Here is a 288358-nt window from a genome sequence, read left to right as displayed (position 1 = left end):
TGACTGATTCCACCAAGTTCCATCAACTTCATTTCCAGCAAGTGTCCTCTCGGTGGCAGTGTTGTTTTAGTCATGGAGTCTTGTCCTCCTCTTTCAGAGCGGCTGCACTGGAGCAGTTTAAGTCCCTGGGTGCCGAACCTTTAGAGGTGTTGGATGTGAAGGAGTCAGGAGAAGGCCAGGGCGGTTACGCTAAAGAGATGTCCAAGGAGTTCATCGAGGCAGAGATGAAGCTGTTTGCCAAGCAATGTTTGGATGTTGACATCATTATCACTACCGCGCTTATCCCTGGTACGCACACCTGCAACATTTACTCCCTTTCCATCTCCCCCTTTTCCATCTATGGCATGTAATCTTGCACATAATGTGTTATCTTGTTTGCCTATGTTCTTATTTCTCCATCATTTGACTTTAAAAGGAATTGATCATCCAGAAATAGATTTTCTCTTTATTTACTCACCCTTATGTCATTACAATCCCCGTTGCTGTTATTTTTTTCTGTGAAATGCACACATTTTTTATTTATTTTTTGCACACATTTTTCCATGCATAAAAGATTATTTTTGTCTTAGTGATCACAGGCTGTCCACTTTGCTCCAAAGGCCCAAACAGCACCATAAAATAGTCTATATGACTCTATATTTGCTATGTTATAAGTCTTCTGAAATAGCAGATATAGAGTCATAAGAACTATGTTATAAGTCTTCTGAAGCTGTATGAAAGCTTTTAAGTCAATTATTTCAATTATTGATTTCAATTTTTAAAAATTCAATTTTAAGCCATTATTTACACATTTCCTTCACTGTACTGTGGCTCTTAAAAAAAAAAAAGCCATCTTGATGTTATTTATCAATGTCCAACCTGCATCATAGGTGCTACAGTAGATTTGAGAGCTGCAGTAAAAGGTGAATGTTATCATTGCATAATGATTTCCTTTTAATCTATTATATTTGAGAAACTCTGAATATAGGGCACACATCTTTTGGACTACTTTTATTGTGCATTTATAGTGCTTTCTTGTCCATTTTGGAGCTTGTCTGTCCCTGGTCACGATGAGCTGTCACGATTCTATGGGGGGAATCTTAAATTTCTTTTTTTTTTTTCGTTTCATGGAAAAAAAACAATGACATACTTATTTGAATGACATGAGAGTGAGTAAATAATGTAGATTTTAAGTTTCTGTATGAACTATTCCTTTAACTTTGATCCTGGCTTAACTCATCATCCTTAAGTTAATACTCGTATGACTGTCATTGGCATTTGAAAAGAGAAACGGATTAACCAGCAAAGCTAAATATGTACAGCACAATTACCAATTTAACAGCTCTGTGGCTGCAGATGTGCTTTGTGTTCATTTGAAGCATGTGTTGTCCTAATCTCCATGACTGAAAGCTAATAAAAATCAGGCCAGGTCCATAACAGAAAATGTTTACAAAGTGTTATAAGAGTTGCTTTGGGTCGCTCTTGCTTTAGGTTGGCAGAGAGTTGTCTTTCCACTCTGTTGCTTTTTCAGTACCGCTGGCACTCAAAGTCAGTTCCTGTGACTTTTGCATGCTCATGCACACTCCTGGTGTCACTCCAATGTTATTTTATTTCCATCCCTGAAGCTATGGAGCCACCGGTTGGACTTTTAGAACTTAATTCCTAAACAAACTGCATACCTGGCTGTTTTTAGCACGCCCCGATTGGTAAAACGCATGCAATCTGTTCCACTTTTATCTGAATAGCATTTTTCTTTTAAAACCAACAAGCCGCAAAGCAGCTTATCAGTATATTAGGTTGCACGGATAAAAGGCACATCAGAGGAGTCTTATTAAATGCATATCAGTCATGGTTTTGGTTTACTAGTCTCACTGTGCTGAAATTATTATGCAGGTCGGAAGGCCCCTGTGCTGATTACTAAGGAAATGGTGGAGACCATGAAAGATGGTTCAGTGGTGGTGGATCTGGCCGCAGAGGCTGGGGGAAACATCGAGACCACGGTTCCTGGAGAACTGTCTGTTCACAAAGTGAGTACACTACAACTGCAGCGTACATGTGCTCCATGGGTTTGTCAGCAAGGTTCAGGTACACTACCACTTGGAGTGAAAATGTAAATGTTAGTTTTTTCTTATTAATTTGTTCATCAAAGAATCTTGAACAAAATGTATCATGGTTTCCACAAACATATTAAAGGAGAACTCCGGTCAATTTTAACATTGAGCTCATTTTTTTGTAAATTTGGAGTGCTGTCAATACAGAGAACAACGACAAAAATCGGTGTTGCCTACACCGTGTTATCCTCTTTTTAAAATGTGCACCCTGTTGACTTCAATGGGGCAAGTTTTAAACCTGCTTTTAGCCTCTTAACATCCTTGATGTGTCATTACAAGTGCACAGGTCATGTGAGTGATTCCTTCGGAGTGATCACGGGTGAATCTGACTGCAGTAGATGTGAAAGATATGAATAAAAATTATGTTATTTCAGCCAGCGCAAATACCTGTATTTTCTTCCTGTTTTCGGTCGAAGTCCATAGTAATCGATTGTCGAGTTCACGCGCGTGATCATAGGTAACTAAACCTATGCGTGTGAACTCGACAATCGATTACTGTGGACTTCGACCGAAAACAGGAAGAAAATACAGGTATGTGCGCTGGCTGAAATAACATCATTTTTATTCATATCTTTCACATCTACTGCAGTCAGATTCACCCGTGATCACTCCGAAGGAATCACTCACATTGGCTGTGCACTTGTAATGACACATCAAGGATGTTAAGAGGCTAAAAGCAGTCAACAGGGTGCAAATTTTAAAAAGAGGATAACATGGTGTAGGCCAGGGGTTTTCAAAGTGGGGGCCGCGGCCCCCTGGGGGGCCGCCAGGGGGGCCGCAGCAAGTTGGGGAAAAAAGCGGAAAAAAGTAAAAAAATATATATTTATAAAAAATATTAAATATTTGCTAATATGAGTATTGTTATGAAATAACATTATAATAATTTGTTGCATAGCCTATCTTAACATTATACTTTTAATGTTAATATTTTAGAGATGAACTGATTGATCGGCTAGTGACAAGAATTGGCCGATTTTCACGTGATTTTCAGTCTGACATATGCCGATTCAAATGCACTCGGGCGCCGCATGAATAACATGATCGCGCAACATCAGCATCACACATGCACACAGAACGCACATGTAGGAAACCTTGTGAATTACGGTCGTTTCAGACCGCGAGCGGCGCGCGAGCAGCGCGATTTTTTTTTTCCGGCGTGCATGTTCAGTGAGTGCATTCACACCGCGAGCAGGAGCAGCGCGTGAGCGTCAAGCAGGAGCGTCGCGTGAGCAGCAGTGAAGCGGAGGGTTTCGGCGCCGAGTCTATTTTTGCTGCGCTGCTCACGCTCAATTAAAGTGAAGGCACACTTTTGATGGACAAAATAAATATGATTTCACACAAAAAGTACCTAAAATGCACATATTGCATGTATAGTTAGTGTGTTTGAACAAGAACTGGAGTAGGATTTTTGCCTTCATTTTCTTTTCTGACATAGCCTACTAAAGAAAATGAAGACAAAAATATTTATAGAAAATGTATTAATTTAAACTTGTTTTTATTAATCAGTTTGGGTAAAAGTGGTGTTTTATTATATATAGGCTATATTGGGGCTGGAGGAATTAACGCGTTAATCTTTGCGATTAATTTGAAATGTTTAACGCGTTAAAAAAATAACGCATTTAACGCAGCACTTTTTTTTTGCCTCGTTTTAATGATTTCCTGTTGCGGCTGCTATTAAAAAGCCGAAAATATGTGGATCGGGTTTCATTCTCGAGCAGCTTTAATGAGCGGGTCTTTTCCGCTCCGTGTGCGCCGCCGCACTCTCCGTTCCGTGTGTGTGTGTGTGTGTGTGTGTCGGCCATAGGTGTCGGCGCGCTGCGCGTTCTGCTCTGTCGTTCACGGCCCAAACGCTCCAATCATGTACCGATCACGCACTGGAAAAGCAAGTCCGCTCAAATAAGGTGAAATTTCTCTCTAGACTTCTGTTTGCTGCGCTGTTATGCATGCTGGGCAACAATGTTAAAGGGATAGCTCACCCAAAAATGAAAATTCTGTCATTTACTCTCCCTCAAGTTGTTCCAAACCTGTATGATTTCCTTTCTTCTGCTAAACACAAAAGAAGATATTTTAAAGAAGGTTTGTAACTAAACAGTTGCTGGTCCCCATTGACCATAGTATTTTTTTTTTCCTATATGGAAGTCAATGGGGTCCATCAGTCGTTTGGTTACCGACTTTCTTCAAAATATCTTCTTTTGTGTTCAGCAGAAGAAAGAAAGTCATAAAGGTTTGGAACAACTTGAGGAAGAGTAAATGAGGACAGAATTTTTAATTTTTGGGTGAACTATTCCTTTAAAATGACCTGCTCTGATCACATGCTATGTGTAATAATAGCTTTTTTAGGACTATAGTTTATTTTTATAATTAGTAAAAAAAAAAAAAATTGAAAAAAAAAAATCTTAAATTGATTATGTTGATTGATTATTGAAAAAGAATAATACATTGATATATTGATGTTTAATATTATTTTAATATAGGGCTATTTTCTGTTCCTTTTTTCTGGTGATTCTAAGTTTTAATTATTGATGATTATAAGCTTGGAGGAAATGCAATTAATTGCAATTAATTACAGCAAATTGTGCAAGTAATTAGTTAATTTTTTCTAATCGATTCCCAGCCCTAATATATATATATATATATATATATCTGATGTTCACCTAGATGTTTTATTTATTTATTTCTACACGTGCCGTAGTATTGTCGATGGGTTCAATAACACATCCTGCAAAAGGGGGGCCTTGGCCAGAACCTAGTGGTATTTGGGGGGCCTTGGCATGGAAAAGTTTGGGAACCCCTGGTGTAGGCAACACCGATTTTTGTCTTTGTTCTCTGTATTGACAGCACTCTAAATTTACAAAAAAATTAGCTCAATGTTAAAATTGACCGGAGTTCTCCTTTAAGCAGCACAACGGTTTTCAACATTGATAATAAATGTTTCTTGAGCACCAAATCTGCATATTAGAATGATTTCTGAATAATCGTGTGACAGTAAAGACTTGAGTAGAGGTGCCCTCACGTCCTACTAGAACTTGTAATTACAACTTGTAAACTGGGAATTTTCGGAGTGCTTCGACTTTTACTGCGTGATTGCTATACCACCTGAACGCTGCAGATTCATTTAGGTTTTGATAGTGTTATCATAGAAACATAATTCCGAGGACTAAATAAATGGCTCAGAGTAGAAAGTCAAATGTTGTCATCTAGAAATTTTGGTAATTATGACATGGCGTGAATGCAGCATAATGCCAAATGGTAATGTTTTTTCACAATATTTCTGTTTTAATTGTTTTTTTTCTTTTTCTTAAACCATTCAAAAGTTGGAGGTCGAGAAGATTAACTTCTTTCATAAAATCTGCTCCTGTACTTTCTTATAGGGTGTGATCCACGTTGGCTATACTGATATTCCCAGTCGCCTCCCGACTCAGGCCAGCACATTATACTCCAACAACATCATCAAACTCCTCCGTGCCATCAGCCCGGACAAGGAGGTTTTTTACTTTGACGTCAAAAACGACTTTGATTATGGCACAATGGACCACGTCATCCGAGGTTCAGTAGTTATGAAGGTAAACCTTTTTTTTTCTACATTTTTCTTAGCTACAGGAGGACAGATAAACCCTTTATTTTGTGTTTCAGGCTACAGCTCGCACCTCAAAATGGTAGAACCTTTCTTTCATTTACACGCAGCATTTTTGTGTGGACTTTTCCTTTACCATTAGTTAACATGATATGACAATGAAAAGTACTTCCAAAGCATTTATCATCTTAGTAGATGTTAATTTAAACAGTAAATAATATTAACAGATACAACTTTTGATTTTAATAATGTATTAGTAAATGGACCTGAGCAAATGTGAACTAACAATGAACAGTTGTATTAACCTAACCTAAATAACCTTAACATTTAACAATGAGCAGGACATATAAAAAAAAAAAAAATGTTTTAATTAATCTTTGTTAATGTAAGTTAATGCATTAACTAACTTTAACTAATGGGACCCTATTGTAAATTGTTACAATAATAATATCATCAATTTTGTATGTTGGTCAGTGTAGGTAATGTAAAGGGTGATTTTGTTATGGTGAAATAAGCATTTATTAAATAAGCAGTTGATTCTCTGCATTCACTCTCCATGGATACACTGATTTAACAAACACAAAATTTGGCCAGAACAAGATGACGTTTTATCCAATCCGACCACTGATTTGATTAGAGGCTCAATATCACTCTGGCGCTCATTTAGCTTTCAAGGAATTGAGTGATGGTGTTATTTTAATTCTGGCTTCACTCTGTTTGACTGTCTGTCTGCAGGACGGAGAAATGCTTTTCCCTGCACCACAACCTAACAACGTCCCAGTGGCAGCGCCTACAAAACAAAAGGGTGCCCAGGAGCTGGAGAAGGAAAGGGCATCTGCCATCTCGCCCTTCAGAGCCACCCTCAACACGGCTGGGCTTTACACCGGAGGTAAATCACAGTCCGGCTGCCCTCTCTGCCTCCCTCTTCCCACCGGATCTCTGCGGGTCCCCCGGGGTTAATATGAAAGCGGCTCCCCATGCATTTTAAGAGGAAGAGACCGCTGTATTGGTGGTCTCTGACACTGAACTATGTTAATAAGGCTGTCGTGTACATTTCAAACGCCCCCACTTTATAGCCTTTGAGATTAATCAGATTTTTATTTTCTTTCTTTAATCTACTTTAGCAATCTGCATTGCTCAGAAATTCCAAAAATAGCAGCTCCCCTGTTTGCCCGCTTTTGTCCCAAAATGTGATTAGACTCCAAAGCCACGCTAAACCAAACTGCGCACAAATGAATTCTATTGGTTGCAGACGCCCGAGGAACACTCGTGTGAGGAGAGGCAATGTTGGCTTCACATCAAAGCGCTCACTTCCTCACTCAGACAAGCCACAAAAACTTGCACGTAAATAAACACCGACTGATAAACAAACATGCAAATGAGATCTTCCTGCCCTTTCATGGTTTGCTGTATCTGTATGAGTCTAGGTACAGGGAATCCTGACTTGCTCGGAAGGCCAAAATCTCTTCCTTTTGAAATTGTGATTGGTCCCCTAATTGCGACACAAGCTGTTTTATTTTCCACATCACCTTGGCACCTTCTAGCATCTGAATGCCAGGAAACTAGGATGATAAAATGGTGGTGGTGTGGGGGGGTTCTGCCCTCCTGCTGTGTATGTCTGTTGTGGTGAAGAGGTTTTCTTACCCGCATGGCCAATGGCTGGTCTGAGTTGGCAATACCATAATGCCAGTCAATACCTGTGTAATAATAATAATATAAATAATAATAATATTAAAGAGAATATTATTATTAATATTATTTATTTATAACTACAAAAGCTTGTACCACTGTTATTTTTTTATTCATATATGTATTTATAAAACTATGAATGCTTATAAAGCAAATTACAAACTTAAAAAGTTGAAAATAAATGGTGTATTAAGTTTAAAATTGAGTCAGACAGCGAGCCTACCAAATATTAGAGTCAGGTGTACATAACCCACAGCAATATTGCTGTTTTAAGAGGATTGTGGGATGTATAAGCAGGACATATTGCTGGCACTAGATTTATTTCTCTGTTAAATAGTCAAACAGTCAGAATGACCAAAACTTACATCCTTACTGAAAAACAAAATGTTTTACGTCTTGTTTTTTCAACTTAGGTCTGACATCGGTGATCGGTCTTGGGCTGGTAGCTCCCAATGCTGCTTTCACTCAGATAGTTACAACCTTTGGCCTGGCAGGAATCGTGGGATACCACACCGTATGGGGCGTCAGTCCTGCTCTTCACTCCCCACTTATGTCTGTTACAAATGCAATTTCTGGTAAGTTAGTAAATAAATGTATATATCTTTTAATATATAATTTGCTTGGTAATTGCTAAATGAAATGTTTTTCCCTTTGCCATGCTTTTTTTGTGTATTTAAAAAAAAAAATTAACACCTGAAATTTTTGTATATATAAAAATTAACCTGCCAAATGCGTGTTGATTTCAGCAGTGCCGTGTAACGCAGTCACTTTGGCGGGTTGAATTTTATATAATATATACAGTTTTCAATTGTAATTTAGTGTACTGAAATATCCGAAACGCTTCCAATACTCATTTTCTGCAGAATAGATACATTAAACCAGCGAGTTGTGGCACAAACCCACCTGCCCTCACTCACTTGTTTCATTTGCTCCGGATGAATATTGTTGATGTTACAGGGCTTGAATTTCTGCTTGGGATTATGCATATTGCTCATAATTTTAGTTATTCCCGCAGATTTTGTGCTTATCCAAAGTGCGTGCACATAAAGCCGCCTTTTTTCCACCCTTGAGTTAGTGTCTGTCATGGACCGGCATAGCCCACCCGTTAGGCGGCGAATTCGGCTCTTCATTAGTCTAGACGTAATCATCAGCCAGGCAGATCAAGGATACTTCTGTGCTTCGTTAAGCTTTTATTCATTTCTCTCAGCAGGCCGAGAAACCAGGAAACGTTTCATTGTTTTTAACAAGTCCTTGGTTGTCTGCATTAAAGAGTCCTTTATGTCAAGAAAGCTATAAACTTCACATTGAGAGTGTGGGGAATTAGTTTATTAGTCTTGTAGAGACAGTGTCTTGCTTTTCTTTGTCTCATTTGTGTATTAGGTGGTACATATTTGACACTTATTAGACTGTCTTTCACAGGTCTGGAAACGTGAGCGAGTTGGAATTTGCTTATTTCAGTGCCAAAAGTAATGAAGCTTTCACAAAAGTGACAGAGACGTTAAGCCACTAATGTGGAATTTCTCATTCTCATTGAAAGTGTGGGAGAAATTTTCCAGAAGCATAAAGTTACTCTTTTGCTCCCGGTGGAGTAAAGTTCCTCTCTCGTTCTTTAATCTACCTGAAACTGGTGAATCAGAATGACTCCACATCTCTTGATATGACTGTTTGAACATCGCCTGATCCAAGGAATCTTTACGGACAAATGTAGTCAACTAGATATTGGATTTGGGTCCATTTTGCTGATGTGACCTAATGGATGTGTCATTTGCCTAAAACAGCCCTTCTTTCCAAATACCTCATCGCTTTATCCTCCGTGATCACAGAAAGTCGGAAATATTATCCAGCCATCAGAACAAGAGCAATCCTTTTGTGGATTTTCAAGCTGGCTCCGACATCTTTCATTTTCATCCAAGAGTTTTATTTTACCGATATCCAGACTTCTGAATGTCTGGGTGCGTGTGTGGCGGTTCGTGCCTGTGTAGGTTTACAAATTGTCTGTTGCGTTTCCTGCAGTGTTGTGGTAGCGTGCTCTTGGCCTGCAAGCTGGTCTGTGATCAATTGTTACTTCAGAATTACAAAGTGAGAGGAAATGCTTACCAACAGTTACACACTTCATTGACTTAAGATACCACTAACCAACAGGGCCACTTCAGGTTTGGTCAGTCGATTTGACGCTGTGGAAGCATTTGAAAACGATTAAAGAGGTGATGGTTATCAGATTTCCTTCTGGGATGCCAGTGTTGTCCTCGTTAATTCCCGGTCAAAATGAGTTACAAACGGCTTGTTTTGAGTGCTGTGCCTGTGTCAGGCGTATGATGTAAGACTTCTAGTGGAGGGGGGAAATGGCTGGGACAGTTGTCTTGTTTTTCTCACTTGAAATAGTCACAATTTAGAAGCAAATCTGGAAACCATAGCAAATTCCATTAAATCTGGCAAATTGTCAATAATTAGTCTGCATAGATGCCTTCAAAGATCTCTCAATTGCCTCATAGCCATTTAATATTAGTGATGTATTCTGATGGAATGCTAATTTTTGCAATCAACATGTCACTAATTTCTTTGTAGTGTAGTAGCTATTATCAGCGCCCAAAGAAATTAATTGTTTTTTGTTTATTATTTATTTAATCCATTTGTTTTATTTATTTTAGCCTTCCACAATGAGTGAAATTAGTGTTGCAATCCATAAGATTTTTATTCTATTCTTTATTTTTACATTTTTATACTTGTGTATTTATTTAAAAAAAATACATTAAGCTTTTCTTCACGAAAATGTGTATTTTAAAATATTTGTTTTATTTTTTAGTAAAATATACAATTTATTCCAGTTTAATTAATTTTTTTAATTGTTTGTTTGTAAAAAATAACATAGATGCTGTGTGTTTTTAGGTTTGACTGCTGTTGGTGGCCTCTCCCTTATGGGTGGTGGATATCTCCCTGGCAGCACGGCCGATTCCCTGGCCGTACTGGCTGCTTTCATCTCCTCTGTCAACATCGCTGGTGAGTGCACTGAACACACGATACCATACCTACCAACACATCGCTAAAATGTCAGAGGCTGAAAGTCGAGTAAGATTACAGATGCGAGCAGGTGAGGGCTCTCCATTCGGGCCGCCTGCTGCCCTCTGGCTGCCCTGCATCTTGTGTTCGTGAGAAGAGTGGCGTATTCCATTCCTTCCAGGTGGAATAGTTTAGTTCGTCAAACCTCACACCTGAAACAGGAAATGTCAGCGCGGCAGTTTTGCTTCAAAGAGCCTCGGCCATGTCATAAATCAGGCTCTGCTCAAAAGCAACCAATAGTGCTATTAAGGAGGAAAAGGAAAAAATGTCTTGAAGTGGGCAGATGGCCAAAATGCCATCCTGAATCCAGTGACCCCTTCATCCTGAGTCCTGGTATGGTGGGCCAAGACGCCAGTCCAGGTCAGAGGATGTGTTAGTGATTTAGTGGCATGCTACTAGGTTTTTACAGACATTTTTCATCATGCTACAATAACAACTTTTGATATGTGTTCCAGCGCATAAAGTGTCTGAATTTATATATTTATCTTCTCAGAAGGCAGGTGTTTAATTTCAGTTGAAAGATGTTTTTTGTTATTTCCATTCCTCATACATGTTTCGTCCCACAGTCCCATTAACCATAAACCTTTGGAAGTTAGAAATATGGACATTCTGGTCACTTTTTCCTATCCCTTAGTTTTTTCGACCATTTTTATTGTTACAAGTGCATGCAGGGAAAAAATAACAATTGCCCTTTCCAATTTAATTTCAATAAAAGACAAGGAATTTATGGTGAACCTGCTCCATTAATGACAGGAATGAAAACATATTTTATTCTTTGGCCCCGACTGTAATGTCTGGATATCCTTCACATTTAATTGTGGGAAAACGGAACGTTCTTTCTAATGCTGTATATACATTGTGTTCAACCGTCTGAGTGCATTTACTTTTTAAATATTTTACCGGGATCCTCAGAGGAACGGGTCACTAAGGTTTGAGTGAAACTGGATATCCGTCTGAGTTTAAAATGAAAAGCTTTGGTTTGGTAATCGTCCTAGTAAGTTGCTTTGCTAGGGCAGCGTAAGCCAGGAAAATGAATGTAAATGCAATCACATGGCAGTTTAAAAATACTTCACTAATGAGCAGCAGATGAGTGACTGCCGTCAGTCTTCGTGGCATCCTTCTACAACTCAATTAGAACTTTTTTTTTATGTGAAATTTTATATAATGGTATAATACAATTTGATGTATTAAATATAATATATTATATAATTAATACAAAAATAAATATGCATGCTTAGGATGAAGTCAACTTAAGATTGTGTACAGTGTGTATACTGTGTTCTTACTATCTGTTTGTTTGATCAGGTGGTTTCTTGGTTACTCAGAGGATGTTGGACATGTTCAAGCGGCCCACTGATCCCCCAGAGTACAACTACTTGTATCTTCTTCCTGCTGGTTTTTTTGTTGGAGGTTATGGGGTGGCTCTTCAAAGTGGCTACAATGTTGAACAGGTAAGACTGTATTGCTTAAAATTAACAAGCTGCATGATTTGAAGTGTTTAAGTTGAGTTACTTGGGTTCAAACTTGCACTTTTCAACATGGCAGATGATAAAAGATGAAAACGTCTGTCTGTGTTGAAGGCATTGTTAACTAAAACTGAAACTATTATACATAATTTGTCAATTGAAAAAGTTAAAATAAAATGATTAGATGGAAAAACTTCAACTTAAACACATTCTAGTTAGTTGGCAACATATCTTATTTTTGTGTAAAGCAACACTATGTAACATTTTTTACCTTAAAATAATGTTTCCAAAATCGTTTCAGTGGTTCATCAAGTCGTAACAGGGTGAAAGGCACTTATGCCTCCGCTTTGCGTTCCTTTATCTGCTATAATCACACTATGTAAGATTGCCAGATCGGGTCGTGTTTCTGTAGCTCTAATGAGACATAAGAAAACTCCAAATTTGACTTGCTTTACGGCAAGCGTTACAATAGTCATTATTTTGTTTTTCTTCGTTTCTGATGTCGCAATACATCATACTTTCAGAAAATCATGCATCATACTCTACCTTGTCTGTGGACATCGTTCATTCCAAAGCCGGTGCTGGATAAACAGTGGGCGTCCGAGCGACAGTAGGCTGCGGTAGGCTAAATGATTTATGACAGCGGTAATGGACAATTCCGCTTCCAACCTGTAGGGGGACCGCAGAGGAAAAGTTCCATAGTGTTGCTTTAAGTAATAAAAAGTAAAACTGAAATAAAATGAAAATTTTAAAAAGATGACAAAAGCACATAAGAAAATTGCTAAAACTTAACTGAAATTTGATACTATAAAAATAAAAGCTAATTCAGTATATTTATAAATACTATAATAGTATATAAATAGTACTAAAATAACAATGGTTGTAGGAAGGGTACACAATCTAGTGACCATCTTATCAAAGTTGCATAAAATGTTCAAACTATTAAAAATGATTTCAATTGACATAACATAAAAATTACATTTACAATGTAAATATTAGATGAAAACTTAAATGAAATTTTAAAAGCTTTAGAAATGTTGTTTTGGCAACTAACTTAAAAAAAAAAGTTGAATAAAGCTAAATAGAAATATGCTAAACAACATGCTAAATTTCCACTCAGAACACAATAGCAACTTCCTGGCCACCACATAAAACAACTTAATATAGCGAAAATCTAGTCATGTGTTGTAGTAATGCAAAAGAGAACTGGATTCTGGAGGATATGTATCCTCACTTCCTGTGAACCTTCTTGTGTGCAGATGATGTACTTGGGCTCCGGCTTGTGCTGCGTGGGGGCTCTGGCGGGTCTGTCTAAACAATCCACAGCCCGTCTCGGTAACGCCCTGGGCATGATCGGAGTGGCCGGTGGCATTGCTGCTACTTTCGGAGCGTTGAAACCTTCCCCTGAGCTCATGGCTCAAATGAGTGCGGCCATGGCGGTGGGTGGCACTGCTGGTGAGTACGTGTGTGTGCTCGTGTCTGTGTGCATTTCTTCTTTAGTCAGCAGCCTTTGAACCTAGTGTGTGTAAGTAAATTGGAAGTGGCCTTGTGATTTTTTTTTTCCCCGCAACCCCAGGTAATGGTCATCAGGTCATGTGAGTCACACAGCACCGGTATCATTCTTTGTAGCCAGTCATGTCTAATCTAAATTGCTAATTATTCCTGGAAACCTGCTGGAACATAGTTTAAACCGTCCCGACCAGCCCCAGCTCAAACCAGAAGTCTGCTTGATTCCAGATGCTTCCTTCCTGAGGTCTCAGCCCGCCCAAAACATGCCCTCTACACACCCTTCCCCCAACCTGCACTCCAGATTCACATCAACACACACACACACACACCGCTTCATCGGATGTGACCCGCTTACCAGCAGACCTGAATTCCCCTTTCTTGTTTGCTCCACCTTTACAGGTTTGACCATCGCTAAGAAGATCCAGATCTCGGACCTGCCGCAGCTCGTGGCCGCTTTCCACAGTCTGGTGGGTCTGGCAGCCGTGCTCACCTGCGTGGCCGAGTACATGGTGGAGTACCCCCACTTCGCAACTGACCCTGCAGCCAACCTCACCAAGATTGTGGCCTACCTGGGGACCTACATTGGAGGAGTCACCTTCAGTGGATCTCTGGTGGCTTACGGCAAACTTCAAGGTCCTGCTTGTTTGGTTAGATAATAACACTTAAAGGGATAGTTCACCCAAAAGTGACCAATTTTGGCATAATTCAGATGCCCTCATGTCCTTCAAAACCTGAATGACTTTCTTCTGTGGAACGCAAAAAAAAATTTTGAAGAACAGTTTTTATCCATACAATGAGAATCAGTGGGGTCCAAAACAAACACACAGAAATTTTCAAAGAAAGTCATTCAGGTTTGGAACGACTTAAAGGAGTAGTTCGCTTTAAAATGAAAATTCTGTCATCATATACTCACCCTCATGTTGTTTCAAACCTGTATGAATTTCTTTCTTCTGCTGAACAGAAAGATATTTAGAAGAATATCAGTAACCAGGCAGTTTCTGGGTCCCATTGACTTCCATAGTAGGAAAAAAATATACTATGGAAGTCAATGGGACCCAGAAACTGTCTGGTTACTGATATTCTTCTAAATATCTTCCTTTCTGTTCAGCAGAAGAAAGAAATTCATACAGGTTTGAAACAACATGAGGGCTGAGTATATGATGACAGAATTTTAATTTTAAAGTGAACTACTCCTTTAAGGGGGAGTAAATGATGACCGATTTTTCATTTGTGTGTGACCCGTTTCTGTTCTGTCCCCCCCCCCAGTATTTTATTTATAATTTTAATAATAATAATTATTATTATTATTATTATTATTGTTGTTGTTATTATTATTATTTTTTTAAATTTAGTAAACATTGTTTATAAGCGGTTCTCATTACAAGTACCTTCCCAAATGCACATTATAAGCAACTCAAACTCAAATGTCTTTGTGTATAGCATAATTTACTACGAACTAAGACAATGAAAACACCGGATCATGAGCTGCTCACATATACAGTGCCACGCTTTACTCTTGCTGCTTAATTAAATCAGAGCTTTTGTGATTTGATTATCGCCCTTAACTATATAGAAATTCCATTTTATTTTTATTAACCGTGCTGTCATGAGTCTAAGTCCTTATTGTCTGGTGCGGCTTTGTTTGTTAACTCACCATCCCACCGGTGCAACACACATGCCTCATGTTTAAAGCTTGGCCAGGCGGAACCTCTCAAAATTTGGCACTAATTAGTCCCTCCGCCCCCCCAGTCATTTTCCACTTGTCCCTCAAAGCTGGGACGCATTATATTCAGGAGCTTTCCCATTCCTCCACCACTCTGAAGCCTACAGGCTTGCACTGATAAAATCAATTAGAAGTCTCATTTTTATCCTTGCGAGTTTTTCTTTCAGTGTAAAAGGGGGGTAGAATGCTGTACATAATCGCCCAATCCAATTGTATTGCTAACTTGTTACGTGTGTAACTGATTCGGTAAGTGTAATTTATTCGGCTCCTACTGAGTTTTTCCTGCATCCACATACTTTATCTTGCACTAATGATATGTCTTGCACATATTATTATAGTTTACAGAGCGCTAGCAGATGCTTAAAGTGCACTTAACAACATGACATGCAGTTGTGTACCTTTGTTTAAAGCTCAACAACAAGCTTCACGTTCCCAAACAGCACATCAAGTCCATCGTCTAACCCACTTTTTTGCTGAGACTCAAATTGTTTTGCTCTTCTCACTTCACTTCCTCCTCGTGCAGGTCTTCTGAACTCTGCTCCCCTTATGCTTCCTGGTCGTCATGCGCTGAACGCCACCCTCATGGCTGCCAGTGTGGGCGGCATGATCCCCTACATGCTTGATCCCAGCTACACCACTGGCCTGACCTGCCTGGGCTCCGTGTCTGCACTCTCTGCCGTCATGGTAAGGGATTCACAGCTTTCTAAAAACTTTTGCCAGGTTGTCTTTTATACAATTGTCTTTTATAAAAAATTATAATATAATTTCTTGAGTGTTGCTAGGCAGTTCAGATGTGGATGTTTGTTTTTTGTTTTATTTTTGTATATGTATGTGTATGTATGTGTATATATATGTATATATGTATGTATGTATATGTATACAGGAGGTATATGTATGTCATTTATGTATTTATTCTTTTATTTAATGGTAGCCAATAAAATGTACACACAATTTAGTGCGCAATTAAACAGTATTTACTCTAAATTCAGTAAACAACAGAAAATATCCTCTGTCCATTGACAAGACTGTCGGTTTTGGAAGACACGAGGGGGAATTCTGAAAATCAGTCTGTTAAAATGGCCAAATATAACCTGATCTGTTTTGGCCCATATATTGGCCTTCTGCTGGCTTAAGTAGGGACAGTCATTTATAAAATTGCTCATTTGGTCAGTAATGATATGAGGATGTAGAGATTAAGATTTTGAGTGAGTACACTATTTACTGTACAACTTATGTTCAGCGCTTCAGAACGGTGGGCCATACGTAAACCTCTCAGCTCATGAAACCCATCTCCCTTTGGCTTTAGTTTTATTTGTTTTATATAATCCATAAGAGCACACCACCATATTATGACAGATACAATTAATTATCGTGAGGCTTTCATCATTTGTCAATAATTAGGAAGCTGACATTTTTATACAGTTCCTTTTACCTCTGTAAAGAGAATCAGTCACCTGCAGTATGTTGTCTGGCTCTTTTTACAGCGACATTCTTTAGGTCTCCATCTTTTTGCTTGTTTGAATATATTTTTTTTACATGATGTGTGATAGCTGGCTTTGTTCAAGCCTGTTCCCTGAGGAAAATACATTGTTTGATAATACAGGTCGATATCATGGACGAGAGAAATGAATACTGTGTTTTGACAAACACCTCATGCCTTAATTGAAGCCCATTGCAACCAAATCTGTGTGAAATATGTTGCTCTGGCGTGATCTATATCGCATTTCCTATTTGCATCATCACCCAGTTTGTAAATGAAGGTTTATAGAAACGAACTGCGTGTACAATGCTCATACCTCGGGCTTGTGGTTTTTCTTTTGGTGGACTTCCTTTTTGTTTAAACGATGGAATCGAGTTACTGTTGTGCTTTGCTCACTTGTCATCACCGTAACCTTTGATCTCCACCCTTTTTCCTCTCCCTGACCCCTCTTTTCTTGTTCTTTGTAGGGCCTGACCCTGACAGCCGCCATCGGAGGGGCTGACATGCCCGTGGTGATCACTGTGCTAAACAGCTATTCTGGCTGGGCCCTGTGCGCTGAAGGATTCCTGCTCAACAACAACTTGCTAACCATTGTGGGTGCCCTCATTGGCTCTTCTGGAGCCATCCTGTCCTACATCATGTGTGTGGTAAGTTCAGTTCACTAATTTTGTTCACACCTCTTTAATGAAGTAGTAGTACTCACCCTTACGTTGTTCTAAACCTGTGTGAGTTTCTTTCTTCTGTTGAACACAAAAGAAGATATTTTAAAGGATGTTGGTAACCAGACAGTTGATGGTAGCCATTGACTTCCATAGTGTTTTGTTTTTTTACTACTATGGAAGTCAATGGCTACCATCAACATTGATTAACAACATTCTTTAAAATATCATATTTTGTGTTCAACAGAACAGATCAAAGAAACAGATTTGGAACGACATTAGGCTGAGTAAATGACAAAATTTTCATTTTTGGGTGAACTATCCCTTTAATGTGAAAGAACCTCACCGACCTCAATATTAAACAATGTATAATGTATTTTAAATGTATATTATTATTTTAGGTCAGATTGGAACCCAGATGCCTTTGTTCTCAAAGCGAAAAACTTAAATCTAAAGCTAAAGTTGTCATTATGCCTTATTGAAATTGTTTTCTTGATTTTAGTTTTTTTCTAATTGTAATATTCATCTTGGACCTGATCAGCAAATTAATTAATCACGCAGACTTATCAGTGTTAAAAGGTCATGTTAAATCATTTGTGGAAAACCTAATTTAAGCTGCAGTCCGTAGTTTTTCCTCTTTGTCGCCATCTCTGTTTGAAATCTGCAATTGCAGTTATTCTCAGAATTATCAACTTTACATGAGTTGTGCCTCGGCACGGCATAGCGCGGATGAATCCAATGTTTTGAGGAGAATGTGCAGCTGGCAATCACTGCGCTGGTGTGGATACTGTCATTCGCAATCACAGATTCTACTTTTCGGAAGCATGACCAACATAAAAATTTTCACTGGAAAATGTCATCTGAACAAGTAACATCCACTTTTGTTCTGACCAACTAAGGTAAATTTAAGGCTGATTAAATCTAACGATCACTTATCATATCACGTCAAACCGTGCAAATTATACTTTGTTCTCAAATTGTTAATGTTAACAACATCAGCATTGCGTGATTACATTTAATGCCCTTCCGATATTATCCTTGTTTTCGCATGGGCCCGGTTGCATTCTCTTTTTTTTCTGTAGCCACTCTGAAGTCCGAACATAGTCTTTTGCGTTTTACAACGGGTGAATCTCCAGTTGTCACTGGTGATTGTCATTTGAACCTTCTGGATCCACCATCAAATTGATAAGTTTAATTATATAAAGTGCTATGAGAATAGGCTATAAATCTCCACCTCCAACATCCTCACACGCAATATAGCCTACTAGCCGAGACTCCTTTATGTGTACAGATGTGACGTAATGACGCAAAGAAATGCTCGAATTTCCTGCGGAAATCCACCATTATTACAAGCTAAGGCAAGCAGATAGTTTTGAACACTGGCTGGTTATGTACTTGCTCAAATTTATTTTGGATAATTTTTAACCCAAAAAAGTTACTTTAATATTAGGTTATAAAACACGTGTGCGAGTCTAAAAACCTTGATCACAAAGACTGGATTTTTCTGTTATAATGACTAGGGCTGCACGATATGAGGAAAAGCTGCGATGTGCGATAACATTGTTTAATATTGCGATGACGATATGACTTGCGATAAATATTCAAATGTGAATGCTATACTGTTCCCATGTCTTAGTGCTTTAATAGGTTCTTTGCATGATAGGTCAAACGTTTATTACCTGGCTGGTTCAGATTACACGATTTTAGCGCGATTTTGGCACAATCCGTTTGACATAGGGTGTCATGGAGCCTAGCATGTTTATTTTTTTAACGGTCCTCCACGACGGGTTGAGTATGTGAGCGAGAGTGAGTGTGTGGGAGTGAGTGAGAGTGTGAGCAACAGTGAGTGTGTGCGCGTCGTGAGTGAGCGAGGGACAGTGAGTGTGTGTGTGCGCGCGCGAGTGAGCGAGTGTGTGTGTGTCAGTGTGTGTGTGCGCGAGTGAGTGAGCGAGGGACAGTGAGTGTGTGTGTGTGTGTGTGTGTGCGCGAGTGAGTGAGCGAGGGACAGTGAGTGTGTGTGTGCGCGCGAGTGAATGTGTAGGCTATGTGTGACAGCACGCAATTACTGGTCGGAAAGCAACGTAGTCTGACATGTTTCTTGTCCACCACACGACAAGATTTTAGGAGTCATAATTTGAACCAGGCGTTATTCATCGTGTCAGGCTGTATATTGCGATGTGTTCATTGCGCGAGTTCATATCGCGATGACGATGAAAATTCGATGTATCGTTCAGCCCTAATAATGACTCCCATGGCTTGTACCTCTCTGGGAATTCAACACCATGGTTTTCTTTTAGGATGAACGAATATTATTTTTTACATACCCGCTTTTATTCTTCTCTCACATGCAAATTCCTCTAGTCATTTGGCTGTGTGGCACGCTTCTTAATATCCTGTTAATAATGTCTAAATGTCATATGGACACACATTTTCTTGACACAATCTTTCTTCTTTTTTTTCGCTGAGAAGCGGACTTCATACTCTGCAATCTGATTTCCAATCTCTGGGTGTGTTTTCCTTGCTAGGCCATGAATCGCTCCCTGGCAAACGTTATTCTGGGTGGTTACGGCACCTCATCCACTGGCACGGGCAAGCCCATGGAGATCGTCGGTACCCACACGGAGGTCAACGTGGATCAGACGGTGGAGATGATCAAGGAGGCTAATAATATCATCATTGTTCCAGGTAATGGAGGCCCTTTGTTGCCTTGCACATCTGAAACTCCTTGGTTTAAACTAGATCTGGAGTGTCCTGTCAATGACTTCAAACGATCCTTTATGTTATGTGTGTTAAAGCAACCTTGGTTCACCTCCATTACATCACTGGTAATTTTCTGACCCCTCCTGTGCGGGATAACCCCCCTAGAGAGCGCCCTGAGGCATGCTGAGACTTGTTTTGAGGTGGTTTTGAATTCTCACATGTTTTTTTGGGGGCCAGTTTTTATCTTTCTATTTGGGTTCGCCTCTCTGGTGTGTGTTGTGGAACGGCGCGGTTGGCCTCCTATGGCATTGTTCGTGTGAGCTGAGCTGTGGTGGGTGATGTCAGGTTTATCTCTTATGGCACGTTTCTTTTGCCCAGCTAGAGCTGCCTGATCAAGCAAGATGTGTCAGATGAACTTTAACTGTGTTTTCCTTTGATACAAGTTCAGTTGGCAAATAATTTAGTTGGACTCGTATATCTGAAGTGAATATTTTTCTGTGGCTGGTTCCTTAGCAGGGGCCTCCGTAATGGCCTCCAGCAACGGCAGCGACTCTCACGCTACTTTGTTCTTCGCAACAGACTGTTTTATAGTCGTGTTTTATGGTCTGACAGCAGGTCGAGAACATCAAGACCTTGGAGGCGACAGGACAGTGGAAAAGAGGAGCGATTAGATGTGGGAATATGAACCGAAAGAAAAGGAGAAATGATAATAAACAGTGCAGTCCAGAGTAAACAAGACTGCAGGGCCAAGCACAACAGAGACGGCCCCTTTTATTTAAAACAAATGGCCGTCCAACAGAGACACAGGGCTCTGTCTGAGAGAGCCCTGTGCTCATGGACAACACTGACCTAGCCACCGTGAAGACCATTAAAAGTGATTCTGGCTGGCTAGATAATGTTAACTTGACTTTTAAAGCCCTGGAATTAGAAAAAATGTAAGGAGCCCAATTAGGGCCTCATGAGATATCGATATCGCGATGTGCACATCCATGATAGTCATCTCACAGTATGTAGGATGTCAAGTATAGGGATCGTTTGATCTGTACGGACCTGGCACCACGGTTTGAAACGCATTGTCAGATTAATTGTATAGTTTAACCATCGCAGAGTGAGAAAGTTTATCACTTGCTTGTTTTAGGTCGTGTCAAGCAATTTTAAACTACTTGAGAGCAAGAAGACGCGCGTACACAGAGCATCATGGACAGCAAGGGAACACCAAATTCCGTTCTCTTCCGCGTCTATTTGAGCTTGAATGGACACATGCACGCAAAATTATGCCAAAATGCCCGTCTCTGTGAGTATCCTCGTAAACAGTCGCTTATGTGAACATAAATAAAGGGAGAAAATGGATGGTTATCATTATATTGGATCCGTGAGCAGCCTAATATATTCCTGCTGCCGTCTGTCATTTAATGTTAATCAAACAACAAAATACAAACACAATCATTTTTGTAGCTTTAAAAGCCCTACAAAATCACCCCAATCATCCTTGAATGATTAATTCTTTCCAAATAGAGCTATTCAAGTCATCTGGTAAAATGGTTTACATATCGCAGAAAAATTAAATATCGCAATGTCAGGTTTTTCCAGTATTGTGTAGCCCTTCCCAAATGTTTAAATATGGTAGCTACACTACACTCCTACACTGGCCCTGGCCGATCAGACCATCCTTATTATTGAGCCCTGGATTGCTAAATAACATATAATTGAACCCACTTAAGTTTTCTCCCCTCATTGACCGCTAAATCCATCCATCAGCCGTCATTGCGTTGTCCTTTTTTTGGTATATTTTGAGTGGGGTTTCCTTCACTGCTCAGTCCTTACACTGAGTAAGCAATTGCCTTGTTTCCATTTCCACATTTTTGTATAATTTAAGTAGTCATAGTCACTTTTGGTGATTGACAGCTGTGAAAACATTTAAGACTTTTCTGTTTAAGCTTGAAGTTTGCCAACCATGACTGTTTTCCCAGGGTGAAATGTCTTTCATTGAGAAGAAAAAAAAAGCTGCAAAAAATCATTAGGAGTGAGGAGGGTTAGTCAACATGCACTGTGACATGCTTGTTTAAATGGGAGGATTTGATGGTTGTTGTAACAAGCCTATCAGAAGGCTTAAAACTGACTGACGTGTGGAATTTATATTCGTTTTCCTTAACGTACTGCTAAATTGTTTATTGATGAAAGATTGATACTTTTTTTTATTTTTTTTTTTTATTGTTGCATAGTGCACATTACTCTTTCTGATTCCAGTTCAACTCATTCTGCGCTGCTTTCAAAGTGCACTTAAGGCGTACAAATAAACACTTGTGAAATATTATTATGAATTCTGGTGCTGTAGATTCATCAAAGATGCATTTCAACATGAAGCAATTTTCTCTTTTCTGTTTGTTTATAATCCTGCAGGTCATTCAAGTTTTAATTACTTTATCTTTGAATCTTTGAATGGAGCAGGTCGCTTGCTTGCTTTACTTTCAAAACAGATTTGTCCTTTTGTTTATAAATTGGGATTATTTATTAGGCCAAAATCAATTCACATGACATACTGTGAAAGATGAGGTATGATTACTAAAAGTATAAAAATGATTTGTAGGATCGAGTTCATTAGTTTTCCAGTGGGAGTTTCCTACCTTCAAATAATAGTAGCAGCTGTTTTTTTTTCTGTTTTTTTCTATGCATGCATGCATGCATGTTTAGGTGTGTTCCTTATTTAATTGGTGTGTCTTTTACTTCAGGTTATGGTCTGTGTGCAGCGAAAGCTCAGTATCCTATTGCTGATCTTGTCAAGTCACTGTCTGAGCAGGGCAAGAAAGTCAGGTAAGAAACATTCAAGCATATTCAGTCGTTTTTAAATCTTTACTGTTTAACTGTGATTTGACACCATGATTAAGCCATGTGTGCACCACGAGATCTGTGATACCAGGAGAAAGCTATCCGTTAACATTTCCCATCGATCTCAGTGGCAGTTGCTGGACACCCCTTATTAGTAAATAATGTCCTATGAATTATTGAACTAGGATGACACTTGGAATCTCTCCTTTCTTTGTCCAAATCCTCACTCTCCCAGGCTTTCTTTCATAGAGGAACTTTAAAGTGTTATTTTAAAACTTTGTTTTACTTATAATCCCTAACACGTTATCTGTAAAAGATTTTAAAGCCATTATTATATATTATAAACCATAATAATAGTTATTTATTAATGTTCTTTTATGTTCTATTAATGTTCTTTATGTCGGATGTTTTTCTACCCTGTCTCTTTAAGTCCAAAGTCAAGACAAAAATATTGTGTGTGTGTTTTCTGTGAGTTTTAGTCTCTCTGAGGGGGCCTGAGTCTTGTCAGTACGGCTGGATGAGTGTTTAAATGGCTCACTACTAGTTGCATGTCAGTCTGGTAAACCTCTGAACGGCAGCCTTCTCTCTGCATGTCGGACTCCTCCATTTCAAAGAGTGCTTTTGAATATCGTCATTCAGTTGCTCTATTGTCTGGGGCTTTTGTTGCCTCTCCAGTGTATGTGTAATGCCCTGTGATCTGAGAGCGCAGTGTACCCCAGGCCTCCCAGTGCTGTGAAAGAGCCGGTGAAGAGCAGAGCGATAGGTGCGGGCTACGTAATACTTTCCACAGTCCCGATGATGCCTCTCAGGTTGCAGGGCGTGGAAAGACTGATCCTGACCCTAGGATGTTTCACCAACGGTGTTTTTTTTTTTTTTCTAAGATGGAACTGTAAAGAAGTGACCGGACATTATTGGTGGATAGGGAAGTGGGATGGGGGAGTGGCCCAAGCCAGATTCGAACCTTGGTCGGACGCACTTAAGCGCCACCAAGTTGGTCTGTAATACCTGGAGAGAGATCCATTAGCTTTACTTTTGTTTTCAATGGTAGTACATCAAGTCACAATTTTAAGAGCCTGGTAAGACACACACATACTATAATGAAAGTTTGCTATTTATTTTGAAATTTTAGTTTTTTTTATGTTAAAGTAAATTCTCTTCCCAGTTTATTGTCCATTCCCTATTGTTAGTATGCCATTCCATCAAAGTATTTAGTTCGGTCCGCTCAGATCCGTCAATCACTTTCCAGCTCAACCTATAGACCTTATGCGCCAGAGAAACAAGGGCGGCGCCATCTTTAGAATATTGTCTTTGAACTTCCGTTTTTGCGGTTGCTCTGATTATTTCTATGGCATTGCTCTCCAGGAGTAATTTACTTAATGTAAAGTTAACGAAAATTATCATGAGGATAGTACTGTTTAAAGCAGATGTCTTAACAAATGTCAGTAGACCGGGAAGATTTTCAAATGAGCCGTTCATTCATAAATACGCAAAATCGCTTTGAAAATACAGTTTAACTGCTGTGGGACCATGACTGATGCAATGCATGGGAAAGACATTCAGCTTCAGGTACAGAAGTGCAGTCCAAAATTCACTTTATATCTACAAACACACCTGCTTCGGATTGGAATATCCCTTGAGATGATGAAATACCAATCCAATTGAGCATCTGTGGGATGTGCTGGACCAAAAAGCTCGAACCACAGCGTCTCCACCCCACAACCTCAAAAACTTGCTGCTAATGTCTTGGTGTCAGATACCACAGGACACCTTCATGGAGTCAATGCCTTGGCGAATTGGCGTCGTTTTGGCAGCATGTGGAGGAAGGTGATCATGTTTGGCTCATATATGTATATCTTTTGGTTCTTTTACTGATGTAGGCTGTAAGAACCTTTGAAATAACTGAAATAATTTGGTGAAGTGATATCTTTATCAAACCAGTCAGAATCAAGCATTCAACAGCCCCGTAGTATAAAATATAGTAACGCAGATTGAACTGTAGTTCTCATACGGACAACACAAGTTCAAGATCTGGCTTGTGACATTTCACAAAACCATTCTTTTTTTCTGTCCCCATGTTCTCCTATTCTCTCTTCTCTCCATAAAAGCAGCAAAAAGGCCAAATTAGAGATGTGGCCAATACTTTATGAATGGGCATCTGATTTGAATGTACTCTTTGTATGGCTACAGCTAACCACTGTGACCCTCTCTCTATTTGTCTCTCACTAGATGGTGTCAATGCTTTTGTTGCCCTTTTCCCACTAGATAGTGGTTGTCAGCACTAGCCTGGTTTCACCACACTCTTGGCAGTGAGAGGAGCCAATTATGGCATCATCTGTGACTTAAAGGTTTTTTGACGAAGGGACTCATACACACAAACACGTTTTAACCAGAATGTCATGGTGTGCTGCCAACCCATCTTGTACACTTAAAAGATGAAGTACTGGTCACGAAGTGGTCAGCAGTGCAGTTTTGCTCAAAAGCGCATTGCCATTGATGGAGACTGTTGCGTCCTGCATCTGATTATTGTTCCTTGCCATTTTGCAGTTCATGGGATACTTAGATCTGACAAGGTGGTATCTGAATGAAACAAATTGACAATTTCAACTTGACTGATTGTCACAAATGTCAAAAAGATTCCTGTTTTCTCTCTCTCTAGAGCTGCGGGCACTGTGTGATTGTGGAGGAGAGATGCAGACCGGAAGCTTGTGTAATTTTCGTTCATTTGTTTGATCTGAGAGCCCAACAGCTGCTGCCAATTAGAGCATTTGCAGTTGATTAGAAGTGGAGATGGGTGGCCAAATAGTGGACAGATTAGGTAGCGCACCCGCCGCTCTCCCCCTCGCTTTCTTCAGGATAATTGGCTATGGGTGTCGCCCTGTTGAGAGGACTTTGGGTAGAACTGACACTGTGCAAACTGTCTCCTTATCATTCCCATTATGTTTCTGTCTATCTCTCCATAAATATCATTACATTTGTTTTTGCTGCAGTGTAGAGTTGGAAAGATTTGGTTGAAAGTAGTCGTAAGTTTGGGCAGGAAAGCACAGCAGTCTAAATTTCCTTTGGGCCGCAAGCTATCGCAGATATTTTCAGAGCATGTGTTGGTTCAGCATGGTGAAACACTGCATAATGGTGATGGGAATAGCAGGACAATCGGGCTGGTTTGGATGGGATAGCTGAGCTTGGACTCATTGTCCGGCCAAACTGTTTTGCGCGCACACTGCAGCTGCAGCTTATGTAAGCCAGCGTCAGAGCTGACGGACAAACCCCATGTCTCGAAAGTTTTGAGGCCTGTCCACTGAATTATATTTCTGTTTGGTTTATTATTGAACCTTTTTTCCTCATTTCCTATTTGATAAATACGTTTACTTGAAGGAAACGGATGAACAGATGTCGGATTTGATGGAAAGCAACTGCAAGAATGATGTGGTCTTTGTTTTGCAAGTGGTCACGGCACATCTTGTTGGAAAAATAGCCACCTTCATCTGAACAAGACCACTTTTTAGTAACATTTTCTGCAATGAGGTAGTGCTGGCTTAATTTCGAAGAGAAAATAATTGATAATAGTGTAAAATAAAACGAATATGAGATCAAATAGTGTGTAAATATGTCGTGCAAATTGGCCTGAATGCTCTGGAAATTGACTAATTACAAAGTAAACAACTCAGACATGTTAATTTGAACAAGGTCAGAAGTGAAGTGAGCTGGTTTTAGTGACTGGTGAGGTAAATTGGTTAAAGGTGCACATTCATTCTTACGATCGTTACCCTTGTGATGATTCTACTATTTAGTTATTTAATGGAATCCATGTGGTTGTTTTATATCAAATAAATTATTTTAGAAATATAATTTTCTGAGCCTCCTTTTTATCTTTTAAAAGGTCAATTACTTTATTTTTGTTACTTACTTTTTTTAAATAAAATTATTGAATATGTTAATGATATCTGTGTGGCTGTTTTTAATGATATGTAATTCATTATTTATGTTTTCCAAGTTTTCTCTTTCTGGTTTAAAAATCTATATATATATAATATGTATATATGTGTGTGTGTGTGTGTTTTTATGTAAAATGCACACAGGCATTCATAGCGGTGCGTGTCCACTGGCACGGAGCAGAGTTTGTGTTTTCAATTAATGAACGTGAAGCAAATCTTCCATAGGAAAGAACTGAAAATGCTCGCTCTGCTCCTGCGCCACTCCGCGCCTTCTTAACCATACCTGTGCTGTCCAAAGCTGTTTGGATAAATACCCTATTGTTTCTTTTGGAAACAGTGAAAAGGTTATTTATATAAAAAAAGGATTTTGAGGTAACTTGGCTTTTGAAAATAGTAGTATTGGTTTCTTTTTGGTTTAAAAGCATATGTAACTGCAGTGTAAACATCAAATAGAAATGGAGCACAAATTTACATCCGTTAAAAAAGCAGGAACAAATGCAGGGACATCACTTCCTGTCTCTCTCCTAAGCCTGTTGGCTGTGATCTGTTTTTACAGTGAAGTTGTAAAGCTACCCACGTGCCCTGAGGGTCCACTCATCTTCCTCAAGCCATTTCCCCTGAGCTCATGCACTTTACTACCTGGCATAAAAAAAGATACCATCAGCCACTGCTTATTTCCTTCTCTGTTAACCTCTTGCAAACACCCTGACCCCAAAGTACGTCTACTTAACTGTTCAAAGACTCCTGCTCATGGTGTATGAAAAGTCATCCTGACCTGCACTGCCAGAAAGTGCTTAATTTGGATGCCATATGTGTATCAGGCTATCCAAAAGGTCACGTGATCTATATCGTGAGTTTGTTGTGTGTTCAGGTTTGGAATCCACCCTGTGGCTGGTCGTATGCCTGGCCAACTGAACGTACTGCTGGCTGAAGCTGGTGTGCCATATGATATTGTGCTGGAGATGGACGAAATCAACGAAGACTTCCCTGGTATAATATCCATTTTTGGTGTTTTTTTGCCCTTTTTTTGAACGGGATGTAAAATTCATCTTGCTTTTTCATTATCTATTTTTCAGAAACTGATCTGGTTTTGGTAATTGGAGCCAATGACACGGTTAACTCAGCAGCCCAGGAGGACCCCAACTCAATCATTGCTGGCATGCCTGTTTTGGAGGTCTGGAAGTCCAAGCAGGTGAGCATAATAATCAGTTGTTCAAATCTGGCAACCTTTAAATATAGTCTTATAAAATAATTTTTTTTGCTGATTTCACACGATATACACTACCTTTAAAAAGCTTAGGGATGAAAGAAATTAATACTTTTATCCAGCAAGAGCGCATTGAATTTATTTGCATTTATAATGTTAAATAATTTTAAATAAATGCTGTCCTTTTTAACTTTCAATTTATCAAAGAATCCAAAGAATAAACGGCACAAGTGGTTTCAACACGGATAATAATTAGAAATGTTTCTTGATCACCAAATCAGAATTTTAGAATGTTTTCTGAAGGATCATGTGACTGAAGACTGGAGTAATGGCTGTTGAAAAGTCAGCTTTGTCATCACAGGAAATGATTTTAAATTAGAATATTTCACAATGTTACTGTTTTTACTGCATTTGCTCAAATAAATGGCGCCTTGGTGAGCACAAGAGACCTTATAAAATAATTTAAGTGTACATGATATACTTCATACTCCATTTGTATCAGGCTTTACTTTTACGGCCTAGCTAGAATAAAAGCCAAGATTGCAGGAATTGCCCTCAGGTTTTGTAATACAGACCATCCCTCATTTTCCCACCCAGAGCGATATGAAAATCTCCATCCCATCCCCACAGCTGGTTCCCACTGTAACCGTGCTACAGTCCAGGTGTATCTTCAGCAAGACAGCCTCACGCTGCTTTCATTAGCGCTGTCTCGCTCTTTCTGGAATGATGACATTTCAGAGCATCCGACCGATACTTTCCCTAAAATGCTGGGCTGGTGTGCCTCACCACATGACAGGCCCATTGTAGCCAGACCTTCTCTGGGGAAATCACTTGGAGTACTGGGGCTTGACTATTGTAAATGTGTAAATACGTAGATCTTCTCCCACGAGTAATTGCGTGTAGCTTGTTAACCTGTTCCATAATTCCGTATGGAATTTACAAACACTAGAGCTTTGAACTAAAGCCTTCCTTATTTGTAGCAACTTGGATGTGTAGTCTCAACAAGAGCACTCAACCAACTTAGAACCTAGTGACGCTCTTGATGACATGATAGCGAAGCTGAATATGAAGTTTCCCTGTCGATTGTCTATGTTGGTTTTGTTATACTCAATCTCGTGCAACATCCAACCCTGCTGATTGCTCCCAGCCTTGTTAGAGACCTTCATGTGTAACCTCATTCCCAAATGAAACCAGCTGCCCTATGAATAATTTAACAAAAGGATGTTGTCCTGTCCTGGGGGATGCTGAGCCTGAGTAAAGTGGTCACATGACTCTTTTGAGAAGAGCGGTTGGGTTTGTTTGAACGCCATCCCGATCACCTGCCTGGCATCGAACATCTGCAGGGCTTTTGAGGGACAGATGATGATATTACAAGGATCCGCCTGCTGATTTTGAAGTCTCAAGATAAGGGTCAATTCGTTCAAAATATCTTTGTGTATTGAATAACACTAAAGCTAGACCAGCGGCAAGGGCTCTCCTCTCTGGTTTTACTTATTCAATTACCAAGTGTTCCTCCTTCCCAAACAGATGCTCCCAATCAAAGCACTGCTCTCGACGATTTTCCCAGAAACGGCTCAGCCTAAAAACTGGTGTTTGAGACACTAATGACTCTTAATTTTGCAAATGGCAGATACTTAAATAGCCATTACATGTTGGAAGCTTGGACTCTTTTTGCGCCCTCTTGTACAAATCCTAAAGCCATTCTCCCTGCCACTTCATGTGCAGGTGCATCCAAAATTTTCACAGACATAATGTTGAAACGGATTGTATTAGCTGGCTCAACTCAAAGGAAAATACCATTAATAATCTTAAAAGCGACATACAGGATTTTATTTAATGTGAAATTTCTAGCTTGTTCCATAAAGTACCGTTCTTTGTTCCCCAATAAGACAAAATGCTCTGTTTTCATCCCTCCAGATCATCGTGATGAAAAGATCTCTGGGAGTTGGCTATGCCGCTGTGGACAACCCTATCTTCTACAAACCAAACACATCCATGCTTTTGGGAGATGCCAAGAAGACTTGTGATGCTCTGTCTGCCAAGGTCCGTGAGGGCTAGAGGGAAAAGAGAAGATCTGACCTTGCTTTGCACCAGATGAGTCACCGAGATGAGGAGATCGAACAAACCCAATAAACCCTTAGATATAAATTAGCACTAATAGAATCAAGCTCTTAATTACACTCTTTGCCCATTTTCATTATTAAACTGTAGATGTGTAGTTTATTCTGTATTTACAGGACTTCTGTTTATTTTTCTTTTCATTAAATGTCTTTTTTTTGTGCCCCATTTAAATCGTTTAAAGGGGGGGGAAGCATTGCAGCATCACATTAATTAGCATTAATAAATAAAGCCAACCAGTTCTCATCTGGTTTTGTATGTATTATAGTTCAATTTTTATATAGCATAGCAATCAGTTTTTAGAAACAGGGTGGTAGTGTTAGCATACATGTTACATACATGCATATGTGTTGGCATACACTCATTTGTTTTGAAAGCCATAGACTACTCCAAACTCTATGCTTTTTTCTTAACTGTAAGTTATCTTGTGAACTTACCATGTGCATTAAGTGACCAGCTGGTGGTATATGGTGGCGTTCCAGCCAAGCAATCAACCTTTTTTAGATGCAGTTACAGAGGACCATTTCCCAACATTTCCCCGCACAAATCTTTGAAGGATCGCTGCTGAGATGAAGTAAAGTCCTAGCTAATGCCACTAAAAATGTATGCACAGAATCCCAAACACCTATGGCTCATCCATAACATTATTTGTATTCCCCAACCACTCTTAATTCAAGTGAATGTCACTGTAGTGGTGATGTTATTATGAGTAGTTACTGTATATCTGCCCTGTTGTCCTCGCAATTTTGTTCCCAGCAGTAATCCTCTGCAGTATTTGACAGGGATTTGAACAGATGTACTGTAATTTACCTACTGGGATTTAATGGAACAGATCCTATGAGATACAGGAACCAGACCATTACAACGACCCTACCTCTCCACAGTTTCAACTCGACCAAAACAATCCCTCACCTTCCCGATCTCACACTCCTCCGCTAATGTTCACCTCTAGCTGGGCTGCATTGGGCACGTAGTTTGTTCCTCGATGTAGATTTTGTGGATGTAGGAAGGTACATCATTCTTTGCAAATAAGCTGCAGCTTAGATGCTGAATATCATCTGGTTCAGGAATGTTTGAATATGTGAAAAGTAAGGGAATCAATTGCTGCAAGGGAAAGGAAGTATTTATCGAACATCATTTGGGTTAATACAGAGTTTAGCATTCCCTCCCACCTCTTCAGGATATGTTTGTGTAGACCGGTTCTTGCGTAGAAAGGATGCTTTGATTATTCTACTTTGACGCAATACATGGGAGGGAAGACAGTCTTCAGATGTTTCATTGTGCCATGGTGAGGAAATAATGTCATACTGTGAAATGTTTTTTTCTCTCTTCACTGTATCACAGAACATCCCTCTTAATAAACATCCTGATAAGAGAACCGATGGCACGAACGATCATTCATTTCCCATTATCGCATGCCTTCAATGTTGCGGGCACCACAATGCCTAGATTGGGCTGTTGAAGAAGCCACTTGCATCTTCTGATGAGTGACTATCTGCGCACAAGTGACAGTGATTACCCATTGTCAGTCTCATGGTTACCTGAGGTTTTTCCTCCCGTTTATGTCTAGAATTAAGGGTTGAGATGGTTGCTCTGATATCAGTTCCATGTGGGTTCTTTCACCTTTGCAACAAGTGGCACTCAGACATGATAGTATCTCCATTCACCTTCTCCCAATCTCTCTTAAGAGGTGAGGGATTTTTGGGAAAGTGCTTTAAAGAGTTATAAAAGCTTCAAACAAGCTTTTATTTATTTATTTTGAGTCGAGGATAAAAAGATTCAAACAAGCTTTTATTTATTTTGAGTCAAGGTATGGGACATTTGTGACATGGGGGCAAAACACATTCCAGCCATTACCAGTTCATTCATTTTTATTTTGATTCTCCATGTCTGGTCCATCTATCAGTTTCAGCATTTTATGTGCTTTATCTGTCTTAATTCCAGCCCTTTTTTAATGTCCTGGAGGCACTTGTAGATGTTTGTGGCCACGCTAATAGGTTTTGCAGAGGAGTTCTGGCCTGATGTTTCTCCTCGCTCCTTCTCTGCAACTTTCTGAAAGCGTTTTAAATGGGCCTTCATGACTGTTTCATTACCCTACAAGTTATCTCCAGTGCTGAAAGTGCTGAACAACACCAGAAAAAATATGACTGGAGCTAGCTAGGCACACTGTGTTCCTTAACCGCAAATGTGAAAATTACTGTGTGGTTTGTCTCTGTGATGTCAAAGGATGTGGCTTTTTTTTTTTCTTTTTCTTTTTTGCTGGACTCTGTTACTCAATCTACATTCCTGGAGATCATCAGTGATGCTCCTTTCCATGAACCTACATCTCTATTCCAGATAGAATCGGATCCAGTTCCGTTTTTTTAATTACTGTGCACGCTAGACTTTGTGCTCCATTTACTTCCATTTGGTATGCACTGGATTCCCATGCATAAAGTTTTTGTAGAGCCCCCCAAAAATTGATAAAACATTGCAGAATTAAAAACAAAATATCAATACTAATCAAAAATTCTATATTGGTCTATTAGATTTTAATTTGGCTGTGAAGTTAAAAGCACATCTCTTCTCAACAAGCCACATAACTTAAGGTATTGTTCATGTATGGGGTGATACTTGTTCCAAACTTTAGCCTAAAATATGAGCAGTAACTAGTGACAGTTGTCTTGGCAAGCACTACTAAAAAGTTTCATGCCTGCACACAATCTATTAGTTTGTATGGTGGCATCTTACCTTAATCCCCAAAGGAAGCTGCGACTGCAGATTAAAGGGATGTCATCTCTCTATATGTCCTGAATTGTGTCCACCTGTTCCACCTGTTCAGCTCTTTTAACAGTTTAAGTACACAGAGCACCAGATGCAGCGAATGCAAATCCCTTTCATCATTCGGCCGGCTGAACATTACTCTGATTTAAAACACAGGGGATAACTGTGCACAAACAGAATCTCCAAAGTCCTCTTCTAAGCTGCTGCGCAGATGCTCTTAAAAGCATTCGTCCAAGCCATATCACTCTTAAAATAAAGATAAATGTTGACAAGGCGCAATCCTCATCGGACCATATCCTGGCTATTAGGCCTGACATTTAAGAAACACAAACAGTTCCAAGTGTCCTTTTAAGATACTTTTATTGTCTAAATTCCCTGAATGTGAAGCTTTGGTTAAAATGGAGCGGTTAATGTCAAAGATGTAGAGCATTTTTTTTATTATTCTTTTGAGGTTTTGCAGAGGAGTTCTGGCCTGCTGTACAGAGGGAGCTTTTAGTAAACAGCGCACATGGATTTGGCAGCGCTGTTATCAGCAATAGGGTGTATGTGAGTTTGTATATTAGAGGTGGAGAGGGTATTACATGTTACTATGAGTGCATGTTGTCTGATAGCAGATCGTCATTTAATTGTAGACCATTTTATTGATGTAAACACTTTGTACTTATCCCATACTGTATGTGTATAAGCTAAAGATAACAAATGCAAAGGTGCTATAAGGACAGTCTCTTTGAACTAACCCACTTAAGTGGTGCTGTTGAATTTCATGCCACAGGCTGTGTTGAAAATCTGGGAGTCTGAATGTATTTTGAGTTTTACAATTTTGAAAATTTTTAAACAAATGTACTGTAAAATATGAAATATTGAAGATTCTGCACTATTTCTAGATCACTAATCAAATAAGCAAAATTGTAATGTTGTTGAATTCCTTTAATCAAAAGGTCAGATTTTCTTGCTTCCGTTGAAGCTCAAGATGCTCTTTAATTGGATCATCTAAAATAATTCTGGACCACATGACCATCAGGTTTTAAATAAACTTGTGGAGTTCATGCACAGGGCAAGCTTGCAGCTTGAAAAAGGGGCAAACCAAATATAAATTCATGTATATTTTTTTTATGAAAAAAAAACAAAAAAACAGTAATATTGTGAAATACAAATTAAAATATAAAGTCACTATTTTAAAATGTAATTTATGGCAAAGCTGAATTTTCAGCATCAATTCTCCAGTCTTCAGTGTCACATGATCCTTCAGAAATGATTCTAATATGCTGATTTGGTGGTCAAGAAACATTATCAACATTTTTGCTGAAACTGATTTTTTTTTTTATATATATATATATAAATAGGAAGTTCAAAAGAACAGCATTTTTTGTATAAAATATAAAAGTCTTTGCTTGTAGCTTTCGATCAATTTATGCTTCCTTGCTGAATAAAAGTATAAATTTCTTAAAAAAAAAAAAAAAAAAACTGACCCCAAACTTTAGAATGGTAGTGTATTATATATAGCTGTGTTTATGTAGCTACATATAGCCGGATGTTCACAGCTGAAGTGTTTTGTTGTTTGTAAAGTTTGGATCAGGACTATAATGTCGAGGCTACAAATCTCCTGGACTTGAAAGTGTTTGTGCAGTATTAGCCAGGGACAAAATATTTACACCAATATGGTTAGAGTTGTTCTAAACTTGGAGCCACATTTATAGTGCAGAGAGCATGACTGACCTTCACACAAACCTCAGACACATCTATGCCACATTACCATAAAAGCGTGCATTTTTTTGTTCTGAAGAATAGCAGGATAATGTCACTAAATTTACGATCTCACTTTTGTGAGAACAGGCAAGTGGTTATTTTGAGTCTTTACCAGTAGGCAGTGCTGTTTCTGAGCTGTAACTTTTTCTCCTCAGATGAGTTTTTCATTGACAGTGTCTTTTACCTCTTTACAGGCTTTTGCTCTAGTAGTAACAAAATCAGATTGCTCTTTTTGTTGTTGTTGGTGTTGAAATTATGCCTTTATAACAAGTTACTTTTTAGTTTTTCTTGTCCTGAAACTGTAGTGATGCATCTTGAATAGCAGGAGTCATGGTTATAGCAGATCCTTATAGATGTTCATGGATGGCAAAATTGTAACTGCAAATAAAGGTACTAAGATTGTAGATCATAAAGGAATTCTTCAGCACCTCCTTAAATAAGTCACATTTCCAGAGAAATAATCTTCCTCAGAAGATGTTGTTGAATCAAACATCAGTCACGAATATTACTTAAACTGTACATGAGAAGCCTTGTAGATCCATATTTGACTTCAAAATCTAATTGGACTCAGGTGAAGGACTTTGAATATTCTACCTTATATGGCAGATACACTGTCAATGATGCAATCCAACAATCTCTGTGTTGACAGAACGAACACGCATCCATGTCTTTCGACAATAGTTAAACCCCTCTGTTTTTTGTTGAAGACAAGAAGCTAATGTACATCATGAGGGAAACAAATAGGGTAATTCATGAAGACAGCTTTACATCCCAGCATTTGAGGGCTTTTTTGAAGTGTGGCTGAGCTGTGAGGAAACATAAGCTCCTACGTTTTTCTCAGTATATTGTTTGTTTCCTTACATTCAGGCCCGTATTTTTGGATCTGTACAGTAGTGAGGAGTTGATCGACACTGGCCAGGGTGTTTTACACGGGCCATAGCTAACCACACAGCTGTTTGAACCAGCTCCAGACCCCGTAAAACAACTCATACGAAAAGTGTATTAAGGATTAATGGATCTTTTCGGGAATTGGCAAGCTTGATTTGTTGCCTCAAAGACTTAATGAACAGAAATAACAATAGTGAATTGTAGGAATGTCATGGAATTGGTATTGTGATAGCATCTTGCTCCAGATGTGGTCAAGATAAACTGAGAGTTTCTTCACAGCTTGTAGAGAATGGCTTTATTTAGAATCGAGTGTAACAGTGACAAACATACTGTTAAAATTCCATCATGCCCTTGTCCTGTTTAGTTTGGGTTAAGATGTTGATATATGTAATTTAATTGTATTACCTTTTATGTGATTTGTTTAATAGTAGAGTCTCCAGATAATTCCAGAGAAACTCAATAGGTAACATCCCTAATTTTTGTTGTTATATAAAATTTTGACATTCTTGAATGTTTGCTTGTTGTACATTGTGAGAGATGAATTATGATAGACATTCTTTGACAATGTGCTCATTGTGAAAATCAGTTGAAATGCTGGTCTTGTGGTTTAAAGAGTTGTGAAGTGTTTAGCTCTTTCCAGTCAATGCCATCACTCAACACTGTCCCTCAGCAACATCTCCACTGTTCTTATCTCATTCCGTGACATGACAGCCACTTTGGATTGTCAGGAGAGGTGCCTCTTATCTGCCGAGTTCAGAAGATTTCCGTGAGAATCCCTTAAGAAATGCTTGAAAAGAAGCCTTGGAATGGAGTCGAAATCCCAGAGGATTTATCTGCCAGAGGTATCCTGTATCTGGGAGGCCTGGGGAGCACCTTTTGTGTCTGTTCTTCAGGTATGTCTGTGTGAGACGGTGGATTTGAAGAATAAAGTGGAACAGATGACGTGATCTCCATTCTGTCTTGTTGTTGGTGAGAGCTTTGAACACAAACAACAAATACATACTTTTTCTTGTTTTTACTTCTGGAACATCAGGGAAATCTAGCTTAAACTTGTACTGTAGCTGTCTTTTGGAACAGCTGGTTTCTAGCTGGTCCAAGGTCTGGTTATTGGTTGGTCCAAGGTAGCCATTGACTGATCCAAACTGATTTTAAGTGGTTTACACTGGTTATTAATTGGTCTAAACTGACCATTAGCTGACTTTTAAGCGGTCAAAGGTGATCATTAGCTGGTCTAAGCTGGTTAATAGTTGGTCCAAGATAGTTATTAGATGGTCAGAATGTGTAGAAGTGGTGCAAGTGAGTTATTTGCTGATAAAACGACCACCATGTTGGAAAGATCAGCTTGACCAGCTAATGACCAAATTGAACAATTTTAGACACGTTACTGACCAAATTGAACAAATGAATAACCATTTTTAATTGGCTAATGACCAAACTGAACCTGTTAATAATTAGTACCAGATAATGACCAGCCCTAACCAGATAAGGACCAGAATGAACATGTTAATGACCAGTCTGGCCCAGCTTAACCCAGGTAATGACCAAACTGAAAAAGTTAACCATTATGAAACAGCTAATGACCTTACTGAACAAGGTAATGACCAAATTGGACAAGTTAATAACCAGATTGGACCAGTTAATGACCTACAAACTTAGGTAACACTTTATTTTGATGGTCCACATTAGACATTCTACTAACCATAAGTAACTTTGCCCCAAAGTAACTGGAACCCTAACACCTAACCCTAACCTAACAGTCTACTCTCTCATTAACCATTCCAGTCGTCTCTTGTCATTCCAGTCATCTCTTGCCATACGTGAGAGACTGACCATGAATTTTCTTAGCAATTATTTTACCGGGGTAGGTTGCCAGGTCTTTCCCCATTACAATACTGCATTTAAAATAAATAAATAATTGTATTGTGGGTGAGCACCCAGAGGAAACCCACACAGAAACAGGGAGAACATGCAGACTCCACACAGTAAGGACTCTTGGCCCAGTCGGGACTCGAACTAGAGACCTCTCACTGAACCACTGTGCCACCTTAACAGTCTACTAATTTTCTAATGAGAGTTCTGCTCTAATACTCTAATTAGTTAACATGTAATTGCGAAGTTACTTATAGTTGGTAGAATGTCTAACCTTACTGTTGGTCAAGTTTGACCAGCTTATGATCAAAGTGAACAAGTTAATAACTATTGTGGAAAAGCTAATGAGAAGCTTGAGCCAGTTAATGACCAAAATCTGACCAGCTAGTAATCATGTTGAACCAGCAGCAACCAGCTTAACCTTGATTTTTCCAACAGGCAGGCAGATGGGGGTCACTGAGCCTGGCTATCATACTGGCTGGAGTAACGGTGATGGCAGAACAAATGGCAGAGTGAGCAGACTCTCTTTGGAATCAGGTATCAAGAGGATAACCTCCGCCGTGTCAAAGGGAGCCACCGCTGGCCGACACAAAAGAACGACTGACACCAGAAAAGAGGGATGGGGTTTCAGAGCCTGGGCATGAAAAGGAAAACATCATTCTCCTTCTGTTTTGTTCACAGGCAGTGAAAGAACTCAGCCCCCTTATGCGGGTCATGGTGCAACACCACTAGAGGAATTTTCACTGATGGTATTCTCTGAAACGGCCACTATAGTGAGTGATTGGATCCGTTTGTGTCGCTTTTAATTGAAAGGGCCGTTTTTTTGTTGAGTCAAGAGTCAAGGATGAATCGTAAGGGTGGTCGCCAAAAAACAAAACCAAAACAACACTTCTCAACGCTTTTATCACAGCTGAGCCGCCTTTGTGTTTGTGGGTGTCTGAAGCAGCCCAGAGGCAAACTTGGAATTACGGCGGGCTTGTGTTGCCCTCATCGCGCATGTCTTTTGTCTGCGGGGTGGTTATCTGTCTGCCTCTTTCAGAGGTGGGGGACAGACAATAGGCTTTCGTGCCATGAGAAGAGGAGTGTATGATTCTGGGTCCCTCCCTGAGCATGCAAGGCTTGGTTCATGAACACAGCACAAAGGAATGAGATCTCCACCTCATCCAAGACTGGATTAACATAGACACACATATACACAACACATATGCACGCCAATGGGAATCATAATAGGTCTAATTTGTTTGTTTACGATGCTCTGTTGCAAATGGCTGATTGTAACCACAACACAAGAGCTAATCAGACAGTTTCTGCTGAAAGTCATGCCATACCAGCATATAAGTCAGACGCAGGGCTAAAATATGATTCGAAAATAGAATTATGCAATTTTGAGTGCTAATCTAAGAGGAGAATATGTGTACATGGATGTAATGCATCCATCTTCGTTTAGAAAAACTAAATCAGAGAGCCAACTTCTCAACCTTCTGTTAGTAGGAAACATTTAAATGACTACAATTATGTGTTTGCCAATCAAAACCTTCGCTAACTATGTGCTGAGAAACGATGACTCACTGAACATTTGTCAGAGAGAGATTTACATTTTGGCCCGAAGCTTCTTCGGTTTGCTTCGGATGGTCCAAGCAAAAGCTCCCTTGAATTTTTAAGATTGAATTGCATTTAGAACATTTGTCTTGGCTGCCCACCTTTGAAAATAAATAGAAAAACACAACTCCAAAACCCCCGGCCTGTGCTTTATCACTCATGAGCCTGGGCTGTCCATCAGACAGTGTGTTTTACATTCACTTGAAAAGCATGTCAGATGTTTGCGTGTCATGGCTAGACGTCTCGTTAAGTTATCGATCGGTTTCAAGGCTGGAGGGGGTTTCTCTCAATTTGCCCAGTGTCCGCTGGAACAACAGTGAAAATCTAATTTGGATATCTGAGAGAACGCTATACCCTTCCCATACTGCAACTCCAAACGCCAAGAACATGGAGCCAGACCCTCAAAACAATTAATTACAGGTCATAACCCGAGAGGGTCGGCATTCCTGACGGCTGGAGACAGTGTTAGATATTCCTCAGCTGTGCTGTGGGAGGAGACTGCGGGGACCAAGGATCCATTCCAACATCACAAATTGCTAAAAACATCATGCATTTTATACAAAAAGCGATCTGTCTATGATCTTACCTAAATCAGACCGACTGACAGATTATAGTTTGGAATTCGTATTCATAGGCACTGAGTCAAATCAAACATCAGTGGCCAAAAACACTGAAGATTTATGTTTGCCACTTGTCCAAAAAATTTATTTCGACGTCAGTTGTCTCAAAGTGCAGATGTTTTCGTTTCTAATCCGCCCATTTCTTTTCTATTTTTTACAGTACAGCAGATTACTAAACAAACTCTAATTTCACATAGGAAATACAGCGGTTAAAGGGTTTTTGACCTAATGTTGTCAGTCGTAAGTAGCTAAACACAGAATGACTGATTAATGTGATCTGTTTAATGTATAAGTAACCCCAAATGAGGCTATTACTTAAACAACCTGATTCACTCGCTAATTGTGTCAGTGTCTTGGAAGCCTGTACTGATCTAAAATTTCTGTTTGATTAATCGCTGAATCAAATGTGTGTAACATGAGCAGAAATACCAGCACCAATCACAATCACACAAACATCGTTTGAATCAATCAAACACAAATGTTGCATAATTAGTTTCACGTTTCCAATCAAAGCTAATCGTTCGAGCTGTTTTTCTCACACGCAACAGCTGAGGCGTCATTGCAGTATGAATTATGGAGATGCTCCAGACTAACCCAAACCACTTTTTATAACATGTTTAATGTATTGTATCATTAAAATGTATCATTTTTGTGCGGGCGGCCCCTCTGTACTGATACAGATGATTGATATGAATATCACTCACAAGCGCAATTTCTGTCATGCAACACAATAGACATATCAAAAGAAAGGCAAACTGTGCTGCAAGTTAGTATTTCAACATGTGGTGCTCTTAAGCTCTCCTTTCATAGGTGAAGCTAATGACCTGGACTACCTTTGAAATTGATCCTATTTCTCATCAAGTGGTGCAACATTAAGGATTTTATCTGAGCAAATGGGTAATTTATCAAGAGTGTCATTAAGATACTCTAAGGTGAAATGCGAATGAGGCATTTGCTCTAAGGGGAAAATAATACAATGATAAAAGGTAAAAAGTGAGGATGAAAATGGATATGCTGCATCAGTCATATGCTGCCACTTTTGCGTATTTTAGTCTCTGATTTTTATTATACAACTGCATTATTAAAAGGATTATGACCTTAGGTAACAGACAAGACAGATTACTTCGCTTCATTCCAAATCACCACCCTTCCTATACTCATTCTCTCGTTCTTCTTTCAGTTTAACCATCTTGCTCATTTTATGTCTCCGTTCATTGTGTTGACCATATATGGGCAGCTCATACCTTGAACTGACCCCAGCCCTGATCCTGTTTTGAAATGCAATCCAAGTCTATGAGGCGATGATTAGCAGTGCAGGTAACATAAATGGATCTAAAGGCTAAGATTGAATAACGACTAAAACTGAACTCCAGGTTGCTGTAATCAGATTGGTATGAAATATCCATGTATCGGTGCCTCAAAACCCTAATATTCATATTATGCTTATACTTTTGCACATACTTTTATACAAGTTTGTTTGTGTTAGTATAGGGACGCTATACAGTGTTATTGTTGCTGTTATATTATTTAAAGAATGTTAATATATGCCTTGTGTGTTCTTTTAAAATAGGATAAATCCAGTGACCCCGTTAGCATCCTACAAGGTAAAAAAAAAAAGAAAAAGGATGACATCTTGTCGATAAGACTATCATATTATTGGTTATTATCATATTATCATATCATATTATTGGTTAATAATATTAACCAATAATATTGGTTGTGTCCGAAATCGCCCCTATACTCTCATATCAATATCAAATTTATTTAGTGGGATTGAATGTGAGATTGAATAAGTGCACTCAATAACGTCCACAATGGTTTCGGACACCCAAATGGCTTTTCCCTCAAATAGTGCCCTATTTAAAGTCTCTAAGTTTTTTGGCTTTTAGTATGAATATGTTAGCCTTACTGTTATCTATAAGCTAGTGTGCTCCAAAACAATGACAAAATTCGCATTTAGAAGACCAAACCCGACGCTGAAAATGAAAATCAGGTTGATGTCAAAATCCAACGTCAGATTGACGTCAATCTCCAACACTGAACAGACGTATTGTGGTTGAAAATGAAAATTGGGTTGACGTCAGAAACCAACATCAGTCGTGTTCTGACGTCAACCCGACTTTCGTTTCCAACCAAAATCCAACGTTGCTCCGACGTTGGATAATGACGTCAATCTGACATCGGGTTCTGACGTCAACCCGACTTTCATTTCCAACCAAAATCATCCCCTGACTGACGTTACTACTTTCTACTCAAGGACCTTGACAGAAACGTAGTGGAGTAAAAAGTAGGATATTTGTCTTTCAAATGTAGGGTTAGGCTTAAGTACAGTACTCAAGTAAATGTGGGCTACTTTGTTACTGTCCATCTCTGTAAATATTATCTGAAAAGAAAAAATGAACATAACCGGGTGACGTTTCTATTTACATACTGGGCTACAAATTTTCTTGAATGCATTTCATTATGTAACCCAAATCATAATTATATGCATGTTGTTGAGTCTGAGTCATTAAACTTTCTGCTTTATATGAGGGCCTCTATCTTTCTTTTTTCAGGAAATGCACTTAAAGGTCACAACAAGAAAAAGTGAAATCTGCCATTTCCCAAAATGGTTAAGCAATACATATTCCTGTGACACATCAAAGCCAAATTCCAAAACAAACACAATTTGAGTTCAAACTCCAACAAGCAACCCATAGATAGACGAAAGAACCATCAAATAAACTTAACATTCCGATAATTGTTTATATGTCAGAGGTCTCAAGGGTGAGTCATAGGATGATGGCGAATGTACTGCCGCAGTAGAACACTACTGTGTTTACACGTCTGGCTTCTTTGGGCCAAAGCTTGTGGCTGTCTGCTACTGCTCAAGGTCTTCGCAGATAAAAGATACATTTGACATGCATTAGTGGTACATTGAGACATCACACCAGTGTTATGGGGATTAACCAGCTTAGAGTCATTGTTGACACAGCCTGCTGGACTATTATATGACAGGTGAGTGCTGGTCACTAGTAACACAATCCTTAATGTTTAGACAGTTTTGGGTCATCCAATTAGATCTATCATACATCATAGGTGTAGATTTTGGTCGGGACTCCCCATATTTTTTTGTTGTTGGTGGTTTCTGAACATACAGTATGAGCTTGTAATTGCTCATTGCTTAAGTATTGGTAGTAGACCAGTGCAAGGTTTAGCATAATATACGTTAAATCAATAACTTAGTCACTCAAATCTCCGCTTTGCGTCACACAACATAACCGAACATTGAATATATTGAAGATTTTCATACAGCTATGTGCTTTGTATACAAACACTCAGTACTACATCCCAACATGTGCATGTTACAATCAAACATTAACATTAAAGTATAGGCACAAACAGAAGTTGAGATAGTCTTTTATTCCCTATTGTGACATATATCCGAGTGAAATTGTTTCTCGAAAAAGAAAAAATGCAGGGTGGGACTTGATTTAGTAAAAAATTAGAAGTTATCTATATTATCCGTTTTGATTTCATGGTGACTTATTGAGTTAGTTCACATTATTTCAAATTCCAGAGTGGTGAAAATCTTCAAAAGTGCAAAGTAAAGCAAAACTCTTCCTTTCATACACCGTCCACATGCTAACATAAACATGCTGACATCTCTAAATAATACAGAAAATGATCATAGTGCTACTCCTCTTTAACAGTTTGTGCTGCTCTTAAAGCATTGGAAACAACCGAGATGATCATGGTTAGCATGACGGTAGCTACATCATTAGGTTCAAAAAGCGTATTTCTCCATTGATGGCACTTTAAAATGAGTCTGTATTATGATTCTGAAATATATTATTGCAAGCAACCATAATTCATTACTGTAAATGTGGTACCCATGTCAGTATGATGTGTTTTTGACGATTAGTCATTTACAGCTCAGCTAACAGAACAGAACTGATTGCCCATGAAGTGAAGATGGCAGATTTCTTGAGTTGGGCATCATGTGCCAGACGAGCTTTAATGCCAACCCTGAATTGGTGTTTTAAGTTTATAAAGTGCTTACAGTTTTGTGGCTGATCCTAAATATCCTAATATCCTCACGTCTGGAAAAGTGAATTCTCACTTGAGCAATGAAGGGAGGAAAAGCTAGGATGAGTCATGGGGAAAGGCACTAATGAGAGAGGGCTTGATGGATTCACCTTCGGGATTATGCTTTCTCTTCACCAGGTTGCTTGAGACATTTCACATTTCCCAAGTTTGAGAGTCTGTGGAAAAAATGCACTGCATGTTAACATTCTCAAATTCATCCTGTGCTTGCTGGTTCTCAGAGCTCTGAGTCTATTATAAATATTTAAGGGAAACTGTTGACATGAAGATAACACTGACAAATTGAGTTAACATTTCAGCAATAGATTACTACTCGTGAGGGGGAAGAAAGAGTTTAAAACGCATAACAAGTCCACGTTAGCCGCTAGATCATGCTTCGTTTACGTTTTTATCTATGCTGTTTGTTATATGGGTAGATTAATCATAAAATATGATATCAAAGGTTTTGGAAGATATAAAATGAGAAGCAATGAGGCTGTTAAAAGGTTCTGAGGACATCAGAGTGTTTAAGGCAGCATGAAGAGCTTACAGCACAATCACACTGGATCATCCCATCAGTGATGTTTACAGCGCTCTAGCATGAGAGAGTGAATGGAGAGTCTCCATTAAGCCATGCACTGATGTATAGACCTCATCAGGTCAACAGTTAGCTTGCTGGTGTCCTGCACCTATTTATTATTTTTATTTTTTTTCCAAGGGGGCACCATTGGTGTCTGGAAGAAAACAGAGAAAAAAGTCATCATAAACAACTGAAGATCACCAGACATTTAAGTCGTTTCAAAAGCTGTCACTGTGGCGGTACCTTTTCAAATGGTACACTTTTGTACCTAAAGAGTGCATATTAGTCCCTCAAAGGTACATATTGGTACCAAAAGTGTACATATTAGTTCCAAAAGTCTACATATTAGTACCTAAATGGTACATTTTAGAAACTTTTTGAAGGGTACTGTCCCAGTGACAGCTTTTGTACCTTTTTTTCTGAGAGTGCACAGACCTTAACCCTAACATTTAGTGGTAAATCAGGTTTTCAGGGCAAGTGCCCATTATGAATGGTCTGGAAATGGTCTGTTTTGTTATAAACATAGCTTTTCTTCATGTTCCAAAATAAAGACACATTTAAACTGCCAGAAATTGTATGACTCCATGAACTTAGTTCTTCCAAACTGTGTCACTTATACAACATTTCACAGAGCCAGTGATATGGCGTATTAATGGGTGTTTATCCCTGTGATGGATGGCACTGGTGTATTCCACAGGAAAGGGGGCAGTGAGATCATTGTGAGCGGTTATGTCGATACAGAGAGTTAATGCAGACCAGCTCAACCGCACTGCTGATGTTGAGCATCAACTCACTGAGGTGCTGAAGTTTTGATTTTGGTATCTGAAATGATGACGGTTTTAACTGATCGTGCTACCTGAAGTAACCATCACAACTATTGATGCCTAGTATGCAGTATTTTTTATGCAATATATTGAATACAATATTAAACTCACAATTTATTATTTTTCTAAATCACAATACCAGCATTAATTGGAAAGGTGTGAATTGTAAATAACATTTACATTTTGATTTAACTGATTGTTGCTGTTTTTGCCACGTCCTCAACTTCTACAATGACATTTTTTTATTTATTAAGAAATATTCCAGACATATTTATTCTCTAATCGGTGTATTTCAAAACATGTTATTTTGGAAATATTGTTTTTGTCGGAATTTCTTGGAAATCAATTTATAGTTCCACCCAAAATTCAGTATCACTTTTCATCCTGTCTTTTGCAATATCTCTTTATAAAAGCCAGTTCCTTAATTACATCATCCTCCAGGATGTGACATCACTTTGACACACCACCTTTTTTTTTGGCGTTATTAGCTGGTTTGTTTCACTGTAAAGCTTTTCACGTGTTCGATAAAATTGTAGAAATCAGTATGATGATATCCAAATTTCAAAAACGTTTGAGAACAATTTCGAACTTTAAGGTTCACGCCCCTTTAAGCTAACTCTCTATCTAGCTGGTTATGTCCTTTTTCCTAACTTCTTAAAATAAGTTATAATTAATAAAGTTTAAGTGCCCAAGCTTGACTAGAGCCTGGTAAACCTTTTTATAGAAATATTTTTTTTTCTAGAAAGACACACTAATTCTGGGCTCTCTATCGACACCTCTGGTTTAAAGATAAAATGTATGTCAAACACTTAAGAATGAATGACGGAAGCTTCAAATTTCCCACCATATCAAATCTGACAGCTCTGCATTTAAATCACTATTGTAGGCTTACCGTAGTGACTGCGGGTAAAATGAGAATATGGTTTTAATCCACAGTCACAGTCTTGATAATGGTGTTTTGTTCATTTCTAACAAAAATAAATGTGAAATCCACCAGACTGTAAAGTTTGTCCATCCTAACTTTTGATATTGGCTTAAGACATTGCTTGTCATTATTGCATAACCAGCAATGTTCCAATATGATGTCTACAGTTAAATCAAATAGATTTAAGAGTGCATTTAATTTCAGATACACTTCAACCTAATTTCCTTTTCTGTAATTGTATTGAAAGTTTACCAGATCTATTTCAAAAGGATTACTGTGGTTGAAAAAGTGGCAGAATTGAAAAATATAACAAACTGCTTAAACCAAAAAATGTTCAGTAACAATCATCATGTGGTGCACTTGAGACTAGGCCCATTTTCAATTACAAACGTTTGTTTTGGTGGCACTTTGTAGTCTAAATGTTGGTTTATTCAGTGGTGTGTGAGTTAGTGTGGTGAGGGCACTGCCAGTTCTTCCTCACCTAAACAAGTGGCAATTTGAACTGTGAATGAATTTATGTGCAATTAAATTTAAAGGGCCGAAACAACAAATGGAACAGACTGAGACCCCAGAGAAGTGAAAACACAGGAAAATGTGTACAAGAGGCACAAGGCTGAGAAGTGACATCACAGGAAGATTAATAGTGCATTTTATTGACGCCCCCTTTTTCCCGTAAAAACTCTGAAGAGTTGGGAAACACTGTCACAATATCTGAAACGTTCAGATGATGACAGCGATGAGATTCTCATGAAGCAGCCGTTATCTTAGCTGTTAGTTTCACAAACAAATGGGTTTTTTTCTTTCCCTCTTGCACATAAGGAACATTTTTATTGCTCAGAGTTTGTTTTTTCAGGAATCCTTACACGAAATATAAATAGAAGCAAATGTTTGACATACAAAATACACTTTCTAAGTTTTAAACTTTATTTACTTTATAATTATAAGTTTTAGTATGTTTTGTAACTCAGTTCTTGCCATGAAAGTAGGCTTAGCTCCTGACATAACGTACTACCACTATTGTACTCAGCAGATAAAGTGACACCAATAACCTTTCCTATTCATTTTCACTTTTTCCATGGGTGCTTAGCAAACTTTTGTAAAACTATTTGTACTTTCCCACAATTAATTATGATGGATGATGGGTAGAAAAGAATATCAAACGTTGCTGGCAAATGATCAGGTGTCCCAGTCATGTCATTGCTGTTTTTCTTTTTGAATTAAGTGCATGAAAAATGGATGCTGCCATATGCCAGTTCCAGAACTTGTTGTGCGGGATCTTTTGCCATTATCCCGGCCCTCTAAACTTTACATTGCAGACTGTATGGGTGTGGGCCCATCCATAAAAAAGCTGAAGAATTCAAGCTACGGGCCTGTCTGCGAGGCTAGAGCTTTCATTTGCATTTATGGTCTTATTTTACAGTTATCTAAGGATGAATTCAAAAGATTTGCGGCACTGTTTGTTTTTATTGTTCAGCATGATAGATTAAGATCTAGCAGTTTCTGGGTGAAATTAGCATTGTTTGTTGCAGCTGTTATTAATTTAACTGTAGCGCATGTAAGTGAGTCAAACAATTGCTCAATGTCTTGTCAGAAATGGCAGCGAATAGGATTCCAGTAATGCAGAAAAAAAGGAGAATCCCTTTTTGGCCTTTTTTTAACTAAATCTCAGTGGACAGGAATCTCGTAGACGGTGCTCCTTTGCCGAACTTTTACAGTGAGACCGAGAAAGCAGCTGTCAATTTCAGCCTGTGCTCTGTGCCATATGTGTGTCTAAGCGTGTGTTCGTGTTCTGCTGCCTGGTCAAGGTATAATAAGTAAGTCAGAAAGACACAGCTGCTGACCAGATGATAGGGGCCACCTGCTTTCTTCATCATTTACACGTTCCACAAATGTACAAACAACAGCAAATTAAAGTCAGATTAGAGTCTAAAAGCCTTGAATCTGTCTGTCTGTTTTCTGCACAGATTTGAATATCTTGGGACTATGCGGTTGGACAATTTGGACTGGATGGTTCAATGAGGGACTCGTGGCACAATAATGATATTTTTGATTGCATCTATCTATCTATCTATCTATCTATCTATCTATCTATCTATCTATCTATCTATCTATCTATCTATCTATCTATCGTTTGTTTGTTTGTTTGTTTGTTTGTTTGTTTGTTTGTTTGTTTGTTTGTTTGTTTGTTTGTTTGTTCGTTCGTTCGTTCGTTCGTTCGTTCGTTCGTTCGTTCGTTCGTTCGTTCGTTCGTTCGTTCGTTCGTTCGTTCGTTTGTTCAGCCTGTATTCATCCATCCATCCCATGAACTTGTGTTCGAAGCTTCCGCAAATCAGAAATTAAAGTTAAATGACCACAGTTAAAGGCAGGTTTTTCAAAAAAAAACTAAAAACATTCCAAATTTGTTTAAACTGTCTTTATATACCAATACATAATTAAAATGTAAGTACTCTGAAAAAGAGAGTATAAAAATCGAGTGTCCTGTGACCTCTCACGACTGTTGTAAACAGCTCATTATTTCCATTCACTCCACCCCCTCCCTTCTGAGCTCCTTCCAAAGCCACGCCCCCAAAACACATGACCGCGCGACACCAAATGCTCAGGCTCAGCTGGAAGACGCATTTATTTACCTGAGACGATTGGAGAGAAAGGAGCGCAGTGCATGCAGTGACATCATGTCAGAATCACATGTAATAAAATACCTAACTTTATCTCTATAAATATAAACATAAGATTTCTTTTAGTACTCACTATCAAGCTAGCATATCGATACTGGTAAAGTTTAAAATATAGCCTACTTTGTTTGATTCGGTAAAGAGCTATATTTATAGGTAACGAGCTATATTTATAAGGCAAAGCTAAAAACAGGTTGCATTGATACATGTTTTTCCATTACCATCAGTTACACTGTGATGAAGGTGAATTTCATGTAAGATTCATAACATATACGGTGTTTTGCATGTAAGAGTTTCCATGATGAAAACATTGTTGACTCTCATGAGTACTACACTCTGGAGACAAGTACCGCATCGTCGGTTCGAGGACAGGTCCGGGGTCGAGGGCGAAGCAGAGGAGGTCGTTCAAGAGTGCGGGCAACCAGGGTCCGAGGAAGTAGTTTTTGCCTTGTTTGCCTTCGCTGACTGAATATGCAGGTGCTTTGAATTTTGAATGCTCTTCCTCTGCCATAATTTTACTCTTCGTAGGTTCCGCGCCTCCTCAAATCAAACGGGTGCGCGCGCATATGGGCAGATCTAGCAACAGGGGTGGTATCCATGGTTGCGAGAGTGAGTGACAGTCGCCCAAACCAATCAATTGTTTCGTCCCGAATGGAAATAATGAGCTGTGTTTATTGCAGATTAAAATGTCTACAGTCACTCGATTTTTATACTCTCTTTTTCAGAGCACTTACATTTTAATTATGTATTGGTATATAAAGACAGTTTAAACAAATTTGAAAAAAAGTTTTTTTTTAAATCCTACCTACCCTACCTTTAATTGTATCAAATTGTGTTATATCACATATGCACATAACATAACATAACATAACATAACATAACATAACATAACATAACATAACATAACATAACACAACACAACATTACATTATACTAATCTTACCCTTTTCAGATGGCCATCACACGCGCATGTTACATATTTGGTCAATAAAAGAAAAATTACAGAAGAAATCGTTTTTTAAACTCACATTCCTCTTGTCCCATTTCATTTTGATTTGATTTCAATTTTTTTGAATCTATTTTATTCTATAGACTGCACTGAGGGAGCAGGTTACGACCTAGTGGGAGGCAGTGGCCAATTTTAGAGGACCAAGGCGATCAGAGGGATAAATTAAGGCTAAGGATTTGGCTAATTTCTCCCCGCCTTATTGGAGACAGAAATCAAAACAAATTTGGGATAAAATCTGAGCTCCTGCTTCATTTTCCTTTGGTCCAGGTAATTACTGAATGTGCCATGGTGCTCTCATTACTAGGCAACCAATTCCAAGTCCCCCCTGCCTTGAACATTCCAGCCAAATTACACCTCCCACGTGAGCAGGCAATCAGCCGCCCAGGGCCAACCTCTCATGTTTGTAATAATATTCTAATAACCAGTTACTGGCCGTTTGGAGAGCGCCCTACTCCTACAAGTCACCATAATTAGGAATCCTAATGAGAGGAAAGCAGGACCACCACGCCATACCCCCCTTCGCTTGGCGGGAAAAGGCCACAACTCATTGCCCACAGTATCTGCTCGTCTGAACTTCTCAATGTGTTTGTAAGTGCTCACAGAGCGGCCGCGTCTCCTCTTCTCGGCTGATTTCTGTCAGTTGTGCCCCTGAGGTTACTGGAATGGAAGCAGCATTGTGAGAATTCCATTGTATGTGGTTGACGTTGGCTCATTTAGCTTTTCTTGCAACTTTTATATCCCACTCCACATTCGAATACCTGTATAAAATTACAAGATTAAGTGGGAGAAAGGAATGTAAAAGGTGTACTAAAACTAAGTTTGCGGTTTAACACCATGATATTGGCACTAAATGCTTAATCTGTGTTTTTGTTTTATTAGTAGTAGTTTTTCTAGGTGCAACCTTGATATGTTGTCTTGCCAGATAGATCCCTACTGCTTTCTATTTCTAGGAATGTTTAGATCATTATAAAAGCTCACTGTGTGAAAAGTACCTTATAGTCAACATATCACTCGCTTGGATTGTTTTTGCTACTCGTTCTTTGAGAAGAATTTGATTGTTTTTTTCCATCTTTGTGTTTTTGGCCCTTTCTGTGGAGATGTTGATTTAGCGCTGAATTTTCTTCTCTGTTGGTTATGCTACTAATTTGTGGTGAAACGGGTAAATTCAGCCTTGTGGGAGGCCATTTTTCTCATTCCTCCTCAAAAACTCCAGCAAATGCAAAGCTCTGACTCTGGCATAAAATCTGTTCATGTTAGGTTTTACAAAAGTTATTCTGTAAGGTTATCAAAGATTCCAGAGCTCTGGTTTTGTGTATGTATCCATTACCTTTTGTGCCACTGAAAGTAAATCATGCTCAAATTTTAATGTACTTTATTATCAACACTGAATATTTTGAAAGAAGTCTCATGCTCACCAAGGCTTTATTTATTTTATCAAAACAGCAACAGTAATATTGTGACATATTATTACAATTTAATAACTGGTTTCTATTTGAATATATTTTCAAATGTGATATCAAAGCTGAATTTTCTTCAGTGTCACATGATCCTTCAGCAATCATTCTAATATGATGATGATTTGGTGCTCAAGAAACATTATTTCTTATCAATGTTTTTTTTTTTTTTGTGAAAAATTCATTTATTTTTTCAGGATTCTTTGATTAATAGAAAGTTCAAAAGAATTACAGTTATTTAAAACAGAAATCTTTAGTAATAGAAATATTTACTGTTACTTTTGATACATTTATATGCATCCTTGCTGAATTTCAATACATTTTTAAATTAATAAAAAATTCTCCCCAAATGCTACTGTTAGTCAGTAGTTCCATTTTGAGACTGTTAATAATATGTGATTTCAGCCCGTTCTCATCCTTGGGCGTCATATACTGACGCTTTTGACATTTCGTCGACATCGAACGCACATGGCACCCTTTAGCGCCAATATGAGACGCAGATAGAAATGGACCAGAAGGCGCCTCCTAGCGGTCTAACCCTAACCCTACCCCAGACCTAAACCTACCCATAACCGAACAAAGCTCTGTGCGTCTCATATTGACGCTAAAGGGTGCCATGTGCGTTCGATGTAGACGAAATGTCAAAAGCGTCAGTATATGACGCCCTAGGATGAGAATGCGTTGGGTGATTTCCTTTTTGTTTATGTGCCCAAATTGAGTTTTTTTGAGAAATGGTTTGGGTTTTTATAGCATAACTTAGCCTTTAACAGTAGATGATGTAACTTAACCATTCTATAGACTCCTTTTCTGACAAGATACTTTTTTTAACAAATATTACATAAATCACAAATATTATATTATATTATTATAGATGTTTCATCAGTGACCTTTTATTATTTTAGATCTACATGAAATAGACTTTTATTTTCTCAGTCTGCTGCCTAAAATGTCACAGCTCAGTATAGTTGCCAGTGAAGAGTTTGGGACTACACCACATTACTAGCAGGTGCATAAAATCAAGAGTACACCCATGTAATCTCTTTAGTCTCCTTATAGTCTCCTTAGTTTACCCTACAACCTTTTGGCTGTGTGGTATATTTCTGATTCATTACAATACACTACAATATTTTGACTTGTTTTGGTTGCAAACTAAGATAACAGCTGAGGAGGTCAGTTAGCCGAAAACGCCTGTCATTGGCAATACATTTCAATGAAAAAAAACAACAACACATCATTCTCCTTGGCCCTTTTCACCTCAGATTTTCCACTCCTGCATTGGTAATTGTTTATTCTATTTCGAGGGAAAAGGCTATGCTCCCTAACATGTGTCTTGAATTGATAGTTTTGCCCCATTTCCTTTTTGAGAACGAGGTCCCCCAGAGTCGCCCTGTGGCAGTGTAGGTGGCCGAGGTTAAGCATAGAACTAGCAAGGAGGGGGTTTACTAAGTTTCTCTGTTTGCTAAATCTCAATATGAGGCCCAGGACAAGGAGAAGATCAGGTGGCTGGGAGGGTGAGGTCAATCACAAGCTATTTCAAGAAACAAGACAAAAAAAGGAGATGCATGCATGATGTAGGATCTGTTTTCTCCTTGAGTTCTGTTGCTTGTTAGGGCCACAGTACCAGGCGAACATACTGATCTACACGTGTACGTATTAGGTGGCCTATGATGGCTGTGTACTTTATTGAAGACGTATTGTGTGGCTATTATTGCATAATATTGTAATAATGATTTTAATGTGCCTGTGATCTTGCACTGATTCACACTATTTGGATACCTCAAACAGCCTGTCCCTTAAGGCGAGTAGTAAATTCTCCCCTGCCATTTTAACAATGTGTGTGTTATTTCAGCAATCTGTTACTAAGAGAAAGCATAAGAAAACATTAAACCAGACCTCTTATTTTGAGATTTGATGAAGCAGCATTCTGCTTGTCTGTGTTTCTGTGTTCCAGACAGTCAGTGCACTATTGGTGTGGATTTTAAGTGGCTCATTATATTGTAGGTGGCGACCGTCTTCATGAATGACAAATGACCATCTTCACGAATCATCGAATATCATCATTAAAAATGGTGATTCATTCAGGAACAAAGCAAGTGATTGACTGCATCCTATACTGTATAGTTCAGTAGGTGAAAAAAAACGAAATGTGAAAAGAGATTTATAGAACAACAAACAAAAAGTACCCGGATGACCTACTACTTCCGGCGAGATTCTGAAGCTGATGCTGGTATGTCACATGACAATGACAACTTGGCAAATCTAGTACGTCGGGAATACATTTATAGTACTGTACACACATTTATTCAACATAGAACATATATTGGTTATGAAGTAATTGCTTATTGAAAAACACGATATAGCCACTGTTGTTATGAGCGAGTCATTGAATTATTCACTCAACCAAATCATTCAAAACTCTGATTAATTCAGGAACAAAGCAATCAATTCATGAGTCACTGAATCATTACATAATGATTACACATCAATCAAACTGATTTATTCAAGAACGAAACATGTGACTGTCTTTATGACTGAGCCATTGAATCATTAATTAAATAAATGTGTGAAAATGCACAGTTCTGCTGTGACTTTGTTTGGAACTCTCTTTCTCCTGATGCTGCTTAAGTACCACAGTTTCTCATTAAGTTGCTGATTTTTATTAATAATCAAAATGCACATGTTTTGTACTAATGCACATCTGTCAGTGCAGTAATTGAGCTGTTTATGCTCTAGTCTTTGTTATGCCTAAAGCACCTGGCATTAAAGGGAAAATGCGTGTAAGTCACTCATCATGTCAGGCCAGCTATACTGCAGTATTAACCTGTCCCACATCCCGATGTGTCTGTACTGGAGTCCCACGCGCTCATGCGACTGAGGTAGCATACAAAACTGTACCCAACCTCATTGTGTATACAAATTAGAGGGTGTTTGTTTGCTTGTATAGACATAAAACCTGTACTTTGGTCACAGTTGGTGAAGTATAGTGGTTTTCAGTTAGAGGAGCCCATGATGGGGCTCAGTAAGTCAATCTACATTAGAAGTACATTATAGGGAACCTGTTCCGAGCAGAGATGACCATCTTCCACCAGCTTTTCTCCCTGTATAATGCGAAGCAGCTGCGACTCTCCTTGCGTGATACACCGAGCCACCAATTAATGGGGGGGAGGACATGTTGACCTACAAAACAGAGGAGCACAACAAACCCTGTAACTACAAACAGGTTTGCCTTTCCAAGACATTTTACAAGCTTGTGAAACATCAAATCAAATTCTGTTTTATATAATTTATGCTTATCTATTTTATGTACAGCACAGTGTTTCCTACATTATTTTATTTTCCCATATCCATTATTTACTATATATATATATATATATATATATATATATATTGTGATACATGATACATTATATTAACAACTTGCTGTTCAGTAAGTGAGTTGGATGTTGATTCAGTAACCACTGTCTTTTGTTACTAATTGGTGGTTGGAATACTCCATGCTGTTTTTTAGTGCAGCCCACAAGGACATCTCAATAGAAAGACATTTCTTTCTATTCATTCAAGGGACACAGTCTTTTTTAATTTCATCAAATGCAATGCAGACTGCGATGTCACATTTGCAATTCATAAAATATGATTTCAGCAGAGCAAGAGCAGTGCCGCTGAAAAGGAAACACTTGGTACGCTTTGGTCAACTTTCCATTGCTTCTAATTTTGCTTTATAAATAAACTGCCAACAATGATCCTTTTTATTAGTTTATCAGTTGCCAGATTCTTATTTTGCAGTTGACATGCAGATAGTAATGCATCTTGTGGACGTTTTATGTTTCTGTTTAATGTAAATAAAATAACATTTTCATAGAAGGTCACAAGAATAAGCATAGGTTTACTTGGCGTATTCCCCACTTGTAAATGACACTTTCATTTATAAGTGGGAGTTGAAACACGTGCTATTAACAAACCCTCCTCTGAAAACACACTTAACCTGACCCGGGACATTATGGCTGAGTTCCACACCTCCCCAGCCAGTTCACAGTTCAGCTCAGCTCAATGTTGACTTCCCCTTTCACTCTGTCAGTTTCTAGTTAAACTCTTCCAGCCATGTGGATTCTTGTGGCATTGTGGGTTTACCTAGGGAATGGATACAGACCAGAAGCACCACTGTGCTGGCATTTATGATCTGGCATTAAAGGAACATCCTGGCTCTATCTTCAGCGTGTCCTGGTCTGGGAGACTCATCATCAAGAAATAAGCCTTTAGGCCGCTGATAGAACATCTAATGAAGGCAGTGGTTTGGTGGTCTGTCATTCATGCGCTAAGCGCACACACAGGATTTGGTTGTCAGATGGCTGTCACTCTTGCCAGGCTTTTCCACAACATCTGCAGAATATTTTTTTTAGTGCATGTGGTGAAAAATATTTCTTTTCACATTTTATCATTGAAACATTTTGATGACTCATTATCTGTTTTATGGGTGAATAAAATGTCATAATGATTTTGATGATTTTTGTATAGTTTATGTTCTGTATTTATAGTTAATTATTTATAATGATAATGATTATAAGTTATAATAAGTTATATACAGTTTAAAATGATAAAAAGTTATATAAAATGCAATACCTTACTGTATCCTGTGTGTATGTATGTATATATATATATATATATATATGTATATTCTCTATTTAATAAAGATATTATTTAGTACATTTTAGGTTATCTATAGGAGCCAGTTCATGTGAAATTTTCAAATTATTTTTCATCATGTTATAATATGGTACATCGTTCACCCCAAAAACAGATTTATCCCTTAAGCTTCAGTCATCAATATGTTTCAAAAACGTACATACTTGAACGTATAATTAATAATAGTTAATAATAGCTAATCCATGCATTATGTAATACTCTTCTCTCAGCACATGAATATTCCAGTAATTGTGTGGAATTAGATTGTTGTTATTGGCTGTTTTCATTTCTTTCTTTCTCATTATGATTTCATCTCTTCATAGAATGCCAGGGAATTTAGGGAACAAGAGATCAGGAGTTGCTGCAGTTCAGATAACCCACCGCCTGAGGACCTGTGGCGGGACTGAGAGTAGTGCTTTTGGGTCAGCGGTAAATGGGGGGCTGACAGCCGACTCAGTATGCCATAACCAACCAGCAGTCCGCCCCCCCACAGACACAGCCGGGGCAGATGGGAAAACCGGTGGATGCTAACCCCATTTGCCACATGCCAGTCTTTATACAGCCTATTTGCTAGACGATACATATGATTTCTTAGTCTGGGGCAAGATGTCATTACCGCTGAGGCCTTCATCATCCCTCAAGTCTATATATTAGAGATATCAATGTTTTCCGGTGGAAAAAATTATACTGAACTTTATTCTACTGCTGTTAAGAATGGATAGGACTCATTTGGGTTTGTGTTGGTCATGTGAAAATTGGCATCTTTTCAAAACCAGTTAGTCTGTGTGCTACCTAACTATTATTATCAACCTAGAATATTGGGAAAATGTGCCTTAGCTTCAAAAACATACAAATCACTGCAGTTTCCATCTGAAATGACACCAACAACCTTTATTCCTTTTCACACAAATTATGATTACAGGCACAGATTATCAATTAATAAAAAAGTATTTTCACACAGTTCCTTGCACAATACTATGTTATGTTTCCAAGAGCCTGGGCTGAATATATTTCCAGGAAACTTAAACTGGTTTGATTGAATGTTTTTGTTTGGTTGTGTTTACCTAAGATTAATTCTTTGTCCAACAGAAGTTAGGGATTTGGGATGTTTTTAATGCCGTCTGGAGGCTCATGTCGAGACTCTCAAAATCTTGAAAAATCAGCTAAATTGTATACAACCACTAACGATTTACATATTTCCATCTGTAGAGGTGGTGTCAGCATACTCATTGAAGCACTGGCATTAAAAACATCAAAACTAAAAAGAAAGAAAAAAACAAGATCAACCTCACTTCAACAACAACAACAACAACATCATCAACCGTGTCCCTAGTTTGTGTCAGTTAGTTTATTTGAAGCGTGAAGGTAATTATGCCCCTTAAATGGACAAACATAAGCAAATGATGTCCTTTTAATTTCAACCTGCAGGGCCATAGTTGCAAACAACACCATGAAAAACATCCTGGAGATGTAATTCTTCCGTGACTGAAACTCACAAGGAAACTACAGAGTAGACGCTCTTGCTAATTAAATGACATGGCACCCAGCTTCTGTTCCTTTCGGATTGAAGGCTCGAGTCTGGTCAGATGTTCCCCCTTTCCCGTTCCCCCTGGGTTCCTCTCTTGTTTGATGTCAGACCCTCCACAGTTATTTAGCTATTTTAAAGCAGGGTTGAGGACACTGGCTTTTAAGCCTTGCTGGCCAAGGTAAACCTAATTTGTATTGTGTACATATGGTTAAAAGTGCCTTTCTTGTAAAAAACCAAGCGTGATGCCGTGGGCCAATAGGAGCGTGTGTAAATGAGAACAGCGTACTAAGACATTGTGTGATGAAGCGCCGCAGCCCTGCTGAGCCCCAGCTGGAGAGCTCTTATCAAGGCCCAAATGAGTGGAGGTGAGAAAAGACAGACCAGCAGAGCTCACAGGTCCACATTTCACAAGGAGACGAGGGAGGGGGGGGGGGGCGCCTGCCATAGAAGACGCTTTTAAAGTTTGTGATAGAACAAGAGTGCTGGGGAATGTTACATTTTAAAGTAACGGGTTACAATATTGAATAACCCCAGCCCGTTCTCATCCTAGGGCGTCATATATTGACGCTCTTGACATTTCGTCTACATCGAACGCACATGGCACCCTTTAGCATCAATATGAGACGCAGATAGAAATGGGCCAGAAGGCGCCTCCTAGCGGTCTAACCCTAACCCTACCCCAGACCTAAACCTACCCATAACCGAACAAAGCTCTGTGCGTCTCATATTGACGCTAAAGGGTGCCATGTGCGTTCGATGTAGACGAAATGTCAAAAGCGTCAGTATTATGACGCCCAAGGATGAGAATGCGTTGGTAACCCCCTATAAAAAGAAACACTACATTACATACACCAAGGTTACACCTTTGTCATAGGCCTATAGGTTTATGTCCTCCGACTGCAGAAAAATCAACTAAATTAGAACTAAATTTCCACAAAGGCCTTGTTTCCCTTGTATAAAAAGTTCCTAACCGCAGTGTCACTCCCTCAGTTGCTCACTAGCAGTAGCATTCGTTTTGTGTGGTCATTCTGTGGGAGCCATATTTCAAGTGGCACGTATTGATCTCTTACGAGCAACTGCAAGCTATAACTCTTTCTTGTCTAGAGGCTTAAAAGGGTGGGCCGAATGACACAGCTTGTTTCAACATTTTGAAAATCAACCCATCAAAACTGATTGTAAAAAAGTTTTGTTTTTCCTGTCCGTCAGTGGGGTGGGAGAAAGGACAGTTTGATGAAAGGGATGTTTCATAAAGGCCTCCTATAGCCTACAACATGGGTTTGTTTTGAAAGAAAACAAGTGACATGAGACAGGGGAAAAGGCCGCTAAGCCGGCTCAGGTCTCTCTCATTGAGTTCAATTTCCTTATCTCTTCTCCTCTGGTTTCTTTCCAATATCCTTCTTCCATTTTTTTATGGTGCCTCTCATGCAGGACACAAGCCATTGCAACAAGCACTTTAAAAACTAACATACTGTCTGGCCAAGGTAACAAATCCCATATGTCTCAGAATTGTAGTGTTTTTTTAGATTGATCAGTGCAATGTGTCGTCCTGTACTTTTAAGCCTAAATATGTTAGACCCTCCAGCCGTCCATACTGTACAGTTTAGGCCAATCACATCCATCATGTGTGTTTCATTTAACATATACCGTAACAAATGTTCTGCCATATTTTGACACAGGTGACATCAAACGTGGAGCATACAGAACTAATCATGCACAACTCAATCACAAATGTAGTGTTTTGCATTATAACCTTTAGGCCTTGATTATAATAAAGTAAGGGCTTTCCTGCCCTGATATGTGATATATTTATCAAAACGTTAAATCAGATTGCCCACTTTAATGTATGATCATAAAATTGGCACTGAACTCACTAGACCGACAAGATCTGTGTTTGTTGACTTAATGCACCAGGAAGAGGATTTTATCTTTTTGCTCTTTGTCAACCAGTCTTGGGGGTAGCACACTACAAATGCCACATAAAGTAAAATAAATTACACACAGGTTTTTCATATAACAAATACAAATGTACAGTATAATCTCACAAAATGTACTTTTATGGTCTAAATTGTTATATTAACTTTCTACAATTGTGATTCCTGTATAAAACACTTACGGTGCGTTAAAAAATTCAGGAAAAATTGTGAGTCTGATGCATGCTATCTAGTTTAGCTGATAAACACAGCAAAAATAGCACTTGTAAGCCAAGCATAGTGCTTCAATTCTGGAGGAGAAAGAGTTTTAAGGTGCGGTTACATTTATTGTTGTTCAGCAATTTTTTGCGGACAAAATCCAGTCATTTAGCAACAGGAATCTGCCTGATCAGGAATTTTGTGTAAAGGTGAAAGTTTTCTCCATGTTGTTTTTGCAATGCGTCCATGCGTCCACTTTGAAATAAAATTTTGGTATGTTTTAGCTTACCTCAAGGGCATCCAAGATGTAGGTGTCTTTTTTTCCGCAGTAGTTTCAATGTTGATATTTTTAGGTCGAACCGTTCTTTTCTGTCAGTCGTATAATGCAGGTCTATGGTCACTGTCTCAAAGAGCATGCACAGAGTCCAAATTAAAACAATTCCCCATCGTCCAATTTAAACAATTCCCCATCGTAAGTACACATTGATGGCCTAAGACACGAAACGAGCGGTTTGTGTGAGAAAACTAACAGTATTTATATAGTTTTTACCTCTTATACACAGCCACGTCCAAGTGATCTGAGGGCGCGGGCGCTTCCTGGTGTGTGACGTGTACGCAGACTGGTGCATAGATATATACACTAGATGCCGCCTTAAAGACATTCGTTCCAATGAACTGCCGTAGACAAGGCGACATCTAGTGTATATATCAATGCACCAGTCTGCGTACACATCACACACCAGGATGTGCGCGCGCCCTCAGATCACTTGGACGTGGCAGTGTATAAGAGGTAAAAACGATATAAATACTGTATCAAAATTTAAACTACTGCGGAAAAAAAGACACCTACATCTTGGATGCCCTTGAGGTAAGCTAAAACATACCAACATTTAATTTCAAAGTGAACTATCCTTTAAATTAGAAAGTAACCATTAGTTATGTAGCGTATGCAGTCTTTCTCAATTATGTGGTACACTTGTAGTGTGCTCTACCAAAAGTGTGCCTCTTACTTTTATTTAGTATAGTATACTACTGTTAAAATAATAATACTATACTGAACAATACATTGATAGCTTGAAAATTTCTCAATTTCTCTTTTTTACTTTAACTACATTACTGTATAAGTAGTTTGTAGCTCGGTGAGCTACAGTTTTAAGCTTATTCTTATGAAAAAAGTTACACTACATGCTACTACTTTTAATTCTTTTCCCGCCAAGTTTTTTTACCATTTTGACAAAAATGTTATGGCTCCCAGAATATTTTGTTGTATGAATATCTGAACATGAAATATATCAAAAGAAAGAACAGACCATGTGCTTAAAAAAAAAAAAAAAAAAAAAGTTTTTATTTTAGCTTTATGCATTATTTTTTTATCAACACTTGAATGTGTGTGTTTCTACATCCAGATCCAGATTGGATTCAGAAAGATGATCAAAACTCGTCCTGGATCGACATTTCATTCAGTAAGATTAGGTAGTTTTGATTTACATGCTGTTTAATGTTGATCACGTTATTTTACAAATGCATATTACATATGATATCGCTTGTTTCTGTGTCTTTTTCGCCTGTGTTTTGATCAGGAGATCCAGTACTCTTTCAGAAGATGTGTAATAGCAACATTAAACCTATTTAAAGTGGCAATTTCTTTTAATATAATGTCCATTTAAAATGTTATGCATATACAGTATAATATTATATAATAATAGATAATGTGGTATCTTTTAAAGGTGCAGTGTGTAATTTTTAGCGGCATCTAGTGGTGAGGTTTGCTAATTTCAAACAGCCAGTCACTCACGGCCTATCCCTCCATTTGCAAACTCGAAGGAGAAGCTACGGTGGCCGACGTAGGATCGGAAGATGTCGTCGTCTGAGTCTGAGTCAGCAGAGAGTAGCAAGTCAAGCAATGAGGTTTCTTTATATTATATTTTATATTAAATTATATTTACTTAATTATTCAGTAAAACCACATGTTATTGCGATTGTTATTTTTACTTGTTCATCATTGTGTTAGTCTTTTATTCACTGACTTTACCATAGCTTGTTTCCATGCTAGTTAGTATAAGATAAGAGCTATGGATAAGAGCATCAAAGCAGCTAGGTAAGGGGAAATAGGTAACGTTACGATGTCCGAGGCGTCGTTCAGACCGCATGTTTTTCTCCACGTTTGCAGAGTCAGGGACAACCTGAGTATTCTGCTGTGTGTTTTTCTCATTCAAGTTAGTGACGAAACACGCTCTGTAGCGCTGTTTGTTCGCTGTCGGCCTCGGTAGAAACATGACGTCACAATATGTCGACCTTCATAGAAGGGGGGTGCCCGTGGTTATGTAGATATAAATGACTCATTCTAAGGTAATAAAAACATAACGGTTCATTAAAGGGTTAGTTCACCCAAAAATGAAAATTCTTTCAGTAATTACTCACCCTCATGTTGTTCCAACCATGTAAGTCTTTCGTTCATCTTCGGAACACAAATTAAGATATTTTTGATGAAATCTGACAGAATTTTGACTCCTCCATAGTTCACGGGAGCGCCAGGACGCATGCGCGAGAGCTGAGCTTACGGCGTTCTTCTTCTACTACTACTTGTTACAGACTGCTCACTCCTTGGGAGTATTTAAGCTCAGTTCTCGCGCATGCGTCCTGGCGCTCCCGTGAACTCTCGTCAGAGGCCCACATTGAGGAACACTAATAGTTGGATAAAGTCGTTATTTTTGTTGTTTTTCCGCACAAAAAGTATTGTCGTCGCATGATAAACTTAATGTAGTGCCACTGTAGTTACTTGGACTATTTTAACGATGTTTTAATAACTATTCTGGGCCGGTGAGTTTCGGTCACACTGGAAGCCTATGGAGGAGTCAAAATTCTGTCAGATTTCATCAAAAATATCTTAATTTGTGTTCCGAAGATGAACGAAAGACTTACATGGTTGGAACAACATGAGGGTGAGTAATTACTGACAGAATTTTCATTTTTGGGTGAACTAACCCTTTAAGTAAGGTCTTTATACACCACTGAAAACATAGTAATGGATCTTATATTGCATTTCTGTCAATAGATCCTCAGAAATATTACACATTGCACCAATATCTTTATATTCAATAAATAAAATATATAATAATATAAATAAAATTAAATGCAATAAAAATGTTTTGGACACTCCTTCTTGCTATCTAGACTTGTGATGACTGAAATTGGGGACAAAGGGCCAGAGGATGTTTATTGCTTGCATATGTGGGAAGCATGTGTTTTACATTTTCTAAAAAGGCTTTTAAAATGTGTACTTTCTGGGTAATTTTACCACTGAAGTGTCTCAGGACAAGAGGTTAAAGAAGTCTGACACAAATTTTGTGTATTTTGGATGTGCAGCTGGTTGTGCGATTGCTTTATAAAATGTCACACCGAAGTCAGCAGAAAAAATACCATAATATTATATTAAAAGCGTCACTACATGTCATATGGAGTATGTAATGTGCAAACATTCAACAGAGCGCAGACTTTATATATACATGTGTTACAGAATGTGAAATTTGTGTATAGCCATGAAATCGCAAAGGCAGCACCTGCTGTTTTGTTTTTCTTCTTTGAAATTTATATTTATCTATAAGACAGACTGATCTGCGCTATTTAAATCTTATTTTGAACGGGATATGAATGCTTTTCTGAGCGCATGTTTGATCTTCCCACACATCAGGCATAGATGAAAAATTCACATAGTGTTCCAGCTGCATTAATGGACCTCATCATTTCTCAGCCCTTAAAAGATGTTGCCAAATACTAGCAAAACCACTTTTTTCATTTTTCTTCACAGTTTTCATAATTTCAATAGGTTCGGCCTCAACTGTTGGACATTCAACATATGGTGCAGATTTTTAGGCGTTTGGCAGTCACGCCACCTAAAATGAAAATGAAATATTAACCCTGTAATTGCCATGCTTTAGCCGAGCAGCAGTTCGAAGGAAATCAAGCGATGCGCCCAGTTTGGAGGGCCTGCTTTTTTTTGCCTGCGTTTGCCAGACACAATCATTAAAATGATTTTTCATTTCGTAGGATTGGGATATTGCGCTGTCACGCTATACGGGACTGTGCGAGTCCAACTGATATTGTTGAACTATCATACATTAACCCGCTAAATTGACTGTGACATTTCAAAACCATGATTATTAGCATTTGGTGTGTAGTCTGAGGGAGGTCAGGTCTTATTCATACAGCTCTGGAAAGACTCCAGGAATAAGTTCAAATGACATGAATCTCTGTTCAATATCCGCCTCAGTAGGCAGACTGATAGAAGAACATCAGGATTTCTGAATAAAAGTCACGGTGACAGAAGTTTAATTGTAACAGGGTGACTGTGGTTCCGTTTGTCCCGTGAAACACGAGCTTAAACACACTTTATCACTGAAATTCTCCATAAAAATGATCGGCGATGTCTCACATTGTGCGGTCTAAAGACAATAAGCTTGTCCCAAAATACCAAAGATGAGTGACTGATCCAACAAAAGTAAAGAATTCATATTCTTTTCCATTCCTTTTTCATCACTTGTGGTATTCCTAACAACTCCAACTATCCTCTATCCCCTAAAACATTTTCATTTTGCACACCACAAACCCTCTTTCGACATCCACTCTAGCTGATTCCTTTGAAATTCTACCTCTAGCTCCACGAATGGTCAATCATAAGGGAGGACAGGTGTTGAAATGCTTCAAAAGGCGTCAGGCTCTGATTTTATACAAACAACAACAAAAAAGTCTTCCACATAGTAAGAACTAAGGTAAGACATGTGTCCTTTTGAGAGGAACCAGACTTGTTTTTCTGTCCAATAAGCAGGTGATAAAGGGGAAGTTTCATGTCAAGGCCAGATGTCCAGCGAGATGCTAGTGTTAGGTAATGACGCAACGCGGCCTTGAAGACGAGAGCTCCCAGACCTCTCACCGCTGAGAGTCCTCCAAAGCTTGCAGGCAGAATCCCTGAGGTTTCTCATCACACACACACACACACACCATGTGTGACAACACGCCAGCCCACCCAGATATTACCCACAGGAAAACAAAATAATGCATGTGGATGGAATGCTGTGGACGGAGCGCTGAAAAAATTTGGAAATGGCAAATAGTTACGCAAGGTCTCAAGTTCCTTTCTCTTTTTCAGCAGAACCCAATCAAATCAAGCAAATTGCAAAGGAAAATGTGTTCTATTTTCACTTTCCTTGAACAAACTAAAAAAGAAAAGCGTTTGTGTCAAAACACCACAGATCTGTTTGTGTTCCTTCTGTCTGTTCGGTTAAACACTTCTTGACATGTTTGATCCAATTGCATGTTTTTGGATGCCTTCAGATGGTGAAGGAGAGGAACGGGCAGGTGGGCTCAGGGTTTCTACGAACTATCACGCCTCACACATTTTAAGCATTATTCCTCACCACGAATGGAAAGGGTTCATGATCCTGACATAATTTCATCCAGCGGTTGAAGAACTTGCCGTCATTATCAAAATCATACAGACAGCCAAACTTCTCCCATACTGCTTTTTTAATTCAGTTCGTCTGCATCTGGGAGGCTGTTTATTCTGTAGGTCTTGATTTGGCTAGACTGATGCAAATGCTTCATTTGGTAAAGTTTTCTATATCGTAAAGGGGTTTAATTGCTATCAAATCAAAATATATTTATAAAGCACAATAAAAACAACAGTAGTTGACCACTGTGCTGTGCTGTACAAAACAGTTCAATTTTAAACTCAATTATATAACAGACCGGCAGCCAAAGATATGAAAAGAGCATAATACAGGGGAGATATGATCAAATTTCCGGGTGCCAGTCAGAAGTCTGGCAGCTGCATTTTGAACCATCTGAAGATGATTTAGATTTGATAAATCAATTGCTAATCAGTGAGGCAAAGACATTTCTGTGTTGATTTTGTTCACGGAGCACCACGATTCAGCAGTGTTATGTTGGCGTGAGAGCCGGCCATGGTGCAACGTGCGTCGGGAATACATAATTTGTTAATAAAGACGTAATTGTTTTTTTGCGCACACAAGGCATCTGTTAAAAATATCTTCAGTTGTGTTCTGCACAAAAGTCTTATGAGTTTGGAGCGACATGAGAGTAAGTAATTAATGACAGAATTTACATTTTTGTGTGAACTATCCATTTAATGTTTTCTAATGTGGTTATAATTGGTCCGTTTTATAAACATTTTCAATATTTTAAAGATTTATTGTTCTGAAAAAATATGTATATACAGAAAAGATGGATTCATTTGATCAAAAGTCACAGTAAAAACTTTTAAATTGTTTTAAAAAAAATGTTTCAAATAAATGCTGTTCTTTTGAAAGTTCTTTTCAGAGAATACTGAAAACTGTATCATAGTTTCCACAAAAATATGAAGCAGTACAATTGATAATAAATGTAATAAATGTTTCTTGCAAATCAAATCATCATATTAGAATGATTTCTGAAGTAATGAGTAATGATGCTGAAAATTCTAATTACACTTTACTATATAACTATTTAAATATATATTTATTTATACATTTATAGAGAAGTTATTTTTATTTATGTTACTGTTTTTAGGGTATGTTTGATCAAAGGCAGGCTTAAGATGAAATATGTATTTTATGTGTCAATAAATGTTTTGGTACACTTTTGTGAATTGTCTTATTTTGACAGTAATTATGAATATTAAATATAATCATGAATTCACGGTTGAAATTAGGCCTGAAAAAGACGTCTTTTCAACTTTACACTTTACAACCTAATTTAGACGCGAGTGGGACGTCCTTTTATAGACGTCTTTCAACGACCTGAAAAAGACGGCTTTTCACCTTTCAACCAAATTTTAACGTTGTTTAGACGTCTGGCAATGTCGTCTTTTCGACGAGTTTTTGCTGGATGGGGAATGTCTAGTCTTAAGTCTTCTGTACATACCGTAGCTGTCAATTCAAATCAGCCCAACTTTCCGTAAAGACTAAACCAGAGCTGTCCGTGGTTCTGAAGCGACTGTTGATCATACAGTGGCAAAGTTTGATGACTCCAGATTCACAGGTCAGTGAATAGTTCTGCTCAATTCTCTATAGGCCACAACACTTTAGAAGAGACGAAATTGAAACACAAGATTATTTTATGCATTTTTTTGCTTTAGAATAATGTGATTATATTGAAAGAAGATGAAATAGTCAATATGTACTTACAACCACTAAGCCTCAGCCGCTATAAAACCTCATGTTTTCTCAAGCCTAAAGCAGACCCTCAAAACAGATCGCAGTTGTCTTTAATCAAGTTCATTTGCTGTTTTAGAAAACAATGTTACTGGATAAATGCTTTAATGTGGTTGACGGACCGAATAAACACCAACTTTATTAGCAGCATGTTTGCCAAACCCAAGTTACATGAACATTACACATGCGTTAGCTTGGGCAAGAAAGGCCCGTCTGTGAAAGATCTTGAGCTATCTTGCCATCTCAATTGGATACTTTCATGTTTTCAAATCACATTTGACAAGTAATGTTGGTCTTATCCCGGTGCAGATGAAAAAAGCAAGAAAAATACTCCGCCGCTTAGGTTGTATTAACTTACATTCAAATGCAGAATATGGCTTCGTATTAATTTGTAAATTCAGTTCTCTGTTCTCCTGAAGGGTCGGAGTTGTCTGGAGTTGGCAGGCACTCGGTCTCTCTGTTTCTCTCACTCACTCGAGCTGAATTGATAAACACATGCTTCATCTCAGCCAAAGCCAAGGCAAATGTTTGACACACCTGCTGAACAGAAATTGGAAACCTCGAGAGATCATAACAGATCCAAAGCTCAGTCTGAACTGGCCTTGTGTTTAACACGTGCTGTAAGTGCAGTCTGAAAGGCCACTATATTTAGCACTTTCGCTCTTTTGTGTTAGCTGACATGAGGTTAGCGTGTTTCGGAGACCTGTTGATCACTAATGATAGAAGAGCACCTCTGTTACTGGAACTCCTTGGGCTTGGCTCAATATCCCCACATCTAGATCCAAAAATATGCAGTGGTGCCGCTACCCTCGGGGCTGTTAAAATCAGCCCTGTCTATTGCTGCTCTCCAAGCAACCTTTCTGGAATGAAATATTCACAGCTGCTCCTGTGGTTTGGTCAACAAGCCACAGATTCCTTTGGGGAAAGAGTGAAGTTGTGAAGCTGTGAAGGTCACAATATATATTTCAGCTAAAACCAACAAATGGGAATTCCTTCAGCGCTGCACACTGAATATGTATGATGCATCTGAATCAGCTTCTCCCTGCGAGAGCCAAATGACTCTGTGGCTCTTTCATGAGTCAACAGGGGATTACAGCCTTATACAACAGGTATTTGTATTTATCTTCCTTGTTTACTTCTTTATTCATGCCTAAATGTAATTTGCTTATTGGCTTAGGAAAATCTATATGTAGGCCTACTTCTGAGCATAAAATGTGGCCCATTTTTGTATATACCCTATTTATGCTACATAAATAATGAGAACGGTAAGTGTCTTTTAAGTAATAACTATTTGAAAAAAAGAAACACGGATCCAGTGACAAATAAGGAGTTAATTTAAATAAAATGACATACAATAAATTAAATATTCGGTGACTAATTCACTTTTATTTTAAAGGCCACATAAATGCGTTCGAATAATTGATTCACAAAACTTTACTCTTTCAACTCAAGCGGACTACACTGCTTACGAGTCACTAAAATCGATCACCACTTTTGAGGAAGTCTAAAACTCGTCAAAACTCCGCGAATCACAAGTGAGAACACTCATTTAAACAGCATACACAAACCCGAACTTGCTGCACATCACATTTTTGACATTATTGATAGACTACTGCTTTCATTCGTAATGCAACGGACCGGTCTACGGGACATAAATTAAGCCTTTAAATAATAGGGTTATTGGGCTAACACTGCTACAATAAAAGAGCCTGCACAAGCAACAGCAAATAGAAAAGAACACAAAAAACATGCCTAGTGCCTACTTACACAACACTTACGGTGGACTTGCTCTCAGGAGTAGAGCAACTGCGGACGGATTTTTTTTGTTTTGTTTGTTTTTTTAGCGGCTGCGGACGAATTCTTTCTACGCTCACACAATATGACGTCACACGCTGCGCGTATGTTTTAAAAACAAAATCTAACATAAATATTTTTAAACAAACAATTTTTAAATAGCCCACTTACAAATAAATTACTGAATGCTTAAAATTAATTTAAATGTAAATGAACAAAAAATTGCGTTACATTTACAATCCTGTGAACCCCAGCACCCCCAGTCCCCACTTCCCGTGCCCCTGACCAACTCATTCTGGAATCAAAATAGGCCTGCTTTTTCTGATTCACTTAAAAAAGAGAGGAATATCTTACTAAATGGTCATGTTGTCTCTCTCGCTAATACTGATTCATTTGCGGTGACGTTGAATTACTATTTTTAGTTCGGTGCTTCGTACAAAAGCGATAACGAACCGAACGTCGTACATACCTCTCAAAATTAAACCGGTTTTCGGTTACAAGCTTTACGGTGTAATTGCACATGAAAAGTTGTTTGCGAACCACCTAGAACTTCTAAACAAACACATCAATTCTCTGAATTGAAGTAATGGGAACTGTCTGGGAAAGTCCATGAGTCAACGTCACTGTTCCCAAGTGAACACAAAAACGCAAGAGGGGATATGATAAAAGGTGAGACTTGAACCCAAAGTTTTAACTTAGTAATTGCTGGAACTGCTCCTAAGGTTTGAGAGGGAGAGAAAGCGTTAGACCTACAGAAGAGATAATCAGAATCAGCCCATAATCTACTGCCAATATTTACACACACACCACATGCCATTCGTATTGACTCTTTTGAAGTGAGCAGGCTAATAAAGCACAGTTTGACTATTGAAAGTAGTGCTTAAAGTTGAAAATGAGGCAAAGGGCATTGAGGGTGGATATAGATTTATATGTGGTTTTCGTTAACTGCTTAAAAACAAGTATGAATGTTTTCAATTCAGACTGTTTGGGCACAAGTGAACTCGTTTAAAAAAAAAAACGTCCCTTCCATGACTAATACTAGGACAATAAGTGTGGCAGTGGCCTAAGATGGTGTGTGTTTTGAGTTCTTGAATGCTTTTGGAGATGAGCTCTAGCTATCACTGGGATCTTTTTCTTTCTTTTTGGGAAACAATAGAGTGTTTTTTCAATTGTGGGGCAGAGAAAATAAAAATATATATTATCCGAAAAACCTTATTGCAGCAAATTCATTTTGTTTTACAGATACATTTCACATCTGAAAAGTGAATAAAAGAAGAAAATGAGCTTTTCTCAGCATCATGGACGCAACTTCTGCTAGGTAAAGAGAAATATATTTATTTATTCAGGTGTAACCGATAGAATAGCTTTTTAAAAGAGGAGCATAAATGATAAAAAATGTCCATTCCATGTTTTTTTGTCTTTGTTTTTCTTTAAATATTACATAAAATAAATAATTTATTCCAAAGCAGTCAGGTAAAGAATGGAGATATCAAATACAGTGGCTTTTGCATGTTAATAATATTAGAGTTCTTTACGCTATGGTGCTAGCTTTACTAAATTCGGATGGTAGGAAGCGGGGTCTCCGTCTCGGCCTCTCAGTCTTGCACCTTGAGCAAGTGCTTCCAGTAAGTGTTTGCATAACTTTCAGTCCACTGAGTCACAGAGTTTGAGAGTCTGTTAGAGTGTTTCGTATGAGTTAGTACAGCATAAATAACTGCATCCAAAGGTCACACACACAAATACACACAAGCAATACACTCTGTGAAAGGTCTCTTCAGTTCATTCTGGGAGGTTGCAATGTTCGATTCCTCTCCGTCGGTTTTGGTCCAACCTTTCCTTCGCTAGAAAAGGGTTTGGCATAAAAAATGTCCCACATTTTCCCTGGTGCCAATAACTTAAAAAAATATGTGATAACAGTCTGACTCAGTGAAAAGGTGTTCTCTTAGTTCCTTTACATAGTGCCCTTTTCTCCAAACGGTTCCCTTTTATAGGCCTACTGTCGAAAAATTCCAAGTCTTTCCTCAGTGCAGTTAAATGTTCCCTTTGGTGGGGTTGTAGCTACACGATAGGAATGGGGAGAAAGTGTGTGGCTGTGTTTTTTCTCCGGGTCTTTTTGGCTCTCATCGTCCTCCCGTTGGCGCTCAAGCCCACGAACATGGGCTTCTTCTTGTTCCTCCACTCTGCCGAGGCGTAGGTGTTGTACCTGTTCTCCTCGATCCGCTCTATCAGCTTGCAGTCAATGCCGAAATCGCTCTGAAAAAATAAGATTTGTGAGTGAGTTCTTGATATTATCTTTGGTCATGTGGTAAAAGTCTATTTTTCAATTTGTTCAGTTATTTAAAATGTAATAATTGGAATGCAAACCATATCAATATTATTGTCCCACTTATCAGGAATAAAAAAATATACAGTAATATTGTATATCATGTATTATGTAAGGGATAATGTACATCCAGCCGGTTGTTATCCGCTTTACATCGGGGTCTTCATCACCCTGTCCTTTTTTTATCCTTTTTCCGAGCGTAAACAGAAAAAATGGTGGCGTACGTCACTATATTGATTGATACTTCCGCAGTGAGGACAATAGTCCTGAGGCGTAGACGATTATATTTTAGGACTTTCCCCTTCCTCTCAGTTGATTTCACTTTTGGGACAACTATTGGCACTATTTTTCCCTGTTTCAGGTAACATTTGCCATTCTCGAGAGCGGATGAATGAAAGGCGATGGGGCTGGAGAGAACTCGGAACAAAGAGGGAGCTGGGGATTGTATGGCTGGATTGTGAATGGAGGAGAACGCATGCATGGAGCAGTATTGGAGGAGAGACTACAGTGTAAGGAAGAGGGCCTTCTCAGCTTACTTTTTCAAAGATAACAGAACTCTTTTGCTCAAGCCGACTTTTGCCGGGGGATTATTTACAGGCAATGGAGTGGAACTGTCCTTTAAAACAACCCCGGGCTTTTTAAGTGCCCCGAGACATGAGAAATAGAGCAGGCTCTCTGACATCAAAGCCTCTGAGAGGGACCCGAGGGCTGACGGATCTTTCTGGAAGCTTGTAAAGAGCTGAATTTCTATAAATAGTTTAGAAATTCTGAATGTTGTTTAAAAATTCCCGATAAGAAGGACGACTTCGGTTTGGACGGGATCGTGAGACGTTATCATTATTTGTTGTAGAGTCCAGTCATTAACTATAATTAAAAGAGAAATGAAGAGAAAATGATGCTCACCGCCCCGTAGACCACCCCTTTCTTGTTAATTGCAAGGTAGTAATTGCTTTGAATCCCCTTGATGGCAACGATGCCCACATCCACAGACTTGATTTCGAGTGTACCTACAAAACAAACATAAACATATCATTTACATAACGTCCAAATAAAAGCATTGCAGTTTTTAGAGTTTTGGAATTATGTGAATATTTATGGTGCACCGCTGGTGTCGCATGAAACATGCAATTGCATAATAACATAGAAAGAAGGCACATTGGTGCTTTGATAGAACAGGTAACAAATATCAACATGCACTGTAAATAAATAGATAAAGGCATTGCAGAAAAGACCTTCTTGAACTTTACCCGCAATCCACCTCATAACCCCAATGCTAGAATCAAAAATTCTCAATCTTCCCAGGCAAAAAGGAGTACTTAGCTTCAAAAGCTAAAAAAAGTCATATTTTGCTGTCTTTGTTGTTATTGTTTTCAGAGCTGAAAGGCATACTGGCAAAGCTTTGCAGCCATTAGAGATCCAAGTTGTGGTAATCATTATGGTTTTGCTTTTTAAAAGGCAATTATGTAAACCCATAAAGCCATCACGCTTTAGATGGGATTAGTCCCAGACCAAAGCATGTCCTAGTAGCAAACAGAGCTATATGATCCTATGTTGTTTGTGTATGGGGTTAAAAGAGCTTTTGCCTGCAGCTTCTGGCCTTTGACGAACACGAGCTGTTCAGTTTACCTCGCTGCTTAAGTGAACTCAGTGCTTTTATCTGCAACTACTCAACAAGACATCAAAACCATAAAACCAAGCCTAAAAAGCAAGTAAATAAATAAGCAATACAAATTATTTAATTTATTATAGCAATGTAAAATAAAAAATTATAACACTTTATAATAATTATACAGTAATAAAGTACTGTATATTTATAGTTAATGCATAGTTCATATTTTGTTGTCTCTAGATTGTTAATAGGCTATATGCAAATAGTGAGTTCTTCATTCATTGTCACTGTAATTAACACAAGTATTATTGTTTACTTATCTCATATGTAATATCACATTAACATTTGATCATGTTTTTTAATGCTTTGTTAACAACCTATTAACCGTAAATAGTTCTCACTTTAGATTAGGTCATGGGAAATCTGACAATGTCATTAAGTGCTTTAAACCAACCTTTATTGGACATTAATTGCTTTAGTATTAAGTGTATTATTCCTTAAAATGTTCACAATTAACTAGTTACTTATTAGCATGCATATTTCTAGGATACTGGCTGTTTATTAGTACTTATAAAAGCACATATTAATGCTAAAACTAAACAGTGTTATCAGTGTGCAATGTATGCAAATGTAAATAAATATACGTGTGGTAGAAAAGATACTGTACATACAAATACTCATGAGAACCCTTTATTAAAATACATCAGTTGGGGTTAGGGGATAGAATATATAGTTTGTACAGTATAAAATTAGGGCTGCACGATATATCGTTTTAGCATCGATATATTGATACCGGCCCGCATATATATATATATATATATATATATATATATATATATATCTAATATATATTTCCATAGCTCTATAGTTTTCAACTTTTCAACTAAAATTTATATTTTATTTCAGCTTTATTTCAGTTAACCAAACAATTGTTAGTAGTTTTAATTTAGGTTTTAGTTTAAAATAAACTGGCCTAAACCTACAAAAAAAAAACGTGATCGGTTGCTTTATACGTCAGTCAGATGATCTATTGCAGCAAAAAGCATCAATATATTACATATTTCAGAACTATGTAAAACCCCCTGAGTTTTGTGACGCAGAGGGATTGAACCCACACCTGTGGATCAGGGACACAAGCGCTGCTACAACAGGAGGATTAAGTGGATTTGAAGGCAGTTCTTCTACATGGGCTCAGGTTGCAGTCACCAAGAGAAGATGTAAGGAGACCTCATCTCCTATCCTCTCTACTCCCTCGCCTCAGGTTCATGAACAAGAGCCACAGAATAAAAGGAGGGGGCTCAGAGATGGGATCACAGACTTGGTAGGATTAAGGGGGAATAATCCATGATCAAAGAGCAATAGAGTGGACAAAAGCAATGGAACGGCTGCCCAAAATGACAAGCGCATATACATTTTTACGAGAAATCCCAAGCATATAACAAACATCTATTATACAGACACATACATTTGTGTGTACACATGAAGACACAGTGTGAGTGATGTCATGTGTGCAAACAACATGTCATGTCTACAGTAAATTTGGTGACTGCTCTTTAAAGCTTTCAATGTCAAAATAAAGCCTGAATCTTCTGGCAGAAAGCACCTGTTTGCTTTCGGCTATTTGATGTGGTTTGTCAAACCAAAACACGCAAATTTTTTTTTTTTTTTTTTACGACTACCTCACGCGTTCCAAGAGTGTTTCCCCTGTCTGCATTGAAGCTGAAATGCAGGTCTGCAACAAAGGACTGGATTTACAAAACCAAAACATCTCTGATGCATCTAAGCAACAGGTCTCGCTGCATGCTTTCTTCTTCCACACCATAAACATTTAAGATCTGCCTCTCTTTCATTTCAGATTTCTGTCAAGTACCAGTTATTTAATGTGAGATTTGACCTAAAAGTACAGAGAAACGTTTTAAGGCCAGTGTCTGAAGCGCAGTAAGCTCGCAAGCACATTTTATCTAATCAACATTTTTAAGACATTACCAAGAACAACAGCTGTGCGTGCAACAAGTCTGTTACAGTTTTATTTGGCTCATTAAAGTGCGTCTGCGCAGTCATGTAAGAGTTAAAACTCAGCAAACCTCTACAGCAGTCTGTGGTTCTCAAACTTAATCAGATGGTGGACCACTTTAACATTACCGGCAGACCACCTAACACCCAAGTATGAGGGAAACTTCAAACTACTTAAAAACAATTACCTACAGATTTAAATGGCATACAGATTGTCCTTCGTGTTTAAAATAGCCTATAACTGATAACTATCAGTTACATTATCAAAGTAGCAGAAGCCCATAACAAATTTAAAATAATATAGTTTTTTTTACTAATGTAATTAATTTTGGTGTTTTTTGTCAATTATAAAATTTGTATATATTTATTACTTTATTATCAGCTAGTCAACTTGCCGGCCATTATTATTTTTTTATAAAAAATATATATTTTTTAATTTTTATTCCAGCTAGTAAACTCGCCAACCACTTGGAATCCCTCACACAGGACAGTTTGAAAACCGCTGCTCTACAGACTGCAATTCCTTGACTCATAAGAGCGTGATTACTATTAAACAGTTTTCCTGGCAGACCCAATGTTTTGTTACATCTATATCATGGTGCTCCGGTATTCTGACAAACACGATTTCACCGCCTGCATTATTCAAAGCACTAGCCAAGACATTCTCTTAAAAAAATGTGAGAGAATTTTCTTTCGTGGTGCAACCTAATCCTCCAAGTATTCTTGTTTTACTCCCCATTAGGGCTCAGATTACAAAGACTTATAAGCTTTAGCGTTTTAACAAGCCCGGCCCCACCTTACCCATACCCGGCCATGTGTCTGTGACATTACACTGCCCGTGGCCCAACGGTGGTCCAGAGAGTCCCACCCGTAGCCTAGCGTGATCTTCCCTCAGTAGACTTGGCTTCTGCCCCAGGCTCTGTAGGTGGCCGCCCCCCTTCCAGCTTAACGGCGTTCAGTGTTTTCTTGGCAGAGTGACAGAACTCAGGTTATCGCATCTTGTGGTAATTACAAAAACCCCGCAGCCTTATATTTGTAGCCTCGTGCAACCTGCATCACTACCGAAGCTTGCAAGAGAGAGAAAGAGACCCTCATCCACATCCAAAACAACAAATTTTATCAGGCAGACGGACCTTTCCCTAGCAGTTTCCAGATTGGATCGTTTCCAGACGTCAAAATAAGAATCGTACTTGCACTTGGGAACCCTCAACTGCTTGTCAGCTCTCCACACCGGTGCAAAGTCTGTATAAGTCAAGTCATATATTACACCAGGGTGCTTAATTGTCCTGGGAACCCTGGACTGCCACGCCTCTGATGCGCACGTCTTTTCAATTAAACCCCCTTCCACAGACCGTAAAGGAAAAAGGGTCCCCATTAAAAGGCACCTTTGCAGCTGACCCGTCATTGGCTTCTGATGACAGTGACTTGCACCTTTGATCTGGGCTCTGCGGGCCCCTGGCTCCTGGGCTCGGGGAGATCAGTGGACGGGTCTGGGGGGCCGGTCTCATTATCCTACTCTCCTGGTTCTGCTGAAATAGAGTGACTTTGGATGAACTCTGGCTGGGAGGACTGTGAATGTGTTTGAGTTGCAGACCTTTTGAAGATTTTACAAGCTGATCTTACGGGAAAACGTAACTATGTTACAAGGTGGCAATTTCGTATTCATTTGTATTGTGTGACTCGTACAAAAACAGACAATTTATTATTTTATTTTTTTGAAGGAAGCATGACGGTCAACTCCTCAACCCACCCCTAAACAAACCTGACACTGGGGCGTAAGCAGATCGAACGAAAACGTATGAATGAGATCATATGAATTCAAACGAATTAGCCACCAATTCACAAAAACATAAAATAATTATGAATTGCCATAAGATATGTTGGATTTTGTCACCTTTTTTCATTAGCAGAGTGTGCTGGATTGCGATGACGATAAACTGAAATCGATGCACCTTGCATATCTGGATTTTCGTTTGTTTTTAAATTAGCCTTTCTGCAGTGCACAAGATCGTTTACAGAAAGCAAATGTGGACTCTGCAGACAGACTCAGAACAACATGACTTTTTGAGAGCTTAAAATCTTTTTGTGATGATTGATGATTTTTTTCCTTCATTTTTTCAGCACCTCATAAACAGGCTTTAGTCGCTGATTTTCCTACTGAAACTTGCTATGCAATGCAAACCTATAGGCGATCCATTCTCCCTCTCATCCAACAGTTATCTTCCGAGAACTCATAGCACATAACACCACGGCACATCTGCCTCTAAATATCTCTCTTTAGGGCTCTAGATCTATATCTTGTGCCGAAAAATAATGACCTGCCAAGCCAAGCACACACTACAAGACTGAAGGCAAAAGGAAGGTGAGAGTCGGAAACAGAAGTCAAATATTGTATTTTGGTTTAGAAGTGTAATTGAAAATCTGTGACAGTGCATAGAAGAAAATGTGAATCTTTAAATGAACACAGGTAACCTTCAGTCTTGTAGTGAGTGCTTGGCCTAAAGAAAAACATAAAAGGAACACACGACTTGCCACTGACCTGTGACTTGATGTGCGATCCAAATACGGATGATGTGTATTTGACTAAATGATAACATTGTTTCCCAGGGGAATACGGTTTGAATGCGCATGTCTTGGTCTGAGCTTAATACACAAGAAATAGTTATGTGAAGTTATTTCATGTTACGTAATGGGTCAGAAGTGAAAATAGTAGTGCTGTTTTCCTGCTATAAATCTGCTAAAATGTGACTCATTGAAACAGCACATAAAGAATAGAAAGTCAGAAAATGAGTACAATTCTTTTTTCTCTTTTCCAGTTGCATATAGGCTCCATATACTCAGTGCCCCATAATGGGTTGTTTTAAGAATTATTTAGGGAGGACTGGGATTATATGAACTGAGATAAATGATATATATATTCGAATTAATTTTAATATTTGAGCGAACAATCCGTTTAAAACTCTTTTCACATATTCCAGGCCATCAGAGTATATTAAGTATATGTCTTTCTCCAGGCATTTGTTAACCACCATGTAAACTGCTAAACCAATTTTTGATGACAGACAAATCTGTTCAATGTTTGCACTGCCAAGGCAATGAAACCACTGAAACACTTTGCGCGCTCACAAGCACATGAAACCATGCATGCACCATCCCCACACACACACATAAGATAACCAAACACTCAAGATGACCTTCTGTGGCTGCAAACCGATTCCAACCTCCTCCTAGCAGACACCCATCTTAATGGGGACCAAACCAAGACCACTCAAACTTCCTGCTCACTTTTTTGACTGGCCAGATGCATCTCTGCTCACACTGTCCCTGGTCTCACTTCAGTGCTTTGATGCCCCAACCACCGCCATCTGTTCAAGCACACATCGCTTAGGAATTCCCCTTGGAGCTTGTGAGAAGATCTGTTTGAGGAAAACTTCACCCTGCTTTCAGCTATACATTTGTCCAGCATTGTAACATGTCAAACACTTAACAGATTAATAGGACACTGAAAGACATTGCAAAGTCCTGTTCCTCAGCCTTTCCAAGCTAAATGCTCGATAAATATAAAGAGAACAATGGGTATTTGTACAGTAGATATCTCAGTTATCAAGACTCGGCTTAAAACATGTTACATCTCAGTGTTACACCATAAATTGCTCAATGATCAGTAGTATTGTACTGTGATTGTTTCCTGAAAGTAAAAAAATGTTGTCCCAGCGGTCGACAAGTGTGCTTTTGGTCACTGTCTGTTGGCAATCAGATAGACCATAGCAGAAAAGAGACAGTGGTGTTTCTCCCCAGCACACCCCTTGGCACAAATGGCACTCTGTTTTAGGTAATGGGGTCAGAGGTTAGGCATACATCTGGTCTTCCACTCCTCCAGGTTGAACTTTCAGCATGGGAAAAATGGATGTATTAACTAGATGAAGATGTTGAGCTGCTACTACAGAATTTACACATGTGCTGTAGGTTTAATGGACTTTAACATTTACTTTTATCTAAGTTTACACGGTAAAACTAGACAATACAAATTGTGGCACATAAATTTTCAATATCATGGTAAAAAATACAGTAAAAACAATGATATTGTAATAAAAAAATATTATAATTTAAAATAACTGTTTTCTATTTTAATACAGTTTATAATGTACAGTAATTTATTCCTGTGATGGCAAAGCTGAATTTCCAACATCATCAACAGTCTTTAGTGTCACATGATCCTTCAGAATTCATTCTACTGTAATATGCTGATTCGGTGCTCAAGAAACATTTCTTATTATTATCATCAATGTTGAAAATAGTTGTGTTGCCTAATATTTTCTTTTTTTCTAAAGAAAAAAAATCTTACTGACCCCAAACTTTTGAACATTAGTATACAGTAGATGGAAGAAACATAACGGAACAGTAGACAACTTATAAGGAAACATGTCAAAGTTATCAGCAAGTTGGATTTTTTCTGAGGGCCATAGATCTTGTAGAGATGTCTTGTAAAAACAGCTCTGTTATTTATGAATCAGAAAGGAGAAAGTATATGAGGACATCAAGGTCAAAGAGAATGAAACACTGGCACTAACCTTTTGCACATCAGCTCAATCCTCATAAGTCACTTTTATTACTTGTGTGGTTGGGATTTCCCACGGGAGCTATAAACGGGCACCGTAACCACAGAGAGCACATACACACTTCTGAAGAGTGCCATCCATGTGGTCAGGGCTGGCAACATGTAATTTAAATTTACACATTGCGTATGTTCATTTTCATCAGTGAGTCATTTTACAGCTACATTTGAGCTATGAAGCAGGAGCTGACTGAATATACTGATGTTATGATAAACATACAGTACAACATACATGATCACTAACTAGTAAGGCTGCACAATTAATCATTGTGTCAAAATGTTTTGTTTGCAACATGCTTTTTGGAGTGGTTGAGCACTATGACCAAATCACTGTTATTTACATTGTGTGCATTAACCAAGCCTTTTAAATTTGTATATACACTGTAAAAAAGATCGTAATTTTAACGGTAAAAGACTGTAAAAATGCTACAGTGAAAAACTGTTAATTGGTTAACAGAAAGTTTCCGTACTATATACGGTAAATAATTGTGATAGATCTAACGGTACATTTAATGTAATTTTACTGTAACATACCATTAAATTTACAGTTTTTGAAAGTGAAAAAACAACTCATTGTATAATTTACAGTGAAAAAACGTAAATTGACATTCCCACAATTCCCTGTGACACTTCACATTTGATGTATTTTTGTTGAAATAACTATGTTTGTTTCTTCATAGTTTTCTTCGTTTTTTTTTCTAATCAGTTATGTACATTAGGGGTTTATGTTACATTTAATGTTGTTAAATTAATGTTTATTGCATTTTTTAAATTTCATGTGTTACCATGACGGTGTTTAATGTTTGTGTGAATGACACTGTGCAGCTTCTATATATATTAGTATTTACTTTCTTGTGGAAGAACTACTTGTGTTGAGCTTTGATTGATCATATGACTCTCATCACTGCTGTGATTGGTGGTTATCAGTGTACAAAACAGATATTAATACTTCAATAGAACAGTAAATTAACATTATATCATATTACTGAAATCCAATGTTAAATATATAGTTTTTTCCCATAAAAACAACGGGAAGAAATTACCATTCTTTTACAGTATTTTTCCATTTTTTAACAGAAATTTTCTGGCGCCCCTGCTGACAGAAAATTGCCGTTTTTTTACGTTTTTTTTTTTTACAGTGTAGGCCTATCAGTAAAACAGCGAGTGTAACTGGACCTACTCGCACCCACCCAGAGCGGGATTGGAATCAGCACGCTAACAAGGGCGCTAAAAACGCAGTCGCAAGTGTGCCTCTTGAGGCCAGGGGAGTGATGTTTTACCTGCACAGCTCTTTACGTTACATGAGGATACTTAAATTCTGATCATGGTGGCAGAATGATGCTGAACAAATATCACCTAATGCTCATAAAGAAGGTTCAGTATTAAAGTGGGTAATTTAGTTTTTTTGTTGTTGTTGGGATTTGCTAGATGCAAATAATAAATAAGAGAATGAATCCAGGGGCCTCATTTATAAAATGCTGTGTAGAAACCCTCCTACATTTGGTCTAAGATCATTTCTCAAATGTGCGTATTTACAGAGAAAACGAACTTATGCACAAAAAAACTAACATAGCCAACACAAAAAACCTGCACTCCTCTCTTCCAGTTGTGAAATCTATTTCTGCATTATAGGCAACAAATACGGCTACAACATGCATAAGCAATGCTTTTATCGCTTGTTTCTGCTCCTTTTTCTGTCTTTGATCTGGAGTTTCTGGACAGGGAAAGAGTTAACTAGCATCAACTAGTATGCAGTTATCTTGTTACTGTTCCTGATGAAGCATTTAACATCACACCAGCCTCAGCGAGAGGTCCTCTGAAGTCATAACAACAATGCAGTGCAACACTACCCAGCAGGCCAGTGTCCCTGCACTCTAGTTTCTGAGAAACACTTGGCAGAATACACTTATTCGTCTTTCTCTCTCATTAAAATGACAAAACAGCTTTTATATGAGGTAAACGAACAGAAGCTGACTGAATGTAGGCGGAAAGACAGGTTATGAGCGTTAACTATCATTTAGCAAACAAGCTATTTCATCCAGTAAGAGGTTTGTTGTTGAGCTGCTTTGTATGCATGTGGCTGAACCTTAACACCTGAATTAAAACTAGCAATTTATATAAATGTTCTATCATGAAGAAAAACAAGAGTACCACTCTGAGCAAAGCTAATGGAGTTTGGCCTGGAAACACCTCATTAGACCAGCAATAATCTGTATTCTTAATTGAGCCCTATTAGATTAAACTGCCCCCAAATGAAGTGAGACGTATAATGACCGCTGGCCTGACCCTTGTTTGATCTGCTGCCCAAGAGCTGACACGATGATTGGAAAGACCCCTGCACTTTAGACCTTAAGATTCAACCAGTAGTTGAACTCCGATCGAACACATCCCCTCAATCAAAGCTGTCAAGGCCTAATGATCCTCATTAACAATTTCCTCCGGCCATGCCAATGCCGCTGAACTACAACACCAGAGGTTTTGCACCTCTGTGTTGATTCTGACGTTTTCTTCAGCACGAGGACCGTGTGATAAACACAAAACAATTGCGCAGAGGAAAGAGACGGCAAACAAGATCAAAACAGGAAAAGAAAGATTCAACTCGGGTCGGTCCTTGTGAGAGCTTTTGCATCACAGTGAGCTTGTTGTTAGGCTCGCTCAATACACCGAGAACAGCTCCGAGTTCCAGCACGGGGTGCCATTTCCAAAAATGTCTTGGGGGAGACACAATGTGACAAAAGTGATACTGAGCTGATGGATTCTGAAAGAAAATCAAACAATATGGGTGGGATAGGATTTCAAGCTGCACATAGACAGGTCTTTTGTGGACTTGAAAACTAAAGAAGGCTGGACTTGAGAACCTCAAACATGGACAAAGAGACTCTCTGACTGGGAGTTTGAATCTGGGAAATGTAACAATCTATCATACTTAGGCTCTCTGCAAATATTTTTCCACATCAAATATGCAAAACAAATATTGGCCCTCTCATAAAATACGGGCTTTTGATTTACTGCGAGTATTTACGGTGGTGTAAATGTAAATTTCACATCAAGATGTGACATTTTATATGTGCATTGCTGGTAAATAGACTCTATTAATGTCTCATTAAAACTGCAGAATTTGGTAAACAAAATAGGTAACATCTTATACTTCTTATATTCTGTAACTCTGGCTGAAGTTATGCTCATGCAGAAAAAATACTGACCTTCAGTTCATTCGACTATTACTTTCAACAGAATGCAAAGTGTGCTTTTCATAAACATTGAATGTTGAAGTATAAAATATATATTTTTTAAAACGGGTTTGACAGGCACAGATATATTGTGCACAGACTTTTCCCTCTTCGTAAAGTTTAGCTCTATTCAAACACCGGGCCATCAAACACAAAGATTATTGTCGACATGACGTCAGACTATATACAATAACATGCCGTGCTGTTCATGGGAATATTCTTTTTGTTAACTTGAGAGAAATATTACACCGCAAAGGGACTGGTTCCTTTTAAAATGCCAGTGGCTCCAACTGGAGTAAAATCATTTGAGGATGTTTTGATGTTTCAAGTGCATGATGATACATAACATAGCAAGCCACTCATTTCTGCCCTTTTTACGGGCATTTGCGGCAACAACAATGGTCTCTGATTACAGAATAAATCAAGCAAACAAGCCTGTTGTAAACGCCGCGCACTAACATTGCACTGCTGTTTTAAAGCGAGGGACACGGGGAGCACTGCTGCTACCTTGTGGGCACCAGAGGCCCTTCGAATTCAATTATAGCGTCCACACAGGGAAAGCAGAGGGATGGAAGAGGTCCAATCTGTTTTGGAGAAATGATCCATTCACCAACAAGTGGTTCCCCTTTGCTATGCCTCCCGCAGACATTCCAGGCCATATCCACACTTCAGATATATCAGCACTGAAACGAGATGTGAATCCCGACCAGTGCATCTGGCCGGAACATTATTACCAGTATGTTTCATGCCTAAGGGTCACTGTGGGAGCTAACGAGGACAGTGTGATTTTCACATGTGGTAAGCAAGTGGCAAGAATTTTTGTACAGAGATCACTGGCATAGGTATTAGTACAATATATATATATATATAATGATGTAATGTATATAATGATGATATATGATATATAATGATGTAATGTATTATGTATTATGTTTAATTTAAATAAATAGCTGGCAATCACATCATATAATTATAATTATGTTCAAAAATATAATCATGTGTGTTCAACATCTACAACACTGGACATCTAACACTGTCCAGCTTTCTGGACAAACTCTTTGATGGTAGTTGAAAGCTTTCCAAAACTCTTCAAGCTTGGGCTTGGATTTATTAAGAGACTTTCTGTGCAACACATTTAAGAGGCATTTCAGCTAATTGAAATACCCACAGCCATGTCTTGCGGAGTTCCAGCACACCCTTGTCTAAAAAAGCCAAGCAGCGCGCACATGGGATCCATATGTCAAAGCTTTTTTTATTAGTGGCAATGTGTGCGCAACCTACTAACGAAAAAGTGCAGTGGGAGTTTTCGGAGTGTGGTGGCCAGGTGCTTCGAGCTCCTTGCCGGGTGTCTGGGCATGCCACAAACAGTGAAATGAAGTTGAAATTCTTCTGATTATTTAAAGATGATTTATGATTGAATTATATGAACACAGAAAAAAGTATAAAACAGCCTGACATAAGCTTTAAATTAATAAAAAGCCATTTACGCATTTAGCGTGATGTTCAGGAGTAACTTCTAAAATTTTGCATATTTTACAGAAAAAAGACTACCCTGTTATTTTCAAATTGGTTCCAGGAAACTGGCTATGTATAAATCTGGGCACTGAAACCTAAGGACCAACATTAGGGCTGACTACCTCTTAGCAACGCATGCGAAGCCCAGATCCACGCACAGCAGCTCGCGCCCACCAACATCAAGTAAGGTTTATATTATGTGCTGGATGTTTGACTCCGAAATCAATGGAGGCAGGAAATAAACAGTGACATTTCTTCTATGGGACCCACATGTGAAAAGAAAGAGGAGAAAAATGGTCATTACTTACTGTACGGATCATCCTTGCTTTTGGTGCCATTGACTTTTCCGTTCTTATCGATCCTGAGAAAGAACTTCTGGTAGGAGAAGAGTTTCCTCTTGCGCACATCCCCCGTGAGGTGGTTGTAGCTGCGCACATGCCGCCCCACCACGGCAGACGACGAGGAGTTGGCGCCCCTCGGGGCACGTACGGCCCTGTGGGAGTCATGGCAGGCCACAGGCAAAGCCGAACACAGGAGCAGGAGCAGCAGCGGCAGGGAAAGGCAGGACAGACGGAACCAGGCTGAGGCACCCTTAGTCACTTTCCATTTGCACATTGTCTTGGAGCTCGGAAGACTGGGAAGAGCCTCACAGAAAGGTACATGCTGAAGAACTGGACGGGAGAAAGGGTGATACCAGGAGGTGCAGCCCCGTGAAACGTCCGTGGCGGTTGCGTCTGCTTGTGCTGCTCAGGCTGGATCCGGTTCCCCTCGTGTCCAGAAGGAATGTGTCAACATCCATAACTCAAAACACCTCCGTGGGGAACTGCTTCACCTCCTCCTGCTCTCCCACGTACAATCCACTGAAGAACCCCTGTCGGACGGGGAAAAACAAGGACAGCAAGAGACAACGAAAATGTTCTGGAGAAGAACGGCAAAACGGCCGAATGCAACAGGCCAGCAAATCTGTTCTTGATGAAACGAGAGGAATCCACAGTAGGAAAAAAAGTGTAATCCCTGCTGTGTCCAGCTCTCTCAATGTCCCTCTGATTTAGAGTGTGTTTCCTTTCTGCTCACCACTGAAGTGCTGAGAGGATCCTGAGGTGGAGCAGACTGAGCTCTGACACTCCTCTCACCTTATTTATTTGGTTCAGGGCCCCAGATGTAATCTCTTTAGCTAATAGGGAGACTGTGAAAGCAGTCGGCTTTGAAGATCCACGTGTGCGCGTGCATGTTTTGCTTGCATGTGTGCGTCAGAATGAGAGGCGACGAGGGGCATTTTTCCTCGCCCCTCTCCTATCTGTCTCACTCTGTTTCTCCCAATTGCCTCACCCACTCTCAGTGTCTCCCTCTCTCTTACTGCCCCTCCCACCCCGTTCCCTCCCATCTGGGCTGGGAGCCCCATGCATCGGCCCGTACAGGTCTCCTCCGGCAAACTGCTGCAGCCCCCCCCGTGGCATGTGAGCCATATCAGAGACACCTGGAGCTGATTGCTGCTTTTACCTCATTTACCGCCATCCTCATCAGTCTTCTATCCTACGTTAGAGAAAAAAAAACAAGACTCGGATGTACCTGCACTGTTTGTACCTTGAATACACTTTTGGAAACTTTTATAGCGATATAAAAGTCTTAGCCATTGAACTACATTTAAAAAGGGCATTTCCTACAATAAAATGAGACATCAATGCTGTTGTGGGACAGAACTCACCCTGAAAACAATCTTTATTTCAAATCTGGTTTGTGTGTGGTTTAATTTCCTTTTCATATTGCCCAACAGAATCCGTATCTCCGCTTATTCTCCTCTTGTTCGACATCCCTTGCTGTTTTTCTGTGGAAAAACCAAGCCAGATTCAACTTCTGCCAAGAAAATATCATTTATATCATATTTGGGCACATCTTCAGTCTTAAATTCCAACCTGTAGCGCAGCTGAGAGCCAAGTCAGTTAGTACTTTAACTAAACAAGGTGTGAGAAGATCTTTAAGGGATTATGTGTTTCTAGACATTTCTGTGAGGGGGAATTTAACTGAAATTCTCATGTTGCATAATCATTTCACATTCATGCCAGGCTTATATTGTTCCAAAAGATCTGTTGGAGTCGCAAAGAAGCAAGGAAGACAACCACGTACCGGGGGGAGACGTTTACTCATTACGGGTGGGGGGAAGGGCTGCAAAAAAAGAGGGAAAAGAAACATGTGTTAGTACAACTAATCTGTGCCTAGTGCATTTGAAAGCATTCATAAAACAGTATGATTTTCTGTCAATATCATGTCAAGAAGTTATCTTCAGATACAGAGTTTTGTAAACAAATGTTTCCATTGTGCTCACAGAAGCAGATATACCTTTGCCAATTTCATTCATCATTTACTTAGTAGAGCATATTGTTTTGCAAAACACATTGCCCGGCAAATCATTGTCATCATCACAAAGTTCAAAGTATTATTTCTCGCATTCTTATCTGCATATTGTCATTGAAATGGCAAAGATGTGGGGTGCTGTTCTTGTTCTTGAGTCTGGAGTTAAAACAAAACTGTACTGGCACTGGGTCCCTCTAGTGAGACAAACTTTAACAACAGGAGAAAACCCAAAACCCTAGACTAATCCTCTCAAAAGCTCATGTTTGAGGATAAATGGCTGTTTTCAATCAAAGGTGTCTTTCCTTTCCCCGTAACCCCCAAGAGCTCCATCTACCTATTACTTGTCTAACCCGGTGGCCGGGGTCCTCAGAAATGTTGGTCCAGCACTTAATCTCACATCTCCTTGCAAACACCTTGGTCTTATCACACACTTCCTCTGTCAGACATTTCCTGCCAACACTAAGGACAAGGAACCAATCACAAGAATGGGAACTCAAAGAACTCTGATTATTGCGACACACTTAATTGATTTTTAATGAACATTATTTAATTTATTATTTATAAATGTACTGTATACTCTAAATAGGCAATGTATCCCAGAAGATACTTAACTGTTCAATTTAAAATAAAGGCATTAGAAAAGTGTCAGAAAAGACATGAAAACTTTATTTCGGTGTAATAGAAAATAGCAAATAATGATAATTGTGGAAAAATAAAAGCATTCAAACCATTAAACAGGTTAATCTGCAAATATTAGAATTGGTCAAAAGTCACAATGTCGTCCGTGCACTTTTATCTTCCATCGCCTAGGGTGGTCCAGTATTCACTAGAAACCAAAAGAACATTCAGTTCCTCTTTAATCATGTTTAGCAGTGCTTCTTACGAGATTTAACCTATTTGGAAAAAATATAGAGAGAAACAATTACATTTAATTAAACTTACATTTAACAGAAATAAAGGAGAGAGAACATATGCGCATGTAACACTGGATAAATCCTAGATAATTCACGACAATTAAGAACAACAATTGCAAGTACAGTTTAAAAGCATAAAAACTGTACGATTACTTTTGCATGTTGTCACAGTTATTCCATGAATATTTCACTTATTTTAATTGGACAACTAAAATAAAATACAATTTTGATTAAAAAAAAAATCTGCTGACCAAAAAAAGCTTTAAAAATAATCATTATCATATTAAAGTACTCTGGGGTACAGACTGCCATTTACGCAGATAACCTATCTATGGAAGGATTTGTGAAAGGAGCGAATATGAGACAGCCAGAGGATTTTTCCCAGCCAGCCTCTGCCACTGAATGTCCTGCAGTGTTTCTCATTGTTTGCTGCCTCATAAGAGATAGCCAAGAGAGCCTGAGAAAACTAAAAAACAGCACTATTTAACGGAATTCAATCTGTCCCAATAGATTTGAATCGCTAACTTACATGTCTGAGTGTAGATTCTATCTGGCTAATAAGGGGCCTGAATCCTTCTCTGTTACTTCAAAGGGGGTGAAATTCTACCTTTCTTGCAGCGAGGACCTTTGCCTGGGCTCTCTCTCTCAGGTGTGTCACTGTGCAAGCTAAAAGAGAGGGTTTCAGGCAGCGAACTTCCAAAGGACTGTTTGTTCCTAAGTTCTATGTTGAAAGCTAAATATGGGTAAATATACTGACCAGTTTCAAAGCCTACATTTATCTTGCTCTCATTTAATCCAAGATTTTCTTAATGATTAATTTACAAGCCAACCACAATATTTAAGAGGAAACTCCAATACCGTTCCTGCATTTCTATGCAGGAATGGCACTGGGCCCCTAAGCTTAGTACCAATAAGCTAATACAGTATATTGCTTCTAAACAGTGTGCGCTACAAAAATTCACTATTTGTGCAACACAGTTCATGCAATTCACATCTATCACAAGTGACGCTACAATGTGAACTGTTTGACACCTCTGACAACCTTCAATTTGAGGGTAATTTGCACCAATTTCCTAACCGTTTCCCAGTTTCAAAACAAAAAGCAGCAAGACATATTTTGTGTGCTATGCCACAGAATCCATATCAGAAATGTGCAGCAGATTTGATTAAACCAGTGACTCTGTAAGATTTATTATTCTTAACAGTATGCATTTGGTTTTACATAATACATTCATTTGAATCTCAGTATATATACTGTATATATACTGATTGGTATAATTTCCAACCAGAAAATACCCAGGTCAGTGGCCGTTAAAGTTGCTGTAAAGGCTATAACAGGGTGGATCAAGACAAACCCTTAATTGTCATTGTGCTTATATGTGTGTGACATTGACCTCTGGTCATTTGAACCTTTGACCTGTCACAATCTCCAAGCTCATTCAATAACACTAAGTGATCAGCACCTCCAAGACAAAGACGCAGCTGCCTGGTGTTGAAATATGCATTAGGTAAGTATTCACTAATGGTAAATAATACATTGGTTAGATTAGTTCTAGTTTCAGGGAAAGCGAAGCGGAATGAATAAATGATAACACAATCTAACTGGATCTGTCAATGCGGAACAATGCAATGTTTAAGAAAATGTCGCGCTGAGCAAAAAAGGGAATGCACAACATTTGAAATTAGTACGGAAAAGAAACACAGGTCAACAGTTGTGTTCTAGCTCAATCAGATCATACAAAATGTATTACTTCCAAAAAGTGTAAACAAATAATTACTGAATTAGGTAAAGATTAAAATAACAATCTCTCTTGAACAAACATCAAAAAAAGTCATACTCTCATAAAGCCCCCCAGGGTTTTTATCATTCAGAAATGAATCGTTTAGTTGGCCTCAGGTGTCAGCAGGGCGTTTTATCAGGTGTTTTAACTCTCAGTGAAAGATATGAAGTGTAAGGAGAGGAAGTGAGGAAATGAGGCCCAGGTGGCTTTAAGTGGGAGGAGACTGGAGACGAAAACATTCCCAGGCCCTTTAGGACAAAGCAATCTCCCTCCAGTCAAACCTAACCGAGACTGATAAACTCAGTAGAGTGTGTAAGTGAATTTAGATTCTTGCAAAGGGTGTTTTGCTTCTAGCACGTACAGCCAATGAAAAAAAGTTAAAACCGATATTTATGAAATTCTGTTAGGAGTTGTATGGAGGACGGAGAGCAAACTACAGTCATCCAGAGGTCACAAAAAGTAGAGCCAATTAATGACACGGCTGGCTAATCGACAGGATGACACCAGAAGTACCTTTGCCCTCCCTAAGCAGGAGGTGGAGGTTGAATGTCACACTTGAACTGGAGTCAGTGTGTGCAGGATCACTCTATCAATGACTGCCTCAGGTTACTGAGCGCTGCTACAGACAGAAACATATGTTCTACCCCTTGTACCAAACCAAACACAAAAAACTTAAGTTTAACTTGTGCATCAGGTGTTGAAAATGACAATGAATAATAAGAATAATAAAAAATATTAATAAATATGAAATACGTATTAAGTAAAACATCTTATTTGTATTATATTATTATTATTCTTTTTATTCATAATATATTTTTAAATTTAAATGTAATATTATATTTATTATTACATATTGTAGCCTAGTTATTATTACTATTGTTTTAAATTAAATTATTCAATTAAAATAAATGAATAGGGACCAGAGCAGATGCAAGAGACACTGTTGGTCAATTTGCTTTCACATAATGTTGTCAGTCGTCTAAGAATTAAAGCAATTGAGGCGTAAACGTAATAAAGTTCACAGTGCAGTTATTTTTCCTGTTCAGCTTGTTATTCTAAATATCTGTAAATGTCCAACATATAAACAATGTACAGATGAGTTTTTCCTAAAACAAATAATTCCCAGAAGCTTCGATTAAACCACTTCAAACATCATAATACATTTACTCTCTGTATAATCAACTATCTTTTCTCAATTTTCAGCCACTATAGCTTAATTGGTTAAAAACTGCACTAGAAATGGCAATGAGTTTAATTTTCTGGGTCATGGGTTTGATGCCCAAGTAACACACAGTTAAATGCCTATACCTTGAATACACTATAAGTTACCACATGCATAAACGTACATTTTAATCTAGACATTTTCAAGCAGTAACAGTTGCCATAACACTGCATGACCTAAAACATTATGATCACGAGTCTCTCACAAAAGCACCTGCTGAAACCAAATACGAAATATCAGACATTCCACTGTTTTCATACCAGACGAGTCCAACAAACATATCCTGTTCAGTGCACATATTGCTGTATATCTATCTATCTATCTATCTATCTATCTATCTATCTATCTATCTATCTATCTATCTATCTATCTATCTATCTATCTATCTATCTATCTATCTATCTATCTGTCTGTCTGTCTGTCTGTCTGTCTGTCTGTCTGTCTGTCTGTCTGTCTGTCTATCTATCTATCTATCTATCTATCTATCTATCTATCTATCTATCTATCTATCTATCTATCTATCTATCTATCTATCTATCTATCTATCTATCTATCTATCTATCTATCTATCTATATATATATATATATATACGTATATTCTGTTTTTCCCCCTTAATATATCAAAGTGTGCCTTCCATCTGTTGCACCAATTTGAACTCTCAACCCCCTCTTGATCAGCAATTACATTGCAATGATGTGAAGAGAACAGACCACATGTCTCCCAGTAGTTTCTGTGTCCATTGAGGCAAAAAGAAAGAGAAAGATGCTCTGGAACATTGTAATCATGCAGAGAGCACAACAGAGGGAAAACGTGTGTCCAGTTTACCCTGCAGTCGAAGTGAAACGCAATACTCTGTATATTCTGTTACAATGGCATTGTTTTTTCAATTACTCTTAAATGCTGAGGAGTCCAGGTGACCGTGGTTCGGAGTGTGTGTACCTGTGTCATTATTGTTAACTAAAACATAAATATTAGATAACTTAAAAACAAAAATTAGAAATGTTGCCTTGCCAACTAACTGAAATAAAATAGGTTTAAGGTGAAGTACTAAAATGACTACGAATAGAAATGAATTAAATCGAAATAAAAAACAGAACTAAAAAACAATATTTTAAATGTGAAGGCCACTGGTCATTTTTTGCCAGGAAAATGGAAAGGATGTGACGCTTACTTTATAATCAAACATAACAGTGTACTTTCAATGACCTTTTTTGTTGACATGATGCCGGTGAATTGCAGAGCTTGTGCAAACATATCTATATGTGATCAGATGCTTACTTAACTGCTGTTTTCTCACATTTTTGTGGTGTGTCTATTTCGGTATTGAGAGGAAAGCGTGCAGCACATATTTACTTATTCATAAACGTCACCCTCAGCAGCGTGGATGGCGTCAGGATGTTTGTTATCAGTATATCGCAAAAAAAGGTATTTCCAACTTATTTTTACTTCTAAACAAAGAACTAAAAATAACTATGCTTTGAGTATTGAATCATGTACAGTCTCTTGTACTGTACGTTACATGTGCACGAGTGCGAGCAAAAGCAATAAGTTGCTGTCTGCAGTTCACTTAACGGCCACCGGTATGGCTAATAACAAGGATTTCTGAATTCTACATTTAGCCCCATAAAGTGTTACCCAAAATTCTGTCATTTTGAATTTTCTGGAAAACATTCAACCTGTTCATCAAATTTGCATGACATTTGTGTAAAAATATAGTGCTGTATGCTATAATATCCTTAAAACGAAGCAGCTGAAATCAAGGAAGTTGAAATGTACCATCAAAACAACTGCAGCATTGAAATGTGGCTTCACATTTTTCCAATCTGCTTGGACCTTAATGATTATCGTTTGCAGCTATATTTTGATATTGATTTAGACCATACCACACATATCATCCACTAAATATATCTTCTCGTGATGAGCGAGATAAGAAGAGGACAAGCTCTCCATATGGCGCAAATATCCTTTGATGGTCATACGTATGCCACATGTCACTCTTCTATGGAATGAACCAACCGACACAAGCCATGCAGGGCTGAAGCTGAGAGGGGAACGCGGGCCGGTTCTATGAAACCATAATGAGCGTGAAGGAGACATCGACGCGTGTTAATACTAAAGCAAGTTCCTCATCTGTAATGTGGGAAGGGGGTTGATCCTGCCAAGCCACCAAAAAACATAAAGTTGATAAACTCCTAATTAATTTGTCATTATAACTTCCTCATGACTCTATGCAATGAGTCAAGTACATCTGATATCAGATGTTTATGACGCTACACATCTATTGATTTCGATGAGTGATTGTGACAGCTGAAATCAAAAACTTGAGTCAAGAGGCATCCTGCTGATTTCTCAAACACAAAAAACCCTTCCTAACCAACGGGGAAATGCTTGCAAGCACACTCACTATTCTGCTAATAAACTGTAATTAACCTGTTTACTCATGTCTTGGTTTGGTCAGTCTTAGTCATATGTTCTCATTCAGGTAGTACAGTCTGAAATAAGCCTTTACTGGTCACCAGAATCAAAGCAAGTCTTGACTCTTAAAGAATGTGAACAAAGATGAAAGCAACTGTAAAGTTTTATGATTCTCACCGAGTGCAGCACGATTCCAACACCATGTGACTCTTACAGCTAATCTCTTACACATCGATTTCAGATAAATACCTACAGTGTATAACAAGCTATATCCAAAATGAAAATTCTGCCATCAATTACTCACGCCTCAAGTTGTTCCAAACTTGTACGACTTTGTTCTTTCAAGAAACACAAAAGAGGTTTCTGTTTATTGTAATTGCAAAGTCTTCAAAATTTCTAATTTTTAGAAAGAAAATCATTCAAGTTTGCAATGACATGACAGTGACAGAAGTGTCATTTTTGAGTGAACTCTCCCTTTAATGAGTTATGCACTGTTACAACAATCCTGTCCCAGATTCAGCAGAAGTGAAGGAAATCATCTCGGGTATGTCTCCTGGCTTTGGTCACACCATTAATTTCAAAGTATTGTTCTGGATTCCTCTCATGCCTGCTGTGTTTCTTTTACAGTGCATTCAGGAGATTTGCTTTTGTCTGGAATAATAAAAACATAAAGAAAAAACTCTCCATAAGCATTTTTCACAATAGTTAGATCACAAAGTTTGCCTTTACACGCAAAATATTAATGAAAAATATTTGTATTAATAAAATATGTGGAAAACAATTCTGCCGTTATTCATCACTACATAAAAAACATTAGTAGAAAATAGTGATGAACTGGGAAAAAATAGATCAAGAACTGTACCAGATAATCACAACCCATAACAGAAAATCCCCCAATATACCTGCTATATTATTATTAATATTGCTATATACCTATGGTTTTCTTTTTCTATTTTAATATGTCTAAATTATTGCTGCACAATTGGAATATATCAGTTAAAAAGTTTGTTTTATTTAATTTTCTATTCATCAAAGATCACTATTAGCTTAATATTTTAGGATTTTTTGATCAATAGAAAGTTCAAAAATAATGGCTTCAATGTAATTTCATGTCCCAGTTACACTTAAGTTTGTCACATTTTCCTGGTTAAATAAACATTACTTTACATTACATCAAAAAAAAAAAAGAAAGAAAAAAAAGAAAAAGAAACCAAATACAATTCTATAATATATTTTATTTGTGAACTGATGTTCAGTTATTCTTTTTAATAGTCAACTAATTTTCGGATCATCAGTCATGCTTGGTACACGCTGGTCATAAACACGAAGATGTACCTTTAATTCTCACTAAAAAAAACACGTTTTCAGGCAACTCTAAGTTTGATTTTGAAGTGACATAAAGCAGTGATATTAGTGGCTGAGCTGTTTACGTACTTTTTAATTAGTCTTCCCATGAATGCAATCATTTTGTTCATTCAGACTGATTTGCGAACCAAGCCAAAAACAAGAAGTGGGATTTATTGCGTGAACCAATAGCCAATAATAACCAATCATAGTGCGATGGAGTGCTCTCACTTTTCTTTATCCAACAAGCCAGAAAGACTTTTCCCCCATTCATGTTCAATCACCCCCCTTGAAGTACATGATCTAAAGCCATGGGACAGGAACTGACAGTGAACCAGAGAAGGTCTGATGTTATGACAAACTACATTACAGCACACTTGTAAAAATCAGTAATCATAACCACAACCAGAGCTGGTTTCAGACCTATAAATGGCGAGAGTGCCAGCTGCTTTCACCTACACAGAACCCGTGAAGCACAGACCTTTATTTTTGGAAGAAAACAGCATTCTGGCTGTTGATAGAGGGACTGCTGGACTGTTTCAGACAGACAGGACTGTTACTCATCCAGACAGGCCTCTACTCCTCTAGCTCTGTGAACATTACTCTAAAGAGGCTCTCTGAATCTCATCCCGCCCCAGTGTTGACATTCTCTGCCTGGTACTGTTAAAGAAGATCCTACAGCATGACCTGCTGTGACCTGTGGCCATCAATTCCATAAATCCCCACAGATTCTCTGGTGGGCGACTACACTGGTGTCATTATCATTTATTCATATTTTTTAACGTTTGTTAATAAAAATACAATTGTTTCTTGTTTGTTCATGTTAGTACGCTGTGCATGAACTAATCTCAAGAGACACAACTTTTGATTTTAATAATGTAGGCCTAATAGTACATGTTAAAAATTACCATTAACTAAGATTAATAAATACTGCAGAATTATTGTTCATTGTTAGTTCATGTTATCTAATGTAGTTTACTAATGTTAACTAATGAATGATTGTTAATCTATTAAAAATATTAAAAATAATACATTTTTTTCATTAATTGAAAAAAAGAAGATATAAAATAGAATATAAATATTTTATGAAAAACTTTATTAATTATCAAATAAATTAGAAAAATTAGAAATGAAAAAGCTGAAGTACTAAAATTACTCAAACTAAAACCGAAATAGAACAACAAAAAAGAAGAAAAATGACAAAAGTGATAACAAAACACATAACAAAATGACTAAAATAAATAAAATAAAAAAGCCAATTAAAAATATGAATAAATATTATAATAGCATAATATATAATAACCCCACATGTATAGTCATTTATATAATTTCTCACAAAAAATGACTGTTCTCAGTTTAAAGCGTTTATGACATATTTGTAGTTTTTTTTTATTTGCTCCATTTGTCCCTATGAGTTCCATTTATAGATAGATAGATAGATTTATGTTCACAATTTTGCTGCATTCACTCACAAAAATATTAGGGCTGTCAAAAGATTAATCGCGATTAATCGCATCCAAAATAAAAGTTTGTGTTTACATAATATATGTGTGTGTACTGTGTATAATTAAATTTGTATATATAAATACACACACATGCTTGTATATATTTAAGAAAAATGTGTAATTTATATATATAAAAAATATATTTATATGTAATATAAATTATATAAAAATATATACAGTATATGTATGCAAATATTTCTTAAATATATACATGCATGTGTGTGTATTTATATATACAAAATAATTATACACAGTATATACACATATATTATGTAAACACAAACTTTTATTTTGGATGCGATTAATCGCGATTAATCTTTTGACAGCCCTAAAAAATATATGTTTCATATATTTACGGTAGGAAATTTACAAAATATCCTCATGGAACATGATCTTTACTTAATATCCTAATGATTTTTGGCATAAAAGAAAAATCAATAATTTTGACCAGGGTCACATATACACACATTTCACCCAAAAAATAAGAAATCTGCCATCAAATTGATCCAAAAATGTCTTCCTTCCACCAAGATTTTCAGTGAACAACTTAAATTTTAATCTGTTTATTTGGAATAACGTGAGGGTGTGTAAATAATTATAGAATCCTAATTTTTGGGTGAACTTAATATGCAACAGTTTGACATTGGAATCTAACAGTTGCTTCAAATTAAGCTACATGTCACATCACTCATGTGAAGTTGATTTCTCACGCAATAAATATGTTGTCCCCGTAAAAGTGAGGTTCTTCTGCATGCTGTGAGAAACACAAACAAGAAACCAGCAAATTCAAACCCACTCAGTGAAGAACAAACCAAGATTACTGTCATTTTGAAACAAGTATTTGGTTGGACACCTGATTGTGGGTAACTCCATGATCAGGTGTCCAACCAGATACTCATTTCAAAATGACAGTCATCATTTTGTAACGGGGGGAAAAAAAACTGACCAGCAGATACAGAATACAGTTTAATGTGATGATGCAGTATGATTTACAACCCCCTGGACAGAGCTGAAAGTACAAAAATGACCAATAGTCCAAAAGCATGAAAAGAGTGATGAACTGTCTGATTATCTTAAGAACTGACAGGCCGTTCACTAAAGGAAATTGGAACAAGATGAACAAAGCATGTCATACTTACAGAGTGGAAAGACATTGAGCATCGGCATGAATATTTTAGAGCCATAAAGGTTGGATTTCATCAGTCTGGATGTGCAGTCAGAAAACATTAACTGAGCACAGCCTGTAAGACAGATCATTCCAATAAATAACAGCTATAGTACAAACCCAGCAAGCAGTGGACATTTGCATTACTGTCAATTAGCTTTGTCATGCTCTGTATTTTTTAGAAACATTAAGATTACAGTATACTGTAAAAAAATGTTTTAATTTAAAGAATGGCAGCTGTGGTTGTCAGAAAGTAACTTTAAATAATAGGCTGGCCATATTTCAGGCATTATGGGATAGTTAATTAACCTATATAATGTTAATAGAAGCCATAAAACAAATAAGTGGTAAAAGAAGGCCAAACGATGACTTAAAGTTTTTCAAAACTAGCCTTTTCTTGACCTATGACTAATGAACGTAAATAGTTTGTGTTACCCACACATTTACTAAACACCACCAGGGCAACGCACATGACTTAAACATGACCTAATAAACATGAACTAAACAACATAAAATGTAACATAAACCACCACAATATGCATAACTGATAGGGACAAAAATGAAATACATTTATTTAAATAACAATTAAATGTGTTATACGGGGATGTCCTGTTTTCACTGTAAATAATGAATGAACTTGTATTTAAAAGCATAATTTTAGCACACTTTTTATACAGTATCTACATATACTGCCTTGTTAAATACAATATAAATTATCATTTTAAATTATAAGGTTATTTATACATATTACTTCAAAAAGTGCATGTATAGTCCTTTGAAATCAAATGTAAGTTTTCAAAATATTTGCTAAGGGAATACAACTAAATAGCATGTTTTTAATTTAGCATTTATACATTCTTATTCCAGTATAATTACTAACATATTTTACTTCTTTTACACTGCTACATATTAGTTTGGAAAAACATTCAAATGAATGAAATGTGGATAAGGAAAATAAGGAAAGTAAAACAAAGTGTCATTATTTTCTGACATTATGGCCTGGTTTCACAGACAGGTCTTAGATTAAGCCAGGATTAGGCCTGATTTCAATTAGGACATTTAAGTAGGTTTTATAAAAAAAACATTACTGGTGTGCATCTTGAAACAAAACAATGGCGCAAACATATTTTAAGACAATATGTCAGTGCAAGTTCCTTTTAAGTCAATCTGGGACTAGTCTTAAATCTTCTATGTGAAACCAGGGCTAGATATCTGAACCAAGTAAACTGTGATACCCTTCTCTTGTTTTAATGCTTCAAAGCGGCATGCTACATCCGTGACATCTTACTGTGAACAGATACCACAGAAGGTTATTTATTGGGCACTGATGAGATCCTTATCTCCAACTTTCAAATCCTTTTGAAGCATTATCTTCCTCACCCCAGCAGTTTGTCCGTATACTCATTTACAATGACAGTGGGCATGTTCTGCTTTGAAGAGTTCAGTCCATATTCTTCCCTTCGACTTATCTCACTTCCCATAACCTACTATGAGACGTCAGTAGCACCCACTGTCATCCAGATCACTTCACTGCTAGACACTTCCTTCAGAAGGTATTTAATTGTTTAAAAGTCAAAGTTTTCCATGTCAGTCGTGACCATGACACTCTAATGCCGTGGACTGGGAGGGTGTGAAATATGCAAGAAGAGTTAGAAGAGTCATCCGTATCAGTTTTCTAAGAGAGATATGTTGTCAGGTTAAGGTATAAGTCAACGGTGAGCTCTGGGAACATTCTTGTTTTAATCCAAGTTCTCTCTTTGTCAACTTGTCAACATGCTAGACGCTTCTAGACTTAAGCAAATAGACTTTGCAAATGAGAAAGATCTAATGGACAAACCTCACGGTGGAATTTAAGACGTCTAATAGTAAAATAAAACATACTTTGTCTAAATTATAATGAGGAAAACACGCATAGCAGTTGAAAACATTAAGAAATGCCATTAAAACATCACCTTCCATTTAGTCCTGTCTATCTTTGGTCCGTTTCTACCCAGACACCAGTGGGAGGTCTTCACCTCCCTGACGGATCCTAAGGTAAAGCCTGACCACTTGTAGGAAACTCCACCGCAGGGCTCTCAAGTGTAATAAAGGCTCAGGATGATCCGTTTACATGAGCAGCTGTGTAAATGATGTCAAGACTTTCCAGGAAACCACTCTGGGTTGTATTTGCAAAATATTCGACCTGATTCATCATTTACTAACGAGACTTGACGTTGCTTCACTTGATTTATCTTTGCACAGAAACATCCAGGGCCCACAGATTAGTCATCTTGCTTTGACTTCTCTTCTTCTTGAGTTTCTGCAGCAGACATCACATCCAAGCTCCATTTCTGCTTGCGGTCTCAGCTGAACAAGATCTCAGACGTTAGAGTGTTTTTTGCGGTGTCTCGCATGTTCAATTATGAGCGTGGTCCAATGGACCTGATAATTCCCTCTGTTTACTTCTCCTGTGTGGTATCATCTGCTCATATTTAATCATACTGGATATTTGAGCTCACTTTTTTCCCTCCTTTTTATTTTTTTGCTTGACCCTAAATGCATTCATTTGAAGCCTGCAACTCTAATGGTGAGGGCTGAGTTTATTTAACAGGTAATAAACAGGACTTTTTGTAAACTGTTTGCCAAGTAAATAAATGTAAAAACTTTATGTGTAAAAGAGGGACTCATAAATCAAAAGTGCAGAGACAATGCCAACAAAATTACTAATAACAGCAGGCCAAATGTAATGGGAAACATAAAGCAATGTCAAATATTACACTTCTGCCAGCCTGGTTTTACTGTATATGTGTGGTGCAGTGGTTAGCACATGTGCTTTTAACATGTTGGTGCTCATGCAACAGTCAGTTTTGAGTTCTCCCTTTCTTTGGACAAATGAGGGAAAATAATTATATGTGGCAATCAACAGTGTTTCCCAAATACTGTGAAACCAGGAACATTCCTTAATACATTAGCAGCCAGTGACATGAATAAATGGTTGTGGATTACAAAGCATGTGTTATCTATTGTGTGCTCTTGTGAACACATCAGGGGTTCTTACCTTTGTCTTACAGGAAGCAGGATGTGGGAAATCAGTGGCTGCTCATGAACACTCATCAGCAGCTGTGTGGAACAGTATAGGAATAGACAATTTCATGTGTGGTAAAAAGATAATTCAAGGCAACACAAAAATGATGCAGGAAATATAATGATTGGTATTAAAAAGTGTCCAATTAACATAAAAAAAATACTTGTGGCATTCCTTTGTACAGACAGTCATGTTCCTGCCACTATATTGAAGATGCTCTTTGGATCATTCTCAAAACTTTTTTTGACTTTTTCACTCAAAAATCTAGTATTAATAGGAAATAATATTACATAATAAAATTATTTAACATGTAACAATAATAATAATAATGTATACATAATAATAAAAAAAACATTATAGAATATATATAGAAAATTTAAGCATATTCACTGTCACCACCCATTGTATGAGACAAACGCTGCAGTTTTTCTGAGGTTGTGGAACAGAAAATTAATCTGCATTTACCTAAAATATTATTACAATAAAATATGCTTTAAATTACTTAAATAAATTAGCAACATTCACAACTTTTAAGCAGGACATTACTGCTATGTCCCAACAGAAGGACATTCATTTAAAAAAATATGCCTCTTTTATAAGGTTTCACAGCTTTGTACAACACACAGTTGACACACATTTTCTTATAAAATGGAAGCATGTGAATACATACCGCTTCTTACCATGTTAAACAGACAAATTCATTCATTGATACATAAAGCTCTTTTCTGTTTTTAGTATTCTTCAGTAAATCTCAGAAGCAGTGACTGCCAATTCATAATTGCTCAACTCCACTCTTCAGTCTCTGCTGTACAGTATTTCATCCTCAATGACCACTACATCCCTCCCCACATTCCCAATCCCAGCATCTTGCCCCTCTCTCTCTCTCTCTCTCTCTCTCAAGAGTCATTTTGCACCAACCTGCAATTAAACTTATAAATGAGAACTCCTAAATTCCAATCTTCTAAATGGATTAAAAATAATACTACTGCTGCACCTGTAAATGATATTTGCTCTGGATCACTCCAGTGGGAGATAAAAGGCAGGCAAGACAAAGCAAACAGCAGCTGAAAGGGCTGAGATTCCAGATTCAAAATAACTCACACTTATGAGAAACACATGGGCCTGATGCAATGTCTTGAAAATTTAATTTTCAAAAAAATATTAAATAAATACCCCTAAATAAGGCAACATTTGCAAGTTCAAAAAATGCCTTGACATTTGGCAAGACAGCAAAAGTGTATTGGTTTGGTGACGTTGATTTTGACATTTGAGTTAGGTAAATTATTTGTATATTGACTATAATATTTTGCTCCATTATTAAAGGTCAGAACTCTAGCCTGCAGAGAAGCTTGCTAAAATACTTGCATGCTTGAAAGCACCATACATTTTTTCCCATCTAATCATTGTATCCCTGTCAAAGAGTCAAGAGCTCTAAGTCCTCAATTAATAAAAAATAAAAAGGCCTTCAGATGTTGAATTAGTAGCAGTAAAAAATTAGCAATACTTGGCTGCTAGAGAAAAAAAACATTTAATGTCCTTAGTGTGCTCTTTGTGTGATATAGACAAAAACAAAAACAAAAAACCTAGAGGTCATGGACAAAAATTCAAACCTTTGCGTTCCCTCACAATTTTTTTTGTGAGCGAACAAAGTTTTCAGGGGAACTCAAACAATTTGTGAGCGAACGCAAAGTTTCTAGGGGAACGCAAAAGCATTGCCAAATAATTTTTCCTTCCATCATATTATTTTTTCTTCACCATGTCCCTTTAGGGGCTCCATAGTTATTGAACTTAATTTAGTTGAAAAATTACACTTTTGTCTTCTGTAGGCTACTGATTGCAGATGAATTGAACTCTTTTAATAATTTATCAACTTTTCACAGTTATTGAACTGAACTGAATCAACACTGAACTGACTTGAGATTTTCTTCTGTGGAGCTATTTTACAGAATTATTTGAATTTGTCACATATTTGATGAAGTTTGCAACATTGATCATTATATTGTGAAGCTGCTTTGAAACAATCTGTAGCCTACTGCAAAGCACTATTTAAATAAAGGTGACTTGCCTTGGTTATATACTGGTTGTATCACTGTTCACTTTGTAAATGAAATGGATAATTCATCCAAATAAGATAATTACTTTCTTTTCAGCTAAACAAATATTTCAAAAGAAAAAAAAAAGTTTTGTCCATACAATGAAAGTCAGTGGGGTCCAAAACAGCATTCTCCCAAAGAAGAAAGTCTTACGGGTTTGGAATGACATGAGGGCGAGTAAATGATCTCAGAATTGCCATGTTTGGGTGAACTATCCCTTTAAAGCCATTTCATAAACCACATCTGGAGTCGTTGGAATTAAATCAATGGCCATCATTTTGATATCACTGCTTAATCCAGTGAAGTTTTTAGTAAAACCCCAAATACTTGTCTCTTTAGTTTCAATATCCTCTGAGGGAATATTTGTAAGCCACTGGATCTACATCACCATTTTATAATACCATGAATAAACTTGCAGAGAACATCTAATCCCCACTGCAACACAGAACCAGCAAGGGAAGGAGGCTTGGTTGTTTGCCAGCCTCTGCAGAACAAACCTTGTAGCATATTTTCCTGCAATAACTGAAACTGTATATCACCATGAAATCAAGAACAAACTGCTGGTAATAGCTCAAAACATTACTGTACTCTCTAGTACAAGGTGTGCAGACTGTAATTATTAGCCATGCTACAGCAAACACATTTTGGTTGCATTTAGGTAGTGTTGCATTTTGTTTTTAAAAACGTCTTAGAAACCAGTAAAAAAAAAAAAAAAAAAAACTAACCAAAGTAGAAAGTTTTAAAAACGTTTGTGAAAACCTGGTATGTTTAAAAAAAAAAAAAAAAAAAAGGTTTTTTTGTACATATCATGTTTAGCCTACTGCAGTAATAAAACAGACCCAAGTTCCATAGCTCAACATAATGAGTCTAGATCTGCAACTTTATGGGGAAAAAAATTTTCTAATGTAAAAAAAACCACCATCTGTCATATTAAATACAATTTACAATGGTGTTGTATTTGTTGGGTAACTTATCTTGAAAACCATTGACTGATTTATCAGCAATACAGGTCATAATCAACCATTTTGTGCCATATTAGCCCATTTCATAGAACATAACAGCAGGGAGACAAATGTGGTTTCACAAAAAGATGGACAAGAGGACAGTTGGACATATGGTGTCTGCCGTTCCTCCGCCCCAGACGGTTTGATCCACCACATGCCAATAGCGGCGAACCCTCATGAGCCATTTCCTTCACATGTTGCTAACGGTTTTCCACCGACACGACTGGCCTTTTGAAGTCCCTTTTAAGAGCACAATTATTCCCCCTTCCAGACAGTACACTCACTTCTCACCTTTTTAATAAGCCACTCATAGACAAGTGTTTGCCTCTTTTACTCGCTCTCTCTTTCTTACTTATTTCCCTAGAAGCCTAAGTGCTCCCATAAATTCCCTGTCACTTGGCTGCAAACACGGTTGCCCCTCTCACCAGGTTGATTCTCCTGCTAGTTTTAGTCACTGTGAAAAGGGGCCTCCAGGCTTTGATTTTCTATGAGTCAGGTGTGACTGAATATAAAAGCAGCCATTAGAGGCAATGAGACTTCAGAGGCTTGAAAGTCCCTGAGCGGCATTAAACTAGATCCTCACAAGTTCATCGTGTTCGGCAGTCTGTTCAAAAAAGAGAAGGAGAGTGGATTTGGTTATGATGTCATTAATAATATGATCCTGTCTGTTTTGATATGCATACTACATATGGTTCCATTTAGGCATATCAGATTCTGATGGCGATGCTGTTGAGGTTTGGAGAACACATTTGGTCTATCTGAAGGCAAAATGCATTGTCAACTTGATGACATATAATTCAAAGTAACTAGAGGCTAAAATTTGTAAACAAACTTTGATGTTGTCTTGAGAAGCCTGAACCTTGAGCCAGGACTTGAACTTGAGTCGCCTGAAGCACAGCTGCGGCATATGTCAGAGTAGGGGCATAGCCAGAACTTTTTTCTGGGGTGGCCAGGTACGACCCACTGATTTCATTGGGGTGGCAAACATAATAAATTATAAACGTGACCTGACTTTACTAGAGTGCTGAATTGCAGAACTCGTGCAAGCATATTCACATTGCTATGATCAAATGCTTATTTTATGCTTAATTAAAAAATGCTTGCTGTTTTCTTTTAGTTTTGTTGTGTTTATTTTGTTACCGAGAAGAAAGCGCACAGCACACATATATCAGTCGCTCTCAGCAGTGTGGGCAGTGTCAGATGTTCGATAATAACAGTAAATCACTTTGTTTTATCCCAAAACGAAGAACGAAAAAGAACTTCGCTGTGAGTATCGGGGCCTTTATACTTGGGAGCGACCACATATGAGGTGTTTATGAGCGTTTGTCCCTCCTATCTGCTTCAGGGTCTTTTTGAAATTGTGGCATTTCTTTGTTGCTTAGAATCCAGTATTCCCTTAATTTTTTTTGTCTATTATGATGTTTATGAGTTTAAGATTTCCATTACACGAGAGTAGATGTTAAAACTGCATGCTGATTTGCACTCGGCTCCTGTCAAGATAAGCACCAACTAAGACGTAGCTTTATAGTAAACTAATGTGATCCATATGTGTCTCCATCCATTTACGTTTCCTTCCATATGATGATGTAAATATCCTTCTGTCTGGTGTTAATGGCTGAAGTATACTGCTGTCTCCAGGGATCAGCTTATTTTCTCCCTGGCACATCAGCACACACAACAGCTGATGCTGGCTCTGGGGATCAACCACAGTTCGACCTCTACAGGGCATCAGCATGAGTCTTGGAGTCTGGAGTCTTCAAGTGGGCACCTTCCATCCTTAGTGTTTTGTCGTCTTGCCCACGACACTTAAAGAGGGCTCGACGGTGATTCTTGCATCCCAGCATCACCCCCCTCCATCCCAGCTTACTTATTGTACATCAGCGTTTCTTTCTTTCTGTTGTGCTTGAGATCCCCAGCCAGAATCTTTCTGTCTCAACCACAGCCAGTTGCTGCTCCTCTCTGCTGCTTTAATGCAAAATGTGCCTTAATGTTGCAGGTGATGAACACAAAGGACGTGAGCGATCCTCTCCTATCCAGAGGTTTAGGTTATTATGTGGTGATGGGAAAACATCATATGTTGACCTGATGAGCAAACTGATCCTACTCTGTTCCATTGACCATAGGTCTTGCCAGCCCATCTTACGTTGTTCCACACTCTCCCATCTCATCCATTCTCCCTGCTTGGCCTGGGAAATGGAAATGGCGTACACCTCATCCTCTCCTCCTGCTTTTGCACCTTGTTGACTACCAGCTTCCTCCTTTGAGGCTTTGGGGCTGCCTTGTGAGACCAAGACCCCTCTTCCATGCTGAACTTGCCCCATATCACCAATTCGAAGGGCAGCCTTTGCACTTCCACAGCTTTCTTTGCTGCCCACTTTCTTCCAGCTGCCTCCCTTGCGCATTTGTCGCATGACTCCACTAATGTAATTTCCAGTCTGACCATGGCGCACTTAAACTCCTCAGTTAAAGCGGAGACTGGTAGTTGCAGTATTCCTTTACTATAAAGTCCCACTCTGCTGAGGCAGCGTGGAGCTCCCAACCATTTCCTGATGTATGAACTGATTAAAGCTTCCAGCTTCTCTACCGTTGTCAAAGAAACCTTGTACACAGTCGGTGGCCACAGCAACCTCGGCAGTAGACCAAACTGAAAGCACCAGAGTTTTAGTTTTCAGAGTTTTGCCTGGTAGAGTGCAGCTGTCTATGCTCTTCAACCCTTCCACTGCTTGTCATCTAACTTCTCCCACACGAACTGTGTCCTTTAGATCCCCATCGTACCATCTCTCAAGACTCTTCACTGGCTTCTCAGACACTGTTGGTATTGCCTCACCATTAATGAATAATGTTTTATCAACTACTTTGCCTTTAATTATAGGGATGCTCCTTGATTTAGTAGGCTTAAATTGCATTCGTGCCCATTCAATGTTATTGGTTAATTTACCCAACAACCGATTTGTGCAGGCTACTGTTGTAGCCATGGTTGTCATGTCATCCATGAATGCTCTAATTGGTGGTAGTCGCATTCCAGATGCCAATCGTTCTCCCCCTACTACCCATTTTGATGCCCTAATGATTACTTCCATTGCCACGGTAAAAGCCAGTGGAGAAATGGTGCATCCTGCCATTATTCCAACCTCTAGGCATTGCCATGTAGTGCTGAGTTGAAAAACTAAATTGCAAATCTCAAAAGTAGGCTTTCACTAAATTTGTTATTGTCATCGGTACACTGAAAAAATCAAATGCTGCCCAAAACAGTTCATGTGGCACTAAACCATATGCATTAGCCAAATCCAGGAATGTCACATGGAGCTCCTTCCTCTCCTTTTTAGCTGATTGAATTTGTTGCCAGATCACATTGATGTGTTCTAAGCATCCTGGGAAACCTGGAATGCCCGCTTTTTGTATTGAAGTTTCAATGAAGCAGTTCTTTAATAGGTAAGTTGACAATCTCTGAGTAATAATGCTGAAGAAAATCTTGCCTTCAACGTTTAATAGGGAAATAGGATGAAACTGACTGATGCTTGTAGAATCTTTTTCTTTAGGTATAAAGACTCCACCTGCTCGGCGCCATGTTCTAGGTACAACCTGTTTCTCCCATGCCACTTTCATCAATTTCCACAAAATTCGTAGAACTCCTGAAGTACTCTTGTACACTCTATACGGAACTTCATTAGGCCCTGAAGATGATGAAGCCCTTGCCTTTTTCACAGCCTGCTCCACCTCTTTCCACTTAGGTGCACAGTCCTCCATTTGGTATTCTGGTGGATTGATAGGTGGGATGTCTGACGGAATTGACATAGGCTCATGCCTTTTTGCATCTGTATGTGTTTCCTCCAAATATCTCTCCAGCTCAATCGTAGATGCTTTTAATGTGCCATTCTTCTCCCTGGTGAATAACTTCTCTACAAATTTGAATCGGTCTTTATAAAAGTTAGCTCTCGCACGCTCTTTTTTGTAGTGTTTCCGTAGGCGCTTAGCTCTGCGCAATGGGAGAATGAAATGCTTGAGGAAGAAGGGACAAGGGCCTCGCATTGATCAGTACTTCTTATGAAGTCAGTCAAGTCAGTCGAATTAATTCCAACGACGGGAAGCAAACCACAGTTCGCAGGATATCAGCACCCCTGTCATAGATGAGAGGAGGACTTGCATGGATATAGTTAGTGATGAACCTAATGATCCTTGTGAACCTGGTCAGACAAACCGGTCACTTTTTTCACTTCTCACATGTTGTTGGTAACAGGGGGGTCACGAATATGTAATCACCTCAGTCCCATTTATACCTCATATGAAAACGGAGGCAGGCTTCGGCTTCTCTCAGTCTTTAAATCAGCGTTATTTAGCGTGTTCGTCAGTCCGCAGCTGCGCATAGCCAGTGTCAGAAGCAGAGAACAAGCGACAAGGTATGTGTTTATCGATAGATCGTCATGACATGATTTGTTGGTTTAACTTAAAGCCTTAGAATTTTGAGTTAATTTAAACCAAATATTTGAGTTGACACAAATAAAGAGATTAGTTTATTTAACAGAAACTCGAGTATGTTATCTGAACCTAAGCTGATTTGGTATAATATTTCATGAATTTTATTTTTTATTTTTACAGTGCAGTGGCAGACAACAATCCCATGGTTTGTCTATATTCTAAATGAATATTAATGAATATGCTGGTTAGTTAAAATGATTTGAAATTAAATCAATATTCAGGGATTGAGTTGATGTAGAACTTATTGTATGCATTGTTCCTGCCCACCCTAGTATAGACCTTATGCGCCAGAGAAACGAGGATGCCGCCATCTTTAGAATATTGTCTTTGAACTTCCGTTTTTTCGGTCGCTCTGTATATTTCTATGGCACTGCTGTCCAGGAGTAATTAGCTTTTGAAGTGGATTTACTTAATGTAAAGTTAACGAAAGTTATCATGAGGATTGTAATGTTTAAAACCTATGTCTTAACAAATGTCAGTAGACCGGGAAGATTTTAAAACGAGCGGCTCATTCATAAATACGCAAGATCGCTGTGAAAATACAGACCGAAAGTCAAAATACAACGAGCGCAGCTCTGAAAAGAGGCGGGGCTACATAAGGTCTATACAATCAATATATTAAATGTTTTTTAATCATACCAACCTGACCCACTTTTCCCCACGAGGAAGTACCGGCACTTTATTTTTTTCCACTTCAAGCACTGTCGATTTTATTGATAATTAACAGGACAGGGCTAAGAGTAAGTTTCTGCCCTCCTGACTGTGCAGAGAATAAGTTTCTGCGAGCGCGATCTGCACTTCAGGAGCTACTGTCTTTGTGCTACATAGCAGGCTAGCAGCACAGTAGTTTGGATCGGTGACTAACTTTCCTGTACAATAAACTGTTTTAAACGGGTTTTCCCTCGAAACATTTTGAGTATCCATATGATAAACAAACATAACTTGGAGCGCTCTCTATCGGAGAATGAATTTACTTGCCATTTAAACTGATTGAAATGGAGTAAAAGAGTAGCCATAAAAGATTTCTTATCCTGTGCCCCCCTCTGTAGGACAGCATTAGTATTACAGCCAATGTAACCTTAAAGGGATAGTTCACTTTGAAATTAATTTTTGATATGTTTTAGCTTACCTCAAGGGCATCCAAGATGTAGGTGTCTTTGTTTCCGCAGTAGTTTCAATTTTGATATTTTTAGGTCAAACCGTTCTTGTCTGTCAGTCATATAATGCAGGTCTATGGTCACTGTCTCAAAACACAAGCACAGAGTCCAAATTAAAACAATTCCCCATCGTCCAAATGAAACAATTCCCCATCATAAGTACACATTGATGGCCTAAGACACGAAACGAGCGGTTTGTGTGAGAAAACGAACAGTATTTATATAGTTTTTAGCTCTTGAAAACAGCACACGTCCAAATGGTCTGACGGCGCGGGCGAGTATAGATGTATACATAGATGTCGCCTTGGCTACGGTTTCGTTCCAATGAACTGCAGTAGCGAAGGCGACATCTAGTGTATACATCTATACCCGCATAGATATATACACTAGATGTCGCTTTGCTACGGTTTCGTTCCAATGAACTGCAGTAGCCAAGGCGACATCTATGTATACTCGCCCGCGCCGTCAGACCATTTGGACGTGTGCTGTTTTCAAGAGCTAAAAACTATATAAATACTGTTCGTTTTCTCACACAAACCGCTCGTTTCGTGTCTTAGGCCATCAATGTGTACTTATGATGGGGAATTGTTTCATTTGGACGATGGGGAATTGTTTTAATTTGGACTCTGTGCTTGTGTTTTGAGACAGTGACCACAGACCTGCATTATATGACTGACAGACAAGAACGGTTTGACCTAAAAAATATCAAAATTGAAACTACTGCGGAAACAAAGACACCTACATCTTGGATGCCCTTGAGGTAAGCTAAAACATATCAAAAATGAATTTCAAAGTGAACTATCCCTTTAAAGGGTTAGTTCACCCAAAAATGAAAATTCTGTCAGTAATTACTCACCCTCATGTTGTTCCAACCCCGTTCATTATAACTTGCTGGCCCAGAAAATGTATTATGTACAAATGAACATTTTCTGGGCCAACAAGTTATAATGTCTTAGAAGCCATATGGAGGAGTGATCCAGCTCTCAGATTTAATCAAAAATATCTTAATTTGTGTTCCGAAGATGAACGAAAGTCTTACGGGGTTGGAACAACATGAGGGTGAGTAATTACTGACAGAATTTTCATTTTTGGGTGAACTAACCCTTTAAGTCTATGAGATCTTTCTCAAAGTACTTTCAGCAACAGTTATAAGAATATATAGAGCTAGAAACTTCAGAACAGTCTTAAAATCTGTGCCGAGGTTAGTCCCGTTGGGTGAAGCGGTCATCATAGCCGTGTTTCATTCATGATAAAACACGGCTATGATGACCGCTTCACCCAAAGGTTCTGTGTATTACTACACAACACCCCTAGCAACCACTCTTAGCAAAGTAAACAAATGTTTGTTCTTATTGATTTTGTTCATTGAAGCCATGATTGAAGCTATTGCGAGAGATCGAGTAAATGAGTTTACCTGCATTTACAGTAGATGTAGCATAGGCAGTCCTATATTTGTAATAAAAAATCTGTTTGAATGTCCGCTGCAATATCATGTAGGCTACAGACTAGTTAAGGGGTTTCCCGTGCCCCGACACATTAACGTTAGTCAGTTGTTTTGCTTCTCCATGTTCACAAGTTTCAGTCGTTTCAATAAATTCATTATTAAAGTCTTCTCTACTGACAGACTCATAAAGACAGTCTTTGTTGCATCCAATGGCGAAATAATGTAACTTAAATGTTGCTGTTCATATAGGGACTTTTATTTTTTCAGCCGAAGGAAGGCTTTTAGTGATTTAACTTCATGAAAGTTGCATTGATAAATATATTTAGGCTTTAATATTTGTATTGTGTGGTAACTTAACCGTTTTCTAAAAGAAATAAGGTACTCAATGCTAGTGCTGTAAGTCACGGCTGAAGGGGTTGCAGGCACCAGCTGTGACTTATTCACGATGCAGCACAGTCAACCTCTCCGTACCTTATTGCTTACATAGGCTATAGGCTATTATAAAAACACAGAACTATTTTAAATGTTCAAATTCATTTTGCATGGGCTTTTCTGTTATATTTGGGTAGTTGACGTGACGTGGCTTTTCCACCGTCACAGAAGATAAAAAATAATTTATTTCACATTTTCATCATTTAGAATACTATAAATGGTTAAACATTTTCTTGTTTTACATGAATTTGTTGTTTAAATACCTGAGTTATTTTTTATTTTTTTACAACTTTGAGCCAAATCTCAAAATCGTCCTATGGTGTGATGGTAGACAACATTATTTCATAAATATTAACTTTTATAAATAAAGAAAATAATGTTTAAACATCTTAATGAACACTCCTGGCATAATTGTGCAAGTGTCTATTTCAATAAGTGGCCATCACTTTTCCTATACATACATTTCTAAAAGTGTAGGAATTTAATCAAGTTTGTCACAGAAAAAAAATGTCCTTTGGTGTTATGCAATAACCTGATATTAAGTTGGGCAATATCATGGACAATTAATTTTAGTTGAAAGACCCCATTCAAGGTCATGTGACTGAAGACCCCTATGAAGCCCATGAGCAGTGCACATGGCAAGTATTTCTCTCAGAATTGTTCAAATATTTAACTATTTTTTCAGACCACTGAAGTTAAGATTTTTTGTCCTTTAGTGTGACACTCCTAAATTGAATTTTTTTTTATAAAAATTTGTATTTTTAACAGCAGGACTATGTAATATTATGCAAATGTATCATGCCAATTGCTAATAACAGTTCAGCTAGTATTAGCATGGTTATTAACTGCCACAAAAGCTCAAATGTCCTTTGGTGTGACAGAAAATGTCACAGGAAATGTCCTTTGTTGTGACACTTTGGCCTGTCACACCATAGGACAAGAAGACCTCCTTAAGAAGCTGTTAAAACGAATATATAAAGTTTCAACAAAAAAAAAACCGAATGTCCTCCTTTATAATTGTTACAATAAACACTATATATTCTGACTCTTTTTATGCAATGACTATCTTTGTCCTTTAGTGTGACGTTTTGTCCTATGGTGTGACAAACATAAAACAACAGAAAAATATACTTATTTTAAAATATCTTTAAAAAAAAAGAGTTTGGCATTAGGGGAGTTACAATAATATCTCCTCTTAGATAGGTACAATTTCAAACAGTTTTGTAAGGTTGGCGAAAAAGTTTTATTGACATTCGTAGGGAAAAGTTTTCTATTCATGGTGAAAATGATTCTAATTAGTACTTTCATGTAAAATAAATATCACTTTAAGAAAATAATGTTTTAATAATGTGAACAATTCTGTCTCAAGTATTTGTTTTATGTTATTTAATATAATTTCTTAGTACTTTTTAAATGTCACACCATAGGACACATTTACAGTACTGTTGAGTGAAAACGTGAAAAAAATATGTGAAGTCATTGACAAAATGAGTGACCACTACTATTTTCTGAAACTGCAGTTTTCATACTCCATAAATATATGTATTTTTTCTTAAAAAGTTATGTTTTCCAAAAAAAGTAATTTTTCTTGGCCATTTGTCAACTACCCATTTGCTTTTAAATTCATAAAATAACATTAAAACAATACAGCATGGACATACCAGGATAAAATGAAACATCTAAAAAAAAAAAACTTTTATTTCTAACTCTGTTATCCTCTAAATATGATTTGAATGGCTGCATATTTGACTTCAATGCTTTATCATTAATGTAGCCTGAAGTGCTTTTCTAAGTAATATTGGTCAACAGCACCATCTAGCTGAAACAACAATTACTTTTGGTGTACTGTACTACACTAAGCTATAGCACCGGCGGGGTGCTCTTGAGTCCATTTCTTGGGACAGGAGAATAATAATATAGCTTAAAATCTTAAAACTAATCTGTGTCCAACTAAAGCTAATGATATTTCTGCCATGGCTTGTGCTCTAATGTGGTGTCCACTTGTTTGAGTAAGATGGTACTGTCTAAGGACAAAGCTATAAAGGAACATTTTAAAGGAGTCATACCACAGGGTACCATGGTGACATTACCCAGAATTCAGTTGGCATGACATCTAAGAACATTCTGATGCTGTGTGCTCAGAGTGAGATGGTCTATTGTCTCTGGTTTGGCCTTCAGGCGCTGACAGCCTGAATGGCATCTAAAAAACATTGACAGTGGCCTTCTTCACCAAAGCAGCAATTTCATGAAATTACCAACAGGAAATAGAACTCACATGCTGGCCTGTGTAGTTCTTGAGTTTGTTTTCTCTTTAAGACCTTTGTAAAATAGAGGCATGTAAAATATAAAAATACTCAATTTGTACAGTATTATTTTGGCAGCTCAAGGGAATGTTTTCAAATTTTTATACAACTTTCTAAATATGACAGCAATGCCATTACTTAGCTTTACCGAATTGTGAACACTTTACAATAATGTCTCTTTTGTCACCATTAGCAAAAACATTAGCAAACATTAAAGCTGCAAGCAGCGATGAAAAGGGCCCTCGCACCCGTGCCGCCGCCAACCGGCACCTTTAGGAAAACAGAGCACAGTGGGCAGTATGTAAATATAGGAGGACAATGTCAAAGTAATTTGTATTTGCCACACTACCTTGTCACAGTAATTGGTATTTGCCACACTTCCTGCTACCAGCAGGTGGCGCTATTGCTATAACCAAATATGAGGATGGTCATGTGTTCAGGACAGGACTCTTATCAAACATGTGAAGTTTGGGGCAGATTGGACATCGTATTTCATCGTAGTTACTGCAGGCTGTCTGTTGTTACCTAGCAACATCGGAACTGCAAGCAATATTGACATAGAACTTATCTGATCATGCATATCACCAAAAGGCCGAAATTGGGTGTACGTTTGTCAGGCTGCCGAGGGCACACCCTCCGACGAAAACTCAAGATCTTCGATTACACTCACCAAATTTGAAGAGGATCAGATCAAAACTGTAGGAGGAGTTCGTTAAAGTACAACATCGGGAAATGGCAAAAACTGCCCAAAATCTGAGAGGAAGTTCAAAATAGCTGACTTCCTGTTGTGTTTAGGGCTATGCTCCAAGATACTTTTTTGTAGGTATTGGGTCATTACATGTATGTACCAAATGTCATACACGTGAAACCTAGAGCCGGGGCAAAATGTGGGGGCAATAATTTACCGAATTTGCCCCACCCAATTTTGAAAACCATATCACACGTAAATTTTCACCACTTCTGAAGCGTGTGCAAAGTTTCATGAGTTTGAGCATGTTTAGGCCCTCTAAAAAGCGATTCACTTTGGAGAAGAAGAAGAAAATGGAGCAAAAACAATAGGGTCCTCTCACCATCGGTGCTCGGGCCCTAATTAACACTGTGCAATATTAACAGTGTTTGTTAATTTTAGTTAATGCAAATGATTCATATGATTAATAAATGCTATAGAAGTACTGTAATTGTGTCTTAAAGGAGAACTCCGGTCACTTTTAACAGAGCTAATTTTTTTTGTAAAAATCGGTGTTGCCTACACTGTGTTATCCTCTTTTTAAAATTTGCACCCTGTTGACTTCAATGGGGCAAGTTTTAAACCTGCTTTTAGCCTCTTAACATCCTTTATGTGTATCCATAGTAATCGATTGTCGAGTTCACGCGCGTGATCATACTGTAGGTAACTAAACCTAAGCGTGTGAACTCGACAATCGATTACTGTGGGCTTCGACCGAAAACAAGATGTAAATACAGGTATGTGCGCTGGCTGAAATAACATCATTTTTATTAATATCTTTCACATTTACTGATACTGATACTGATTTACAGATTAACCCGTGATCACTCCGAAGGAATCACTCACATGGCTGGGCACTTGTAATGACACATCAAGGATGTTAAGAGGCTAAAAGCAGATTTAAAACTTGCCCCATTGAAGTCAACTGGGTGCAAATTTTAAAAAGAGGATAACACGGTGTAGGCAACACCGATTTTTGTCGTTGTTCTCTGTATTGACAGCACTCTAAATTTACAAAAAAATGAGCTCAATGTTAAAATTGACCGGAGTTCTCCTTTAATGTTGGTTAATGTTATTAACTGCTAACATAATAAATCTTATTGTAAAGTGTTACAACAAAACTGTTACTCCTAAGGTCTAAGAGCTAGTTAGAATTTACAGCAAGTTTGTTGATGACGCACAAGAAGCACATGAGCATCAAGCTACAATGTTCCAGCCAATATACAATAAAACCAAACAATAACAATAAAAACTCAATGCAGAATCACCATTTGCCATACAATTGAAGCCAGGTCTGTGCTCTTCCTGCAGCTGTCAATCTGTATTTCAAGCTGTATTCACATTTGTAGAATACAAATTAAGAATTTTGGTGCACAAAAAAGGTCTTACATAAGCCTAGAACAATCTTTTATGCTTTTTTTTTTTGACAACAAAAACTTTGACAACAAAAAAAGAACCAATTCATAAGTTTAATTACTAAGCAAAAATACTTTTTGTCTGAGTCAATAACAAATACAAGACAAAAAAAAAAACGGACAATGAAACGATCATGAAATATGATAGATAAGAGCTCAATGACAATATCATAGGTATTCAACAAGGCAGGTTTTTTTTGTTTGCATGCAAACTCTTCACTTCAGAAACTGAGAGTATCAGATACTTGTGAAATATTTTCTGATGTAACTGGGGCTATAATATTATGATCTCTGACAAATGTGGTTTTGTATATTATGAACTCGTTTAGTAATGCAATGGTTCTCAGGAAAGGTAACGGATAAACAAAAAGCAAAGATGGCAATTTCTATAGGTAATGGACACCTAATACACGTCATACAAAACTCAGCAATTACTCCTTATAAACAGGTTTATATGCTTTCCTCAAATTACATTCAAAAAGCTACAAAATTATACTAAACCAGGTAATGAGCAAGGCTTTAGTGCATGGACAAAATAACATCTAAACCATGCTCTACAGGTGAACAGCATGTTTTCAAGTGCTACTGTATATTTCTTATCACTAATAAAGCGTGTTTACTCTTTAGGTGTCAAAAAAGCCTTCATACGACCCACAGTGGGAAGTGTTTATCCTTAAACTGACAAACTACATTCTCATCTTTTCCAAACCTTATCTGTTGTAAAAACCACAACTACACTGAAGTGCTAGGGCTAACTCACCCCTCACTGTCACTGAAGCCTTTAGTTTATAACTAACTACAGTAATTGTTTAAGGTGTGATGACTTCATTACCATTACAGACTACAGTACATATTTAGGATGTGCAGGCAAATTCAACTGTAAAACTAAAATGTTTTAGTGCAGCAGTCTGGTTGAACCAAGCAGAATGCAAAAGAAATATAGTGCAGCTTCAAACGTTATGGTCTCCAAAACATTACCATGGGCGTACAAATGAGCAGAGGCACATGGACACAGCCCATCAGGTGTCCTGAAAATGGCAGGTAAATACTGGTATCAAAGACTGACTACTGACTGAAGAAAGTGCATTTGGCGGATAGACATTTTGTAAAGCACATACTCTGAAAAAGTGAAGAATTCTGAAAAACTACTGAAAAGGGTCACAATATCCAACAACACTGAGCCACTTCACTTTCACAGCACGTAGATACTACAGGTAGCTGCAATTTGAGAAAGTCCACATCCTACAACTCAAAAAGAAAGAAAATATGATTGTAAAAGGTGCACTGTGATGAATTGCTCTGCAGGCAAACATACTAGAACATTGTGCTTTGTTTTTGCATTCTACCTCAATGTAAACTGACAAAAAAATGATTACCTTGCAACAGGATACTGATCAAATACTGATCAAATTCTTTGACAATATACAAAAATACAAACTGTTTTCAAAATAGATTTCAGAAAATCATTGACTGTAGATTGTGTTTTTGTCTGGCACTGCATGAGCTAAGACACTGTGCGCACATCAATGGTCTTCCTGTTTTCGTAAATCACTCAAGTTCGCTGTAAGTTTCCAAAATATCTGGGGAAAGCCAATGGTGATTTCAATTGCAATGCTTGACAACATGTGTCATTCTGATTGACGGATCCTGGGCTTTAGTTCTCAGATGAATTTCCTTTGATCAATGTTTTTTGGCAAATCATGAACAACTGCAATACTGGCTCCTTCACTTGGCCTCGGTTGGCATTTTGCACATTACAAGTATCTGTTTCAAAGCCTTTTGCACATCTTCATCCATCTGCCCCTAAAGGGAAAGGTTTCAGTGTTTAAAAGTTACATTCTGAACTGTGAGAAAAAAAAAAAAAACTGAAATAATTTACTAACAAGATAATACAGTATATGGATGGAAATAAGTGCAATATTATTAAATAAATATATAAAATATTGTTATAACAGTGGTACTATGACATTGCAGTATCTTTAACAGAGGAAACATTTAAATGTCAAAATATCATGTGTACACACACTGTAATAAAAAACTGATCAGAAATAAACACGGACCTGGACAGCATAAAGAAGGTGCATCCGGTAGACTGAGACAATTTCATGATGGCGTTTCTTGGACTCCTACAGCACAAAAAAAGCAAATACTGTTACTTGTTTGAAGAGCTATTTTGAGCCCTAAATTGAATGTATGATGCATCTGTCATGCTCATAAAAAACAAACAAACACCATTTTCTATGCTGCTATATATTAAACACTATCGTTCAAATGTTTGGGGCCAGATATTAATTTCCCACAAAAATATTAAGCAGAACTGTTTCTTGAGCACATTTTAAAATATATGTTCACAATAGGGAACAGTTGTTTTAAATTGTAATGATATTTTATAATATTACAGTTTTACTGTATTTTTGGTCAGATAAATGCAGCCTTGGTGAGCATGAGAAACTACTGACCCCAAACTTTTGAACCTTTGAGTTGCTATCTTTAGTGAAACAGAGCATTAGATTCCTTGCTAATTTATGGCAGAACAAGATTAGTAACATACAGAAAGCTGATATTGCAGTTGTTTGATCTGCTGCTGGAGCGAGTCCACCTGCTGGCTCTGTTGTCTCTTAGGGGTACTAGTGGTGTACGACAGCTGTGACAGGCTGTTCAGAGCATCCTTCAACTTCATGATTTCCTTTGAGAGATCATCAATCTGTAGATAATAAAAAAACATGACACATTAGGTTTTAATATGACACATCTGGATCAATTTTGACAGAACTGAACCATCAGCACCTTTTTATTCTTCTCTCTCTCTGAGATAACATGGTTCTCAACCTGCTTCTTCAGCTGGACAATGATATCCTGAGCCTCCTTGTACCTGGTATTCAATGCACTGCACTCTTGCTCCCTGCAAACCGCCAGCTCCTGCGCTGCTTCTCTCTCATTCCTGCCGTCCCTCACCTCCTGCCAAGCAGCGGTCACCTCCAGGGCCATCTCATCCTGTTTCCTGAGAGCATCCTTCAGTAGGTGGTTCAGGTGACTTATATCTCCCTCCAGAGTCTCCCTCATCTGCTCATATTCCAGCCGGGATAATGAATCATCTGGAGTTACATCCTTCTCAACTGTCAGTCTGTTCTGCAAAGCGTCGACCTGCAAGGTCTTCTGGGCGAGCTGCTCTTTAAGAACTTCAACTTCCAACTCTAAGTTCTTGATGGCGTTCCCCAAGGATGCCACGACCTGTGTGTGGTCTGCAATGGCTACAGACGATTGAGCCTGGTTTTCGGCATCTTGTTTAACCTGGGCTATTTCTTTTAGCGCTGCTTGATGCTTAGCCTCAGTGTCCTTCACAACATTCTGCATGTCGTTCATCTTGAACGTCAGCTCTTGAATTCTCTGCTCATGCTCCTCCTTGGTGACACAGACCACGTCTGCCTTGTCCTTAGGCTCTGATTCTTTGGCCTGCAGCTGGTTGCGGGCAGCGCTAAGCTCGCTTTTGGCCTCACTGTATGACTTTGAGAGCTCCAAAAGCCGCCGCTGCAGCCCATCGATAATCTCGCCGAGCTCTGCCTTCATCTCCTCGAAGTCTTTGGCAGCAGCCTCCACTGGCACAGTGCCACGAAGGGCCTCCTGGAGCATCTTGATCTCCTCTTGAGACTCTTTGTACTTCTCAATCAACAGAGTCTTCTCCTGGTTGATGTTCTCCACCAAAGCGTTGTAGGTGTTCTTTAGTTCTTGACGCTCAACTTCTGATAGGCTGATGCTTTTGAGCTGAGCCTGAAGATCCCTTATCAAACAAGCATCTTGCTTTTGCTCCTCCTGTGACCTGGCCAACTTTCCCTTCAGTTCTTTGACCTCCTGCTCCAGGCAGCTTTTCAAATACTGAAACTTCTGCACCACATTGTCCTCTTGTGGACTCACAGAATCTCCCCTCAGCTGTAACTCTTGCAAAGATTCCTGGTATTTTTGAGGATCTTCGTCCATGCTTTTAGACGCAACTTCAATTTTCTCAAAGTCAGTGTTGAGTCTGGCCTGAAGGGAGTGGTTTTCCATTCTGGACTCGAGAAGTTTAGCCTGCAGATTCTCCAGCGCATCCCGTAGCAGTCCGATTTCTTTATCTGTACTCAACCTCACATCCTCCTCCATCTCATGTTTGATTGAGGAACTGCTAATGTCCAGACCAGACATCTCCGAAAGATCCTCTTCATCACCGGTGTGGATGTGCACATCACTAGAGAGCTCAAAATCAGCACGGGTGGAGTGGTACGAGGCATTGGATTCGATGCTGTTTGGACGGGAATTTCCATGGCCTTCCTCTCCTTGAGGAGCTGGACGTTTCTGCTTGGTGAGAAAAGATAAATGTTTTTGAAAATCAAGATAATGACTTGCAATGCACATCTTTATTTCCAAATACTCATTACTCATACTCAAGTGCTTTGTGCAATTTCCAACAACCAAACAGATTTTTAAAAATGTAAACAGGCAGTACTGCCCCAAACTCAGTCAGGCCACTGACTGTTTGACATGGCAATACATGGCAATGACTAGCACGACATGGCAATACTTGCTCAAAAAGAAGGTAACCGACAACGTTCTTTGTTTTTGTTTTTAAATGAAAAAAAAAAAAATGAAAAAAATTCACAATTCAGCTTTAAGGTGACTTTTTTTTACAGTGAGTTACCTTTATTATTTGGGCAAGCTGCTGGTTTTCCAGGGAGAGAGAGGCTATCTTTGCTTGCAGGGCTGCAATCAATGACAAATTTGCATTCTCAGACTGCTCCATCTGTTTCAAAACAGGAGGACATCAAGAGATTATTTTACAATATCCTTTTTTATTGGGCTTTAGACATCAAAATCTCACTTGAGAGCGACAAACTGATTCCTTACGATCTAATACTACAATAGGAGAAGTCATGCAGGCCACCACAAAATTTCCATAACATAAGAGGCTGTTTTGAAGAACATCATTACTGAACACAAAACACAGTGTCTCTAGATTTTTAGGTTTTCAATGCTTACTAAAGACCCACGGGTTTGCGTCACTAGTCGAAATTCAAACAGAGTGCACAAACTTAAACAAAACTCATCCGCAAGTTCGAGGCCAAGACTGGTGGTGTGGATGAGAAGTCTGCTTTTGTGTCCCCTAAAGCAAGGTCCTTCACCTGGCCAGGGCCAGTAAAAATGCAGCTGTTAAAATGGGTTCCAGAGAGCAAAAGTGGCTGAAGATCAAAGCAGCTGCCACATGAAGGAATATTAAAGGGTTGTGCGGTACTCGCCTTGGGCTCAGTCTGCTCCACAATCTGCTTCAGATCTTCAATGGTCTCGAGCAGCATGCTCTTTTCCTCATGCAATTTCTCGATCTCATCCTTCAGTACAGTACTTTTCAGCTCCTCCTCCTCCTCCTCAACAAACAGGAAGTGAAGAACTCCCAGTTAATCAGGTCATTAAATAATGAACAAAATATAACCGCAACATGCCTATGGATTAGCTATCTTACACAGGTGGGGGTTTTTTCACCGCAGACAATATTTCAAAACCTAATAAGCATTTTGGGCATTATAGGCATGTTCAAATGCTATTTGGTAAAATTTGGTAGGCAGTGACTAAAGCTTTGAGACAGCCAATGTGAAAAGTTTTTTTTTTCTTTTTTACTAGTAAAAAAATACATTTTTAGAATATTTTTATTTATATTTTTTATTGTTATCAATATTATAATAAATAATAAGGCATAAATGATTACAAACAATATCATAATAAATACATTTCTTGATTTATACATACATTCTTTATATATTTTATTAATACTAATACCCCTTTAATGCTCTTTCCATATTTTACCTTGTAATTGAATCTTTTGGAAGAATCACTTTTGCTGGACAAAGGAGTATCAGTTGGAGTAAAATAAGGTGGTGAGATGATACCAGCCGACTGAAAAATAAGACAAAGGATAGCGTAAAAGTGAGGCTAAGCTTAGAGACAGTAAGAGCCAATATGGATACAGAAAAATTGTTATCAGATGAATATTCAGAAGTAATTACATAAAGAATTGCGTCTAAAGCTTTTAGAAAGTGCAGAGACCAGATTACAGATTCAGCACTGTGTGCCTTTACCTGGATTGGGCTAATGGGAGGAGGAGGTGCTTTTCTCTTTTTGGGAGTGGAGCTTCTGTCCTCATTTAACTTTTGACCATGCTGAGATTGTGTGCGTGATAAGGAGAGTGGCAAAAAGAGAGAGAAAGAGAAAGACGAAGTAAAGTGTTTAAGTGGTTAGTGAAATAAACACTGCACACTTAGTTTGGGAAAAGAAGACTATCACTACAGGGTGAGGCAAATGCCAGTGCAGGTTTCTAAAAGTGCATTCTGGGAATGTTTGTTAAATGTAAAAATAAAGGAATATTCAATCAAAACTCTTGGCTTGAGGCTGACACTACTGTTCCAAGTGAACTAAGCATTCAGTTAAAATGTGAATTTAAATTGTCTATGGAGAAACTTGCAGGTTCTGTCAATCAAAAAAATGAGGAAAACCATCAAAGTCTGAGGGGATGAAAATGAATGAAATGAAAATTAACTTGCTTACCTGAGGGGTTCTCGTCGAATTCTTATCTGCTCATGCAAAGATACAGGAGGGGAAAACATGGAGTGTGGTTATGAGGGGAAAATGAAAATGGCATGTCATTGCCTGGTGCTGACATTTGTTATTCTGTCTTAATCTTCCATTTTTTCATTATTTCACAAGCAGATCTGAGAAATTTTGCAAAAAGTTGGATGTGTGAAAGCATGGTTTACAAAAGAAAAGAAAATGCCACTAGATGGCAATGTTGAGCCAATAAGCTGTGTGTAAATTGAGGACAGAAAAGAAAACAGAATTTAACATTTAAGGTGATGATACACGCACAAATATTATCAACTGGTTTCTTTTATTAAATGCCATTGGGGGAAAAAACTGACATTTCGGCACTAAAGCTTTCCTCAGTGTATCCCAGTGTATATTTTACATTCAACAACAGCTGCCTTGTGCTTACAGCCAAATCACAGCTGCACTGATGTGATATTCAGTACAGCAGCATTCTAGCTTGTGCGAAATTGCTTAAGCAAACAACGGTTCTTGCAACAGTATGTGAAGAAATCCATTAATGTTCTTCAGTTTTGAGTGGAAGGTCTTTTGGTTATTATAGAACAGGAACACTTTACATTATACAGCCCATGATACACATAACTAAATGCTAGTAATCGTAATAGTAATAACTATGCGGAATTATACGCAGCTCCAGAAAACGAATAGATGTCAAATACATGCATTTCATTAGTATTATTCAGCACTAATTAAAGTCGTCATGAAATGGAAGTTGCGTTAGTCTTTTATTCCCTATAGCGATGTATATTCGAGTGAAACGGCTGTTTAAACAAGAAAAAAAATGTAGGGTTGATCGCACCAGTAAACATGTCACCAGCAGAGAAGAGGTGTCGTTGCAAGAGGGAGAAGGTATTTTGATTAAAGATTATGAGGGCACATGATTTAAAACAAAATGATGTGCACGGATCAATTATTTATAGTAAATAGTGCAATATTCCCCCCAAAATTGTCCATTTTTATTATTTCATGGTGACTTTAAGCATCATGGAGAGGAATGTACCTGTAAAGTATGGCCATTGGTATTTTAATCATAATCTGAAATGACAACTTCAAAGCTAAATTGTTTAAATTGACATCACACTGATACTCATTTTCAAATTACCTGATTCCGACTGCTGTCTGTGGAAGGCATTGTTGAGAACGGTGCGGACCTCGCTGCTGCCAGACAGTTTGGCGTAATGTAGCACGTTGTGGCCGAGCGAGTCCACCATGTGTAGGTCAGCTCCCCTCTGCACCAGAAACTCGACAGCGGCCGGACAGCTGCTCTCACTGGCCAACATCACTGCGGTTCTGATTGGATAATAGATGTTTTTTTTAATTAATACTTTTATTTAGCTAAACTGTGCATTAAAGTACACATTAAATTGATCAAAAGCGACAGTAAAGACATTTAGAGCAAAGACAAAAGATTTCTATTTCACATAAAAATGAAATAAATCCTGTTCTTTTGGACATTCCATTCATCAAAGAATCCTGAAAGAAAATGTAAGAAATGTTTCTTGAGCTCCAAAGCAGCTTATTAGAATGATTTCTGACAGATTCTGAAAGACTGGAGTGATGGCTGCTGAAAATTCAGCTTTGCCATCACAGGAATATTTTTCATCAAACAAATTCAGTCTTGGTGACCATAAAACACTTTTCAAAAACAAAACAAAAATCATATTGATCCCAAACTTGTGAACGATAGTTTTTTCTGTATAAAAATGGATTGTTATGCACAGTTTAGTTGCACTGTTAGCATTCCAATTTAGTGTACTCGGCTCACTTTTGAGCACACAACCACAAACTGAAAAACTTTTCTTTTAGCAGTCTATCTATATTATGACTGATAACCAGAAACATACCTGCCATTTTTGTCTCTAGCATTGATGTCAGCACCCCAGTCCAATAAGCTCCGGCAGACCTCTGCGTGTGCATGTCTAGCTGACAAAAGCAGGGGCGTCAAGCCGTCCTAAATGGAAAAAGAGCTTTAAATCAACATCATTTTCCTTCAAATACCATTCTCTGCATGTTAAGAGGCTACGTTATTGGAATAGACAGTACATTAGACAGAACTGCCACCAAACAGCGAGACAGTGAAGACACTGAATTATCATCAAAATGTAATTCAGACATCTAATATCAACAGAAGTGAAACCTGATGCATTAAAATCTACATGATATCAAAGTACATAGGTGAACTTTTCCCCGTTCTTTTCCTAATCTCCTTGGGCAAACAATCTTCTCACAGAGCTCAACACCTCCTACAAGCGACCCCAGAGGTCACAGGGGGTTCGGCCAATTATTCCAGAGCGAGAGAACCTGACACCTCATCAAAAGCACATTTAGGGTGACGAGGCTGAATTTGAGCTGCAACCTGAAAATTACACCACAACTCTGTACAGCACTTCAATGCATTTAGGCTTTCTCAGTTAAAACTACTACTACAAAAACAAAACAAAAAAGAGCCTGTGCATGCAAAACATTGTGAACTACACAGTAGTGTTTTCAATTCTGCTGACGTTATGATATATTTGAATAATTTATAGAGAAAGCATCAAAGTTTTTCTTCAGGAAGCAAGAAGTGCAGATCTAGACTTTCTGTGGAAGCTCACAACATGGTGTGGTTTTTCCCTGGGAAGTGTGAGGAATCTGAGACTGTGTTGATGCTAATTTATTGTACAGACACAACCTTTATGCATAAGATCTTAAAGCTTGTGCATGTTTGTGGTATAAAAAAGGTTTAAATTCCTCTTTAGATGTTTTTCAATTTGCATCTTAACTTGCAAAAGCTTAGTCATAGCAGTCCATGGGGGTGATTTGAGCTCATATGGCATCACGCAGAGAATATGAAATGATTAAATACAATCCTACTGTATGCTCGGGCTGGTTTCTTCCCTGGCATGCATTGAAGAGCCAGGACGAGATTAAATTTAACAAGCTAACATTTAAGACATCTGGAAGGTCAGGGAATGTTATAACTATAGTTTATACTAACAGGAACATCTTTATGCCCGATATATGAGTGATGAAATAATTGCATATTTTGTTTAGCTATTACACATCCCATCAAGACGATTTTTTTTTTACATTCTGGGAGTGACCTTTAAGTTAAATTACATTTTATAGACAAATTATGGCGAAAACATAATTGTTCAAAACATAATTTCACATGGCCTTTAAGTTGAGAAAAATATTTCTCTTCACATAGCAAACCATAACAATCCCAATTAATTAGTTTATAACTGCATTCAACTTGATAAACACAGCACAAGGCTGCTATGGAGAAAGTCTGTTTACAACATATACCTCATGGGCATTCACAACTGAGCCAATTTTGCAATGGCTGGGTCACTGTAATAGAAACATTAGAATGATTACAGCAGAATTGATTGGTTTGTTTACATAACGAGGAACATACATTCATCAGTCTTAACATAAAACAGGTTTTGAGAAAACATTGTATATAACAAACCATTTTATAAGGTGTTGCTCAAAGAAAGCCTGTAAATGTCCTCAATATTGATTTCTTCAAGCTAAGAGATCTTAAGCTGTTGCATTCACAAAAGGAAATACGCAAAAACTATACCTTTAGAGGTACAACAATTTGTCACTTAAAGGGACATTTAAAGAAAAAAACTGAAGATAAAACCCATAAGACTTTCTTTCCTCTGTGAAACACAAACACGCAATTTTTCACACAGTGTGTTTTGAGGTGATTTTGTGCGTCAGTTCCTGTTCATTAAAACCACATGAAAAAGAGCCCTCAAAATGAACTCATATGAGTTCGCATGACATGAGCAAGAGTAAATGATAACAAAACTCAAATTTTTGGTTGAACTATCCTGTAAAAAGTTAAACATATTTTTGCAGTGTAAATTAAAAATCAGTGCACAAACTGCATTCCATATGCTCCTGAGGATATGAGCATCCCATATGCTGCAAGGGAAAATAAGAGGGAAATAACCAGGTGTGAGTTTTCTAAATTGGCTTTTGCTAAGCTGTTGGTGGATGAAGGATTTCCATCAATTTATCAGCTCAAAGGCAAACTCCAAGATGAGTATAAATAAAAAAAATATAAAAAAGGCACACGTCACTGGACTCGTTCATTACTAACAACCTAGTTTTCAAAAAATTAGGCCCAGTGTTTTCTGAGTGCGCATCAAAGCTCAATAATTTGTGCTTGAGCCCAGAATGCTATTGCGACTTTAGTTGGCCTACGCTTAATAATTTAGCAGAGAGAGCAGGTATTTCCGCATGTTCAAAGCAATGGGCTGAGTGGGCATGAATGTGCCTGAATGTGCCAAGCTTGCCTCAGAGGATGACGACGGTGGATAATCAGTGACCGTAAGCAGAAGCAGCCTCTGATTCACATCTACTTTGACTCTCTCTCTCGTTCTCCTTTCTGACTGCTGAAGCTCTTTAGTCATGGTTGTTTAAATGAGAGAGCCACAGCTTGAGGGTTCGTTGCCTCCCACACCGGCCATCTGTCTCTCAGTAACATATAGCTTGAAAAGAGAAAAACGGTTCATTTCATTGGAGCTGCATGCTAACATTATGACAATTGAGAGTGTGAATTAGAGAATAGGTCATAATGTCGCATGGTAGACAAAGGCTGTTTATCCAACAGACATGCAGGCACAGTGGTTAAGTCAAAGTTTATGAAAAAGACATGCTTTCGATATATGTAAAATAGGTTTGGGATCTTTTTATGCAAAATGCAAAAATATTAATTCTGTTCTGCTACATGCAAAAACGGATAAAAACACTTTACTTTAAAACAAGTTATGCATCTGTTGTCTTGATAACAAAGCAGCTCATTATAAATCTTTAGCCACAGCAGACCTGTTGTGCATCTCCAAGAACCACAGTAAGTACCGCGAGAGCGATTAGAGAGCAGGCGGTTCCGTACTTTGATGTCATAAACCAATCGGTCTGCACAGCGCCACTTCAAGTCAGTGTTTCTTTTCTGATTGAATTAATGTATAGAGTGAATCAATCGGGTGAACCAATGATTCAATGGACTATTCATAAAGAGAACCATTTGTGACCCTGGATCACAAAACCAGTCACAAGTCGCACTGTGAGTGAGTGAATGAAGCACAATCGCGAACATAAATGGACAACTTTAGAGGTGATTTTCTCAAAGTTTTAATTTTTTTGCACCCTCAGATTCCAGATTTTCAAATAGTTGTATCTCTTCAGCTTTGTTATATAAATCCCAATTGAATTTTTTTTACCCATGTGACTGGTTTTGTGGTCCAGGGTCACATTTACTTAATTCCTGAAAGAATCAGCTATTTGACTGGATTAATGATTCAGTGACTATTTACTTATATATTCTTTAATGTTTCACAAATGAAAAAGTGATACAGGTTTAAAACAACATTTTGAAGAATGTTGGTAACCAAACTGTTATGGTTTGTAAACATATCAAAATACCAGTTCAGATGCAGCTTCTGAAAAAAAAAAAGGCCCTCGTAGCCTAAAAGTTTATGTGTAATAAATTATATGTTGAATCAAATCAAATATTTACTTAAATCTATTTTTTTGGAATGTCTATTTAATGCTTTCCTCATTTAACACAATAATGGCTTTAAATAATCTTTTGGTAATTTCACAGCCAAATTTGATGTGCGATTAATTAGCGATTAATTAGATGAATTTATTGGCACATCATGTTATAAATTTGATATTAAAAATGTAATCGCTTGACAACCCCACCTAATACAGGTTGTTTAGCTATTGCCTCTTTTCCAGCGGTCTCCCCAGACAGAACATATTTGATGCATTATTAGAATTAAATGTTTCTCTTGAGATGCATCAGGGTTGTTCATCCTTCACCACAGTCAGTCTAATCTCTGGGATAATAGCGCTGTGGGTCTTAACAGATAACACTACTATTAAAGGATAACTGTGAATAAATTTGGATTTATATCTTTGTGAATAAATGTGGATTAATTAGAACAAACACTGCAGGGACAGCTAAATCCATCCAATGAATGCTGAATAAGAATAATTTGTTTACTTCTTAAAGATGGCCAGATACTGTAATGCAGATGCATTTTAATGAATTTCCGACACAGAGGAGTAAGTAAGGTCAGTGTGATGGGCAATGGATAAAAACATTGAGTATTAGTAGAGTCATCATTTACAAAAACATTTTAAACAAAACATTATTGTTTTGGATGTGCCAATATTTTTCTTCTGTTGTCTAAAATTTTGAAGCATTTTTTATTTTTTATTTAACACTATATCTAATTTATCTCTAGGATGATGGTTAAACGTTAACATGATGCTAGGCAGATGCTAACACTAGCCAACCACAATTATTTATGTACATAGACTCACACACTTTGAATTTGAATGATGTTCAGAGGTAATTTAGTTTAAAAATAGGAATTTATAATATATTAAATATTGATTAATATTTATAATTTATAAATAATTAAAAAAAATATTATTAAACACTTTTGTAAAAGATTGAAACTGCCTCAATATAAATATTTTATGGTAATCTAAATGTTTCTTATACCAAAACATGCCAGAGATATTTGTAGTAGTTGGAGTTATATATATATATATGTATATATATATATATATATATATATATATATATATATATATATATATATATATAAAAATCCCCTACTACCTGTAAGTACAGAATACAAATTATTTTTGTACTGCTAGTCAGTGCTCTTGTCATCAACCAGACAGAAGCTATTTAAAAGAAGCATTGTGAGACTCTGGAACAGAGACTGAAGGAACAAAAGAAAACTCATTGTAGAATAGAAAGTAAAAAAAAACAACTTTGGACAAGCAATCTCCCAGTAACAGTGACCTCAAGTGTGCCCACAGAGAACAGAGTCTTTGGGAAGTTGTCCTTGACAATGCACATGTTTGAGGTAGACCACAGGTAGCTCTGAGATACATGTAGAGAAAGGCAAAGTCCATTTTCACAGCAGTTAAAATATTTCTTGTAAGACTCATACATACCGAGTCCTCAAGATTGACGTGACACTTGTGCTCGCACAGAAGCTGAACTATCACATTGTTTCCGCTGGCAGCTATAGGAGAGAGAAAGAGAGAGCGGATAATAAGAAGCAGTTCTTGATCCCCACAGAGACACAAACAAGTGTTTAACAGCATGCCAACAAACTCTTTAAAGAGTAATTACAATGAACACTTCAAGCTTTCCCACAGAGACCAAAACCCGCCTCACAGTGCGTGACACCATTTATTTCCCAACAAATATTAGCGTCCCATTTAAAAATCACACCGTCTCCTGTTTCTTAACCAATAACGGCCATTATTCTCAAGCAAGCGGACTGGCATAAATGCAGTTTCTCTGCTTTGTAGTCCGTATGAAACCATGTTTTGCTTAAAACATCCTGGCAGCAGACTTCTGACCTCCAGGTGGCTGCAAACTCCTTGCTCTTCGAGGCTGATCCCACCCCGGTTCAATCCCTCACAGCTGGCAAAAAGGCTCAATTAACAGCCAACACTGTCATTTTTTTCCTCACTGTCTTCTAAACAGACTGAAATGGGCAAGGGAGCATTTTATTTTTTATTTGCTAGGGAGCAATTTTGTGAACAAAGTCTTTCCACAAATAAAAACATGCTTTTCTTTGGGTTTCTTTGGGTTTGCCCTGGCAATTTGGAGCAAATTGTACACAATAACATGTCATTCTTTGCTTGGGAGTGGAATAACTGTGCCGTGGGGATCATGTTGAAAAACATTTGCACCAAAAAACCTTTCAGAACAAACTATTAAGAAGCAAAAAGTAGTGAAAGAAAACAAGATATACTGAAGATAAAGCCTGTTGCTTGTCCTTGAAGGGCTCCTGAGTTGAGAAGTATTTAAGTAAACAAATTAATCTTTAAAACAAGGACATTTTGCACCTTACCTGCGTGATGCAGAGCCATCTTCCCTGAGCTGTCAGGTGCATCCACCATACACTTAGTCTGTAGAATAAAACACATTTGATTATTGCTTCAAATGCATTATCTAAAACCACCATGACATGTTCTTCCCAGAAGGCACTGCTAGACACCAATTACAACCTTTCAATCAAAACAAGTTAATGATTTGCGCTCCTATTAAACATTTAGCAGCATGTCAGGCCAGTGTTCATGGACGAACAGGCACAAGGCATTTATTTGACAGGCATCATCCGAGGAGAGGTGTAATATATTAAACCTGACTGCAGTAGCCAATCAGACCTAAAAATGTGCCTAATGTGGATGTCCCATTAAATGTGATTACTGACTGCATTAACCCTTAAGTTCATTGTGCTACTATTATGTAAACGAGATTCCATATGTCCCCTTTAAATCCTTCAATAACTTGTCTTGTATGCGTACATAAACCTCCAAAGCTTATTTTAATTAGTAGAGGCCAATGACTTTTTTTGTCATTAGAAATGACTAGACATTCTATCAACAAGAAAATTAGCTAAGAAAGTTTTGATTTTATTTTCAGGGAACATTTCATCAGAATCTCAAGGCACTGGGTACATTAGAGCATTTGTTGTGTTTGGGAAGCCAGGCAAGGAGTTTTGGTTTAGGACTTCTAGATGAAACTAAATTACTACTGTCAGGCACTTTCATTTGTGTAGCAGTTCATTTTCTGTTTTACAGAATCTTCAGGGGGAAAGGCCAATTCATTCAACAACCGGCCTGGCTCTGTGAAGGGGAATATATTTGATAAATATATAATGCATATATTTGCAAGGCTTTCAACAGTGAAACAACCTCATTCAAACTTCAATAATGTACACCCCTGAAAAGTTTGTGTTGGTACAATATTTAAAATGCTTTTGAAAGAAATATGCACACCGTCTTATGCACACCAATGCTGCATTTATTTGATAAAAATAAATTACAATTGAATTGAATTACAATTCAAAAGAACATCCTATTTTAATATTTTGTAAAATGTAATTTTGCAAGCTGAATTTTCACCATCAGTGTCATATGGTCATTCAGAAATCATTATAATGTGCTAATTCTGTGCTTAAGAAACATTTCTAATTATTATCAATGTTGCTTAATATTTTTGGAAACCATGATATATATATATTTTTTTGGATTTTATGATGAATAAGAAGTTCAAAAGAACAGCATTTATCAGAAATAGAAATATTTAGTAAATTATTGTACATTATAAATGTGCTTTACTCTTGATTAATTTATTTATGCATATTTGCTAAATAAAATGATTAAGTAAAAAATGACTGACACAAAATTTTAAATGGTCGTATATTTAAGCATTTTAAACAGTGGAGAAGTATGGTGGCCCCAAAATGTATCTAGACTCTTGAGGTGTTTAAGAAAAAGAAGCATTTTGTGAAAAAGCAGTGCAGGGATGTTTTTGAAAAGTTTTTTTTATTCTCGAAAATAAATCACAAACCACAGTGGGTATTTTGTGCAGCTGTTAAAGTAACATTTGTAGAATAATAATGAACTTTAATGAAACTAAATCTGTAATTTTTATCCATTTTTACAAGATTATTACGGAGGCAGCTAAAGTTGATGGAGGAATTTGCAGCTTTACTCGCAAACTACAAGTCATGTTCATCAATAAGGTGAGAACTAGACCCTTTTATAAACCAATATATACTCGAATTAATTAAAAAGTGTACCATCCTAGTAGTAATCAAAGATGTTTGTTGTCGTAATGATGACAGTAGTGCACTGCACACAAAGGTAGTAGCGCCCATGCCCAAATCTTCAAGCGGGCCAAGGCACACTTGAGCGTACCGCGCCTGGGCATGGTACAAGCGATCACACTAGTCAAATGAACCAGACTTTGGGGTCAAGGGTGCTCCAGCATGGTTCAGATTGCCTAGTGTTAGTACAGCCTTAACCCCTACTGGCAAAGCCAATTCTGACAGCTATTAGTGAACACAGCTGGAAGGCTCTGGATATTTCAGATCTGCGCAGCTCTAGTAGAATCACATGGAGTGGAGAATGAGTCGCCCATGATGATAAAAGAGATGCTAGAGAAGGTGCCTCAGCAGACCGAGGGGAGTCTCTGAACATGCCGACCTGCCCACTCACAAATCCAAACATGCAACCCTCTCCAAGCTCACAGAGGGAGGCCGTGGGATTTGCTAGTTTACGAAACTGCAGGAACAAAATCTGCTCCCTTTGTTTAGCTGGCACACAGCATGGCAACAGACATGGCTGTTGTTCCCATTAGCATCCACTCCATCTCTGTGTGTACAGTACATCATACTCTCAGTCTGTAATACACAATCATTTGAAAATATTACCTGAAGCAACTTTTTGGCACACTCAGGATGGTTGTTTTTGGCAGCAAGGTGTAAAGCTGTAAACCCTGATGTGAAGAGAAGGAAACGAAGGCTTGTTATTTACATTTTTACTTATTTACACTTCCATAACGTAAAAGTAATGCAAGAAAACATTTTGATCTAGTTGTAAACAACCTGAAGCGTCCTGCAGAGAAACATCAGCCCCGTGAGTCAGGATGACAGCAAGGCACTCAGCTTGACCTTGGGTGGCTGCTACATGCAGACTGAGAAAGAAAGAAAAAAAAAGAAAGAAAAAAAAAAAGTGTCATTGACATGTCATTTTAGTTACAGATTAGCCATGCCACTCCCACTTGGCCAGTTTTTATGTCATGTATAACTTGCCTGTAACCTATATACAGTAAATAGAGGGCTTTTTAATTTAAAAGGTAGGTCAATGGCATGCTCTGCACATATGCTTGTCCTAAGGCAATTGTAAAGCACTCTAGTGCAAATGAGTGGCACTAGATCAATCCTTTTCATTCTGTGTAGCAAGTCAAGCACAAATCACACAAGCACGCTTTTTTTTTACTGTTTCAGAAAGATGTCTCTAATGCTCACCAAGACTGCATTTATTTGATCAAAATATTGTAAATATTACATTTTAAAAATATTAAAATTTAAAATAGCTGTTTTTACTGTAATATATTTTAAAAAGTAATTTATTCCTGTGATGGCAAAGCTGAATTTTCAACAGCCATTACTCCAGTCTTAGGTCACATGATCCTTCAGAAATCATTCTAATATGCTGATCTGGAAACATCTTAAAACTTTGATGAATAAAAAAAAATCTTTAATAGAAATAGAAATCTTTTGTAACATTATAAATGTCCTCAGTGTCACTTTTGATCAGTTTAATGCATTCTTGGGGTCATCGGATGCAAAATTCACTTTTATATGGTGTTTTGCCTTTAAATGTGTCTTTGCAGTGTGTGGACAACCACCATACAATGAAAAAAATCCATTCACTCCTTTTTTTAAATCCTCAGTCTAAACACTCTCAATTATCAAGCCATTTGGATTTTCTGAGCAATATGATGTCATATTGCTCATGCTCCACCCACGTCCACTGACGGACTGTCCCGTATTAGCATATTTCCGCCCTCAGCCATTTGTATACTGTCCACTAAGGCAGGTTGCCAAGGCAGCAGTTTATGTGGCTTGTGTCGACACCACCACGGAAGAGAGGGGTGGGGTGAGCAGTTGCTCATCATCATTTAAAGAGACATGCACCGAAACGGGTCGCTGTGAACAGAGCTGTTTTTGAGGAGGTAAAAAGGGTGTTGTTTTACACAACCATTGAGGAATTTAACCAAAGTATGTAACAAACTTTACATGAAGACCCTAAAGAATCATATCAACTTGTGGAAAATGGGCATCCGATGACCCCTTAAATAAAAAAAATAAAAAAAAATAAAAAAATAGACCCCACAATTTTGAACAGAAGTGTATGTTTTTATGCATATTTTGGAGATGTTATTTGCATCTTGGTGTTTCCATCCAATTTAGACCCAAATTTAATAGTTTTTTTATTATTATATTCCAAAATTCACATTAAAATACATGGTTGGAAATGGAAACCCAGCTAATGATTGCTTATGTTTTAGTGAACTATTCCTTTAAATCCTTTATTAGTCATGAAATCTCTGACCTTAGGGGACAGAATAATGGAGAAAAGGTTTTTCAAGTGATTAAAAAGTTCAGTGCTCTCTATCCCTTAATAAATAGCTTCCATTGAAACCCACTGGTTTGATATCTATCATCTCATTATTAAATGGCTCTTTAGAGGACAAACTTCAGCAAAAACACAAATTAATCTATATCAAATTGATTAAACCCTTCTGGAGTATAAGGATCAATATGCACTGAGATCTCTCTTTTGGGCAGTAATAAAGCTAACAACTATGACAATGACAATGACAATTTATTTATAAAGCACAGATTAAACACAGCAGGTGCTGACCAATGTGCTTTCCACAAGGTCACAGATAAACAACATAAAGGTTTTAAAAACACATACAAACGTACAAATGTTTAGTCGAACGCTTTTGAAAATAAAAATGTTTTAAGTTTAGATTTAAAAATATTAAGAGTTGGAGCCTGTCTTAGGCTGATTGGGAGAGTATTCCAAAGTCTTGGGGCAGCGATGTAGAAGGCTCGATCTCCTCTACGCTTCAACCGCGATTTTGGAGTAGACAGTAGGGCTTGATTTGAGGAACGTAGAGACCTTGCAGGCTTATGTTCTATTAATAGTTCCGCAAGATATGTGGGTGCTAGTCCATTTAAAGATTTATATACTAAAAGTAATACTTTAAAATCTACTCTATAGCTCACTGGTAACCAGTGTAACGATCGTAAAATTGGTGTGATATGCTCTCTCTTTTTTTTCCCGCATAAAAAACGTGCCGTAGCATTTTGGACAAATTGTAACCTTAAAAGTGTTTGCTTACTAATTCCTAGATATAATGCGTTACAATAGTCCAATCTCGATGAAATAAAAGCGTGCACTAATTTTTCAAGATCTTTAAATGAGAGAAATGGTTTAACTTTGGCAAGCAAACGTAGCTGATAGAAGCATGATTTAACTACGGAGTTTATTTGGCGATCAAATTTGAGGTTTTCGTCAAGAAAAAAAACCAAGTCTTTCACCCAGGGTCTCAGGTACACGGACATCTCACCCAGATTTAGGTTTACAGATTTTGTCGACTCCGATGGGTTAAAAATAATGATTTCAGTTTTCTTTTCATTAAAGATTAAGAAATTTAAAGAGAGCCATGCCTTTACCTCTTCTAGGCATGCAGTTAGAGATGTTAGAGTTAGCGAATCTTGTTTTACGGGTAAATAAACCTGCGTGTCGTCTGCATAGCAATGAAATAATAAACCGTGTTTTTTAAAAATGGCCCCAAGAGGAAGCATATATAAAGAAAATAATAAAGGAGCCAGGATAGAGCCCTGCGGAACTCCGTAATGAAGATATGCTTTGCTTGAGTAACGTTCACCAATCTTAACTGAAAAGGTTCTATTCGTTAAGAATGATGTTAACCATTTCAGTGCTGTTCCTCCTATACCAACACAGTGCCTGAGACGATCAATTAGGATGGTATGGTCAATAGTGTCAAATGCTGCTGTCAGATCAAGAAGAACAAGAACTGTAATGTCACCAGAGTCACAGGTAGTTAAAATATCATTAAGAACTCTGACCAGTGCGGTCTCTGTGGAGTGACATTTTCGAAAACCAGACTGAAATATTTCAAGCAATGAATTTTCAGCTAAATAACTCTCTAACTGTGATAAAATAATTTTTTCGAGAAACTTAGAAACAAATGGCAAGTTTGAAATTGGCCTAAAATTGATCAGAACAGAGGAATCCAGGTTTGGTTTTTTGAGCATTGGGCGAACCACTGCGTGCTTTAAGCAGTCAGGCATAATGCCGGTTTCTAGGCTGCGATTTATTATAGTTAAAAAATAAGGAGCCATATCTGTAATGAGTTGTTTAAAAAAGAAAGGAGGAAGACTGTCAAGTGGTGAGCCAGAGGGCTTGAGTTGCTTAACTATCTCTAACAACTCTGACTCCGTAATTGAGTTAAACTCAGTAAGTGACACCACGATAGTTTCATTTAAAAAATCTTTTTTTGGATTAAGATTAGTTGTAGAGTTTGTGCTGGTTATGTTCTGTCTGAGTTCTCTTATTTTGTTTTCAAAGAAAAATAAAAAGTCATCACATGATGGGGGTGAGATCCCCGAAGAGAAACTGGCCGATGGATTTATAGTAGCATTTATAATATTAAAAAGTGTCTTTGGTCTGGAGCAGTTCTTGTTAATGATGTCTGACAGATGTCGACATTTGGCTTTTTTAACTTCCTTCTGATATCTGCGCAGGGAGTCTTTTAAAATCTCAAATGACACCTGAAGCCTGTCTTTTTTCCATTTTCGTTCTGCTCTTCTGCAGCAGCGTCTGAGGGAGCGAATGGAATCGTCAATCCATGGTTTAAAATTGTTATTTATTTTGCGCGGCGATTTTAACGGGGCCACAGCGTTCAGGATATCAGAGCAGGTGGAATTTAGTCTGAGAAGAAGTACTTCCGCACTGGTCTCACAGGCGAATTCGTCAGGTGATGGCATCACTTCATCAAAAATGGTTATGAAAGATGATTTTGTAGCATGATTGATGCACCGATAAGGAGCCTCACAAGGTAAGACTGCCGATATCTTCGCATGGCAGGGTAGAGTAAATATAACGGTCTTATGGTCAGAGAAACCGTTTTCACAGACTTCTAAATCAGTAATACAAACTCCATGCTGGAGCACTAGGTCAAGAGTGTGGCCACCTTTGTGTGTGGAAACATCGATCCCCATAATAAAATCAAAGGCATTTAGTAGATGCATAAATTCCTTTGCCAGGCTATCGTTCATGCAGCATACATGTATATTAAAATCACCCACGACAAGAAGTGTGTCATATTTTGGGGTCAGATCACCAAGGAGTTCTGCAAAGTCTGTTATGAAATTTGAGTTATATTTTGGTGGTCGATAGATTACAGCGATCAGGAGTGGATCAGCAAGTTCAAAACAAAACATCTGAAGTTCAAAACTGCTGTAGCTGTTACTCACCACCGGACGACAGGTGAAATGTTCTTTGTAGATAGACACTAGTCCACCACCCCGGCCGGTTGTCCGTGGGGAGTTAAAATAACGACATTTGTTTGGCAGAAGTTCGGTAAAAGGGCTCAAATCTCCTGGACTAAGCCAGGTTTCCGTAAGAAATAAAAAATCCAATCTCTGCGCAGAGAACAGATCGTTTAAAATAAAAGTTTTGTTTGCGATCGATCTGGAGTTTATCAAAGCCATCCTCACTTTCGAGGGATTTGATGCAGATTCCTTTTCATATGCTGCACGAGGTAGCGAGCGAAGATGGTTCAGGCACACTCCCCCACGTTTTAGGCGAGGAGAAAAGTCAGGAATATGGACATTTGGGCGCGAGGCCAGCCCAGTCGGGACCAGGGGAATTATCCACTGTCGAAGCGGACCCAGTGAGCGTCCCCGAACAGCTCGACGCCAGGTGTAGGGAAGTTCTCCATGCCTTAGCAGCTCCAGCCTCAGCTTAACCGTGATGCCAGCTCGTTTTCCCCGGCGGCGTCTGCGCCTCCGCGTTGGAAGAGAGTCGGGCCAGCGGCGCAGGTATCCAGGTATAGTTGATAAGACTGGTGGTGGTGTGAAGTGATAGCCACCCTGTAGTTGGTATGGCTGCACATTTGATAAGCTTTCTGCGTTTATGTTTAAAAGTATTTCTCGATTGTAAGTCAGTAATGAGGCGCAGCATATCTGCACGGTAGCACACGTTAAAACATATAGGTAAACAAACAACATACGGAGCGATAGACGGCGTGCCACACACATCGGCGCCATCTTTCACCGCATCTTTTCTACAGTCGGCCTCTGTCTAACTAAACTAAAGCTATGCAAGATGCCCAGATAATAACTTTGATGATTATGTTACTTGTGACAGCTACATGGTTCTGACCTTTAAATGAACAAACCAAGAACTTTAAATATGGCAATTTAAGCACAATAAATATCACTCTAATGCTATTAAAGGTCAGTTCACAAAAAACTACACTGTTTTCGGTAGAATTAAAACACGCATAGTAATTTTTTAGTTGGTCTGAAACACAACATTTAAAGGGATGGTTAACACTAAAATGACAATTATGTCACCCTTTTTTGTGCACAGAAGAAAGTAAGTCATCACCTAGGCTATATGACTTTCTTCTCCAGAACACAAAAGATGATATTTTGAAGAATGTTGGTAAAAACTTGGTTACCATTGACTTCTATTGTATTGACAAAAAAATAAATAAATGTCAAGTCTTACACATTTGAAAAAACAAAAGATGGGTAAATGATGATCTGCATTCTCCACAAGACAGGGGAGATTCTGTTTCTTTTAACCCTGAAAGAAGAAGGAACATTTGCTGCAGCATTTCTCCCGTGTTTTGTAATAAATATTATCAAGTGCTCTCTCGCAGTGCTTTTCAAGGTAAATGACATGATCACCAGAACATGATGGGGTAACACTTTATTTGAAGGGCTGTGCATAAGACTGACATGACAGCTTCATAATCATATATTGTTTGAGATGTCTTTATGACAACTTGACATAAACCAATACATCATAACCTGTCAGTGTCTTTGTTTGTCATGACAACTTGACATTACCAAGACAACATAACCTGTCATAAATGTCATAAACATGACATAGCAGATTAATCAAACTTAAGAAACTACTTAGCTATATGGGTTAACATTACATTGTATTTCTGACCACTTTTTTTCCCCAGTGGTATAAATTGAATTTGTCATTAAAATGTCATTAAGTGTTAATACTCTGTATTATTATTCTGTAAATTATTTTATAACTAATTGTGGAATACTGGGAAAAAAGTGGTCAGGAATATATTCACGACTCAGTTATAATGGCCTCATGACATCCAATGTCAAAATCAACCACATGACAGTTTAATGTAATGTTAACCCATAAAGCTAAGTAGTTTCTTAAGTTTAATGATTAATCTGCTATGTCATGTTTATGACACATTTATGACAAATTATGATGTATTGGTTTATGTCAAGTTGTCATAACAAAGACATCTCAAACAATGTCATCTTTGCATTAAAAATCACATAATTGAGCGAAGGACACTTAATGACAATTGTCATTAACATGCATAATACCTCCTTCATATTAATGACGTGTCATGTCATGATTATGAAGCTGTCATGTCAGTCTTATGCACACCCCTTCACGTAAAGTGTTACCGAGCATGATTACCAAATCGCACTGGACTCATGTCTGACTCCTTCATTATAAGGAAATTATATCTCCATGGCAACTGTGACGGTTTGGAGATACAGTGAGGATTTGTGCTCTACATGTGCCTCTCTGGCCCATGAACCCTCTGGAGCGCAAGCACTCGAACACAATGAACTTCTCAAATAAGATAAGGATTTATTGTGAGCCTATGAGAGCACTTCGGCTCAAGCCGCCCTAACGCAGGACACTAGAGACTCATTCAGGTCGGCAATGTCTGAGTTCATTAATTGCAGAGTGAAGAGTGTAAGCTCATCTCTCTGCATTCACTGGAGCTCATTCATCCATCTCATCATTCATCACTTGTCTGTCTCTGCTGTGCTGCTCAAAGGAATGTTGCTATACTTTCTTTATAGCTGATGTTTTTCAAGGTTGCGTATATGTTATAATTACATTTACCTGCATCTAACATGAGAGAGAGTATTCTTCTCATGCCTTTCATGACACATTCTGTTAGAAAGTATTACAGTCTAGGAAATCTAAGACTACCACCTAGCAAACCTGCAGTCATGGCCAAACAAAAAGGCTTTTATTGGCAAAAACATTCAATATATGCAAAGAGTTGCATTGCAGAATTGATCCTTCTTCATAACCTCAGCAATTTGCTCTGGCATGCTGGATATCAGCTTTTGAGACAAATCCTGACTGATGGTGCCTTAATTAGTGCTTGGAGTTGATCCCAATTTGTTAGCTTCTGCTAGTCCACAGGTTTTCTGTGGGATTAAGATCCACCTGGCCATGGATCCACAATTTGAATGTAAAGGTCCCGATATACTTCAAGCGTAATCGAAGAACGAACTGATGTGACGTCATCTCGAACAAAATCAGGCCAAAACGAACTTTGTTTGGAGTTCATTTTGGGAGTTCGAACCTGCTTGCCAAAGCGAACTTTCCAGAAAAGTTTGCTACGGCTAGTCAACACCTTTGTACTACCATTGATCCGTGGCGATTATGTAATGGGTGCGGAGACTCTGTCTTCTTTCACGTGGAAATCTTTTCCGGTTCATTTCTCCTGTTCAGTCTGTCGAGGTCAGACGTCCACGAGTGAAAACATGAACACAATGGAGGAGCTTCTTTATAGTAGAAAATGAAGTTGTACTGCTCATGAAATGAGACACTGACACTGTTTTTTAAGTTTAATATTGTAAAGCTGCTTGATTTTAAGCAATCTATTGAATAAAGTGTTTTATAAATAAATGTGACATGACTTTACTAGAGTGCTGAATTGCAGAGCTCGTGCAAACATATCCATGTTACTATGATCAGATGCTGTCCTTATGCTTTGTTAAAAATGGGCTTGCGGTTTTATCAATTTTGTTGTGTTTATTTTGTTACTGAGAGGAAAGCGCACAGCACATGTTTATATATTCATCCAAAAGCTGCTCTTAGCAGTGTGGGCGGCATAAGATGTTTGCTTGCAGTATATCGCTGCACACATGTCGAAGTTCTTTTTACCCCTGAGCGAAGAATGAAAAAGAACCTCACTTTGAGTATCAGGGCCTCGATGATCTCCAAGCCACTTCATTATCACTCTTGCCGTGTGACATGGAGCTTTATCACTAAATTGTTCCAGGATCATTGGGAGAAGTTGTTCTTGCAGGACGTTTTGGGGAAGAATTGTGAGAGAGCTCACTCCCTTGGATGAATAGCAATCCCACACATGGATGGTCTCAGGATGCTTTACTGTTGGAATGACACAGGACTCATTCACCCTTTTTTTCTCTGGACAATCAATTTTCCAGATATCCCAAACAGTCTAATCTAACAGTCTAACAACTTTGCACCAGTCTTCTGCTGTCCAATCCATGTACTTCCTGCAGAATTTCAGTCTTTTTTCAGAATTTTTTCTTGGGGAGAAGCGTCCACTTTGGTTGCCCTTCTTGACAGCAGCTGGTTGTTCAAAAGTCTTCGCCTAACTGTGCGTGCAGATGCACTCAGACTCACACTCACCTGTTGCCAATACTGAGCAAGCTCTGCACTCCTCAGGAGGAGACAGTCTTGGCATTTGCTGGACACTCTGGGACGTCCTGAAGCCTTCTTCACTGCAGTTGAACCTCTCTTCTTGAAGTTCTTGATGATTCTGTAAATGGTCCTTTCAGGCACAATATTCTTTGCAGCAATTTCCTTGCATTTGAGGCCATTTTGATGCAAAGTGACGAATCTGCACGTCTTTCTTACATTTACTTTCCTTTAGGGATGTCAATTGTCACAAATTGCCATGATCGTCATTTAAATTAACGACCAATTAATCGATTAATCGTTAGCCATAATACTGCAATATGCGTCTGCTGCAGTGCATATGCATATGGTCAACAGCGTGAGTGCAAACGCTGCTCAAAATACCATGTTCTTCACCAAATGAATGAGAATGGTTTTAATCTAAATAAAGGGCAAGTAGGATTGTAAAATGTTTCTATGTGATTGATCATTTAATTAAACAACTTATTTAAAGGACAAGTTCGGTATTTTACACTTAAAGCCCTGTTTACAGATCGTTTCTGATGAAATAGAACGGTTAAGAGTAAATTTTGGACAAATGCTGCTGTCCCGTAGCCTGGCAAGCCAGACCTACATCAAGATGTTAGGTCTGGAAACTCACCATAGTCACGGCTCAATCCGAGGGGCGGGATAAACGGCTGTCTTTCAAATTCCCTCTGCACGCAATAGGACAGCGCTTCAACCAACCAGAGCGTTTTCCCAACAGCGGAGCTTAGTTGATAGATTCAACTTTTGCCATATCTGGCCGGCAAAACGACGAACACATCTTCCTTTTTTTAAGAATGACTTAAGTGCCGTTCTTTGCTCTTTTCTCAAAGAAAAACTTAACTCCAAGTCCTCCAGAGTCGCGGCCAAAGCCGATTCGAAAGACCGTTGTTCTCCATCAGCAGCCGCCATTCTTTGTTTTCAAGTAGCAGCAGCCAGGTAACGGTCGCAACTCTGTCGTGTATGTTAAGCCCGCCCCCGCCTACTCTATACACAACGTGATTGGCCTGACCCAATCTGGGTTTTTGCAGCGAGAAGGTTTATTGAGAGTTACTGGACTACCCTGGCTGCAAAATACATTTTGCTGCCGCTAGGGTGCGTCTAGATTTCTAGGCTAGCTGTCCCGAGAATTTTCGGTTTCTTTCGCTTTCCCCAAAACCTCTAGAATGGGTGTATAGGTGCACTGGAACAGTCCTTCCTAAAACGCATTCAACTTTCGTTTACAAAGACGTGAAACTCACCGAGTGGTCAGGGTTGTTCACTGATATGCTCACACAAAAATCGCTGCAAAAGATGCTTTCCAACAGGTTTTATCGTAGTTTTTGTCCAACTCCATTGACTTGTATTGGATGTGATGTGAGGAATGGTATTACTCCGCCGCTGCAACTTTTGCAGCGATTTTTGTGTGAGCATATCAGTGAACAACCCTGACCACTCGGTGAGTTTCACGTCTTTGTAAACGAAAGTTTAATGCGTTTTAGGAAGAATTGTCCCAGTGCACCTATACACCCATTCTAGAGGTTTTGGGGAAAGCGAAAGAAACCTAAAATTCTCGGGACAGCAGCATGTGTCCAAAATTTAATCTTAACTATTCTATTTCATCAGAAACGATCTGTAAACAGGGCTTTAAGTGTAAAATACTGAACTTGTCCTTTAATAATCAAATATAATGATTAATACAATGTGTCACCAACGCCGCCTCAGATGCGTGCTTGTCAGAATGTGTTGGAACGCTCTTCCTGGAACAACACGATGAAACACGACAACTAAACCCAAATAATTCACAATGTTTTATTACAATACTGTTTTCTTTATAATGTTATGTAATATAACAGTTCCAATCATAGTCATTATTAGTCGTGCATTGCAGTTTGAGCTGCGCGTGCTGAAGCTGAAGCTGATCACCGTTCACTTTACTACAGTATTAATTCTTAACCAAATGCATCCTATATGAGATAAATCAGAAATAGATAGGCCTACACAAAATAAACACAATATTACAACTTACAATTTGCACAAAACAAAAGGCTGCGAATGCACACGCAAACTTACAGTCATGATGAAGGTGTAAAATGGTCCCAAACATAACTCTGGCGTGCTCGCTTTACATGTTTCGCAGTTGAGCAGCACGCACGCGCATTAACCTGCTTAATTGACGATCGAAAAGTTTTATCAATTAAATGTATTATCGACAATTAGTCGACAGTCGATTAATCGTTAACATCCCTACTTTCCTTTAGAGTTAACCATTGCTAACACAAGAAAGAACACAATCATTGGAAGCACTTCTTCCCTCATTTTATAGCAATCAGTCTGCTCTTATAATCCAATAAGAATGATAGAATAATGAGTAATGACTACTTGTTCACACCTTGCCATGTGCTGATGATATAATTAGTGAAATAAGGTTAGCTGGTCATTTTGTGCCAGGGCCAAATACAAATAATCTAGAGACAATGTGACTCAACACCAGAACAACTGAAACAACAAACTTTGCTAAACACCAAAATTATTTCACTGGCAAAACTTTTGGCCATGACTGTAGTTAAAATATTTTGTTAAGATTTTTAAATCCTTTATGGTGGATTTAAACTTCCTGTTATTCCTACAAACACAACAAATCTGTCCACATCATTTCAAAACATGTATATTTTCCCCTGAAAATGTAGACACAAGCATGTAATCATTCAGATTCAGGCTCCAATTAAAAAAAAATTTATTTACAATATCTCTGCCAAGAAAACGAAACAAAGCATTCAAACTTCTTTGAACTAGTATAACATATATTTAAGTGTTCTTTATATAACTTCTAAAGCATAATAACAACACAAATTTGCTAAATGGAAAAGTCAGAAAAGCTGAGCTCTGACAGTAGTTTTATACAGGAGGTTTTACAGTCATTGTAGGTTCAAATGTGCCTCACACATCATTTTAAAACTGGATGACTAGTATAAACAAATCAAGCATTCACATCTGAAGATCTGTGTGCCTATGGTAAATACGGGAAAATGAAGACGGATGTAAATGCTATGAAACAAAATGCTGATGGGATGAATGATGGACTAAATTTGTTTGAGTGGGGGTTAGAATGGATGCAAAAAAAAAAACCCCAAAAAACTCAAATCTCTCCCTCAGATAGCATATAAACACCCTCATGCAAACTATTTTATATGCACATCTCAAGTGGATTGCAGAAAACAGTCTAGAAATTCTATAGAAACACTTCTGAAGTCACAATTAGAGCAGTCAATGTCTAAATCAAACAGGAATGAGAGCAACTCTCAGTGTCCAGTACTCACGCAGACTTGCCCTCACTGTCAAGCTTGGTGGGACAGGCTCCTTTCTTCGACAGGAGGGTGGTGACTTTATCTGCCTCTCCATGCTCCACTGCACTGAGGAGACGCTCATCGTTCTTGTTCCATTCATGGGCCTAAAGAAATTTGAAAACATTTAAAAACAGCTCACAGATAAAGCAATGCAAGATCAGCTTGACAAAGACTATTGAATCTTTTGAGAATAGGTGTGTAATGTATTAGGTCCAAAGGATGACGAAGGTAGATATAAATCAAAGTTCAATTTGTTAAACAAAGCAAATAGGAAACTCTAAGATAGCAAAAGCAACTTACCAGCGTGTGTAACACGCATACACTAACAAAACCGAACAATGAATGAGAACTTAAAAGGAACTTAAACACAGAGGTTAATGATGAACAGAATACAAACGAGTGTGATTGTTAGCGAATGTCCTTGGTCACAAACTGTGGCTGGAAAATAGAAGAAAGGGGAACTGAAGAGAAACAAACTAAAAGTACATGAAAACGAAACTAAACAGTTATTATTATTATACGTATCATATTATCTATATAAGGATTTTGAACACTATTTTCACTATTTCTAGGCCACTAAATCAAATTTAATAACAAACTTGAGCTCAAGGTCTGCTATTAAAGGGAGACAAAAATTATTATTGAGACATGTTTGATTGCTGGGCATTGATTCGGATTCACTCGTTCTTGATCGATTGGATTCAATTCCAATATCAATTCATTTGGATATATATATCAGTTACAGTACATGTACATTTTTCATAAGGAAAAAAATGTTTTGCAAATGTAAACGATACAGGGTTATGTTATGTTTCATTGCTTTTTTGTTCATGTTCCTATGTTTCCTTTCAACTCAGTTCAGTTCTCGTTTCTATAGTTACTAAATTGTTGATCACAAAACAGCACAGACTAAAATATCATTTTTGGGACTTAAGAAATGGTATCGGTTCTTCTAAAAGATCCATTCAAACTGAGAAATCAATATTGTCAGCCCAGCCCTGATAATTTGTAATGAGAAAAAAAAACAAAATTAAGTGTGATGACATTTTAAAGACAAACATTTTTCTGGTGGCCTCAGACTTTTGGGCTCCACTGTATGTAGCCTATATGATAACGACTTGAACTATGACAGTAACAAGGGACTTACAATAATAAAAAACAAAAATGTGCATCTTTGTAAGCGTTCTCACAAAGCCATATCTTTACACCACAAATAAGATTTATGGGAGCTGTTAAAACACCACTGTTTTTTTTTCACTTTAATAGATTAAGCAAATTTGGTCTTGTAACTGTGAATTTTTTATAAGAGCAAATATTCCAAGTTCAGGATTAATATCAGCTAACAACATATTTTTCTCTCTCCTTAGAATACCATACTGGCAATCAATCAGCTTTCCCCATTTGTCTTCACCCATGACCTTTGAAAAATGTATACTTATAATTCAAACTCAAAGAACATGAGTTACTAGCCTTTGGACAAATGAGAGAGCATGTTGAGAGAGCTTTTACACACTCAAAGAGAGGTTGAGTGGAGAAAGTCAAAAGAGGGTTTGGATCAATCACAGAAGCTGCTCTATATGACTAAAAGGGGAGTAAAAGAAAAAGAAACTAAAATAACTAAAAGGACTAAAAGAAACGCCTGCTGCGAACATGAAAAAATGAATGATGCAATGATACCACAAGCTACAGGATCAGTATTTGTGCCTGAATGAAGATCTGATTCAAATGAGGGCTGGCAATGCATAAAATCTAACAAGAAAAATGCATTGGAAATCATTTGCACGGGCTGCTCCAGACATTTACTCTATATATCATTGCATTGTGGAATTGTTGTGCTAATTGTTCTTTTTTTTCTCTCCCTATTATATATGCTGACAATTGCAGATCTATACAAAGGTATAATTTCCATCAAAATCAGTCGAGGCAAAAGTAAAGCAATCATATGAAACAATGGATGAAGTCACTTGAATTTCACCTGCAATTTAGAGGCATCTCAAGGAAAAATGAACCGTCTGTGGCATGAATCACATTATTTCCCTCCAGTTCTTCTGAAACCTCTCAGAAACCACAGGAAATGATTTCCTAACAAGGGCTTATTCACAACAGATTCAAATGCAGACAAATCTAGTTAAAATGTGTCTTTGCAGCTGTGCATAACAGTGAAACAATGCCCAATTGCTGAATATTGCAAAACAGAGCAATTGTTTGAAGACCCCTTTGAAATTATCAATGCAAGAAAATAAATCAATCTTAGAAGTCCACAGATACTAAAAGGTTGAGTTCTGAACAAACCAAAATTCAATTGCTCTAAATGTAATCTAGGCAGTGAGCTGAAAGCAGACCGCAGAGGTCAGCCGGGGAAACACAGAGGCCACTACTTAAGTCTGTCACTATTTTTAAAATGCAGTGTAATATTACACGAGCCACAGTAAACGCATCACTATTTTGGGAGCTGTTTGACTTTGGCCTACTATCTGCAATCAGCTGATGCTATTTAAAGTCAACCCATGAAACAAATGAACATCTTTTGTAAAAGAAATAGACATTTGTAAAGAATTAGCCTCCTGGCCTTCCCAGGGTGCTCAAACATCATTAACAAAGAGGTACTCCAGAACACATTGACTGATATTACATAAAAAATGGGTCTTTAATATTCCCTCTGATGCTGGAGAAAAATCAGGATAATTTTACTCTGAGGTACATGTTCTTTCTATTTTCTATTTAGTAAGAACAATTACAGAAAAACCAGACCAGAAACTGCAGTTGAAAAGAAAGTGAACAGAAAAAAGTTGAATAACAAACAAGAAATAAACAATCAAATCATATTGGTCTCAAATGGTTTTGAAATTATATTAATTAATTATATTAATAATTTTCAAGAAGTTTCAATTTTACAAGATAAAACAAATCAGTGTCAAAGTTTTTGGGGAGTCGAACCACATGACATTTTGCAAACTGAATTAACAACAAAAAAGTTATGTATATACACTAGGGGAGTATTCTTGGTTATAAACAAACAAAAAATAAAAAACATTAACCGAACCGTACCGTTCTCCTCCCACAGTTCGGCACACACTTGCACCGTGGTTAATCTAAAATCTGATGTTGCATCTATATGGTTTGTAGAAGAAAAGAAAAAACAATGCGTAAAACAGACAGAGTAACGCTAATGCATGTTTCTAGCGATGAAATGCGTTTCGAATGCGTTTCACGTGAGTAATTCTGTTGCTGACATCATTGTTCCTCATGTGTTGGACAAAACGATGTGTAAACTTTGTTCGATGGGAGTGCCGCATGTTCTGATATGACCAGTCATTTACGCCGTCGTCACCCAGGTGTTGATAGCGGCAAGCGCAGTTTAAACAGGCACTCAGTGAGAATTCTGACAGGCTCAAAACAATAATGAAAGCGCTGGGCAGGGCCTGACAATAAGGACTGCCCAATGGCCTGGGACGCTCGGGACAGTTGACGAAAGGGTCACTGTGTCCTGATCTGGCCAGTGTTGCATTGTTATAAAAGTTTATAATCTGCGTGTGGTTTTAAGCCTGTGCGCATTCATCTGAAACACGCACAAGGAAAGTCTTCTCAGACAGCGAGAGAACACTGAGTTTGCTTTCAAGTCTTCTTGCGCTTAAACAGACAAATTTACACAAAAATTATGTCAACCTGCCTGCCTACTCCTGATATGGATTATATCCTGGTATATTCCCAGCCTAATATTCCTGCTGCTGTCTGTGTCTTTTGTTGTTTGATCAACATTAAAAATAGGGATGCGACGATCCGATACTCAGTATCGGTCTCGGCTCCGATACTGCCATTCTTGGCCGGATCAGGTATCGGTCAGACGAGGCCGATCCAAATCCGATATTGTGCGTATACAATTCTGTGCTATTGTTAAGCCCCACAAAAGCATTATAAAGCACCATAAGGTTTTCATGCACTATATTATAAGTGTTCAGAAGCCATTCTAAGTATAATGTGAGATAGAAATTTATATTTCAGTCATTAAATTCAAGTTCACGTAATCTCTTCCCTCCGCTGCGGCTGTCAATCATTCTTCATTCAGCATCAAACAGCGCGTTCGGTTATGACAGTCAACACGATGAAACTCTCTCCAAGGTGATTCAATGTTACTATTATTATACTTGATCTGTAGATAAAGGTCTATGGTTTCGCATAAAATGACTTTATCTTGCTGGACTGTATATTGCTGTACCTTAATCATGTTACTTTCTACCGGGTGTCTGTTAGATCACAACACAGGAGAGCACTGTTCTTCACGTGCACAGTAACTGAAATGTAAAACTGTTAAAAGAAAAGGCTCAATAAACTATTGCATAGATAGATACTTTATAATACACTATGCATCGATATGTCTTTCCTTTGTGCTTTGAACTTTTCAATGCGGACTCGAAGCGTTGCGCGCTGTGACTCCATGTTGCTTCAAGTGCATCATTCTGCCTTTCTTGTTCTGTCCCATCTATCATTAAACCTGCCTCATTAAACAGCTGTGCTATACATTTAAAAAATGTCTTAATTTTATAGTAGGCTTAACACATTACGAAGCACAAGCATTTATATTTGTCAGAACCAACATAGAGACTTTCCGGTCAGTCAGGAAATATATATAAAATAATTGATCTTTTTGATTTTTGTTATCTTGTTTTTCATGAATGTATTTCTCAACAATACAAAGAGCAATGTGTAACTTTTTACCAGATTTAGTGCTACACTTATCGTCTCTTATTTGTTCCCCACTAAATAATGTTTTTTTCACTAAATGTTCAGATTTTATACAATTATTGTGCACTCGTGATTTTTCTAGACTAAATTTTACAGCTGAATTATCAACTAATCTAATTTATAATAGAATTTTAATATTCAGTTATAATAGTCAGATTATGATCATATTTTTTTATTTGTTGTTTTTCTTTATAATGAAGTTGTCTGTATTAAGTAGATTGTGTTTAACACACAAAAGAGTGATTATCAGTTCAATATCGGTCATACTCAGAATTTTTGGTATCGGATCGGTTCTGAAAAAATGGTATCAGTGCATCCCTAATTAAAAACAAAAAAATCCCTCACCGCTCCTGACTGAGTAATGTTTGTAACTTGAATAAGAATTAATCTTTTCATGCAGTGTTATTTGATTCCTCGATCAATTTCTGTACCTGAAAACTATAGTAAGACCTACCTGAAAAAAAATATTTTCTTCGTATCTTTGCTGTATTGTAACAGTAGTTATTTTTTCCCTTAACATAGCACATACCGAACCGTATCGAAAACCCATGACCCTAAAACCATGATACAAACCGAACAGTGAGCAATTTGAACTGTTACTCCAGCCTTCAGTGTCACATTGATCCTTCGTAGAATTTTTGCGGAAAAATTTTTTTTTCAGGAATCTTTGACAAATAGAAACTTCACAAGAACAGCATTTATTTGAAATAGATATTCTTTTGTCAGAATGTAAAAGTCTTTGTCACATATGATCAATTTAAAGCACCCTTCCTTGCTGAATAAAATTTCTTTAAAAAAATAGAAATACTGACCCCAAACAACTGTGTTGGGGTGGTAACAAACACATTGCAAAGAATACAGTAATAATAATAAAATAACTTTAAAAAAATATATATTATTTTTATATCATGCCCACTCTAGCGGACAACTTGACTTCAATGTTCTGAATCGGGAACAATTTTACACTGATATATTCTGAATGACCTTGTCATCAATGTACTGCTGGAAGTACTGGAGTGGGCTCCAGTCTCTACGGCTCAATACAGATTCATCTCGTGTAATCACACACGCTTCCAATACAGGCATGAACCTTAGGAGAAAGACAAAGCACACAGTCAGTGCTGTAAAATGCTGAAACTATGCTGTAAAATGCCTGAACCTAATTGCATTGGCTCATCCTGAGAATGTGTGTTTAATTATTTATTGTTTAATTTTGCTTAAAAAAAAAAAAAAAAAAATCCTGGAACACTTCTCTGTAGTTAATCATTTTTGCACTGATTAAAAAACCCTACATGTTGGTTTTGGCCCAGAAAGGATGATGGCACAGAGGAGGCTCTCGATCATGGTCGACCTCTGAGTATATGAAGTATGTAAATGGAGTATAGTGTGTAGACAATAGTCAGGCATATCACCGATGGCTGATGTCTTTGAAGATATCAAGATGATAATTGGCTCATTAATGTATTAAATTATTATTATTATTATTATTATTATTATAAGGCTAGTATTATTATTAAATCAATATTAGGACCTACAATTAATTTGCCTTCCCTAATTTCATAATGACATCACCACACTTGTGACACCAACACACACGTATGATGATTGAGCACTCCTCAATGAAAATGTTTAAAAATGGACTACAAAACTACATCCCACATCAAAATTGAATTGCAAGGTGATCTATTCTATTTACAAAATGTCAAGAGAGGTTGTTATAAAAGAGACCCATCATTCTTATACAGTTGTTGTTTAAGCCAAAATGGAAATGGCATCGGTGTTCGTCAGCATTTTGTTTTGTTTTTTCCATAGCACATTAACAAACATTTAATGACACTAATAACAATACAATTACAAAGTATTATTAATAATAATAATAATATCACAAAATCATATAGGCCTAATAACAGTCTTTAGGTCCGAACACAGCACAAATAAGTCATCTGTGAAAATCAAAAGTGGCTTCAAACACCAACTTGTTTAACAAGAAATATTGATTATTCTCATATGGTCCAGAAAATAAATATTTAGCCAGTAAATTAAGATGGCTGATATAGGCTACCGTTATTTTATGTTGAGTTAGATTCATCTCTTGTCTCTGAGAGAATGCACTGTTAATGCAGCATCAGATGCCAAAAGCTCAGCTAGTTTTTGCTTTCACTTTCACATGTAAATGAAGTAAAGTCATAAACGGCTTAAGCATAAACTGATAGATTTTTGCCCCTTACCCCAATTCCTCCTGGAATGTAAACACATTAACCTGCTTTCTTTGGGCTTATTGGAGTGCACATATGCTATATGACTGTAAAGCGTCCTTACTGTGCATTTAAGCGCATCCAGACAGACCGAGCCATTTCTTGACCCAACAAATTATAAAATCTCATCTTGTGCAGGAGTACAGTCAAAATGCTGCATCTGTAACGGCATGAGAGGATACTATATGTCTGTAAGTTTCCCTCTGACAGAAATACTCATTGGTTTTTAATGCTTTATTTAACATCACAACAGCCATCATGAATGGAATACTGGGAGTCAGATGCACAAATGCTATGTTTTGACCTCACTACCGGGACATAACCTGATTTATTAATAACGTCTTGTAAACGTGGTTTACTTGCGTTGCCGCAAGTAAATCATCGAAGTCCCATTTCATTGGCTAGCTGCCAACCAATAAAACGGCTCCTTTGAACCCCCCGCTCCCGCCCCCCTTTCTCTCTCGCCGCCTCTGAGTTTCAAGTGCACAAGTTAGTTTTTCACCTGATATATCGCGAAAAGAATAGCAAAAGTCAAGGCGGGAAATTTGAAATTGCAGTGACAGATTTGAGAAGTTGCAAGTGCCTATTTGAGGTAGTACTGCGAATGTGAACGTAAGATTAAACGCAAAATATATATTACAAGTTTGTGTCTGTCGTTGTATTTCTGTGAATGACATTTTACACATTTGTGTCTACTTGTCTGCAGCTTCAGATTCAGAATACAGGTGTGTGACTATTGTATGCGAGTGCAAATTTCAACATTCAACTTCAGATTTTTATTTTACAGGTTTTCAAATTGGAGCTGTGAGTATAAATGTTCATGTACAACAAGTACGAATATTTATTGTACAAGTTCTCAAATTCACATCTACGTGCTCTCGAGTTTTGCTACTATTTTACCTTCATAGCTGACAGCCTGGAGCTCACATCTCTGAAAACATCTGAACAAATTGTCAAATAGGCGCTATTTTTATATACAAGTCGCATATTGGAGGTCTAAATAACTACATTCTAACCTAAAAAACCCTGAAAACTACATTCCGTGACACAACAACTAAAATGATGGTGGGTTTGCTCATCTGCCATGATACTCGCTGTGAGAAATGAAAGCGGAGTGATACAAACAGTGAAATGCGGTGATAGTGGTAGAACATTGCATGGCTGGAAAAGGCTCTCAGCCAATCAGATTCAAGAACCAGAACGAACTGTTGTGTGTGTGTGTGTGTGTGTGTGTGTGTGTGTGTGTGTGTGTGTGTGTGTGTGTGTGTGTGTGTGTGTGTGTGTGTGTGTGTGTGTGTGTGTGTGTGTGTGTGTGTGTGTGTGTGTGTGTGTGTGTGTGTGTGTCTTTTTGTTGTAAAGCTTTATGAAATAAAGTTAAAAATAAGCTAAAAGAAGCATATGACAATGTTAAATATTACTGGTATCAACCAGTGTGCTATATATGGCTATGATATTTCTGTAAGAATCTTACTGAGATATTCTGTAGAGAGACTACATGATTTGTATGTTTTGGATTAATATCCTTAATCTGAGAACAAAATAGCTTCTGGAGAGAGAGAAGAATAGAATAGTGCACAATTTAAAAATAAATAATAATCCAATGCTTGAACAGAATGCATAGCATGTATCAGAATATAACGCAGAATAAAATATCAAAAAAAAAAAAAAAAAAAAGGGATGTTGCATGACTGGCATTTTACTAATATTGCAAAGGACCGCACAAAACAAACATCACTGCCAGTCTGATGCCAGAACCAATATGATAAATAGGCTTTTAATACACTGTGAATGAAAGAACAAACATAAGGTTTTCCAGCTATAAAAAGATGTGAAAATCTACACAAACTTCCAAAATAAACTTTAAACATCCAGCAACAGGCTGGAGATCTCCTTTTTGTCATGGTGGGCCTTTGCAAAAACAGGAAACACTTAACATTATCTCAAAAGGGCCTGTTGGACTAAATAACCAGTGGAAAACGGTTACACATAGCACAAACATTACCTCCACCCATCGTTCAGTGTAAGCATTAAACTTTTATCTGATAAAGGTCCTCTTAAGTCGTGCAATATTTAGAACCAGAGGCAAGACAAGTGGTTCAGATCAAACGGTTTTCATGTTGAATTTGTGTTATCTGTTCATAAACTAAGTAGGACAGAACATGGCAATTTCATTAATTAGATGTTGAGAATCAATGGACATAGAGCATATTTCTATAGCACATTGTATAATCTCATACACTGATATACCTCCCGAGAGTAAAATAAACAATATAGATAATTTTACTTTCTTTTCCATTGGCAGAACAATGTAGGCGTGTGGCCAAGTTGTGACCATTGTACTTGACATGTCATGCAGAATATTTTCAGCACACTGGGCACTCATGCTAAATCAAACTTTAGAGACAATACTTTGGTTTGCATGCAAAAGAAGCGCAACAATATTAATAGAAAATGGGCCTGGTGTTAAATGGGTTTTTTACTGTGTTTTTTTTGTTTATCTATCCTGACACTGTTAAGCACTTTGGTCAAATGGTTGTTTTTAAATGTGCTATAACTTGAACTGCAGCCTATACTGCCTGTACATAAGTCAAATGGATTAAACACTACAAACCACGTCCATGTGAACCAGACATTGTCTTTCAAACTAATGGTTTCTTAAATTCGAAAGCGGCAGCAGAGCACCTTGAGAACAGGCTGGACTATGACCTCTTATCAAACTAGTCTCTGTTCAAGCCTGGCACTAGGCGTGTTCTCAGTTTGACTGATTACACTGCTAAAATTTGGACATCTTCTCTTTCTAGGATTCCTGAGATGATAAGCTCAGAGCAGTTTGGTGAATGCTCGGAAAAGCACATTCCTGCGTGAGAATGTTTAAACCTCAGAATCACTCTATTACTTATTATTATTGTTACATTGTGGATAATCACATGATCCAAAAAAGCTTCAATGTCCACAAATACTTAATAAAAAGCCAAAAGATTTAGCTTTAGCTAAATAAATGTCATAAAATATGGCAATTTTCCTATTTGCAGGGGTTTGTTGCACTTTGTTGCAGGTTTGCACTTATCCCAGGCTTACACCCAGACACCGAAAAGGTCTAAGGACTCACAACACACTACCATTCGAACATTTGGGGTCAGTACCAAGTTTTAAGATAAGAAGTCTCATATACTCACCAAGGCTGCATTTATTTGATCAAAAATACAGTAAAGTTCAAACAGTAATATTGTGAAATATTATTACAATTCAAAATAACTGCTTTCTATTTGAATGTTTTAATTTAGTGTCACATGATCCTTCAGAAATCATTCTAATTTGCAGAATTGCTGCTCAAACAGTTCTTATTATCAGTGTTGAAAACATTTGTGCTGCTTATATTTTTGTGGAAACCATGATACATTTTTTCAGGATTCATTGATGAATAGAAAGTTCAAAAGAACAGCATTTATTTGAAATGGAAATCAAATTATAAATGTCATATAAATTTTGATCAATTTAATACATCCTTGCTGAATAAAAAGCAGGCTATTTATTTCTTGTGAGATTTTTACTTGCCTCAAATTTTTAAACGGTAGTGTAAATTATTAATATACATGTTAGTGTATGTTAACAAAAGATAATCATTAAAAGCACTAATAATTTAATGAAATCTGTTGACTCCAATGAAAATCTATTTTACATATGAACTGTACAATCAAATTTTGTAAGGTATTATAAAATTGATTGCATTTAAAAGTACAGAGACAATAAAAAATGATATTATTGACTTATCTGGCCAGAGTTCTAATATTGTAAGCTCTGCAATTGCTGCAAAAAAATTAATAAAAAACATTATTAGAATATTGAGATATTAATCAATGACTGACTTCATTTCAACAAAAAGCACCTTTTCTACAGAGGTCATATGGTGGGGGGAAAAAGGTTTCTTCTCAAAACTACCTATACAGTCCAAAAAGACCATTAAAGCTGCTTGCTCTAAAATCTGAAAGATGATGTGAATGAAACATGACGCTTTTAATATTTGTCCAGTCAGCCAGACTGCACCAGCGATACCAGTTCAGGAGGGTGAAAGTACACTAAAGACATAATCTCCCTCTTAATCTCATTATTAGATTTTCAGCCATGTGGCATATTGATAAAACCCCAGTGAATAAGGAAGAGCTTGAGGGGTTGAAACGGAAGGCTCTGGATATCCATTCAGGGTTTAACCATTAGCATGGTCTGAGTGCAAATCTGTACAAAAGACATCCAGATAGAACTGCTGAGATCTCTGAGAGAAACCCCTTGGTTTAGATTCATGCAAATGGTCTGTGCAGATAAACAACAGCTGTTAATGTTATTCCCTAAAGCTTGTTTTCACACATATTGAGATATGGTTTTAAAATCTGTTTTATGGACCGTTCCCCATCCCCCCACTCACTAAAAGCATGCATAGTCTACTCAAGTAACCAAGTGCCTCTTCCATAAAGAGCAAAGAGTCTTTTTGTGGGAAACTTTTACACTGTGCACAAATGCCTCCCTTTGTTTAACAAAGTTCAGAAGTGAACGTACTATGGAAGTCCAGAGATTTCAGTAATAACTGCATCTATTTTGCCAGAAACTGTTATAGAAGGGGTCCATCTATGGACTAACCTTTAAATAAATACCAGATATGTTGTCTAGGTGCAATCTAAAGCAGACCTTAGTATTATGGGGGGGCAAGTATCTATAGCTCTGTGAAATAATTGCAATGTTATGACTTCCAGTACTTTCTAACGCCAACCATATGAACCTTTCCCAAAAAACAATGTACCTTTTCTATTAAACTACATCTGCAACTGCTTAATCAATTGCAGAATGTGGGGTAGTTTATATTAGTCTGAATAGATATGAGGATTAAAAAGACAGAAACCACATGACTTGTTTGAGACTCTGCGAACAAGACTTAAAATAGACCTTCTGTACCTAACTTTGAACACTCATTTTCACATTCCACCAAACTCATCCGCTCAAAAAGAATGTGCTTTAATCCCTTGAACCTGAATTGGGTCCCGTGCCAAATCTCTTGGAGGAACTCTAGATAATTTGCCTCTGAAAAGAGATTAAACAATGGGTTGGAAGATGTTGCAGAAAATGAAAGTTTAGAGGGCATGAGGACTCTGAAAAGTTTAGAAAGTCTGGATTGCCATACAGCTGAAGTATTTATATTACATAAAAGTTACTTCACATTATATCGAATTCAAACCCAGCACGCTAACTTCTAGACTAAGGGAGGGCAACTCTAGCCCTAGAGATCCATTTTCCAGTAGAGTTTAGCTCCAACCATAATAAACAAAGTTATGTATGTATTTGAGTGAACTGGATTTCAATTTTGAGTGATTAATTTTGCATGGTGAAGGTGGTGTTTTGTAAATTTTAAAATGTTAAACGTTTCTAGCATAATTGTATTTGAATTTCATTTTGTCTTCTTGACTTTAGTTCCCTACCAAGTCTGGCATCCTATAGTAATGCCACTGGAATCTGTCCTGATGAAAAACATGAAGGTTATACCGTTGTAGGATAACTCTTCATTACAAATTTATTGTTCAGAGGACATGATTAATTGCACAAATGTTTTATTGCATTGATGTTTTTAAATGATTAATGGCATTACAATATCAGAACTACTTTTTTTCTCCACCAGGTGACACCCACTTTCTATTCTTATTAAGATAATATACAAAAAAAAAATAAAAAACATCTGAAATAAATGACATTGCTGTAAGCAATCAACACAAACAAAGGATCCTGAAGCAGTAATACTAACAGTAAGTAGCAGGGCTTGAATTTTGGTTGCGGGATTGCGGGTATTGCGCATAATTTTAATCATTCCCGCAGGTCTTGCATTTATAATGTGTGAAATTCCCGCAAAGATTCATTCACTCTAACATGTAGGTTGTATGAGTAAATTAATCCACACAGATTATAAAATCAATTTTAAAACTTTATGCGAGACGCAATTTCACAAATCGCATGAGTGATTCAGCGTTGCCGCGTCTTCTTTATTTCATGCGTTTATTTGTGCTACTGTAGAAATTGAAATTAAGCTTCCTTTTGTTGTGTAAACTCTTAAAAAAATTACCCCATTGTAAAAACAATAAATAAGTGAGCAAACATTTAGGTAAATGTTTTTTTTTTTTTAAATGTCTAAAATAAAATGCGCCTCCCCCTCAAAATTAAAAAATCCCCCCCATAAGAATCACCTTAGGGAGCCAGGCATGTTTGATTCATCCTGACAGCTAATTTCTCAACCTGTAAAGCCTGTCATTACTTCACCACAACAACTGTTACTGAGATAACTCATGTCTACAGAAGCTCACAGAATGTCTTAAGTCACTGAGGAGATGCAGATGAGCCATCTTATACTATCAGGACTGCACTTAATCAAACCACAATTACAGTAAATGCAGGGAAAACAAGGCAAATGAAAATTGGAGTCTGGGATGAATGTATTAGGCCGGAGGATGTAATATGTATACCAGAAGGGATGTGAACTAAAGGGGCTGAGGTTAAAGGGAAGGGGGGGTGTTGGGGCTAGATTTGTTAATCTCTGAGAGCCGGGCAGCTGGGTCTGGGCTTATACAGAAACCCTCTTCTTAGTGCGGATACCTGCTGTGCCCATTCTCATCCGCTTTACAGCACTGCTGCCAGATTCACTCTGATTGGTCATCTGAGGCTTTTTCTGAGGTTATCTGATTGGTCCTGGACCAAATGGATGAGATCTGTAAACATTTGATTGGTCATTGAAATCTGAACTGAAAACAGAGATGGTATGGGGGTCAGTTGTTTGACTAGACCTCATCTTTACTGATGTTGTTTTTAGCAGTCATTTTAATGTTTGGCTGGCATGACTAAAGGTATGAAATTAATACACACCTGGCACTGTCAATAGAAGGTGCTATTTATAAGGCAAACTACTTTTGGAAAGGCTACAGGATGGTTACTTGGTCAGCCTAGACTGTGATCCACTCCCTTTAAGGTTGGAAAGCAACGACTGCGTGTATGAAAGGTGTCGGTCTATGACAAAGGATAGAAAGGAATTAGCGTCTGGGCAGTCTGCTACGGCCAAGCGAATACAGTTAAACACAGAGAAGAGAGGGGGAAGGGATGCTACATGCGTGTTCACTGCGAATACTTTTACAGGGCCTGTGAAATAGTGTAGACTCCCATTCAACCCACAAAATAAATATTGCACAGGAGACGTTTGTCTTTGCCATTTGAGGTTATACAATGTAATGAAGGGTTGTGTGTTTTACCCTCACATGGCAGAGACCCTGTTTCTAAATCCCTGGCAGCCATATCTTACTGATGAGGTAATTCCACAAAAGCACAGCTAGCCTTATCACAATCCTGCCTCCCTCCTCAACCACTTTAACCTCGGCACTGGACACATCGGATTCTTCCCAGAATGGACGCTTTGACCTAAGGTGAAACCAAAATACCATTAACAACATTATGATGCCATTAATCCACATTTTTCCGTTGACTTTATGGGAAGAGTAAAATGAGTTCTTATCTCCTCAGACAGTTCAGGATAGATTTTACTGAGGGTTTCATCATGTTGAAGGTTGTAGTTAATGGGGAAAAGGGTAAGGACACTAATTAAGAGCCGTGGACATGACTATGTTCCAGATGAGATAAATTCCAGTCTGCTAGGAGTCTTGTCTTGAACTGACATTCTTAAGGGAAAAGGCTTGGTAGAGAAAAATAAATTAACACAACTATTATGTTTCTAAACATGTTTAGCTTTACATTAACATTTTGACCTGATCGTTACTGTGAGACACCCATAATGTTTAGTAAAAAGATCGACTCAATGAAGTTAAACCAGCATAATGTTAACCATAGAGAAAACCCAATACAGTCTTGTGACTAGGCATGCTGCAATAGTCGGTGTTACAGTGTTTAGTCACACACCGATTAAATCACTTGCCCACTGTCGTTTTGATTTTATAGTAATACAATTATTTAGTTCAGTTAGAGAGCATACATTACAATTAAAAACACGTCAGCTTAATTCAGCGTGAGCCGAACGAGAGTCGCAACACAGATCAGCGGCAGGAGTCAGATTTCATTTATCACGTGACGAGAGTGAGGAGAGCTCACTGACAAGATGCTGGCGTAAGATTTGGTTACAAAGCAAAATGTAAAAGTGCCTATTTGGCAATATTTTGGATTTAAACCCAATGCTAATTTTTCCTTGCATAACATGGTGTATGCCATGTTTATTCGTTTTGTTAATAAAGCAGTCTTCTTCGTTTTGTTAATAAAAGTTATTTTTAATACAAGCGAGTTTGTCATTGTACTGTTTTGTTGTTGTTTTCAATAAGAATAATAATGAACCCAGCATTCAAGCAATTGCCGCCCCTGAATTGCTGTTAATTCGATATAAAATGCACACAGCCACAGGGCTTTCATAAGCAATTTAAAAGTGAGGTGGAAAAGAGGGAAAAACTACAACAGATTGTACTACAAATTATTTAAATAACTTTTTAACTTTTTTTATAAAACGGTTAGTTCCAGTCCTTGATTCTGATTGGTCAATAGCTTATTCATGATAAAACACGGCTATGACCGCTTCACCCAAAGGTTCTATGTATCACTACACAACACCCAGAGCAACCACTCTTAGCAACTTAAACACATTCTCACTGATATTGTTCATTGAAGCTTATAGAGTAGAGTACAGTAGATATAGCATTTTCCTTCAGGTCAGTCCTATATTCATAATACAAATCTGTTTGAATGTCCACAGCGATATCTAGTCCTTTTAACACTTAGTTAAAAGAGGGGTTTTACTATAAAGAAAGAAAACAAACAAGATGCTGCTTTCTGCCGTCTCGGTTTCCTTTTTGTGAACTTTTTGTGGAGCGCGTCACAAAAACAAACCGAAACTCCTATTACTTGTCGCACAGTTTTTTCTTCACAAAATATGATGTTTTGAAGATTGTTGGTAACCAGTTTTGGTGACTAATATTGGCTCTCTCCAAATATTTAATTTAAAGATCCACAGAACATATTTAAGGCTGGGTTGTGGAGTTGGGTTTAGGTTTGGGCAGTTTCTTTTTGTACTGTTTCTTTCTGATTTCTTATGCTTTTGCAGTCTCCTACAAATTATCATGACTTTTCATGAGACCGTGTTGAAAAACCACACTTGAAAGTTCATCTGATCTAAAGCGAAAATTACACAATCGTGCTAAATAAGGATCATCTAGGCAATTTTTATTTTCATTTCCTGTTTATTCACATGTCAACTTAACCTAAAATACTCTGGATAACTAGATAGGCCTAAATCTAGATAAAAGCCCATATAACATCAGCAGATTGCAATTTTCAATCTGCAAAACTGTCTGGTAAGCAATTAAAAGGGCAGTCAGCCCACAATTTGCGCTTAGGCTAAATGTTATCCAACAATTTGTGATAGAATTTTTCCATTGCATCACTGAAATAAAGTTAACAACTAAATTGAGATTAAATAAGAAAACCAGGAACCATATGAACTACATTGCATAATAATGTTAATTGATTCAAATACTTGTTAGAGACAAGCTAATAAATAAAGAGATTATACAGTAATATCAGCAGACTGCAAAACATCTACTTACATCTATGCTTAAAAGGGAAAAGAACCCCAAGCAGGAGTGGAAGTTTTCCAAATTCTCAATGACTTAAGCAGACCCAATCCATCTGCAATCTGCAATCCATGAGCAGATAAAAGACAACTCTCATCATGTAAACATAGCACATTTAGATATGTGCCTGCTATTGATTTGTGTGCACAAAAGGTCTATTCTTGCAAGTGAATGACAAAAGTCAATAGTGCCGCTATCCTACTGAGATGCAATAAACCTGGTCTACAACAAGCTGTATTTAATGCCATGTGCCTTGCACATAAGACCTGGAATTTCATGCAACTCTGAGCAAGCAGCAAGAAAAAACTTTTTATGATTCTCTCAAACATGCCACAAATACCAACAAATGTAATAATAGCACTATCTCTCACTCTTTGTTATGCAATATGTTATGGGTACACCAGAATAGTTCAAATGGGACTACAAACACATGAAGTGCTGGTAAAGTAACATCGCATATTACAAGAACTTGGCAATCAGACACTCTTGTAAAAGTATTTATCCTGGCAGTTCTGGTCTCCTGTTTTGCACAAGAATGAAAACCTGGCCTTACATGAACATTCCTGTACAGTCCTGGACTGACACACAAAACCCCAAATAGAACCAGGAGGATATTTTGTTTCTCTTGTTCTTTCTCGATTACCTCTTTTTCCAGAAAACACCCTGTATGGCAAAGTACTGAAACAAGACTTTTGATTGGTGAATGTACAGGTTACAACTGATACAAGCAGAAGTGATGACAAAAGACAACTAAAAGGAATCAAAACCAAAAACTTAAAGAGGAAGTTTCCTTTTTCTTTTTTAGATTAATTAATAAAATAAAATGTAAAATATTTTTCTATATAAAAAATTGAGTAACAACCAACTGGCTGGACTATATAATGCCATACTGTGATTTCCAATGCCGCATCTTGCACAAAGACAGACATGCAAAGTTCTACCTAGGAATTGAGTGAGTAGATTTCTCTATAAAATTATGAATTGTTTCTAGGCAACCACATTGTTGTGCAAGCAAACACCCACCAATTACAAAAGATAAAAACACTAATGCGTGACTTAGCCTCCATACAAGGAGAAAATCAATATAATGAGCTGTGAATGTGGCGATGGCGAGCTTGCTCTTAACAACATTCCGTGCAAATGTTCAAAATGCCACTGTGACCATGTGCTGGCAGAAAGTATATTAAAACTCAGCTTAGTTCTGTGGTTTGATGATCACATAGAATTTCACAGTAATCTCTATCCGCTGACTCAGCCCAAGTGGCAATGGTTTGGCAAGCCAAAACATGAAATTATAAGCAATAGCATTTCATTCGTGCACATTCCAATACTTCAGCCTAGCTGAGACTGATTTTGTTCTATTATAGGCTTAGAAATGATTGCTGAATCACATCTGGTGGCAGGAAGCTCCTCTGAGGAGTGTTTTTTTTTCATTATTTCTTCAGGAGTGCAGAAGTTCTCTGCCTTAAAATTATACTCCCAGTTATGACTCAGTTATCATAATAAAGCTGCAGACATGTCTGATTCTGAGTCATTCACTCATCATGCAGTCTAGAACATTCACAGAGGCTGACTATGAAACTTTACCTCAGAATCCAAATGAATGAAAATGTAGACAAATATGATTGTTGTGCATGAGAATATGGTGTTATATTTCATTGAGGGACTGTTTATATGATTCTCAATACAAGCGTTCAAGACCATTCAGTTCCCAAACCAGCTGAAAATACACTAGGTCATACTTACATCACTCTTCCTAAACTTTGCCTTCAGGCTCTTCATATTAGTCCATTCAGATTTTAACAGATCCCAAGACACCTGAATAAAATCAGACTTTAGTTAGTCATACGCACAAACTCCAAAAGCAATGTGTTGCTTAACACGGCGGAAACTAAGGATCAGGTCAGCAGCACTGTTATTAATGGCAAAACTAGGACCAAGCTTTTGGAGGCAAAACAAGGTGGATCAAGTTACAGTGACTCCAGTGGCATTAGCAGCCTACTCAATCTAATGCATGTTCACTGTGCACATTTTAAAATGTCAGAGTATTTTGTAGTTCCTTCCAGACACTTCCGTCCAGACACTCTATAAACTCCATAAATACACATAAACTGGGGTCACTGATATTCTTGGATCTTCCTGAGGAGTCTCCTCGGGAAAGTGAAAAGTTTAGATGGAGTGTTCAGAAAGACTCCAACAAGATAAGAAAAGCAAACAGGAATGACCGCGCGCTTCACTAAAGAACAATGGCAACATTGTGTGCAACTATAGCTGACAGGAATGATGATTGTAAACACTGGCATGTACATGTAACATTGAAGCGAAATTACAACTATTTTATTCGGCAGCGTGAAGTCTGAAATGTTTCGTTCTAAATTTCAGCAGAGTTCCATTTGGAATAGCATAAAATTGGAAGGAAAAAATACACGGGAAAAGAGTGTTTAGATTTCTGCACTTACCCACTTTGCAAAAGTTAAGCCGCACACACAGACCTCAGGGGTTTGTTGCTAACACACTTTTCCGAGTGGCGTTAAGTGCTTCATATACCATTTAGTGCAATTTGAACTCGTAAATATTAGGGGGCAAATGCGGAAAATACGAGCGGTGGGCTAAAGGGGAGAAACCAGGAGCAAAGTTATTCACCGACAACAATCCATTCAAGTGGCGCTCGCGCTGCCTCTGATTGTTCCCCGGGCAGATAGAGTGACGTCACCACCGATGTGTCCTCGTGACTACCGAGCTTGAACCTATACTTACAGTAACTACATGAGACATGTTTTATTCCCCTCACAAAATGTTTACCATGCTAGAAATATTGATCACCAAAATATCCGTGTGACTGTTTAATAAGATAAAAAATATGTCCCCTAGGATGCCCCCAGACTTTTTAAATTTCTCTCTATAATAAAAGTAATTTTTGTTTTACAAAAAAAAGGTTAATTCAATTAATTAAAGATTGTTTTTATAATTAATGTAACTAATTAAAGTAAAATTATTATTTTATTTTTACATCGTGTTCTGAGAAGCCTATCTTTATTGTCATTATCAAACCAGCCAGCATTTGAACATTTTAATTCAAAACAAATTTGTTGCGTTAGGAAATCCTTCAGTAGCCTAAACTACTGAAAAAATGTCATCAAAGGTCATTAGTAGCCTACCATTACACATTAAACGCGTATGAGTGAATTCAAATCGATTAAGGGCATAGGCTAAATAGCTATTCCTCATTTTTTTAAAGCTATAAACTACGTTCATTTCTATAAGAATTTTTTTTAAAGATTTTTTTTTTTTTATAAGAACCATTATTCTATGCGGGGAAAGAATTTAACCAGCGTCAGTAATCGCTCGAGAGCAGATATCTTTATGATGATGTATAGACTATAAATAAGCTAGAAGTTGTGAGCGATATGCAATAGCCTACTTTCCACTGGGGCCATGAAAGTGTCCTCGGGGTCTGAACTCTGAAGCCAAACGTGTTGATTCGATATAGTGACCTATCCGGTGCAGCAGAGCTGGGGAAGGGCGCCACGAGGTGGACACGTCCAACGATTTTAGTAGGCCGGCCTATTGCACCGTAGCCTATACTAAATCAGACCAAGTCCATGCAAAATCATGGCTTGATAATAGTTTATAGTAGAACATGGCATCAAACCGAACAGTGTGGCCTCATATTGGGGAAGAGAATTTGCTGCTGACAGACTAAGATTTTGCTGTTTCTTTCCAAATAAACCTCTAGGGACAAATAAAGGGCTTGTATTAGAATCACTGCTGTAACATCAAGCACATTCATGCTTCATTATGTAGTTTTGGCTTTCACTGTAGAATATAAGTTGACAGTAGGACTAATAGACTGACAAGAAGTCCACCCTTTAATTTCCTCAGAGCTGCTGCAATATATCTGTGGTGATGCAGCACCAGAACAAAAAATAACACCAATCCCACGCTTGTCTCTTTGGTTAGTGGTGGGTCTGTGCCTTGGTGGTCCATTGCCACAAGCGACAGAGTAATAAACACAACAATACATTTAAACAACAGGTTATTTAGGTTACCTAAAAATTATATAATGAAAAAAACATTCATTATGGGAATATGAAAAGATCATATGAAAAGCAACACAGCCCCAGTTGCAACACAAGTTAAGCTTATTTTCCTTTCGGAAAAAATAAAATAAAGTAAAATATACACACTATTGTTCAAATGTTTAGAATCAGAATTATTTTTTAAAGTAGGCTAATTTATTTATTTTTCAGCAAGGATCCAATAAATTGCTCAAAAGTGACAGTAAAAAAAAAATGTTGCAAAAGGTTTCTGTTTCAAATAATTTCAGTTCTTTTAACTTTCTATATATTAAAATTTCAAATAATACTGAAAAATATATATATCATGAGTTCCACAAAAATATTAAGCAACATAACTGTTTTTAACATTGATAATAAGAAATATTTCTTGTGCACCAAATTGTAAAAATGTATATTTCATAATATTATTATGTTTTTTTTTGCTGCATTAGAGACTTCTTTCAAAAAACAAAACATCTTACCAACCTGTTTGAAAGGTACATATATAACACCTAAACATATATATAAAACACTGAAACAGAAATTGATGCAAAAATATAAACATACAAAAAGATCAAACCATTTTTTCATCCAACAAACAATGTAACTACTAAATTTAATAACATTTAAAAGACATGACAACTTGCCCTACAGTAAAATAAAATAAAATCACTTTATTCACAATTCTTTGGTGCAATCTCCACAACATGACAGTATGGATAATAAGTATAGGATAACCTACACAATAGACACAGGTAGACACACATATTGCATATTCACAGAATGCATGGGACACAAACAGGCAGTAAAAAATATACAACATACACAGAGTATGAGGACTTCTAGGTAAAAAGAAAGTGCAATAACCACAGTGCATTCACCTCTTTGGAGAATTAGTAAACAATTTGCAGAAGTAATATACAGTTTGTGGTTAGCAGTGCAGTACAGTATACAGTAGTGCAAATGGAATTATAATGAAGAGGGATTTAAGTACATACTTATTGAAAGGTGCAGCATTTCCTGCTTATTTATCTTTGTCACCTACAACCAAGGACAAGAACATTTGTACAGCCTTTCACAGAATGATACCAAATGTACAGAATAATTGGAACATTTACCAAAGCCATGTGTTTCTGCATATTCATTGAAACAAGAATCTGCAGAGGGCTGTTTATCATGTTTCCCCCACACTCATCCTTGTGGCCAATATACTGGTTTATCTCCTCTAGTGGCTAAATAAAGGTTTGGATTGGAGGTAGGCTTAGAGGTGACACCCGTAACCTCACTTCAATAACTGAAGATTCCACTGAGCTGGCAATGTACGGGAACAGCTATATGTCACAAACCAAACAGGATAAAGCTCAGCTTTTCTTCATAAAATTTCTCCGGCTCAAAATATCTCATGAAGGGTCCCACTACTTTCAATGGGCTTATGATTTCCATTGGTTCTGACAATGTTTCCACTGGTTACGCAGTTAGTTGTAGTAAATATGTCAGTAATGATGAATCTCGTTGCTTTCCCCCATCATGAATAATATATTGCACACATATGCAAATCAGTATTTTTATATGCATGCCAAAAACTCAAGTACATGCACCACTCCTACATTGATTACAGTTTAGAATTAAAAATGACTTATAACTGTAATGAGAGATGTTAAGACAAATGAGGTTCATCAGTAACTACACACTCGGCTTGGATTATGTTTGGTGGATGGTTCCTGTACTGAATTAAAAGAGTAAAGAAATCATAGGTGCCAGGCAAGGATCACTGCATTTAAATAAACTCATCTCTCAGAGTGAATCTTCTCTAAAACGAGTTCAAGTACATGCTTGATAATTGAATTTCTCTGTCCAGGAGGGGGTAGTACTGTTCTGTTATAACTACCACTCAATTTCACTCAAACCTTCTGGCATCCTCTCTCCGCTCATCATTCTGGTAAGAGCAGATTTGAAGAGGGTCTTTCATCATACGCTTTCAACGAAAGACCTTTGAATGCTATCCAGTTTAAGCTCAAACCTGGCAGTGAGCACAGGCACATAAGCACACAAAATATTCTAAATATATTGACGGGTGACTTGTGTCTCCACTTATACTGATTAAAGTCCTTACAATCCAGCATCCACAGCAAAACAATTTTAGCAACTCAATAAATATAGGCTGCTGTATAATTACACAAATACTGTGTCTTTCTACATTATGTTTAATGGTATGACATAAGAATTTCATATTAGCCAGTGAATCTATATTTTTACTGATTTCCATGGGGTTTAGCTACAACCAAACACAACATTGCATTTAAATATTATTCTGTTCATCTGGTATATAACAGAAAGTGCATAATAAGTTTTGTGTAGAAATGAGCCTTGTCATCCATGCTCTTGCATTTGTTGTATGATCTGTTTTTTTTTTCTTTTCAATATGTCTATGATTGTTTTAAATGTTAATATGTGTAGGTGTTGTGGCTTTCTACGGTGTGTCATCTCTCTGATGACAAACAAATGATCTATCCATCAGAATACATTTCACCTCTTATGTAGTACATCTGAATTTCAGTCATACTACACACATTCATGCATAGAATATTTTGTTTAAACGCTTGCAAATTAAGTACTTATTCAAAATAATACCTATATTATTTTGGATGCAGCCCCAGTACACTTCTGTCCTGGACTTTGAATGAGATTTGTTGTGTGTCCTCACCATAGGTATCAATTAGTTTGAGACTTTAAATTATTTAGAGGAAGTGTCTGTTTTGAATACAAAGAATATCATAAGCAATGGGAGTTTACTTGATGCACTTTGGTGTTAATGTGAAAACACATTCAGACACTTCCTCTAAATAATTTAAAGTCCCAAACTAATTGATACCTATCAATTAGTTTGAGACTTTAAATTATTTATAGGAAGTGTCTGAATGTGTTTTGAATACAAAGAATATCATAAAGCAATGGGAGTTTACTTGATGCACTTTGGTGTTAATGTTCAATGTAACGGAAGAAAAACAAGACAGAATCAATTATAAATAACAAATCCGCAGTCATTAACTAGTGGAGTTTAGAAAATGTAATCATTAAATTGAGGATAAAATTTATTTTAGCTTAGTTTTGCAAACAAATCACAAAAAGGATTATGATGCATTTCATATTTCACCAGACAATAGATCATCTTCCAATGTTTGTTTAACCATGTTTGTTTCCATCAATAACAAAGTACAATGAATTCTTCATGTATTAATGCAATATCAGATACATTCACAGGATTTTAACTTAGCTCTGTTTTACTTGTTTAAAAAATAAAAAGTGTGGAAAAAAAGTATATATTAACCCCAATTCCAAAAGCATAGCATTTTAAAGTTACAGTAATCTGATCTTTAGATTTTTAAAAAGTTGTGCTGTTGAGTTGCTTTTTCAGTATGCCATTGATCCAGGTGATATGTCTTTTGGAGAGAAATGTGTACACAGCTGGTTTCTTGGGATTACCGCATCCTTTCAACTGTGATAACAATCCAACTATGTTTTTCTTACATTCCAGAGGTCCACCGTTATCTAGCTGTAAAAGAAAAAAAAGGTTATATTTCCTTTAGATAGGTAAAGGGATGATCTCAAAGAGCCTGCAACAGCCATAAATCAAAGACAACAATATGACATACCGTACAGGCACCTATGTTTTTCTCCTGGTTTCCTGCACACATCATATCTTTGGTGATCTCATCGTTCTCGTAGAAGCCGTTACACTCATTTCTGTCCACAACTGTCACCTCTAACTTTTGCAGTTTATCAGAAGGTTTCCGGACATTAAAATGAGTAATTCCCCAACCTGTCACAACACATTCTGTTCCATTTCTAACATCTTTTACCTTTTTAGGGATTTTGTTGGGCTTTGCATTCACTTTTTGTTTTAGCTGCAAAAGAAAAATCAGTACTCAAATGCATACTGTGATAAACATCATACGGTCATCGTGTCTAAACAACAACCACTTTCAATTCATCCTTACCTTAATCAGCATGATGTCATCTTTTCTATTTTTTGCATTGAATGTTTTAGGTTTTTCATAACTGTGGATGCCAACACGCTGAGAGCCTTTACTCGGAGTCCTCAGAGACAGAGATCCTATGAGAACTGTCACAGATTGAATGGGATTTCTGAAATAGAAAACTGACATGAGCCGCGTTTCCACCGCAGGAACTTTCCCCAGGAACTAGGAACTTTGGGCTGGTACTCGATGTGTTTACACCGCAGGAACCAGGGTCTAAATGAAGTTCCGGGTAAATATTTCCCCCTCCGATAGTCCCTGCTCACGAGGTAGTACTTTTTCAAAGTTCAGGAACTTTCAGGGGTGGGACTTGTGCGCTGCACAAGCTGATTGGTTGTGTTCACGCCGCATTTTGGTTGGATGACTCCACGCAGCATTTTCTTTATTTTTAACCTCCCTTTTAAAAAGTGGCTTCATGCAGTAAAGTTGTCTGTCTGCAAATATGGAATTTAATAAATAAAAACTGGGGGACTGGCGACGAGTTTCAGGCTTTATTATTTGGGTATTTGTGGAAGAGGAAACTTTCTGCGCGTTCGTCACAGCCATCTCACGGCCAATGTCCGCAATAGCTGATAACATACAATTTTATATCTAACGTTAGCATTACGAGCTCTGAACACGCTTTATCAGTGCTCGTCTCTTTTATGCCACAGCTTTTAATATTAAGTCATTATGTTTACACATTGTCATCTATTGCAAGGCAAACCATGTTACAAATTTACTATAACAGGATTGAAATAGCGCATTGAGGTGTAACAAACAACTATTTACAAGACTGTCACTATTTATGATTGATAGACGGGGTTCAGGCTTTTTGTAAAGAGTATTTACGCAAAAGGAAATTTTTGCGCGTTATTCCCAGTCATCTCACAACGTACCTCTTGTCTTAATTTTATACGCATACAAGCTTTCTGAACACGCTTTAGTATCAGTGCTCGTCTATTTTGTTATGTTAATTACCTCGTTAGTAAACCAATAACTGCAACACAGTTTGAATCTCCTCCAAACTTATAAATGTGGCGCTCAAAACTGATTACTGTCCGTCGCAGACTGGGAGGAGCAGTTGCGCGCAGTTTACCTTCCCGGTACTTTAGACCGCGGTGTAAACGCAGAAAGCAACCGGTCTGGGGCAAAAAAGGTTCCTGGGAAAAAAGTTCCTGGGACAAATTGTTCCGGGTAATTTCGGTGGAAAAGCGGCTTTAGATGTGCATAGGTGCAGATACTTTACAGTGAGAACCTTAAGTTAAGAAATTGAGGGATGCTGGCTGGATTGGCATAACTGGGGTATTAAAAGATAATAATAACTGTGACTGGTCAAATGTCCCTAATATTCCTTTTTTAAGAGCAAATACATTTTTTAAAATAACTTTATTTCTCCGGCATTCTGATTGTGTTAGTCTGCAAGAAGAAAGTCAAGCTAACTCTTTATTGTGATGGTCTCAGACATTCTACTAACTATAAGTAACTTTGCAACTATGTCAACTAACTCTCATTAGAATTAGACAGTCTGCTTAATATCTAACTCTTTATTATGATGGTCCCAGACATTCTATAAGTAACTTTGCAACTACATGTCAACCTATTCTAACCCTACCAGTCACCTACACTCCAAAGAGAGTTAGAAGACATGAGACGCAACATTACTTATAATCAACAGAATGTGTTAAAGAGACCATGCATCAAAATAAAGTAAAAACATTCCCTCCTGCTAAAGCTGGATTTATAATGGTGTCTATTTATGTGGGTATTTAATTGGTAAACTCTTATGTGATTTATTTTAGATTATATCTACTGCGGAACAAAGATGATTTTTTGTGAAATAAATCTTTATATTGTTTTAAGAAGTCACGTCTCTATGTTTCAATCCAAAAATGAATCGGCAGGGTCCTTCATATTATTATGACTATTTTGTACACACTCATTTGGTATCAATACTTCTTTTTCCTGGGTGGTAATATCCCCTAGTTTGGCTCTTTTAATTTGTAGTACCCCAGCCAAAGGTTACACCTGCATTTAATTACAGCTGCAATTAATTTACTTAATTAATTACGTATTAACTCACCCTTAAACCTAACCATATCATGAAACTTGTCCCTAATCCTGTATCCCACCATAATAGCAAGTCAAGTCAAGTCAAGTCATCTTCATTTATAGGCCTATAGCGCTTCTAACAATGTAGATTGTTTCAAAGCAGCTTTACAGAGATAAACGTATAATTTAAGGTAACAGAGATTGTTTTGGCTTTATTGCGGTTCTTTAGTAAAGTTATTTTTCCAGCTAAAGTTAGTTTTGATTGATTCGCTTCCATCGCAACAATCATTTGTTATTAAATTAGGGGCCGCTAAGACGACACCATTCTCTCTACTACACAGACACAGCGAACCATGTGAGAAACGCTGATGACGGTCACATGCGCACTGAGAACTGGTTCTGTTAAGTGCAGCAAAAGTGTTTTGAAATACAACAGGAACACAATAAGTACATTATACCTGACATTTTTTTTATGTAAGTGTGCTTAAAAAGTGACCAAATAGATCAATAATATATATAAAAAAAATACAAATTTAAAAAGATAAATATAAAAAAATAAACATTCTTTAAATAATAACAATAATTGTATCTTTAGTTTGGACACTTATTTTATTATAAAAATGAGGAAAAAATTAATCATAGATTAATCAAGCTTCACATAGATTTTGCAAGTTAATTTGTATGCTCAAAGTGGTTGCCTTACCTTTCACAAGTCGCTGCAGTTAAAACCCATTGGTTTTGAATGAGGATTCCCCCACACTCATGTTTCTCGTCCTTCTGAATGGACACCATCCATGGCTTAAGTTTTTTGACATCTTCGCCCCCAATTATGGACACCTCAGAGCAAGCTGGAATGGAGATTTTAAATGTATTTACAGATTTAACAAAAACCAACAGATGATTTTGATTTGTACTTTCTAATCAAACTCTGTGACAGATAAATAACCATTACCTGCCACTTTGAAAAAGGTGAACGCCAGGAAGTGATACACAATCAAATATCTGCAAACATCCATCTTGCCGACCGTTCTCTCAGCCAAAAGTCAATGTGTTGCCTCAGACATCCAACAATGTCAAGTGTGAGAGCAATGAGGAAATAACAGTTTTTCAATGCACGGTTTGGTTGCTTTGTGGTCAGAGCAGAATCAAAAGGTGTGTATATGTGGGAGTGTTTGCATGCAATGTGATGCATCTGTTTTTGCAAGTTTAACAAGTTGACTTTTAGTTCATCTCTGTTTGAAGAATCCAAAACCAACAGAAAAATGCACTTATTGAACAATACCTTATAATCTACTGTCATAACACTTTCTGTGAATGCTATTACATGAGAGAGCAGGACTTAAAAAAATAAAAGTGCTTTAAAGCTAAGAGCGAAATGTAAAAGCTCTTTAAAGAGAGTCAAGCTCTACCGACTGTGAATAAAAATAAAACAACAGAAAATAATTTGAACCCATACCCTACAGTATTTACATTGTCAGAAAGGCCTTTACAAAACTCCATGGGACAATCAATGAACAGCAACTGTTTGGATCCCTAAAGACTTATTTAGTAAGGTATTGTATTTAACAAACTATAGCACAAGCTCGTATTTTCTGCATTAATCAATGCTGTAGATCAAACGTAAGAGTCCAACTAATGCACCATTTCGAGTAAACAGATACAGTGTTTTTACATTCTTTTGTATTCCTCCCCTATTAAAATAAGTCTGAGAGGGGCTCTTTGTGACATGAGTTCAGACATGAGTCTTGAAAGTAAAAGTCTCATCAGGGTACATGTAGTCCTCACTGAAAGATTGATGTGAAGCTAAAATGACTAACGTTTTTTTCACACCTTTAGAAGCAAAGCAGAAGCTTCAAAGTAAAACACACGGCTGCAGTCTCCTGATGTGTCAACCTTATAGAAGTGTGAATCACAGCTGGAGATTCAAATGAAGACCCAGAGGTTTTTATTTAACCTCATGTCAAGGAGAGAAAATAACAGATCTTGGGAGGGAAAATGAAAATGTTTTATAAAATGAGTTAGGCTACTTGCAAATGAGAATATTTTAACCTGACATTTACAAATACAGAGCTTTTGGAAAAACTGATGTTGTGAAGAATTTCAAGACGACTGAAACAGAAGCAAACTGTGCTGTGGTTAACATCATTGATGTTCACAATATCATTATAATATCATAATGCAATCATTTAGATTATAATACAGATACATATGGAAGAAGAAAAAACAATACATAACTCCTGAAGTGGAACTTTTGGAAATTTAAGGTTTATTTTAGCACAGGAAACAAAGCACATATTTTCATGTTTTTAAAATGTTGTGGTCTTGGGAACAAACACCCACTGGTACATTCTTCTAGATGATGCTGCCCAGATGTGCGACCATTTATGAGCACCTTTTGAACATCTGCTGATGATCACAATTAAGAGCAAAATATGCATCAAAATACCACCATGACAAACAAAAAGACCATGGAAAAGAATTTGAGGTTTCCATTTTCCCATTTTCTTTTTTTATGTAAGCTGTATTTGGTTTGCACTAAAAAGGTTTGACATCAAACTACAGATTGTAAGACTGCTATACAATTATTTTAGAAAATACAAGGAAAAAACATTTTTATTATACAAAATAAGAGTAAATTTCAGTTAATTCAGTTGATGTGTGACATTACACAGACATGTAAACATCAATAAATTTTAATTAGAGTTTATCATTATTTTGGGGGATGTTGTATATCAAGTGAAAAGTGAAAGTGTTTGTGAATTTGTCCTCTGCATTAATCCATCCAAGATAGTGCACACACATAGGAGCAGTAAGTAGAGAACACACACTCACTGCAACCTGTGGACACACACGGAGGAGTGGGCAGCCATTTGTGATTGGTGCCTTGCTCAAGGGCACCTCAGTCATTTCTTGCTGGTATTGAGATAGAACTCACAGCCTTGAGGTTACCAGTCTGACTCTCAAACCATTAGGCAACACCTGCCCCAATCCTATCAACACAGGAACAAGACTGTTCAACACTATCTCACGACCAATTCGTACGAATTCGTACGAATGATAAAAAGTTGGCTAATTCGGCAATTGGGCAATTCGTAAAATATGTACGATTTTGCAAAAATCATACTAATTCGTACGAGTGAGGTCGTATGAATTCGTACGAATTAGCCACCTCGTAGAATTTGTATGTTTTCCCGTGAGATCAGGTTGGACTGTTCAATTTAACAAGCTCCTAGCAATAGTGGATATGATTAAAACTCCAAACTAACAGGAGATCATCAGGGGCTGTAAACATTATTCAGGCCACATTACCCATCTGTCATAAAGTTTCTGCTGACAACAGTTATTACAAAGGCATCATCGGATGGGATGGATTTCAAAAGCTGCAAAAACTTTCATCACTGATGAAAGGTTATTAGAGCCAAATGATAGGACTCTGATCTCATGGAAACAGAATTGATCTTGATTAACACCCGCTATAGACCTTTGATTGTTGATTTTCCTAGAATTCCCATGTGGTTACGTGTTGAGAAAGCTAACAATCAATGAATGCCTTTCAGATTTCTAAAGTGTGTTGCCCAGATGATACACTCAAAAAAAAAAAAAAAAAAAAAAACCTCTTTAAACTAACTTAATTCAATTATGGACAGTGGTTCCACACAAGCAAATATTTTTTATTAACATTAATGGAATTTTTAGAATCTATGTAAGCTCCTTGTGTTGTAACAACACAACTGGATGAGAAAGAATCTATGTGAAATAGTCATTTCCAACCATATCAATGGAATTACTTCCCTGTAACTTAGACCTGTTAAGTTTAGTGAAAATGCTTTAGTTTATTTAAAACTGCACTGAAAAATAATAGTGTGTAGGGTTTACATGATTTCTCAAATGAATTTCTAGTCTATAGCTAGCTATTAGCTAATAGCACTTATTAACATATTAAATGCTAAGATTTATATGCTCCTTCAGATCACAATAGTTCAACTTATTTGAATCAGTCCACATCATAACCTAATCCTAAATTACAGTGGGTTACTATTGTGGAGAAGACTGGAGCATTTGCTCCACTCTTCTCCACAATGGTAACCCACTGTAATTTAAATGGTTCAAATAATTCCAATGTAATTGAACATTAGACACAATTACACACTATCAAGTCTTCCCCTTTCCTCATTTTCTCAAAAACACATAAAATAACAATTAATTTCAACATTTATTCTCTCTTAATTCAGCTATATGCAAAGCATGCTGGGAACTAACAAGCACCGCCCAGTTTCAGTTAATGCAACACAAATCATTCATGTAATCCAACACAAACGGATTAAGTAAACTTAAATTTTACATATTTATGCAGATTGAACAAAATCAAATTAAGTTTGGAAAAAATGTATAGCAATTGTGTTGCTTAAACTCATTTTAATGAAGCAATTTGAACAAGCATCCAAAATATTTTTTTCAGTGCAATATATTAAAAGCATTCCAGAACAGACTTTCCAAAATACTAACAGAAATGAAAGACTTTGCCTTTAGATTAACTTTATATTTTCTCTGACGCCATGCACCTTGCCACCTTCTTCGCACGCCATCTTCATCCAATAGGTTGGAAATCGTCACATACGTTGTATTTTATTGCAAAATCAAACCCTTTACATTAGTTTAACGATTGACAATTAAGTATAGTGGAAAATTATACAGGTTAAGTTAATTAAATGCAATAAATAAATATATGTGTGTTACTTTAACAAAAAATATTTGGGTAAAAAGAACAGTGCCACAAAACCATTTTTTTTGAGTGTATCATAAAATGAGGGACTTATGAATGAATGGCTTATTCTTGAATGGATTCTTAATTTGTATCCTACTATCCACATGTTGTGTTGGCTCCGTTCATTTGAACTTGGGTGTTGTTCATAAAGTATTGTAAATCGTGTTTTACACCTATTAATGGCTGAAGTGGATATTAAAAAAATATTCAATACTTTAAACTAGAAGTAAATTTAAGCATTGTAAAACGATTTACATAAAAAAAAAATATATATATATATATATATACACCGAACAAAATTATAAACGCAACACTTTTGTTTTTGCCCCCATTTTTCATGAGCTGAACTCAAAGATCTAAGACTTTTTCTATGTACACAAAAGGCCTATTTCTCTCAAATACTGTTCACAAATCTGTCTAAATCTGTGTTAGTGAGCACTACTCCTTTGCCGAGATAATCCATCCACCTCACAGGTGTGGCATATCAAGATGCTGATTAGACAGCATGATTATTGCACAGGTGTGCCTTAGGCTGGCCACAATAAAAGGCCACTCTAAAATGTGTATATAATAGCTATATATTTTCTGATATCAGTTAAAATGTGATATGTACTCATGTGTCTTTTTATTTTTTTTATTTTTTTATTATTTATTTATTTATTTGATATGGACATAACAACAGCATTGGACAAACCAGATACATTGTTTTTAGTGTTATAGCAAAACTGCTAATTTGCAACACTTGTCCATAGGAGGCTACACATTTCACAAAATAGTTGCAATGAAGTAGAGCTTTAAAGTATGCAAGTATAACGCAACGAGGGGTGACCTCTTACAACATTACAGATTACAACACTGGAATCTCAGTGGCATGTCTTCATTTGGATTGTCCATGTTCTTTTAAAACGTGGACTGCTCTCCTGCACACGTCAAAGTATCACTATATTACCCCACTAAATTAAAGAAACCTCTACAAGGAGGAGATATAATTAATTCATGTTTTATTTCTTTTATAATGAGCAGTGTTCTGTTCATGTGACAAATAGAATTCCTTGTGGAGCATGCAGGAGACCTCATCAAAGAATTCAACATATGCAATCTTAATTTCAATATACCAAATGTGCGAATTTAAATCAAAATTATTGTTGGTTACTTGCCCAAGAGGCCATAATTTCGTTGACTTTATATGTCTCTGTAACACTGCTCAAACAAACTGAGTTTCATATTTTCTCTTTTGATCAATATTTCTTAGGTTTTGAATCTCACTGCAGTTTAATGTGGCAGGACAATGAAGAACAGACAGGAATTGAATGGCTTGTGATGGCAGTAATTGTGAGCAGCACAGGAGCTTCAACAACAAAGAAAGGAGCTTTACAAGTGACAGCCCATTGGACACTGGAATCGAGTTGTAGAGGGGGTGAAAGTACTTACAGGCCCAAACGGTTTTGTCTCCTCTTTGGTTTGACTTACTGTGTGCTCTGAATCTCCATTATCTGGGCCTCCAAACGTTTAAGGTATTAAAAACCCTCTAGGAGCTTGATGCTTCAAAGCTGTCAAACACTGTAGTCTATGTGTGCTATTTGCATTTTGAATGGTTCATTCATTTTGAATGGTTGATTTAAGGAGCTCATTGGATAAATTACTAAATTCTCACGTGTTGTTGAATTTAATTAATAATATTGCTTGTAATCTGTTGCCACAATTTTACTGAGTAGATATAGCGTTTTTTAAATGTGTCTGTGTGATTTCTCCATTCATAAACTCTCACGAAGTCATAAAGAGATCCTTGAGAATGGAAGATCTGTTGTTAGCATGATTCCTTGTTCAGATCTTAATGAATGGACACACTCCATTAGCACACGTCTTGGCAGAGTAAGTCTGAATAACAGGCAGCTTCAAATAAATGCCCTTGATGCAAACCATGTGTCATTTTCATCAAGGAATACTTGTGCTTGAAGGCATAATTACAGAGTCCAAGCACCTTCAGCGCATTTATTCATAGGTGTGAAAATCCGAGAGGCTTTATCTAATTCATGTCTTTGGCATGACAGCCTTTACTTAAAAGGCTATTCCATGAGATCTCTCAAAAAGAAATTGTGTGTTTAGTTGTTTATATAATTATTTACTGAACCTAAAGTGATTTTTTAAAAGGATGCTTGAGAAAATGGCCTAGTGACAGTGATCTGGCCTTAGTAGAGAGAAAAAAGGTTTTCATTTCATGGCTTCTGAGACAAAAATGAAAATTCTGTCACTCTCATGTCGTTCCAAACCTCCATGACTTTCTTCCTTCTGTTGAACACAAACATTTTTTTTTTAATGAATGTCATCAGTTTTTTATCCGCACAAAGAAAGTCATAGGCACCAAATGTTGATTCAAATGTCTGGACAAAAAACACTGAGAATTGTTTTTTAATTATTTCTGTCTGGGGAAATGTTTACTCAGAAATAAAACAGTACGGGAAAGAAGATTCAATTAGTTGTTTTTTGTTCTAGAAATGAAAGAGACAAATGCTAATGTCACAATGACACAGCAACAACTTCCACAACACCTCTATCAACTTTTATTTTTCACAGTGCTTTATGCATGTATTACTTCTTCTTTTATAAATGTCAGTCTAACCTGCAATATTTTCATAGAAATTGTGATCAAATAAGATTTGTGTGTCCTCCAGACATATATGCATAGGTTGCTTTGGCAACAATAGGAGCACCCATGTGACAAGGCTTTCAAAATGGATGCAGGGATCATATTGCTCTCCATAAGCGCCCTGTCGAGTCGCACAAGAAAAACTATAACCATAGAGGAGACACTGTATATATGTATGAATACTTCCGGCATTTCCCGTTACAGGTTTGGATGTTATCATTGTGTGTGGCATTAAGAGTGACGCGTCCAGACTGAGACATGTTTGTAAAAATTTCTAACCACCTCCAAATGGGTTTTGAATCAAATTTGAAAAAAATATGATTTCATGATGATTTTTTTGCTGTGCAGACTTTCAAAAACCAATCTGGATAAAATCTGGATAAGGAAAGAATATGAGATCAAGTGCTAATATGTACCCACCAATGTAGATCCAATAGAAACCTTGTTTGCTTCAACTGGGAATAGGTTTACTTTAGGAAATAAAATTACAGAAGGGTGAATCAATCGACTAAATGAAAAAGTAGATGTGGCACAGACTGGAGCAGCTACAAGTTTGTGACTTATCCATCACTCAGCCTGAAGCAAAAAACAAAGCCAACTACTCCTTAAGACAATGCATGAAATCAAAGTTAAGTCGAACTGAAAACGGCAAGGCTTTTTTTGTTGTATAAAACAGGGAATAATCAGAACAATTGTATGTGACAAAAACATAACATGTGAATTTTTAAAAATGTACATGTACATAAAAAGTGTCTAAAATCGTCAAATCACTTGAAACTTTTGAGATCTTTTTGTTTGGTCATGTCTTATCTTGCCTAGGGCACTAAGAGGACCATCACTGTTGCCCCCCAGAAGAGAAAATAAATAAATAAATAGGTGCATGACTACCTGGGAAGCAGTGAGTTTCAACACTTTCCTTGGAACCAGCCGGTTTGACATATGGTAGCTGAAATTGTATGCATAAAATTAATTTAATGCATCTTTTCCTCCATATACAGTCTGCTAATTAAAAAAAAAAAAAAAAAAAAAAAAAAGTGAACATGATATTGCATTTGAAGAATTTTTAAGCATAACACTGTCATTCATGCAGCATGAAATTTCGTTTCCTTCTCACTCCATTTGAGCTTGTCATGTTTAATGAAATATTCATCAATAGATGTTTGTTTTTCGTCTTTCTTGAACTGTCACATCAGGAAATCTTCCCAAGACTCACACCTGAAATGTCTGACCTAGGTTTGAACCCACAGCACAACAGAAATAGGCTTGTGTTCCACTTTGAAAACATGAACTGGGACCGTGTGTACAGTAAAAGGACAGAGGGAATGCTCTGAGGGAGCAAGAATGTTGTGCTCCACCCTCAGATGTCCATGTTCCCTTGTCTGGAGGTCTGATTAATTATTTACATGAGCACAAAAAAAAAAAAAAAAAAAAAAAAAACAGCTGCTGTGGAGACTTAATTGATTGATCGCTGGCCATCAAGATATGCACTCAGATTAATAGAATTCCTGTCAAGTGCAATGTTTGTGTACTGCTCGAGTCAATAACCCCCCTAATAATAAGCATTTGTTTAAATTCTGAATTGATTTTAGAATGTCAGAAGAATTAGATATGTCAGATATTATTTCCACCTTTCGCTTATTCCAGATATATAGTTTCCAGATTCAGGGTAGAAAAAGAAATGTTTTATCTGACCTTGTTTGAGGGTAGAAGCAGGACATACAAACCTCTAATACAAGACTATTTCAAATGCATAACTGAAATACCGGTTATCCTTGCTGTTAAACTACAGCACCTGCCTGAAAAAAATGTGAATGCCTACTACAGTGGAGCTTTAATTGGTGCCATAAGTGTCCCGTACCCAAATACTAATGAAAAATCTTTATAACAAATGATATTATATTATATCATTAATTATATTATTATGATAAATAAATATATAATGAAGAATATTGGGCCATGTTCCAATTTAATTTCTTTTATCCAATTTCTGGAGAAACACTTCTCACTTGCAACTACACCCTGAAAAGGCAAGCTCTGCCACTGGCCACCAAAGCGAGAAATTGAGCCTGTTCTGTGTTAGGAAGAGACTGATTCAAACTGACCTTTGAAGTTGTGACAATAGTTGACGTAACATGGTTGCCAAGAAACTGTTTTGCTAGGTAAGCTGCTGTTAGAAAGCTGTTGGATTCCCATTACTAGAGCACAAAATGTCTAAAGACAGTGACTCTGGTAAGCAATGAGAGATTACGAAAAACGCTGCAGTGGAACATCTCAGGTCAGCATTTTAAAATCTAGACCTTGGAATATATGCATCTTCAAACAGATTATTTTACTTGAGGACTGTTTTTTTAAAAGAAAAAATGTTAGGTAAAATTTTGTTTTAAAGTAATAATCTTTTTCAAAACCAAACACATTTACTGCATTTATTCCAAGATCAAATCATAAATCCCACAGACACCTCAGAGCTTCATTAAACTGTTTCCGTGCACCATCACAAGCTGATAATGAGGATTTGGAGAGGGGCAGAGGTCACTTCATTAGATTTGACCTGATACAGCAGCTGACCTGAAACATCCCTCGAGCATTTGATAGCAGAAGGCAACATGATAAAACGTTTAAAGGAGCCTGATGCTAATAAACTAGAACTGTCCCAGAAAACATGTCAACGTGGTATGATTTGGCTAGCCTAGGCTCATTTGCAAATTTGATCAATATGCCATTAATGAAGAATAAAAAATTGTGTTTAATCAAAATGAATGAATTACACTAAAAAAACGGTGTGAAAATGAGTGAGAACATTCAGCCTGTCAATCAAAAGATAACTGACCACTATATATCACACTAAAAAAGGTATCATTTCAAAAACAAAAACAGGGGCTAGTGGTAAACTGTAACATTTTAGTAAATATACATATCTCTGGTTAAAATATTTTTTTGAAAGTCAATTTAATAAATTTTTGGTAAAAACAAAACAAAACATATTTTCACAATATTCACCAGAGGAATGCAAGTTTGCATTTCAACACACTTTTTTGTCATAGTGGGGCATGTTGTCACAGTGGGAACCTGGTATATTCTATTATTAAAGAAATTGAAAAATTGAAATAGATATTTGTAAAACAACACAATTCACAAATAATCAAAAATATAAAAAGCATTGTTTTGGTCAACAGATATTTAGATACAGTCATAAATAAATCTTCTTCTTTTTTTTGTATTTACAATGTCAAAAAATTACATCTTACACCAAACAAATTATGAAATTATTATGACAATTATGAAAAAATACCATTTTGTCCTATACAATGCCTCTTTACACTTTCCTGAATGTATGCGGTTTTAAAAAATTATATTCACTTGTTTTACTAACTGCTGTTTTTTTTGTTTTTTGTTTTTTAATTTGAAATTTTCAAAAACAGTAGCTGCTGTATACACTGCTTAGACTTAGCCATCTAATATATTTCATATTGGTTATAACTTTTTATGTCACTTACATTAACAAAGTAGATTGGTATAATTTGAATCAGAAAAGTAAGACTGATTACCCCTTGACTAACTGCCCGTTGATCAGACTAAAACACAGTCTCAAAAAATGGCTACGTTTATGCAACTGGCAAATAATACCAATTTGAACCAGCACACAAAACCACTGCTAGAGAAACAAGCATTTGTGTAACTGATTTTTTTACTCAAAAGACATTTTAGCTATTCACTATTGAACCATCCAGAGCACCGCATCACAGGGATCACCACTGTCTGTGCTGCGTAAAAGCGCACGCCATCCAATCCATTGACACTAGGCTCTATAAAAACGCAGCGAGCTGTCAGTGCGCGTGAAGCTACGAACAGACAACATAATTGTCCGATAAACATCTCTAAAATGCGGTTAAATGCTCCCTCTAAGATCGATTTATTTACATCGATTTTAGATCCCCATGGTCTTAAATATCACCGCTGCAATGTGTGCGCAAAGACGTTGTCTACGGAAAACCATAAGACAGTGGAGAGAGGAGAAGTTGGAAGGGTAAGATTCAGGGATCAGTAACTCGAACAGGATGGAAAAAGTACACTAAACAACAGCAATGCAGAAGACTCCCGAGATGCAAGACGAGCGCACAGAGTACGCGTCTGGAAGTCTCCCGTTAAGTGAATACAACGCGAGCTTCGTGGTCAACAGGACTAATCTTTCGTGGAGTGACTTTCAGGATCTCACCGATTTGGATAAACCCGACTATATGGGAGATGGATCTGCGGTCCTTAGAATAATGATCTCTGTCATTTACTCGGTTGTGTGCGCACTGGGTTTAATCGGAAACATCCTTGTCCTCTATCTCATGAAATCAAAACAAGCATGGAAGAAGTCCTGCATCAACCTCTTTGTGACCAGTTTGGCGGTCACTGACTTTCAGTTTGTTTTGACGCTTCCCTTTTGGGCTGTGGAGAACGCCATGGATTTCACTTGGCTGTTTGGGAAGGCTATGTGTAAGATAGTGTCTTATGTCACGGCTACGAACATGTACGCCAGCGTGTTTTTCCTCACGGCTATGAGCGTCGCGAGATACTGCTCCGTGGCTTCGGCGTTAAAAAGTAGGAGGCGCCGGTTGCGTTTCTCCGCGCAATGGATGACTATCATCATCTGGATAGCAGCGGTCGGTGCCGCTCTGCCAAACGCGATATTTTCAACGACCGCCACGGTATCCAACGAGGAACTGTGTCTGGTGAAATTTCCCGACAGGAGCGGAGACGCGCAATTTTGGCTAGGTTTATACCACGCGCAAAAAGTACTTCTGGGGTTCCTCATTCCGCTCGGAATAATCACTATCTGTTACCTGCTCCTCTTGCGCTTCATAACTAACAAAAATGTGAACACCTCCAGCGCTAAGAGGCGATCCAAAGTGACCAAATCTGTGACTATTGTCGTTTTGTCTTTTTTCCTGTGCTGGCTGCCGAATCAGGCGTTAACCGCGTGGGGTATCTTAATAAAACTCAATGTAGTGCACTTCAGTTACGAGTATTACACCACACAGGTGTATATCTTTCCAGTCACAGTCTGTTTGGCACATTCAAACAGCTGTCTCAATCCTATTCTGTACTGTTTGATGAGAAGGGAATTCAGAAAGGCGTTGAAAAAGCTGTTTTGGCAAATTACATCGCCTTCTGTGACGAACATGAGACCGTTTACCGCCACCACAAAGCCCGAGCAGGATGAACACGGTCCCGCGCTGGTTCCTCGCAGTCCCGCGGAGCCCGCGCTTATCTTCTATCCCCCGGGAACGGCCATCTATAACGGCAGAAACGACCTTCTGCCTAACAGCACATAAGGAGAAGTTATGTTGAGTAAGTTTTCAGACTCAAACAAAATGGCAAATAAGTAAATGAATTAGCTTGTGCGGTGTTTTTCTCTGCCAACTAACTAAAATAGTTCTCAAAGAAACCAACGCGCAGACTAAAAGCAGGTCTGGAACATCTTTTAGAAGTGTGTGTGTGTGTGTGGTGGTGGTGGTGGTGGGGGGGGACTCGGATTGGATTTAGAGCCTGTAATTAAGGACCATTTTGAATGGTCCTTAATTATTGGACCTGTAATTAAGGACCTGAATGGTCCTTAATCCGAGTTTTATTTCACACTCCCCTCTCACTATTAAGAGAAGAGAAACCCTTTCCTTGGGCTGTTCAACTTCCTCTCAGCACTGCTTACAGATTCATTCTGGAACTGTGAAAACAATCAAAGTAGAGAGCAAAAGTGTTGTATAAAGAATTGTAATACTTTAGTTTATCTGCAGAGCACAATATGTGGATCCATATACTTTAATAATGTATCAGTTGGTTTACAAAGAAATATGAATTTGCGTTGTTTTTCACCATGAATGTGTCAACAATTTCCGATTTAACAATACTTTTGGACAACAAGCAAACCATTACCCTGCTGATAATCATCTTACATCCACCAGTAATGTGTTGAGTTTGCTGGTAAGAAAAAAATCCTCTGAAAAATAACCAGCCAATATACTAGCCTGACCAGGTTAGAAGACTGCTGAGACCAGCTAACTATCTTAGGCTGGTTGATGTTTTTTTAGCAAAGTAAAGATCCAGTGAATGCTGTGTTATCATTATAACTGTGACTGTGTAAATCTGGTCAGTTATTTGCTATTGATTTGTCCAACTTTGTCTTCAGATTAAAAAAAATGACACCACATGCATAAAGATGTTTGTCCTAATTAAATCTATATAAAAAGGCATACATAAAATAATTACAAGCTGAAACAGTCCAACTCTCTGCCAACAGTAAATTATCACAGAAATAAAGTCAACTGATATGTTAGCATTTCTTAAACCAGTTATTGTTTTGCATAAAACGTGAATATTTATTGGGGTTCGACAATGGACATGATAATGCTCATTGGTTTTTTAAGGTGAAAACATTTCATAATTGCATAAAACATCAAAATCTTGCAACTTTGTCAACTCTTATCCGAGTACATCTAATCTTTCTTTCAACTTCACTGATGAAGGCTGTTATTTGAGAGTGTGGCATGTAAAGTGGAGTGCAAAGAGAAAGACTTGACTTGAGTCTGGCTCAGTACCCAGTATCCTGCTCGTTCTCAGTGATTAGAGGAGACGGATCATGACATAGAGAAAGGTTATTTATTTGAGGCTTATACATCACATAAAGAGCGCAATAAAGAGGCAGCCAATTAGGGATACCGTTGAGGCAGAGATCACCACCACAATCACACTGCCTGCTAGATTGACCAGGGCTCCCAGTCCAGCTCCCACTATGACCTGAGCCAGCTGCACCATGCAGGTAAGAGCTGCGCAGTCCATGCCAGTCCCACGGCTCTCAAGAGCTGGTTCATCACTGATCAATTTTCTTCGCTCCTATGACAAGAGAGAGGCTTTGCGTGAGAGAAGGGCTATTGTAAACAAAATATTACACACGGACATTAAAGATCAGAAAATGTCTATACAGCATTCCAAAAAGGATGAAGATCATAAAGATCTGAAGTCATTTATAATGAGCAGAACACTGTGGATCTACAGATCATGAAGCTTTGCAGAGAGCATTGTGTTTGCTTTTTGACGGTTCTAAGAAAGCATGTTCATATGCACAATTCCGAGCTCTGTGAACAAACACAGAACAATTCAAGTGGAAGAAACATCCAAGAAACAAAATCAAAGTTGCATTTTAGCAGGGTTTAATCATTATCTTGATTATAATTCAGTCTGAGTTCCAGGAAGGGATTTGATTTTCCTTGTGACTTCATTAATGCTTCAGACATCTCAGGGATTTTAGATGCTAAACAAATCCATATATATTTTGGAAAGTGAAAATCAATGTTTTAAACTAAGAACTCGATCTTGAATTTAGAAATGTTCTTGGTAAACAGCTCATTTTTTAGATACAAAACACAGTTTGGTGTGTGCTAGTGACAGATAAAGTCTGCCTTACGTTAACATTTACTGAACAATGTATTGATTCTTATTGGTCAAATCGCAGCATTTGTTGTCTAGGGCAAGGCTGTGTATAGTAACTGACTGCTCATCTTATGTTTAATCTAATAAAATAATTTCAATTTGAGTCAATATTTATCAATATCAATTAAGTCATTACAGTTTTATGTATTTACTTGTTTGTAGCCAAACAAGAATAATGTCCAGTAAGATGGTTTTTAATCACAAAATAAACCACTCGAGGATAATAAATTACCCACCCTCTTCACATAAGTGTCCTGATTACAATCAGGTTTATTTTGTGATAATGACTGTCTGAGTTTACACTAGACCTTACTGACAGGCCTTTACAAGTCTTTGCATTAGATGGAATTACAAAAAAAAAAAAAACGAAATTACTTTTTTATTTAAAAGACACAGCCACAAATGTATTACAATGTAAAATAACTATTGTCTATTTAAATTTATACCATGGTCTGGGTGAATACTCGATTCTGATTGGCTGCAGGGTGTCTATTAAAAAGTGATAGAGGACACCTAGTAAATAAACCGTCAGGCGTAACCAGGAAAACCAAGTTATTGTTTGTAAAAAGTTTAGATTTCGATTGTAAAACGAATTAAAATATAAACTAATGTTTTAAAAATGTGTTATTTGGCAAGTGACCATGGTATAAGCGGGTTAATGCCCTTCGAGGTGTCCATTGTCAGGTATTAATGGCAACCGTCCGATGCGTCCATTAATACCTGACAATGGACACCTCGTCGGGCATTAACCCTTACATATTTTAAACTGTACAGTAATTTATCCCTGTAATAGCTTTTCAGCAGCCATTACTCCATTCTTCAGTGTCACATTTGATCCTTTAGAAATATTATTCTGCTGATATATTTATAGATATATCTGCTGGGTAGGCTACATTTAGCAATATAGCAGGTTAATTATGTATATAATGTATATTACAATGTTATGACGGAGAATATGACTTTCTTGTTCTAAGTTGTTCAAAGCGTTTCTAAATATACTGATTTTTATAAGGCAGCTGTACGACTCTGAGGTGGCGAACGGGAACATGGTTTGTGTAACATTAGCAACACGTTAGCTTTTTGATTACACAGTCAAGCAAAAGGCTAATAATATCAATTACTGTCGGACAGAGAGCAAAACATAAAACTCATTAACATTTCGATACATCGACTTGTAGACAAGCCTGTATAATTCACTCTAATATGAACTAATATGCATATTCATGGATGCACGTATACTAAATAAAGCATGAAAAAATATTTTCACAGGATTTTTTTTTTTTTAAATATATTTTATTTTAGTGATCAAAGATGTGTTTAAAAGGATAAAATCTTTGACTACAAGGAAAAAACAAAAAATTATTGGTCAGAAAACTAGTAAAAAATTAAGCAAATGCAATACTTAAAAAGCCATTGCGGTCTCAGAAAAACGTCAAATACAGAATGAAGTTGGAAGAATATGAGAAGTTGTGTGTGGAGTGATGAATCACAATAAAACACAAGTTGCATGGTGATGCTCCAGAGCGGTGTCACTCTGGAGCATCATCATGAGTGGGATTTCTAGTGAGAAATATAATAATAAATACATCTCTACCACAGTGAAGTCTTTTTAGACAGCTTGAGAACAAGTCTATCAGGCTCATGTTTTGATCTAGTCAGAGTCCAGATTTGAACCCTAAAGTGAATATTTGGTCTCACATTAAACACAAAAGAACTGGGAGACATTTTTCAACTACTCATGAATTGTTTGAAGCCATTAACATTGAGTGGAACAACACTGACTCTTCTTCATGTAAAAAGCTGTTTGCAAGTTGGACTATTTTGTGCAAAGTTACTTTATCTACAGCATTTGGGCAATTCTTGCTGACTTCTTGACCCATGATTGGTTAAGACATTAAAAGACCACCAAATATTTCGGGATTTTTGGCTTGGGTCCATTTTGTTTTCCCCCGGAGTGTATATTTTCTTGTTTATGAATTTATAAAACTGCTGATTAGTTCGTTTTTGACCTGATGTAACACTCTGAAACTGACCTCTTCCGCCTTGTGGTACTCTGAGATGAGGTTGAATGGGATGGTGTAGAGAGTGCTGGACATGACTCCAAACACACTACACAGCGTCAGCGTGGCTACAATGTTTGGAAATAGGCCGATCAAACCGGTTCCCAAACCAAACACAAAGTAGCCTAGGAAGTACAGTCCCTTCAGGCCAATATATGGCAGGAGCAGCCTCTGCACATCTGGATGGACACATATGGAAATCATTTAAAAAAGGCTGCAACAATGGCCTTTAATATAGAACAAATGGTGAATCGGATGAATAGCAAAAACAGATTAACTGACCAGACTCTTTCATATCACTGATAAATTGTCTTGACTGATAAATCCACTCTGAAATGGCCTTTTCAATAGCATGACTTCCAGCACTAATTAGAATGACCGATGTTGAAAGAGACTGTGATTCTCTCATCAAATATTCTCTCATACACTCTGAAAAAGTGTATTGTACAATTTCAATCCCAGGCTGACTTGGTAGGGCCATGTATTATTTGAATGTAATTGAACAGTCTTTTTTTGTCTGGATGCATTAAGAGACTGCAGGTCTAATAAAGTCAAGAAGAATGAACAGTTGAGATATGGTTTAATATTACTCACATGAATAGAGTGCAGAGGAGACAGCGTTGATGCACAGGCCCCAGCAGCCCACTTCAACCCCTCTCTCATACGTCGCATAAGAGGTGGAATTGTGTTCGGCATATGGGTTCCCCTTATATACAATCTAAAGATGGATACACAGATCCCAGGGATGTTACATAAGATAAAGCATGTGACACCATCACATCTTAAGCGATCCATCAGCCATTGGTCAAATGCAAAAACACTTAAATCCAGAGCTAGAGAACCTTTCCACAGGTGTCTCTTTTTTCATAATGATACCTAAGTGAACAAGCACACCACAAGACTTTTTCCATTTAGACATGACATGGCAAAAAAAAAAAAAAAAAAATCATCCTCTGCTCTGCTGTGATCTGTGTGGGTTAGTTAATGCTACTGAAAGAGTTCTAATGCTCACCTTAAACACTTAAACAATACAATTTTCTTTCAAACTCATTCATTCATGTGATAGATTTCATCTAGGTCCTTAAATGACCATCACCTCTCAAAGATAGAGGCAATTAATTCATTTTATCAAGCTTTTTGTTAACGCTATCACATCTAATCATATTAGTATACATCCTGTTAAGAATATGTCTATTCACTGCATCAGAGGTCATTACCCTGAACGTTATCCACTTTGTCAAGGTCAACAGCTTTCTGCCGCCTACAAGGAGATTTACTCATTTATCTCAATTCAACACTGATAAAGCTGGCTGTGCGAGGGAAAATAAGAAAAATAAACTGCTACCTTTTAACCACAATTCAAAGCATCATTGATCTATTTTTTAGTGTGGGGCGCTACTCTTCCAGGAGTGCTAAACTGAAATCTAATGGCTTGGTAAATAAATAAAGATGAATGTTAGAGACATGGCCGTAGAATACTTTTTCCGGGAAAGTGTGCTCACATGGGCCAATGTGAATAAATCTAGGTGGTTTAAATTCAAAGAGACAAGATAGTCTATGCATGACCTGAAGTTTTATTCTTATCCAAAAGGTGATGTGAACATTATGGAGCGTTAAACACTCTCATGTAATATTTTTGATTCAAACTTAAAGCCGGAGATAGCCCTCGCACAGAAAGTCCAAGACGGACTCATAGCGGTATTTATGCCATTCCAGGAAATCCCTTATGGACAAAGGCATCCAGCTATCGCTGTAGAGAAATAAAACCCAGACACGTTTTGACTGATGAAACGTGAAGACAATAAACACAAGGTTTATTACGGTACAGAAAATATAAAATATATTTAAAAATAAATTATTTTACATAAAATCCATGATGACTTAATGCATAAGTGTTTGTAGTACACAAACAAATCATAAAATTGCCATTAGGACAATATAGAAAAAAAAATATTATATAATAAAAGATATTGGTTATTGTTCAGCCGTGTATTTGATTTCTTATCCAGTTAAAAGTAAGAGATAAGAAAAAATAAAACCTGTCAATTAGACAAAGGTCAAACTGGTATTATACTTGACATTTCTGTCCCCCTCACACCTGAAATGATGGCTATGCACTTGGTTAGAGATTTGATGATAACGCTCAGGAAATATGAGGTTTTTTTTTTTTTTTTTGCTAAGGTATACTTTTGACAACATACTTAGCTACTTAATTTTAGTAGCATTTAATATAGTCCTATTCGCCAAAACAATTTAAAAGAACCAATATATCTATTAATGAAATAACTGTCAGCGTTTATTTTCATAAACTGAATCATTTTAGTGAATTAATTCATTCGGACACACATTCCAACACACTTTTTGGTTATTCCTCAGCACACTCAGCTGTAAAACATTACAAAAAAAATCTATTTCAAATTAATGCCGTTCTTTTATCTATTTCACAAGAATCCTGAAGGAAAATGTATCATGGTTTCCACAAACATTTGAAACAACAGTTTTCAACATTGATAATGATTAGAAATATGTCTTGAGTGGCAGATCAGCGTATTAAAATGATTTCTGAATAATCATGTGACACTGAAGACTGGAGAAATGATGCTGAAAATTCAGCTTTGTCTAACACGTCATGAATACATTATTACATAACTAGAGTTATTAAGTTGTAATAAATTTCACAATATTACTGTTTTTACTGTATTTTTACTCAAATAAATGCAGCCTTGGTGAGCATATATACTTATTTTAAAAACATTACAAAATCTTACCAATCACAAACTTTTGAACTATAGTAGCTACTCTCTAAATTGTGAAAACAAACAAAAATCAAACAAAAAATTCAAGAATATCAGTGATTTTAAAACAAAGCCAAAATAACTTTAGAGTCATATACCTCTTATAGTTTTACCAGAGCCAATGATTTTGTCTGAGTTATGAATAATTTTTTTAAATAATACAATTCATATGTTCTCATTTTATATGTATTATCTTATCATTTTAGCATAGAATGAGTAAAGCTGATTGTTTTTAGGATTCATTTTTTATTCATTTTTCTTTTACAATTTTTAGGCTGAGTACATTTTAAGCTGCTCTACCTCAGTAGTCTAACAGCGCTCGTAAACGTCAAAATCGAGATCGAGATGGCCAATCAAATCAAAGAAGGCGGGTCTTAAGGCCCGTTCACACCAAGCACGATGACTATAAAGATAACGATAAAGATAACTATATATGCGTCCACACCAACGACCGATAACGGTATTTTTATTCTAAGCACACGCGCGCCCGGATGATCCAGATCTATTTTAAATGCGCGAGACCTTTAAATTAGAATGGATTCTGATTGGCTGTCAGTGTTTTATCGTTCGACAGCTGGAAAAAAATCGTTCTGAAAGTGATCCCAACGATATCGTTCCTCATATCTTTATTGTTATAGTTGTGGTGTGAACTCTGTTATTCTTTAATATGGAGAACGATTTTTAGAATTATATCTTTATCGTTATCTTTATAGTTATCGTCCTTGGTGTGAACGGGCCTTTACTGTCACAACACAATGAGTGTTCGTGGACAGATGTAAGTGGATGCAAGTATTAAACAGCTGTTTTATGATAGAAATATCAAGCGGCCTACAGTAATAGTGATGCAAACTACTCAACTTTATATGAAATGTTGCTGTTTTTTAATTGAAAATATGCGTGTATTTCATAAATAAATGTGATGAGACAAGAAACGTTTGCGTTTTCGACATATTAGACATAGCCTATGCATTAAAGTGAATGTGTGCACATTTTAAAATAAAATATTATTTGCAAATAGATTAAATAGATTATTTCATAACCCCAATTAGACAACGAACTTCTTTAACCATTAATATTTATTCCATTAAATCCCTTTTAATCCTTTAATTATTTAATGCCTTTATTATTATTATTATTATTATTATTAATTAAGTAATAACCCCCCCCTCTGCCGGTATAGGTGCCTGTGTGTCTAGCAGTTTTATGCTTGACTGCATTCAGTAGGTCAGGGATTTCATTCGAAGGCTTGACTGTAATCCACTAACATTAGGAGTGTCAGCATATGTATTTTATGGCTGTTCTGATTCCTCTCTTTAAAGATAGGGATGTGCAAAGTCAAATTCCATCAAAAAAAAAAAAAAAGCCTTATTCCCTCACCTGCCCCATAAAGTCAGTGAAGAAAAGCATGTTGCACAGGAAGGCTGTCCATCCCAACAGATGAGTCACACATAAACAGCGGTAATGGCTGGGCATGCTGATCATAGCTGACAGCAGAGATTTCAGGCTCAACCTCTTCTGTCCCTGAAACACAGTTATGCACACAGGTCAATAATGTCTTCTGAAAGGTTCAAAAGCTCAAAGCCATGAACACTTACCAGACAACATTTAAGAAACATATCAACTTTATGCAGTGCGAAGATCTTATATTCATCTCTGCACATTATACTGGGATGAGAATGTACTTTAATACTAAAATAATTAAACTGACACACTTTGAAAGATAATCTAACCAATTATTTGACAACATGGACTGAAGAAACCCTTATATCAATGTGACTTGCTCAAGACAATGTTATTAAGAATGTAGTAAAGATTTCCATAACCACAAAGGGTTGCTCATTAATGTGATATCTCTAGTCATGACATATTCCTTTTGATGCCAAAACTCAATTGCTGATGGAAAAATATATTGGTTGGGCAATAGGGTGAAACAACTAAATGATTCCTCATATGAATAGAGTTGTTGATTTGGTCTTGTAATGACTATGAAGACTGAGGGGCTAAAATCAGCTAAAATCAGCAACTCATCAGTCATCACTATTCACATGCATGGAATACATTATTATTATTATTATTATGAACACACACACACACACACACACACACACACACACACACACGCACGTGTATATTTTAACATATTTCATTTACAGGACATTTTTAGGCATGGACATTATGTGAGGTTAGCAGGTTAATGATTGCAAGACTCTGAGTTGGAGTCTAGACTAACAGGATTAGTGAGATTTACAGTTCCTTTTACCTTAGCATCATTAATAATTTGATATGAACATTAACCCTCTAGGGTCTGAGGTGTTTTAAATGTAAAGTAAAGAGCTTTGCTGTTATGGGAATAAAACTACAACACAGTGTAAATATGTTTTACCCTATTCTGATTATACAGACATATACCATTAGAAAAGCATAAATTTGGGTGGTAAAGTGCATAGTAGAAATCTGGGGAAGCATTTTACAGATGTAAAAATAAACTGCATTAAAGCATCACTTGGTGTTAGTGTGACTCACTGGCATGACAAATTTCAGTCTAGGTTAACTTTCACATGCGGAGGTTGTACAAAGATCATGCCCAATTTTTATGATTCAGAATGAGCTTTTTAATGATGATCTGAAACAGGATTTAAGACACTTTAATGATCATCCGAATTCTGTGGTCCAAAAGCCTGAGGCCAAACAAAAAATATGTGGTTTACCATCCATAACTAAAGTTTACAGATACAAATAAATGTAAAGAGAAAAGCGTCATTAGATAAAAAAAAAAAAAGAAATATTTAAGATGCACTATTTTAGATGATTAATCAATGTTCAACATTTTGCTGAAATTGTTATGCTGAAAATATATCTTTTTTTTACTAATACAAATGCAACAAAAAAAAGCATCATCTTTTACTTGTATTAGCATTATAGTGGTCTCACGGTTTTGGACCTCACTGTATAATGAGATTCAGATGTTTAAAATCCCTGCTATATTCTGTAACTATTTTAAATGGTAAACCTGAGACTGGATTGACACTTAATGAACTAATAAAATATAGTGAGAACTTTGAAAAGTGTGTACATTTTTTCCACTGGGGAATCTTTGGCCTTCACAATTAAGTCACGCATATGGCCATAATGAATACAAAACATCACCACAAAGACCTCTGAATAAGCCATTATTAGTTGTATTTTTAATAAACAAAAAAAAAGCATGTGCTGATTTTCATTATCAACTAAACAAGGAGCTGTTTCTGTGAGGCGCATGAACAATACCCAACCTAATTACAGCTCACATAGGCTGTTGCTCCGAGGTCTGAAACAGGTCATTAAAATGTGATGGGAAATTGGGTGCAGACTGAAGCCAAGAATAAAAAGCCACATGAAAAGGATTCAAAGTAAAACAAATCACCAACCTCACTGTTAGGCTGCTTGGCACTGGGCGTGACTGCATTGGCTTCACTCAGAGCAGAGAACGAGCGCTGCCTCATTTCAGGCAGAGGTGGCAGTTCTTTGGAGACCGCGCCATAGCCATTTTGACGCGGGCCTTCCAGGACTAGTGAGGTGGTTGGACAAGAGTCCGAACCGTCATCTTTAATCAATGGTTTCTCTGGGATGCTGAAAAGGTGCATGGTGAGAAAAATGCCCCAGGTAAGAGATGAGAAAAAATAGATAACTTGGTACTCTGAACCCAGTGCAAATCCAAGAGCAGAGTGACCCCAGTCCATGGCTCCAATCAGGTATCCGAAGGCTCCACCTAGACCTGCAAGGAAGCACAGCATTGAAAAAAACCCAATAATAATAAATAAAATAAATAATCACATTCGATTTTCTGAGCAACTAAGCAACTAGAAGCTTTGTTTTCAACCAACAGGGAATTTGACCATGTAACTAAAATAACCATTTGCACAAACAAGAGCCATTGTGTTGTTCTGGTGGGGCTGCTTGATGATTCTGAGGAAAGCATGACATTTTTTTCAGGATTCTCTGATGAATAGAAAGTTCAAAAGGACACCATTTACAGTATTTGGGATTTTTATGTACGACATAATTGTGATGGGTGTCTGAGGCTGGGATTGAACTCTGGTCTTCAAGTCAACTGAACTGCTTCTTTACCACTGAGATATTGTGGATGACAAACAGCAGATGGACCCAAGGGCAGAAGAATAACTTGCAGACTTAGATGACTAAACAAAAGGTGTTTTTACTGAAGAGTCCAAGTTTAAAAGTACAACAAAAAGGATGCTATGCTTCCAGAGAAAAAAAAAAATCAAAAGGTGAGCAAAAGGCAAATCCAAAAATACAACAAACTTAGCTTTCTTGGCAAGAAAAATACAAGCATAGTAGGCTCAAGACCGAACACAACTGAAAGAAAGAGGCATACTTAAAAACATAGACATAATAAATACATAAACGCCCTATTGGGCGCTTTGGAACATTGCTGCGATACGTCAACGCGTCCGCCATATTGCTGAGGGCAAGACTGCGCTGTAAACAAGTAAACAGGTGAGCTGTGGTTTTTCTAGATAAAAACAAAAAAAACTTTACATTTATCAACCGATTTCAGTGGTTTGTACGTGGTGTACAAAAAGTTCCATCTCTAGTTATTTAAAATCTTGATAGTTAGACTTACACATTTTTTTTTTAATAAGGAATTGTCAAAGCTCATGCTTGTCATGTATTTGGCTTTTTATTCTTGGATAAGAATTGTGAAGACCCCCATACTGAGATATAATTTAATTTTCACAAAATGAAATGTTCTCCCAAGTAGAACACGAAGCAGGCATTTTTCTCAATTCCCGTTATGAAAGTTATGGGTAAGTTGCCCTCCACAATATGGCGGCGCCGTTGACGTACAATCCAGCAGCCAATAGGGTGTCTATGTATTTATTATGTCTATGCTTAAACAGGCCAGCACAAACAAGCTAATGAACCCCTCAGGTGGGAGAAATCAAATACTAATGAGTGGCAACAATGAATTTTACAGAAGTTGGGGCCACCTAGTGGCTGGGAGAGTCATTGCAGCTCAGCGCCAACTAGAGGCAGGGAGAGTCATTACAAGCTGGAGCCTTACAATAACAAAAATATAAATAGATATTATAATAGATAATTCAACTTAACATAAATCTCTGATGAATAGTGTGGAAGAAATTTAATGTCCTATTATGTTTGCACTTAATTATATTCATAGAATCTTAGAAATATGATGGTAATTAGATTAATGTGGTGTTGATACATATTCTTTATAATATATGTGTATGTCCTTGTATATGACCGGACAAAAGTTAATGTGACTGAATGTATGACCGAGACAGAGAGTCTCCATTCAAGGGTGTAATATGATTAAGTAAACAATATGTTAGTTATGGCTAAGATGTATCTTGATGTAGCCTCGGGAAAACAACCTTGGGGGAGGAATAACTATAAAGAATGAAGGAATTCCCCCCACTCGTTGTCACACTCTGCAGGCACTTTGTAATGACTGTATGACTGCTGACCTTTCCTTGCAAGGGAATAAATAATTTTTAAACACAACTGATCCATGTTTGTCTCTTATTCAGTATTAGAAAATTGTTTGCCACCACAATTTGGCGTTGTCGGCAGGATTCCTTGGATGTGCCTCTTGGACCCGAGAGCGGACGGTGACTGATCATCCTGGACTGCAGGTCTAGCCCTACCTCGCAAACTTGAGAGAGAGGGGTCGACCGCAGGGGCCCAAGAGGGACACCACTGGAATCAAAAGAACTGAAGTGGCGTAAGCTGAGACTGGTAAGAGACAGAGTACCTCTTTGTCTCTTATTCAGTATTAGAAAATTGTTTGCCACCACAATAGAAAGTTCAAAAGGACATCATTTACAGTATTTGGACGTGAAGTATTGAGTTATAGACTGAAGGCAGGTGGTTTAGTGGTAATTATTGATAGTGAAATGACACAATTTTGGTAAAATACAAAGAAAAGCTAATTAAGTATTGCATTTAAAAGAGCATTCTAGTGATTTAAAACAAATAGCAAAGTTCCATTTTGTAATCAAAGTCATGTTACATTGCAGGTCATATTTTGTGCCATTTTGTCTCCAAAATCAGTAAAAGCAGACCACAAAGAAAGAAAGAAAAAAAAAAACACCCAGGGTTATGCACAAAACACCCAAGCCCAAGAAACGACCCAGTCATGTGGCTCTGAAGCTCTCAGCTCCAACCCATGATCTCAGCACATGACTGAGCCTGTTTGGATTAGGCTACCCTGAGTGCGCACAGACCCCTCGGAGCCTGACCGACACAACCAGGCTTTACTATAACTGGATAACAGACCTCATGATGTTTGAGCATTTGATTTATTTTTGCGGTGCAATTGTTCTGTGATGGTTTAGTCTAAGAACACATAAAATCAATTATATAGACAACAGCAACTGGGTAATTAAATAACTTTGTGTGATTCATGATTTAGTGTGCACTAAATTCCACACTTCCTAAAAAAATCAGTGAGTGAAAATATCTTTTGTCTTGTAGATGTACTCCACATAAGACTGAAAGCACACGTGTCTCTAGTAGCCTGACTAATATGTTGTTTTCCTTTTTTTTTCTGAAGAAATTTGTAGTGTTATCTAAGAAGGCTTTTTCCTTTTCAGATTTTACTGAGAGTTTAGAAGACACATACAGCATTTTCTTACGTGTTAAGGCTTTACTGCTGCCATACAGTAAACAAGTTGTCTAGTTACATCAGTAATGCGGCACCAAAGCACCCAATCGACCATGTTGAAGATGATGAAAGAGGAAACAGGCTGTTGCCATATACAGTAGTGCTAGCCAATTTCACACAAGTACCTGCTTTCAAGAATGCTCCTATGAAAAATGCTGTCAGTCAGCTTCATGTTATAGAACGATCCGTAAAGTATCAGTTTCTGCAGCGTTATTTGCAGAAAAGCACGCACATCTTAATTTCTCATCAAGAAAATAACGTTTTTCTTGAAGAACTGACAGGATCAAAATGGTATAAAGCAAAAATATGTTTCAGATGCACAGTGGCCATAAAAAGTACTTGGAAATGTATGTATGAGCACACTTAAAAATGTATGAATGCCATTGCAGTGGATGACACCATATTACTGCAATCTGATGATGAAAATAAGCATGGCACCAAGGGAAGTCACAAATGAAAGTCAACCTACAAATAAACGCAGTAATCCTTCACAACAGCACTCGCTTAATTAAAAAAAGTGCTATAATACTTCAAACTGGCATAATGTCATGATTCATAATGCTTCAGAACATCTCAACAGAAGAGTAAGGTATATTGCAATGTTTTTTATGGAATTGTCATGGTAACTAGACAACCAGCTTTTAATGAGACAAATATATTTTTCTTGTGCAAAAAAACAACAACTCATGCTAATTCATTGCACCTATCAATTAAGTTTAAGATATATTTTTATCATACAAAGCAAGGCCAAGCAAACCATTTATTGTAAATCTTTACCTGTGAGTAAGGCATGATAGTGAAGACCTCGCTCCTTATCCCGATGAGAACACACATCAAACAAATAGGCTTTAATGGGTCCGTCAATGAAGTCCGCAGCAAAGTCAAACATCACCACTCCAAACATAACCACCACGATGGCCCATGTCCTTTTAACATTTCTATCAAGTACAGCTGGAGGAGAGAAAAAAACATCAAGCTTAGTTTTATCAAAAGCTTGTTAAACATTCAATGGTAATGAATTGAATATGACTTCTTATACATTCTGAAACTTAAGGTCAGAACATAGATCAGAAGGTAAAACGAGTTAACGTATTATTAAAAAACGATGACGCTTAAAGGAGAACTCCGGTCAATTTTAACACTGAGCTCGTTTTTTTGTAAATTTGGAGTGCTGTCAATACAGAGAACAACAACAAAAATCGGTGTTGCCTACACCGTGTTATCCTCTTTTTAAAATTTGCACCCTGTTGACTTCAATGGGGCAAGTTTTAAACCTGCTTTTAGCCTCTTAACATCCTTGATGTGTCGTTACAAGTGCACAGCTAATGTGAGTGATTCCTTCAGAGTGATCACAGGTGAATCTGACTGCAGTAGATGTGAAAGATATGAATAAAAATGATGTTATTTCAGCCAGCGCACATACCTGTATTTACATCCTGTTTTCGGTCGAAGTCCATAGTAATCGATAGTCGAGTTCACACGCATAGGTTTAGTTACCTATGATCACGCGCGTGAACTCGACAATCGATTACTATAGTATTTTAGTCTTTTGCAGTGCATGAATTAATGCATAAATAAAAAGTGTGAATCTGTTTTAATTTTTTTCATACAGCTAAAGGACACCTAATTGCAGTAATGAAAACAGGTGTTTTCTTCATAATTTTAAGTGTGCTTGGTAAAATAAACAAGTGCACTTTACTGCAAATGATTAGAACTCTAGATTTGTATTATTTAATAGGTGAAAACAGACTCCCCGAACGCTGTACAAAATTTCCATGCAATGTCCAGCTGTGTTATTTTCTTGCATCTAATTTCTGGATGGACAAATTTTTAGTCACATAAAAAAAAAAAAGCATTTTGTAATCATTTGCAGTTCCTATATCTGCTTCTCTTCTGTCCTTGTTCATTCTCATCTTTTTAAATCCCAACCTAACAACATATTCAATGGTCAAGCGAAAACAGATAAACTTTGCTTACCGTTTTTAAAATTACATTGCCACTTTGTATAATATTACAGCAAATTGTAACTACCAGCCTAGACACAAGTAGCTCCCGATTTGATAATCTAGACAGATCCATCATGTTTACTTAAGTAACACCTACCTGATGTAACAGCATCTCCATTTAGAAATAAAGTCAGGCCCACTAACATCATAATCCCCAGTAAGAGTATGTACGGTCGCCTTCGGCCCCATGGGGACCTACAGTAGTCGCTTGCCGAGCCAATGACAGGCTGTAGGATAAAACCCAAAATAGGGCTGATGAACCACACCAGGCTGTACAAGCGTTTGGGAAGTCCAACGCTCAGCAACACTGGCGTGACAAACGCTGCCTCAACAGCGTAACAGAATTCCCTTCCGAACATGACCATGCCATGCATGATAAGCCTTCCTCTCGAGCGCTTCGGAGGCTCCACCGCTCCAAACACAGCCGGTTCCATACTGTCCAAATAGTCCTCTTTCTGTCCCGAGTCCACCGGATAGTGCTCCATTGATGTGGACGGGCTTTCCGGCGCAGAGAACCGGCAAGGCTGGTCCTCGGTTAGGAGAGTCATGGTTCTCTGTGTTGAAAATCTTAATTCCTACTGCATAGCTGAGCGATAAAGCTCAAGACTAGTATTCACAACGTGAGCTGAGCTGAGAAGAAAAGAAGGTGGTGGTTTGTTGGGATGAAAGAAGTATGGCTTGCTTTTTCCCCCCAGTCTTTGTAGCCAAAGGCCGCTGATGGAGTCGGTTGTAAGCACGTGACAAAGATTATGAGCTGTATATGTTCTTCTCTTCCTGCTGGGTTACAAGAGGTTAGAAGTTAAGTGCAAGACAGAGCCAACAAAACATAGTTAACGTAATAGCAAATGGCTATCAAACAAAGGGAACATTTGAGTGTTTGTGGAAATATAAAGGTTATGAAAAATATAGTTTTAACAAGCATTTTTGTGGTCTTACATGCTGGGATTGCCCAATAGGTAAATTAAGTGACATACCATGTGATTGCTCTGCAGACGGCTTCAATGGGGTTGGGAAAAGAAGGCAGTGTATTTATAGTCAACGAGCTTACCACCCTACGCAATGTTCCCTCTCCATTCACACGACTAACTTCTGTTGCTGACTCAAATCTGTCATGAGACATTCACAGAGTCTGTTCAACAATCATGTGAGCTTCTCACGGAATATCCTCCATTCTCTCTTGGACTTAATCTATAGAGGTCGAGCTGTGGATCACAAGCAACCGGTCAGATGGTGCCACATGCAGTAAAATGCCACATTCCACACATATCTCTATGTGAATGAGAATCGATTTCAGGCTAGAGTAGTTAGGAAAGATTTTTATGTAACTCATTCCTCTGGTTTACTAATAGGATTTGCCTCGAGAAAAGATGATGCAGAATGTTATCAAGAGAACATGCTTTGTTTGAAGCCAGACACTTTTTGAGATTTTGGGCTTTTTGGCTTCTCGCTTAGTGTTTTTTCAGACTAGTGGACAGAAAACATCCAAAATACACTTTTAACTATATATTTTAGAGCACTTTATCTATTTGCATCTGTAGATTTCAATTAAAGTGGCCGTTTTCTCGAAATGAGTTTTTCCTCCTACATTTCCTCCCAGAAATCTCCACTTCAGTAATATTTAAATACACCAAACTTTACAGTTTTATTCTTATCTATATTTTGAAGGTTTTTACAAAGGGGTTTGTTCATATATAATTTTCCTGATTTTATACATTTTATTCCTAAAAAAATGGCGAAAATTTGGCTGTTGACAGTATTTTTTGATTTGTGATAAATAGAGATATCCAAAATCCCCTCTGTAAAAACCTTTGGCTCTAATATATCAAATAAATGAAAGAATATTTTTTAACCTGACTTCATCCATTGTTCAGATTTTTGTTCTAGAAATGTATGCAAATTACAGCATATTTAATTAGACAATGCCTCTTTAGCATATTTAAACATTAAATGTCAGAAAACTTGTAATACAACAAATGTTTGCTATTATTAATGTAACCAATCAACTGAAGTATGGTGATATTTATAAGTTGTTGTTTTTTTACCCTATTCACCGGGGGTGTCTCGCCTTAATAATTGTTTTGCACATTGATTATGATTTCATTAATCTTCAAGCATAAGAAAACATTCCTTAATCTGTAAGATTTCTGTTCTGGTTTTGAAAATACACAACCATTCAAAACTCTGGGGTCAGGAAGATTTTTTTTTAAAGAAATCAATACTTTTATTCAGCAAGGATGCATTTAATGGATCGAAAGTGAGAGTAAAGACTTAATTGAACAAAAGACTGCCATTTCAAATAAATGCTGTTGTTTTGAACTTTCTATTCATCAAAGAATCCTGAAAAAAACGTATCATGGTTTCCACAAAACATTAACCAGCACAATTGTTTTCAGCATTGATAACAATCAGAAATGTTTCTGGAGCACCAAAATCATCATATTAGAATAATTTCTGAAGAATCATGTGACACTGAAGACTGGAGTAATGTTGCTGAAAATTCAGCTTTACCATCACAGAAATAAATTACATCGTAAAATGTTCTACAATAGAATACAGTTATTTTAAATTGTAATAATAATTCACAATATTACTGTTTTTACAGTCTTGCAGCCTTGGTGAACAAAAATATTTATTTCAAAAACATTTTAAATATCTATCCCACATTTTTATAAAAGTAACGTAATAGTAGTAATGTAATAATAATAACATATAATTTTCATCTTAAACCAAGTCATTCATTGTTTTTTTCTCATTACCATTATCTTAGGTCACCAACAATGCCTAACATTTTGATAACGGAAGATTCAAAGGCAAATATTTCAGTCAGTTAAGTAGTCTATGAAACACTCAGCTATTCTTACTAAAGGCACTTATTAGTCAAGGATTTTAATTACCAAAAGTGGTACACTTTAAATCAGCTACAACTAAAATGCCCTCACCAATACTTGAGTTAATATTTCAAAACAGTCTTAAAAAAATAAGTTTTTAATGCAATAGACATTAATTAAATCCCACTTGACTTTCCCTGCAGCAATTACAAATTAGAGTTGAGTGTCTTGGACATATCAACTTAAAAGCCCAGAACCAATTAGTCCACCTCGACTGAAGCACCCAGTGATTCAGAAGAGAGAGGGTCATTTTTTTCTGAAAAACCCCCAACACTTACTCAATAAGACAGAAATGGAGTTCTGCTCAGATTCCCGCACTGCATCACTGGCCACAAAGTTTAATGATTCTCCAGTCAGACTCTTTGGTTTATAGGCGTGCTTTAGCTTCGTTACACTCTATGATACCACCAGACAGGAGCTGTTCTATTTGCGCTTGCTCAAACCCGTACTCCTTCAGCACAGTGCGAGTGTGCTCTCCAATAAAGGGGTCACGGGTGCGGCAGGCCTCCGCAGGGGAGCGGGACAGAAAGGGTGCAGGTCGGGGGCTAATTTCCCCCTGAGAGTCCTTGAAGAACGATCCCCTTGCCTGGTTGTGGGGGTGAGAGAGTACCTCATCCAGTGACAGCACAGGGGTGACACAGGCATCGGTCCCATCGAAGATCCGACCCCACTCAGCCTGCGTTTTGGTGGCAAACACCTGGGTGAACGTCTGCCTGAGCTGCGGCCAATCAGATACACTCATTTGTGAGGGAAGGTCAGCATCGTCCAAGCCCAAACCTGTAGTGAAAGAGAATTAAGGAGATAAAAAGGAGATTAAAAAAGAGGAAAGAAATCAATAAAGGAGTTTAGAGGACAAGGACCAAAGACATCATGAAGGACTATGAATCCAGAATCCATTAAAAACAACACTGGCCACAGTAGGTGACTTATAAAGAAATGTTCTTCTTTTGAGGGTCAACATGAATAGCAATAGAATCATTGTGGTTTCAAAGCAAGATTGAGTACGCTGCATTTGCACTTGGGTCATCAGGATGTGGGGTGAATCCCTGTGCACATACTAATAAAGCATCCTGTGGCTTCTCCCTAATCTTTGTATGCCTGGGCGAAATTGACAACCACGTAGCCAGACCAATGTGACCCTGAGAATCTTGTGGTTAAACATGTGTCAATTGTACTCAGAGATCCTTCAGGTTACAGATTTATTTCAGGTGAATTGAAAGCAGGTAGAGGAAAAAAAAGAAAAAGAAAAAAAAGAAAATGATCAAATGCAAAAAATAAAGAACAGAAATAGAAAAATAAAAGATTTTATACAAATTAAAAAATGCATAAAAATGCAATAGAGATATACAGAGATAATAGAAATAATAAGACCATAAAATGCAAAAATAACAGAATATTTCTAATTGAAAATAAAATGCAAAAACAAGATAAAATAATAAAAGTATTAAATGAAAAGAGAATAAATACTATTGAAAAAAATATGAAATAAAATCTAAAATAATAATAATTTATAACATTAAAAATAATTAATAAAAATAAGTAGTAACAAAAATAAATTTATAAAATAATGCCTGGGGAAATATCTTAATTAGATCTATTTGCACATAATTGTTATGATGAACATAATGTGCAGTTCTTTTGGAAATTTGAAGTGTGTTTTGCACTCTCTAGCCACTGAAGTTGCCAGGTGCATGTCAGGCAGCATGAATTAAACACCACATGGCACAATATCCAATAAGATGTCAAAAGCTCTTCCTAAGGTTGTCTACAAATATGCCAGTCGCTATTAAGACATCTATGGTGACCCAAAAGTAGAGCTGCACGATTCTGGCTAAAATGAGAATCACGATTTTTTTGCTTGGAATAAAGATCACGATTCTCTCACGATTCTAAAGCTTTTTATTATTTTAAAGATCTACAAATCCTGAACATTATGTTACCAAACAAGATAGAAACAAAATAAGACATAATACTCTTGCTTGAGTCCAATTTAAATAAATGCAGTAAACAAAAAGAATGTAATATTTAAATAAATAAAAAAATGACAATTAAACATTGATAACATTCAAAGGTATTATGCCAGGCTGACCTATTAAAGATTCTTAGCAATAAACACTAGCCTATCAACATTTTTGGGTATGGTGTTGTGTTGAATAGCGTTGCTTTTATAGACGTTAGTTTCGTCTGGGCGCTGGTGCTTTGCTCTGTGATTGAGCAGTTTTGTTTTTAACCATATCATACTGTAGTTTAAGATAAGTTTTTAATTGAGATAAGTTTTATAATAACTTTGCTTTTCATTTATTACCTAAAGCTCATTTGAAGTTTTTCGATAGCTACTACATTAAAAACTAATAGCCTAACTGATTAAGTTCACACATTATTTAAAACAAGTGAACAGTCAGTAATAAAATAAGAACAAATAGACAAATTGCAAGCAGAGATGAATACTAAATAACAAAGTTTACAAAGTCTAACAGTATATTCAGGTACAAAAATTAATAATTAAGCCTAAATGTAAAATAACACTATTTGTTCACTGTAAATTAAATATAGTTTAATCTTTGTTAAAGCTGTATTTTATTGTTTTATTTATATCAATGACACAGCAAACAGTATATGTATATATATATATATAGCCCTTCCGCTAATCCCCCTGGGGCCGGTTGCACCAGCTGGGCGTAAGTTATAACTTAGCCTAGTTTTGACGTAAATGGACACCAAGTTACGACTTGCGCACTTCTAAATATTTTTGCGTTGCACCATTAAACTTAGTTGAAGCGTAACTCTACGTTTAAACTAAATATTTACGGCAGCCTCCGATCAGGAGTAACGGATGGAATAAAATATCTAACACACTGAACTTCATCAATAAGCTATTATTTTACCTGACAGACTTCAATTCTTAATACATATATGATTATGCAGACATTTACACTTGCTTACATTTTAAGAGAGAGAACATTATGTGAAAAGATTACTTTGTTAGAGGCTATCTTTAACACAAACCCATCCTAAACAGCACGTCGCTGTGTGCATCGGTCCATGGTGTGCATGTCAAATATCAGTCATAATCAATAAACGTAATTTCTTATGCTTTTTGTATCAATATTTATTTATTTATCCTTATTCATTTAATTTCAAATACAGTTTCTGAATGTTACATATAAAAACACTTATGCTATTCATGATCAAGTATCGTATTTAATGGAAACTTATTTTTACCGTTAGTAACGTGAGGCAAAAGAATGAAGGATAAACTGAAATTCACAGCATTTCAACACAACATCTGCTCACGTATTTGAAGGCTGCTATTGGATAACCGAGGCTAAACGTCATATTATGCGACTACGCATTACTTTACGGAGAGCTTACGACCTACTAGCTACGTTCTGCCTTGCGAACAAATGGTGCAACGGAATAAAGTTCAGAGTTAGTTACAAACTAGCTAGTAGTTACTAAGCCTCTAGTGTGGACTTTACGTTCCAATTTAAGAAAGAACTTACGAACGGCTGGTGCAACCCTACCCTGGACCTCTAGGTTGAAAAATCGTCAATGCAAGTGAATGGGAGAAAATAATTATTTTCTGGTCCCGTTTGAATTTTGCCATGAATGTGAACATATGTTGTCTGTGAATTTTTTTTATATAACTTTTCGTGTAAAGAATGCTACAATTTAGCGGGTAGAAGTTTGATACGGTTAGACTTTGTGTGAGAGTACACACTACAACTCTTCGCTGCTTTCGACGCGTTTGAAACGTCAACACCACTAGCACACGGACACTAGCTCACGGATCCCGCTAAACATGGCTGTGTCGTTGGTGCACTTCACTGCCTTCTTTTAGGGAGAGGACAAAATCGTTGAGGTTGGCGAAGGTTGGCACTTTATGGGGTGACGTCACATAGGCGACATGTAGTCTTTCTCGTTATGTCTTTTCCACAACTGCTAGCCGAAGAATCATACCATATACTGTCAAACTCGTAACATGAAAAGTTATATAAAAAATTCAGACAACATATGTTCACATTCATGGCACAATTCAAACGGGACCAGAAAATAATTATTTTCTCCCATTCACTTGCATTGACGATTTTTCAACCTAGAGGTCCACTTGGGGTTTTACGGATGGGCGGGACTTACCAGCTCTATATAATATTAAGTGTGTGCTGTCACTTTAAGCCCGACTGCACGGACTGAAAAAAACTGACAAAGCTTCTTTCTCAGCTGTTCACATATGATATAAACGAGAGAATAATTGTCGATACGGTCATTTAGAGTAGACAATTGTGTGTTTATGTGTTCGTTCAACGGCAAATGTGAAAGAGGAATCAATTCTGCATTCGAGCGCTGTCTGACAGGCGCGCCTCTCTCTCTCTGCGCTTTGAGTGTGTGTGGCTGGGGGCTGTGCACAGCGAGTCGAGGTTTTCGGCTGTTCTTCCGCGATTAAAATGGTTTGAATGTGTAAATTGGCAAGACAATATACACGTCCAAATTATAAACTTTCACTCTATGATGGTTAAATTTAGCAGTTAATCCGCGAATCACATGGGTGCCGAACCGAATCTAGTGCGATCCGTTCCACCCCTAGCGCCTTATCTCGTTGAATATCATTGGCAGAATCGTAGAAATGCAGGATTAAGATCGCGTGGGTGGTTGAATCGAGATCGCGATCTTTTAACGATTAATCGTGCAGCTCTTTTTTTTTTTAACAGTCAATGGCTCTACCCAAAATACATTTCCGAATGAAAAAAAGAGTGCTAGATTATTTAGCAAGTTGAGATGCCAGCATGGTACTTATTTTTTTCAATGAACAAAACTACTAAAATTACATCACCTATTCTGAATCAATACTCATCTACAGCATGCATTTACATCGCATTTCAGAGCATGGGAACATCAATCATCTCCAGAACATGACAGTAGGCCTATAGGACCATACTGAGAGGAAATATAAGACACTAACCCAGAATAAGCTGTTGATAGAACTGAGGCTCAATCGCCCCCACTGCCACGAACTTTCCGTCAGAAGTACGGTACGTATCATAGAACGGAGCGCCACTATCCAGCATGTTTTCCCCACGAGGACGATTCCACAGGCCAAGGCTACGGGACTTCCACATGAAGGAGCCGACATATGCTGCACCTTCCACCTGCACATAATCCCAGAGAGGTGTTTTCATAATTATTTGCCATAATTCTTTCATATTGAACAGAATGTTTGTCATAAAGCAAATAGGTCCTTGGTCCTACAAAGGGCTACCGAATGCAGGAGTTTCATATTCATAAGGTTGCGTAATTTAGTTTACAATAAATTGATATGCAGAAATCTGTGTAGATAATCACATATTTGCATGAATGAATGCAAGATGGAAATGATTCGACAGGGGAAGATTTTAACAGCTTGGTAATAAGCACGCCACAGTGAAAGCCTACCATTCTATAGAGGTTTTCAGTAGTTTGAGTTCCACATTATTGCACAGCAGGAGTCTAAAGGGGCCATATCATCAGTAATAAAATGGTATTTGACCTTTTATGCATAATAAAGCTTGACGTCCAATTAAAACATAATGTAACATTCAGATATTTCCTTCTCAGTCCAAAAATAGCATTTACAAAAATGTAGTTAATTTTGTGACACTATACAGAATTCATCAAACACGACTTGCAACGATTAGGGAGAAAAAAAATATTATTTTTAACAAGGTCCCTGAGCTTTTCAGTCTGATTTAAAGAGTTAGTGTGGCACATTTCAGCACTGAATTTTTGAAGCAGTTACAATGTAGTACAGTCTTCACAAAGGCTGTTATTACAGGATGGAGCAGGTAAACATATATCTGACACAACAATAAACAAAAAAGGGTTAAAGAATGGCAAAGAAAGAAAATCATGCAGTTAATAATTTCACATGCAATGGCCTTTCTCAAAGGGGCAGCAGTAAAAAAAAGCAGGCTGTTTACTTCAAGAGAAACGGTGAAAATGGCCATGAAAAACTAGAATAAATATGTATGGTATGACCCAATTAAAGAATTATAGCACCCAGATCTTAAAATAAATTACTTCTGATCGACAAAGTTGGCATCCAGGCTGAAGTTAAAGGGTGTGAAGCAAGTATTCTAAAAAAAAAAAAAAAAAAAAATTCTTACAGATGAAAAGGAACGTTTTTATAGGTCAAATCCTCCCAATTGATGCATAAAATATACATACATGCATTTCAAAGACTGTGACCTTGCAAGATTGACTTCAATATGGATATACTTCATATATTTCCCAGTGAACCAAGCCTTCAAAGAGATGTTGACAATCTGGGTTTCTATTTGAGCACATTATTGGCCTGACCAGCAAGAAGTCACACTCCCAGAAGATCACTGCCGCATGGCCTAGTACTGAATGTGTTATTTTATAACTAAGAAAGCGATTTCTTCACACCTCTTCCTTTTATATAGTTCAGAGAAATATGAATGTGGAATATTTAGCTCTGGTTTTGTAAAACAATAATGAGTTAATGTGTTCTCATTCTTCGATTCACTTGTTTACTAGATGTCAATGAAAAGATTATAGTGGTCAAGCACTATTTGGGATTTTAAATGACAGCGTATAGCCCCAAACCAAATGCATACCACAATTCTGAAGTGCTAATGAAACACACAGGCTGCCTCTTAAATTTCCATTTAAGTATTTCGTATTTAAATAAAAAACGTTAAAAGTTTGCAGGGAATAATACATCCAAACTGGCAAGTAAATCTCTAAGAAACACTATTTGCTTGCCTTACAGGTTAATAACACTAACGTGGCCAAAAGCGGCAGTATCAAACGGCAGGTCTTATCAAAGAGTGGCAAGGTGACACTTACGGGAGCATGAGATATCTTTACTGCCTAACAGGCAAACATCTAATCATCATTAGCACAGCTCCCACATTGACATACACGCCGCACACACAGCTAACCATGAGAACCTCTTCACTACCTCTGCAGCTTTGCTCCAGGTCTGAATGTCTAATGCGAAATGTTCTTTAATATTGGATTGTTAGATATTAAGCTTTATATTTACACTGTTTATTTCCTTAAGGGCTTAACGTGGCAGAGATCAGACTGTCAGAGCAAATTACATAACCTCAGACGAATCAGAGCCCCATTGTCTACTTGAGGTCTTCTAATGCATAAAAATGTACTCAAGGCTAAGTGAAATGTCATATTTAATTAACGAGAAGAGTAGCAGTTGCTGGTAATTGTCATTATCTTCCAGCAGAGAAAACCTAGTACAGCGTGAACAAAACGGGACACTTTAATGAACAATGTGCCAACAAACCTTAAAATATTTTTGGTCCAACTGCTCCAACAAACACCCACTGGTCCAAATTAGACTATTCAACACGAAAAACCAAGACAGGTGATAATATGAGAACACAACTTTATTATTATTATTATTATTAATATATTATTATTGTTATAGAGAGTAACTATTAATAAATATTAATAAAATATTGTAGTATTACAGCCCTTCTGATCAAAAGGTACAGCATGGCGGTAGCAACACCAAGTTCATGGGTTTGATAAAATTGATTCAATTGTATACCTTGAATGCAATAAGTCACTTTGGATAAAAATGTCTGCTAATAAAATGTAAATGTAAAGTGGAATGTAATAAATATTACAATACTCATTTATTATTTTGCTTGCAAAGTGATTCTGCAAAGGATTCAGAACCAACTTTGGATTGACAAACAAAAATTGTCCTTGTAGTATTGTAATTGTAATATTATCCTTATATTGTAGTCATAAGAGCACAATTTGTAATTGCTGCCGAACACATTCATTGTGTCTGCTAAACTGATACATGACATTAACTAACCACATAACTTTATATTGACCCAATAAATGTTATTTAGCATTATCAGTGAATAAGTAGCTAGAAAATTATATTTATTTACAGTACACAGATTTGTAGGAAGATTTAGGCTCTCAAGCACCCACTGGAGAATGGGTAAGACCACGATATCCTTACCCTCTGGGTCCTTACTTGGAAAATAACCACTCTTAAGGTGATGATACACAGGGCAACATTTTAAGCAATGTTGCTGGGCAATGTTGCCATCAATGGGCAACCAGATGAGACACAGGGCCCACGACCGATCTAAATTATCCAGACAGAAATCTATTGCCCATTTTCAATGGGAAAGTGCCAGAGCAACAATCGCTCAGCAAGATTGCCCAGCAACATTGCTCAAAAAGTGAACCTGTGTTTACAGTATTCACACATAGCTGTGTTAATGAAAACAGATAGTGCCAGTATAAGCAACTTAAAAAGAAAACCAAGCAATTATTGGAAATTCCAGATTGCAGAAAACTATTGACAGGCTGGTCTGAAAAATGGGTTGATCGTGCTAAGATAAGCAAGGTTTAGAAATGGCCTCATTCCATGTAGTGATTGGTCAAAACAGGTAGAGGAAAAGGTCAAGGAAAAAACAATACACAACTGAAATGAAAGCAAGCCAGCACAAGTGCTTCTTTTTCCAATAGTTAGTTAGCTTTAAAATGAGTAGCACACATCTTATCTAGCCGGCCCTGGAAACAAACACATTCAAAAGAGATTGTAGGAAACAGGAAATTGTTCTACTGTTTTTTTTAAAAGAGAAGTTAATTTAAAAAAAAGTCAGTAGAAACCAATTTTAAGATGAGGTGCAGTATCTCACCATGCTGGCATCAATGATCTGGCCTTGTCCCGACCGGCTCCTCTCCAGGAGAGCCAGCACAATCCCAAATGCACACATGAGACCTCCTCCAGCAAAGTCTGCGACTAAATTCAATGGAGCGTATGGTTTCTCTGAGCTACGGCCCAGCATGGACAGTAACCCTATTACAGAGAGAGAAGGACAGAGACATGCTGAGAATAGAAGAATGGCTAAATAATTACTATAAAAGTTATTTTTAAATCACAGTTGAAGGTCAGCTAAAAATGTCACCAATTAAGCCTCTTGCATCACAAGAAAGCACTTGTTTCAGACCCCTGAGCTTTCAAACTAGATTTATTATTTAAGCCTGTATAGTGTTGCTAAGAAAATTGTTATATAATAAAAGAACATTAGACATTATTGTTCTTTAGGCATTAAGTGATAGCATGTTTTAACACGCATACACTTACCGAAGGCCAGTCTCCAAGAAAAGCATTGTTACAGATAGCTTACAAATGTGTATTGTACTGTCTGTTAGCATAGTTAAGGTTACAGCACATAGACAGCCATGGCCTGTAAAAATGTAATCAAGCATGTGCATTATGAAGTAAATTGGTCTTTGTGCTATACATCCGTCAATTGCATCATTCTCGACTTTCACAACCTATTAACAGCACCTGAATGAAAAGAACACAGCTGTGCCATGGCAATGTACAGTGTTTGGTGTTGATAAAAAAACACAATATAAATGCATAATATGTTTCTAATTACTGTGTGGCAATGCTCAGATGTAAAAAAAATTGCTGTTTGATACATCAATGGTTCAAGACACCATCTAAATCTGGCATGAAAAAGAGACAACATTGAAATGCAGCTGCCAGGATGATATTACATTAATGCTTTAATGTAACATTTTATGCATTTGGCAGACACTTTGATACAAAGTGACTTGAATTAAATTCAATTAAATTTTATCAGTTCATGCATTCCCTGTGAAACAAATCCATGCCTTTGGTGTTGCTAGCGCCATGCTCTAGTCTACAGTAATACCAATTCAAGTGTCCTTTATTAAAAAAAGATAGCATTCACAAGAAATAAGTCCTGTAATAACAGGGAGGTGTTGGCATGAGGGAAGGACAACCGGTCACTCACATGAGAACACATCAACAACAAACAACAACAACAACAACAATCTAACCATCCAATCAATTCCAGATAGACAAAATCAAGCCCCGCCCTACATTTATCTTGTTCGAGAAGCCGTTTCTTCAGAAGGGAAAAAAAGAATATTTCTACTTCCGTTTCATGCCGACTTTAAATTCTAATGTCTTATTTAAATGTTAAAAGAATAAAAGCTGTGAATAGGTAAAAAATCATAAATAAAATAATATAAAATATAAACATTTTATATAAAATATTACTTTTTAAAATAATGAGCTATAAGTAAATCGTAAAATATTGAAAGGGAGAATTCATATAAAAAAAAAATCTTTAAAAAGATTAACAGCATAATTGCCATTGTCATTCTTTTGACGATGACCCAAACCCTATGGTCTTCACTGGCCGCCCGTGATCATCGTCTACTTTTTTGACCCGCCCTCAAACACTGTAAATCACAACAGACTGGATCATCTGACCAATCAGTAGGCTCATGAAAGGGAGGGTTTTACAGAGACTAAATCTTCAAATGAACCATTTTTAGACTCTTTGAGAAATGAGGTGATGTGACGTGTATATTATTAGAAAAGATGAAAGTGTTTTTTGACCTTTGATTCATGTAAATCCATTGTAGGAAACCTCCAAAACAAAATTAGGAACCTTTAAAATAACATAATTGGGGCACTTCAATGTAACAATAAGAGGGAGTGATTTCTTTTGAAAGGCATTTGCCCCCTTTGACACCTGTGTGTTGCTGTAACCAATTTCATCAAACCCTATTCAAGATGGACTTTGTTATAAACCCCAATCATAAAATAGTTTCGAATTGGATCGCTAATGGGCCATTGGTGCTTAGGGCCAATGGTACATTTTTCCTATTGTTTATACGTTTTATTCTTTGTTTTTATTGTATTACTGATTTTACTGAGTTTTTGTTATGGTATTGAAATTGGTAATAAAAAAATTACATAAGATTTTGATCATATCACCCACTCCTAATTGTGTTAAATTATATCGATTAAAAAGTGATCAAAACCAATTGTGATTATGATTTTATCCATAGTATAGCAGCTCTACCCAAACTGTTCCATGGCTTCAGTCTGCAACCAGACAAGTGCTGGTTTGCAGCCATTCCTCAATGTGGAGGAAACAAAAGTTAAACTCTTCTTGTACAAGTTTCCAACTAAGACATTTTGGACTACACAAAGCTCCATCTCTCTAATCTCCTCAACTTCAAAACCACTGTGCCTGGGGCATTCTGGGAATGCTTATTAGCCAGACTCCTTTGCACCTGTTAAACAGTGATCTTTACCTGACAAGGCCAGGTAGTTGATATCATGCCCAGCAGCCTTGGCGTAGGATCCGCTCTGACCATAGCCGGTGAGTCGAGCGTAGATCAGGCGCGGATTCTCTTTTAGCAAGTCTTCAGGACCTAATCCCATCTTCTCCATAACTCCTTAATTATACCAGAGAGATTTAATAATGAGGCACGGAGGGAAAAAACCTTGAAGGTAAATAAATGTGGATTTAGAGAGCAAACTATTCTAGTTTGGATTTAAAATCAGGAAAGAAATGGCAATCACGCATTTAAATCAAGAACATAACAGCTGAAATTATTTAGACAAAGTTTATTTTTGGAATTTATTTTTCGATGTGTTTAACCATTATTATTAAGTTTATTTTTGTAATTACAGTTTATCAGAGCTATCATAATAATTAAGATTACAAAATTTACAAAAAAATAAAAAGCTGCTAAATTATTTAAAAAAAGAAAGAAAACTAAATAAAAACAAAGGGTCCTATTTTTTTTTAATAGTTTTTCATTTGTTATATTACATTATAGGAATATAGGTAAAGACATGCTCTATGCTATACATGCTCTCTATGCTATTATACATCTAGTTGTGTCAGGATCAGGAAGATACTACATTCAAGAAATAAAATACACACTACCATCTCGCTAGAAAAGGATTAACTGGCACAAAAATAAACAAATAAATAAACAAATAAATAAATATGTCAAAGTGTCAAGAAATGTGGAACCATGTTTGCTTCTTTTAATTAAGGTACTGACCTTTACGGTAAGGCTCCAGAACCACATCTGACTGGACACACAGTCTTTTCAGAACAGCGACAGCTTTGGGACTCTTCAGATTCAAGGCCACTGATTGTTTGCCTCGTGCTTGAGTATCTACAGTCATTGACACCTTTGTCCGATCTACCCGGATCACCCTTGCGCCGAAGTCCGCAAGTATCATCCCGCAAAAGGGTGCAGGGGCTAGTCCTGCCAGCTCAATTACACGCAGTCCTGTCAGAGCCATAATGGATCCTGTTTATATAAATAATAATAATAATAATGTTACACGTGAAATAAATATATTCACATAATTATGCAGCCTGGGAGTGGTTGAAACACTCTATATGTACAATGAAATGCACAATATACCATGTACGAAAAAAGAAATCATATCAAAAAGCACCGTGCAAATGACAGTTGTTATTTGGGTCACAGTTCACTCCAGTTGTCTATTCCCAACTTATCAAACTGCTAAACTGGCAATAGCGTTAAATAACAACATTTCATTATGTGTGTTTTCTGTCCAAACCACCTTTTCGTAAAAAGCATCAGACAAAACACTAGTAATTATGACTTTGAAATAAACTGTAGACAACAAACCGTTTAAAATGTTCACTTCGAACCAAACTGCCCGGCGCGTCTTTATGACGTGTGCGTGCGCATAGGATTATGGACGTTGTAGTTGTTGAAGTCTCTCAATTTCAAATTTTCAAAGGAGAATTTTCAAATTCTCTCTCTCTCTCTCTCTCTCTCTCTCTCTCTCTCTCTCTCTCTCTCTCTCTCTCTCTCTCTCTCTCTCTCTCTCTCTCTCTCTCTCTCTCTCTCTCTCTCTCTCTCTCTCTCTCTCAAATATAAACTGTAGGCCTATATAACTGACAAAGTAGCATAAGGGATGGCGTTATATACTGATAAATATAGGTTCAAAATAAATCATTCAATACAATTAAAAAAAAAATTCCATTGTGAAATTTGGTTAGGCTATACTAGAGGAATATTATGAAGCATGTTTGTCAGTGTTAAAATTATAGTCAGATAACCCACACATACATCCATGTATACATACACACATGCTCAAACATTTGGCTTGCACTGCGTATCGTGGCACCTTAAGCAACAGCCTCATTCCATCATTATATGCATTGAGTTTCTGCATGCTGCTTTTTCTGTAGTGACGCTACAATTGGGCAGTATAGGGGTACACAATGCTTTAATTTGACTCTGAAAATTAAGGATTGATCCCTCAAAAATATGTCACGCTTGTGCCTTCCCAAATATTTATAGTACAGTCAAGGATGAATAATTCAAATGGGCTAAATATGTAACAAATGGGATCAGATTGAAGACACATTCAATATTTTATATATAAATGATACTTGTAAGACAGAAAAATGTTTGGAGATATCACTGCAAATTTGTGTCTCAACACTGCTACATTTATGCATTCAATATCAATTCAATGTAGGAAATCAGGAACACATTCAGCACATATGTGACCCTGGATCACAAAACCAGTCACAAGTAGCACGGGTATATTTGTGGCAATAGCCAACAAAACATTGTATGGGTCAAAATTATAGATTTTTCTTTTATGTCAAAAATCATTAAGATATTAAGTAAAGATCATGTTCCATGAAGATATTTAGTAAATTTCCTGTATTTCCAATATTATTGAATAACTAGATGTACCGCATTGCGGTACAAAATATGACCGCCGCTCAGGCCTGCACTGGCTTTCCACAAAAATAAATGACGTGGAGTAATTTGGCTGTATTGCGTGTTTATGTATATACCTAAAAAAAGTAATAGTATGTGCATGTCTGTCTGTGTGTGTGTGTGTGTGTGTGTGTGTGTGTGTGTGTGTGTGTGTGTGTGTGTGTGTGTGTGTGTGTGTATGTGTGTGTGTGTGTGTGTTTGTGTATGTGTGTGTCTGTGTGTGTGTGTGTGTGTGTGTGTGTGTGTGTGTGTGTGTGTGTGTGTGTGTGTCTGTGCGTGTATGTATGTGTGCGTACATGTGTGCGCGTGTGTGTTTGTGTGTGTGTGTCTGTGCATGTGGATTTGTATGTGTGTGTATGGGTGTGTGTCTGTGCGTGTGGATGTCAGTGTGTGTGCATGCTTGCGTTTCTTTGTATTCCTGCATGTGTGTGTGTGACAGTATCATCCTAAACCAGCAACCCTTCGCTCAACAGCACCATCTACAGGCCGATGAGTGTACAGTCACTAAATGTGCACATAAATGAATTTATTTTATACCCCCCCATGGATGAAATTCTACAAAACTTAGCAGAGGATACCCCCAGAGGATGTCAAGTTAATCATACACATGAAATATGGTGCAGTTCTGAACATCTCCACTGAAGATAGGGGCGATTAAAGCAGAATAATATTGCATTTTCATTTTTTATGGGAGGGGCGCAAATCACAAATGAGTGATTAAGGGCTAGGTTGATGTGGGCCCTTAAGAGCAACATACCATAAAAATTTCTTCATCCTCGTTGGCACGGTTCAGGTAGTAATTTAGGAAAAACTGCATTTTTTTGGGTTTGGGGGGGCCCAGCGCGGGGGGGGGAGTGGCCCCCGGGGACCAAACGAAATTTTTCCGTAGAAGTCTAGTGGGGCTACATGCCCACCAAATTTCATGTTCCCCGGTGCTTCGGTGTCCCTGGTATCGTTGACGAAAAATTTACGGGGGCCCCAGCTCAGGGGGGGAAGTGGCCCCCGGGGACCAAACGAAATTTTTCCGTAAAAGTCTAGTAGACCAACATACCATAAAAATTTCTTCACCCTCGGTGCCACGGTTCAGGTAGTTATTTAGGAAAAACTGCATTTTTTTGGGTTTGGGGGGGCCCAGCGGGGGGGGGGAGTGGCCCCCGGGGACCAAACGAAATTTTTCCTTAGAAGTCTAGTGGGGCTACATGCCCACCAAATTTCATGTTCCCCGGTGCTTCAGTGTCCCTGGTATCGTTGACAAAAAATTTACGGGGGCCCCAGCGCGGGGGGGGGGGGGGGTGGGGGTGGGGGGAGTGGCCCCCGGGGACCAAACTAAATTTTTCCCTAAAAGTCTAGTAGACCAACATACCATAAAAATTTCTTCATCCTCGGTGCCACGGTTCAGGTAGTAATTTAGGAAAAACTGCATTTTTTTGGGTTTGGGGGGGCCCAGCCCGGGGGGGGAGTGGCCCCCGGGGACCAAACGAAATTTTTCCTTAGAAGTCTAGTGGGGCTAAATGCCCACCAAATTTCATGTTCCCCGGTGCTTCGGTGTCCCTGGTATCGTTGACGAAAAATTTACGGGGGCCCCAGCGCGGGGGGGGAAGTGGCCCCCGGGGACCAAACGAAATTTTTCCGTAAAAGTCTAGTAGACCAACATACCATAAAAATTTCTTCATCCTCGGTGCCACGGTTCAGGTAGTTATTTAGGAAAAACTGCATTGTTTTGGGTTTGGGGGGGCCCAGCGCGGGGGGGGGGGGGGGAGTGGCCCCCGGGGACCAAACGAAATTTTTCCTTAGAAGTCTAGTGGGGCTACATGCCCACCAAATTTCATGTTCCCCGGTGCTTCGGTGTCCCTGGTATCGTTGACGAAAAATTTACGGGGGCCCCAGCGCGGGGGGGGAAGTGGCCCCCGGGGACCAAACGAAATTTTTCCGTAAAAGTCTAGTAGACCAACATACCATAAAAATTTCTTCATCCTCGGTGCCACGGTTCAGGTAGTTATTTAGGAAAAACTGCATTTTTGGGGGTTTGGGGGGGCCCAGTGCGGGGGGGGGGGAGTGGCCCCCGGGGACCAAACAAAATTTTTCCTTAGAAGTCTAGTGGGGCTACATGCCCACCAAATTTCATGTTCCCCGGTGCTTCGGTGTCCCTGGTATCGTTGACGAAAAATTTACGGGGGCCCCAGCGCGGGGGGGGAAGTGGCCCCCAGGGACCAAACGAAATTTTTCCGTAAAAGTCTAGTAGACCAACATACCATAAAAATTTCTTCATCCTCGGTGCCACGGTTCAGGTAGTTATTTAGGAAAAACTGCATTTTTTGGGGTTTGGGGGGGCCCAGCGCGGGGGGGGAGTGGCCCCCGGGGACCAAACGAAATTTTTCCTTAGAAGTCTAGTGGCGCTACATGCCCACCAAATTTCATGTTCCCCGGTGCTTCGGTGTCCCTGGTATCGTTGACGAAAAATTTACAGGGGCCCCAGCGCGGGGGGGGGAAGTGGCCCCCGGGGACCAAATGAAATTTTTCCGTAAAAGTCTAGTAGACCAACATACCATAAAAATTTCTTCATCCTCGGTGCCACGGTTCAGGTAGTTATTTAGGAAAAACTGCATTTTTTGGGGTTTGGGGGGGCCCAGCGCGGGGGGGGAGTGGCCCCCGGGGACCAAACGAAATTTTTCCTTAGAAGTCTAGTGGGGCTACATGCCCACCAAATTTCATGTTCCCCGGTGTTTCGGTGTCCCTGGTATCGTTGACGAAAAATTCAGTAAGGTGACGGGAAAAAAAAAAAACTTTGACAATCCCTATATGACCGCTTTCGCTAGCTACGCTAGCGACGGTCATAATAAGCTTTAGTTCAAGAATTACAATTGTAAAGATGTGACCGCTGTATTGTGGGTAAACACATGCATTCAGCAGCAAGGTCAGTCTCAATTGACACACTCAGTAGCACTTTCCTCAATGTTCATATAGAAGACCTTGAGATACATAAATCCCTTTGACTTAGTTTAGGACTGCTTTCATTTTATTTTCCTTATAGTTATCAATTAGAGAGTCAATCGGCAGCATACAGTGAAATGCCACGTTCAGACAACTCTGTAACGCTAGTTGGAAAACATTTTGAAAATGTTATTGGTCTAACATATGAAATAGATTTACATTTCATTAAAATGAAACCGTACAAAACCTACAAACATGAAAACACTTGGCTTTGTCTCTCAGCTAAACAGTCCAAATGTAGTCATGACACTTTCATATAGTGAAATGGCATATTGGCATTTAGTGTGTTTGCAATTCATATATCAAATTAGAGATGTTATTTGGATCATCCTGTCTGAAGTGTTTCTGCACTTTAATGATATCATCATGATTCAGAAAGCATTGTCTCAATTAACACCTCCAGGCTTCATGCATAAAGTTTCAAATCAACACAGCCAAAGCAACATGATAGTAACTTTGCAGAGTCATTTTGAATTCATTGTCAGACTCCCAACAGAGTCAAGGCAATTAAAATCTTCTTCTCACTGAGAAGTCTATAGTTTTGCTTATAATTTCTTGCCGGTTCATGAAAGAAATTTGATTGCTCTTCAGATGAAAGGGAGCTGACATGACTTGACGCTGCCTAATCATCTGATGAAAGCGAGAAGTGCCCTCTCTTTGAGGACAGAAGAGACTCCAGGAGTCATTTTACGGATGTAAGTCTTATTTGAGTTGGTAAATTCAATGGATTCGGCTTGGCGCAAAACGCATCTGTTTATGTTTGACATTTCTGATGTTTCATGGATAGAATGAATTCCCGGCAAGCAATTTTGTGTTTAAAAGATGTCTAGCGGTCCAAATACAGCCCTGACGTCTAGGCTAAAACAAGGAAAAATGTGGGCTGTCAGTGAAAATATAATAGTCATCTAAACCATAGCCCAAAAAATGGACTAGTCATCACTTAGATAATATGTCAAAGAAATGAAACCAAACACCTTGTAATCACTGTTGATTTTGCTTAAAAGATGGAATATAATACGTCTCGCAAGTTATTTTGGAAAAACGAGATGTAACCAAATTCAAGGTTATTTTGGCTAGTACTCATAGCCAGACTATATCGGGTCTACAGTTAACCGAAACGGTGAAATGACAGCTATTGCTTGCTGGGTTGCTTTACAAAGTATCTCATTCATTCGCTGAATGTCACTTGGCTTTTTATCTTATTTCACATAATGAAATCAGACATCTCAAATGCTCTCTTAATTTTCATATTCTTTGAGCAGTTGAGCTTAGAAACAGTTAGATTACCACAAAGATATAAAGCTTTATATTCAGTACAACAAGGCATTAATTCTTCCTTTATCATTGTAGACACTGTAGCAAATTAGCTTAAAATAAATATTAATAATTAATCAACTTGTTATAATTAATTATGAATATTTGGATCAGTTAATAGAATTAACTTAATGTAGTCAAATTAATATTACAGTCAATAAACCTGTTTGGCCCGTGAACACTAAGTGTCAATTGTTTATTAATTCTAAGAAATGTACATTGCCAGGGTACATTTCCATTTCCTTAATTTGATTGGGTGTTTAAGAAAATAATCTTCAAGATTCTTATTATACTAATGCGTCATAAAGTTAGCAAAAAGGAATGTAAATTAACAAATGGGGGATGAAGATTGGAGTTTATAGAGACTAAACATGCTACACATATGGTTTTGGTTAACCGTATGCAAGTCTGAAACATTAATCCAAAAGAGTTTAAAAGAGAGAATTGAATACATGAAAACCCCATAAAAGAAAATCATGGGAGGGGAAATATGGATACTCTCTGCAACTCCCTTTTGGGTCGTAAAAGTCTTATCATTCTTAATGTGTCCTGTAACAGGACACCTGGTTAGCTTCATTTGGGATGTTAGTTGCTGTTTTAGGGGAAAGTTTCATAGACCTTTGTTGGGAGAGTGAGTTTGCTGGATAATTCATTAAATATAATGAATAATGTGTGTGTCTGATTTGTCCATGCTACAACACTAGGTTTCCTTTTGAAATTAGCTGCTCCAAAACCTTGTGCGCTGCCTTGCTACTAGCCTAACGAGCCCGATCTCATGAAAGTGCGTATCTATAGCACGAATGATATTTCTCGTATCATTTATACGCCAAAATGAGTTTTTGCGTACATATGATATGCAGTTTTCGCGTGCATATGATACGCACTTTATGGCGTGTAATATGCATGCCCTCCTCATCCCTAAATCCTACCCAAGGGGTTTACAGTGCATATCATTTGAACACAAAAACTCGTTTTGGCATATAAATTATACGAGAAATATCATTCGTGCTATAGATACGCACTTTCATGAGATCGTGTTGGCCTAACTGCCTATAGATATCATCCTAATCATGTAACCTAATTTGGTAACCTCTACTGGTAGCAACTCCAAAAGCAAATCTTACAGCCTTCACATCAGTTATGATGCCTTCCCATGCTGCCTCAATTCTTACTCCATGTCAGGTATGAAAGCTAGGCTGAGAGGGATAGACTTACCATGTTTTCAAGGGTATAGGCTACACTGTAAAAAAAGCTGTATAAATAAGCTCCTAGATCACTTATAATTTTCCACGGTTCATATTGTCGGGTTTTTTTTGTTTACTGAAATTTCTTGGAAAGACATTTTTGCAGTCTTTCATCAGCAGACCAACCCAAAAAACATTAAATAAATGTATAACCTATTGAAAAGATGCATGTCTATTCACAGCCTCGCTTTCATTCCCATTAAAAATTAAAGATGGCACTGCTGTCAATAAGGTTTATAGTTTTTTTGGAACAGAGCACTTGGTCACGTAATACAGCAAGGACAAAGAAAAACAATAAAAAGTGTTCTTTTCCACAATAACGAGTGACATTTTCAATGTAATAATCCATTAAGATTCAAATACTGCATCGCCCATCTTCAGTTTATTAAGTTTGACATTTAAATCTATAGGTTTGCTCTGAATCCAGCTTCTCATCACATATTCTGTCCAATCAAATGCACTCTAGAATCTGAAGCGTTCCGCCCCCTGTGCTATAAATACCACCTGGCCAAGGTGACCTTGCTGTAGGCGGCAGTAAAACGTATGCTCAGTGTCAGCTGCTCGTGCTCATCGGTTCCATCAGTTTACTGTCGAGATATTGTTTATTTCGAGTCGGAGTGACTGTCAGGCACGTCCGAAAGCGAGTGGGCTAACTTCAGAAAACTAGATAAGCGCTGATTCTGTTTTGAAAGATTCAGTTCGATTTGGTGAACTGGTTCGACCGGTTCACAAAAAAAGAACCGGTTCAAAAGAACGATTTGTTCACGGGCATCCCTACCGTTGTCACTAAACTTGTCACGTCACGGCCCAATGGTTTGGAGATGTATGTTCGGTTGCTCAAACGCTCGAGTTCTATTCCGTTTTCAGAATGAAATGGATAGAATTTATTCACACCTCTAACGTCACTATTGAATCCGACGTATCAGCGCTCGGATTCGTTTCCATGGTGCTGTCAAGTACGACTCGTAGGCTTGTTCGACTTGAACCGGACAGAAACAGAGCGCGCGCGCGATCAGTTGTTGGTAATTTGTTGTGTAGCGTGCGCGACGCCGCATCCAATGTTATAGACAGCACTGCTTTTGTTAACACACGGGCCTGGGAGCTCGCACCAGTTCTAGACACGGTGAAAGTTTCCTGATGGTGACGGATGGCCGAATTTACATGACACATTATAAATGAGCATAGTCTGCGATAGATACAGTGCCAAAAAGAAGAGAAGAGGATAAAAGGGGATAAAGACAGAGGTAAAGTGATGTAGTGAATGAACAATTTATTGCATAGAAGTAAGATACTATAATTTTGATGGCAGTTATTTTTACCATATAACTTAATGTTAGCAGTTGTTCTGAGTTCTACAGAGTCCCCAGGCTGTTTGATTATGTAACAATCATGTCAGTTTTAAGACGCATTTTTTATTATCACTTTTTTTATTAATGTTTTACTCTACAGTTGTGCAGTTTTGGGGGGACACAGTACAGGCTAAAAGTTTGGAAACATTACTATTTTTAATGTTTTTGAAAGAAGTTTCTTCTGCTCATCAAGCCTGCATTTATTTGATAAAAAATTATCATTTATTTATGTGATGCAAAGCTGAATTTTCAGCAATGAAAGTGGTTATGACATTGCGATCTAGGCAATGGGGGGTCAGAAAGCTCTCAGATTTCAACAAAAATATCTTAATTTGTGTTCCGAAGATGAACAAAGGTCTTACAGGTTTGGATTTACATGAAGGTGAGTAATTAATGACAGAAATTTCATTTTTGGGTGAACTAACCCTTTATGTGCAATTTTAAGGCCTATATTTCTGAGAAGTATAAAAAGTAGACTGAAAATACTTTCTTATTTTTAGTTTAAAAGAAGTAAACTAATAGCACACTTGAATAAACTTCTTTTTATTTTTGTGACGGTTACCATCTTTGTAGGGACATTTTGTCAGGCCTATACCTGAGCCACACACACATTGAAAGCCCACTCAGTGCCCAAGGATGGGCAAAGATAGATATAAAATCACATGGAGCAAGTAGAAGAAAGCCATGTGCTGTGGTCACCATGGGCCACTAAGCACTCACTGACCCAACAACCCACATCTATCACGCATTATTGCAAAAAAAAAAAAAAAAAACTCACCAGCAAATGAACATTCTCTCCAGCATCCTCACAAATGCTTTGATCTCAGCTCTGTAGGTGCAAATACTAATTATCCTGTTGATGGAAAAGGAAGGATCTTTTAGTTCCATCAACTCTCTTTTCATTATGGATGTGTGGGGGGGTTGTGTGTCTCTAAGTTACATGGATTTTGTTTTCTTTTCTTCATTCTAACCAATTTCAGACACATTTGTTTTTTTACTTCTTTGTCTTTTTGTCCAGAATGGATGATGAATTCTTCCCTACAGATCAAAGGCAGTGGTTTATTCACCATCCTAACCCCTGCTGAACCTGCAGCTCACCTGGATGTAAATAACAGTAGGGAAGATGTTCCCTAACAAGACCTGTTCTAAAATTCTTTATAAGACTCTCAATAGTAATTTTTATTGTTGTCTTTCATTTTACACAAGCTTTCTTTTAACAAATGAATGTCTTTCCTATCTCCTCCAACCAGAATCATCGTCACAAATTTAAACCCAACCCTGATAAATGCATGAAATCATTTTTTTAAATGCACTGCATTTGTCCAGGTACTTTCATGTGATTATTTGATTTTATGTTGCTTTATGCATACCGCTGCTCACCCCCGTCAATGCTCAGATAGAACATTATGCAGCATTATAACTAAAGCCAAAATGTGTTCAGTAAGACAGAGGCAGTGTGATCTGAATTTTAAGCATAGGCGTGTAATAAGCATTAAGCATCATAAGCATTTCTTGTGACAAGCATTTAAAGTAATCAGGTGCTGTTTAAAATGTCTTCAGTGGTTTACACTGACCCATTGAACTGTCTTTTGTTGGCTGGGTCACATAAGCACCAACCCAACAGACACCAGTAAACACTATTGTATTGTGTTTTGGTGTTTATTGGGGTATGGTGTCAAAACAGATTGGATTTTTCTCAAATGATATAATAAATGTGAGGGATATTTTATTTTTTATTATCTTTATTTATTTATTTATTTATTAATCCAGAGCATATTTAAAAGATAGTCAATTTACATTATTTACACAAATTTAACACTTGAAATAAAGGACTGAAATAAAGAGCAGGACTGTGAATTGGCACAATCTTTGATCCCTGCGTAATGTCTTGTTAACTGTACAGGCAAGATCTTGAAGAATATTAAACACTCTTGCATCATTTCTGAACAGTGGACTGCATGAAACATCACAAATACCAAACTCACTTGAACATTTGCCTTACATCCGGAAGAAAGAATGATATTGATGTTGGCATCTCTTTGAACCTGCAGGGAGAATATAATGACAGGCAGGTCAATCTCAAATTAAGCTATGCATAAAACACCATCCTATCTTCATATGCAAATTGATAAAAACAGCATGAGTGTATACTTAATCTTAATGTTGCATGAAAATTCAAACAAATGATAAAAACTTGCAGATAGTTGTTCAATGATACGAATGTGACTTGAAATAATTATACAGTTTACGGTTATATACTTGGTTTTCTATGGAAGTAAAATAATCTCAAATGTTTTTGAAACAAAAAGCCTGTTGAATTGCACTACTTGAAAAATAATAGGCATTGCATTAACCATGCTTGCATTTTAATGCATTGTATTTTTAGGGCTTGCATTTTTATGGGCTGAAATTCAACATGGTTGAATATTTAAGCTGTGAATATTTCAATTAAAAACATTTCAAACACATTTTCATTATTAAAAATTCCATAATCCATATTCACCTTTCATATTTCACTTCCAAAATATTCAAACTGTTTAAAAATACAACCTATAATATTCAACAGGCAATTTTCGGTCCATTTTATTTCGCTTCCACAAATTCGCTTCCACAAATTCAGTGGTTCAAATTCGACAGTAAATTCAACGGAACTGCAGGAAAAACAATAGATTATCGAGCATACTATCCATCTGCTGTTAGTCAACCTCACCAGCAGGTGGTGCAAAAGCGCGTGTTGTTGACGAAGACCAGCAACAGTTAGAGCAAGCCATTCATTCATAAAATGAAAATGATTAGTATATGCGGAAAAGATGATAAAGACACAAAAGCTGTGTTTATGTTTCATTCAATAACTTCATTGTTACATTTTGTAGCCTACATGTTATCAGCTTTCTCTACCTACATGATCAGGATTATAATCGGTTTCCCTCAATACCTCACACTCAAGGATTCCCCTTCTGTCGGGGCAAAACGCTATGGACTAATACAGTGATATGAAAGACCAAACTCGCACCTTTATGGGGATGTAGGCTACTATGGACTAAGAATATGAACGTAACGCGCAAAGTTTCATGCAGAGCGTTTCGTGATATACTGGCATAAAATCAACACTTGATCATTAACACTTTCTTTTCTCTTCTCTCTCCACACACACACACATACACACACGTGTGTGTGTGTGTGTGGAGAGAGAGAGAGAGAGAGAGAGAGAGAGAGAGTAGTACGTTGCATTAGCTTAAACTGTGAAGAGTCATAGTAGGCTACTTGCATTTTGTTGTCCTCCTATTGTTAGTTTAACTGTAAATCGCTTTGGATAAAAGGGTCTGCTAAATAAACGACTAAATGTAGCCTAATAAATGTAAAATTGGCTTGACATTTGGACATTCGCACATTAAGGGACCGTCTCAAAAGTTGCATACAACATTGGCATACACGTTTCTAACTTCAATAGCAAACTTTAATTTATTTGAATAAATATAAAAAATCCAAAGGGTGCGCATTATGGCTGGCACCACATGAACACTTTACAGTTGGTTTTATGACTGTAAGTCTATTCAAATGATATTGAAGTTTGAAACGTGTATACCAAAGACGTATACACTTTAGAGACGGTCCCTAAATGTGCGAATGTCAAACGTCAAGCCAACTTTATGCCAGTCTATCACTGGGAAACGCTCAGCATTAAACTTTGTGCGTTATTCTGAGTCAATCTGCTTTCCTGCGAGTTTGGTCTTTTATATCACTGTAATTAGTCCATTAAGCTACATTAAGCGTTTTATATGTCCAGCAGGGGAATCCTGACGTTTTGAGGGAAACCCTAATAGCCTGCATGCAGCACATCGCCACAATATAAAGTTAAGGCAACTAAACAACCAAGAGAAATATACGTCAACCTCAAAAATGTAACATTGGATCTGCGTATCCGCATCGGGGAATAACATTATCTTGTTCACGGTAGAGAAAGATGATTGTAGGCTACACAGGGAAAGTAACCGTGAAGACACTGAATTTAACATACAACCGCCGTCATAAAAATCACAAATACACTTACATTGCTGTTAAATGAGTTTAATGAATGAATGGCTTGCTCTAACAGTTGCTGGTCTTCGTCAACAACACGCGCTTTTGCACCACCTGCTGGTGAGGTTGACTAACAGCAGATGGATAGTATGCTCGATAATCTATTGGTTTTCCTGCAGTTCCGTTGAATTTACTGTCGAATTTGAACCACTGAATTTGTGGAAGCGAAATAAAATGGACCGAAAATTGCCTGTTGAATATTATAGGTTGTATTTTTAAACAGTTTGAATATTTTGGAAGTGAAATATGAAAGGTGAATATGGATTATTGAATTTTTAATAATGAAAATGTGTTTGAAATGTTTTTAATTGAAATATTCACAGCTTAAATATTCAACCATGTTGAATTTCAGCCCATAAAAATGCAAGCCCTAAAAATACAATGCATTAAAATGCAAGCATGGTTAATGCAATGCCTATTATTTTTCAAGTAGTGCAATTCAACAGGCTTTTTGTTTCAAAAACATTTGAGATTATTTTACTTCCATAGTTTTCTTAAGGCACTATTATTTTAAAAGCTGTTTTGAAACAACATGTATTGTGTAAAGTTCAGATTATATACAGATATGTTAAAATTAATGTTAAGAAAAAGGTTTGTCTTAACATTCTCATGTTAGTCAAAAATATTTATGCAAGTTTAAATAGTTAAAAAATGGTTTGTTAATTGTTTTATAAATAATATAGAAAAAATATAGAAAAATAATGTCATATATAAAAAATATATTTTCATATATTACAGCATATCCATTAAATTTGCATTTTATTCACACCAAATTTGTCCATTTTAAGGCATGTGGATTTTGCTGTTATGAAATGTTATAGTGACTCAATATGCTACCAGTATGTGAATGCTTCCACTTTATTATTTATAAAGTAAGTACAGTATTACAAATCAAACGGCAGGTGCACAATTTGAGTGAATGAATTCATCAAAGCCTAAATAATATTCTGTGGCATTTTCTCTTAAGCCACTAATGTAAATTTCTTTCATAATTGACGCAACTCATGCAAAGTAAGATCTCCTGCGACTTTAAAATAAGTCGAAGGAACTGTGCAACTTTTGATGGAAAATACATATAAATGAGAAAGGCCAGAGGTTATTTACAGCAGACTTCCAGAATAGTTGCTGAAATCCTGCTGCTGCTGGGAGGAAGTTCTATCATGCAGCATATTTTCAGCTAAAAGCTCTCTGATATTTGAGCATGATCTGGGAAGATAAAACGAACATAAAGCCTCAAGGGCCCTCTGTTCAAATAAAGTTTCTTTTGAGTAAATTATCAGCTCAATAAAAATGTTCCGATTCCTTATCAGGGAATGGTTACGGTTTATGAAAGTAGCCGACCCCTCCTCACAGGTCTTCTGGAGCGTCTGCTTTACCGATTCCACATGAACTCAAGACAACCAGACTGAATTTATAAATGTCAGCTATACACTGTTTCTGAATTACAACACTGCCAGATGCCGATCTCCAGATGATTGCACAATATTCTTATTTCAAGTGTGTTCATATTGTAATTTTAACTGTAAAAGACTGTAAATATGCAACAGTAAATTTCCAGGCTAGGTGGTCAAACTGTAGCCTAATTGATCCAACCTTAAAGGCCCATTGAAGTGCTTAACACGTAGCTTTGTATGATGCATTGAGGTAATTTCTACTGAAACAGGACGCTAAGGCTGGACATATTTAATGGCTCCTCCGCCTTTTCAAATAACCAATAGCGCTTCATGAGTTCACGTCTACATATAATTATTACGGTAAAGGTTATGCATATTTGGCGTGCTGTCCGGGTGGAGGGCTCCGAGCTCGGAATTTCTGCCCAAACCCAGAGTAGGCCTACTCCCCCCCGTTGGTAAGAGTAGATGGAAGTGAGGAGATGGGATGCTGATAAACTGTCAAGGAACAGAGGTGGGGGGTTCTGCTGTTATTTATCTTGTCCTGAGTTGATTACTGATTGATCTCCACTTGTGCTGATTGGGTTAATTATCTGCACATGCTCCTCCCGAACCTTGTTAATAAAACATAATTTAGTTTACCTCACAGACTACAGGGCTGCGTTCAGCCCCGACAAAACGTTGCACAACGTTTTTTAAACAGAAACGGTGATGTGTTGAACACACTGTTCTGATGACGCAAGAGTTGCAACTATGGCAGCTGAGAAGGCCATTCTTTGGGAAGAATTTCGGAGCCTGATGAAGTCGGCATAAATATGTTTAATACTACAAAATATGCCCGATGTTACAGTTACTGCACTTGCCGCCCAGAACAAAAGAGAACATCCCAATCAAGTGAAGGGATTGCTGAAACTGAAATGGAAGCACACATCTTACCTAATTCAGACTAAAACATCTATTTAGCCTCACATATTGACTTTATTTGTAGTTCGTGCTGTTTTAATACCCTATTTTCTTTCTCAGTTTTAGGAAAAGCACTTAATTACCATTGTTTATTTCTATAGCCTACCAAATGTCATAGACTTGCAATGAAGCTAAAAATATAAACAACTACATCATTACAGGGCCGGCCCGAGGCATAAGCGAACTAAGCGGCTGCTTAGGGCCCCCTCGCCACCAGGGGGCCCCCAAGCGATTTTTTTTTTTTTTTTTTACATATTTATTAAATTAAACAAGTGATATAAATGAATGAATGAATGGATAAATAATTCAATACAAGAAAATTCTGATTTCATGACCAATATACCTGCCTACAACTTCTGCTGTGTCTGCCAGTGTTTGAGTCATGCGCATAACCTCGCCTGCATAGACAATTCGTGCGCAAAGTCACGGTAATGTTAAGCCATGTCACAAAAATTTGATTTGATCAATGATTTATCTTTTAAATTTAATGAGATTCAGAACAGAACAAGATTAAAAAAGAACTATAAACAAGCCAAAACGAAATAATTTAAAGTGAAAGTGAAAGCGGCGTTGGGCTCACGCATCTCTCTCATTAGAATCAAAATGTTTCAACAATCGCGATGGATTTGGATGGTAAACTATTCTTTATTATAGGCTTATTTGTACTTCACCCACGTTCCAATATCGAGGGAAAAATCATTCTCTTCATATGCGCAAAAGTGCTTGAAATCCAATATCGAGGGAAAAAATCATTCTCTTCACATGCAAAAATGTGCTTGGAAACATAACAGTGGAGCGGTGCTTAGGCTATGCAGCGCTGAATGGTACGAATTGTAGGTTACTACTGACTATTTAAACAGAGCAGTGTAATTTTTTATATGTTAGGTTGACTATTTTATTATTATATTTTATTACGGCTATAACGAACAGGCTGTGATGTCAAGATTGCAATGCTGGAATATGTTGTATGTTGTGTGTGTGTGTGTGTGTGTGTGTGTGTGTGTGAGGCGCGGGCGCGATCGAACAGTGGAAACATAAAAACATACTCCGTCATGTTCATACAAGACATCATTCAAACTGCAAAGTATATGCAAAGGATATTTTGCAAATAATTTTTTTTAATATGTTTGTTTTCAATTTGTTTTCAGACGTTTCAAAGAGTAAGTAAAAGTAAAGAAAAAGTTATTTTTTTTATTTAAGTATCTATTTTTTATTAAGTATTTATTTTGTATTAATACATAACCTCATTGTATTCATTTATAATGTAACATTATAGAGTGACATTGTGTCAATAATCGTCAAGCACAGGTGACTCCGCGTGGTGGGAGGGGGCCCCCCAAATCAAATTCTGCTTAGGGCCCCCAAAAGGCTCGGGCCGGCACTGCATCATTATGTTGATATCCTATATTTTTACAATAAAACTTACGAAAAACTAATATCTTCAGTTGTTGCGTAGGCTATACCGAGCAATATCAAACACAATTGTAAATTACTTTTCTTGAACAGTGCGAGTTCACTTTAATACCGCATGCTTTACCGCATGTTGCTGCTGATTGGACTGCAGTTCTGACACACCCACCAAACAAGAGAAAACGTATCTCAAACCCCGTTGCACACCGGTGCACGCCGTTTCCAGGAAACATGACGTTCAACCTGGAAACCGTAGCAAAACGTTGCGCACCGTTTTGAACTTGAACGTGCCCCATGTTTGTTCGACTTGAACCGGCGCAGCACAGACCGATCGGTTTATGAAATCAAAGTACCGCGAGAGAAAATGAATTAAATTGCTAGCCCACCCCAACACTTATGCACAATAATAATAATAAATGCTGACCAATAGACCCCTTTTGCGCCTACGTCACGGCGCTAGCTGAAGGCAAAACAAACGGAAAACTGGAGGCGGCCAATACAAACCAGCACAGATTCGGCTACATAATAAGGAGCTTAAATTATTATTTTTATTATTAAAAGTCATCTTGTTGTGTTCTTGGGTGCAAGAATCAATGAAAAATGAGTATACTGTATCTGGAATTTTTATTTCTAGAAAATATTCATATCATTCAAATTGCACCGTATGTCACTCTTTACATTGTCGTCTTGGCGCTGGCTAGGCAGAACTGCGGATTGAACCACACAAGTATTTACATGACCATTCAGCACATAGTTATATTATAGGCATCTAAATATATTTATATGTCCTCATTTTCTCTTTACCCTCGGTTTCTCTATCGGGTAGGTGTAGAAGTCAGGCCACTCAACCGGGGGTAGCGTTAACGTTAATCCTGTCAGTTCGTCCTGACTGAGCGTGTACCGTCATCTGGTTCCGTCCGTTAAAATTAACTTTTGCAAATAACAATCGGCGTCCTGGACAGTGAGTGACCTTGCACATTAAGACAAAATCGGATTTTCTCCAGTCATTGATAAAAAACAAGCTAACAAAACTTGCAAACTAACGTTAGTGAAGCGGCCAGAGAGATCTTTCTGCCTCCAGCTAAGCTCCGCCCACACAAATACGTCACCGTGTTTACCAACTGTAAAAGGGTCTATAGGCCTACTTAATATTACTTTTTTTTATTTATTATATATTTTTGTAAAACATGCAAAATGTCATTTGTTTTGTCTTATGACTTAGCTATGCATGACTACACTAGATATTTGCAGTGTACACATCTCAATTTTCAGTCAAACAATGAATTAATGCATTTAATGAAATTAATTATATTTTATTTTCTGACAACAATAAGAAACATGAATAAATGAGTAAAAGATTGAAAAAAGTAACCATCACAATAAATAAATAAATATATATATACACACAAGTCAACAACACATGAAACAAAGCTTTATTCAAACTTATTGTTCTAACAATCACATATTTACAGGCGGTGACCCCCATGTCCTACTGCCATCTCAACACAGCGGTTCTCTTTCTTATTCTGATGAATCAGCTGACCACCGTTCCCACCTTCACCTGTCTCTGCCATCCATCATGTCCCTCATTGCTGCAGTCAGACTGGAATCTGATCATGGATGGGAAAGGGACACCGAGGCTATCCTTGCCTGAGTGCACCATCTGCCTCACCACTTCATACAGAGAGCCTGAACAGAACCCTGTGAGGCTCGTCTCAACAGCAAACACTCATGTGAAAGAAGCTGAGCGAGCCTTTAACATGCTGAAAACAAGCTGGTGCTCAGTTGTCGCATGACCAGAGGTGAGTCATGCCTTTGTGCCTGAGGTTGTTGCTTGCTGCGCTGTGCTTCACAATCTGAGGCAATAAGGGCCGGTGGCGTGATGGAGGGTCTCATAAGGGCCGGTGGCGTGATGGAGGGAATTTTAACCAAAGTATGTTACAAACTTTACATGAAGACCCTAAAGAATCATACCAATTTGTGGAAAATGGGCATCCGATGACCCCTTTAAAGTATATATTAAGTGTATCCTTCACATCCTCCAATCATTTTAACAGTAGTTTCATTAATCATTTTAATAATATTTTTGACCACTTACTTGAACGTCTCATTCTAGCATTTAATATTGAGGAGGACACGAGCCTACAAGCTTCTGAAGGACAGTACTAGGAAGGATACAGCCTCACTAGGATGCAGACTTCCGTTTGAGAAACATCCATTCTTTATGAACGAATCATTAACATCTTTAAAAAATTGTTCAAACGATACGTACAAAACGCTGATTCATTCAAGAAGAAAACTATTGAACACTGTCTTTATGAGTGAATCACTCAATTATTACTCAATTTTAATTACTAAAAAAAATCCTGATATATTCAGAAACAAAACCAGTGAATATTTGCATCATTGGTTCAAAACACTGATTAATGCAGGAGGAAAAGATGATTGCCGTCTTTGAGCGATTCGTGATTCCATTTTTCCAACGTAAGATTTCAACTTTCACTATCCAGTCCACAAATAATTAAAAACTAATATATGTTCATGTATATCAGGTAATAGTCTGTTTCCTTTAATTACTTGATCAGAATTACTGAAGCTCATATTTGGTGCCAAAGGTACTAATTTAAACTTCAACACTATGCCTCAAGGCAAACAACCATGTAATCTCATATATTTCAGCATACAACATTTAAATAAATGGTGTAAGTTTAAGATAACTGACTACTGACATTTAAACTAAAGAGGGGCAATAAATTTGTACGTCTTCATACAGGCCAACTGTGACGTAGGAAATCTCACTCAGATGCCAATTGCTCCTCCTCACGCTGTGTCAGCATGATATCTGAGCCAATTAAGAATAATGAGCAACACCTATCTCACATTGCACCACATGATGCCTGTGTTCGTTAAATACAACACAATGCAATATTAGCACAACACTCTTTCCTCAAAAAATGAAAATGCCGCTTTATTCGAGCAGTCAGTGTTTGGACATAGCAGATGTCTTCTTGTTGTTTTTTTCTAATATTAAATTGTGCTTGATCCCTTGTTGCTCCACAAGTTCTGTTCACTTTCCATTGTACAGTTCACCAGCAAAAAAATGTGAATCAGATTTTGGTGTCACTAAATAAGTTAGTTGTAGATATACAAGTTATAAATTGACTATACGTGAACTTCAGACCAAAGAGAACATGCAGTCCCAGTGCTTTCAGCAAACACGTCATCTCAAAATAACCAAATTAAAGCGACAATGAATCTCACCCTGGATGAAGTAAGTGCTTGATGTGAATTGTGAATGCTTGCAAAGTGTCAGTGTGACAAAGTTCCCGTGTGAATATGAGGGCTATAAAGGCTTTTATGAGAAGCAAACTAAATACATCCCCATCTGTTCCGATACAAAGTCAACTCTGCAGCTGACATCCTTGTAATTAAGTGATAGTGTGACGGATGTGTTTGAAAATGCACTCAGATGGTTCACTACACAAAACATATTCCCCTTGTTCCCTATGCTTAGCAATTTTCAGGATGAATGACCCTGCTAGTGCTTACTGTCCTTTGACAAGTCAAACATAAACAGATCTATAAAAAACAACTAAATTGAATGCATGTATATAACAATTGCATATGATTTAAAATAAGTGGTATCTACATTTTGTACACTTCGGTGTTTAGCTATTTGAATTACAGTCAATTATTGTAATATTTCAATAATTCAATATTTATGTCATCTTTTGGCCCTCTTTGGATGGCCCAGACCACTGGTTGAGAAACATTGCTTTAAATCTCCCCTTTTTCTCGGGTTTCCGACTAAAAAATTACAATTACTAATTGTGAACGAACAGGATCTTTAGTCTGTCTCTGAGACAAACAGCATTTCTGACTGGATACAATTTTGCTGTTACCATGACAATTTAAAGCGGCAGTATTGCTGTAGACCTCAAAACTATTTATAACTGTGCATCTATATGAGCTCACAATATTTAACCTACAAGAAGAGCTAAAACTTAGATGTATTTTAAATGCTTATTTATTTATTTATTTATTTATAAGACAGCATCATCACTTGATGGATCCTGATTAAATTATTTCTCGTTTATCTTTTTTCAATATTAAATCATCCTTAAACACACTCAATTCTTTCACATCATTGCCTAGAAATAACAACAATTTCAAATAACCTTAACATCCACTGACTTTTTTTTTATTTAACCCTCCATTACCGTATTGATCACTTGTTTTTGTAGAAGGGCAGTCACCTCTTGAAGGTCTATCTTTGCCCTTTATATAAAATGTGTAAGTCATGCTGACAATCCCATGTATAATTTTACACGCTAGAAGGAATGAAACATCATTCACTTTTAAGACCATGTCAAGATCAGTTCAAAAGACCTTGAGAATAATATAAAGAACCAGGTTTAAACCACACAATTTAGAGTCTGCCAAATGGACCAAATCTCAATTCACTGGGTCAAAGCATGGTCAATTACTCAAAGCCACCTGCTACAAGAGCAATCTTGAGTTCTGGTCAAGCTCTCCTCACCTCTCTGACAAAAAAGAAAATGGACTTCCAGCTGTCCCACAATTATGCTGTCCATTGGCTAGCGATGCACAATAACTTCTCATGTCGTCCTATAGATGGCAGTGTATCTTTTTTTAAATGATAAGGCTGCCTCCAAAATCGCATACTTCCCTACTATATATAGTAGGCAAAAACCAGTGTGACGAAAGAAGAACCATGCGACGAAAGAAGTATGTCCGAATTCACGGTACCTGTAAAAGAGTAGGCAGAGGTACCCGGATGACTTACTAAGTTCAGAGAGATTCTGAAGTGTGCATGCAATGGACACTTAACTATCCCATGAGGCCACGGGAGAGGATTTGAACTGATTCTGGTAGGCCATCTGATAATGACATGCAGCATAGTGAATGTAGTACGTCCAGATTACATTCATACTACACACATTCATACTATATAGAACATACTTTTTTAGTGGTCATGAAGTAATTAGTTTTTCAAAATAAGTACCTAATCAAGAGAGTATGCGATTTAGGACACAGCCAAGTTTTAACATTTAAAGCAATGGTTCACTCAAAAATTTAAATTCGGTATTTTGTTTCATTTTCTTTTTACCTTCATGCCATTCCAAACCTTTATGACTTTATTTATTCTGTGGAACACAAAATGCGAATTTCCAGCAGTCTGTATAATAGAGTGCTGCAGTGTATAGGTCAACCTGGAAGTTAATCACCCTGGCTCCTTTGAGAAAAAACCCAATATAATTTTCCATTGGCTTTTGGATTATTGCAGAAAATAAGCTCTGTGACCAACAAAAGATTATGATTCTTAGACATTTTTATTAATCAATAAATCACAAATGAACACAACTTTTATGAATTTTGAAGCCTAAATACAGTCAGCAGAAGTAAAAAGCTAAACGAACACCACAGTCACATGACTTAAACATTTTACCCAAAAGTTTGAGGAATAATTTGCAAAAGCATGATCATGAACACAAGGTGGTAAAATTGGACTAGTGAGTATGAGGTGACCTGTTTTGGTGTAATGGCATTTATGTTCCTGACAACCTCTGTAGTCCTAGACTGGGTAAACCCAGCTTGATCTGCTGGCGATTTGATTCTTCTATCCTGCTTCCGTTACAAATTTGCGGGGACCAATCACAAACTGGCTTATCCACCGTGCACGCTATTGGTGGGTTTAATCCAATCCAATTCCAAAGTACATCACCTGGATCATTGGTCTGATTGGTATCAACTATGCCCGTTGATCACGTCTCTTGTGCAGTAGAAAATACAGAGCAGACTCTCTAGACCAGGGATGGGCAACTTTGGTCCTGGAGGGCCACTGTCCTACAGAGTTTAGCTCCAACCCTGAAAAAAATCACCTGCATGTAATTTTCTAGTAATCCTGAGGACCTTGATTAGCTTGTTCAGGTGTGTTTGATTAGGGTTGAAGCTAAACTCTAGGACAGTGGCCCTCCAGGACCAAAGTTGCCCATCCCTGCCCTAGACTAATGCTCAATCTTAAAAGATTGAGCTTGGTCTGGTGATAGCCAGACTACTGTAGTACCATTTAGCCACTTGTTAGCAAACGCCCTTTTCAACACAAGCAAAAGCTTTTAAAAAAATCACAAGGGGGTATTACTTGTCAGGGTTTTGTTTTGTCTTTGTTTTCATTGTGTTCATTTTCTGTTTGCTAGTTTTCCATTGACCCAGTTTTCCCAAGTGTTTCATTGATTCATCTCATTCACCTGTTCCTTGTTAATTAACCCGTTAGCTCCTCTTAAGATCTCAGTTTCAGTCGGTTCCTTGTCCTGGATTGTTTTATGTCTATGTTGAAGTGGTTGTTCTTTTCTGTGTCTTCAAGTTTATCTCCAGTGTGTTTCCATTTACAATTTAAAGACCATTTAATTTACAACATTGTCATGTACCTTCATTACAGCCACCCACCGTGACAGAATCCAGGACCCAACAAATACCTTATTCGGACGGGACTAGTTTTTTAAAGGATGTTTGAGTTACAATTATCACTGGACGTCTGTGACATTTCATGTACTGATTCAGGCAGGACTAACATCTCCGTGTTTATTACAGAGGTGAATGTTTTCTCTATATATGGGTGTTACAGAAGGTCATCTGCTGTGCTTGTGTGAATATGACTTATATGTCTTTTCATTTATTATTTGTTCATATAACATTTCCCTGAAAATAACTGCATGTGTGTCAACCAATCCAATTCAAGCATTCAACTGCTCCTTCGTATAGGCCTAAATTTCAATTTATTATAAAAACCTTATTTAAGAATATTTCACGAGTAGAAGTGGCTGTTTATAATAAACCCACATAAGCAAGCAGAGAAATCTAGACAAGTATCTTACTCTTACCTGACACTGATATTAAAATAGATCTTTGCAGTTTCCACGATTTGACTCTAGTTATTAATTTTATGTTGTTGTTTTTTTTTTATCTGATATTGATAAAAAATCCATACTGAAACTAAATGAAAGCATGCTGAAGATTGGTGCACAAACGGTAGGTCAAAAACGCATGAGGAGAAGCGTTAGAATAATACAACATCAGCAATCACAGACATTCGCATTTTGGACGGGATTAGATTTCTCAGAGGACCGTTGAGTTTGCCAAAAAACAGTAGGTAATTTGCTCTGGAATTTTTACAGAGGTTGTGTGAGGAAAAACAGAGTTGGCAGATTCAGATGGGATTAAAATCGCAAAGTATGTCTGTGAAACATGAATTTCTCGAACAACCCCCTGGAAAACAAGTCCTGTCTGAATAGGGCTAAAAACTCAAGCATGGATCTTACTGGGGCTAGAAAGAGGGCTGAGGACCATCTCCTGTACACCATCTGCCAGAACAGTCAGCCTCTAGAGCGGTATGTGGAGGACTTTTTGGAGTATTCCCATCTGGTGAGCTGGAGCAATTCTACGCTCAATGCTTACTTTCGGATGGGACTGGATGATTTATTTCAGTTTCTTGCTCCAGCTAAATGTTATCTATCCTTAGTTAATAATATTAACTACTTCCTTGGGCAAAATGGTTCTGATTTCATGATTAAGTTAAAGATGACACTACACATGCTCAATCCAGTCCTATTCTGAGAGCATAAAAATTAATAAATAATAAATTCCCAAGTCCGTTCCAGTGAGAGAAATTCCCGAGTCCGTTCCAGTGAGTGAAATTAATTCCTGAGTCCGTTCCAGTGAGAGAAATTCCCGAGTCCGTTCCAGTGAGTGAAATTCCTGAGTCCGTTCCAGTGAGTGAAATCCCAGAGATGGTTTCAATTAAGGAAATCCCTGAGTCCGTTCCAGAGACTGGAAGTCCAGAGCCTGCTCCAGAGTCCGCTCTGGTTCACAACCCCATAGATCCTCCCAAGAAAATTTTGGAGGGGGTGCTCCTCTGGCTCCTTGAGCTACCGGCACCTCTCTGTCTCCTGTATCGCCGGTATCACCCTGGAGGCTTCCTAGCCTGCCGGCACGAACCTGGACACCTGCCTGTTACCTTCCATCACTCAAGGGTGCCCGTCCTTCCTTCCCAGTTGGACTCTTTTTGGCGTGGGGTGAAAAAACAATATTTTAAGTCTTCTGAAGCAATTGAATAGCTTAATTTAAGTAATTATTCACAAAACATCTAGTTCTTCTAAAAACTATTTTAATTGTTTTTTGAGTTTGTCTTGTCAATGAATCAGTCGATTCAGTTCACAAAAGCAGTCTGAGTGATTCTCACAAATCTGACTGATTCTCGAGTTCAACTTACTGTCTCACTGATGAAGATATCATATAGCTTTAAGAAGAGAATTTTTTTTTTTTGAGAAAAAAAAGTGAATGATCTCTTTACTCTTTCAGAAAGAGTGTTGTATCGGTTACCCATTTCATTCACTTTGACCTTTCACCTTTCATTTTCGTTTCCTGCTGCTTTAGTTCAGGGGAAATTCAGCCGAATGAGACATTCAACAAAGGCCATTGCTACATGTGGAACAAGAGTTTAAATGGGCCTTAGATCATATAGACCACAAAACCAGTCATAAGTTGCACGGGTATATTTGTGACAACAAAACATTGTATGGGTCAAAATTATCGATTTTTCTTTTATGCCAAAAATCATTAGGATATTAAGTAAATTCCACACAATCTGTTATGAAGATATTTTGTAAATTTCCTACCTTAAATATATCAAAAATGTATTTTTGTGAGTGGATTCAGCACAATCGCGAACATAAATGGACAACTTTAAAGGTGATTTTCTCAATATTAAGATTTGTTTGCACCCTCAGATTCCAGATTTTCAGATAGTTGCATCTCAGCCAAACATGGTCCTATCCTAACAAACCATAATAGAATCAATGGAAAGCTTATTTATTCAGCTTTCGGATGATGTATAAATGTAAATAAAAAATAAAATAAAAAAATCACCCATAAGACTGGTTTTGTGGTCCAGGGTCACATATGATTTATCACAGCCTTTACATCTTGCAACAAAAAATACTTTTGAAAATATAAAATATAAAACTCAGGCTTGAAATCAATGCATACTGTTTTCTGGTTAAGTGATGTTCTGTTAAATTTGACACAGCTCTGATAAATATCATGGAAAAACTTCTGCCTCACAAGGTCCCACCAACTGAGGTGCTGGATTCCTGTCCTTCTCCAATCACTGACATCAAGCCAAGAAGAGCTATTTATGGCTGTGTTGAAACACGAGGTCTGCCCGTGCTGGTCACACCAGCCAGTTTCTATTGGCATCAGCACAGACTGAAGCTTCGAAAACGTATGAGTAATAAAAGTTCTTACGACCTCTTCGAAGCTTTATCTATAATGATAACGGTTAAATAATCCCACAGACTGGATGTTTGAGGGCAGTTGAAACTAGGGCAAAAAACAATTAAGCAGCTGGAACATTTCTTGGAAGCAGGGTTGGACGAAAGTTTATTGTAATCAAGTACCTTTGCACACCATGGACATTTTCAACCTTGGCGTGAAGAAATTATCAGTTTATGTGCCACATTCACCTTGTTTACAGAAAATAATGCAAGCATTTACATTTTTCAAAAAAAAAGAAAAAAAAATCCATCTCTTAAAACCTTCGGAGCACCCACTGAAAATCAGACTTTCTTGTGTAACAATACTCACATTAATTACTTTATAAAGACATTTTATGGTATGAAGTAAATATAGCTTTGCATTTAAAGAAAATCTCAAATGTTTAGTGCTTGCAGTAGAAATCTGAACAGCATGTGAAACATACACCTAACTTTACATCACCAGCAAATAACATATTTCCAAACTGTATATAACAGAACACAAATATATAAAATTATTCTTTTTCATTAAAAAAAGTTTATCACTAAATATTTTTGAACAAATTGCAAATATTTGTATTTACTATACTTTTCTGTCAAAAAGCTCAATAAAGAAAACAAAAATACTTTGTCACATATATATACATGGTAATTTTCCTCCACAATTTACTTAATATATTCTTTTAAAATCAAACAAAGCAAAACGTTTTGTATTTACATGTTAATAAATAAATCAAAGTTAATAGAAGATTTTGGTCCGTTACTGTCAGGAGAACTACTTCCAGAAACTGTTTAAACTTATTTAATTTTCAATTTAACATTATATGGAAACTTCTTTCAATATTCTGTGCTTCATATGCAATAGAAATAGGCCGATATCTAAACCAACATGGATAGGCTTTGTTTGCATTCAGTATATTGAACGGCACCACTTTGTCATTACAGCCACTCTGAAGGCATATTTGTTCAGTTCATCGACACTTTTTTCTGAAAAGTATACCAATCTTTTGTGACATGAAGAATGAGGTAAACAGTAGCACACAAATTGGCAAAGGTTGCCTGACACACCATATCTCCCAAATTCATTTAAAGTCCACTCAGGATTATACTGTAAAGCACTGCATTCATCACTTGGCAGGACAAGTCCACATTTCCAGGCTATTCCCAACCCTGGCAGGATCTCTTCACTGTTTTTACTGAAACAAAAAAGATAATTAGACCCATCTATTTGAACTAAAATTTGACCTGACTTCCTAGCAACCAAGGTCTGAACAGCGTCACAATATATCCACACATGTCAAACAAGCATTTTGGTTATTGTGTTCATACTTTCCTTTACAGAGCTTGCTGTGCCACATTTAAAATGCTTTTGGCATGAACTAAGTAAGACTAGTCAAGGTCCTTGTATGGTATGGAAAAACCGTCATGCAGTTTTATAGAGCTTGGTACAGAATACAGATCAATTTCTGATTGGAGCAAATATTTAATGTTATAATAAGATGGACATTTTGTTTAATAAGAATCAGAGAACAAGTGGTTATGATAGTGGATCAAGCAGATAAATAAATAATAAATAAATAATAAATAAATAATATATATATATATATATATATATATATATATATATATATATATATATATATATATATATATATATATATATATATATATATATATATATATATATATATATATATATATACTGTAATTAAAAGGAGAAAACTGGTGTCAACAACACTTGTGCATCCAAATAAAATTTTGTGATATTTTGATCTTTAATGCTCAAACTCATAAAAGTTTTGGATTGACATAAGGGAGACTAAATGATTATAGAATTAAAAATGTTTTGGGTGCACTATCCCTTTAATAGAGGCTAGACAAATTCATCAGATGCCAATATAGACATCCTAAGGGGCCATTTACACGACACCATTTTCAACTGAAAATGGGAAACTTTTTATGTGTTTTGGCTGTTAATTTATACGACGACGTTTTGGTGGCCTGAAATCTGCAAACTTTTGAAATCGTGATGCGATTTTGAGAAACAGGATGTCATGCACATGCGTATTATGTGTATAGTCTATAGGCATGTAGTGTTTTTTTACAAAGTGACATTGCCAACTACTGGCCTGGCATGCAGAATACAGCGTTTTTAGCCATTTTTGCGGATCCTTGTGAACGGTGATCGTTTTGACAACGTTTTCATCTGTACACAAAAGCAAAGGAAAAACTTTTCTGTTTTTAGTACATCGTTGTCGTATAAACATACCCTATAAAAAAATTTAACAAAACTATGTCAGATAAAATAAAATATGACACCGATTTCATTAAATACAATGTAGGAGCCATTTGTTGGATGGTAAAGTTTTTGTCCACTGGGTGATGCTGTGTATAATTAGAGCACCTGATCAACAAGTGTGTGCGTTGGTAATTGGGAAGCACACAGTTTTTTGTCCACACGGCAGAGTAGCTTGCAAGGTGGATTTTTAGTTTTATGCGGTCTATAAGGAATGGCTTTGCGTACATGGAAAGGCCACAAGAAGTTTTGAGATCATGTTTAATGGAGCACAAGTAATAAAGAAAGACATTTGTTTGTATACATCCGTCTGCATGGACTCTGTTTGTACGCATTCTAAACTTGCTTACTCCTATTATCAACAGCAACGGCATTGGAAAGCCATTACAAAAAGTAAAAAAACTGTGCTTCACTGGATAAGGGAGATCGTCTGGAGTAAAAGTCAACACGTTTGTTGCGACGGACAGAGGGAGGCTGTTTGGATAAAGTCTTTGTGTTGCTGCACATGAGGATCGTCAAGATGTCTGGCTGGATTCAAGCCTTGGATTTAACTCAGTGTATTAGTTTTGGATTATATTTTTCCCCCTTGCTGGTTTCATCATTGGATTTACGCCACGCGCTCATCTGGATGTTAATGGGCTGATCGACTGGATTGTAGGTACATTGTTGCAGCATTAACATGGCCATGTGATATTGTGTGCACAAAATCGCGTAATTCCAATGCATTGGTTGCCAAAAACATTGTTTGTGTGTTTGAATTGTATGTTTGTTCACAATTGTTTGCAAAATTGAAAATGAGAGGTCTACGAATGCTAAAGGGTTTAATAAGTACAATTAAAACCTGCCTTATGTTGAAAATGAGTCTGAAAGAGTGAAAAGACCTGTTAAATTAACAGCTAAGGCTTTAATGGAAAAAAATTAAGAAAGGGTAAGTTAAACAAGGCTCAGAAACTAATAGAGTTAATTAACAGGTTAATCTATGAAGAAAGAATATGAACCTGAGGTACGCTTGGCTTTGGAAGATTTTAAGAGGTTATGTTCAGAGGCTAAAGAAGCACGTTGGTTATTTTACCTGTTGATGAAGCTGAAAAACATGAAATATGGTTTAAAGCTAAGAAGAAACCAAATAATGAGTTCACTGAACGTGAATAAATGGTTATCAGGCACAGCATAAGGTCAGAAAAGCTCTGAAGTGGGTGAAGTATGTAGTGACGTTGGTCTGGGAGTGTCTCATGCTACCTCCAAACGTAGTAAACGCAGCTCACACAGCAGTTCATCAAGCGGAGGCAGAAAAGGCTGCACTTATGGCACATGCTGCTGCATTGAAGGCCAAACATGCCAGTGAAGCTCAGGAGGAGGATTTGAGACAGAAAAAAGAACAATTGGAGTTGGATGCTCAAATAGCAGCTTTAAACGCAAAGATCGCTGTGTTGCAAACGTCTGATAATCAAAGCAAATGTTCAAGCAATTCAAGTTCAAAATCAAGTGTGATTAATGCAACTGATAACCTCAAGTTTGATTCTTCTCGGCCCAAGTGTTTGAATCCCGATGCAAATAAATATGTACCAGTGAATTCAATGCCAATGAATACAGCTGGAGCAGCTGATGTCTCTGCATCGCAAGTTATAACAGAGAATCAAAGGAAAGGATGGAGAAATCAACAAATATTCCTCACAGCTCAACAATCTGATTTCCATTATTCTGCTCAAGTGCAACAAGGCAATATGGGAGTCGATCAAATGCCACATGTTCTTCGTCCTCATGGTGATCCCCTGCTTAAAAAGATAAGAGGAATTAACATCTTATCTTATTTAACAGCATGGAAATCCTCGTATCTTACCAAAAAGAGAGATCCCAGTCTTTGATGGTGACCCATTGCAGTATATTGCATTTATCAGAGCGTTTGAACATGGCATTGAAGAGAAACCTATTAATGAAAAGGATCATTTGTATTTTCTCAAGCAGTTTACTAGGGGGCAGCCTAAAGACCTAGTCTGCAGTTGCCAACATATGGCCCCAGACAGAGGCTATGCATTGGCCAAAAGATTATTAAAAGAAAATTTGGTAATGAATTCAAGGTAACTACTGCCTATCTGAAGAAAGCCTTGGGCTGGCCTGCTTTGAAGGCTGAGGATGTGCAGGGATTACAGGCTTATGCTTTGTTTTTGCGTACGTTGCAATACCATCGATGAACTTTCATACATGCAATTGTTAACAAAATTAACAATTCTTCAGACTCTCGCATGCTTTTCAAAACCTTCTCCTCTCTTCTCAACCCTCCTCCTCCTCCTTCTTCATCAACACTAACAGCTGACGATTTTGCTAAATTCTTTATAAATAAAACAACCACCATCAGCAGCCAATTTACCAATCCACAAACTGACACACACATTTTACCAGGTAACACGCACTTTCTACCCTCCTTCTCTCTACTTTCAGAGGCAGAAGTCTCCAATCTCCTCCTTTCCAATCGCCCTACCACCTGTCCACTTGATCCTATTCCTACTAACCTACTTCAAGCCATTTCATCCTCGGTTGTACCTGTACTCACACACATCATAAACACCTCTCTTCACACTGGTACCTTTCCCACAGCATTTAAGCAGGCTCGTGTAACCCCACTGCTTAAGAAACCCACTCTAAATCCAGCACATCTGGAAAACTACAGACCGGTATCTCTCCTTCCATTCGTCGCGAAAACACTTGAACGAGTTGTTTTCAACCAGATCTCTTCCTTCCTTACACAGGAAGACTGCTCTCAGTAATTGAAGCTCTGAGACTGGAAAGAGCAGCTTCCAAATCCTCAGTTCTCATCCTGCTGGATCTGTCTGCTGCCCTTGACACAGCTGACCACCAGATCCTCCTGTCAATCCTAAAGATGAAGGGCATCTCAGGAAACGCACTCCAATGGTTCAAGTCTTACCTCTCAGGTAGGTCCTTTAGGGTATCGTGGAGGGGCGTGGTGTCTAAGACCCAATTTCTACCTACTGGAGTGCCTCAGGGCTCAGTGCTTGGACCACTTCTCTTCTCCATCTACATAACATCACTAAGATCTGTGATTCAGAAACATGGCTTTTCCAATCACTGCTACGCTGATGACACACAACTCTACCTCTCATTCCAGCCCGACGATCCGACGGTAGCCGATTGTATCTCAGCCTGCCTGACAGACATTTCTGGCTGGATGAAGGACCATCACCTTCAACTAAACCTTGCGAAGACAGAGCTACTCGTGGTCCCTCCCGGCCAACCCAACACTTCATCACAACTTCACCATTCAGCTAGACTCGTCATCCATATAATGAGAGGAGTTTAATGCCAATCATACCGGTTCAAGTGAAAGCTATTACATGTAACAAGCTCAGCTACTTTTTGTTCAGAACATCTAATAAACGAGCTGAATCTGAGTGGAAAGAAGGTCAACATTCTTCTTTGTACCATGGGTCAGGAACGATCTGTGTCTGCAATGTTATTGATGGACTGGAAATCAGTGGGCATTCTGTGGTTGCTGTTAACAGAATTTCTGTTGTTAATTGGAGGAACTGCTCAACAATCATTTCAATCATGATTTCAGTGAAAGGACTGCAGATGAAAGAGAAATGTCAAGGGAAGATCTTCGGTTTGTGGACATAATGACCCGTACAGTCATGCTCCAGGATGGACATTATAGCCTAAAATTGCCATTCAATACAGATAATGTCATGTTACCTGACATCTTATGTGTTGCTAGGCAACGATTAAATGGCCTGAAAAGGAAACTGGAAAAAAACAAAGGGTTTCATGAGAAGTACTCTCATTTTCTTGCTGATGTTGTACTTAAAGGTTATGCAGAGAAGGTACCATCTCACCAACTAGATTGTTTGGATGGCAAAGTTTGGTACGTTCCTCATCACGGGGTGTTTCATCCAAAGAAGAGCTTAGAGTTGTGTTCGACTGTGGAGCAACATATAAAGGAACATCACTTAATGGTCAATTGTTGCAAGGCCCTAACCTTAACAACTCTTTGGTAGGTGTGCTGATGAAATTTAGGCAAGAACCAGTAGCCTTCATGGCTGACATTGAAGCAATGTTCTATCGAGTTAAAGTGGCTGAAGAAGACGTTGATTTTCTTAGGTTCTTGTGGTGGCCTGATGGAGAATTGACAAGAGAGCCCATTACATTTAGGATGACAGTTCATCTTTTCAGAGCTGTGTCTTCTCCAAGTTGCGCTTGTTATGCCTTGAAACAGACCGCAAAGGACAATCAAGCAGACTTTCCAGCTGAGGTAATTGAAACCATCAACAATAACTTTTATGTAGATGACTGTCTGAAGAGCGTCTCTTCTGAGGAAGTGGCCATCTCTATGGTTAAAAATCTCACTGTTCTCTGCCAAAAAGGAGGTGAAATGATGCCATACCATCGATCCTCCAGAAGAAATGGAACCATTGGATTTTTGAATTGGACAGAATTGCAGAATTCCAGTTGAAGAGATGTTTTAAACCCATGGAATTTGAACTGCCCTCTCATGCTGGTTTACATCACTTTGTTGATGCTTGCGAAGATGGATACGGCACGGTTTCCTATCTTGAGATGCAGAACAGTACAAACAAGGTACATGTGGCTTTTGTGCTAGGCAAGGCTAGAGTAACACCACTGAAACCAGTGACCATACCTCATTTGGAACTTAAAGCGGCTGTCCTGGCTGTCAAGGCTGACATCATGCTAAAGAGGGAGCTGCAACTTTCATTGGAAGATTCTGTCTTTTGGACTGACAGCATGACGGTCCTTAATTACATCAAGAATGAGGACAAACGGTTTCATACATTCGTCGCTAATAGAGTGTCTTACATAAGAGACAACACAACATCAACAGTGGAGATACGTGCTCACTAAGGAAAATCCAGCAGATGATGCATCTCGTGGATTGAAAGTGAAAGATTTTCTGAGCAATAAGCAATGGATTGGGACCAGCTTTCTCTGGAAGCCGAGCGAGACACACTTTCCAACAAGTGATCTGATATTGGCTGATGACCCAGAGATTAAAAAGTTGAAAATCAATGCTGTGGTCTTACAGAATGGACAGAATGCCACAAGTCAACTTATTCATTTCTTCTCAGAATGGAAACATCTGAAAGTTGTAGTTACTAGGTATTTGAAACTGCAGAAACTTCTGATGGAGCTGAGTCGTAAACGAAAGGAGCTATCTTTGGAGCAGATTGACAGTGTTGCTGTAAATGTAAAATTACAGGAATTTAGAGAGAGCATCTCTGGGCAGACAAAGTTTGACTGAAGGATCTGACTATGGCTGAGAATGGCATAATTCATTTGAGTCAACAGGATCAATTCCAAGAGGAAATTGCTGAGTGGGAGGAAGACTTGGTAAGTCAGCCATGCCGATTGAAATAAAACATTCCATCTTGTTATCTAAAGATCAGCATGTATCACATCTCATACTTCGAGACATTCATGAACAGTTGGGTCATAGTGGCAGAAATCAGATGCTTTCCAAGCTCCGGTTTAAGTATTGGATTACAAACGCCAACTCTGTTGCAAGAAAGATCATTTCCAAGTGTGTCATCTGTAGACGTTATAAGGGAAAGTTGGGTGAACAGAAGATGGCAGACCTTCCAGTGGAAAGGATCACCCCTGACCTGCCACCTTTTACTAATGTTGGAGTGGATTTTTTTGGGCCCGTTGAAGTGAAAAGGGGACGAAGTAAAGTGAAATGCTATGGAGTGATTTTTACTTGTATGGCAAGTAGAGCTGTCCATTTGGAAATGGCATAATCGCTAGATACAGACTCCTGCATTAATGCCTTACGCAGATTTGTCTGTTGTCGTGGACAGGTCATTCACATGAGGTCTGATAACGGGACGAACTTCATCGGAGCTGAGCGGGAGTTAAAGGAGGCTCTCACTGACTACGTTTACAAGCTGTCAATATTCGGGTTATGGTCGGGTTAAGGTCACTATTTGGGTTTCTGAAACATTCGGAATAACCCGTACATGCCTGAGTAGAGAGAGAGTTACTCCTGTATACATGGAATTGGCAATATCCCGATGTAAACGGCGACGCACAGTTAGCGTCTTGACGTACGGACAACCTTAAGACGCAATATGCATCATTTCCGATTCTTCTTCCTGTATCCAAAGACAACAACAACAGCAGCAGCACGCGGATAATGACTAGTTCGGGGCAGATAGCGATCGCCTTTGTTTGCACTTTCCTCCTCGCTCCAAAAGTGTGGTTCTGTGCTGCGTCTCGCCATGTTTACCTCTACTTCTTGTTTACTTCCGGTATACTGCACGCGGGTTTTTGTATGCGCAGTCTCTACTCAAAAGACCAAGATTCCTTGCGAATAGAACATGCGCAGAACACAAATCAATGTTCCTTTTGATGGGGATATGCCGAAACGCGTTTACATGACCAAATATTCGGGTTAGAAAAGGGGTACCCCAGGTATCATATTCGGGTTTTTAAAAACCGGGATATGAGCATATTCGGGTTTTTGCCGGTGTTTACATGGCCGTGCGCGACCGGGTTATTGCTAATATCCCGGTTTTGAACGGGTTATTGGCTGCATGTAAATGTAGTCACTGCATTAAACAACGAAAGGGTTCAAAGGGCCTTACTGCAGAAGGGAGTTCAGTGGAGCTTCAATCCTCCTACAGGCTCTCATTTCGGTGGAGTATGGGAGCGCATAGTTCGAATAGTGAGAAATTCTTTATGCAATCCTTCGACAACAAACATTGGATGACGAAGCCCTGCAGACTGTCTTGTGTGAAGCGGAAGCTATTTTGAACGATCGACCTATCTCTAAACTATCCAATGATCCTAATGATTTGGAAGCCCTCATACCAAATCACATTCTGCTTATGAGAGGAAATCCTGCATTGCCGCCTGGGTTGTTTGAAAGATCTGATCAGTATGCCAAAAAGAGATGGAGACAGGTGCAATATATTTTCAATCTCTTTTGGAAACGATGGGTACAGGAATACTTACCCTTGTTGCAAAAGTGACAAAAGTGGAAGCAAGAACGAAGACCCCCAGAGACATCGTGATTATTGCTGATTCTACAGTACCACCACGTGGTTCATGGCTACTTGGAAGAGTTGTGGAGACCTACCCTGACAACAAGGGTTTGGTACGTTTAGCAAAAGTTAAAACTAAAAGTAACATCTTAGAACGTCCAATTAGCAAGCTTTGCCTTTTATTAGAAGCAGACTAAAATAGGGCATTCAACAGTGTTTAAGTGTTTGAATTTACTGTCCCCTACATATATTTGTACAAACCTTGAATTGGTATCCATGGCTCCATTTTGTATGAATTTGTAATTATGTCAACATGTCATAATCCAGTGTTCTTCAACCCTGCTCCTGAAGGACCCCCAACACTGCACGTTTTCTTTGTCTCTCTAATCAAACACACCTGATTCAATTCATCAGCTCATTATCACATGGGTTAATGAGCAGATGAGTTGAATCAGGTGTGTTTGATTATTAGGGAGACAAAGAAAACGTGCAGTGTTGGGGGTCCTTCAGGAGCAGGGCTGAAGAACACTGTCATAATCAGTTAAGGGGCCGGTGTGTAGGAGCCATTTGTTGGATGGTAAAGTTTTTGTCCACTGGGTGGTGCTGCAGCTGTGTATAATTAGAGCACCTGAGCAACAAGTGTGTGCGTTGGTAATTGGGAAGCACACAGTTTTAGCTCAGAGTAGCTCGCAAGGTGGATTTTTAGTTTTATGCTGTCTATAAGGAATGGCTTTGTGTGTACGTGTGAACAAGGAAAGGCCACAAGAAGTTTTGAGATCATGTTTAATGGAGCACAAGTAATAAATAAAGACATTTGTTTGTATCTGCATCCGTCTGCATGGACTCTGTTTGTACGCGTTGTCGCGTTCTAAACTTTCTTACTCCTATTATCAACGGCAACGGCATTGGAAAGCCATTACATACAGGTTCATTTAAAAACAAAGATAAACGTGTTTTTTACTGGGGGTGGGAATCAGAGGGTACCTCACGATAGGATACGATACACGGCTCACGATACCGATATCACAATACAGCAATTCTGCGATAATCAATATATTGCTAGACAATCCTATAATGACACATTACCATATCTGTCCAACTATGAAAACAAAATGCTTGTGAAAAGGTTAAGTGCAAGTTCTCTCTTTATTCAAGCCCAAACTGTTAGAAAATAAGTTTTTCAGTCTGTAAATTAAATTAAACATTTTAAGTAAATTAAACATTTTCAATGAGATCAGAGTAATGGAGTTGCAAGTGGCTTTGCATGTTCATGGTATTACCAGTGCACTTTACTTTTACCAGGCAGTTCTTGTTTATTGCGTACTCTGTTGATTTTGTTTGTCCCATCAATGGTATAAAAGCCGAAGTGCGTCCAGACTTTGAACTTAAACGTGGCAGAGGCATCTATCATTTTACTCACACTGCTGTCTGCCATCCCGTTAAAAACCTCTTTTTCTTAGACTAGTTAATTTATGTTCACGCTTCCTTCATTCATGTGTTGAGCACCACCTCGAGGAGCCATAAAGTAGTGATGCTAGGAGCAGGGAAATCTATTTAGAGCACCTTATTTTATTAATATATAAAATATTGATATTTGGCGCCAGTGTAATAATTCTCGTATCACATGGAGAAGGACAACGATATATCACCCTATCAATATTTTGTCCCACCCCTAGTTTGTACTGAACACAATGCGTTTTATGCAGTGAAATATTGCAAACAGCATAAACCAACAATAAACCAATGAATTAAAATATTTTGTTTTGTATGATAAACAATTTTGGTATTTCATTGGGTTGTCACTTGATATGCGATTTAAAATCAGATTCCTAAACTATAAGAACCACTGTTTTACATGATCTGAACAGAGAGTGGCCCTAATGCAATACGAGGTTAATGCAAAATGAATGAGGCAAGAGAAGAATAAATACTCACTTCATACAGCATTAGTGTCGCATGTGTCGACTGGAGCAGCTAAAGCTTCATGTGTGTTTAGTGAATTGAGCTTCTCATCTTCATCACTTGTTTCCTTTTTTCTCTTCTTCTTTCTACATGGTTTATATCGTTTACTGTGAAACAAAGTAGGAAGACGGTAAAAAGAACAAAATTAAATATTAAATAAACACTGAAGACCGACACTTGAAGGTACAATGCTCTTAAAGGAGAACTCGGCAACTCTAGCGAACTCTAGTCACTTCTTCGCTGATTTTCCCTTTTGTTGTCGCATGTTTTCCCCACGAGCTCCCCCTACAGCTGTGGGGGGGCGTATATTTCACAACACGGTCGTAAAAAACTCACTTGCGGCGGCCTCCTCCCCCTCTCTACCGCTGCTCATGTACGTTTGTTTTGATCGGAGCAAGCCAACAGTATCGTGTGGAGCTATGTCTACCGAGGTGGGTAATCTGGTAATACATCATACATGCGTGTGTGTTTATGTCGAATTGCCATAAAGCGATTCGTGTTTAGCGCTCGTTCTCGTTCTCGCTTCTCACGAGACTTCCAATTTCTATTTTGCCGGGACGGTAGTCCCCAAGTTGCAAGGTTGGTTTTCCGCCTGGGAACGCTGGGGGGAGTGGGGAAAGTCACCAAAATCACCAGAACAGGTTGTTTAACCATCCAAATGATTTCTAGACAGTTTTATTAAGTTAAAAAAGTTACCAAGTTCTCCTTTAATAGTGTAACACGTCACTCACTGTGTACAGACGCATATGAAGATGATGAGCAAAATCAGAAAGACCAATCCTGCGACCACACATGCGATGACTATTTTTCTTCGTTCTCCCACATGGTAATTAAGATCAAGATATTCGCACCTAGAGCCAATATATCCCGTTTCACATCTGTGCAAAAGTATAAAAAAATTATTCAACTTTTACTTGAGCTCTGATTGGTTGAGTGATGGACAGGTCAAAGTCTCACCTGCATGAAGGAGTGTTCTGCTCCTCCACAAAACGGCAAACACCATGGATACAGTAATGCTTATATTCCTTTGGACACACAGAGAAGTGACCACTCCATTTGTGGTCATCTTTTGAATCTGTATAGTTTTAAAGCAGGGATACATATCACCATCAAACATGTAAACTAATATTCAAAAGTGCAAGATCAATCATTTCTTGATGTTTTTGAAATCTGTCTGTCTATGCTCAACAAGACTGCATTTATTTGTTCAAAATACAGAAATACTGTTAAATATGATTACAATTTAAAACAACGGTTTTCTATTTTCATTTTTCATAAGCTGAATTTTCAGCATCATTACTCTCCAGTGTCAGATGAACCTTCAGAAATCATTCTAATATGATTTCTATCAGTGTTGACAACAGTTGTGCTGCTTAATGTTTTGTGGAAACTATGATACTTTTTTTTCAGGATTCTTTGATCAATAGAAAGTTCGAAAGAATTTATTTTGAAACAGCAATTAAAAGTAGTGTAATAGAAACACAAATTCTGTCCAATAATTATTTTCATGTCATTATGGCAGATATTAAAATGTTATTCTATTTAGTTTGATTAAATTAAAAATTAACACCAAAAACTAAAATCAATCAAGTGAATTTAGGGATTCATGAAAAAACATTTGTTAAAGATTACATTTAACATAGTTATTTGTGTGTTTTTTTTACTTTACGTAAGAGTTAGCTAATGGCAAAGGTAATCTAAATGTAAAAATAAGTCAATCAATAACAAACATAATCTCAATGTAAGGCTGGTGCTTGGTTGGGGTCTTTGTTGTCACGATTCCCAGTTTCTCTTGTGTTCATCCCATGTGCTTTTGTTTTCATCATCATTGGTTAATTGTTTCATTGCGTTCAGGTGTTTATCCTTTGCTCATCGGTAGTCTATGTATTTATATGTTTTAGTCTAGCCTTGTCATCATTTGATGCTGTAGTCCACTGCTGTGAGTTTCATGTCCATGCCATACTTAGTCAAGTTAATGTTTAAGCTATGTTTATTTTCAAGTTATTGCTTTGTTTTTGAATTATGGAATAAACTGCATTTGGGCTCAGAAAACTGACTCGACTTCAGTGGATCCGTTACAGTCTATATACTGTGCATCCTTAAAATACAGAGTAATGTAATTAAGGTTGTCCGTTTACTCATTTACAATATGTTGTGTGCGTCGTTATACAAGGCACTGTAAAAGCCAAACTCAGTTCAAAGGACTGAGCTAGAAAAGAGACCGCTCTACAGAAACTGAAACTTGAGCTCTGACATCAGAATGAACTAAAAGTTGAATGGGAAAGGGTCTAATTACAACCTCTGGCCACATGTAACATGATCTGATGATTACCTGCTATACAGGGAAGCTAAACTTGAGCTTGAGCGTATTATCAATTCTTAAATAAAACTACAAGGTTTGAAGGGGACTAAGAAGCTGAATTATTATTATAAGAGTCCAATTGTCCTCATTGAACAGATTATAATATCCTTCATGTTAAGCAAATGCTTTGATCAAATAACACCAGCTTTTTCGTGCTATAAAAAAATGTTTTAATCTAATACCCTATTTATCTCCTCAGCTGGTGGTCAAGCTATCAAGACTTTTATGTCATACCCAGACTTTTATGTCGAACCCCAGCGCAGCTTCAAAATACGCTTTCTGCATGAGGTGGAATCTTTAAAGCGGAGCAAATGGAAAATATCTGAAACTTGGCTAACCCATTATTTGAGAAGAACAGGTTGGGGTGCCATTGATATTTACCAGTGCAGTTGCTGCTGTTGTCATGGGGATTGCAGGACACAGTCCCATTCGCCTGTGCATTTGTGATATTCCATTCAGCCTGGGAGGATTTGCATAGGACAACAGCTGAGGGCAGACAACAAACAAATCACAGGTGGCTCCATGCATGTCTCCAGAACTGTGGCATTAGATTGCTTTGCAGGATTCCAGGCAAATGTTACACTGAGTTATATAGGCCTCTTAATCGTGGTTAAACTTTAAAATCCCTCCCTCTATGATTAACCAATAGAAGGTCTTCTAATGTGATAAACTGGATTCCAGTGCTAAAAATAGAAACTGGCATAATAGTGTTAAATAAGTTAGACCCTCAACTCTTGATGTCACGAGCACATTAATAAATACAAGTAAATAAAGAGCTATTTAAAGAAGGAAAAGTTGGCAAACGGGTACTTCTACAATCTATAGCTGCTCTGTAGACAAACAGAGCACAGTTAAAGGCGTTGAATACAAAGCAACAATGGTGAATCGTACCTGTGATTATTCCCCAAATCAACATGCGCGTCCTGTCCATTTGTATTTCGCGTTGCGCGTCAAACTGAAGACTTCGATCCCCGTGTTGCTTCAGATTCAGTTGTCATGTCGTTCATTTTAGAGCGATTATTTTATTGAGTCGCTAATAACTTTTCAGCAGTCTTCCCAAAGTTTCCTTTCGGGTTTCCTCAAGCTTCGAGGAGAGACTAGATTGACTAGCGATTATTAAGGCGTGCGTGGGAGGTGCTAGTGAGTTTTCCCCGCCTTTATGTGTGAATGAATGACTTTGGGATTTTATTATTATTATTATGCCTTTTATTAGGCAAAAGATTCATATTGATGCATATTGCATAAAATTGAGCATTCCCAATAATGACATACAGATAGGCTACCATATATCATTACTTTGTTATGATGCTTACATTGCAAAAACATTTCACTTTCAATCACAGATTAGCTGCTACATTTAAAGATTACAAATAAGGCTACATGTTTTCTTTTACTTTTTTTTTTTTTTACACAAGAAAAATAGTTTAATATAATAATAAAAAATTGACAAACCCCTGGTCACAAAAAGAATAGCCATAGGCAAAGAATGGCAGCAAGGTTTAGAGAGAGAGAGAGAGGCCAAACACACATTCAATAAGGATTTTTATTGAGTGCTGAACATTGAATCCCCTATATATATCACACCATAGGCTATGACCTAAGAAGTGGAGTACCCAACTCTGACAGCTTGTTGAAAAAAGCAGAAATCTCAGAAGAAAAATTTAAAAGAAAGAAGTCAGAGGCAGAACGTTTTCAGAGTAGCCTATTGAGCCACAAAGGGGGAAGTTCTGACAATGTTCATTTATTTTAAAGGCTAGTATGTTTATGATTTACTTACAAGTTAACAACCAACATGTTTACAAGAAAGGGAAAAATTGAACACAGTTCATATAATTGTATGCCCTTGGCATCAAAAAGTTTGAAAACCCCTGGTTCACTGAGTCATTAGTGTGCATACTTCAGTCAGGGTAGCCTAAGGGTAAGCCTGAGTCTCTGACGTTGCCTTAGTGAGTCTGTGGACACACCACGCTGAGGACTTGTGTTCATTGGCCGTGGGATTTCTCGTGGGAGACGGAGAGAAGATGTGTGACTGGCAGGGGTCGCCAGAGTCTGCTCTCCCCGTCGTACACAAACCGTGTTACCAAGCTCCATTGCAAACAACGAGCCGTTCAGCAAATGCCATGCCCAACTTAGCACAGACACCGCAGAGTTTACGACGCGCGTTCATGAGAAATGCATGTCAACCATATTTTCAGTAAGATGTGTAGGCCAACTCGTATGGTACAGACTGATGGCATATTATTATTTATGTATGAATTGATTTATAATTTAGAACTGAACAAGTAATAGGCTACAATAGACTATAACAACAACAGAGATATCTTGAAAACAAAGATAAAACAATGAGAGGAATATATTTTCACCAGCTAATTATGTAAGCTACTTTACCCAAACATTTTTCATTTATCAAAGGGTTTTATGCTTCCGTAAATCATAATTAGGACATTATAAGATATTAAATCATAATTATTAAGAAAACAGTCAAAATTGTGTGCTAAAAATTATGACAAAAAACAATTAGGACATAAAAAATCTACATTTCGGGATGTTTTTTAGTTTTTTTTTATAAAACGGTCAATATTTATTTCAGAATTTTCAATTTTTATCTCATAAATTTGACTGTCATACTTATGATTTACTATAGCATGTTTCTTTTTGAATGTTTTTTTTTTAATCTTTGGAGAAAAGGGTATGCCAAATAAAAGATAAAGGATTTATCCCAAACTAAAACCTCAACATCACCTACAATGAATAATGCCTGAGGTCTCCATTCATACACGAACTGTGTAATGTGGCCTCCAAAATTATTCTTGACCAATTCAGGCTCTCAACTGTAGTAAACATCGCCACCAGGTGGGTAAAACCACCCACTGCAAGGTTTTGTCTTTATTCACTCATTTTCATTCACAAAATATGCGTTTGAGTAATTAACCTTTCCCTATTTTTCTATAATTTGGAAATTCTCTGCAAAAAGATTTTTTTTAAACAAAAAAACTGACAGGTGGCTTGCGAATAAAACAGTATTACAAGAATAGCGTCCCTCTTTCGGGCAATCAATGGTTTATTTTAGATGAGGTTATGTTCTTTCAATACAATGCTCTTTAAAAAATTATTTTTAAATGTTTAAAAGACAAAACTTGTCATACAGTAACAATCCTCCTCGACATTTAAATGAATTGATTTCTTTCACAGATTTACACAAGCATCCAGAGTGTACATTTATCTGCACTTAACACCAGCTGTGTTCTCACTTAAGCCCAGATATTTCAATCCTCTAACACAGACTCTCTGCTACAATCATCACCACACACAGAGTACAAGTGCTCTAAAGTCTGCCTTTGAGAGGATTCTCAAAATATCTCAACCATTAAATGTAGCTGCATGTGGTGCTTTGCACACAGACGTGAATCACACAGACAGAAAATGACTAAGAATCAAAAGGCTTGATTGCTATAGAGAAGAGGGCTGCCTGTCTGCACAGACACTCAATCACTTCGACATGTCAAACAGCTCGATATTTATAATAAATATACATTTTCATAAATAGAACATGCTGATTTCATATTGAGACTGATTAATTTGATTCAATGTTGAAGTTCCCTCACATAAATAATCTCAAAGCAAAATATTTTGTCATTGCGCATTTTGTGTCCCTGATTCTCCAATGAAAGCAGTCTTTATCTGCGCTCATTTGCATACTGGAGCTCGTGCTTCAGTCAGAACATAGAATGCAAATGAGAAGCCAGGCAGCTTGATGTGTGCTCCAGGTGGCAGCTCCCGTCCCTCCAGTGGAGGAAGTGTTCGGTCATCCACCATCTTCAGCACTTGCCCATTCAATTTGACTGACCTAGATATGGACAAAAAGTGGGATTTAACAATCTTTAGGTTGTTCAAATGCTTTAATAATTTTCAACTCAAGTCAGCTTTATAGTGCTTTATACAATACAGATCGTTTCAAAGCAGCTTTACAGTGAAAATGATGCATTTCAGCTGAAGTCAGTTCAGTGTTGATTCAGTTCCATTGTAAAGATCATCAATTATTAAACTAGTTCATAAAGATTATGTCATTGTCCAACTCTCATAGAATAGCACTGATACAGTCAGATCAATAATATTGAATATTAAATGTTGAGTGTCAACTAAGCAGGTTCAATAAATGTTAGGTTTACATTTATATGAATAAATAAGATAAATGTGTATATATTAGGTCACAATTTATTTTTAATCCCATTTCTGACTCATTTTAACCAGTCTTGAGGTGATATTAGAAATGACCTATTAAAAGTAAAACAGTGGTTCTAATCTTCTGCTAGCAAACAGATTTATAGGAGTCCAGTCCAAACATTGTGAGATCATGAGACATTACCTGGAATAAAGGCTCTGTTCTCCGGCCTCAGCTGACTGTAGAGCAAATTCTTCGATGGTGCTGTTGGCCATATGGGCGGGCAGACTAATTGTGGCTTCATTTTTGTTTAGGTTTAAAGCAAATAAGGTCACAGCACCTTGTCTGTAATGTGTACTGGAAAAGATATATGATATGTTAAAAAGGATTAACCATTGTTTCTTTAAAAAAATACATATATATTGTGAGCAGGAGAATAAAAGTAGCCTACCTTTTTCTGTTAGTGCAGTGAAGGTATACCCGTATTGGTTTCTTTAGTCCAGAATTCGTATGAACTTCTGCTTTTAAGACCTCTGGACCAACAAGCCTTTTGTATAGCAATGATAGCCAGTAATCCTACCATATGTATAAAATAGTTAAAAAAATAAATAATAATTGAACAGTCCACATTCCTGGACTGATACAGACATTATGTAAGAAATATCAAACACATAAGTAAACACTTACTGGAAGGGGATCTAGGTTATCATCCACTAAATGGTACGTGCCGGAACCAATTAATACTTGTCTGATAACGACATCCAAACCAAGCTTAGCAGCAAGTCCCAGTTTGTCCAGCCACCTTTATTAAACGAAACAGATTTAAATATATTTGAATTTAAAATATGCATTTATTCAGCTAGGATGCATTACATGGATCAAAGGTGATCGTAAAGACATTTCTAATTTTACAAAAGATGTACATTTCAAATAATAGCTGTTGTTTTTGTACTTTCTATTCATCAAAAAATCCTTAAATGTGGCATGGCTTCCACAAAAATATTAAGCAGCACAACAGTTTTCAAGATTTATAATAATAAGAGATGTTTAATGAGCACCAAATCAGCATATGATTTCTGAAGGATCATGTGACACTGAAGACTGGAGTAATGGCTGCAAAAACTAGTTAAAATAGTTTTAAAATGAATTAAAATTGTAATAATATTTCACAGTATTACTGTTTTACTATATTTTTGATCCAATAAATGCAGCATAAAAAAAATTCTAGCCCTAAACTTTTGACCGATTGTGTCATTTTCTTATATTTAAATTGTTAACACATTAAATTACTATTACTTAAATGCAAAACCATTTCATTTTTTAATTACAACAAATGGAAACTCATATACAAATAAAAGAGTAGAACTGATATTTTTTCCATTTTTATTGTCATTTGTGTAAACTGATTTAAAAGTAAGAGAAAGTGAGAAACACTTAATATTTAAAATCAACCCAAACAAACACACCCCTCCCTTCATTGCTCCGCCCCCAAAATGCACAAACACACAGTGCAAGTGGATGTCTCTTTATCATAGTTGAAGCAAAGCAAAATAATGCTTCACAAAAAATAATGTGAAGATGACAGACGAACGAACGACAAGAACAATAAATAAACATATCTCTGCGTCTGTTTTCAGGCCTCCCGCTTATGTCTCTTCAGCGCTGAAAAGCTTTTCTAATATTGACGTGGGTCCTGAAGCTCTTGCCTGATCATAACCCTTCTGTTTCCAGTAATATTCCTCTGCGCTTTTTTTTAAATGTTTCTCAGCCATTTCTCTTTCTACAGTCTTTCTTCAAATCTCGCTCGCTCACTCACTCTCTCACCACGAGTGGACACGCCCCCTACTGCTGATTGGCTACAAGTGTGTTGTGGCACTCGCTCTGATCCACTTTCAACAGTGTTTCTCAGAAATTGCTTACTGCACCTTTAAATCCACATTAAAACATACTGGAAGCTTTAATGTACTGATGAACTTCAAACTGGTCTGAAGTGGGGAAAAAATGGACTCACATGAAACCAGCTACAAATGTGTCTGATAGACCAAAAGCACCTCCACCATATGCCGAGCTTGTCTCTCCCAGCCAAACCTTCTTCCCCGGAGAAACAGATTCAGTGGTCTGAAGGCAGAGTGTTTATTAGTTCAATACAGTTCATTTATCTCTCCGATATTTCTTCCAGTTGAATGTGAGAAATTTGGATACCACTAGAGAGTTTGTATTTTAATGTGTCATGCAGAATTACTCTGGTACCTCGAGGACCTCATTGATTTTTGTTGCCAGAGTATCAAGCACATGAGGGTCAAGGAAATCCTCTAAAGATGTGTCTCTGCCATTCACATAATAGCTGTCAAGGAGGAAAATGGAAAACAAGTTCAGTACAAAGACTCAATTATTTGAGATTTTTGTGAAAGGAAATAAATCATAACTTACTGGTGCCAGGTGCATGCAGTAATGGCCTCTGCTCCAGACTCCAAAAACCTATGAAAGTAAATGTTCAACCATGTCACCTTTATTTGACACACAAATCTATAAGACAAGAAGCTACTCTGAAAACATATTTTTATAAAAAATAACTTTTCTCTGAACACTAACCCAGTTAACAAATCTTTGCGGTGATCTCGTGGCTGACTAATATCTGGTCCATATAGACCTGTTGAGTTGTAGACCGCGGATTCCTGAAGGATTTGATGCAAATGGACAAAATCCTGACCGAGCTGGTACCCATCCACTCTGATCCCAGCTTTTTTCTCATAGCTGTTGGGCTCTAAAGCAAGAGATTTAATGCTGAGAATTCAACTTAAATAATTCAAAATAAGAATGTCTAATCAAAAAGAAATATCCCAAATCCTACCATTCCCCAGCTCCCAAGACATCACATACTCCCTGGACTCACAGTACTTCAACAGCAGTTCTGCATTCGCGCTATCCCATGTGTTTTCACTGGTTCGAAGCAAAGCATTCAAACCAAAGATGAGGTCCAAACCAGAGCAGTTTGCAAAGGCATACAGCAGGTCGACAGCATATTCTGGAAGAAAGACAGACACTTGACTTCCTCTTTGACAGTTTTGATTTGATATCATTAAAAATATGAATACAGGGCTCAACAATAATGATGGCCCAGGGCCAGTCTGAGAGAGTTTCGGATCAGTTGATGGACTCACAAATGTTTTTGTGATGTATTGATCAGGTTGTTGAATTAAATATGTTACTAAAGCAACTTTACAACTGATCATGGAAACATAATATATAGATTTTTAAAAATACATTTTATTAAAAATATAACTATCCCCGTTTCACAGACAAGATTTAAGCCTAGTCCCACACTAAAAAGCATGTCTGAGCTGTTCTAACTGAAAGCAACTTGCACCAAGTAATGTTTTTCTTTTTTCTTTTCTAATGCTTAGAAAAACCAATTAAATGCCCTAATTGCTTAATCTAAGCCCTGTCTGTGAAACCAGGCCTATATGTTTTTGACACGTCCAAATATGGGCCGGAAGGAAGGTCTGACATTTATGTGGTGCTAGTGTACAGTGTTTTTCTGTACTGACTCAAGATAAATTCCCCATGAGGTAATTATTTAACAGAAGTGGAATTAAACTTACCAGAGAATTTGATCTTTTTGTATTTTCCCTCTAATTCCTCTTGAAGTAAAGTCTTTGACTGTAGGACCCATTCTTGCTTTAACCTATTTTCCAGCAATGGAGGCAATTCAAGTCTCTTACATACATTTCCTGTAGGAATGACATCAGATGTGCGTATTAAATAAATCATATAATAATAATAATAATATAAAAAACACAAAATGAGTCAATATTAAGTGTAATGTCTACTACAGTGGCCATAAAAAGTTGTATTTTATCGCTTTATCGTTAAATTAACTTATAATTGTATTGCTCAAAACCTTGATAAAATAGTGGAACATCAGTAGTGATGTATTAAACCTGGTTACTTGGCGAAGAAGACAGTGTGAATGAACTGACTTGAACTACAGTAAAATCAACTTGGACCCAGCTGGTTAAAAAGCCCAAAGCGAAGGTTTAAGTGTCCAAATATATTTGAGGGCAACGACACAATTGAGATACAACAGGCTAGGGACATTATAGTACATAAGGAACAGTATATTTAGTGTGAGTCAGTTTACTGTTCCCTCATTAAGCAAAACTGGAATCATGCTGTTAAAGTCAGATGACAACACACCGCAGTCAGCTTTCTGGCTGGAGGATGTGGTTTGCTTAGCTACTCATGTATTGACGCTAAGTGAAAGAGTTTACCTAGAACAGGGGTGCTGCTGTTTTCTCTTGCTTGAAAATATCTTCCGCGTGGGTTGAATTTCATAAAATCTTGTTTGGTACCTCCAAATCGCAGAAACGCTGGGGTCAAGGCTTTGGCGAGGGTTCTTAACTTCGGTGAACTACATAAAACATCATATCACGTCTTTTAAAGTTACATCACAACTTTATTTATTTGAGGTCTGCTTTAGGAGAACTTTTGAAGGACTTACTTCAGTAGGTTCACGAACTTCTCCTCAGCTATTAAACTCGCATCTATAGCCACAGAGAGGAACCTTCCGTCCACCCTTCGGACAACATTGGACAGATCCAGATCAACACGTATGGACTGAACATCTTCGACTGATATCACTGTTTTGACCTCGGCACACAATGCGCGAAACAAAACAAGAGCGACAATCGTGGAAACTGCTGTGGATGCAGGCTTCATCTGTTCAATATGCCGGTGTCCTCATTCAGTAGTTGACTGCATCTGCTTCACGCGCTCATCCAAAATACATATGCGAAATACATATATTTTTGGCACCGTCAAACATCAACTTCCTTCTTTCTTTCTTGTTTGACTGTAGGAACCAGTTTATGACAAACATTGTTTGAATGACACCTGGGCGTGGCTTCAGCTCATTTATTTATTTGCATACCTTACCTGATTGGCTGAAACTCACAACATGAGGCAGTGCTGGAATTGTAACACGCTGTTTGTGACTGACTGGTGGTTGTAAAATCGTTAAGATATAAAATAACGTATGCTCATGGTAATGAGTAATAGAGATGTTACAAAAATCTAGGTTACTTCCATTTTTATTGCAGCCAGACATATAGGTACAAAATAGTTTACATAATGCCATATATATATGAACTTATATACAGACTATTTACAGCATATAAATAAAAAAATCAAAATCAGATTTTACAAAGATGGGAGATCAGATGGCAGCATAAGCAGGTCATCCACCTCCTCTTGCAAGGCCTCTGCTTTCTCTTTTATTAACATCTGAAAATGAACATCAAGAAAGTTAACATGAATACACAAGGATGTTTTATTTATACACCACCTAAAAATGAAATTCCTTTACACACCCTGGATGTGACCTGTATAAATTCTGTCTGATGGAAAAGGAGAAATTTCCTGAATGTTCTGGGCTGCGTTTCTCAAAAGCATTGTGTGAGCTACGATGAACGTAGAGACAATTGTTGCGTGCAAATCTTGCATGCAATGACAGTAAATAAGGACTGAATATGTCAAGCCTCAAAAAGAATTCAAAATCACAAAAAATCTCCATGAAAGCAGTCTTCTTGAGCCACATGATTGCGAACGTGTGAGGAAATACTTTGATGATGCCTTTTTGATCATTTTGCATCTTTTTAATGGCTGACAACAACATTTGATGCCAATGCATGGGGGGGGGGGGGGGGGATCAACCAAAACATACTTCATTATTTATTTTTTTCTGAGTTCCAAAGAAAAAATAAAGTAATGTAGGTTTGGCTTGAGGATGAATAAATGATGACTTTTTTGGGATAAATTTGTAAACTTTTACATGTAAAAAGCTAATATGGAAATATTATGTTGCTATTTAGTGGAATATTATACTTACTTTTGCTGATGCAATAATTTGATTGGCTTGTCTCTTGAAGAGGTTTTCAATAGTTTGGACCAGAATTTGTGGATCTGCGTTGGCAAGATGCGCCAGTGTCTTGTAACCAGCGTTATATAGCTGCTTAGCACGATGCTGAATCAAAAGAGAATGAAGAATAATAAAATAAAAACACAAACTTTTAAGCAAATATGCTGGTCATAACTATTCTAGAGAAACTGAGATGCAAGAACACACACCTCCATTACTCCAGCCACCTCCATGAGTGGAATGAGCTCAGCCTGCACACAGTAAGTCAATCTACGGGTCAGCTCTAAGAGAAGAGACTTATAGGCCCAAAACTCCTCCAGCTCCTGAAATGGACAGACAAATCTCACAGTATTCTAATCAATTATTGACTGCAGGATAGGAGCAGTAGATATGTAGGATTATATGTCTTAGAGCGTTTTCACACCTGGCTCGTTTAGAGCCTTTGTTTTGGAACCGTATATGAACAGAAATCATGTTCAGATCTGCACCAAAAATAAATAAAAAATCGGTCCGAGATCGCCTGAACAAGGTTTGCCTTGTCATTTGAAAGCGAACCGAACTAAGAAGAAACTGCAACACTGTAGCAATTTAAGTCTCTGTTTTAAAACAAAGCAAACAATTTACAAGTCTGAAAACGCCCTTAAATGCTGCTTAGATGTGCCCCAAACCTCAGTGAAGTGCAGCACGGAGGACCCAAAGGCAGAAGCTGAGCTGAGGAGAGTCTGAACAAAGCCTCTAGTCAGCTGGTACCTATCAGACACGTTCCACAGGTTTGTCTCCTTCAGTAGGGAGTACAGCACTAGGGCCAGATACAACCTATTCACTACCACAATGTCCACAGACTGAGACACAGGTAGAAGAACACAGGAACAAAATCCATCATTGTGAAATCAAATATAACTTAGGTCACAACATTTTTTTTTTCTTTACCTCAGAAACTTAAGTAGGGTTAAAAGGGCTAATTATATCTTTCTACTGTACTTCTACTGTGGCTCTTTAAACCCAAACAGAAAAAAAGGTAATGAATCACTTGTATGGTATTCTAAAGCATGAGAGGAATGCTGTTTTTACTAACCTTCCTCACGCTCTGTCCCGCTGCCTTTCTAGCCACAAAACTTTCAGGCACTCCAACTGCAGTGGCCATCTTCTGCTCAGCAGCCGACAAATTTGTAAACTGGTACAATGAAAAATTCAGATTCACTGAATTCACTAATGATTTTTTTTTAAAGAAATTAATAATTACATTATAATACTTAACAATATTACAATACTTAATAATAATTCAACAAGAATGCATGATGGAAAATGACAGTAAAGACATTATAGTGTTACAAAAACATTCTACTTTAAATAAATGCTGTTCTTCTGAACTTTCTATTCATTAAAGAATCCTGAAAAAATGCATCACGGTTTCCAGAAGAATATTAAGCGGCAGCAGCACAAGTGTTTTCAACATTGATAATATTAAGAAATGTTTCTTGCACACCAAATCAGAATATTAGAATAATTTCTGAAGGAACATGTGATCAAGACTGGAGTAAGAATGCTAAAAATTCAGCTTTGCCATTCACTCACAAGAGTAAATCACATTTTACACTATATAAAAATGTATATAAAATTTTAATTATACAATATATAAAATTCTACGTTGTTTTTGATCAAATATATGGAGCCTTGGTGAGCATAAGAGACTTCTTTCTAAAACATTAAAAATCATACCGACCCCAAACTTTCGAACAGTGTATAACTAAATACCGATTTAACCTGATGAAAGCATCTTACCTGTCTGAAGTAGATCATCCAATCTGGCTTGCATTGATGCACCATGTCATATGGAGTAACCAGATACACTAAGTGAAGAAAACTATTGAGGAGCAAACCCTCCAGCCCCTTCGATAAGTCTCGGTACAGCAGATCGCAGTAGTTAAGGTCAACTGAACCTGAAATAGCAAGTAATAATTTAAATGGAAAACATTACATAAGGGAGGCTCTGAAAAAAAAAACAGTGATAAATAATAAAAATAGACAGTGGAGATAAATTAACTGATCTCTAAACAAGGTCATATTGCCACCCTGTGGTAAATGAATACATGTACAGAATAATGAAACTCCATTATTTAAATCCTTATGCCACACTCTGTTTTACCTTTGAATGTTGCTCTCCCAAGCCTGGTGATTTGGAGGATGGTTTCATTATCAGCAGAGGCTTCAATGAGGCTCTTCTGCTTCAATGTCTCTATGGACTCCACTGTAAGATCCCACAAACTCCTCTCTGGACTGACCTGAGCCTCTTGCACACTAAGCAGTGTGCCTTTCATGAAATCCCTCACTTGTTCTACAGTTGTAGTTATCTACAATCAAAGGAAACGGCTTAGTGTTTGCACTTGTAGTCCAGACAGAAATTCTCATTTATTATTACATCAAAACATTTCACATACTTTCAGGCCAATGAGAGACAGGACGAGACTGAGGAGGCCCCTCCCTCCATCGTGCAGCAGGTTACTATAACACTTCTCCATCGGTGCAGACAATAGTTCTTTGGCCTGGGGAGGCCAAATAAACATTTGTATATACTATAATATACTATAATATAATATAATATAATATAATATAATATAATATAATATAATATAATATAATATAATATGATATAATATAATATAATATAATATAATATAATATAATATAATATAATATGATATAATATGATATAATATAATATAATATAATATAATATAATATAATATAATATAATATAATATAATATAAAAGAGTTATATGTATATCTGTGTTCTTTACCATGTTTATATCTTTGTCCTGAAGGATAAGGATACTCTCACCCATGGCATCAATACCCGCTCGTCCTGCTCTGCCCACCATCTGTTTGTACTGACTTCTCTTTAAAAACTCTGCAGCTACATATGGGGACCTTAAAATCACCCTGAGAATTGAAGTAAAGTGAAGTGAAGACCAAGTATGTTAACCCATACACACACTGCAAGCCGTAGACACACACAACCGGAGCAGTGGGCAGGCATTCACTGCAGCGCCCATAGAGCGATTGGGGGTTAGGTGCCTTTCTCAAGATCACAAGTCTAATTCTCTAACCATTAGCCTAGGCCACAACTGCCCCCAAATAACTGGCACATACACATGATTAAGAAACCCCTTTCAATACTTCAACAGTTTTTAAAATCTCTTTTAGTCCAGGTTTGATAACAATTTGATCTGGGACCACTTGAGTTCGAGATGCATAGGCCTAAACAAACCTGCGTGCAGGGAGGTTGATGCCAGCAGCAAGAGTAGAGGTGCAGGTGAGGAGGCAGAGCACCCCTGAGGAATAGGCCTCTTCCACCAGCTTCCTCTCATCACTGGTCAGTCCACTGTGGTGGTAGGCCAGGCCAAAGGGCACAGTCTTCTGCAGCACAGGACACAAGGATCCATTCCCACTGCTCTTCAGTTCACCCAGAAGTGTGGCTTTCTCTGCCTGCTTGTGTTTCAGAAACTCCCTGAGAAAAAGGCAGAGGTTTCATTTCATATCAATGACAAAACAATATGTAAAAGCACTTTAAGGAATCTAAAGGTCTACGCACTTATTTAAATACTTGCAGATCATTCCAGCTAGATTCTCGCAATTCTTCTTGGTGGCGCAGAAAATGAGGCAGGACAGTTGTGGGATGACTTCGGTGGCCAGGGCTATGATGTGGTCAGGGTCCATCTTCTGCATTCCACTGGAGTACTGGGAAAGTCAATCCCACAAAAGTTCAATGAGCTCAGCCGATCGATATCTTATTGAGTTAAAAAGAAAAAAAGGCTTTGAAGAATACCTTGAAATCCAGGAGTCGTGAGAAACTGAAGCATGTCTCTTCCTTTGGGTCAACTTCATATATGCTGTCCTTTATTTTCACATACTCTTTCAGCTCAACCTACAGAAACACCAGTTATTTATTTAAATCGAGTTTATCAAATTTAAAGACTTACTAAATCAGTCACACAGAGTTCATTCTTACAGGTCGAAAGTCATTGGTGTAGGTTTCAGCATTCAGAAAGGTCTGAAGATCTCCCACATTGCCTAGTGTTGCACTCATACCAATAATTTGAGTTGACTCTGTGGGAAAACAGCAATGGGGTAGGGAGTGTAAGGAGTGTCCATTACAGAGGTGAAGTATACTGCATGTGTGTGTTTTAGAATACTCACTGCTCATGTACAGAATCTTTGACAAAGTCATTTCAAGAATTGCCCCCCTGCTCCCATCACCAAGCATATGGAGCTGAAATAAAAAGCATACATTCATTTAAAAAGCTTATCATATACACTACCATTCAAAAGTTTGAGGTCAGTAATTAAAATAATACTAATAATAATATTTTTATTCAGCAAGGATGCATTAAACAATGCAGTAAAGGTCTTGACATTGTTACAAAAATAAATGCTGCTATTATAAAAATAAATACTATGGTTTCCACAAAATTATTAAGCATCACAACTGTTTTTCAACATTGATTATTATAAGAAATGCATCTTGAGCAGCAAATTAGCAGATTAGAATGATTTCTGAAGGATCATGTGACACAGAAGGCTGGAGTAATGATGCTGAAAATTCAGCTTGGTCATTACAGGAATAAATTTCAATTAAAAACATATATATTAAAACAACATCAAATACATGAAGCCTTGGGGAGAAAGTGCATTAAAAATCTTATCAAATCAAACTAAACCTGAATCAAAACTAAACCAAAAAAAAAAAAATACTTTAATAATAATATTTGTGATACACACCTCATCCACAACAACCAGGCCAATATTGTCGAGACGGTCATTTTCAATCAGTGAATTAACAAGACTGTGTCCTTTCTCAATGGTTGTGATGTACAGAGAGTTTTTATTTCTTCTCTTGACTGGAGGAAACTTCCCTTTACTGCCAGCATACTCCTCGACCATGAAGTCCAACTCAATTCCAAAGCCAGCCAACCCTCGAACCTAAAGGCAAATCAGTGCATCTATCATTCTATGATAAGTGGATTAATAATACATACTGTAAATAATTATCCAAAACTGCTTGCATTCTAATTGTCAAACTGCTTAGATAATACTTAACTCATGCACAAATACATAAATGCATACCTTTTCCTGAACCAAGGATATGTATGGCAAAATAAGCAGGACATCTTTCTTTCTACACAAGAGCTCTTTTAATATGAGAATCTCTGCCACTAGAGTCTTTCCACCACTTGTTGGTAAAGAATAAATTAGATTTCTCCTTTGTTGCAATGAATCCAGGCTCAAACACGTTTTCTGCCACTCTAAAAGCAAAAGAGAATAGAAAATAATGATAGAGTTAAAACACTGATACCAGTTGCCGATAAGGAGAAAACCGAAATGAAAAGAATGTGAAATACTTACCATACAAGTCCTGGATTCCCTTGAACCTCAAAATAAGATCTTTAACTTTGGATGGGAGACCAAAAAAAGGGCCCAGGTCCCCCTCAGCTGATATGGACTCCATGGCCTGCATAGCAAAACTCATTTCTTCAGTCATCACAGCTTCCTTTTGTCGTACTGTCTTGGAGACTGTGCTGGATGTTGCTGCATTATCTATCAGTACTTTCTTAAGATGATCTTTCATACTTCTTCTGGCTTTTGAGGGTGGCTTGTTGACATTGAGATCTGCGTGATTGACAGCTGGCCTGGGATTAATCAAATCAGGGGTAGAGGTGTTATGTGCACCCCTGGAAGGGCTTTTGTGTGGGGTTGTGACAGCTTTTTGAAATTCAAGTTGAGAGCTAGGTAAAGCTCTCAGTGGTGAGTCTCTGAAATCCTCTGCTAAGATAGAGTCTGAAAGATAATCCTCACAGAGGTTTGGAGTCTGCTGATCATGACACTGCCTCATTTGGAGCTCCACATCTTCAAGCTTAGCCAGAAAGGAGCTGTCACACACAATGCTGTCATAGCCCTCAAATAAGTCCTCATTGTCACTGCAGCACTGGGCACGTACAGAAAAAAACATCATTATGCTTGAAACCAACGTATATCTTTTAATGAAAAGAAATAAGAGGCTGCTTACCAGCTCTGTGCCTTTATTCTCAGTCATGTCTTGAGCACAATTGTGTTCTTCACCGGAAGTGCATTTTGTTGACGTGAAACTGGACCGCTTCTTGGCTGGAGTGATGTGACTTCTTATGCTGTCCCTTGATCTTTTTCTTGAGGACGAAGGGTTGCGTTTTACCACAATTTCGTGTATGTGGTTGTCAGTATACATTACTACTGTAATGCTACTCCACACGGAGATTAAGTTACAGCATTGTGTGATATTACTGACGAAGGGTCAGTAACTGACAACAGCAACAAAGAGCCAAAGCTGTTTAATCATCTACTGGAAGTCTTTATCATAGCTAAGTTAGGTAACTGACCTTAGTCAGTCCGTCAAAGCCCTAAACAAATAACTAAATATCTATTATTGCACAAAATAACGGTGGAATAGCGAGCGGCGATACAGTAACTAATGTTTACCAAAAAAAAAGGACTTTCGAAATGATGGAGATGACCAATGGAACTTCGCCTTTGGACCACGTGACTGTTAAAGTGTCGAGACGGGAAAAAGTAGAACAAAAGTCCCTTTAGAATGCAAAATACTAAAAACTGTAAAAACACAAAAGGTATTTATATAAAAAACATATTTTATTTTCCATTAATTCTTTATTGTTTAAATGTTATATCCACTTTTTATAATGCATTAAAACTCCCTCTGTCTAAAAAAAGTTTTATATCAAAACATTTTATATCAATTATATTTCAATAACAAAAATTGTCAAAGTTTTTCCAAATGTATTTAAACTACCTCTTTCCAAAAAAGTCTTTCAAGACTGCAAAACTACTAAATCTTTTTATACAAATGATATTCTGATATACATTTATAAAATATATTATTTTATAATTAGAATTACATTTTATTTTCCATTGCACAGTTATCATTTATATTGTATATCTGTTATGTTTCAATAATATGTAAAGGTCTTAATTATTTCAATATTTTATATATTTGTTAATTTCATTATGACACATATTTTGCTTCCTCCGATCCTGTAGTTGGCGGTAGATCGCAACAAACCCATACATATAGCGATAAGTGACTCTGCAGAAGAAGAAAGCAGAAACTGTCATGGTGGCCTCCTGAACGGACCGAAGAATGCTTGCCCTTTCTTTTAGTCGCCTGTTATTACAGGCTTTCCCCAAACAACCAGTCACCCCTAGGGCTACAGGTATCTTTGAAACATTTTTTTTTCTTAATAATTGGATATGCAAAAGGTTTTCCAGGACAGCTAACGTTAGTTATTTTCTTACTCAGAGGACAAGTACATTTTCGTAAGCTCTCTTATGAGAAGCACACCGCTTCTTTATCAGTAGACATTTAATAATGTGATTAACATAGACTTTAAAGCAAGATATAAGATGCTGTCCTGATCTGTTTAACAAAAGTTGATGTATGGCAGCATGTATGAATATTTCATTTCATCTGTTCCAGCACAATGCATCAGAAGTCTGAAAACATCTCAACAAGATCCGCCTAAGAAAGATGATATGGCAAGTGTTTCTGTCGGAGAGTTGAACTGATGTTGTTTTCTAGAACCATCTGAATAATTATTTGCACTAACATTGCAAAATGATGTATTATCCAGCCTATCAAAATGGAAAACCCATACAAGCAACCCCCTAAAACTTGCATCCTCTGCAATATAACTGTAGACTTCAAAAACGTCCAGGTTGGTAAAATGAACAAGAATATGAATACTTGTTTTCTATATTTTTATTGTAATAATAATGAAAGCACTCTTTTGGAAATCTTTCTCCAGCTGTTGTCCCAGTTCATTTCACCACACACAGGCAGAGTATACGGCAGACACATAACAGGTGAGAGGTCTATGGGTTCAAATATTTGCCTTCATATTTAAAATAATTGTGATCGAGTCATTTAGGACACCGGAACTCTCTTGCTCACAGGCTTGTGCGGTCGAAAGCAGAAGGAGGTATCGAAAGCAATAAAGAAAGCTCGTTCAATGGGTAAGAATTTATAGCTGACAATGATTTCAGTCAAATATCCATGTATATAGTCAAACCAAGATATTTGACTAACAAAGCTTTGTCCTATCCTCAGGTTTTATGTCAGTCACTCTGAAGAATCCACAGTTTATGAAAGACCCTGATATTTGTGGTATCAAACACTCTGAATAGGCTCTGTATGAAGACTGACTCTGAAGGCCATCTTTGTGTTATTGTTTGTGTAAATTTGTAGTTTGTAAAAACATACCAAATGGTTTAAAAAAAATCTAAACGGTGAAACATAATTATGATAATTTGATAAACCAGAAATTCATGTACTACCAAAATGAAAACATTAATAAAACTGATCAATTCAATAATGTGGCTTCAACTTTTAATTTTCTAGGGAACATTTACAAACAAAGTTTAAAAAATGATATTAAAGAAAATATTCGCATATCAAGATAGAAGTAACCTCCAGGTATAAAATGTGTAATGCTTTCCAGTCATGACTAGATTGATGTACAAATAAGAACAAGCTCAGTTTTACCCTTTAAAAGACAGGAGAGTTACTTCTGCTCTGTCCATTCATCTCGATCTCTGTATCTGACCCGCTCTCAGGGGCCGACTCGCTGATATCGTTAGCCTTCCTTTTCCTTTTAAGTCTCAGAGGAAAACCAGCAGCGAGGCATTTTTTCCTAAGTCTGGGGGCTGCGTCCTTCCTCCTGGTGTGTTGAGTCTCCAGAATCAGAGGCAGCTTGGTGGAAATATCAATGTTATGGTCAGAATTACAGCACAGTTCTAATATGGGGAAGCCCTGAACAGTGAGGGTCTGTGTCCGTAATGAGGGCGCATTGGGGAAGAGAGTTCTCAGAGCTGAGCATAGAGGTATGTTCTCTTTGGGTTCTTCTGGAGAGGCACATTTGTGGGCTGAAATACAATGTTATTCAGTTATTCATGGGATTACCATCTGTGATGACAAGCCTAAGTTCATAGTGTGCTAGCTGCAAATGATTGGTAGAAAAATCAGGATATTTATGGTATCAAACGCTTTGAATAGGTTCTGTATGAAGACTGTTTACACGACACTATTTTCAACTAAAAAACGGAAAACTTTTTATGTGTTTTGGCTGTTCTTTTACTCCACACGGTGTAAAAAATCAAATAAAACACGTACACAAAAAAAAAGACGGATTTCAAATCTCAAGTTTTTGAAAACAAAGTTTTCGTCTCCGTGGAAAAATGTACAGTCTATAAGCGTGTAGTTTTTCTTTACAAAGTGACATTGCGAACTACTGGCCTGGCATGCATAATACAGCGCTTTTGTCATTTTCACAAATCCATGTGAACGGGGATCATTTTGACTACGTTGTCGTCTGTACGTGGAAAAACTTTTCTGCTTTTAGTACATCGTTGTGTAAACATACACTTAAAATGCAGTCAGTTTTTAATCAAATTAAACTAATAACCTGATTAAACAAATTACCGGTAATGTAATATTATAATACTATAATGAGAGCGTGAATAATATTCATCAGTTAAATTAAAAATAAGGTTACAACAGTGACATTACAACAAGATCTGTATTCAAGTGCACACTACAAGACTGAAGCTCTTTTATGTTTTAAATCTGCCATGGGAAGCCTCAGTTCATAGTGTGATTGGCCTGGGAGGCGTCAATATAAAGTGTACTAGAAATAAATGATCTTACATTCATTTTTCTCTGAGTGTCTTTTCTGTTTCTCAATTGCCTCCTTTAGCTGCGTAATGTCCTCTTGAAGTTTCTCAACTGCTCTTTCACTCTTCTCCACTTCCTCGCACACTTTCTGTATAAAAAAAGATGGATATGAAAGTTCATGATTACATATATTCAAATCACAATGGAGAAACTTTAGCAACTAATGTGAAATGTAGTTACTAACCTGCATTTCTCCTAATAAAGCATCATTCATGTCGCTGACATTTCGGACCTCTTTTAAATCATCCCCTGTGCAGAAGAACTTGGTCCTGGCAGATAAAAAAAAAAAAATTCATCACTTCCAAATAAAAGGCTAGATTTTTATATTTTCTGAAGAAAATGTGAGTGGTGCTTGCAAGAGCAAAACTTTTTGCTATGTTAGCTAAGTGTTTTAATTGTATTGCTATGTGGTTTCAAGGCTAGTAGCCCATGATCCTCCAGACCTATTTAATACGGCTCGCACCCTCCTTAAGTCTATGGGATGTTTACCAGGCAAACAAATAAATAAATATATTTTGAAACGTTTGGAAACAATACAATGTTTTAATGTTTTTGAAAGAAGTCTCTTATGCTCACCAAAGCTGCATTTATTTAATCAAAAATACAGTACAAATAGTAATATTGCAAAATATTATTGCAAATTAAATAACTTTTCTATTTGAATATGTTTTGAAAATGTAATTTAATCCTGTGATGTCAAAGCTAAATTTTCTCAGTCTTCAGTGTCACATGATCCTTCAGAAATCATTCTTATTTTTTTATTTGTTAAAATAGAAAACAAATATTTTTCATAGTAATAATATTTCAAAATTTTATTGTATTTTTGATTAAATCAATGCAGCATTGGTGTGCATTAGGGACTTCTATCAAAAATATTTAAAAATGAATGTGTCCACACTTTTGGCAGGTACTATATGTGTTTGCCTTGGCAAGCACAACTAAACAGCCCTTAATTGGATTTAAACTTATTTTCTGAATGTACCTGTGTTGATTAACAGCTTGACTCTGTCCTAAAGATGGACATGTGCCTGACACTCTCCAGTAGTCTTGTTGTTCAAGGTTTCCCAGGTTGCTCACAAAGATGGGGATATTGTTGTACTGGCTGCATGGAGATAATAAATACATTCAATTACCACAGTTCTCTAAGCTTCAAAGGTCTGGTTTATGTCTGTGTGCCAGAGTTGAGAGGATCTCACCTGCTGTGCCATAAGAAAGCGGAGAACTCGAGGCGATGTGTGGAGCCTGAAGTCGTTGCCTGAGAGGGTGTGAGCAACATGAAAACAAGTTCCTGACTGGACAGAATCTTTCTCATATTCTGATGAATCACTTGTTCCATGAAGGTCATTTGCTGTCTGGTATTTCTTCGTTGTCTATACCACCCAATCACATTCTCCTTGACACAAGTAAATATGTGGCAAGAAAAACACAATTTGTTAATGCAAATCACGTTCAGATTTATTCAGCAGTGAAAAAAAAATATATATATATATTTAGAAAGTGGAAAATACCTTTTTGTAATCTGACAAAATCTGTCTTATTTTCTGCTCACTCACATCGCCAGCATTACCGTAGAAGCTTTCAAGAGGATTGAGGCAATGGTAAAAAAAAGAAGTCTGTTTTTAAAACCTCTATATCAGTGGCCAGAAATAAGCGTAAAACACTATATACATGTAAAAATCATTTTGCAGTTCAAAATATTTGATTATCAGTACATATTTAATCATTTCTGTATGATAAACAATTTTTGTACTGTATTGGCCAACCATGTGATGTCCAAATGTACAATCCAGGCCCTAAAGTGAAACCAGTTGAGAACCACCTCTGTTTTATATGAAAAGAGGATTGTGGGAAAATCCTAAACAATTCACTTACCTATGCAGTTTATGACAAGGGATGTGTTTTTGAATATCTGAAAAAGAGAAAACATCACGATGACACTAGGGTTTTGTTGTTAAGGCTATCATTCGTCATGAGATATTGGTTCCTTCTGAGCAAACTTTGAGTTTCGGTTTGTAACTATTATCTGATATGTAATAAGTAGAGTCAACTTACTTATAGTGTGCTCAAACTGTATGTGATCAATTTGAGAGTCTGTGATCCTACAGTTCTCCTCTCCTACACTCTCTCCAAGAATAAGACCTTCCTTTAAACACAGTACAAATGTAAATAGGAGTTATGGGACTGAGGGAATGCTTAGCGGACGCATTTGACTTCTTAGTTTGCTATTTAATGCAAACCCAGTCATATGGTCACGTTAGGACCTTTGCCACTTACCACATCCGCATCACTGTTCAAATGATGAAACATCAGTGAACTCAACACGAAACCCGATATACGGACAGTTGTGTTGAATTCCTCCATGCTTTTGAAATAAACCGTGAGTTAACTATCGCAACATCATAGTTTTAAGTTAGAGTTACTAGGCTACATGTATAACTTTCTGCGCTCGTAGTTTTCGTTTAGTTGTTCTCTGCTCTCGAGACGACAGTTTACAGCTAAACACTATCTTGTGCTGCCACCACGTGGTGCGGAGAAATTCGAAACCACATAGACATTTATAAGTAGATGCCACATTCGACCGAGCACACGTCGGCAGCTCGGCGCATAGAAATGTATACGTAGAAATCCACATTTCCCCGCTGCAGACACGTAGGCGCGCCCGCCATCTTGCAACTGTCAGCGTGTCGTCACTTACAGTAAGAATCCATGATGCCACAACATAGCGCAGCTTCTGGATGTGAAACCGCCGAGATTTAAATTCCCGAAGAAATGGGATAACCTTTCACAGGTGAGAATGTGTTGATTTGAATTTTCATAAGTATTGTCTCAACATTACATGTTTTTACTGTAGTACTTTTGATGTTTTTACTTTTAACTATGGGAACTTTTTAACGTCATGTCAGCTGACGCCTTCGTCTTGTTGTATTGTGTTAGTTTATTTCATATTCATCATACATGCATATAACTACGTTGCAGATGCTCGAGTTAACTTGCTCTCGAATGTTCACGGACCGCTCCAATATGGCGGACGGCTTACGGCGCCAACATATGTCTATAATTGATCGACGCACCCACCATCTTGGAACGGTTCAGCGTGTCGTCACGCTCGTCACTCACGGTCATGATACCACAACACTGCGCAGCTTCTGATTGTGAAACCACCAATAACTAAATTTCTAAAGAAATGGGGAAACCTTTCACAGGTGAGTGTGTTGATTTGTGTTTTATACATATTAACTCAATATTACAGGTTTTCACTATGGTGCGTTTTGATGTTTGTACTATGGTAACATTTTAATGTCAGGTTAGCTGACGCCTTCGTCCTGTTGTATTGTGTTTATCAAAATCATCTACTGGAGTCTATTGCAGATATAGATATTCATACATGCTGCATCTAACTTAGGTTGCAGATGCGCAGTTAACTTGATCTCGAATGTTCACGGACCTGCTTTGACCGTTCCAATATGGCGGACGGCTTACGTATAGCGGCCCTTAGAAAATCTACTAATTAGGAATCTATGTGTACATATCTATTACAAACTAGCCTTGAAATGTATTTCTCTTTTTACTCTTTCTCTTGTGGTTTTTAAGTATATTTTGTTTTGAAGAAAACATCGCTGGTGTTTGTACTTCCCAGTAAGGTAAAAGGCTGAGTTGTTTGTGAGTTGTTAAAGTTGTTTATCTATTTTTTACTGAAAATTTGTTAGAATAATATAGATTATTCTAGAATATGATTTTTAAGAAAAATATTCTTGTTTGTTTAATATATTTTTTATATTTTATGTCACATACAAATTGCCAATTTTAGTGTATTTTTATGACCAATTAGATTAAACTTGTCATTTAACAAGAATTTTAGCGTTTATTAGGGCTGTAAACAACACGATTAGGATAAAGCAGTTTGAAATGTGACACCTTTGTTTTTACCACAAGGAGGCGCTAGTGCATGATTTAACTATATTTTGTGTCCGAACTTTGTAACCGGTCACACGAGAACTTTTTCGGACATAGTTTCGGGATTTTGGACACAGTGCATGAAACATCATCTCCAGACGTCGGGAATGAAGAATTGAATGTTATCCTGGTATTGTGAAGGTGTGTGTACTGATTCTTAACCCTTGTTTGGTCGCTGCTGTTGTTTTACTGTTTATCGTATGCCAAGGGGGTTTCTAATAACGGAAAAGGAACAGACGGACAACTCAAGCCATTACATTTCTCGATGATAACTTCATTATGTGCCATTATAGTTCGTCAAACTAATCCATCAGAATTGCAATTATATTATGGTCGTTTCAGGAGCAAGTTTAGGGGGATTAATACATTACGGAGACCCTTACGTACAGAGTTTCCGCCTAAATACCATTGCTACTAAGTTACAGCACAGCTATGTTAGACACAAATTTCAATAACAAGTAAATAATTATGTAAAAAAACACACACACACAGTTACTACAGATAGAAATCATAAATGTCATAAAAAATAAAATACCATATTACTCCAGCTAATATTATATCAAAACATAAAACAGCTGTTAGCCACAGATGTAACGTTATATATATAAAAAAATACAAATACAAATAAGTAAATAACTCAAGATAGCCACAAATAAAAAAAATAATAATAAAAGTGACTACAGCTAATGTTACTCAAATAAACTAGTTGGCATATTAGCTGCCACTATAATAAAAACTTTAAAGAAAATTCTATGAAATAAATGACAAAAATAGGTGTTTATAAGCTGTTTGATTTGACATAATAGTCTAGTTAAGTAAAATCAAAACAGATATCTGTGGGACCATTAATAACTTTAAAAAGTACAATGAACGTATTAGGTAGGAATATTGGTTAGATTTGTTTTGTTCTTTTTTTTTTAAATAAGGCAACAAATCAGCTGAGATTTTCCACTTGATTGTTTTAAAAATGATTACAGTGCATTTTGTTAAAGTGAACTTTGCAAAAATGGGTCAGGCACTGTACAGTAATACAGAAGCAGGCCAACCACATATAAAAAAAAAAAAAAAAAAAAAAAAAAAAACAGCCAGAGACAGTATTAACACATTGATTACAACATGGCCTTTTAAATAAGCACCACCTCTTGTTTTGGCTTTTACCTTCGCACATTTGAGCAGATGGCCTGAGCTCAGAGCCCAGTCCCATAGACTGACAGGAAGGAGAGCAGAGAGATGGAAGGTGCTTGGGACGTCGCACTTGTCCTCTTCCAGCTGTGGCTATCCATAGTAGTGGGGCTCATCATGTTACCTGCCATGTTTGGTGTCTCCCTGGGGTTCACAGATATCTACATCAAGGTTCTGGTTAAGATACTAGAGGTAAAGGGTATAAGTCATTTCTCATTTCTAAAGACATATGACTATTATTTGCTTTCCATGCCTGATGATATTTCAATTAATTGTAGTTGCAAACTTGGAAAGCTTTTTTACTTTCTTTAGACATGACAGAAGTTGATGATGCCAAGACAAACTTGCAAAAGAGGGTCAAAAGGCACGAAATTCAAATAAAAGTTTTGTTTTTAGTATTTATTTCAGAGGAAGACATTGCACTTTGACTTTGAGTAGGAATCATTGTGTCAAAGGTTTCCCATGAATAACTTCTGTACTGTTTAGTGGGCGACTCTCAGGATCCAAAGAGGACAGCGGGAACAGCCAACACTGCCATCACAGTCAGCCAACGGTGAGTGAGGGTGTCTGTCCAGGAAAAATATTTATTACTATGAGACATCATGTGCATTAAATACAAGCATTTGAATTCAAGAAAATGTCATGTGAAGCCACCGCTTCCTCTTTGATGCTGCATATTACACAATCATAAAAATGTGTGAAAAAGTAAAAATGAAAATAAAAATGTTGTTTGTCTTATTTAATTATTCATTACTCATATTTTTAAGTATTAGTTTAAGTTAGCTCTTTGTATGTTGTAAATGCTTTTATTATTTATTGGCTTGATGCCTGTCAGTCATGGTGAGTCTGCATTTGGTATTGCAACAAGTGACGGATTTCATAATTTCAGCTGATCTTATTTATGAACTTTACCCGGTTTCAGGCTGGGTATTTTCGCTGATGAACTGTATGTATCCTGATCTCAGGACACACATGAAATCATACTTACATTAGAAATCATACATACGTGCTCCAGAAAACAAAGAAAGTAAAGTATATAGTGGCAACTGTGTCACAAAAGCATTGTGTGCTCATGTGGGATCCTCAAGAAAATAACTAATTTCAAACTCACAATGTTTTCTCAGGGATAATTGAAAAAAAGGACGGTTCTATGGAGGAGGAGATCGAAGAACTGCGACGGACCCATCCCAAAAATCTGGTGGGGGGAGACTTTACTCTGTGTGATGTCTTCTATTTCTGTAAGAATGGCATTGAGAACATTGTCGAGGACCAGGTGACTCAGCGCTTCACGTCGGAGGAACTGGCTTCCTGGAACCTTCTCACGCGAACCAACAACAACTTTCGCTACATCAGCGTGCGGCTCACCATCATATGGGGCCTGGGAGTTTTCATACGTTACTGTATTTTATTGCCTCTCAGGTGAGCTTGGACTGATATTTCACTCATTAAGTGACATAACTTAATCAAGGATGCATTATAATTATCAAAAGTGACAATAAAGACATTTACGTTATTACAAAAGGATATTTTTACTTTCATCGAAGGTTACTTTATTCATCAAATAATCCAGAAAAAAATATTAAGCAGCACAACAGTTTTCAGCAGAATTGTTGAAATGTTTGTACACCAAATCAGCATATCAGAATGATTTCTGTAGGACTATGTGACACTGAAGACCGGAGTAATGATGCCCAAAATTCAGCTTTGACATCACAGGAATAAATTACATTTTAAAATATATTAAAATGCTGGTGATCATTAGAGACTTCAAAACATAAAAAAAGTATATAAAGCCGTCAAAACATCTTTAACAGTATATATATATATATATATATATATATATATATATATATATATATATATATATATATATATATATATATATATATATATATATATATCAATCATTACACTTAAAGACATTTCCCACTTTCTCATTCTCATTATTGTAACCTGGAAATGTGACCTGGCCATGTTTTTTTTTTGTGATTCATCCATATGTATATGAATCATATCATTGCTCTGTCATAGGATTACTTTGGCTGCTATCGGATTGAGCTGGTTGGTGATAGGAACTTCTCTTGTTGGACTGCTTCCTAACAGCAAGTAATTAATATTGCATGCCATAAATACAGTAATTATACCATATTCTCTTGTCCTCCGTTTATGGACTGACTGAATAAGATATGTTCAACTTGAACAAAAGTGTTTTCAAATATGTTTGTTATATATGGATGGAATGATATTTTAATATTTTGACTGAGTTTGAAGAAGCATTTCTTAAAGCGGAGGGTTTGTGTCTCTTTCAGTGCGAAGAGCTGGCTCAGTGATTTGGTTCATATTACATGCTACAGAATTTGTGCCAGAGGCCTGTCTGCAACCATCCGCTATCATAATAAGTGAGTCACTGCTTCTTTTTTTATCCCAGTTGTTCCACTTTAATCGTTGTCTCACTGTTTTCAGTTTCCCTCTGCTTCTCAAGTGTTTTTCTCCAGCATTCTCCCTAGCATAAAACACATACACAAACTGGTCACGAAAACAGTGGCGTACATCAAATATCATTTACTGTGGACTTTATTATATCTGTTTTTGCATTTTGCAACCATTGCAGTACTTTTAGAAAGTAAAAAAAGCTAAAGGACGACTGCTGTGGATACAAGCAATTCAGTTTTAGTTATAATCTCTAGAAATTACGGTGGCTTACAATGTATTTGCTGAGATGGATAAGGGGGTCATTATTATGTCTCATTGTCATTCTCGGCCATGCATACACATCTTTTTTCTTTTTAACACTCCCTAATATAGTCAAATGACCATTGTTTCTTATATTTGTCTCATGGGATGCATAACAGAGAGAATCGTCCAAAAAAAGGAGGTATCTGTGTGGCCAACCACACCTCCCCGATTGACATTGTCATTCTGGCGAACGATGGATGTTATGCTATGGTGAGTCGCGCTGACTTTATCAGATGTGTGACGTTGTGTGTCTGTAGAAGGTCTCAGGTGTCTTTAACTCAGTTTTATCCTCCTCAGGTAGGTCAAGTTCACGGAGGCCTCTTGGGGGTCATTCAGAGGTCAATAGTGCGATCCTGTCCTCATGTTTGGTTTGAGAGATCCGAGATGAAAGATCGCCATGCGGTTGCCAAAAGGTGACAAAGTGTGTATTTATTAGTCTGTTGAAGTTGGTATGTCCTCGCTTAGAACATAAAGCCTCAGTTTTGCTCTTTCCGCAGGTTGAAAGACCATATTGCTGATAAAACTAAGCTGCCAATCTTGATCTTCCCAGAGGGTACAAGTTATATTCATGTGTTCTTATGCATATAGTAAAGCATTAATTATGCAGTAAATAGTATCAAAAAAGTATCAAAAATCATAGTATACATATTTCATTTATAAATACATATTTCACATATTTATTTGAATATATCTCTATGCCATTTGTTATTCTATTCTCAAACTCCCTATGCTCTGTCTTTGTGTTCATTTTAGGAACTTGCATTAATAATACATCAGTCATGATGTTCAAGAAGGGAAGCTTTGAAATAGGTGGAACTATATACCCAGTTGCAATCAAGGTAAGCCAGTGCTTTCCTACGGCAGTATTACAGGCACCCACTGAAAGGGACGCACCTCATGTTCTTCTCTCTTTCAGTATGACCCTCAGTTTGGTGATGCCTTCTGGAACAGTGCCAAGTATAACATGGTGAGCTACATCCTCAGAATGATGACAAGCTGGGCCATTGTGTGCAACGTGTGGTACCTCCCGCCTATGACTCGACAGGTAAGCAGAAACATTTATCTGTCTGTACGTCCTATGTAAGGTTCCACGAATGCTGGAGCCTAAGCAGAAACATGAATTTACAATAACAATAAGGTGATTTGCTTTATTTTGATCGCTGCTATAGACATCAGTGTTTATATCTGACCTATAAACTTTTATCCCAGTACTTATATGCTAATTTTAATATTTGCAACACAGAAACAATGATACTGTGTAGTTGAAAATACTATTTGTAAAGCCGTTTCATGCCTATACATGACAACTGTCAAAATGTCTTGTCAAATGTTTAATTGACACACACAAAGGCGAATCGTTGTCATTTAGGAATGACATCACGCGGGTGTTTGAATCGAGATTGCGATCTTTTAACGAGTAATTGTGAACTGTGGTATAAGCACAGGGTGACATAATTCCCCACTTTGATTATTTCTTGGTTTCAGTTACTTTTATGAGCATTTCCGGTGTATATAAACTTTTAACTGGTAGACTTTAACTGGAGCCTTTATTTCATTGTATCTGAATATCTGAATATGTATTTTGTAGGATGGAGAGGATGCTGTTAATTTTGCTAACAGAGTAAAATCAGCAATAGCATATCAGGGAGGACTGGTGGATTTGTCCTGGTAAGAATATAAACTTATTGTGTTAATACATATATTTACACATTATTTTTATAAATTAAATATGCATATATGTAAGCATTTTTTATTATTCAATTTATTTTTGCTTTCTCTGGAGAAAATATTATTTATTCATAATATTTAAATGTCCATTAAAGTTTTTAGTACTAGTGTAAGGATGATTAATATGAGTGGCAATATAATCTCAAATTGATCAACTGTTAGCCTGGCAAGTCACAAATTGCTATAGATTATATAGATTTGCTATAGATTACAGTATGATTATGTTGCAGGGATGGAGGACTGAAGAGAGCAAAGGTCAAGGAGTCATACAAGGAGGAGCAACAGAAGATGTACAGCAGTATGATCGTAGGCTCGGACTCTCATGAAGCCTTTGTTGATCCCATGTAAATTTCAGCTCACACTATTTATGAACTTGATCTGAAAGTGAGAAACACTTCTAGCTCAGCCACTGGGCACAATCGGCACAGTCCCGCTGCTGTGCAATGTTGCTCTTTTTGATTCAGCAACTTTTTATAAACTGGAAAATATATTCTTGAGATCTGAACTTTTACTTTTTTGTGTACAGAAATCTTAAATTGTTGATGCATAGCTACGATACTTGCTGAAACGCATTAGATTTTCACTTTGTTCTCAATCATTATTGGGTTCTAGTTCCCCCCCACAATACAGTGTATAGATTTGCATGCTAAAATATTCACTTTGTGCATGTTCACATTTTATTCCTGTTACATGATTTCTTAAAGATACTAAAGCTCTTACAGAATGTAAGCTGCACACACTATTCTCAGGTCCAGTGGGCTGTTCATGTGTGGACACTAGAGGTCACTGTTACCAAACATTTGAGCCACATCAAACAACTCGCTATCATGATTGTCTTTCCTAATAAAATAATGAAATGAAACATTCATCTCTCAAAGCATTAATCATTTCATACGATATTTAGCAGTTAACCTGTAATATTCTCGAAGTACATTATGTGAGCAAAACCTGTGTAGAATGTAACAAGCACATAAGCTATACAATAATTACATTAAGCCTGCAGGCACTTTTCAGGCCTCTGCGAAAAGGCAAATCTGTCTCCCTTGTGTCAATTAGTGATGGGTGATGCACAAAGCACCATTGAGCTTTAATTGCACGAGCACCAGCTCATTTTACTTGGAGCTCCATTGAAACGTCTGCCATTATAAAGTCATTAGGCGCTAACATTTTGCTACGGAAAGTCGACAGAAAGTTTCCCAGCACGGGGAAAAGGAGAGGTTGCAGTCACGGTAAATTCAAAGAGGAGACGGTGAGCAATATGTGCTTACTGCAATGGCAGTTTAATAAAGAAAGCATAGAGTGTGAAATAGAACATAGTTATTCTCTGGCACAGAGGGCTGAAGCAGGCTTAGCTCTCTCTCTCGCTCTCTCTCTCTCTCTGACTGACCGCACATCCCCAGACGATCCTCCAGCCCCTGTGAAAAGTAGAAGCGGGCTTTAATAACAGTCCTGCAACTTAAATTGCTTGAACAGAAATGTTTGTTCTCCCCTAACAGGATTGTAAATTATTAATCGGATCTGAAGCCGATTTTATAACCTGATTGTTGAGGTGGGATTCTCCACGAGCAGTGCTCTGGCACACCATTTACTGTGATGTATGTGTCTGCACATCTTTATATCCAATTTAATGTGATTCGGATAGATTTCAAAGCGACATCATAAAAAGCATGGAAGTGACCCCGGCAGAGCCTCGAATGTAGACTCTGTGCGACAGGCGGCCACGTCTCTGTATTTTGATTTGATTTTCCCGATTTCTGTTTTTACCCAGATGTGATCTATACAAATGTAATGCCAGTACACTCAGTAAATATGAATAAATCACTAAATTAGATCATTTTCCTGGAGAATGTAGTTCAAGCTGGACATCATTTTAAATCACAGTTTGCCTGGAACTGACTGGCTTACCTAATCAGAAGGGTAAATGACCTCGCTTTTGCCGAGGACCTGCCATTAGTTAGAGCCGAATGTTTTTTAAATACATTGTTCTACCATCGTTTCTGAGACTCGAGTGGACCTCCTACACTAATGCATGAGATCTTGAGGTACAATACGTCTCTGAGGGAAAAATCAATAGAGGAATACTGGAAGAAGTCTCTGCAAGACTCTCTTTTCTCGAAAAGCTCGGCACCTCACAAGGAGTTTTAGTGTTCGAATGTTCTCAAACACAACCCTATTAAATATAGTCAGTTTTATCAAACCTGGACAAATAAAACATTACTCAAGGTTTGAAAGCATCTGCTAATTTATAGTGGTTGCTTATGCCTTTTAACTGCATAATTGACCTTATTTAGACATTAAGTAGCATTTTTAATCCTGTTTGCATGCCGTATTTGTTGTTTATTTGAGCAGTGCACTTAACAATTGATGCTTCTTTGCTTGTTTCCAGCCAGACCTGACTGAAAAAAATTGGATTACCAAAAACATATACGGTCGGTCCAAATGAAAAGGCTGGCTGAGGAGAGGAAAAATAATACAATGAAAGAAGTGTGCTCAGCTTTTGTCGTGGTCTTAGACATGTCCTCTCCTACCTAGACCATAGCTGGAACCAAAGGATGTGCATGATGCTTTAACATGGCACACTGTGAATCTGGGGGAAAAAAATGCTTCCTGCATGTTGCTTTGATTTTATAACTTTATAAAATAACTTTAAGTTCAAAGTAACGTGTGATTCAACAGGTGGGTTATGCACTTGATCCGTCCAACAGATGTCAATATGCTTGTATGTTTCATCAACACTGTCCTACTGTATATCGGCAGTGTACAAGAAGAAAAATCATAGGCCCAACTCATTTGCAATTCTACCTGATTAACATACCTTAATGAAATAGACTATAATTGGACCACATTGATTTTTTTTCCCCTTTTTGATTGAGCTAAAATGGAGTCGGAAGTTCTTTGAGCCTGAGAGCTGATTGATCTGCGGCGAGATTCAAGACTATTCAGTTTGAAAAATAATTAAGTTCTTATAATCAGCTGGAATTTTTATACAGCATCATTGCTTAAGTCAAATCTTTTATTTCAGGTCTATTCATAAGTTTCCAAAACAAAAGAGATAGAACCAAGCAGATAAAAATGATGCAAGTTATGTAATCGGATTACTTTTTTTCAAGTAAGTAACTCAAGTTACCTTGTTTTCCCATTCATGACACTTCTCTTGTCCCCATGTTGAGAGAAATCAGGCGTAAGATGCAGAGGCGTAAACATGGTAGTTAATGTAGTTCTACTAAATGTGAGCATGCATTTATCCAACCTGATCTCACGTACAAAAACGTACAAATTCTACGAGGTGGCTAATTCGTACGAATTCATACGACTTCACTCGTACGAATTAGTACGATTTTTGCTAAATCGTACGTTTTACGAATTGCCCAATTCGTATGAATTCATACGAATGACCTACCTCTGACCCCGCCCCTAAACCTACCCATCCCGTGGGTTTAGACAAATCGTACAAATTCGTACGAGTGAGGTTGTACGAATTAGCCACCTTTTTATCATTCGTACGAATTGGTCGTGAGATAGTGTTGATTTATCCTTATCATCGAACTTGGAACTTGAAAAAGTTGTTGCCTTAAGTTTTTAAGTACAATCAACTTGGATGTTTAAGTAATTTCAACCTAAATTACATGAATCTTGTAGGCCTATAACTAAAATAAGTACTTATTTTGATGAGCAATGTTAAAACATTTGCTGTCATAAATTATTGATCATATCATTTTTAGTGTACATTTTTAGGGTGTAACGCAATATTGTAATGCATTACTTTAAAAAGTAACTTTCCACAATACCGGAACCAAGGCTTAAGAATCAAACAAAACTTTAGATACCATACACTCTTTCACGTGAGGGGTTAAGTATTGAAAATAACTTTTAGGGCTTTCAAAGAAACCAGACAGGTTTGAAATGATTCAGCTCAAGTAACAAGATCATAAATTGTTTGCTTTCTGTGCGTATGCATGTTTATCTTTTTATGGAGAGGGAGGCAGAATTTCACCTTGAATGCGAGAGCTGTCGCGGTTCACCGTTCCAGGCGTTTTACCCTTTACTGTGATTGCTTTTGTTTTTCGGGTCAGCTCTCATCTATGCCTGCAACTTTTCCAATTTATCAGGACTTGTTATATGAAGACAAAAGCTACAGTCGGACGGCAGAGAAGGCAGATTGTACACAGAGCCATTTAAGAAACAGCAACAAAGATCCGGAGTGGCACACGCTCACGCTTGGTGAGCAGTGCTTATAATCACACCTCCGTGAAACACACTGTGCAAGTTCATCAAATGAATAATGAAATAATGGTTGTGGTCCATTAATAGAAAATTATCCTGCCTCATGATTAATTGTATTAAACTTATGAAAGTGTGTTTTTTTGTACAAATCAAAGGCGGGAAATGATGGATGATGAAGAGGCATGATGAATGAAGAAAGGCTGTGAACTAAATTGAAAGTGTACTCATCCGTTCTCCGCTCAAAACTAATGATGAATTGACCGTGTCAGATTGAACAATACACATTGAGCTTTAAACATAATCCCTGTTTGAAAGCAGACACGGCCACAGCAGGAACTGGTCTAGAATCACAGTTGGACTGGACAGCATGCAAAAGATTTTTCTTCTTTTTCTGATTATTGATGTTATTTCTCTTTAATTTAAAGTCAACAGGACTGATTGAACATTTTTATATGAATGATATATTAATACATCACAGATTATCAAGTAATTATGTTTATGATTGCATTCAAAAGTATTGTGCAGGCCAAAACTTGAAATGACCTGCATTATGGGGTCAAGCAGTCCCTGTAAACTGCTCAAAAACATACTAAATCATGTTTTAGGAAAGTCTAAAAACACAAAAAGAGTTTGTGTTAGAGTTAGAAAATAATATCTCAGTATAAAAAGGAAAGGAAATTATGTTTGGAAGGGGTTGCGAGTGGTTGATGATCACCTCGACTGGCCATTATTAGTTAAGAAGTTACATAATTGAAAAAAAATCTCTAAATTATAATTTTCTTTAAAATGGCCATTATGATATTAATAACACTTGTTTAAAACTTTTTATATTATACTTATCTGTTTTGATTACCCTTTGTCTCGTTCCCTAAACCTGACTCTTTGTATCGCTTTACAAAGGAAGATGGGAAAGGCAAAAGAAAAAAACAGATTGTTTTTTTCTTCATATTGCAAAAAAAAAAAATAGACTAATTGACAAACTGCCAAAGTTACAGATGATCAAATCCATATTAAGACAGCATCTGGCCGGGCTCCAGGCAACATTGTGTATTGTAAATAATATTGCCATCTGTGAGGTGCCGACAGTTGGGAATTAAGAAATTACATGACTGTAATTAATGTTGAGAAGATAAAAGACGTAGAGTGTGCATAAAAGTTCCTCTCCTTGTTTGGTTGATTGCCTGCCCGTCATGTGACCAATCAAGAGCCATTCTCAAACTCTCAAACTAATCAATATGAAATTCAGTGCTTGACATTGAAGGAGTGCATTAAAGTGCAAACCAAGCATATGCACTATTGTATTAAATATGACATTGTAATAAAAGTTTATGTAGCCTATTTAAATATTAAACATTTCTTCAATACACTACCATTTAAAAGTTTGTGGTTGGTAAGATTTTTAAATGTTTCTGATATACTCATCAAATATTGTGAAATAGTATTACAATTTAAAATGTAATTTATTCCTGTGATGGCCAAACTGAATTTTCAGCATCATTACGCCAGTCTTCAGTGTCACATGATCCTTCAGAAATCATTCAAATATGCAGATTTGGTGCTCTAGAAACATTTCTTATTATGTTGTTCTGCTTATTTATGTGAAAACCAGGATTCATAGATGATATTTTATTTAGCATGTATTCACACTGCAATGATGTGTTTTTCCA

The 288358-nt window shown here is 37.5% G+C and overlaps 13 protein-coding genes across 31 annotated transcripts in view; 4 read left to right on the top strand and 9 right to left on the bottom strand.

Moving 5' to 3' along the window:
- nnt (nicotinamide nucleotide transhydrogenase) overlaps positions 1–31406 on the top strand; it is a 40774-nt gene extending 9368 nt beyond the window's left edge. Inside the window, exons 7-22 of the mRNA XM_081391751.1 lie at positions 98–288; positions 1873–2006; positions 5462–5653; positions 6400–6553; positions 7767–7928; positions 10240–10350; positions 11716–11861; positions 13136–13331; positions 13785–14018; positions 15632–15792; positions 17056–17235; positions 19773–19932; positions 22677–22758; positions 27577–27695; positions 27782–27897; positions 29830–31406. Coding sequence (XP_081247877.1) covers positions 98–288; positions 1873–2006; positions 5462–5653; positions 6400–6553; positions 7767–7928; positions 10240–10350; positions 11716–11861; positions 13136–13331; positions 13785–14018; positions 15632–15792; positions 17056–17235; positions 19773–19932; positions 22677–22758; positions 27577–27695; positions 27782–27897; positions 29830–29970 — 2479 coding nt within the window. The 3' untranslated portion in view covers positions 29971–31406. The remainder of the gene's footprint in view (positions 1–97; positions 289–1872; positions 2007–5461; positions 5654–6399; positions 6554–7766; positions 7929–10239; positions 10351–11715; positions 11862–13135; positions 13332–13784; positions 14019–15631; positions 15793–17055; positions 17236–19772; positions 19933–22676; positions 22759–27576; positions 27696–27781; positions 27898–29829) is intronic.
- Positions 31407–69703: 38297 nt separating this feature from the next.
- fgf10a (fibroblast growth factor 10a) lies at positions 69704–85004 on the bottom strand. The gene is made up of 3 exons (XM_081391927.1): positions 83997–85004; positions 71610–71713; positions 69704–70636 (listed from the first exon to the last, which is right to left on the bottom strand). The coding sequence occupies exons 1-3, from the start codon at positions 84301–84303 to the stop codon at positions 70442–70444; spliced, it is 606 nt and encodes a 201-aa protein (XP_081248053.1). The 5' UTR covers positions 84304–85004; the 3' UTR covers positions 69704–70441.
- A 29533-nt stretch (positions 85005–114537) lies between these two features.
- On the bottom strand, positions 114538–162974 carry rai14 (retinoic acid induced 14). Of its 14 annotated transcripts, none has more exons than XM_081391345.1 (19): positions 162706–162974; positions 161993–162064; positions 149326–149431; positions 143572–143702; positions 131560–131648; positions 131386–131450; positions 129016–129073; positions 128105–128175; positions 122971–123077; positions 122229–122416; positions 121070–121095; positions 120604–120684; positions 120332–120421; positions 119770–119895; positions 119175–119276; positions 117290–118834; positions 117054–117206; positions 116563–116628; positions 114538–116305 (listed from the first exon to the last, which is right to left on the bottom strand). In XM_081391345.1, coding segments are annotated over exons 2-19 (3084 nt in total). In that variant the 5' UTR covers positions 161995–162064; positions 162706–162974; the 3' UTR covers positions 114538–116227. The 14 variants fall into 14 exon arrangements, with proteins under 14 accessions (XP_081247471.1, XP_081247478.1, XP_081247479.1 ...); XM_081391352.1 differs by having other exon boundaries at positions 117290–118831; XM_081391353.1 differs by having other exon boundaries at positions 119770–119892.
- A 4291-nt stretch (positions 162975–167265) lies between these two features.
- LOC308706250 (granzyme K-like) lies at positions 167266–171453 on the bottom strand. The gene is made up of 5 exons (XM_081391752.1): positions 171325–171453; positions 171076–171220; positions 168303–168450; positions 167958–168209; positions 167266–167857 (listed from the first exon to the last, which is right to left on the bottom strand). Exons 1-5 carry the CDS (start codon positions 171386–171388, stop codon positions 167687–167689), a joined length of 780 nt encoding a protein of 259 aa, XP_081247878.1. The 5' UTR covers positions 171389–171453; the 3' UTR covers positions 167266–167686.
- Positions 171454–181866: 10413 nt separating this feature from the next.
- Positions 181867–183105, top strand: rxfp3 (relaxin family peptide receptor 3; the record flags this gene model as incomplete). Its single annotated transcript, XM_081390092.1, has 1 exon — positions 181867–183105. The coding sequence occupies one exon, from the start codon at positions 181867–181869 to the stop codon at positions 183103–183105; it is 1239 nt and encodes a 412-aa protein (XP_081246218.1).
- Positions 183106–184408: 1303 nt separating this feature from the next.
- Positions 184409–200788, bottom strand: slc45a2 (solute carrier family 45 member 2). Of its 2 annotated transcripts, none has more exons than XM_081391162.1 (8): positions 199781–200788; positions 198904–199583; positions 197578–197751; positions 193520–193866; positions 191490–191633; positions 187912–188035; positions 187291–187496; positions 184409–184660 (listed from the first exon to the last, which is right to left on the bottom strand). In XM_081391162.1, exons 2-8 carry the CDS (start codon positions 199352–199354, stop codon positions 184445–184447), a joined length of 1662 nt encoding a protein of 553 aa, XP_081247288.1. In that variant the 5' UTR covers positions 199355–199583; positions 199781–200788; the 3' UTR covers positions 184409–184444. The 2 variants fall into 2 exon arrangements, with proteins under 2 accessions (XP_081247288.1, XP_081247289.1); XM_081391163.1 differs by having other exon boundaries at positions 198904–199580; positions 199781–199832.
- Positions 200789–200935: 147 nt separating this feature from the next.
- amacr (alpha-methylacyl-CoA racemase) lies at positions 200936–231048 on the bottom strand. 2 transcript variants are annotated; one of them, XM_081391165.1, is made up of 8 exons: positions 230855–231048; positions 224192–224251; positions 222985–223059; positions 213593–213847; positions 212831–212974; positions 210382–210542; positions 206655–206841; positions 200936–202471 (listed from the first exon to the last, which is right to left on the bottom strand). In XM_081391165.1, the coding sequence occupies exons 4-8, from the start codon at positions 213837–213839 to the stop codon at positions 202062–202064; spliced, it is 1149 nt and encodes a 382-aa protein (XP_081247291.1). In that variant the 5' UTR covers positions 213840–213847; positions 222985–223059; positions 224192–224251; positions 230855–231048; the 3' UTR covers positions 200936–202061. The 2 variants fall into 2 exon arrangements, with proteins under 2 accessions (XP_081247291.1, XP_081247290.1); XM_081391164.1 differs by lacking the exons at positions 222985–223059; positions 224192–224251; positions 230855–231048 and adding an exon at positions 214196–214270.
- Positions 231049–239487: 8439 nt separating this feature from the next.
- On the bottom strand, positions 239488–254145 carry btc (betacellulin, epidermal growth factor family member). Its single transcript, XM_081390100.1, has 6 exons — positions 253904–254145; positions 253394–253498; positions 251608–251725; positions 251382–251528; positions 250624–250757; positions 239488–240578 (listed from the first exon to the last, which is right to left on the bottom strand). The coding sequence occupies exons 1-5, from the start codon at positions 253941–253943 to the stop codon at positions 250625–250627; spliced, it is 543 nt and encodes a 180-aa protein (XP_081246226.1). The 5' UTR covers positions 253944–254145; the 3' UTR covers positions 239488–240578; position 250624.
- Positions 254146–255845: 1700 nt separating this feature from the next.
- Positions 255846–262062, bottom strand: hpse (heparanase). Its single transcript, XM_081390715.1, has 12 exons — positions 261676–262062; positions 261446–261585; positions 260777–260905; positions 260026–260199; positions 259767–259938; positions 259605–259652; positions 259425–259518; positions 259186–259292; positions 257862–257976; positions 257626–257750; positions 257379–257531; positions 255846–256859 (listed from the first exon to the last, which is right to left on the bottom strand). The coding sequence occupies exons 1-12, from the start codon at positions 261891–261893 to the stop codon at positions 256700–256702; spliced, it is 1635 nt and encodes a 544-aa protein (XP_081246841.1). The 5' UTR covers positions 261894–262062; the 3' UTR covers positions 255846–256699.
- Positions 262063–262247: 185 nt separating this feature from the next.
- Positions 262248–269643, bottom strand: helq (helicase, POLQ like). The gene is made up of 18 exons (XM_081390919.1): positions 269157–269643; positions 268496–269075; positions 268217–268395; positions 267872–268072; positions 267290–267362; positions 267102–267199; positions 266919–267017; positions 266685–266830; positions 266361–266600; positions 265891–266032; positions 265530–265634; positions 265238–265442; positions 264874–265031; positions 264167–264265; positions 263760–263933; positions 263301–263414; positions 263062–263196; positions 262248–262457 (listed from the first exon to the last, which is right to left on the bottom strand). Exons 1-18 carry the CDS (start codon positions 269349–269351, stop codon positions 262374–262376), a joined length of 3027 nt encoding a protein of 1008 aa, XP_081247045.1. The 5' UTR covers positions 269352–269643; the 3' UTR covers positions 262248–262373.
- Positions 269214–271383, top strand: mrps18c (mitochondrial ribosomal protein S18C). Its single transcript, XM_081390925.1, has 7 exons — positions 269214–269748; positions 270179–270351; positions 270615–270673; positions 270769–270852; positions 270943–271000; positions 271091–271150; positions 271245–271383. Exons 2-7 carry the CDS (start codon positions 270279–270281, stop codon positions 271319–271321), a joined length of 411 nt encoding a protein of 136 aa, XP_081247051.1. The 5' UTR covers positions 269214–269748; positions 270179–270278; the 3' UTR covers positions 271322–271383.
- On the bottom strand, positions 270902–275596 carry abraxas1 (abraxas 1, BRCA1 A complex subunit). The gene is made up of 9 exons (XM_081390924.1): positions 275142–275596; positions 274920–275010; positions 274740–274776; positions 274376–274442; positions 274064–274260; positions 273850–273969; positions 273052–273136; positions 272841–272955; positions 270902–272059 (listed from the first exon to the last, which is right to left on the bottom strand). The coding sequence occupies exons 1-9, from the start codon at positions 275226–275228 to the stop codon at positions 271683–271685; spliced, it is 1176 nt and encodes a 391-aa protein (XP_081247050.1). The 5' UTR covers positions 275229–275596; the 3' UTR covers positions 270902–271682.
- gpat3 (glycerol-3-phosphate acyltransferase 3) lies at positions 275435–283333 on the top strand. 4 transcript variants are annotated; one of them, XM_081390921.1, is made up of 15 exons: positions 275506–275655; positions 275844–276070; positions 276879–276962; positions 277998–278195; positions 278490–278556; positions 279128–279422; positions 280035–280109; positions 280313–280402; positions 280856–280949; positions 281037–281152; positions 281237–281292; positions 281493–281578; positions 281656–281784; positions 282328–282407; positions 282698–283333. In XM_081390921.1, exons 4-15 carry the CDS (start codon positions 278052–278054, stop codon positions 282813–282815), a joined length of 1350 nt encoding a protein of 449 aa, XP_081247047.1. In that variant the 5' UTR covers positions 275506–275655; positions 275844–276070; positions 276879–276962; positions 277998–278051; the 3' UTR covers positions 282816–283333. The 4 variants fall into 4 exon arrangements, with proteins under 4 accessions (XP_081247046.1, XP_081247047.1, XP_081247048.1 ...); XM_081390922.1 differs by lacking the exon at positions 275506–275655 and adding an exon at positions 276459–276508 and having other exon boundaries at positions 275949–276070; XM_081390920.1 differs by lacking the exon at positions 276879–276962 and having other exon boundaries at positions 275435–275655.
- Positions 283334–288358: the final 5025 nt, after the last annotated feature.

Source organism: Scardinius erythrophthalmus (genome assembly GCF_964197995.2).
Source record: "Scardinius erythrophthalmus genome assembly, chromosome: 17".
Taxonomy (NCBI): Eukaryota; Metazoa; Chordata; class Actinopteri; order Cypriniformes; family Leuciscidae; genus Scardinius; species Scardinius erythrophthalmus.
This window is presented reverse-complemented; position numbering and strand designations above follow the sequence as displayed.

What these genes read in the sequence shown, in the direction of transcription:
- LOC308706250 (XM_081391752.1), bottom strand. Translation starts at nt 171,388, where the DNA reads ATGGATGTTTGCAGATATTTGATTGTGTATCACTTCCTGGCGTTCACC. An exon ending in ACTGCAGCGACTTGTGAAAG is followed by an intron (nt 168,451 to 171,075) that starts GTAAGGCAACCA and finishes TTTCTATTTCAG; the next exon opens with AAATCCCATTCAATCTGTGA. An exon ending in AAAACATAGGTGCCTGTACG is followed by an intron (nt 167,858 to 167,957) that starts GTATGTCATATT and finishes TTTCTTTTACAG; the next exon opens with CTAGATAACGGTGGACCTCT.
- helq (XM_081390919.1), bottom strand. Translation starts at nt 269,351, where the DNA reads ATGTATACTGACAACCACATACACGAAATTGTGGTAAAACGCAACCCT. An exon ending in AGAATAAAGGCACAGAGCTG is followed by an intron (nt 269,076 to 269,156) that starts GTAAGCAGCCTC and finishes GTACGTGCCCAG; the next exon opens with TGCTGCAGTGACAATGAGGA. An exon ending in GGGAATCCAGGACTTGTATG is followed by an intron (nt 268,396 to 268,495) that starts GTAAGTATTTCA and finishes TTTTGCTTTTAG; the next exon opens with AGTGGCAGAAAACGTGTTTG.
- btc (XM_081390100.1), bottom strand. Translation starts at nt 253,943, where the DNA reads ATGGACAGGACGCGCATGTTGATTTGGGGAATAATCACAG. An exon ending in GATTTGGGGAATAATCACAG is followed by an intron (nt 253,499 to 253,903) that starts GTACGATTCACC and finishes GTCTGCCCTCAG; the next exon opens with CTGTTGTCCTATGCAAATCC. An exon ending in TTCATATGCGTCTGTACACA is followed by an intron (nt 250,758 to 251,381) that starts GTGAGTGACGTG and finishes TTTGTTTCACAG; the next exon opens with TAAACGATATAAACCATGTA.
- rai14 (XM_081391345.1), bottom strand. An exon ending in GACAGTGAGGGCAAGTCTGC is followed by an intron (nt 131,649 to 143,571) that starts GTGAGTACTGGA and finishes TTTCTTTCTCAG; the next exon opens with TCTGCATGTAGCAGCCACCC. An exon ending in AGCTTGCCCAAATAATAAAG is followed by an intron (nt 118,835 to 119,174) that starts GTAACTCACTGT and finishes TTTCTCACCAAG; the next exon opens with CAGAAACGTCCAGCTCCTCA.
- slc45a2 (XM_081391162.1), bottom strand. Translation starts at nt 199,354, where the DNA reads ATGACTCTCCTAACCGAGGACCAGCCTTGCCGGTTCTCTGCGCCGGAA. An exon ending in TGGAGATGCTGTTACATCAG is followed by an intron (nt 197,752 to 198,903) that starts GTAGGTGTTACT and finishes TCTCTCCTCCAG; the next exon opens with CTGTACTTGATAGAAATGTT. An exon ending in TCACTGACTTTATGGGGCAG is followed by an intron (nt 188,036 to 191,489) that starts GTGAGGGAATAA and finishes ATCCATCTTTAG; the next exon opens with ATTGTATATAAGGGGAACCC.
- gpat3 (XM_081390920.1), top strand. Translation starts at nt 278,052, where the DNA reads ATGGAAGGTGCTTGGGACGTCGCACTTGTCCTCTTCCAGCTGTGGCTA. An exon ending in ACCATCCGCTATCATAATAA is followed by an intron (nt 280,403 to 280,855) that starts GTGAGTCACTGC and finishes GATGCATAACAG; the next exon opens with AGAGAATCGTCCAAAAAAAG. An exon ending in AATCTTGATCTTCCCAGAGG is followed by an intron (nt 281,293 to 281,492) that starts GTACAAGTTATA and finishes TGTTCATTTTAG; the next exon opens with GAACTTGCATTAATAATACA.
- mrps18c (XM_081390925.1), top strand. Translation starts at nt 270,279, where the DNA reads ATGCTTGCCCTTTCTTTTAGTCGCCTGTTATTACAGGCTTTCCCCAAA. An exon ending in CGCCTAAGAAAGATGATATG is followed by an intron (nt 270,674 to 270,768) that starts GCAAGTGTTTCT and finishes TGTATTATCCAG; the next exon opens with CCTATCAAAATGGAAAACCC. An exon ending in ATACGGCAGACACATAACAG is followed by an intron (nt 271,001 to 271,090) that starts GTGAGAGGTCTA and finishes TCTTGCTCACAG; the next exon opens with GCTTGTGCGGTCGAAAGCAG.
- abraxas1 (XM_081390924.1), bottom strand. Translation starts at nt 275,228, where the DNA reads ATGGAGGAATTCAACACAACTGTCCGTATATCGGGTTTCGTGTTGAGT. An exon ending in ACAGTTTGAGCACACTATAA is followed by an intron (nt 274,777 to 274,919) that starts GTAAGTTGACTC and finishes TCTCTTTTTCAG; the next exon opens with ATATTCAAAAACACATCCCT. An exon ending in GCTTTCTTATGGCACAGCAG is followed by an intron (nt 273,970 to 274,063) that starts GTGAGATCCTCT and finishes ATCTCCATGCAG; the next exon opens with CCAGTACAACAATATCCCCA.
- fgf10a (XM_081391927.1), bottom strand. Translation starts at nt 84,303, where the DNA reads ATGTGCAAATGGAAAGTGACTAAGGGTGCCTCAGCCTGGTTCCGTCTG. An exon ending in AAGCAAGGATGATCCGTACA is followed by an intron (nt 71,714 to 83,996) that starts GTAAGTAATGAC and finishes TTTGTTTTGTAG; the next exon opens with GTACACTCGAAATCAAGTCT. An exon ending in AAGGGGTGGTCTACGGGGCG is followed by an intron (nt 70,637 to 71,609) that starts GTGAGCATCATT and finishes TTATTTTTTCAG; the next exon opens with AGCGATTTCGGCATTGACTG.
- hpse (XM_081390715.1), bottom strand. Translation starts at nt 261,893, where the DNA reads ATGAAGCCTGCATCCACAGCAGTTTCCACGATTGTCGCTCTTGTTTTG. An exon ending in ACATTTGTAGCTGGTTTCAT is followed by an intron (nt 257,977 to 259,185) that starts GTGAGTCCATTT and finishes CGTTTAATAAAG; the next exon opens with GTGGCTGGACAAACTGGGAC. An exon ending in GAACAGAGCCTTTATTCCAG is followed by an intron (nt 256,860 to 257,378) that starts GTAATGTCTCAT and finishes GTCCATATCTAG; the next exon opens with GTCAGTCAAATTGAATGGGC.
- amacr (XM_081391165.1), bottom strand. Translation starts at nt 213,839, where the DNA reads ATGGCTCTGACAGGACTGCGTGTAATTGAGCTGGCAGGACTAGCCCCT. An exon ending in AGATCATTGATGCCAGCATG is followed by an intron (nt 206,842 to 210,381) that starts GTGAGATACTGC and finishes GATTATGTGCAG; the next exon opens with GTGGAAGGTGCAGCATATGT. An exon ending in CTATCAACAGCTTATTCTGG is followed by an intron (nt 202,472 to 206,654) that starts GTTAGTGTCTTA and finishes CTTTCACTACAG; the next exon opens with GTTTGGGCTTGGACGATGCT.